Source organism: Notamacropus eugenii, chromosome 2, assembly GCF_028372415.1.
Source record: "Notamacropus eugenii isolate mMacEug1 chromosome 2, mMacEug1.pri_v2, whole genome shotgun sequence".
In the NCBI taxonomy this organism is placed as follows: domain Eukaryota; kingdom Metazoa; phylum Chordata; class Mammalia; order Diprotodontia; family Macropodidae; genus Notamacropus; species Notamacropus eugenii.
This window is the reverse complement of record NC_092873.1, coordinates 190,162,336-190,422,460: the sequence shown is the minus strand read 5'-3', so window position 1 is coordinate 190,422,460 and position 260,125 is coordinate 190,162,336. Positions and strand designations below refer to the sequence as shown.

Below are 260,125 nucleotides of genomic sequence, written 5' to 3'. Positions count from 1 at the left end.
CATCAGTCGAATGGCTCCTTCAGTCCTTTCTTCTACTCTAACAAGTTTTAGTAAAGAATTTCTAACTATTTTAGTAATTAGTGAAATCAAACAAGGTAGACAAATAGGAAGTAATACAATACCACTAATTGCTATAAGGCCAAACCACAGTAACCTCTTCCACCAGCTCCCCTCAAACCAGGACCACCAGGATGTATTGAAAGGGGAGCCCCAAGTTTGTATGGGAACATGAGCAACCTTCCTGATATTCTTGGTGATCTCTTTCACTATCCTTCCATTATCATCAATTTTTAAGCAACATGTAGATAAATTGAGCTTCCCACAAATTCCTCCTTCTTCTGCAAGTAAATAATCTAAGATTAATCTATGTTGCAGTACTGCTTCCCTAGTTTGTGTGGCTTGATCAGCCAGTAAGTCCAAAGCCTTTGCTGTTTGATTGGTTATAATTTCAACTACTGCTTGAAGTCTGATTAGTCTGTTTAATAGATATATAGGGGTTCTATAACCCCAGCTCCCATCTTGAGCCCAAGTTGCAGGCCCATACTCTCTGATTATCCTCTCAGGAGGCCAAGTATCACCCCACCCATTTGCATTTTCAGTCTGAGTGAGGGAGGTGTCGATGTTCCTCTTTCTTTTTGCTAGATCATCATATAGAGGGACCCCTAGATGCTGTTTCCCTGATTCAGGCAAGAAAAAGAATTTAGGTCTCACCAATCCAATGTAACAAACACCTCTCCAGTTAAGCGGAAGGTGAGTATAGGCTGTCTGTCCACATATCCAATAATGCCCTCTCAAAGCAGGATTTTCCTCTAGAAACAGTCTTACTCTATAATCCACAGCCGGAAAGTATTTCACATCATCTTATGTGTTCCATTCTCCCACTTCCATACCCATTCTTTATACTATTCATATATATACAACTCCACAAATTGTCATGGTCGTGACCCCCCTTCACATGGTTTTCTGGGATCAGAGGGGTTGTAAAACTTATACCCACAACTTTCATGATATTCCCCTTTTGTTCTCTCTTCGTATGAAGAGGATGGGAAAAATGAATGGGTACAGGGAATCACACTACCATCTGAACAGGTAATACTGTTCTGATCCCATCTATCTGCATACTGACACAATCAATACGAGCTAGGGTTAAACTTGTGCACCACAAAACCTCACGGGGGAGTCTGAGCAATAAGTCCCTTAAGTCGTAATTCATGCAAATGTTTCATCAAAGCAAATACATATTCCCTTACAAATCTATCCTTGTTATCAACAATTGGATCCCAGTTTCCTTCCTGTATTCCCGGGGAAGGGATGCCCATATAGAAGCTCATAAGGAGATAGGCCTACATCTCTGCGAGGTTTTGTTCTAATCCTTAAGAGAGCTAATGGTCTAGTTAGTTGTTTCTTAATTTCCTGATTCATTCTTTCTACTTTGCCTGAGGAAGGAGGATGCCAGGGAGTGTGAAACTCCCAAGTAATCTCCAGTGCTTTTATTAATGACTGCAAAACCTTGGCAGTAAAGTGAGTGCCTTGGTCCGAATCTATCCTCTCCACCATGCCATACCGTGGAATTATCTGTTCCAATAATATCTTACTAACTGAGAAGGCAGTAGCTCGTGATAAGGGAAAGGCTTCTACCCATGAGGTCAGGTGATCTATTATGACTAGCAGGTATTTGAGACTGCCCACTGATGGTAGTTCGGTGAAGTCCACCTGAATGCTTTGGAAGGGTCTGTATCCCGGGGGCCTGCCCCCTTTGGGGGGGGTGGCGTTGAGCAGTCTTATTCGTCCTTCGACAAATCAGACAACCCTCCACCAATTGTCTGGCCAGTGTGTATAAGCCCGGTGACACAAACTTGGTCAATATAGCATCACACAGGTTTTGGACATCCCAATGACTACCTTGATGTAGGTATTGCAAGACTCGTCTCATCCCTGCCTTGGTCAGTACCTCACGGCCATCTGGGAGAAACCAGCGCCCTCCTTCTGTCTCCTTGGCTCCCATCTTGAGCCTTTTTCTTCTCTTCCTGAGTATAGGATGGGGAGGGGAGATTGGGAGGCAAAGTAGGAATTAATACCAACATTGCAGTCTGTCCAGGTTCCTTTTCCCCAGCCTTCCTCGCTTCCTCATCAGCAAGGCGATTACCTCTAGCCTCAAAGGTGTTCCCTATTTGATGTCCTTTCACATGCACAATAGCAATTGCTTTGGGCAACAGTAAACTACTCAATACTTTAGTCAGTAGGGTGGTATGAGCTAGTTCCTTTCCCTTACTATTTACCATTCCTCTTTCTTCCCAAATTTTTCCAAAAACATGTGCTACTCCCCAAACATACTTAGAGTCTGTATATATAGATCCTTCTTTCCCTTCTAATAATTTTAAAGCTTGATGCAAAGCATACAGTTCACAAGTTTGTGCTGACCAAGTCTTAGGTAAGCTACTAGCTTGTACTAGAGAACTTCTATCTCCATCTATTATGGCATACCCATTCTGTCTCTTTCCTTCTATCACCCGGGAGGACCCATCTATAAACCAATTCACTCCCTCAAACAAAGGGGATTCTTGTAAATCCTCCCGCACTTTTGTCTGATAATCAGTTATATCCAAACAGCAGTGTTCCAAATTTACAGGCTCCTCGGGTGAGGCTGACAGAAAACTAGCTGGATTAAGGTTATGGTCTTGGGACAGTATTAAATCATCCTTTTCTAATAATATGGCCTCATACTTTAAAATTCTTGAATCTGTCAGCCATCTCCCAGCTCTCTGATTTAAGATAGATCGCACCTGATGAGGTACACTCACAATCAAACAGCCTCCAAAAGTGATTTTTCTACTTTCTTCTACTAGGAGGGCAGTGGCTGCCACAGCCTGTATGCAAGTTGGCCATCCTTTTCCAAATTCTGTGTGTTCTCACACACGCTTCAAATGGAGCTTTAATACTGACAAAGTGTGTCTCCAAGCATGAAGCTTGAGAGTTATTAACTAATAGCAATAATTATAAATGAAAGTAAACAACTTTAAAATTTTAAATGCAATAACCTTCCATAACTTTGTCTACTGGCTTCCCAATCATGCTAAACATTTTCTGAATTGGTATGGGGGAATAGATAGTTCAAGGTTCAACTTACCCATATTCCTCCCCTCCTCTTATTTTTCCTTTTTCCATACCTAAATCCAATCAATAAATACCTCTTCACATTCTTTCCCTTATGAATCCTTCCCTTCATCTATCTTCCTTTTTATATGAATATGGGAAGAAAGCAAAGTTGACTGACGCATTAGCAAATTACAGGGGGGCAGTCCCCTTGTCATAAGTACAGATACAGAGATTTAAATTAATGAACTGTCCATTTAGAGGTTCCATCTCATACAGCAGTCTGGGGAGAAATATCATCTTATGCAATTTTCTGATCTGGATGCTCCTTCAAACAGTCGTCAGCACAGCATCTCAGCATCTTCTTTTCTTTATCTTCTTGTAGAAATCCAGATGTCCACTCTCCTACAGAATTGAACTTAATACCATCTTAGATTACCAATCCTATCATTCTTACAAAAATCGAAATTGAAACTTTGACAAATTATCATTTTTTTTTTTTAAAGAAAAATAAGAAATTCACGTTAAAATGCAGCTTCTACATTTCACAGCAAGTCATTATTCATTCCCTCATTAGGAAGATGAGATTTCACTAAGGAGTCAACACCAGGCTCCAGTACTTATATAAATACAATAAATAATCATTCTTAACACAGTGCATATCACATCATAAAACAATTCCAACTTCTGATCATGTGATGCTTCTTTTAAAGCATTTACAATATAGTCTACAAACCATTTTTCATTTAGCATTAACCAACTAGGACAAAATAATAACTATGCATGCTAGCCTCACAAGCCCTTAACCTAATCATCTCCACACCATTACTAAGAATTAGAGGACCCTAACTTATTGTTGTTGTTCTAAAGTCCTAAACCTGTTAGCTCAATGTTAGACTTAACCTCAGATGTTCCTCTACCAACAATCTATTATTCAACAGATCTGGTATTATTACTTACAAAACTTCTGATTTTAGGAATTTGCCACTAAGAGTAGGGACATTGCAGGGAAACATCTCCCTTACTTCACGTCAGTTCCAGGCAGGAGTAGGTTGTCAACTGGCATTCAGCCAGGCTTCAAGTCTGCCAGGTGTCAGTGGGGAAATTGAGTCAGGAAAATCCTACCTCAGCCCAGACTGAACAGTCGCTCCCCCGACCTTCCCATGAGATCACCTTTTTGCAGTTCATACCAGCATCTCACAGGCTTATTGGCATCATGGATCAGTGGCTCAGACCACCTCTCTTGCTATCCACACCTGGAGTTAGACTCAGAAGAACAGTCAGTTAATAGTCCCACAAAAATCTTAAAATAGCAAGCTCCAATAATCAGTTTCAGACATGACTAATTTCACATTGGCCAAGGAACATCTTTGAAGCAGGTCTAAGTAGCCTACATGCCTTCCTATACATGTTCTAGTTCCTGATTGAATAACAATCATAAGTCATTGCTCTAATAGATTTATATCTGTTTCCCAAACTACTTTATCTCTTTCTAACCCTGCTCAATCTAAAAGAATGAGCTACACATGTGATAAGTTCAAACACTAACTTGAATTTTTATGTTCATGTAATGAATTCAAATCAAAACAATCATTTAACTTTCAATGCCAAATATTACCAGAGGCTACCTACCTCTAAGAAAATTAGACTGAAATTCTTTCCCCAAACTGAAGATGCCTCTGATTTAGTCTCAGTAATTAATTCAGTTAATTGTTTTAATACTAATTGCTTTTACATCATTTTGTAACCTGTAAAGATCTCACTCCAAGTTGGGACCTTTGTCCATTACCCCAAAAAGTTTTAGTCCCATTTGTCTAAAGGCCTTGGAAAACCTCACCTTGAAAACTCCTTGGTTTTTCCACGTGAACCGGCTCTCCTAAGGTCCACTCTTATCACTATACCCAAGTCTATTCTACTTCCCACTCTTAATTCTATCAGTCCAAATCTCCAGTTTACTGGCCACTCCCATCAAGACCATTCCTGGAGCTCCCAGACCACCTGGCCCCCCGCCCTGCAAAGAAAAAGAAAAACCTAAACTTATTATCTTTTTACTTTAAATACATTGTCTGGCATCAAATATATTGATCTAATTAAACCTAAATCCAAAACTCTCAGCTCTAAGTTGCTTACTTGAGTTTTTTTTTACTTTCTAATCTTCTGCTTACTTCCACCAAACTTTAATAAATTCTAACCTATCTGAAGCATTAAATTAAGAATGACACATTTCACCTATTCACAATTCCAAATACGACCAGAATGAATTCACTTAACTTTCTGTTATTTCCCATTACACTAAAATTTCTTCTTTTGGGTGAGGCAGGAAATGGTTAATTGGTTGCTAGCATGCCTCTTAGGTCTGAGGGAAAAAGAATTTTTTTTTTTTTTCTCTCCCTCCTTGTCCCTCCACCCCTCTGAAACTAGTCTGGAGGGGTTGAAGAAAGGGAGTAACAGGAATTTCAAGGACAGTTCAGCTCAGCCTTTCTGCTCCTGCTGGCTGGCTGGCTAAATTTACAACCTTATCAGATAAAAACAGAGACACACAGACTTTCATTCACACAGAAATACCAACACAACATATACAGACAAACATTTAACAGAATAGAATAGGACATATAGGTTTAAATTTTTGTCACACCCAGTCCTCAAAGGAACCATATTTGGGCCAGATTGTGCCTCCTCCTCCTCCAATGTCTTTTCACCCCATATGAAACAACAGTACTTAATCATCTTCTTCTACATTCTTTTCTCTATAATTTTGGTAATTCATGCCAATTTTGTAATCAGTTTCCCAAGGGACTATTTACCGGTATCTCTTCCTGACTCCACTCCGAAGCTCTATTCCTGGACTGCTTTTGTCCCATTTTGGTCGAGGGTTGTCGCCAACACCTCCGAGTCTGAGACTCAACGAATTATGCTAGCTCCCTTGCTAGCTTCTCCTGCTGGCTCCTTTGGTCGAGGGTTGTCGCCAACACCTCCGAGTCTGAGACTCAACGAATTATGCTAGCTCCCTTGCTAGCTTCTCTTGCCAGCTCTCAGGTGAGGGTCGCCCGTCACCAACAGTCACCCAGCAAACGTTTTTGGGGGGGCCCTTCACCCTGGGGTCCCGCAGTCCACTAATTTGGTTGGGAGTCGTCACCTTCTCCCCGAGTCTATCTAAGACTCAACGAATTGACCCCCAGACCCCCCCCGCGCTTACCGCTGGGTTGTATACGCGTACAAGTTGCCTGACTGCAAACTTCAACACCAACCGGTTGGCATTTTTACACACTTCACAGCTTCGGAGTCTTTGGAGTCCTTATCTCTATTCTTTTCTGTCTTCACTGAGTTCCTCTGCTTCAGGTCGTTACCTTGCAGAGAGGGAGGCCCGGCAGCTCCTTTCAAGGACAATGGGGAAATCTCCCCACGGGCGCCCAAGTCCTTGGACTGAGCTGTCAGCCGTCTCTCAGAAAGGTCACAGATCCCGGTACGTGCCCCCAAACTGTGTGGGATGGCTCAGGTCCCTACATAAATCAATTACTCAGAGGCCTCTCAAAGTGATGACAGAAAAGAGTTTTATTCGATTCTCGAGAATCTGGACAATCCCACAGCAGTTCACCTGGAGTAGGAAAGCCGAAGATAAAAATCAGGACAGTGATTTATAAACCCTAACGCAAGTCCCTCCTCCCCCCCACTGACCATTATCCTCATTAGCTGAGGATATGGTCTTACATTCTAGACACGAGATCTAACCAATCCCTTTGAAATGAAGACATCGAGGAATTACGCAAGTTTTGTCCAATCATTGAGACCCCAGTACACCACACAGTTTTATGCCTTATATGGAACTATTCTATTCCAAAAACACTGCAGCCCCGAGCCTCCAGGCCCCACCTCACCCTTGGGAGAAAACCACAATCTGAGGAGTCTTCACCAAGTCTATCCCACTCAACCTCATCAGCATTCACTTGTTCTTGTATTAAATCATGAAGTGTGGTAGAACCTTCATGTTTAAGTACTGCTTTTCCTTAAGCATCCCTGTAAGGTAGGTAGTGCAAGTATATTATTATCTCCATTTTTATGGATGGACAAACTGAGGCTTAGGTAGATTAAGTGATTTATCCAGGTTTATACTTCAAGTATTGTTACTAGGGCTCAAGCCTATGTATTCTGGGACCAACACTAGTATTGCTTTTAAGTAATGATTGGCTTTTCTGGATAAATGCTGAATTCTCCATTTCATTTAAACTTTAAAGAAATTGGCTTTTCCTATGCAAATTAAGAAGGCAAGTTTTCCTTCCACTGTTCTCCTATTTCTACTTTTAAAAAAATCTCCTTCATTTTCCCTTCAATATCAGTCTGGTTTTGATTTTCATTATTCTATGTCTTTTGTCAGTTTCATTACCCTGACAAGAAACATCTCATTATTGGTCACCTTCCATCATTTCTTTGACTTCCATTTAACTTGAAGCAGCAGGCTGGGAAAAGGACAACTGACAAACCATCCATTCTGCAGTGGGGATCTGCCATTATTTTTTGATGACCTGGTTCAATTGAACACTCTTAAGGCCACAATCCTAAAGGCCCTGAGAATGTCCTGACGTGGTAGGGAGTTACTCAGGTGAGTTGAGACTGGTCTCAAAATCACAGCAAAGCTGTAATGACCAGGGCAGTTAGGGGTGAGGCAGGAGGAGGTATTGTTAGCTACAACATTTTGTTCACAGTGTGATCAGCGTTTTGTCGATCACCCATTCTTTATTTGACACTTTGATACTAAATTCATTGGGTAGAAAAAAGAAGAGATGGTATAGTGAATAGATTGCTGATGTACATGGAATCAGAAGGACCTGGGTGTAAGTCCCAGTTCTTGAAATTTTCAGGCTGGAGGACCCAGACAAAGTGATTTAATCTCAACAGACCTCAGGCAACTCTGCAAAACAGTAAGTTGTAGATGAGTGGAGAGCTTCCCAGGTAGGAGTTCACAAGCATATCACAAAAAAATTATGTGTAGCTATTCTTAACTGTTTCAAACTTTATATACACACATACACACATACACACACACACGTATAATATACATGCATCCACATATACACATACACCTATTTTTGTAAAAATAAAGATACGTCTATATATCACATGGACATATACACACATATTTTCATTTTTTGGTCCAGACCTGTTATTTCATCAATGTGGGAAATTCATTTGGAAACTTCATTTGGTAATAGAGATCATTTTATCTATAACTCAGTCTCACAAAGCTTCCTAAGCCACAAGAATTTAAGTAATTTTCTCATGGTTATAAAGTTGTTATGTGTCAGAGGTATGGTTTGAACCAAGATCTTTGTAACTTTAAGACTAGCCTACTATACACAATGCCATGCTGCTTCTCTTGATGTTATATTTCAAGTTCAGAAAATCCTTATGTTTACTTGAACCTTTCTAAAATAAAAGACTTGAGAAGTGGAAATGTTGAGCTATTTTAAAAAATGTATACATATACATAGACATATACATACATATATACACACACACACAATTTTAAAAAACCTTTCTAAAATAAAAGACTTGAGAAATGAAAATGAGCTATTTTTAAAAATGTGTATATATATATGTATATATACACACACATTTAGACATATGTATACACACACATACACATACATATACATATATATTATATACACAAGTGCAACTAGGTGTGCAATGGATAAAGTGCCAGGCCTGAAATCAGGAAGACTCATCTTCCTGAGTTCAAATCTGACCTCAGACACTAGCTGTGTGACCTTGGGTAAGTCACTTAGTCTTGTTTGCCTTGGTTTCCTCATCTCTAAAATGAACTGGAGAAGGAAATAGGAAACCTCAAATAGGATCATGAAGAGTCAGACGTGACTGAAACGACTGAACAAATACATGTACATGTATAAACTTCATCCTTAGTATTGTGATTTCCTTTGTATGGTTACTCCTTCAGTTGATGTAGACAGTGGTTCCTCTGTTCCTCTATGCCTTAATCTTAAACAGCAAACTGAAAACTTACAGCAAACTGAAAAAATGCACCATCCCTCTGATAACTTGCTGAGTTCCCTTGAATTTCGTAAGGTTGGTCAAACACTGGTATACAGTCCAGCACTGAGCCCACCTTCAGGAGAACAAGTTGGTAAGCACTGCCAGGACTTATCTGGCATCAGAGTGGGACCCTGGTGAAGGGAGTATATGTTGTATACCCACATACGTGTATATTTTATATGAAGCATATAAGTAAAAAACAACTTTTTCAATAGCAGGAGTTCTTAACTTGGGGTGTATGGTATGTGTGAACTTTGTTTTAAACCTGATAACTGTGTTTCAATAGAATTGACTTATAACCCTTTACATTTCATTTTATGCTTTTCAAAACATTATTCTGAGGAGTCTATAGGCTTCACCAGACTGCCAAAGGGTGTATGACACAAAAGAATTTAAGAACATAATCTTTAGAAATCCCAGAATCTTAGAGTTGAAAAAGGACCTTGGAAGTTATCTTGTCTTTTTTCTTTTTAAACAAAACTTAATTTTTTATAATTGCATGTAAAGACAATTTTTAATATTTATCTTTTACAATTTTTGAGTTCCAAATTTTCTCCCTCCCTAAGACAGTGAGCAATTTTATATGGATCATATATGTGTGATCATGTAAAACATATTTCCATATTAGTCATGTTGTGAAAGAAGAAGCAGAACAAAAGGAAAAAGAAATGAAGAAACTGAAAATAGTATGGCTTGATCTGCATTCAGACTCCATCAGTTTTTTCTCTGGATGTGAATAGCATTTTTCATCTTGAGTCTTTTGGAGTTGTCTTGGATTGTTGCGTTACTGAGAAGAGCTAAGTCTATCATAGTTGATCACCATAATGTTGCCATTACAGTGTATGATGTTCTCCTGGTTCTGCTCACTTCACTTTGTATCAGTTCATGTAAGTTTTTCCAGGTTTTTCTGAAATTCACCTACTCATCATTTCTTATGGCACAATAGTATTCCATCACATTCATACACCACAGCTTGCTCAGTCATTCCCCGGTTGAAGGACATTCCCTCAATTTCCAATTCTTTGCCACCACAAAAAGAACTGCTATAAATATTTTTGTACAAGTAGGTCCTTTTACTTATTAAAAAAATCTATTTGGGATGCAGATCTAATAGTGATGTCAGTGGATCAAAAGGTATGTAGAGTTTGATTGCCTTTTGACAATTTGATTGCTCTCCAGAATGGTTGGATCAGTTTACAACTCCATCAACAGTGCATTAGTGCCCCAATTTTCCCACATTCTCTCCTACATTGATCATTTTCCTTTTCTGTTATATTGGCCAATCTGATAGGTGTGAGGCAGTATTTCAGAAATGTTTTAATTTTTATTTCTCCAATGAATGGTGATTTAGAACATTTTTTCATATTCCTATAGATAGCTTTAATTTCTTCATCTGAAAATTGCCTCTTCATATCCTTTAACCATTTATCAATTGGGGAATGACTTGAATGCTTATAAATTTGACTCAGTTCTCTATGTATTTGAGAAGTGAAGGGAGGCCATCTTTTTCAGCTTGAAGGAGGACCATAATCCCCTCAACAACATACTTGGTGATCCAATCTCTGTTTTCAGAAATCTAGTGAGATGTATTCCACTAAGTCCTGAGGCAGCTCTTTCCATTTTGGTACACTTCTAGTTAATAGGGAGTTTTTCCTTGTATTAAGTCTTTATTTCTCTCTGCAGCTTAGACTGATTGCTCTTTGTCCTGCCCTCTATGGCCAAGCAGAAATCTAATCTATCATGCATCTCAACTACTTCAGAATAGCTAAGGTGTCACCTCTTGGCCAGAAATCCACCACCCCCATTTTCTTCACCCAGGCCTCCTGAGACATTCTCTAGTCCATTAACACTTTTTGACCTTGTTCTTTAGGATCTACTCCAGCTTGTCCTCATCCTTCCTATAATGTGACTTCCAGAACTTAAGGAGTGAAATAGAAAACATTCCTCTAACTTTAAGAATAAGGAACATAAACTATTCAATAACTACAGAAACTCACTCCAAAAGGACAATGGGTTAAGAGATATGGAATAGAAATAAGATGAGACACAAAGCTATAGAAAGAGAAACAGAGCAAGAGACAGGGGAACCTGAAAATGCTTACATATACATATAACAGAAGGATGTTAAAAGAGAAAGATTAAACAGATAAGGAGATCTTTTCATAACAAGCAATATTACCTTCTGGGATATTGCTCTTAAGAGATTTGTAGAGTTATTATGTATCTCTACAGATCTAAGATAAATAATATCAACTCAGGGTGCTTGTCCTATAGCAGGAGTTGAATTGAATTGAATGAATTGAAACAGAATCCAAAAGTTTCTACCCTTATGTATTTTGAAGGCAAAACCACAATATCTTGACCTTGGTCAACTTAGGACCATATATTTAGATCTAGAAAGGACCTTAAAGATTATCTGGGCCAACCTCCCTCATTTTAGAGCTCAGGAAACTGAGGTCCAGACATTATGACTTGCCCAATGTCATTCAGATTGTAAATACTAGAGGCAAAATTCTAACCAAGGTCCTCTGACTCCACAACCAACACTTTCTCCAAGGTACCATGTATATACTTCCTAAGAACAGTTGTTAACTCTTTCATAAATGTGTCCTTTTTAAAAATAACCTACCTTTTTAGAGGTTTCACTGGCAAACTCAAAATTAATGTTGCCATGTTGTTCCTATGGAATAATTTAATTTTTCTGATCAATTTGATAGCTCACAACTGTAAGATTTGGTCAATGGATGCTAATTTTAAGAGTCCATTATGAGCAGAGATTTAAAATTGGCTGACTTTTGGGATTTGAAAAGACCTTTAATCTAATTTGTTTTCTGATCCAAGTAATAGTAGATCTGTGCAGGGAAGGGGGAATTCAATCAATATGGATGGAGCTGGGTCTGGTAGAAAGAGTAGCAGGGTAGGGAATCAGGAGACCTGGTCTTTGTCAGACACTCTCCCTCCTCTGAGACTATGGGTTTGACCAACAGGCAATTGTTCAATATATTTTTAAATATATTCTGAAAAACGATCCATAGACTTCACCTAGATTCCCCATCAAATGGGAGCACAACAAAGGTTAACAATCCCTAATGTATTTAACAGTGTTGCACAAAATGCGTTTAAGATCTCAACCACAAATACTTGTTGAATATATTCTGAAAAGTATTGTTAGTTAAGGGGCAGGCAGGTGGCACAGTGGATAGTGTGCCCAGCCTGGGGTCAGGAAAATTCATCTTCATGAATTCAAATCTGTCCTCACATAGTTATTAGCTGTGTGACCTGGGGTAGGTCACTTAACCCTGTTTGCCTCAGTTTCCTCATAGCAAACTGCCTCAGTATCTCTGCCTAGGAAACTCCAAATGGGGTCACGAAGAGTAGGACAATACTGAACAACAACAAATTATGAATTAACTCTTTTCCCCAGCTGAACAATAATGGTGGAATTTCAGGTATCCTGTGACTGGCCACCGGTGAGATGCTCTCCCACACAAAGCTGGCAATAATTCAAGTCTCCCTTTGCTCACAATCATTTCGACTATTCTGAGATTTTCTTTGAAAAGGAGTTGCCCATAGAAACATGGGGTTTCTAGGGCTGCTGATAACCTCAAAAGCCTGGTCCTCTGTTTAAAATGATAAAAATAACCAAGCCTCCTGGCGTGTTCACAAGGTCCACAGGTACGGAAAGCTCCGTCCTCCAGGCTCTACCCTGGGAGTCCCTCTCTGCCAGCTGGACTTGGAGGCTAACAAGAAAGCGGTCTTGGGTGTTGGGCAGATGACTTCCAAGGAGGGGTCAAAGGAAAGTAATGGAATGTTGGCTTCCAGCCAGGGCTCCCTGGGTCACCGAAGAGTGCATGCACTTCCAGGACACAGCTAGACTGGATATAAAAATTAAACCTGGCAGGGGGTGGAGAGAAAGGAGGGAAGAGGGCAAAATTGTTTTTGTAAATCTCCTGGCAGCTTTGCCAACGCTGTTCTCTACAAGCTCCCTCCTGGGGACCCCGAGTCCTTAGGGCGGGGGAGGGACCAGGAGGTCCGATCGCTAGCCAATGGGGAGTGAAGGCAGCGGGGGCGTCGTCCAAACTCCTCCAATGGAGAGCAGCTTTATTTTGGGCCCTCGCTGGCTCTGTTCTTTCTCCGGTTCCTCGGTTCCTCGGGGGAAAACAAGTGTTTTGGTGACAAGTGTTCGGTGGGTTCTCAGGCTGACGCCCCAGAGACCTGTGCGGTCCAGGTATTCTCCTTCACTTTACTAACCAGGTGGAATTGTCTAAATGTGATGTGCTTCAAAGGTGACCTGGAAGCTGGTGAGCTGGGATTTAAAAAAAACCTTCTGCTTTTAAGTAGTATTATGTAATATGCCACCAGCATTCACCAGCTTCTTAAGGCAGGAGCCAAAAGGGAAAGTTCCTTAGAGATCATCTCTAGGGTTCTTAACCTGTTGTCCGCGAATTTATTTCTTTAAAATATTTTGATAACTGTATTTCAATATATTTGGGTTTTTTTCTAATCCTGTACATTTTATTTTCTGCATTTTAAAAACATTATTCTTAAGAGGGCTTAATCTCACTAATCTGTCAGAGGGGTCCATGATTCCCAAAAAGATTACAAACTCCTGATCTTGTCCAACCTCTTTGTTTTACATATGCAGAAATTGAAGTCCAGAGAGGTTAAGTGAATTGACCAAGGAGGAATAGCTGGAATCTGAATTCAGGACCTTAGACTCTGAATCCAAATGGCTCTCTCCATGACACAGTGATGCTGCTCTGTTTCTCTATCCCATCATCAGAAGATCCATACAGGCTAGACTAGCCTTCTCTCAAGGGGATTTGTTCTGTGATGTTTAGATTCAGTTAAAGAGTCACACTTGAGGACCTAGAGGGCCACATGTAGCCTAGAGGCTGCAGGTTTCCTACCTCTGGCTAGATATTCTATAGCCAAGAGTGTTGAGGGTGGTCAAGCCTGACCCCCCCAACAGAAAAGCTGTGAAGAGTAAAACTTGTCTTTGTTACTTTCCTACCTCTTGTCTGGGGACCTTCCCTTCTTCCCAGCACCTATCAGTGCTTCATTAGGGCCATAGATCTACAGCTAGAAGGGACCTTAGAAGCCATTGAATTCAGACCTTTCTTTCGGCAGATGAGAAAACTGACAGTCAGAGAGGTTCTGTGATTTTCCCAAGGTCCCATAAGTGTCTGCAAGTAGTAAATGTTTTAGGCAAGATTTAAACCCAGCTTCCCTGACTGTTCTTCTCACTAGACCATGCTGTCCCTGGTTCGAGGCAGAACCTCCCCACTTCAAACTCTATCCAGCCTGCTTCCCTCCTCTTGTCCTCATTGAAACTTCCGTGCCCCCATTTCCTTTCGGTTAATTGTCCCATTCACCCCCAAACAATCTGCAGATGAAATCCTCTTCAAAGGGTTAAATGGAAATGCTCTTGGAAGACTAAGATATTATCAGAGAACTTTTGACCCTCTTGTCTTATCCCAAAGGAATGAGCTGTAATAGTGAAATTTCAACTAATAGTGATAATAGCCCACTATTAGGTAGCTTTATTATTTACAAAGTGTTTTCCTTAAAATGACCTGGTGAAATAGCATTATTTTACATTTTAGAAATGAGAAGAAAAGTTGTTTTTCAGGCATATCCTAATTTTTGTTACCCCATTTGGGGTTTTCCTGGCAAGGATACTGGAGTGATTTGCCATTTTCTTCTCTAGGTCATTTTACAGATGAGGAAACTGAGGCAAACAGGGTTAAGTGACTTGGCCAGGGTCACACAGCTAGTAAGCGTCTGAGGTTGGATTTGCATTCAGGTTTTCCTGACTCTAGATGCTGCTCTCTATCCACTGAAACACCTAGTTGCCCCATAGTAATTTGCCCCATAGTAACTTACCCCATATCACACAGATAGAAGGAAGTCAAGCCAGAAATCAGACTACCTTGTATATATGTTCTAGTACTGTCTATTAACTTTATAAGTATATGTTGATAATCCTTTTAGAATACAAGCTTCTCAAAGTTAGGGACTGTTTCATTTTTGTCTTCATATCCCTAGAACTTAGCACAGTATCTGGGCTAGAATGTGTAATGATGCTTGTTGATTGATCGACTCAAATCCAATGCTCTTTTCACTTTACCACAGGGAAGAAATTGGGGGGGCATGTGAGTTTTTCTGGCTTCCCTCAGTACTCATATTACAGACTCATGGGCTGGTCTATTTGCTGAGGGAAACAAGGAAGAGCGGGAACAACCAATGGTAAAATGGGAATCAGACAGTAATTATGAGAACACTGTAACCATAAAGTTTACAAGTTTGCAGTATTGGTCTTAAATAGTACGTTGCTGCAAAGATCAAATAAGATAATATTTGTAAGGTGCCTGGCACAAAGTAGGTACTTAATAAATTCTCATTTCCTTCCTTCCTAATGTCCAGTTCAGCTATGAATTCCATCCTAGCTCCATTACAGCTTTCTACCTGTAACTATCCCATCAGAAATGGGTCCACAATTAATAGAAGTTATCCTGCAGCTAGGTGACACAGTTAATAGAATGACAGCATGAGATCAAGTCTGGCCTCAGACACTTACTAATTGTGTGACCCTGGGCAAGGCACTTAACTTCAGTTTCCTCGTCTGTAAAGTGAGCTGGAGAAGGAAATGGCAAAACACTCCAGTGTCTTTGCCAAGAAAACCTCAAATGGGGACACAGAGTTGGGCACAACTGAAAAAATGACTAGTCAAAATCCTACAATTAGCATGCTGTTGTTTTAAAATTTCAATCTTAAATGGAATGTGATCCAAATGGAAGTCCATCAGTCAGAGGTAACTGTGTAGGTACTTAATATGTATCCATTATATCATGTTGTATTGTACTGTATTATTGTGCTTAATCCAATGCTTAATGAAAGTTTTTCAGAACCACAGTTTCTAATAGAAGAATGGAGTCTCCAAACGGTATTCTAGAATCCTCTTTCCCCCACCTTCACAGAGTCAACAGATATGACCAGGGTTGCAGTCATCGGTGCAGGTGTCATTGGCCTCTCCACAGCTGTCTGCCTTTCTGAGTCCATCCCACAATGCTCCATTGATGTTATTTCTGACAAATTTACACCCAATACCACTAGCGATGTAGCAGCTGGAATGCTTATTCCGCATGCTTATCCAGGTGAGTGAGACTGCATTTGGCATTGCTAGACCGGAATTCTGCTATTAATGATGGGAGGGCCTTTCTTGACTTTTTGCCCAAGGCATGGTGATGCTGACTGTGGCATTGGTAATGAGGGCATGTGGTGCCAGAGATTAGAAGCCCTTAACAAACACACCATCTGAGAACAGTTTGAGAGGAAGTAAACTGCTCCTCTTGGCTCTCATCTTCACCCAGGACATCTCCCACCTACCCTCTCCTGTACACAGCTCCCTCCCCCACTTTTGCCTCTTAGCACATAGTAGATACTTAATCAATATTTTTTTCCCTTTCTGTTCATTCATTTTGTCTGGATTGAGGAAGAAAAAAGAAGGGCCTGTTCAGAGATCTGAGATGAAAATTTGTAGAAGCAATTAATCCAGAGGGAGAGATTGTGAACAGAACCCAGGAACAAGTCCAAAGCCAAGTAGGGAATGAATAGTTTACAAGAACAAAGCTCCACAAAATAACAAGGCAGTAGAGAATATGAAGCAGCTACAACTGACAGTTTGGCTCAGGAAAGGAGTCAGCCTGAGCCAGTGTCCTTTCATGGCCTCTCAGTTAGGACACTACAGTTTTAGGCCTGGGCCGGGGGTGGGAAACATACGACCTCGAGGCCATATGTGGCCCTCTAGGTCTTCAAGTGCGGCCCTTTGAACCCAAACTTCACAGAACAAATCCTTTTATTAAGGGCCACACTTGAGGACCTCGAAGGGCACACATGGCCCTGAGGCCAAAGGTTCACTATCCCTAACCTGGATAGTTGTGGCTCTTGCAAGTGATGGGAGGAAAGATAGTGGTCCAGGGGCCAATTTCTGTGAAGTGTGAGAGAAGGCCTTGCTTCTCTGAAATGGGGGATGGGAATCCTATGTCCTGTCAATATACAATCTTTTCTTTCCCTACTGACTTTAGCACTTTAACCATAGTCTGTTCTAGAGTAATCCAGGCTTCTCTGGCCATACCCAGTTCACTTAACATGTAAACAAGATGATGTCATATTTTGAGGGGCTTTAAATGCTAAACAGAATTTATATTTTATCCTAGAAGTAACAGTGAGCCATTGAAGCATCTTAAATAGGGGAGTGATGTGATCAAAGAAAATGTTTCTTAATTCATTTTCTGATCCTCAGGGAGGAGGTGGTTGAAGTCTTTTGAAAAAACCTGTATTTTCCCCATGTTTCCCTTTTTTCTTATGCCATAATGATAGATACACCAATTCACCTGCTGAAGCAATGGTTCCAAGAGACCTTTGATAAATTGTTTGCGATTGCCAATTCATCAGAAGCTACAGATGCTGGTATTCACCTGGTATCTGGGTAAGTGAGCAAATTTCAGAAGGGCCTTTAGAAAAATGTCAACACCTGTGAACAAACATGCTCTTCATCAGAAGATATGCTCCCAGTGTGCCAAATGCCAGGGGAATTAGAAAGAGAATTTGAAAAGGGGCTTCTTTCATAAAATGTAAGTGGTAGAAAGATAATACTTGGCTGCTTTTGAGACAATAAATAATCACTACATTTCCTGACCACACAAAAAAAATAATTTTGTGTTTCTTTGGGAGAATGGTTAGTTAGGAATAACATGGTGGAAAAAAATGACTATAGTGAGGGAAGAGTTGAACATGGTTTTCCGTGTATCAAGACTAATTGTTTTCATAGCTTGATATTGAAATGTATAAGTAGAATTGTAATATACATATGTATAGTAACACTGCATTCATCTGGTACCAATGGGGAGAGAGGTATTTCACAAAATGAATCTTCTAGATAACTATTTTCTCTATTTAAACATGAGAATGTTTTAATTTTATCCATTTAGATGGACATTTACAAAGGTTTTACTGAACCTTTTGAAATACCACTGTCATTTCCTAGTGACTCCCCAGAGAATATTTCTTATTCCAAGTAAGTAAGGTTAAGCATTTTTTGGTAAAACCCAAAAGTGAAATGCTAGCATATGTTTTTGAAGTTTTACTAATTATTTTTCTTTTTCATTTCTCAATAACAAACCCTCCCTAAAAAAATAGCCCTCCTTTAAAACATATAGCTAACAATTATATGGTGCTTTTAACATTTATAAGGTACTTTATAAATATTATCCTCACAATAACCTTGGGACATAGGTGCTATTATTATTCCCATTTTACAGATGATGAAACCTAGGCAGACTGAGGTTAAGTGACTTGCCCAGGGTCACATAACTAGCAAGTGACTGAGGCTGGATTTGACCTCAGGTTTTCCTACCTTCACATTCAATGCACTATTCACTTTGCAGCCTCATGTAGTTAGCCTAGGAATATTGAGAAAAACATATCAACATATTACCTATCTCTGAAAATTGTGCCTCATTTCATACCTATAGTGTGCCACCTGTCTACTGAGAAATTGGAATCATGCTTGTCTATCACCTAAAGGCTCAATAGGTCAATGCATTGATTAGAGTTAAGAAGTCTTACAGTGTTTTCCTTTACATAATTGTGGTTATGGTGATGAGGACTGGAAAGGGGGATGGGATGGATGAAATTCTGAAATCCCCCAAAGACCTGAGCACAGGGGCTGGTCACCTGGAATGAATTTGCAGACTCAAGCATTCTTGAGGTCAAGGTGGTAAAGATTTATCATGCTTTTTAGCAGATGAGAGTTTTTAGGAAACCTACGACCTTAGGTGGTTTATATAGGATATTCATAATAAGACATGTGCCAAACATGCTACCTAGGTGACTGAGGGTGGGTTAGGAAGTGGTTAGTTCTTAAAGGATCATGTACTTTTAGTATCTACTGCACAGGTATTATACCCAGAGCTCATCAGGAAATAGTCCAAGGAGGGGCTACATGGAGGTGTGGTTTTAGGCCTGAACCATCACTAAGTCAACTAACAGTCAGGGCTAAGTCATACCCAAGCTGCTTCCATCAATGTCTTGTTAGACAAGATAAATGTAAGGGAGTATACACATGTGTGAATATAGGATACATATGATTGGTTGGTGAGTAGTAAATGTCATTACGATCCAGTATATAGCCAGCTCAGGCAGTACACAGCTGGTTCTGTAGATGCAGCTAGCTACTGCATCAGGGAGATGATGGTGGTTGCTGGAGCAAGCTGTTCTTGGACTGGGAAGAAACTGCCTGAGATAGTGTTTTGAGGCTAGGGAGAAATGTGGTTTTTAGAGAGAAATGTGATTTAAGGATTGGGGTCCAAGCACAGGCACCCAAGCACCCCATCAATGGGAATGGACGTCTTTAAAAAAACCTATCATACACTTTCCTGACTCCCTGAGCAGACAATACTGAACATAGTTGAACATTTTCTTCACCAAATCAACAAACATTTATTACTGCCTACCATGTGCCAGGCACTGAGATGCTGAGAACCTAAGCCAAATAGTCCTTGGCCTCAAGCTTACATTCTGGAGGGGGTTGCCACATAGACCTATATAAATACATGTGAAATATATACAAAATAAAAGCAAAGTACTTTTTCAGGGGAGAAGGGAGAAGCATTAGCAGCTAAGAGGATGAGGAGAAGCCTCACATAGGGTGCGGCACTGGAACTAAACTTGAAAGAAAACCAGAGACACAATAAAGAGAGTGCCTTTCAGGTAAGGGGCCAGCCTGGAGATGGAATTTTCATGCTATTTCATGAGGAATACCAAGAAGGGCAGTTTAATCTGTTTTTTAAAAAAATGACTCAGGGTTCCCATTGACCCTACCATTTTTTAATTCTAGGACCTTGGACAAGTCCCAATTTCCTAGTGCCTGTTTTTAAATCTGTAAAATGGGGATAATAGTAATGTAGTACCTACCTCACAGGTTTGTTATGAGCATAAAATGAGATAATGTATGATAAGTAATCTGTAAACATAAAAAGCTGTACAAATTTTGGTTATTTTCATTATTGTGATTTATATAGAAACTGGTGACCAGCTTCATGAATTTGGACAAATCATTTTATCTCTCTGGGACTCAGTTCCCCCATTTGTAAAATGACAGGGTTGGGCTAGTTGGCTCTAGATGCATGATACTGTAGAAAAAATGCTGACCTCAGAGTCACAGGACTTGCATTTGAATTTTGATTTTGCCATGTATGACCAGTGTGATCTTGAATAAGTTGTTTAAATGCTAACAGCCTCAGTTTCCCCATCTTTAAATTGGGGGAAATTGGATTAGGTAGCCTTCATGATCTCATGATCTACATCTAGATCTACAATTGGGCTCTGATCCTGTGTTTTCAGTTTCTACATAGTCTCAAACAAGTAGAAAGGTGAACAAACTATAGCTTGAGGGGAAAATTTACTGACATTGAAGGCTGTTAAATCCTGGAATGAGTTATAAAGGGAGGGGGTACAATCATTTTCCTTGAAAAGTCTTAAGAAATGAAGTCATTCTCATCCCTTTGGGATATATTGCCTATGCTGAGCACATAGTAGGTAAGGTACACAGTAAAAATGTTTATTTCATTTACTTGTGGCCATTCTTGAAGACCCTGAAATGGACAAAGTGATTGAGGGGCGGAGTCCCTCAATAATTAGGATGAACCATATGCGTCAAAGTTGGAGCATACTGACAGCATTAGGAGGGATTCTCTGCAAGTCCAAACAACAGAACTTAACATCTGATGCACAGGAATAATTACTTAAAAGAAACTACCCTGTGGGCCGGTGCTCACTCCTCCCCAGGCCCACCTCCATCCTCCACCATGCCTTCCATGGTGTCCCAGAGTCTGTCTCCCCTCCATGGGACTTGGTCCTGTACTGCCCTTACCTTCACCAAAATGGCAGCTTGTTTCTTTCAGCTTGCCCTGGTATGATTTGTGGGGTTATCCCAGGGTGTTTTGTTAAAGCATGCAAATATAAAGCCAGGAGACCCTTTCTGAGAAACCAGAATTTACACTCTTCTTCAAAGTAAGGTCCCTAACATCATTTTTGCCTGTGTATCCCCAACACCAAGCCACGGTGCCTGGCCTATGACTTAATACTTACTCATTGATTATAACTGACTGTTAATAGTGTCTTTGAAAGTCTATACTCAGATTCTGACCTGCTGCACTGATCAAAACATTTTTTTGGGACTCTGCTTTTACAATGACAGTTTACAAATTCCTCTTGAAAAATCCTCTCTCATGGCTTTATAATCACACCTCATTTGTTTACTCTCTCAACAAATATTTGTTGTATGTTTATACAAGGCGTGTGTGTGCTCAGTAGTGAGAGGTGCCAAAATGAACAGCAAAGAGCTTATCAAATTGGGAGCAAGTGAGATAATATAGGTAAAACACCTTGTTAACCTTAAATAGCCATGGAAATGTAAGCCACTGTTATTGATGGTGTTGTTGGGTGTATGTGTTCCATGAAAACTGAAGAGCTCTCTTCATCCCATGACTTTTAGCTGGCACATATATAGAAGTGATCCCCCCCAAGAGAGGCCCTTCTGGGCTGACACTGTGCTGGGATTTCGAAAGATGACAGAATCGGAACTGAAGAAATTTCCACAGCATGTATTTGGCCAAGCCTTTACCACAATGAAATGTGAAGGCCTCTCCTATCTGCCATGGCTGGAGAAAAGGTGAGTTCCCCCAAAAGGTTCTTTCCCACTTTCTTTTCTGCAAAAGAATTTGCAGTGATTCCCATGAATTGAGGATTTTCATGAGCACCTTCAGAGATCTTAGAATCCTAAGATTACAGTTAGAAGGGACATAAGAGGCCATCTAATCCTACTCCCCTACTTTTATAGGTAAGAAAACCGAGGCTCAGGGAACTTAAATGATTTGCCCTAAGTCACACAAGTATTAAGTGTCAGGGATTGAATCCGAACTCATGCTCTGACTCCAGAGCTAGGGCTCTTTCTACTATGTGTCAGGGTTACAACTGTCCAACCTATGATAAAAGAGACGGAGGTAGAACTCTGAGCCAATGGCACTTTATTAAAGGATCCATGATCGTCTTCCTCACGATCTGGGATGCCCCCTTCTTCCAATACCTTGTTTCTATAGGGTTTGATAGCCAAGTATGCAAAAGAAGCATGGCAAAATACAGAATCTCATTGGTTGATAGGCCTTGCTCTTGAGGGTCAAAAAATGATTGTGTGTGTGTGTGTGTGTGTGTGTGACGAGTTGGGGGAAGCATAGGTCATTTCCACTGACTAAGTGGTCATAAGATGGTCACCTGCTCATGTCGAATAAGAGAGAGATCTGGAGGTATAAAAATAAATTGGGGGACTTTCCAGAGCATCAAGGCATCCCACCCATGCTGGGTTTGGACATAGAATTTGAGTAAAATAGGATGGAGATATCTTTGTCAGCATTTTTGTAGATGTACAAGTGAGCCTTATAACTTGGTAAACAAGTAGTGAACCTTACATTAAAGTTTGAGGTCCACTGTAAGAACCTGTCTATCCCTGATTGGAATACAGTAGGGGTCAAAATGAATTATTTTTCACATTCATCTTTTTTCTTTAGCATTGTTATGACTGAAACTGATTCGTATTTTCATAGGCCTGCACTTAACTCTGCAACTACTGAATAGGCTACTGGATTTGGAATCAGAAAGTCCTGATTTCAAATCTTGTCCAGGCGTTAACTAGTTGTGTGCTCTTATGCAAGTCATTTAAGTTCTCTAAGCCTCAGTTTCCTCTTCTGTACAAGAGGCACTTTTTGCAAGTAGCGTTGTTGTGCGGATCAAATGACACAATACATGTACAAGTACTTTGCAAATTTTAAAGCACCATATATGTATTAGTTATTATTATTATTTATAACTTCAGGTGTTAAGGGCACTCATTTTTCTTTACCCAGGACCTCCCTCCAACTATGGAGCCCTTTAGGGGGTTACCATTCCTGAGTAGAGCTCCCCTCTCTACTTCATTCAGAATTTTCTCAACTCCCCCCCCCCCAAAGAAAACAACTCACCTGTCTTATGTTCCATGCCTTTTGGACTCTTAAGACATCTTTCAAAGGACAGCCAGTTACCTGAGAAACTGTGCTCCTACATTAATGGAAGAGGGTTTTCTTCCCCCTTCTCTCCTAGGGTGTAACAGAGGTGGCTTTCTGGAGGTGAATGCCCTTACCCTTTTAGCTAACTGAAAGGAGTAGGAGTCTCATGCTAGCAAAGAGGGAGGGATGTACCATGACAGGCTGGTGAGATATATGTAGGCAGAAGGGGACTTGAAGCTCCCGTCAAGATGTAGGCAGCCACCCACTCTGCCTGTGCACAGAAGTGGTCCAGATGATAGGCCACACAATCAGGGGTTGTTCCACAGCTTCAGTAAGTAGCTGGTTCCCTCTTACCCTGTTTTCACACAATGTTACAATGGTCGCTTTCAGTCTGTAATACTCAAAGTCAAAAATGTTAACCTCACCCAATAGGCTATCAGACAATAATTACAACGTAAGTAATGTCAGCTTCGAGAAAATTTATTTTCTACCACAAATGAACGTTTTAGAGTTCAACAAAGAACTAAAGACATTTGTTTTTTTCCTAAGGAGATGTCACGTTATAATAATTTATGTAAGAGCCTGAGGATCATGACCAGCTAGCATTTCCTCATGCCCTCTCCTTGCCCTTTATAGGAAGTTCCCTGCAGAATCATGGTGGGAAGGCAACTTTGGAGATAATCTGGACCCTTCCCTTTCCTCTGTCAGAATACCTAAATTATCCTGGATAGATGGTCATTCCTTCTCTCTTTGAAAACCTTGTGGAGTTGCCCATAGGATCAGAGGTTAGCCCAACCCTCCCATTTTAATGGTGAGGAGACTGAGGATCACAGAGGTTTGGTAATTTACCCAGAGTCACACATAATAAATGGCAGACCCCAGCCTTCAGCTCAGTTCTTCTTTGCTCTATAAATTAACACTGTACATACCACAGCCTTGCTTGCTAATCAAGCAACAAACTGCACCATCTAGCTGTCCTTCCTGGTACGTAGTAGTAACTTAAATGTTTGTTGCTTGGTTCAGAGATTGAGCAAAGAATGCCAATCTGTGTACTTCCATGGGCTAGTTTCCTTCTGCATCAAGTGTCACACTTCCGGGTTGTTTCCTACAAATAAAGAATGATCTTTAGTTTCCCCATCTGTAAAATGGGGATAATAATGATATTTGTACAACCAACCTCCTGGGATTGTTGTGAATAAAGGGCTTTATAAACCATATAGCACTATAAAAACATGTTATTATCATTGTACTGTATCATATCTTGATCTTATGCAACATCAGTTCTCTTGGGAAAGAAACTTGTGACTTTTCCTGGAAGATGTTATTTAGCTTACACAGGACTGTATGGAAATGTACTTTGCAGAAAAATCTCATTTGCATATTAAGACTGCAGGGTTATTAGTAAGAAGTGGTGTTCCATCTTAAGACACTTGGTGTTTTCGTATTGGACATCTAACCTCAGGGTCACAGACCCCATCCAAAACAGTCAACAACAGTATCTTGCTTTGTGTTAAGCATGTGAGATAATTGTAGTAGCTAACATTTATATAACATATATTGCAAAGCATTTTATATATGCTGTTGCGTTGAATCTTCACACAACTCTGAGTGGCAGTTATAAATTGAAGACAAGAGAAGTTAAGTGACTTGCTGTAACAGCCAGCAAAGTAGGATCTTTTGCTGTTTCTCTGGATTGAGTTTTAGCCAGTCAGATATGTGCTTGTGGGCTCTAGCCAACCAGATATGTACATGTGGGTTCTAGCCAATCAGATGCTGAGACGAACTGTATATAAAGAGAACTGATGTTGAGAAAGCAGAGGTGAAGAGAGTCAGCACTGAAGGGGTGAGCCAGCACTGAGAAGGGAACTGGGAGGAGACCTGAGATCCTGGAAAAGACCTCTGGGAGCTGAGAGAGGAGACCTCAGAGAACAGAGACCCACCCATGAGAAGGAGGCTAAGCCTCTTTTGAGAGCTGTTAAAGTGAACTGAGTGGTTAACACAGAGCCTCTGGACTTTGGAGGTGAATTGAGATGACAGTGCTGGTGGCAGGTTAGTGTGGTTGGCCTGTTGAGCTTTGTTTGCCCAGAGACAGAATCTGAGGAGTGGAGCAGTCCCCACGAGTTGAGACATGGAGCAGGAGCAGAGAGCTGCCATGAATCAGATGAGAGTCAGGAGTGGTCAGCCCACAGAAAGAGCCACAGCAGTTGGAAGTCGACCACAAGTTAAGATAAAAGAGGACTTTACTTGGACACTTGGTATCGATTAAGGAGATTGTTTATTACTGTGACCTAGGGGTGGATAGTGTGGTATTTTGAAAAAGGACTTTACTTGGATACTTGATATTGATTAGGGATGTTGCTATTGTTATGACGTTACATATATATATGTAATGATATGTTTTACTTAAGGATGTTGCTATGAATGTTATGCTTTACTTTATTGAACAGTGTTTAGTTTATTGCTGAATAGAGAGTTCATTATACTATGTGATTAGACCTTTGAAATTATTCAAAGCAGCAGCCTTCAAGTGTGCTGCCATGATGGGTGTTACACTTGCCCAAGGTCCTGCAGCTAGTAAGCCTCTGAGGTAGGATTTGAACTCAGTTCTTGCTGGCTCCAAGTTCAGTGGTTTATCCACTGGACCACCTTGTTGCTGATTTTTGCTTAGATGTCAAGAAATAATTGCTTAGCTCAAGAATGGGGAACTTGTGACCTCAAGGCCACATGTGGTCCTCTGGGTCCTCAAGTGTGGTCCTTTGACTGAATCTAAACTTCACAAAACAAATCCCCTTAATAAAAGGATTTGTTCTGTGAAACTTGGACTCAGTCAAAGGGCAACATCAAAGATCCTAGAAGGTCACATGAGACCTTGAGGCTACAGGTTCCCCACCCCTGCTAGCCTACTATTTCCTGACCATTTCCTGAATGGGAGCCACTTTTTAACTTCTTTGTTGTTTTAGAATTAGTAACAAGGCTGAGAATGCTAGTTGCTGATGAGGAAAGGTATGGAGGGCCAGGCCTTAAGTGGTAAGGTGTGTGTCATTGCTTCCTATGGCCTGCAATAGAATTTTTAAAAATTAATTTATTTAAGTTTTCAACATTCATTTCCACAAAATTTTGAGTTCCAAATTTTCTCCCCATCTCTCCCCTCCCCCCACCGCAAAATACCGAGCATTCTAATTACCCCTACCACCAATCTGCCCTCCCTTCTAACATCCCTCCCTTCCCTTATCCTCATCTTCTCTTTTGTCCTGTAGGGCAAGATAAATTTCTATGCCCTTAGTTGTATGCAAGAACAATACTCAACAGTTGTTCCTAAAACTTTGAGTTTCAACTTCTCTTCCTCCCTCCTTCCCCACCCATCCCCTTTGGGAAGGCAAGCAATTCAATATAGGCCATATCTGTACAGTTTTGCAAATGACTTCCATAATAGTCATGTTGTATAAGAATAACTATATTTCCCTCCATCCTATTCTGTCCCCCATTGCTTCTGTTCTCTCTTTTGACCTTGTCCTTCCCCAAGAGTGTTGACTTCTAGTTGCTCCCTCCTCCCATTGCCCTCCCTTCCATCATCCCCCACCTGCTTATCTCCTTCTCCCCCACATTCCTGTATTGTAAGATATGTTTTCATACCAAAATGAGTGTACATTTTATTCCTTCCTTTAGTCGAACGTGATGAGAGTAAGCTTCATGTTTTTTTCTCACCTCCCCCCTTTTTCCCTCCACTGAAAAGTCTTTTACTTGCCTCTTTTATGAAAAATAATTTGCCCCATTCCATTTCTCCCTTTCTCCTCCCAATATATTCCTCTCTCACCCCTTAATTTCATTTTTTAAAGATATGATCCCATCCTATTCAACTCACCCTGTGTTCTCTCTCTCTGTAGCTCTCTCTCTCTCTTTCTGTGTGTGTGCGTGTGTAATCCCACCAACTACCCAGATACTAAAAAAAGTTTCAAGAGTTACAAATATTGTTTTTTCATGTAGGAATGTAAACAGTTCAATTTTTAGTAAGTCCCTTATGACTTCTCTTTGCTGTTTACCTTTTCATGCTTCTCTTGATGCTTGTGTTTGAAAGTAAAATTTTCTTTTCAGCTCTGGTCTTCATCAAGAATATTTGAAAGTCCTCTATTTCATTGAAAGACCATTTTTCCTCTGAAGTATTATACTCAGTTTTTCTGGGTAGGTGATTCTTGGTTTTAGTCCTACTTCCTTTGATTTCTGGAATATCATATTCCACTCCCTTTGATCTCTTAATGTAGAAGCTGCTAGATCTTGTGTTATCCTGATTGTATTTCCACAATACTCAAATTGTTTCTTTCTGGCTGCTTGCAATATTTTCTTCTTGAGCTGGGAATTCTGGAATTTGACTACAGTGTTCCTAGGAGTTTCTTTTTTTGGTTCTCTTTCAGGAGGTGATTGGTGGAGTCTTTCAATATTTATTTTGCCTCCTGGTTCTAGAATATCAGGGCAGTTTTCCTTGATGATTTCTTGGAAGATGATGTCTAGGCTCTCTTTTTGATTATGGCTTTCAGGTAGTCCCGTAATTTTTAAATTGTCTCTCCTGGATCTATTTTCCAGGTCAGTTGTTTTTCCAATGGGGTATTTCACATTATCTTCCATTTTTCCCTTCTTTTGGTTTTGTTCTGTGATTTCTTGGTTTCACATTAAGTTGTTAGCCTCCATCTGCTCCATTCTAATTTTGAAAGAACTATTTTCTTCAGTGAGCTTTTGAACCTCCTCCTCCATTTGGCTAATTCTGCTTTTTAAAGCATTCTTCTCCTCATTGGCTTTTCGAACCTCTTTTGCCAATTGAGTTAGCCTATTTTTCAAAGTGTTATTTTCTTCAGCACTTTTTTGGGTCTCCTTTAGCAAGATGTTGACCTGCTTTTCAGGATTTTCTTGCATCTCATTTCTCTTCCCAATTTTTCCTCCTCCTCTCTTACTTGATTTTCAAAATCCTTTCTGAGCTCTTCCATGGCCTGAGAACATTGAATATTTATTTTGGATGTTTGGGATACAGAAGCCTTGACTTTTATGTCTTTCCGTGATGGTAAGCATTGTTCTTCCTTATCAGAAAGGATGGGAGAAGATATCTGTTCACCAAGAAAGTAACCTTCCATAGTCTTATTTTTTCCCCCTTTTTGGGCATTTTCCCAAGCAGTTACTTGTCTTTGTCAAGAGTAGGGTATACTCTGGGGATCTGTAAGATCTCAGTTCCTCCAAGTGTGTACACTGATCTGGGAGCAAGCAGAAATTTTTGTGCCCAGAATCTGAGTTTTGTCTTCATAACCACCTGGCCTCCAGTTCAGCCAGCACTGTGGGCTGTGATTCAGATAAGCTGCAGGGGTAGGGCTCCCATTCAGTGTGAGATAAAGATCAGCTGCTCAAATCCCCCAGGAGTATTAGGTGGGGGCAAGGCCTCTGCACAGGGTTGAGGTAAGAATCAGCTGCTCAGTGCCCCCAGGGGTTTTATGATCCAATAATGGATGTGGGCTGCTGTAGGGGCTGCTGTGGAAACTGCTGCAGCCTGTCCATGGACTTCTGAGGGCTGCTGCCTGAGGCTGCTCCTGCCCTTCTCTGTTCTGAGCCAACTGAAAAAACCCTCTCACTGACCTTTGGTGCCCGTGGGTTGAGGGATCTGCTAACCACTGCTACTACAACTGGGGATTCCGCCCCCAAGGCCTGCTTGAGTCCTCTTCCCAGAGCCACACTGCGCAGCCAAGGCTGGACTGGGCTCTGCTCTGTGTCTGGCGCAACAGAAGTTTCCCGTTGGCCTTTCAGGTCTCCCTAGGCTGGAAATCTCCTCCACTCTGTTGTTCTGCGGCTTCTGCTGCTCTAGAATTTGTTGAGAGTCTTTCTTTATAGGTATTTTATGGGCTATGGGGGAAGAGCTAGCATATGTATGTCTTTCTACTCCACCTTCTTGGCTCTGCCCCCCCTGCAATAGAATTTTCCAAAAAGGAGCTGAGCCCTGGGACTACAAATACAAAAGACAGCCAGTGTCTATCCTCACTTTACTTACATTATGATTGTTAGAGAAACAACAACTATAAGGGAGTGGGGGCCAGGGAAGAGGAATGGGTCAGTCTGGGAAGTGAAAGGGATGGTGATCAACTCACCCTTTCTAGAAGCAATGGTACTGCTGATTTGGTTATAGTTCCTTGAGCAGCTAAATAGTCAAGGATGACTCTGTGGTTTTGAACCCAGGTGACTGGAAAAATAGTGGTGTCCTCAACAGAAATAAGGAAGTCAAGAAGAAGGATTCATTTTAAGAGAAGGCTCTTACCTTCTATTTGGGACTTGTTGAGTTTGAGATGCCTATACAGTGTTCAGGGAGAACTATCCAACAAGCAGAAGAGGAAAGGGCCCAGGATGGTACCCTGGGACATGGAGGAGTCTGAGAAGGATCAATCAGACGGTTAGAAGGAGAAACAGGAGAGAACACTTAATCTATTCATCTCTGTAACTCTCAGGCTCCCACTGTTCAGACTGGTGATATCTCACATGGCCCACTACTATCTGGGCTGGCTCCAGCCAGGCTTTGTTTTATTCCCTTTTCTTGCCAGCCACAGTGCTGGGGCTTGTGCCTTCCCTCTGAAATTATCTTCCATTTACACTGAATAGACCTTATAGGTACATTTTTTTTAGGCAAGTTTTTTTCCAATAGAAGGTGAACTGCTTAAGAACAGTTATAGTCTTTTTTTGTATTCCCATAGCCCAGTGACTGACACATAGTAAGTACTTAATAAATCCTTGCTGATCATAGGTAGAGGAAGTTCCTTACCAAAGAGCCCTCCCCTCCCCTCCCCCCATACTAGTAAAATAATAGATCTCATCCAAAACAAACAAAACTGCAAATTCCATTCTGAAAGTCCTTTTCCAAAACTCAGTATGAGTGGTGTGTGTTGACATATGTATTATAAGTATTGATTTAAAAAATTTTTACTTAAAATAACCCCTTTATAAAAACTTGACTTATTTAACCTTTAATTTCTTTTAATGAATATGAAACCACAGCAACCTGTAAGCCAGCTCTGATTTTTTCTTTCTTTTGTGCCCATGTAAGAAAAAAATACTTTACAAAGCTCATTTAACTTTGCAAACACCCACTTCTTTTTTATCTTTTGGAATGAGTCATATTAAAAGGGTGTAGCAAAAGCCACAATTCTATTTCTCTCCGTTAAGGCCTCCAAATTTTAAACCATGCCTCATGGCATGGAGACATCCAGACTTGTGATAGTCTTTCCCTCTGAAAATATCATTGCTGTAATCCTTGTTGGTTGATACTTATATTTCAGTTTGAAAGAGCTCAGCACGTTCTTCATCCCATAAGGATGCAAAGCTTGCAGTGTCTGCCCAATTCTTTCCTTGATTTTCTGTAATCAGACATGTAGTATCATACTGGCTTTTTAATGCAGTTTCACATTGAAAGCTGATTGTGGAATGAATTTGTGTCACTGCTGTGAACAAAATGACTATTGATGATGCTATATGATGATAAAGCAATGGTTAGTATTTATTACCAAGTATAGTACAACATAGAATCATTGCATTTTAGAGCTGGGACAGGCATTAGAAATAATCTAGACATTTTACATATGAGGAAGTAGAATCTGTTAAAAAGCTTGGGAAAATGTCCAGAGCTCAGTTATTAGTATTGTGCAAATGATTGATTGACATAAGCAAGGGTTAGAAAAGGTTTATTTGACCTGTAAGGATACCGTTGTTGAGTACAGCATAAAGATACATGTTGAGAGATCTATTTTAGGTTAGTGTTGATTTCCCTTGTTTAGCTTTCCCCCAAGAGAAAGTTCTCACAGTGGTGTCTGGTAAGGACATACGTGGTATGGCACAATCTTCAGGTCTGAGGAATTGGGAAACTGCTATGGTGAGAGCTTTCTCCTAGAACTGGGGAAGGGTACAGACCGTGTCATCATAATAAAGTCTTCAAGTATTCATTTTCTGAGTAGAGTGCTAGCTCTAACCCATGGCTTTCATCATTATCATATTATTATTACATTGTATTTTATACATATGCATCATAGACACATTATTATATGTCACCTCGTATGTATTGGGCACTGTTGAGAGCTTTACAAATATTATCTCATTTGATTCATGCAACAGTCCTGGGAGGTAGATACTATTATCATCCCCATTTTACAGTTACGGAAACTGAAGCAAACAGAGGTTAAGTGACTTGCCCAAGGTCACACAACCAGTAAGTGTTGGAGGTCAAATTTGACCTCAGATCTTCCTGACTCCAGGTGCAGCCCTTTAGCCACTCTGCCACCTAGCTGCCAACATAGACATCCTAAGGAACACACTCTTAAGTGAAATCATATTATATACAAGACACTAAGTGCCAAGGTTGCAAAGAGGTACAAAGCATGATTCTTGTCTCCCACGACTTTGAGAGCACACTAACAAGGGGCTTATTGTCTGTGGGGTTTATTATCTATATGGGGACAGGATGTGAATATAAGAAAGAAGTAGCAATTAGAAAAATGGGTTTATACATACTGAACACACATTAAAAAATGTTGGCCTGCATTTAATAAACTGCTTGGGTTATATGCATTCTTTGAAACACAGGATTCCTCTTTTCATATTTAAGCTTATTCTTTCCTTAGTTCTTAAGACCAGACGGGTGGTGGTACATTAGGCTTGTGGTACAGTAAGTAGGTTTCTACCCTGAAGGATTTAGGATGTACATTTGAACAAACTAACATAATTTGGACACCATTTACTTGGGTCTGGTGGGCCTGAAAGGACTTTAATTATAGCATCTTTCTGGAAGAGCTAGGTTGTCCTAGCTCCAGGAAGACCAATTTGTTCTGCCAATTAACCTGAATACTGTAGATGGCCTAAGATTTGGAAAACTGGATTATTCAAATAAATCACCATTTGCCTTCTATCTTGATAATTTGTTCTCATCCCAAATCCTTACCAGTCTAGACTTCTTCATTCAGCAGATATTTTCTTTGTTCTGTACAGAACACTATGCCAGGCATTATGATGGGTTTAAAGAGAAATAAGGCATGATCATATTAGGCTTGTGATACTGGGAATAGTTTCTACTCTGAAGGATTTAGGACTTACATTTGACCAAACTAGCATAATTGTGAATGACTAAGTTATTTTGACTGTTATAAATACCCCAAATAACTCTAAGGGACCTACGAAGGAAGATGCTATCTGCATCCAGAGAAAGAATGGATAAATAGAAGTATGTATTGAATGATTTTTACATGCAAACAAATACACACACATATTTGTGTCTAATGGTAGCTATCTCTAGGGTGGGGGGGCAGGGAAGAAAAAAGGGAAAAAAAAGTTACATGATAACATTATATATTTAAGAGGAATAGCAAATTCTACATAATAGATTTGCAGTTTCATGTGCAGTCATCTATTGTTCCTATTCTACTATGTTATGCAAATGCTTGTTTTATTTCTTAAATTCAGAATAAAGTATATAAAATTAAAAAATAAAAAGAAATAAGACAAGGTCCCTTTGACTTTAAGAAGGTTACAATTGAATTGGGGGAATAAAGCATTCGCAAATGAAACATTAAAAAAAGTAAAGAGAACAAAACAGAAATTGCAAAGCAATATATAATTAAATGTTATTAATTAAATGATACATATTCAGTATATTAGATTAGTTTTGTATTTACTCATCATCTAGAATAGCCCAGAAACTGAATAAAACATAAAAAGACTCAAGGTGCATAGTCTTCTTATCTTTAAAAGATCTAAATGGATGGCCATTTCTTTTTTTTCTCAATTAATTAATTAATTTTTAGTTTTCAACATTCACTTCCATAAGTTTTAAATTTTCTCCCCTTTCCTCCCCTCTCTCTTCCCAAGATGGCACACAATCTGATATGGGCTCTGCACATACATTCCTATTAAACATATTTTCATGTTAGTTATGTTGCATAGAAGAATTAAAACGAATGGGAGAAACCATGAGAAAACAAAACAACACAAAAAAGAAAATAGTTTGCTTCACTCTGCATTCTGACATCTTTCTCTGGATGTGGATGGCATTTCCTATCCTGAGTCCTTTGGAATTGTTTTAGGTCTTTCTATTACTGGGAAGGGCTAAGTCTATCAAAATCAGTCATCACACACTGTGGCTGTTTCTGTGAGCAATGTTCTCCTGGTTCTGCTCACTTCATTCAGCATCAGTTCATTTAAGTCTTTCTAGGATTTTCTGAAGTCTACCCATTCATCATTTCTTATAGCACAATAGTATTCCATTACATTCATATACCACAACTTGTTCAGTCATTCCCCAGTTGATGGACATCTCTTCAATTTCCAGTTCTTGGCCACCACAAAGAGTTGCTATAAATATTTTTGTACATGTGGGCCCTTTTCCCATTTTTATTATCTCTTTGGGATACAGTTCTAGAAGTGATATTGCTGGATCAAAGGATGGATGGCCATTTCTGCTCAACTTTGGGATGTTTGTTAGAATTTGACATTTAAATATAATCTACTTGAGTCCCTGTTTTTGGGCCCAGAAGATAGAAAAAAAGGGTAGAAATTGCGAAGCTGCCAATTGAGTCTTGATATAAAAAAAAATGGTTCCTGTGAGTTAGCACTGTCTTAAAGTCAAATGTGCTGCTCCAAGAGGTGATAAGTTCCCACTCCTTAGAGGTCTTTGAACAGAAGTTGCACAACCCCTTTGTTGCATATCCTAGAGTGATGATTCTTTTTGGTTGGGTCTAGAATGGCTGCGGAGGAGGTCTCTTTGAACTATCAAACTCTTGGTGCTCTGATTCTATGAAACACCCCATAATATCTGCCCCCTTTAACTTAACTGCCTTATTGGTTTATTCATTAAGCAATCAGCACATTTATTAAGAGCCAAACGCTGTGCCAGGTGCTGGGGATCCAAAGACAAAGAATAAAGAACTCCCTGCTCTCAAGGACATTCATATTTTTTTCTCTGTGATATATGGGAGCACTAGCAACTACCATGCCTTATCTTGTCATCATTCTTCTTCCTAGGTTAAGGGGAAGTGGAGGCCAGGTCTACACCAGAAAGGTAGAAGATCTGTGGGAGCTTTATGGATCATATGATGTTGTTATCAATTGCTCAGGCCTTGGAAGCAGAGAGTTATTAGGCGACTTGCAGCTTTTCCCTGTGAGAGGTCAAGTACTTAGAGTTCAGGCACCCTGGCTGAAGCATTTTATCATAGATGGGGACAGACAGACATATATTTACCCAGGAGCCTTCAATGTCACACTAGGTGGAACAAGACAAAAAGATGACTGGAACCTGTCCCCTGATCCACAGAACAGCAGAGACATTCTTGCCAAGTGTCGGGCTCTTGAACCTTCTCTTCAAGGAGCCTGGGATATCAAAGAGAAGGTGGGCTTGCGTCCATCACGGCCAGGAGTGCGACTACAGAAGGAGATATTAGTACAGGATGGACATCGACTACCTGTGGTCCACAACTATGGCCATGGCTCTGGTGGCATCTCTGTGCACTGGGGCACTGCTCTTCAGGCTGTTCAACTGGTCAAGGAGTTAATCACCACCTCGAAAATCTCCACTTCCAAGGCCAAGCTGTAGATGATAATGAGACTATACGTAGCATCGTGTAATTGGTCACCAGCAATAGGCTTCAATCAAACCTTAAGATGGCATAGATTGTGAAAATTGAAATTCAAAAGACCTCTGTTTGAATTCTGTCTTGGATACTTACATGATTATGTGATGCTGGACAAGTCACTTAAACCCTTTGGGCTTCTGCTTCCTCATCTGTAAAATAAGGATAGTAATAGCACCCACCTCACAAGGGTATTGTGAGGATTCAATGAGATAACACATGTAAAGTGCTCTGCAAACTTTATGTATTAACTATTTTAATAATAGCAATAGAAATAGAAAACAGGAGGCATAAACTAGGTGTTTTCAGTACTATCATGATAGTAAGCAGGACACAAATTGTGTTCTTTTGTGAGTGTGAGGCAATCAGTTAAGTGACTTGCCCAGGGTCGCACAGCTAGGAAGTGTTAAGTGTCTGAGGCTAGATTTGAACTCAGGTCCTTCTGACTCCAGGACTGATGTTCTGTCTACTGTGCTACCCAGCCATCTTGGCAGGATACAAATTGAAGAGGGATTCCCTTTAGACAATAAAGTCTTTCAGATGCTCTTGCTTGTATGTGATGTCAGAGCAGGGTTTGTCAAGTATCAAAAGTATGACAGAATCTCCTCAGTGCAATCCATAGTCCATGAAAAGAGTTCAGATTAAATGTATATAATAGGAATGTATATATACATGCATATATATGTATTTATATGGGGGAGAGAGAGAGAGAGAAAGAGAGAGAGAGAGAGAGAGAGAGAGAGAGAGAGAGAGAGAGAGAGAGAGAGAGAGAGAGAAAGAGAGAGACAGACAGACAGACAGACAGACAGACAGAGACTATATCAGATTTCATGCCTTATTGGGGAGGGGGAGAAAATTTTAAACTTATGGAAGTGAATGTTGAAAACTAACAATAAATAAATTAACTAATAAAAAATTTTAAAAAAGAGTTTGGACTTCACAGTCTACGTAGGAAAAATCAAGTGGATGAATACCTAATGTCTTCATCATGAGAAACAGCCTATTAAGTTAATTAGTACATTCATTTAGGCCTGGCATTGCAAAATGAGCAGTGAGCCAGGCCCATAATAGAATGAGAGAGTGGTCTGGATTGTATTTAGGAAATGGCAATGATTTTTTTTTTAATTTTTAATTAATTTATTTAACTTTTAACATTCATTTTCACAAAATTTTGGGTTCCAAATATTCTCCCCATTTGTCCCCTCCCTCCACCCCAAAACACCGAGCATTCTGATTGCCCCTATCACCAATCTTCCCTCTCTTCTATCATCCCTCCCTTCCCTTGTCCCCATCTTCTCTTTTGTCCTGTAGGGTCAGATAACTTTCTGTACCCCATTACCTGTATTTCTTATTTCCTAGTATCAAGAACAGTACACGACAGTTCCTATAACTTTGAGTTCCAACTTCTCTTCATCCCTCCCTCCCCACCCATTCCCTTTGGGAAGGCAAACAATTCAATATAAGCCATATCTGTGTAGTTTTGCAAATGACTTCCATAATAGTCGTGTTGTGTAAGACTAACTATATTTCCCTCCATCCTATCCTGCCCCCCATTGCTTCTATTCTCTCTTTTGATCCTGTCCCTCCCCAAGAGTGTTGACCTCAAATTGCTCCCTCCTCCCAATGCCCTCCCTTCCATCATCCCCCCCACCTTGCTTATCCCCTTCTCCCCCACTTTCCTGTATTGTAAGATAGGTTTTCATACCAAAATGAGTGGTATTTTGTTCCTTCCTTGAGTCAAGTGTGATGAGAGTAAACTTCATGTTTTTCTCTCACCACCCCTCTTTTTCCCTCCACTAAAAAGTCTTTTGCCTGCCTCTTTTATGAGAGATCATTTGCCCCATTCCATTTCTCCCTTTCTCCTCCCAATATATTTCTCTCTCACCACTTAATTTCATTTTTTTAAGATATGATCCCATCCTATTCCATTCATTCTGTGCTCTCTGTCTCTGTGTGTGCATGCGTGCACATGTGTGTGTGTGTGTGTGTGTATGTAATTCCACCAACTACCCAAGATACTGAAAAGTTTCAAGAGTTACAAATATTGTCTTTCCATGTAGGAATGTAAACAGTTCAACTTTGTAAAGTCTGTTATGACTTCTTTTTGCTGTTTACCTTTTCATGCTTCTCTTCATTCTTGTGTTTGAAAGTCAAAATTTCTTTTCAGCTCTGGTCTTTTCATCAAGAATGCTTGAAAGTCCTTGATTTCATTGAAAGACCATTTTTTCCCCTGAAGTATTATACTCAGTTTTGCTGGGTAGGTGATTCTTGGTTTTAGTCCTAGTTCCTTTGACTTCTGGAATATCATATTCCATGCCCTTCGATCCCTTAATGTAGAAGCTGCTGGATCTTGTGTTATCCTGATTGTATTTCCACAATACTTGAATTGTTTCTTTCTAGCTGCTTGCAATATTTTCTCCTTGACCAGGGAACTCTGGAATTTGGCCACAATGTGCCTAGGAGTTTCTCTTTTTGGATCTCTTTCAGGCAGTGATCTGTGGATTCCTTGGATACTTATTTTGCCCTCTGGTTCTAGAATCTCAGGGCAGTTTTCCTTGATAATTTCATGAAAGATGATGTCTAGGCTCATTTTTTGATCATGGCTTTCAGGCAGTCCCATAATTTTTAAATTGTCTCTTCTGGATCTATTTTCCAGGTCAATTGTTTTTCCAATGAGATATTTCACATTATCTTCCATTTTTTTCTTCTTTTGGTTTTGTTTTGTTATTTCTTGGTTTCTCATACAGTCATTTAGCCTCCATCTGCTCCATTCTAATTTTGAAAGAACTATTTTCTTCAGTGAGCTTTTGAACCTCCTTTTCCATTTGGCTAATTCTGCTTTTGAAAGCATTTTTCTCCTCATTGGCTTTTCGAACCTCTTTTGCCAATTGAGTTAGCCTCTTTTTCAGGGTGTTATTTTCTTCAGCATTTTTTTGGGTCTCCTTTAGCAAGGTGTTGACTTGCCTTTTATGCTTTTCTTGCATCTCTCTCATTTCTCTTCCCAGTTTTTCCTCTACCTCTCTAACTTGATTTTCAAAATCCTTTTTGAGCTCTTCCATGGCCTGAGCCCATTGAATATTTATTCTGGATGTTTGGGATACAGAAGCCTTGACTTCTGTGTCTTTCCCTGATGGTAAGCATTGTTCTTCCTCATCAGAAAGGAAGGGAGGAGATACCTGTTCACCAAGAAAGTAGCCTTGTATGGTCTTATTTTTTTTCCCTTTTCTGGGCATTTTCCCCGCCAGTGACTTGACTTCTGAGTGTCCTCTCCACCTCCACCATGCCTCCAGATCTGCCCAGCTAGTGCTTGGGGTCTGAGATTCAAATGCTGCTTCCCAGCCTCAGGACTTTCGGTGGGGCAGGGCTGCTATTCAGTGTGACATTGGTGCTCAGGTTGGGGCAGGGCTGTCACGTGGGGCTCAGTTCCCTCAGGGGGTTTATGCAGAGACCTTCAACAATGGATCCAAGCTCCTGCCTGCTTTGGGAGCCCTTGTCCCCTGCTGCCTCTGCTGCTGCCTCCATTGCTGCCTCCCAAGGGGTCCTGAATTATGGGGATACCTCACTCCCCTCTCGACCAGCCAAAGAGACCCTCTCACCAACCTTCAGCACCTGTGGGTGGAGGGACCTGCGCAGCCGCTGGAGATTCTGTCCCTGAAGCCTGCTCGGATCTGCTCCTCTTGGTGCCACGTGGCCAAGGCAGGGCGGGTCTCTGCTCTGGGTCCGGTGCATGACAGACCTTTCGCGTCAGGTTTTCAGGTCTCTCTGGAACAGAAATCTCCTCCACTCTATTGTTCTGTGGCTTCTGCTGCCCCCGAATTTGTTGGGAGTTCTTCTTTACAGGTATTTTATGGGCTGTGGGATTCGGAGCTAGCATATGTGTGTCTTTCTACTCTGCCATCTTGGCTCCTCCCCAATGGCAATGATTTTCATGATTTCAGGTTGCTTGGTGATACACACAAAGATCATCTTTTTAGCAAGAATATTCTCTTTGTTGTGCTATATCATTATGGAATACTCCAATCCCTTGAAAAGTCAAATTTACCAGTGACATAAAAGGCAGTAGAGATGCATGAAGGGGGGATGGGTTGGTTGGTTGCAACATATTAACAACAGTGATTTGCATGGAAGAAGAAGTGTAAAAGATACCACCATGGAAATGGATGGTTGGAAGAGGAGGTGGCCTGGTTGTATAGTGAGGGGAAAGGATAGCAGATGGATGGTCCAAATACCTTATACCCACAGAACATTCAACAACCTAGAGAAAGGCATCTATCATGTGGATATATCCTCTCTGGAGGATTTATGGGGAGAAAGGAATAAGAACTGCCCAAATGAAAAGGAGCGAATGGATGGTGGCAGTTGAGGGCACATGCTCATCTATCCATTGCAATATTATAGCTCTAAAGTCAGAAGAGACATTAGAGGCCAACCCCTAATTTTACAGAGGGGGAAAATGAGGCTCAGAGAATGAAGTGATTTACCCAAGATCACATAAGTAAAAAATGGCAGAGTCAGGATTTGCTCTCAGTTTCAAGTCCTGTACAGGTTTCCTCAAGTTTATCAAATCCTGCCCCAGACACTTCTAGGCAGGTCACTGAAACATTAGAGCCTCAGTTTCCTCATCTGTAAAACAGGGATAATAATAGCCCCTACCTCACAGAGCTGTGATGATAAAATGAGATAACATATATAAAGTGCTTTGCAAACCTTAAAGGGCTATATAATTGCTAGCTGTTATTTTTGCTATTGTTATGTAGTTCTTTACAATTTGTTAACTGTTCTCTTCATAACAACACTGTGAATATAAGTGCTGTTTTATACATGAGAGTGAAGCTCAAAGAAATTAGATGCTATTGTGGCAGGAAACCTGTGTTCCCTTCCCCCCTCTTATTATCTCTCCTATTTCCTACCCGAATAACCTTGGGCAAATCATATCCTCCTGGGCCTCCCCCATCCTCACCTCCAGGTCCCTTCCAGTGCTATGCTTATGCTATGACCCTCTGGACCCTGTTCCCTCTGAAGTGCCTTGCCCATCATCCTCTAGCTAGTAAATTTAAGAGCTGGGAATAGACAACCTAAACCCTAGACTCTTGACTCCAAACCCAACACCCTTTCTTATGATATCTTGGATCAGTGGTGTGAACATTGCTTTTAGAGTCTTGGTCTAAGAATATTTGCCAGTGAAGAAGACTTTCAGTACTGCCTTTCCTACATTTTGAAAACTGTTATTAATATCAACAAACATTGGTAGATGTGTGAAGTAAAGATTTATGAAACTATGTAGAACGTAGCCTCCATTTTAAATTATTTTGTCAAAAGCAAAATTTATTTCAGTCTCTGTAGCTAAGGATAGGTGTTCATTTTCATGGATGTAAGGATTATTTTTTGTTTGTGACATCTTTTGTATCTCAATTCCAGTGTAGAAAGTAATGGATGAAAAGCTATGTGTGCCCATGTCCTACTTATATCTCGTTATTTTCAGTAGGCAGGTCATTTACCATGATAGTTTTCCTAGATGAAATCGCAGAGGAGACACTCAAATCATTGTTGAATTGAATAAAAGTATTGTTTATCTTAATAATAGGAGTAGCTTTATGTTTCCTAGCTTAGTACTGGTGATAGTGGCAGTAACAGGTAAAACTTCCCCTGTACTAAGGGCTGACATTAATAACTGTTTTGGAATATTTGTCCCAATGTTCTCCTCTGTTAGAATAGGTAACTGAAAATTACTTGTATTGTGATTATCTGATAGACAAGTTCTGATGCATTAGTTTAAATATTTTCCTAAGTTCTGCTGCAATTACATATTCAAAAGGTTAATTTTGTAATAAAATAATACAATTGTAATAAAATAAAATTTTGTAATAAAGATGGAATGACCTTTCTGAATGGAAAATGCAATTGTTTCTTTTGTATTGATGAAAATAACTTTTCCTTCTCCGTAGGGATTGTTTCATTCATTGTATTGTGTCCCTAGTGCCTGGTACATAGTAGGTGCTGAATACATATTTGTTAATTGAACACAAACTGTCAACTAACTAATATTTACTGGGGGTGCTAAAGATAAATGTAGTCTATATAAAAACTGGGTGGAGGATGTAAAGGTGGAGTGAGCTAACTGATTCACTCAGTCACCCCATCCTTACATTGTTCTCTCATTTTTATTTTTTTTGTGAAACGGCTAAATTCTTAACTTAAAAACCCTACATTTTATCTAAATGTATAACATTGTGCTACAGTCGTTTATATTATGCTAGTGGAAATGTATTTATAATGGAATAGGAAAGGAAGTGATACCAAGCCTCTCTCATTACTATTCATGATTGTGTAAATATAGTCTCAGGACCTGGAAAACAGGTAGGATGGGGTTTGCAAGACTGGTATTAGGTAGAAATCCAGACACCTAAATAGTCAGCATTGCCCAATAGTAGGAAATGAACCAAGCCAGAAGTAGGGTTCAGGGGGCAAGGATCTAGTTTCCAGAAGGAGAAGGAAAGAATGACAAATCCTTTTCTGTAGAATCTGGGATGCCAGACAAAGAATCAGATACAAAGGGACAAGGCTAGAAAGGGTTCAAGGCAAGAATGTCATCACTGGGAAGGAGTACAAGAACCTAGTTCTTGGATTCAGGACATGAGGTCAACCTGGGACCAGCTGCAATTCTGACCACACTTTGCACCGACCCTGCTATGGCAAGATAGTCTTCTAATTAAGCATAATGTCAGGCTTTACTGGAGTGCTTCTTTTCTGTAGGCCAAGGAGAAATGTTTCTGTTTTGGGTTTCTTGAACAGTTGAATTGCCATAGGTGAGTGCTCTCCTAGCCTAGGTGAAATGGTGGATGCCAGCTCTATTCCTGACAGGGAATAATATGGACTCACTGAAGAGGTTTGCAAGGACCTTGGCAAAGGAGGTTTTATATTGCCCCTGCAAGGGTGAGGTTGTGTGGGCCTAGACTGTTCAGAAGGGCAGCACCAACGGAAGGCTACTGGGTCTTCAATATCCCCTTCTCCACTGACTTCTTCTCCTTAACCTGCATGTTCAAATCTCCCTAGCCATCAATTTTTTTCAAAAGCATTATCATGACTTTTCACTTTCTTGCTCTCTTCTCATGGAAAAAGTTGCCTGTGCCCCATGCCTCCCTTTCCTCTCCACCTACTTTCCATCCACTTACCCTCTTCAGTCTGGCTGCCCCTTCCAGCACTCTGCTGAAACTGCTCTCTCCAAGGTCATCAGTGACTTCCTAATAAATAAATCCAAAGGTTTCCCCTCCAACTGTCTGCATGACATCGGTGCCCAGATGTCCCAAGGGTGCCTTATATTTAACGTGCCAGCATTATTTTCCCCCTAAGCCTAAGCCTCCTTCTGACATCTCTGTTTCTGTCAGTGGTGCCATTGAATCTCATCTTCTGAAAGAAAGTTTTCTCTGGCTCTGTGAATGCTATAATCTTCCACCTAAAGTTATTTCCAATATGTCCTCTATATATCTTATTTGTAGATGGTTGTTTGTATGTTGTCTCTTCCATTAGCCTGTGAACTTCTTAGAACAAGGGTTGCATTTGCCTTTATTTATATTGCCAGCATTTAGCACAGGACCCAGAGCAGAGTAGTGAGAGAAATGATTATCAATAACCAATGATTTGGGGAGATCCAAAGTCCTCCCCTTCTTCCAAAGTCCAGATTTTAAAAATTCAGTCTCTCGAAGGACATTGCTGATAATGAGATTGGACTAAGACCCCACCCTTGTAGGCTAGCTTATTGCATTCAGCTCAGGCTTGGGTGAGGTATAAATTCTTTGAACAGATTGCCTAAGACTGGGGTGGTCTGGGCATAGAGATTGTCCGAAGGTGACATGATGTCACTCTCAGCCCCACATTTTAACATGGCCCACCTCCCATTGTGTTAACCAGAGTTGATTGCCCCCCCCTCAGGAACACCTACTCTTGATAGGGTATATAAACTGTGAGCAGTCCACGCACCAAATGACCATCCTTTTATTAATAATATGCTGGCCTTATTGATAAAATGATTAAATTACCTAGAAACTGTTTCTCTCAGAATTATTTTAATAACCTCAGTAGGTGTCAAATAAATGCTCGTTAACTTGGCTTGCTAAAGAGCCGACTTCTCAATGGGCCCCACCTTACTTCTTTGGTCAATGGTTCCCTCTTCCCTCTCCCATTGCTAGTGACTCTCTTTTGAGATTACCTCTAATTTACACTGTATATCTTGCATGTACTATTTTTTCCAAGTTGTTCTTCCATTAGGTCCTCAAGGACAGGGACTGTTTTTGTCTTTCTTTATACCCCTGGAACTTAGTACAGTACCCAGAATAGAGAAGGCATTTAATAAATGCTTGTTGACTGACTGTATTCAGTGTTAGGGACAAGCAAGTCCTAAGGATTCTCAGTGTAAAGTAGGGTTGCTCCTGCAGAACCCTAGAAGCCTCAATTAGCCAGGCTCTCAGACCTCTTCAAGGCTGCCTCTGCCTCTGTCTCTCCTCTGACTTCTCAGGAGTCTGTGAAGCCTATGTCTGTCTTCTCTCAAATGCTAGCATTGTTTACTATGGTCCCTGAGCTGTCAAGGTTTGGTGGTCCTTCCCAAATCTTCCGAAATTTTCAATACAGTTAAATAAACATTTACCAGTTACCTACTGAGTGCAAATCACTGCACCAGGAGAGATACTGAGTTTAGATAAGACAGGACCTTTTGTCCTCAAGGAACTAGCTGACAAATTAGTAGGGAGAAGAGACATAGATGCCAGTAACTAAATTATCCAATGATACATGATAAATACTATAGAGAAGTATGACAAAGAGTCATTCAAGGTTGTCCCCAATCAAGAAATGCTTCACAGAGGAGTAATTAACCAAGTTGAGATTTAAAAGATGGACAGGAAATTCAACAAGTGGGAAAGGGAGAGGGAGGCCACACCAGGCACAGAAAACAGCATGAGTAAATGCTCAAGAGTAGGAAAGCACAGAGCACATTCTAGGGACAGAATATGCCAGATTGACTGGAGCATAGTGTATATCTAAGGATGGAAAAGTAGAATGTCCTTTGACTGTAGAATGGAAGCCAAACTAAGGTCTTTGAACTTTATTTGATAGACAATGGGAAGTTCCTGAAGATTTTTTGCGCAGAAAATGGACATGGCCAGATGTAGCTCTGAGGAAGATAATTCTGATATGGTAATATAAAGGATCAATAAGAGGAAGAAAAAGTAGAGCTAAGAAAATCTGTTAGGTGGCTATTGTAACATTCCAGGTGGATAGAAATAATCCATGTTAGGATGGCAAAAGTAGGAATAAAGAAGAAGTGATATATACAAGAAATATTGCAGAGAGAGGATTGGCAAGGTTTGGTAAATAATTTTGAGAGGTGATGGGGAGGAAAGTGTAAAAGAATGCACATAAATTTTGAATATGGGCAAGTAGGTTAATGAATCCAGATAATGACTAGGACTGGATTAGAGAAAAAAAACTATATAATAGCTCCATAAGCCTCTCTAATCCAAGTCAACAAGCGGTTATTAACTACCTACTACGAACCAGGCGCTATGTGAATCCCTCTGTGAAGCTGTTAACTGCCTACTATGTACTAGGCACTATGTTCATTCCTCTGTGAAAGTCTTGACATTTATCCCAGAGAGGAGAAGTTGACCTAGAGCCAATGGCAGTTAATTAGAAAATATGAGGACATTTCTGTAACGTGCCATCAAGAGATTTACAGCTGCAAAGGTTAATGGGAAATCGGGGTGGGAGCCAAGTAGATTATTGTCATTGTATTGCTTTACTAATTTGGCTAGCTTTGTAGAAATGCCTTTTGGAAATTATCTTCAAACCCTTAAATCTAGAGATGTAATACTATGTAGTAGTATAATCAAAAGCACACTACATTAAAAATGAGAGGTTTCTACTAATAACCTCTTGTGTGACCTTGGCCAAATGACTTAATTATTCTAGGCATCTCACCTGTAGAATGGAGGAGTTAGTACCTTCTTTCCTTTAATAAACATTTATAAGTGCCTACTATGTGTAAGGCATTGTCCTAGGCGTAGGGAATGAAATGAAAAAATGACTAGGAACTTAAAATCAAAAATTAGGATGCTCTGTGCAAATATATAGTTGCAATACAAATTAGGATGAAGTCAGTGCATAGGAGAGGTTGAACTAGGGAGCGTGAGATAATTTGGAAGGAGAGATCAGCTCGCACTGAGGTGGTGTGAGGGGAATTAGCCTTGGCTTCATGAAGGAGGTGATACCTGAACTGGGTCTTGGAGAGAGGGAAAATTTATGGTTTTTACATTTAATTTTCATTCTTTCCTCAATTACATGTAAACAAAATGTTTTTAACATTCTTTTAAAAATATTTGAGTTTCAAATTCTCACCCTTCCTCCATCCCCTTTGAGAAGGCTAAGAGTTTGATATAGATCCTACATGTCCAGTCATGCAAAACATTTCCATATTAGCCATGTTGCAAAAGAAAATAAAGACCCAAAAACACAAGAATAATAAAGAAAGTTAAAAAAAAGTATGCTTCCATCTGCATGCAGGCTCCAATAGTTCTTTCTCTGGAGGTGGATGCCATTTTTCATCATATGTGAAGGGAAATATTTCAATAGGTTCAGCTATTCATAAGCTATAGGATTCAGAGCTGGAAGGAACCTCCGAGACTATATCTAGCCTAACTTCCTCATTTTACAGGTGAGGGAAATTGAGGTTCAGAGAGGTAAAGTGACTTGCCCAAAGTCACATAGGCAGTGAGTGTCAGGCAAGTATGAATGGAAGAATCCTATGCTCTGTGACACAGAAATGGGGTCCAGAGGCTATTGTCAAGGATGGGACTGGAGGTGATCTTATGGTGTAGAGTTATCATCTCAAGCCTTTGATGTAGTCTCCACCTAAGACCTCATAGAACGTGTAGCAAAGGTCTAACAGAAGACATCCTCAGGGGTATGAATAACACTCAGGAAAACGGAGACTCCTGGGCAAAGCCATCTAGCAACAACTCCTCTTCCCTAAGAGAGAGCATTGTTGTTTTCCTATATAAAGGTCTTTTCTGCCCCATGTCCTCTTTCTACCCCTCAAGGATAATAACGTTTGTAATCACGGTATAATGGATCAGATTTAAAACACCAATCTAGGAGGTTGTGTTTTCTATGCTGGTTCCAGGCAGACTCTGAGTGGGAGAGGGAGAGAGGGAGTTGGGGATCAGGGAGCGGGGAATAGGAGAGGGGGAGGGAGAGAAAGATGAACAGAAGAAAGGAAGGGGAGGGGGAAAAGGAGAGAGGGAAAAGGAAGGGTGTGGGGGAGAGAGTGAAGGGGGAAAGGGAAGGGGAGGAGAGGGAAGTAGTGAGAGGGAGGGGGGGGGTGTGTGCCCTTGGTAAGGTTATTGACCACAGCTACTGTCCACTACACTACAGTTCAGCCCTTTCCTTGACTGTGGCAATGGCTGTGGAAGGAGCCTTTTCCAGAAGTTGGGGAATATCTTCTGAAAATGTCTGGTAGCAGGGAAAGGTAAGTAAAGGTTGGGGAATACTTAGCAGTCCCATGTGACCACTCATTTAGATTCTTAAATCTCTAACAGCCTATGACTAGTACCATGCAGTGAAAACAACAACATTATAGAGGCAGAAGTCTGGGGACTTGGGTGCATAGATTTCCAGAGAGAGCCTTATCCAGTCCTTGTCTGAACAGCATCCCCATCAAGGGGTCACTTGTGCTTTGCCTAAAGTCCTGTAAGGACGGATACATCGCAGGCAGTTCTGTGTTGGGGCTGCTCTGATTATTGGGGGCGCGGTTTCCTTATGTTGAGCTGGAATTCTTTCACGTAGCAGCTCTCAAGTACTTGAAGATAGTTGTCCTATTTTCCACATTGCCACTAATTGCTTGACCTCTCTGGACTTCAGTTTCCTCACTTGTAAAAATGAGAAAATGAATGACCAAATGAAGACATGCGCATTTAAATATATGCTGCTATTTTCTATGCATTTCCACAAGAGGGAGCTCTTGTATAAAATGTACTCGAATGAATTTTAAAGTTTAGAAACTGCTCATAGAAGATGAAAGGTATATAGCAGGTGTTTATTTCTGTGTATGTGAACAGAAATCAAAACTGTGTTTTGAGGTTTGGGAGTATATATGCTCTAAATACAAATGAATTTACTTTTACAGTGTTTGAGAAATGTATGCATTTGGGTTGTGCTGAGAAAAAAACCTCTCAACAGCCCCTGGCAATCTGTGTTCTCTGCTAGAATGGCATTTAAACAGGGAAAATAAATCTCAAAATGTTCAAAAATAAAAATCAGGATGCTTGCTTAAAACCCATATTCCTGGGGAATCTCCATGATTTTTGCAGTGTCTCACCCAAGCAGGCAGGCTGTCCCTGAGCCACCCACATCCTCACTGAAAATAGTAGACATTGGGCAATGTAGAAGGGTTTCTTCAGAAACATAAGGAGACATTTGACACTCCCCCAGCTCCGCAATTAGAGTGGAGATAGCTAGGCTGCAGATTCGCTGCTTCCAGCTCAGCCAAGGTGTCATGATAGTCTACAGCAAGTTCATTCCAAGGCCAGTAACCCTTCCCTTGATACCCAGGTCTATTGGGTCAAAGTCAATAAACATTTATTAAGTGCCTACTATATACCACACACTGTGCGAAATACTGTGAATATACACAAAAAACCAGTACTTGTCCTCAAGGAGTAGGAAAACTAATAGGGGTAGAAAACATGCAAATAGCTATGGGTAAACAAGATATAAACAAGACATAAACAAGATATATACAGACTACATTTGATATAATCTCAGAGGTAAGGCACTAGCATTAAGGAGGATTGGGAAAGGTTTCTTGCAGAAAGTGGGATTTTAGTTGGACCTGAAGGAAGCCAGGAGGCAGAAATGAGGAGAAAGAGGATTCCAGGCGTGAGGGACAATTGGGGAAAATGCACAGCCTGTGGAGATGGAGGGTCCAGCAAGGAGGTCAGAGTCACTGGATCACAGTTTACTTGTTAGGAGGTTATTGTCATTCACCAAACTGGACCTTGGGTTGGGTGGGAGTAGGGGTGGAGGCTACAGCCTAGTTTATATATGAAGAGGAGATGAATGGGAGAACGCCTCCCAGAGGACATAGCCCATATGACCCTGTTAGGATGTAACCACCCTGAGAACAAGGATTGTTTTGTTCTTTGTATCTGTGCCCCTAGCACCTAGTGTAGTGCTTGAAACATTGTAATTGCTTAATAAATGTTATTTGATTCATGATGTCATTAGGACTGTGCATCATCTCTACGGTTTTTTTTCAGGGTGTCGCAGCCTCAGTGTTTATGGACCTACTGGACTGAGGATGGTGTTTACTCCTTATGGTATTCTTATCTACTCCTTAGATCCTGCTAAGCATGCTAAATGAATCCAAGCCTTCATCTAACATTTATAGGAACATCTGCTATTTACAAAATTGGGGTAATGCCAAATTTGAGAAGGATTTGCATTCCTAGGTCATATAATCTGTCAGCAGGGAATATGAATCCACATGAGGATGAAGGGAAGTTCCTGAAGGAGCATGGGGGGAACAAATGATCCCTCCTTTGTATAAAACCTATGGGGGCATCCCTACCAACTTTACAGAGCTTTATTTCTGGGTTCTCAGCCTATTGATCTGCTGGATCACCCTCTGGCCTCCTAGTGAGGCTGGAGGGAGAAGGCATAGTCAATGACCTGAAGTCAGTTCAGCTCAACCCCTATCTTGAACTATTGAGATCCACAAAAATAATCCATAAAGAAATTAACACATTCAACATTGCTGTCAGGGCTGACCTCTCCTAGGCCATACCGTACTTGTCCATGTCCTAAAGCTGGACATACTTTTCTTAAAAGCTAATTAATTCAGAAAAAAAATACTGTAGCTTGGGAAATGAAGCTGATTAGTCACAGTTGCACTGAGTCATGGAAATATCATTTTGAGGGGGTGTGGCTCAGTATCGTCCATTTGCATCATGACAAACTAGAGTGCCTGTGGATTGTCCAGCAGCTCAGTCAATGACAGATTTTCTGAATATTGTTTTTCCTGTTTTTCAGTAGGTTAAGCTTCATTATCATTTGCATTCTTGGATGCTGCAATTAGTGGGCAGGTGTATTGTTGCAAAAAAAAAAAATAATAATTTGGATGCCAAGTGGGTCAATCACCTTAACTGATTCTCTCATAAATTGTTTGCTTGGCTGCCACTAAAATCCAGAGCTATTAGAATTAGTCCACAAATAACAGACACGGGACAGTAATACTCAGATCCACTTGTCTGCCCATCAAGTTGGCATGATGTTCACACCTAAGGGAAGGCTGATTTCATATGGGCTTTTGTACCTCTCTACTTATATGCTCAGTAGAGGCCTGTTGAAGACCTTATACAAGGTCATCTGTGACTTTTGGTGGTTATGGCTGTGACATATTAGTGAGTATGTCCATTCAGGTATGTATATGGAATATGAGTTCAGGCTAATCAACAGGGGGCTGCCAGTTACTCTCTATCCATGGATGGAGTGGTATTATGAGCCCAGAGGGTATGTGCCAGGTATTGTGTTAGGTGCTTTACAAATATCACCTCACTTGATCTACACAGCATCTGTTTTGGTATCTTCATTTTACAGGTGAGGAAACCAAGACAAATAGAAGTTAAATGATTTGCCCAGAGTCACACAGCTAGTAAGTATCGGAGGCCAGATTGGAACTCAGATTTTCCTCATTCTAGGGCCAGTAATTTATTCACTGAACCACCTAGCTGCCTTATATCTCTTTTTTTTATCATAACAACCTTGGGATAGGTGCTATTATTATGCCCATTTTATACAAGAAACTGAGGCAGACAGAAGTGATTTACTCAAAGTCACACAGTTACTTAAGAATCTTAGGCTGGATTTGGACCCAGATCTTCCTAACTCTAGGGTCCACTGTCACCTTACTGCCTACTTTATAAATGAGGCAACTGAGACTTAAAGAGAATTCATGGCTTAATTGTGCTTCTGTTACTAGTAAAGGACAGAATCAGGAGTTGAACCCTGGTCTCTGGATTCCAAGGCTAGTTCTTGTTCTATAATAGCATACTAGCCAAGAAGAATAAAATTCTTCAGGAAGCCACATTTCTTAGGAATTTTTGTGTTCTAGATTAGCTACGGCCTCTGTCTCCCAAAATAGATGGATAAGTCATTGGTGTAGACTTTCTGGATGACAGGTGCTCCAAAGGGTGGATGCCCATCTTCTGCAGAGATATTTTCCCTTTAGGAGATTCTACAAACATTTCCATTTTGAAACATGTCCTTTCTGAGTCTCAGATTATTCATCCATAAAGTGAATAGTTTGGAATGGAATACCTCTAAGGTCCTTTCTAGTTCTGAATCCTACAATTCAGCCAGACTCTGAGAATGGAGAACAATCATTTTCATCCCTCTGAAAAATTAAGACTTTGCCACATCCAGAGAAAGAACTATGGAACTGGATCGCAGAATGAAGTAGACCATTTTCTTCTGTATTATGTCTCATTTTGTTTTGTTTTATGATTTCTCCCATTCATTTTAATTCTTGTATGTGACATGACTAAGGTGAAAATGTATTTAATAGGAATATATGTGTAGAACCTATATAAAATTGTACACTATCTCAGGGAGGGTGTGGGGAGGGAAGGGAGAAGAAAGGGTAAGGAGGGAAAAAGATCTAAGATATGTGGAAGTGATTGTAGAACACTGAAAACAAATAAAATAATTAAAAAAAAGACTTGGACTTTTGCTGCAAAGATTATGCCTGATGCGACCTAGTCTTTTAACTTTTTGAGAGCTGTCTCGTGATGAAAAAGAATTGGAAACTGAGAGAATTCCCATCAAAAGGGAAATAACTGAACTAGTATGTGAATGTGATGAAACACTATTATGCTGTAAGAACTGATGATTAGGGTGGTTTCAGGAAAACCTGAGAAGATTTTTATGAACTAATGCAAAATGAAATGAGCAGGAGGAAACTTACATAATCATAGCAATATTGTAAAGGTGAGAGACATAGTAACTCTGACCATTTTAATGATCCACCACAATTTGAAAGAACTTAAAGTGGAAGAAAAATACTATCCACCTCCAGATGAAGAACTGATGGACTCAGAGTGCAGATTGAAGTATCTTTTTTTTTCTTTTTATTTATCTTGCCTTTTCCCCCACTTTGGACCATGGCTGATGCAGAATTGCAAAATGGGTTGGAGAAGGAAATGGCAAACAACTCCAGTATCTTTGCCAAGAAAACTCCAAATGGGATCACAAAGAATTGGACATAACTGAAAATGACTGAACAGTTATAAAGAAATAAATTTGACATTCTTTCATATATATAATGGGCATTGCATTTTTGCCTTCTCAATGAGTAGAAAAAGTGTTGAAAAGAGGAAGACAATTTGGATCTGAAAAGGAAAACAAAATAAAAAGCAAAGTTCTGTAAACACAATTGGCAGGTCTTTAATTTAGGATGCACAGTTGTTTCTAGTACAGTCATTGATCCAAAAGACTCCAACTTCATTCTGGTCAGCATAGAGGGCCAAGAGATACCTTGAAGATGACCAAAAGTAGTTGTTTTGAAGATATTAATGATGGTAGTGCCACTGAAAATCTTATTCATTTTCTCTATGGAGCATTTATTTAGAAATTTCAGTTCATTCAACGAACATTTATTAGGCACCTACTGTGTGCATAGTACTATTGCTAAGAACTGAGTATTGGGGGAAGCTATGAAGTTTAGAGAGCATAGGGTCCCTGTCCTCATGGAACTTGGACTCTTGATAAGAAATAGTTGTGAAGTCAAATTAGACTTATAGAGTCCCAAGAGCAGGGAAGAGACACAGAGATAAACTCTTACTTGAGCCCTTGTAACTCTAGGCACCTTCTTAGTTCTTGACTTGCTGCCTAATCCTACTGCCTTGGTCATTTCTTGGATATCACATTTGCTTGTTTTTTGCTATCACTCCTGTCTCAGACTCATGATTTAACCAGACCTTGCTACTTATGCACATTTGAGTTGAACTTAACTATTCAGCACTGACTCCAGAGAAATGTGACCCCCTGATATTTACGTAGCCTTTGCCACAGCTTGCTCAGGTCTAGCTATCCAGGTTACCTATTCTAGCATTTATAAGCACATGGTAGGTGCTTAATAAATGCTTGGTGACTTGACTTTGTCTGGCACATACCACTTGCTTGCTTCTCATGACCCCTTTGACAGTAAGTTTCTGAGACTTCAGCATGAAGATGATGCCCATTTTCCATTCCACTGATCTTCTCCATGATGAAACCCACATTAAGACTTGTACTGCTATCTTCCTTTTTACAAATGAGGAAATAGAGATACAATGATCTTAAAGGATTTGCCCAGGACCCTCCAGGATCTGGTGTCATGGCCAAGACTGAAACTCACTTTCCAGCTGTCTAAGCCAAATACTTTTCCCCCCAAGTGCCACAGAGACTAGGAAACTCTTATAGTGATTTTAAAATCATTTTCTCAGAGGAATAAATAGTTTTCACTTGCTTTTAATGCATTTCTTGAGTGAACAGCAGTAAAATTTTGAGAGCAGATGTTTTCACCATTTTCCCTCCCATTTTCTGGAGGCTTAATTTCCCTACTGTTTAGCAGAAATGCTCTTAGTTTTTCTCCTTCCCCCAGTCCCTCCCTGCTACATTCTGTATTTCAAAAAGTAAAACACTGGCAGAATAAACTAGCTTAAAGTGAACAAATTTCCCAGGGGAAGAAAGCAATGTTACCTTTTAGCACTTGTACATTTTTCATTTCCTACCCACATGAAAGGAGACAGCATGATGGGAAAACATGTTCTCTTTCAGCACAGTGTAATTCATCTTCACTGTATGGGCATGTACCATTAGCCAAAAATCACCAGTTACAGCGGTGGTAATTGTATTCTCTGAAAAGTCAAGGAAAGATTAAATTTCATATCCTCATTACCTCTGTGAATTAGTTCATGATGCATTCAGAAGGAAACCAAGTTTGAGTTCCTTGGATGAAATGATTATGTGAAGCATGAGAATGTGATAATGAAATGTTAAAAGTGTCTGTTTGAAAAAACTCAATCTTTAACTCAAAAATAAGTTTTAGGGGAGACTTGGCTTAACAGCAAATAGTTCATGTGAAAGAGCCCTGTTGTAACCTCAGTCCTGAAGTAGAAGCTTCATGACCATGGAGGTGGAAAGACCTGGGTTTCAGTCCTTCCTTTGGAATAATGACTGTGTGACCCTGGGCAAGTCCTTTATTCTCTTGGTATCCCAGGCCATTTTCTTTCTTTTTTTAAAAAAAATTTTATTTTCAATTTATGGAATAAAGCATTTTCATAACACTTTACAGTAAAAAAGATGATTACACATGAAGCAGCAAACTACCACGTATGACTTGCTGTTCTCTCCAAATATCCAAAAAGTTATCAGGTAAATTTTTTCCCCCTTTTCCCTCTTCTGTTCTCCCTACCACTAGACACAAATTGTGTGTATATATCTATATATGTTTAGATATAGATATGCACACATATATGCATATATATTCACACACATATATGTAAAATTATTTAATACATCCATCAGTTCTTTCTCTGGATTCAGACAGCATCTCTCTTCATATGTCCTTTATTTTTAATTTGTGTATTTATAATAGTCAAATTTTCTAAGATTTATATTGTAGAATAGTTGTCAATCAATGGAGGAAATTTCCTTACTAGGTGTTCCCCATATCAAGTCCAAAAATGTAAGCTCAGTATGAGCTAATCGCATACAAAAAAATAAAAAAATTTTAAAAACTTAGATTGTATCTATAATAGCATTCATAGGAGGAAAGGTGGTCATCTGTCCTGGTGGGAACATATTATTTCCAGTTCTGAGCATTATATATTAAGAAAAATATCAACAAGCTGGACACCATCCTTAGAAAGGTAAATAGGATGGTGAAAGAGATGGAAATGAGGTATTTGTAGAGGAGTTGAGGAAACTGGGCATATTTCACCCAGAAAATAAAGACTTAGAAGGAAAATGATAGCTGTCTTCAGATATTTCAGTGGTTGCTATGTGGAAGAAGCCTGGCTTTGTGTTAGTTCTAGAAGGTAGATATACTCAGCACTCACGGGAGAAAGGTCAGGAAAACCACTGGGGGCTCAGTATAAGCAAGGACTTTCTCACAGTTACAACTGTCTAATGGGTTTTTTTTCTGAGGAGGGATGAGTGCCCAATAACTGGAAATGGACATGGAATCGCAGAGCTGATCCTACTTATTTTCAAGCAAGGGCAGCTAGATGGTACAGTGGGTAGAGTGCCAATCCTGTAGTCAGGAAGACTGATTTTCCTGAGTTCAAATCTGGCCTCACTAGCTGTGTGGCTCTGGGCAAGTCACTTAACACTGTTTACTCATTTTTTCATCTGTTAAATGAGCTGCAGGAGGAAATAGCAAATCATTCTAGTATCTTTGTGAAGAAAACCCCAAAGGGCGTCATGAACAGCAAAATAAAACAGGTGATTAGAAGGTGATATCTTTGGAGTAGTATCAATACAAGAGCAGCTATTTTCCATCAGCCAACACAATATCAACCTTAAGAACTGAAAACTAGATATTAGCAGTCTTCCACAACAATATAGTGAAGTAACCTATTTTGATAAAAGCACTGGGCCTGACTCAGCAAAATTGTTGAATAGGAGAAACTTTTTGTCTTTGGTTTCCTTCTGTTTCAATGCTAGTTCCCCAGTGGATACCTGCTGCTGTGTTCTATGTAGCACCTTTCAGCAAGCTGTCAGAGTTTAAAGCAGGGGTGCAGAATCTGCAGCCTTGACACCACATGTGGCTTTCTAGATTCCTGAGGGTGGCCTTTTGATGAATTTAAAGGCCATCCTTAAGGATCTAGAAGGCTACATGTGGCCTCAAGGCTGCAGGTTTCCCACTCATGGCTTAAAAGGAAGCAGAATGATAAATTGGTATTAGTTAGAAGACCTATATTTGAGAACCTGGAATTGATGCTACCTATGTGTGTGACCTTGATCTCTGCATCGTAGCTTGTTCTGTTTTATACCAAAGATAATGAAATTAATATCCTCTTTTAAAGACTGAAGATAACAAGATTTGAAGTCAGAGAACTTGAGTTCAAATCTCTACTATCTGCACTTTGCTATATGGGCTGGAGTTTCTTCACCTGTAAAACGAAGGGGGTCAACTAGATGGTATCTAGGGTCCCTTCCATCTCACAATCCATGATTTTATAATCCTAATATTTGCAATATTTACTTCACATAGTTTTTAGAGAAGCTACATAATTATGAACTATTATTCTTATTTCCTAAAGAAGCCACCCGTTTCTCCAAAGTGTTAGCTGATTTAAATGATTAATCCCTTCCAGAACTGTTTTCATTTTAATTAAGAACTTTTAAAAGCCAAAAACAAATTAATCTGCAAGACCCAAAAGAATTAGTAGACAATGGGAGACTTTTTGGTATTATAAACATAGGTGACCACTCATTCTGTTTACTCAGAAAACTGGCTCTACAGGGCTGGATGTTTGTTGACCTTTTTTGTTTTAGGAACTTAAACAAATTTATATAACAAAAATGAACTTTTAATCCACTTAAACTGTATTAATATCACTGTTGCTGTTCAATCATGTCTGACTTTGTGACCCCATTTGATGTTTTCTTGACAAAGATAATGGAGTGGTTTGCCACTTCCTTTTCCAGCTCATTTTACAGATGAGGAAACTGAGGCAAACAGAATTGAGTCACTTGTTCAGGGGTCACATAGCTAGTAAATGTCTGAGGCTGTATTTGAACATAAGAAGATGAGTCTTTCTGACTCCAAGCCTGGTAATCTATCCACTGTGCCAACTAACTGCCCTCTTAATATCATTAGAGATTATCTAACTTTTAAAATGTACATGCCTGCATTCTTATATACCTCTAAGTAGCTATGTAGCTAATGTATGTTAATATTAGCTGTGTATGTTATCTTACATTCTGCTTTTTTGTTAAATTTTTATATAAAATTATATCATTAAAATTTTATCATATATAGGTTATTGGCTTAGTCTACACATTTGTTATTGGCATATTTCATTGCTCTACTATACCAGAATTGCATAGGCATTCCTCTTTTATGGAGCATTTAGGCTCCTTCTAATTTTTCAATGTTACAAATAGTCCTATTAGAAACATTGTGTACAATTTAATTATTTCTTTTCATTTATTTCCTTCAGGGTTATTTCCTAAAGTAGAATTAAAAGGTTAAAGGACATGAATATCTTTATAATTCTTTTTACTCACTGTGGGAGAATTGAGCTTAATTCTTATTCTGGGGAGAAAATATATTATTGGAGAAGATAATCTGCAGAGAATTCTTGGGGGACTTTGAATTACTATTCCGAGAGAAGTGCTTCTTCAGTTGCAGAGTCAGTATTAACGTTGGTAACAATATTCTATTCCACAGCTCTTTCTCTTGCTTTTGAAGAGCTCAGTGGTGACTCTGCTCTGAACCTTGCTCATCGTAGTGAATATTTATGGTTTTGTTTTATTTTTTATTAGTGAAATAAGCTATATTAGCAAAACTATGATATTTTAGCTTAAGAGGCCAGGGAATTGTGTGTGTGTGTGTGTGTGTGTGTGTGTGTGTGTGTGAGAGAGAGAGAGAGAGAGAGAGAAAGAGAGAGAGAGTTTTTCTCTTGATTATGTTATCACCTTATTTATTCTTAGAATATGAACTAATAAGGAAACACGTCAGTAGCAGATAGAAAAGAGTGAGGGCTGATGTGGCTGTCAACTAGGGTAATGCACTGCATAGACCACCTAACTTCATTGAGGGCACATGCGAAATGTTGATCTAAGCCTGTTACATATAGGAAGGGTTATCAACTCTAAACTCTGTATATGTGTTTAATTTTTCATTTAATTTCTCTGCAAATATCTATTGACAGAATAGTAGAAGTGGTGAGAGGGGAGATAGATTTCTTAAAAAGGAAAGTAGAAAGCACTTTGGATTTCAACTCAGAAAATTTGAGTACAAATCTTACCTCTGATAATTACTAGTTGTATGACCTAGTCATGTTACCTCTCCAAGTCTGTTTGCTCATTTGTGAATCTAGAGGAAGCTGGGCTAGATGACTTCCAGGGTTCTTTTCCATTCTGACACTCTATGATTCTATAACAGTTAAACTTTGGCTTCAACACAGTGGCTTTTAAATATATGCTTTTAACATGTGTATAATAATACTTCTGTATTAAATGTTAGCCAAAAATAGATATTGGCATAGACAAAGGTATGGAGATAGTTAAGTGAAGGATGTTTGGAGTACTGTCCAATTTGATTAGAACTTAGAATAATTAGGCATGGAGTAGAACAGCAGTTCTCAAACTGTGGTCTGAGGATGCATGGGGGTTCCTGAATGGTCCAAACTATGTTCATAAAAATACTAAGATGATGTTTTTTCTAACTCCATATCTGTGTGACACCAGCTTTTCTTCATATGCTTCAATCAAAATAACGTTGTTTACGGATTGGACACATTATCAGACATGATAATCCATCTGTCTTCTATTAAGCTAGATATTAAAGAAATTTACAAAAATTTTTTTGTTTGGAAAATATAGTTATTTTTCATAAAATATGTTGTTTATGTTAACATGTAATAGGTTTGTTGTTATGTTATAATGAATGAATATTTTAAAACTTCTCAGTTTTAATTCCTAATATAGCAAATATTGATGGCTATAACTCACATCATCAAAAGTTCTACGGAGCCTCAGTAATTTTCAAAAAGGTAAAGAGACCCGAAACCAAAAAGGGTTAGAGTTGGAGTAATGTGAAATGAACTTGGAAAGACGTTGGTTTGGGCCCGTTTGTGGTTAGCTTTGCCTATCTGGCTGAGAAATTAGGATCTAACTTGTAAGTTACAGGGAGTTTTTGAGCAACGGAGTACCGTGATCATTGTTTCTGTGTTAGAAAGCCAAACTGGGCAGTGGTATACAGCGCAGATTTGATAAAGGAAACATTAAGACTTTGAGACCAAGTTGCTGCAGTACTAAAGAAGCAGATAATACGAATCTGAGCTAGAGTGGTTAATAGCAGCATTGGAAAGGGGAGGGCATATCTGAGGTATTTTTGGAAGATAGAATTGAGAAGATTGGTATCTGGTTATGGGGGCAGGGTAGCTGGAGGAGACAATGAAGTGTGAAAAAATGGTTATGGACTTGAGCCTGGGGTGATTGTGCCATTAACAGTAATAGAAAAGTAAGAAAGAAAAACTTTTTTGCAGGAAAGATGGTGAATTGAATTAAAAATTAAATGTCTATATTTAAAATAAAAAATGCAACATCAAATGATATAGCCAACTAAACTTACTTAGTGACTATTTACATTTTAATCAATTAATTTAAACCTAGAAAGAATCCTGATTAAGCTTTCATCAGTTTTCTTAGATAGTCATTCCTTCTCCCCTCTTTTCTTTTTTTTAATTGTTCTGGTTATTTTCTCTTTGTATCACTTCATGCAGATATTTCCAGTGCCTGATACAGTACTAGGTATATAATCAGTGCTTAATAAATCTTTTTTGATTGATTGATCCATAAAGTTCTATCCAGATTTCTTTGTATTCCTTAATGAGTTAGTCAGGGTGTGTTTGTTTGAGAGGCTAGGACATCGAGGTTGAAATGTCTGACAGGTGGTTGGAAGCGTGGGGATCTGAGTTCAGAAGGGTGTGAAAGCCAACTCTAATGTCCAGATTGTGAAGGTGGACTAGTCGCATTAATATTTATCAGACCACAAGTGAGTATTGTGTTCCACTCTAGATACTACATTTTAGTAGGATCATTGAAAAACTGAAGAACCTTTGGAGAAAGGGAAGCAGGATGGGCCCTTTTCTTCATGAAAATCAGCTTTGAAGGGGGAAAGAGGATGAAGATAGGCTGTTGAGAGGCAAGAAACTCTGAGCAATTTGGGGTGAGAAAGGAGAAAAGGAAGAAATGTCACTGAGCAGTAAAAAGGGTATCATTTGTTGGCATGAGTTCTTGTACTGTTATTCGTCATTTCAGTCATGTCTGACTCCTTGTGACCCCATCTGGGGTTTCCTTGGCAAAGACAATGAAATGGTTTGCCACTTCCTTCTCCAGATCATTTTGCAGTTGAGGAACTGAGGCAAGCAGGGTTAAGTGACTTGCCCAGGGTCACATAACCAGTATGTGTATAGGGCAGTATTTGAACTTAGGTCTTCCTGACTCCAGGCCTGACACTTTATCCACCGCATCACCTAGTTTTTCCATACTTTTTAGAGTACTCTCAATGTAACTTGACTATGCTCTTGCAGCAGGGGATTCCGTATATGAAGGGATTCTGGCCCATTTTAGGTCAGCTTTTATTCAAAACCATAGCTCATAAGCTCCCATTGATGTTTCTTTTACTAAATTAACCAGAAAGTTCAATTCAAAGCAAGACATTTAATTAATTTCATAAAAAGTAACTGACAAGGTATATTCCCCCTCATTCACACAAGGGTACATTCTCTCACAAATTTCTATACTGCTGATGGAAGAGGGAACACACATAGCCAGGACCACTTAGAGTCCTGGGGCTGAGTTGCAGCTAGAACTTCTTTCTCCCTTTGTTTGAACTCCCTTCCTCTCCTCCAGGCTTATTGAAATCACCTGCTGGGGGCTGCCAGGCTGCATTCCTGGGTTACCATCTGTTTCTCACTGCCTTCTGCTGGTTTTCTGTTGCTCTCTGATATTCTTTAGTTTCTGGTATTCACAAACTTCCAGGGTAAGAGGTCTATTAGCTCCTGTTCATGGTCCAGGGAACCATGATGAGTCAGTCCCAGCCAGAGAATCCTGTGGTAGACTTTAATCTCTATGGGATGTTTCTTGAGTTGCTACTTCATGATCTTTGACTTCAGTGGCAAACATTCCACTTCAATCCTTTTCTACTCCCATCATGCCCACTATGGTCCATGCAAAACATTCCCTTGGAACATCACTCACTGAAAGGAGTGGGCAAGTAATCTTTATCTTACCTCCCTGCCAGGAACAATGTCATTGCCTTCCTTCCATGTTTAGAAGTACTGGAGAGCTGCCATATATTTCTCATACCCAAAGCTTTTGAACTTCAAGATCTATCTTTTGTTCAGCTATTGAAAGCTTGTTCTGGAGAAAGCTGTATTAGTCTAAGGCAGAAAATAAAAGCCACAGCTCATCATTAACTTTTCTGAGCTGAGCATCAGGTCTAATGATCTGCATGGCAAGGTTTGGCCACAATCAGTAATAAAGACTTAATTCTAATAGTGGTGTGTGAATTATTCTGATACAGGTAATTTATCTTGTGTGGTTTAAGTCTGAAAGATAATTGAAACTATTATCTCTTTATGCTTAAAATAAGGTTTGCAATACTGTAACAAAAATACTTGGAGCTAATTAAATTCCGGTGGATACTGAGTGGAAACAGGCATTGTATTTTGGAGAATTTCTCCATTTTAAAGATGGCAGATTATTTGTAGAGATTGTAGGTTATATTCTTCTTTTCTTTTCTCTTCTCTTCTTCCTCTCCTCTTCCCCTTCCCTTCTTCTTCTCCTCTCTCCTCTCCCTTTCTCTTTCCCTCTTCTGCCTTTTAGGTAAACTCCCTATAAAAGGACAAAGTAAAGAATTGTAGGAGACGTACAGACATGGCCAGATGGATCCCAGACACTGGAGGGAGCACCCAAAATGATGAGATCACAGAACCATTTGTATTTAGCTATTTGTATTTTAGCTCCCCCATAGAATGTAAATTCCTTTATTTTGTTAAAAAAATTATTTATTTTTAGTTTTCAACATTCATTTCCACAAGATTTTGAGTTCCATATTTTCTCCCCATCTCTCCCCCCTGCCCACTCTAAGACACTGTGCATTCTGATTACCCCTTCCCCCAATCTGCCCTCCCTTCTATCACACACCTCCCTTCCCTTATGCCCATCTCCTCTATTTTCTCACTGGGCAAGGTAGAATTCTATACCCCATTACTTGTATTTCTTATTTCCTAGTTGCATGTACAAACAATTTTTAACATTTGTTTTTAAAACTTTGAGTTCCAACTTCTCTCCCTTCCTCCCTCCCCACCCATCCCCACTGAGAAGGCAAGCAATTCAATATAGGTTATACATGTGTAGTTATGCAAAAGACTTCCACAAAAGTCATGTGAAAGACTAACTATATTTCCCTCCATCCTATTCTGTCTCCCATTTATTCTGTTCTCTCTTTTGACCTTGTCCCTCCCCAAAAGTGTTTACTTCTAATTATCCCCTCCTCCCATTTGCCCTCCCTTCCATCATCCCCCCACACCCCACTTATCCCCTTCACGGCTACTTTCCTGTAGTGTAAGATAGATTTTCATATCAAATTGAGTGCTCATGTCATTCCCTCTTTAAGCCAAATGTGATGAGACTAAGCTTCACTTTTTCCCTCTTACCTCTCCCTTTTTTCCCTCCATTGAAAAAGTTTTTTCTTGTCTCTTTCATGAGAGATAATTTGCTCCATTCCATTTCTCTCTTTCTCCTCCCAATATATTCCTCTCTCATCCTTTAATTTTATTTTTTTCGTTATCATCCCTTCCTATTCAACTCACCCTCTGCCTTCTGTCTACATGTATATAATCTCTCCAACTACCCAAATACTGAGAAAAGTCTCAAGAGTTATAAGTATTATCTTTTATTGTAGGAATGTAAACAGTTCAACTTTAGTAAGTCCTTTATGATTTATTTTTGCTGTTTACCTTTTCATGCTTCTCTTGATTCTTGTGTTCGAAAGTCAAATTTTCTATTCAGTTCTGGTCTTTTCATCAAGAATGTTTGAAAGTCCTCTGTTTCATTGATTGACCATTTTTCCATGAAGTATTATACTCAGTTTTGCTGGGTAGGTGATTCTTAATTTTAGTCCTAGCTTCTTTGACTTCTGGAATATCATATTCTAAGCCCTTCAGTCCCTTAATGTAGAAGCTGCTAGATCTTGCGTTATCCTGATTGTATTTCCACAATACTTGAATTGTTTATTTCTGACTGTTTGCAATATTTTCTCCTTGACCTGGTAGCTCTGGAATTTGGCTATAATATTCCTAGGAGTTTGCCTTTTGGGATCTCTTTCAGGAGGTGATTGGTAGATTCATTCAATATTTATTTTGCCCTCTGGTCCTAGAATCTCAGGGCAGTTTTCCTTGATAATTTCATGAAAGATGATGTCTAGGCTTTTTTTTGATCACGGCTTTCAGGTAGTCCCATAATTTTTAAATTGTCTCTCCTGTATCTATTTTCCAGGTCAGTTGTTTTTCCAATGAAGTATTTCACATTGTCTGCTATTTTTTCATTCCTTTGGTTTTGTTTTATAATTTCTTGATTTTTCATGAAGTCATTAGCTTTTATCTGCTCCATTCTAATCTTTAAGGAATAATTTTCCTCGGTGAACTTTTGGATCTCCTTTTCCATCTATCCAATTCTGCTTTTTAGGGCGTTCTTCTCCTCATTGGCTTTTTGGATCTTCTTTGCCATTTGGGTTAGTCTATTTTTTAAAGTGTTATTTTCTTCAGCATTTTTTGTGTCTCCTTTAGCAAGCAGTTGACTCATTTTTCATGATTTTCTTGCATCTCTCTCATTTCTCTTCCCAGGTTTTGCTCTACTTCTCTTACTTGATTTTCAAAATCCTTTTTGAGCTCTTCCATGGCCTGAGATCAATTCATATTTTTCTTGGAGGTTTTGGATGGAGGAGCTTTGAATTTGTTTTCTTCTGTTTGCATGCTTTGGTCTTCCTTATCACCAAAGTAAGATTCTATAGTCTGATTCTTTTTTTGGATTTTGCTCATTTCCCCAGCCATTTACTTTACTTTTGAGCTCTTTGTCAAGGTAGTTCTCTGCTTCCCTTTGGGGGTGGGGTGGGGAGTGTACTGTCAGCAGCTCAATCCCCCCACAATCTGTGGGCCTAGAGCTCCAGAAACAGTTGCTGTCTCTGCCTCTACTCCTGCTGTGGCTGCCTGGGATTCCTCTGCTCCCTCCTCCTTCTGCTGCCCTGGGGCTGGGGGTGGACCACTCCACTCTCCTGCATTGCTCCCACAGGCTTTTCCCACGGATCTTCCAATTTATCCTCAGTGTTTTGGGGGCATGAAGTCTGGAAACCACCACAGGTACAAGAGATTCAGTCCCTCCAGGGCCTACTCAGGTCCCCTCTCTGCACTCATGGCCCACACTGCACTGCACTCTGCTCCCAGTGTGGTGTGACAGACACTTCCCAGGGACCTTCCAGGATGTCTTGGGCTGGAGATTTGCTTCACTCTGTCATTCTATGATTTATACAGCTCCAGAATTTGTTTAGAGCCATTTTTTACAGCTATTTGGCTGGGCTTGACAGGAGGGCTCTAGCAAGTCCAAGCTATTACTCCACCATCTTGGCTCCTGTAAACTCCTTTAGAGGGCTGATGTTTTTTTTTTTTTTCCCATTGTATCCCTTATATTTAGCACATTACCTGATACACAGTAGATATCTAATACATATTTGTTGAATTAAATTAAATTGAGAAGTTAAATGATTGGCACATAGGAAGACCTTAGTAAATGCACTCTATTTAGAATATGACACTGTTGACCATGCTCTCCTCCTGGAAACTCTCTCCATTCTAGGTTTTTGTGACACTGCTCTCCCTGGCTCTCCTACTCTCTGTCTGACCTTGCCTTCTCAGTTTCCTTTGCTATCTCATCATCTATATCAAAGCTTCTTAAACTTTTTCCACTCATGACCCCTTTTCTCCTGTCAGCATCATTCATTGGCATTATGTGACCTGAGGGCATGCACAGTGCAAAGTGTGCATGCTTTATGTTCAGAACCAATGTTGCAGTGAAATTGCCTCATGCATCATGGACAAGTGCTGCCAGAAACTCCTTGAATTCATTACCATTTGATTTTTAATTAAGTTTTGGTCACTGTGCATTCAGAAACCTTTTACTGTTGCCTAATTTTTGCAATCTCATGTAGGGTCATGTTTAAGAAGCAATTTAAGAAGCACTGACCTATATCATGTCCCCTAACTGTGGGCATTCTGAAATGCTCTGTGCTGTGCTTTTTCTTTCTATAGTCTCTTTTGGTGATCTCATCATCTCCCATGAAGTTTATTTATCATGTCTTTTCAAATGACTTACAGTTCTATACATCCATCCCATTTTCTCCCCTGAACTTCAGTTCTTCATCATCAACTATTAAGCATTCAAACTAGATATACTGGATCCCATTCTCTTTCCCCTCCCCTCAAACCCTTCCTCTCTCCAACTTTCCTCTTTGAGTTGAAAGTATCACCAGTTCTCCTGTTTTTATAGGTTTGTAAGTTTGGTTATTCTCACTCTCCCTCACCCCACAAGTCCACCAGTTGTAAAATTTTGCCATTTTTACTTCCACAACGTCTCACGTCTGACCCTTTATTTCTACTCCCAAAGCCACCACCTTAGTTTAGGCCCTCATTAACATTCACCTAAATAATTTTAGTAGTCTCCTAATTGTCTACTAGTCTCAATTCTCTTGAATCCATTCTCCATCTAGCTGTCAAAGTGATTTTCCTTAAGTAAAGATCTGATTATATCAGCCCTCCCCCCTACTCAATAAGCTCCTTTGCTTCCCTGTTGCCTCTAGGATTAAATAAAAACTCTTCTGTTAAGTTTTCAGGGCTCTTCATAACCTATCCTGAAGCTATCTTTTGAGCTCCATTGTATATTATCCCTGCTACTGCACTCTGTGATCCAGACAAATCAGCCTTCTCTCTGTTGCTCACATATGATCTTTCACCTCCCATCTCCATGACTTTGCACTGGCCATCAGTCATGCCTAGAATGGTCTCCCTCTTTATTTTTATTTCATAAAATCCCTTTTTTTTTTCTTTCAGTCCATAGCTCAGACTCTACCTTTGATGTGAAGCCTTTCCTGATCACCTTAAAGCTAGTATAATTCTTCCCTAATTATCTTGTATTGAACTCTTTTGTGTTTGGTTGTATTTATACTCATTATTCTCTCTCTGTCTCTGTCTCTGTCTCTGTCTCTCTCTCTTTCCCTCTCTCCCTTTTCCTTTTCTTCCTCCCCTATCCTTGTCCCTCTCCCACTTTTCCTCCCCCCTCCCTCCTCCATAGAAATATATAGATATAGTTATATTTAATTTGTTTTATCTATCTGCTGTCCTCAATACTTTAGAATGTAATATTCTCCTTGAGAATTGAGATTATTCCATTTTAAAAAATTTACACCCTTCATGTATAGTACCTGGAACATAGAAGGTGCTTAATAAATGCGTGTAGATTGATTGAAGGGGAAAAAGACAAAATCTATCCCAGAAAATTGTAGAGACTTGGAAAATATTAAAAATCACTGGGGTGGGAGAAACTTTAGGAAAGAGATACAATTCAGTTAGTGAAGCCACTCACAAGAGAGTGGAGTCATAGCAATACTGATAAGTAAAGCTTTTACTTGTGTAGTATTTTATAGGTATAAAGAAATTTATTTACATTATTTCATTTGATCTCCCCAATATCCTTGTGAGCTAGCATTGCCCCATATTACAGAAGATGAAACTGAAGTTCATAAATATCCAGTGACTTATCGAAGGTTCTATACAGAGAAAACAGCTGATCTGAATCTGAGTCTTCTGATTTCAAATTCATTTTTTCTCCCATCATACCTACCTTACAGAGTTGTTTGTACCATAGACTATCAAAAAGCTTCTGAAAATAGAACAAATTCTGATTTAATTACCAGTTTGGGGGTGCCCAGGTTTAACAATATTTATCATAGTGGTATCTTATGCAACAGATACTGGTTTTGTTACAGGAACATGAAATTGCAAAACATCCCAAAAAAGATTGGCGTAGAGCTGCAAGGGACCTTAGGGGTCATCCATTCCAACTTTCTCATTTTTATAAAACTTGTAACATATCTCAGTAGAAAATTGTTGCCAAGGGAGAGCGATTTGTCTTCTATCCAGAAAGAATGTTTGGTATTTATTTGTGTTTTGGATAAATGCAGGTCATACAGTTTTGGCTTGGATTTTACCTTGTGAAACTCAGCAAGCATTTGGAGTCAGGTTGGAATCTTGGCTCTCTGCTGCTTAGTGACTGTTACTCATTAATGGGGGCAAGTAACACTGCCTTTCCAGAAAATGTTTATCATCTATAAAATTAAAGGCTTAGACAGATCATATCTAGGTTCCCCTTGAGGGGTCCTGAGTCCCAATCTGAATACACAGAATGCCATCAGGGAATTTGAGATGGTCCTACAAACTTCAGAAGTTTTAAATGATCAATCCTGATTGGGAAGATGTCTTTCCTCAGGAAAAACCTAGGAAAAGTGTAAAACTCCATGCATTTAATAAACAGCCTAATTAAATAGATATTATTCCTAAGCTTGCACTAAGAGGGCTACTATACTTGGGAGGGCACAGAAAGACATAGGGAAATTTTCATTTTTAACATGTTCTATGACTAGTTGATTATTTAAGTTCCTTCATCTTTTTAAAAAATGAATGGTTGCAATGTTTGTAATAGAAAAGCAGAACCTCCTTGACCATAGAGATGCCACATTTCGTAAAATGTCAAAAAACTGATGGGCATGTCAACTCCAAGAGACTAAATCTTTATAATTGTTCTTTTTTAATAATAATTTTTTTAAGAACTTAAGAAATAACAACAAACATGAATATATCAACAAATAATAGAAAAGAGAATTGTGAACTTTGCATATCATTTGGAGTGTAAATTAAACTTAATGTGATGGTGACAAAAGCTGCCCTATTTTTCCATATCCCCTTCTGCACTCCTTTCTGTTCTTTTTTGTGAGCTCAATGTTTTATTCTTCTTTCTCTTTCCCCTTCTCTTTCTCCTCCTCTTTTCCTCTCTTCCTCCTTCTTCTTCTCCTCTCTCCCCTCCCCCTCCTCCTCCTTATCACTCTCACTCCTCCTCCTTCTCAATAGAAGCTCTTTCTTGGCTTTAGTAGAGTACACATACAATAAAATAACACATTGGTCATGTCTATAATGTATGTCTTTTTCTGCACCCATAGTTCATCACCTGTTTGCTAAGATGAAGAAATCATGTTTCAATATCAGTCTTCTGAAATTAGGATTAGCCAATTATATGTGGAAGGAACCATGGAAATCCTGTCTAGTCTAATCTTCTGACAATGTGAGGAAACTGTTTATGGTGAAAGAGGAAAAGTGGAAAGAGTGCTGAGCTTGGGGTCAAGAAAAATCTGGGTTCAATTCCTGATGGACAACGACTGTGTGACTTTGGAGAAATCATTCCATCTCTCTGATATATAATTTTTAACATGTAAGACAGGGATAATAATCCATGTATTACTTAGCTCACAGGATTATTGTGAGGAGAGTGTTCTGTGATTCTTCAAACTCTCTATAAACGGGAGTTATTATTTTATCCAAGGTCAAACAACTAGTTAATGTCAGTGTTCCATTGTCTTGATTCTGAGTCCACTTCTTTTCATTATCCTATGATTGCCTCCTTAATGAAACCATTTGTGAGAAAGAAACAGGCAGAGTCTAGTGAAACTGTAGAAAAAGCAAAGAATAAAACTGTCTAAGATTATAATTAAGTCACCCTCTTTGATACTTCAATGGATCTATGTTTTCATGGAGTTGGGAACCCTATCCACTGAGGTAGATTGCAGTCAACCCACACCTTCATACCCTGAGCAACCTATGTGCATATTCTCTCATTAATTCTCCATGGAGGCAGTAGGGATGGTATTCCACCCTAAATTGTGTGTGTGCTGATGGAATATGAAGGCTAATCCATTAGTTATATTTTACACAACTTGACTTTCTAACCCTTTTGCCCAGTTATACTCCTCTTCCTACCTTCTCCCACTCCTTCTCTCTTACTTAATTGTTCCAATTTTGTATTTTTATTCTCATCACCTAGTCCAGTGCCTGGCACATAACAGATACTTTATAAATGTTTGTGAATTGATAGTTGCCTCATTGAAGATTTATAAGATTGCTGAGAGAAAACTGATTTTAAAAAGATAGGTCTTTAGAAAATAATTGTTAATTGTTTTTTTAAAACAGGTCTTTGTGCGTTAAGGAGGAACTATTTGGCTAAAGTCATGGAGTTTCAATTTGAAATTAGTAGGGAAATAAAGTTGACATGATAAGTTGATTGAAATATTACGATTTCCTTAGATGATGCCTTGGTTAGACTGCTTTATTGTCAACTTCCATTCTATACTTAATAGTATTATAATGAATCTGGCCAGAAAATACCTCTCTATTATTGGGGGCCTCTAGTTCTTAGACATGTGTCTCCTTGTTCAGTTTCTCCATGTCCATCAACGAAAGAAAAAAGTGTTGGAGCTGAGATTCTATGAGAGTTCACTCAATTTATTCTCAACATTGTGGGATTAATGCAACATCATAAGATATAATTTTTAATCTGTAAAACAGGGATAATATTACAGTTCACAGGATTATTGTGATGATTGTGATTACAAGAATGTTTGGGTACCCTGGTTCTGGAAACAAAGACATAAGTCTGTTAGCTGTTCTACAGTGTTACAGTAAAGGCAAGGCAGTATGGAGTGCCAAATACTTTGCATCAGTCAGAATACCAATGATCCTAATGCCTGATAAAAACAAAGCAGTGATGAGGATGGAACTCTCATTGGAAAACTCATCAGTTTTTCTCTACTTTGAAAGCAAAATTAGAAGTACTGAAAGATAATATCACAAGAATAAATGATTGAAATCAGTTTGCATATACACTATTCCAAGCACAGCTATGCATGAGCTAGATGAGCAGGAAGGTTTAATCAATCAATTAATCAATCAACAAGCATTTATTTATTACTCACTATGTGCCAGACTACCTCCTGCTATTCTCAGCCAACTATCCTGAAGCTTCTCTACCCCCTGGCCTCTTTTTGTAGGCGAGAATTATTTCTCCTTCTCTCTCCATAGCAACAGCAATTCTCTTTCAGAAAGTATTTGTCTCCCTCCTCAAGCAATAGTATTAGTCATTTGGGACTGGGGGTGGGGTGGGGTTCAGGGTGGAAGAGGGGTCAGCTGGAATGATTTAGAGTGGCAAAATCTCATGCAACCATGGCACATCAGACTAAATTATCCAAATTGTTAACTGATATGAAGCATACTAGCTAAGAAAAATGTACTCCAACCTGAAATTTGACTAGAACCATCAGAACTGAGAAAATTATGAGAATTTTTTTTTATTAGGCAAAAGGAGAAAATAGTGTGGAGTTATATGTGTCTTTGTGTTCACTATGATTATGTAGATTCATTGGAACAATTGCCTGTGAACAATCACAAAATCATAGAATCTGAGAGCTGGAAGGGACTGAGTCCTGCAAACAAGGGAGTGACTTGTCTATCAGTGATGCCACAACCAGAGGTAAACTGAGAGGCTGAGAGGGAAGGAATGTTTGTAGCAGCCACTTCAAATTTGAGCTCACTCTCCCCTTGGGGGTAGCATGAAAAGTATACCCCTAATCCAAGAGGGATGTATTTGTATTTCCATTCTTGTAATATCACCTTAGTAAATGTTCTTTTAAAAAAAGGCTAATTAATGTTGTTGCTCAGCCATGTCTGATTCTTCATGACCCCACTGGGGTTTTCTTGGCAAAGATACTGGAGTGGTTTGCCATTTCCTCCTCCAGCTCATTTTACAGATGAGGAAACTGAGGCAAAAAGGGTCAAATGACTTGCCTAGGGTCACACAGCTAGTAAGTGTCTAATTTGAACTCAGAGAGATGAGTCTTCCTGATTCCCAGCCCAGGGTGCTATCCACTGTACCAACTGGTTACCTTTTGTGTGACGATATCCACACATACATATACATATATGTGTGCATATGTATGTACATATAAATATGTATGAACATGTATATGCATCTCTCTCTCTATATATATATACACACATTGTGTGTGTGTGCATACACACATATGTGTATATATGTTGTTTTTCCCTTCCACTGGGGTACATTTAAGTTCTTTAAGAATACTTTTCCTTTTTATCTTTGTAATTCCAGTGCGTTAACACAGTGCTTAGCTCAAAATAGGGTGCTTGATAAGAGCTTGTTAAATTGAAGCAACCCCCTGTTTTATAGACCAAGTAACTGAATTGGGATGTTCTTATTGACTTTACTTGTGGAAATATCAGTGGAAAGTCTGTAGCTTCCCCTGTTGCTATTAGGCAGTTTCTCTCCTTCTAGCTCAGTTTTGGTTCTGCTTTAGTTATCTATATATTCTGCATGGATCAGTCATTTGATCTGCTTTTACTCTGTTTTTGTGATGGGGGTTTTCAGGTTGAATGAGAAAAAGAACAGTGATGGGTAGGAAAGAGAGAAAAAGGAAGTGATTAGAAATTCACAGAATGAGTTGAAGAAATTTATTTAGCACACCTGACTGATAAAGAACAATGAGAAAGAGTGTAGAATTTCCATTAGGAATCTGGGGGTGGGGAAATAGGATAGTGATCAGGCAGGTTGCTAAGGTCTTTTTTGGTCTCAAAGACTGTATCTGTAATAAAATAAGAAAAAAATGGCATTTTACTCTAGAATTTGTAATATTTTTACAAATGCATTTGAAATGTAGATAACCTAGTTCCAAAAATAAATTTTAATGAAAAAGTTTTTGTAGAAAGTTGATTGAATGACCTTGTCTGACAACAGAGAGACTACATCCTGCCCTCCTATTCCCTGACCTCTCAGGCAAGAAGAGGGAAGGATATTGCATCATGTTTTCTCCAGATTATTATTGATCTTTTTTTGGAGGAAAAAATCTGTTTTATTGATGTCTTTTTTTCTTTACATGGTAGTCATTCCCCACCCCCAACTCCCTCCATTGAACTATCCCTTGGGACAAAAGAAAACCATTAAGGAACGACTTTGAATACAAAAACCTAGTCTGATAATAAATAAGTGTTCTGTCCTAGCAATCAGTTCCATCTTTCTTCTATGAAGAAGGAGGTAAATTTCATTTTTTCTTTTCTTGGTCATTGGTTCGTAAGCAGGAATAACTTCATTCCTAGTGTTTGTATCCTCAGTTCCTGGCACAAAGTTGTTGCTTAATAAAAACTTGTTGATCAATTAGTTGGTTGATTGCATTAAACTTTCTTTTAACGATCTTTTCATTAATGTTATTATCATTGTTGTGAATATTATTGTCTTGGATCTGCTTATTTTGCTCTGTATCAGGTCCTAAGAATCTTATCATTATTATCTTTTCAGTTACTCAAGAGTTTTACTTCCTTTCAGTAATCCTTGATAAGTCACTTAAACATGCCTGCCCCTTCTGTAAAAGGGGATAAAAATAGCACCCAGCACTTAAGATTGTCGGGAGGATAAAATGAGACAGTGTCTACAAAGTCCTTTGCAAAACTTTAAAACACTATATAAGTGTTAGTTATTATTGTTATTATTTTTTTCATTCAAATTGTTGTAGCCATTGAGTATAACATTCTTTTCAACCTAATTTTTTATTTTCTGCTTTGGAGAGATTGCATTTCACTTTCTCCAGACAGGTTGACAATGGCATTTTCTGCCCTTAAGTGGAATTGCAGGCACTGGATTTTAGGAAGTTTTCAGCCAGGAAAGTAATCTACTTCAAAGTTATCAGTAGCAGCAGGCAAATCTCTTCTGGAACATATCATGTTGATTGGAGATTTGAGAACAGGGGCAGCACTCAGTAGTAGGTGCTTTGAGACGGATTATTTTAACCGTTTGATTGTGTGACCCTTGATTTTCATAAAATCTAGGCAACAGCACCTGCAAATCTTTCTGCCAGCTCCTCTGATTTCACTGATTTCCAGACTTAAGAAAGCTTTGCATTTGAGTCACTTTCTCCAAGGAAGCCCTTTGGAGAACACCTGGTCTATAGGAATGATGGTCGACGGGGAGCTTTTGTGTTCTTTATGTAAAAGTGGCACTATCTCATATTTTCCTCCAGCTTTCACCTCCATCACACTTTCTTCTCCTCTCCTTGCTTCAACATACTTGAATCTTTGGTACATTTCTTCCTGTGGCAATTCCCCACAATTCCCACAATTGCTGAAAAAAGATCCCAGACTTGAAATCTTGTCTGCCAGGCAATAGAGGTAGTGAAATACTCTTTCCTTGGCAATAATAATTTGTTAAATGTTCAGTTGTTTCAGTTGTGTCTGGCTCTCCATGACCCATTTAAGATTTTCTTGGCAGAGAAATTGCCATTTCCTTCTTCAGCTCATTTTACAAATGAGGAAACTGAGGCAAAGAGGGTTCAGTGACTTGCCCAGAATCACATAGCTAGAAAGTGTCAGACCAGATTTGAACTCATGAAGATTAGTCTTTCTAACTCTAGACTTGGCACTCTAGCCACTGTACCATATAAACTAGCACTTATATAGGGCTCTGTGGTTTGCAGATTTCTTATCTGATCCTCATGATACCCTTGTGAGATAGGTGCAATTATTATCCCCATTTTAAAGATGAGGAAACTGAGAAAGACAGAAGTTAAGTCATGCAGTTAGTATAAGTGTCTGAATTCATCTTATCTTTTGGATTCTAAGTCCAAACTCTGGAACTGAGTGTGCTCTAGCACCTGTAGGGGAGCATTTGCCCAATGAGATTGTTTGTTCTGTGATGTGCAGCTCAGACTCTATGCTTCTCTGTGTAGCAATGGGAGAGACCACCTGTTAAGGCAAACAGACCATTCAGGGCCTAATCTAGGTAGGGCATGATATCAGCAGGAAACAAGGTAGGTGAAAACTTACCTAGCTTGTTCACACTTACCCTTCCTTCCAGAAAAAGACAAGGGGTAAGTTATGTAGCAAACTGACATGATGAAAGATTCTCTTTTCTTTTCCCCTAAGTTAACTAGGCCTGGATTAACAAGTATGAAGAAAAGGGACCTACTTATGTGACACCAGACAGGACCCTACCCCCTAAATACCCCAGATGAACTTTTTCTACTTTAATCAGCTAATCAATCATCAGATATTTATTAAGGAACTGCTATGTGACAGCCACTATACTAGGTACTAGGGACATAAAGACAAAAATGAAGACCCATGTTACCCTTGAGGAGCTTATATGAAGGGAAATACTATTTACACATATAAGTATATGGTAGGGGAGCAAGCATTTATTAACCACCTTTTGTTGTTGTTCAGGTGTTTTTCAGCCATGTCTGACTCTTGGTGACCCCACTGGGAGTTTTCTTAGCAAAGATAATACAGTGGTTTGCCATTTCCTTCTCTGGGTCATTTTACAGATGAGAAAACGGAGGCAAACAAAATAAAGTGACTTACCCAGGGTCATACAGCTGGTAAGTGCCTGAGGCTAGATCTGATCTTATAAAGATGAGTCTTCCTGATTCCAAGCCCAGTCTCTATCTTCTGTACTGTCTAGCTATCCATGAATCACTTACAACAAAAAACATAGAAAAATGATGCTGGGAAGAAAAGAATGACTCATCCTTTAAATGGGGCATCACTGATTTTGCTCCCGTTGGTGGCTTGCTAGGTGCTGGACATATGTAAAGAAAGAATACTGCTTCATGAAAGTTAAAGAGATGTGGTCTGTTGGAAAATTTCTGAGTCAAAGTTGCTACGTTCAGTCAACCTAAACTACTTGCTGTTTCCAGAACTCCACCCTCCATCTCCAATTTCTGTGCCTTTGAATAGGTCTTACGTCCGGAATGTACTACCTCTTCACATCTTTCTCCAAAGCTCTTCTGGTGACTTTGCACAGCTCTTTCTCATTAAAATCCAAATCACTTGCATGTCATGGCATCACCTTCCTGATGGCATGGTCCTCTTTGAGAACGAAGGACGAACAGAAGCAACCTCTCTCATGCTATATATGGGAAACTATAGAAAACTTTTCCTGATCCACAGATTCATTAATTACTCTTTCCATCTCATGTCCTCAAATTACCATCTCTTCACTCATCAAGGTACTTGTTGTAAAGTCTTGAGGGCAGAGAATATTTTTGAATTTTCTTTGTCTCAAACCCACATCCCCACCTCCCTACCTCCCCCAACTCCCCCATCTTCCTGCCACGCCTCAGCAATGTCTAGCACACTGCATACACGAGGCACTTCATAAATGCTTATTGACTTGGATTGGAGATCAGGAGAGTTGTAATGATGCAATGGCCACAACAATTTGTCTCCAGCATGCTTGCAAAGTATCTTAGCATTTGGAGGGTTAGCAGCAAAAGTGTTCCATTTCATCAGCCTGCCTAATACAGCCTCAACAAAGAGGTCTGTAATTCATAATCCGATGAAAGCTGCCTCTGTAGGCCACTGACCCACAGTTTTAATTACCCAACCCAGGCCTCAGTGGTTAATGATTTGCCACATTTTTGAAACATATCCAGAAACTACTCAGACAAGTTCAATTCTGTGAGAAAAGCAAAGGTCAAGAATGAATGATCGCTTGTCAGTTACAATAGTAATCTGTTGGATTTACTTCCCCTAGCCTTCCAACTGACCCATATTAAATTCATTATCATACTAGACATAAAGAAACACTGTGTGGAGGCTACAGTATGAAATGTTCTCCTGAAGATAAAGGAAAGGTGTTCTATACTCACTACAATGCATGAGAACAGTAAAAGTAAGTGAAATAAGGAGATGGACAGTGAAATAAAGAGAAGAAATGTTAAGAGAATATTCACATATCATTTTGTGTTCCCTCCTGTATAGTGGACATAATTGATCAGAGAGCCATAGAAATTCATCGTTGTTTGTTGTTCATTTGTCTCAGTCATGTCTGACTCTTCATAATCTTATGTGGGTTTTTCTTGGCAAATATACTAGAATGATTTGCCATTTCCTTCTCCAGCTCCTTTTACAGATGAGGAAACTGAGGCAAATATGGTTAAGTGACTTTTCCAGGGTCACACAGCTAGTAAGTGTCTGAGGCCAAATTTGAACTCATGAAGATGAGCCTTCCTGATTCTAAGCCCAGGGCTCTGTCCACTGCTAGAAATAGACAAAACATTAGGTTATCAAGTAAATCTCTTCAAGAATGACATTGTTCTGTGTATATTTCCTTTTAGGGTACAGAATAATCTTAAAGCTCCAGATTTTAATAATGTGAACCACACTTTTTTAATAATGTGGATCAAAGAAAACTTAAGATCATCCAAAGCATATCCCCATGATAAGATCTTGGCAGACATGCTCTCTTCCTGACATCACTTACGAAGACTGACACATAAATAATTTCAACAAGGAACAAATGCTGGGTTAAATAACTTTCTGCATTTGCACACTGTAAATCTGTTAATCCATTGAATGGGGGTTTTCGGTTACCATAGTTCTTCTTGACATTGATGGACCTTCCTCATTCCAGAGGACTCTGTGTCTTGGTGAACTCTACAATCCCTTCCAGGCACTAACATTGATCAGGCAGCTGTGAAATGATAATCTTTCTTCTACTTACCTCATCCTTTTGAGGTCAGTCTCCTTTTTATTACTCATGCTACCATCTAGAATATTCTTCACTGGGAAATAACACAAAAAAAGTGGTGGGAGAGAAAAATAGGAGCCACACCAGCAAAAAAAAATACAACGTTATCATCATAAATTTAAATATATTTGGCATCACAGATTTACATCAAAGCTGACAGCGGCATCTCAGAATATCTAGTCTAAATCTTTTCATTTTATAGATCAGGGAAGATATCATAGAGGAGTAGCTTGCCTAAGTGAACGGGATTTATCGGGGCCGTTCACCCCAAGCCGACAGGTTTACCTGACCAGCAGGGCCTGTCGACCCTGAAGGAGCTCGCTGTGAGTACCGGATGAGGCAGGAGGCAAAGATGTAAGGCAACTCCGTTTATTCAAACTAGCTCAGGCACTTATATAGTATCATGTACGCCTTAGTTACGTAAGCAGCACAAGCAAGATTAAACTAGTTTAAGCAAGTTTTGCTACTGCTTTCCAGCCACGTTTCAGGAAGTATCTGGTGGTGAACAGGGGCGGAACCCTTCCTCCCAGCGCCATCTTGTTCATGCCTTACCAATCTTCCCTCAGATTACCTGAGCCGTGATTGGTGTACGCCGTCCAAGAGAGCTGAGGGTTGGCAATTCCCTTACACCTAAGGTCACAAAAGAATTAAATGGAAGATCTGGAATTCAAACACAGCCTCTTACTCCTGTCTATGCTGCTGTTTATTTGTTTTCTGGGTGTCCAGTTTTCTGTGACCCCATTTGGGATTTTCTTAGCAGAGATACTGGAGTGTGCCATTTCCTTTTCCATCTCATTTTACAGATGAGGAAACTGAGGCAAAAGGGATTCAGTGACTTACCCAAGGTCACACAGCTAGTAAATACCTAAGGTCAGGATTTGAAATCAGGAAGCTGTCTTCCTGACTCTCGACCCAGTACTCCATACACTGTGTTTACCTACCTGCCCCCTCTATAAAAAGGGGATAATACTAACATCTACCTCTCAAGATTGGTTTGAGGAGCAAATCAAATGATCTTTATAACATGCTCTGCAAAACTTAAAGCATTAGATAAAAATGATTCTTATTATTGTTGGTGTTTTTGTGCAACCAATAGACTGGTTTTCTCAAGTCAGCTGGAATGAAGATTTTGGAACAGATGGCTCTCCATATAAAATAACTCAAATTAAACAAAGCACTGTTATTAGTAGGGGGTGCATACTTGGTCTCTCTCTGCTGTCTAGGCTGTAAAATTACATAGGAATTAAAAGTGATAGTTCAAGCTAAGACCTCTTACAAATAAACATAGCATGTACAGGCTCAAAGATGGAACGACATTAAGTCAGAAGTTCTAAAATAAACAAACAGACTGTGGGAAAGTAAGGATTTTAAAAGGAAAATACCCCTCTCCCCAATAAACTCTGAACTTCTAGCCAGGAGAGCTTACTGTGGTCGGACATACTGTGGTCACTGGGGTGACTGAGAAAGGGTGGGGAAGAAGGATCTGGAAATATTTAGCAATAAAATAGATTCTCTGTAACTCTGCAGAACAACAAGGATGTATATATTTAAGGGATTCTTAAAAAGTTAAACAGATTTGATTTTTATCATAACGTAATCTTACAGAAGCCTAAATTTTTTAAATTTCCTCGGGACAGAGATATCTTGCTATGTCTAATGACATTGATTTTTTAAAAGCATTTGAATCTAAAACATAACGTAGCCTAGAAGGCTTTCTTCCAAAAAAAAAAAAAGTTGTCTCTCACAAATGTTATTTTTTTGAGACTGGGTTTCCCTCTTTTACCCAGGCTGGAAATACAGCAGTCACTCATGAGCTGGGTTACAGACCCACTTGTAAGAAAAAATAGTTACATTTTCAGTGTGAGCACTTACACTTGGGATATCAGCAAACTATAAGTCAGGCCTTAGTTTTTTATTTTGTTGACTTCTATAGCTAATGAAATGATAGAGACAAAGCTAGTAATGTAGATTAGCATTAAAAAGGGGGGGAGGGAATAAAAAAAGAAATTTACATGATAACTTTAATATATATTTAAAAGAAATAACCAATTATACACAGATTTGTAGTTTCATGGGCAATCATCTTTTTAAAAAATTATATCATATAAAGGAAATGCTTATTTTGTTCCATAAATTAAAAATAATTTTTTAAAAAAAGGATGTTGTATATACATTTTTTTGGACATTTGTTAAATATTTACCAGCATACCCCTGGCTTATCTGATTGGCATGGATGATACAGCCTGCTCTATTTTTTTCCAACCTAGGCTGCTTTGCCTTTCCATAGGTAGCCTGGGGGCCTTCTGCTCCCCCTAAGGGCTCACCATTTTAGTACCAGACTTGGTATGGATATCAGATCAACTTTTACCTTCCTGCATCTTAGACCTCCAGGAGCATAAGCAATTGAATAATCTGTCTCCCAGAAAGAAGATTACAAGTATGGATCACCACACCCATTCATTTTATTGGACTCTCTTATATATAGATCCAACTATGGAGATAGCATAGTATCATGGTAAAAATGTTCTGTGCTTAGAGACAGGAGAGATCTGCATTTATGTGTTGTTATTCTACACACTAATTAGATATGTGACCATCAATTTTTCAGAGCATCAATTTCCGTGTAGATTAGTATTATCTATAGTACTTATCTCACAAAGAGCAAATGAGATCATGTATGTAGAGAAAGTCTGACAAATGGGAGCTGCACCTTCAGAGACTACGTCATGTCCTGCTTGCCACCAACCCTCAAGCGAGAGGCTGTGGAGCCTGCTTGTGCTAAGATATAATGACATGTAATATCAGGGAACTGCTTCCTAATTCAGAGCAGATGCAGGTACTCTGTTTCCAGGCTCCTTACCAGGTGAAAAAGAACATTTTCTTTCATGGCTGAGCTGGAACTGAAAATGCATTCAAAAGCAGTCACCAGCTGCATATTTCCTTTTCTCTTCCTGGCCATGTTTCAGGGAGGAGGTAAGGATTTCTGTAAGACCTCAGCAAGGAAAGAGGCATCGGGTCTTTATCTCCCCCACACCTTGTAGCCCATGAATACATAACCCTGCTGTTGCTTCTGTCAGCTGTCTCCTTATTTTTTCTCCTCTTAGGTACAGAAATATTGGAGATGTAGAAGGCCTGACTGTGGGGCATCCAACTTGTCAGTGTGAGTGGAGATGAGGATATCCAGGAGCTTATAAAGTGTGTATATATAGCTGTATCAATATACAAATATATAGCATTTTGCAAGACGTAAATTGCTACATCGTCAGTTATTATTCTTATTTGTTCTATTTTGGTGAGGTTATAGGTGGCCCAGTGATAGAGTGCTGGGCCTGGAGTCAGGAAGACCTGAGTTCAAATCCAGCCTCAGATACATACTAACTGTGTGGCTACTTGGACATCTACTTGTAGCAACTTAGGCAAGTTGCTTAATCTATGTCTGCCTTAGTTTTCTCATCTATAAAATGGAGATAATAATAACACCTATCTCCCAAAGTGGCTGTGAGAATCCAAAAAGATAATAATTATGAAGCAATTAGTGTAGTGTCTGGTACATATTTGTTGTCGTTTGCTGTTCAGTTGTGTCTGACTCTTCATGACGCCATTTGGGGTTTTCTTGGCAAAGATACTGGAGTAGTTTGACATTTCCTTATCTGGTGTGTTCCCATTTTGCAGATGAGGCTCAGGCAAATAGGGGTTAAGTGACATGCCCAGGGTCACGCAGCTAGTAAGTGTCTGAGGGTGCATTTGAATTCAGGTCTTCCTGAGACCAGTCCTGGAACTCTATTCAATGCACCATTATGTGCATTAAAAATGTTAACTATTACTATTTTTATAATTGAATTTTTAACTATTGGCTTCATTTGCCCACTCAATTTCCTCCACTGTACAACACAAAGTGGGATGGAGGCACCTTGGTTTGATGAGGATCAAATTAGAGAATAAGTAAAATTCTTTACAGTCATGAAGTACTTCATATGTATAAGTTTATTGTCATAAATCTCCCCCTTCCTGACATACTCTATATACTAGCTTCATGATGGAGTAAAAGAATGCTGGGGTTAGTAAAGATCTGGGCTTGAATCTTGGCTCTATACAAGACCTTTGGAAAGTAATTTCATTTCTTGGAGCTTTAGTTTATCCATCTTCCATAAAGGGGAAAATAAGCCTTGTAAGACCAACTTCACAGGGTGTACCAAGGGCAGCACTTTGCATTGGAGGATGAGAGAGCACCATATAATTCTTATTCCCTCCTATTTCCTCAGTGCCTAGAACAATTGCTGGTAGATAATAGGTGCTTAATAAATATTTGTTATTGTTGTTGAATTCCAATGAGAAATGACATCAAATGACAATGTCAAACAGGGAAACATATGTTACCTAAAGTAACCATGGAAGTGTAAGGAGAGATGAGATTAGGAAGAGCCTCTGTGGTTAGTAAGATAGTGAGTTAATTCAGGAGGTGTAAAAAGATTTTCTTGCAGCAATGAGGACCCAGTTGAGATTATGTAATATAAATGTATAGTAGGCCCAATCATCATGGTTCATTCAATTAATATTTTAAAAATTTATTTATTCATTTTAAGTTTTCAACATTCATTTCCACAAAATTTTGAGTTCCAGATTTTCTCCTCATCTCTCCCCTCTCCCCATCCCAAAATGCCTTGCATTCTGATTGCCCCTTTCACCAATGTGCCCTCCCTTCTAACACCCCTCCCTTCCCTTATCCCCATCTTCTCTCTTGTCCTGTAGGGCAAGACAAATTTCTATACCCCATTACCTGTATTTCTTATTTCCCAGTTGTATGCAAAAACAATTCTCAACATTTGTTCCTAAAACTTTGAGTTACAACTTTTCTTCCTTCCTCCCTCCCCATCCATCCCCAATTAATTTTTTAAAAATGCTTAGTATGTGGGGCAGCAGTCAGAGTGCCAGGTTTGAAATTAGGAAGACTCATCTTCATGAGTTCAAATATGGCCTCAGACATTTACTAGCTGTGTGACCCTGGGCAAGTCACTTAACCTTGTTTGCCTCAGTTTCCTTATCTGTAAAATGAGCTGGAGAAGGAAATGGCAAACCCCTCCAGTATCTTTGCCAAGAAAACCCCAAATGGGGCCATGAAGAGTCAGACATGACTGAAAATAACTCAAAAATAAGCACCTTGTGGAGCAGAAGTTCAAAGAAGCAGCCCTCCAAATGCAAACACCAACAAGGTAACCTGCTATTCTGGATCTGGCTGTGACCAACAAAGAAGTGATTGACATAGAAACAACAGGAGCCTTGGGGGCAAGTGGCCTACTCTGCCATGGAGTTTGGAATAGAGAAGAGGAAAATGGGCATAGTGGTTTCCTATAGGAGGACACCTTCCACCTGTCCATTTTTGCCTTTGTATATACATTTCTGGAAGTCTAAAATGTGCTTTCTTCATTTCAGCCTGGTAGACTCCTTGGCTTCCTTCAAAACATGGTGCCACTTTCTACACGAGATCTTTCCTGAATCCCCCCCCGCCCCAGTTATAGTAATCTCTTCCTCTTAAAATTATTTTCTACATTTTTTTGGTATTTTCTTATTTGTTGTATACTCCTAGGTGGAGTATAAGGTCACTGAAGGTAGAAAATGATGAAAATTTTTTCTTAGTACCTCTACAGGCTACTCTAGTATCTTGAACACAGGAGCAATAAATACTTCTTGAATGGAATTAGATGAACTTGCTCTTACTCCCCTTCCCCAACCCCCCATAGATCATGACCAAAACAACAAGTTAGTACAGGTTGGCTTCAGGAAGAGTTTAGAGATAGGGCCCTCTTATTTGATTATTATGCATGTAGAGAGTACAGTTATCTCTCCCACATCAAGGGGATTAGGGGTGTGGTGCCCCCACAATCTGGAAAATCTGCATAAAATTTTTTGACCTTTCTCTTGTACTAGAAAGAAATTTGAATTATTGTGGTATTAAAAGGTAAAATATGTTGCTATTATACAATACTCTACATATTTTGTGCCTTTCTGAGTTTCTACACTTTTTCTGTGCCATCTTCTGGCCTTTGGTATTGTCTGCAGCTTCTGCAAAACTCCCCCCAAATTCCCATTTAATTTCTAGTGCCCACCGGTAATATATTGAAACAGCCATGGGGAAAGTTGTGATGTGCAAGGGATAACTGTACTATGATTTTTTTAAACGGACAGAAATTGTAAACATGAGCATAAGTTTAATCTATTTTTTATGTTTTTTATATATATAATGGCATGAGTTGAAAAGAGATTCTTGGGTTGCCATCTGCACTGCTGGAAGGAGGACCCACATGGTTGAGATCACAGATCCATTGAAGTTTATGGCATAAACTGCTTGACAATCAGAATTTGTTCCCAGTAGCAAACCTGGCAGTTTGCCTGTCATTTTGTGCTTTCCTCATAGTTTGGAGAGGTTGGGGAGAGGGCATGAGAGGATGTTTAAAGGGGGTCTGGACCTATGATCTCATCCATGTGCCAAACTCCTGGTGTGGAAACCAATAGCACAGGAGCACAGATATATAGCTTAGAAGGGATCTCAGACCATCCAGCCCAACCCCTCATTTTAGATAGAGGAAACTGAGGCTCGGGGAGGTAAAGTAATTTAACCAAAATCTTATTTACCTGTAGTTAAGCCTCAGAGTCAGGAGCTTAATCCACCCATCTCCAGAGCCTAGGATCTTTTCCACTCATCAGATGCAGCCTGACACCTGATCCGTAATTTGTAGTCTGAGAGAACAGAGGGAGGAATTAAGAAGTTACGTGATTAATCCAAGATTACACATTCAGGACACATGTCGAAGGTGGGACCTGAATAGAGATCTTTGGATCCCTAAGCCTGAAGTTTGGATCCTTAGCCATTACCGCCTTCAGCTTCTCACTTTCCCAACAATGCAGACAATTACATGGCAGGACGAAATTACGAGTGTGCCTTTGAGTTGGCAGAAATGTGTCTATATGTCCAGCCTGCTGGAGAAAAATCCAGCCTCGCGCTCTCTCCGCCCCTCTCCTGCCCCCCCACCCCCACCCCAGTGTGGGGTTTAGGTAGCACTGGGGTAAGGGGTGATCAGGACGCTGGGCAGCCAGGCAGTGTCCCACAGCTCCAGGGGCGGTCCATCTATTTCTGAGTGTGAGGACCCCAACTTGATTTGCATCCTGAGCTTTCACCCCCTGCCCCCCGTTCCATTCTGCCTGCCCACCACGCTCTGTCCATGCAGCCCCAAGGTCCGAGCTGACCGCCCGGGCCTCCGGATAAAGTTACGCAAAGGTTCCCATTGACTGACTGCAAGGGAGGAAGGCGGGTCTGAGCAGTGTCCTGTGCCGGCTGAGGGGAGTTTCCAAACTTTGCAGCCAGAGAGCTCGGGTTCCCTTTCTAGATCCCTGGTTTCCTCCCTCACCCGTCCCAGAGCTCCAGCCGGCTGCCTGCCGGCCCTGTGGGCTCTCCTCGCCTGCCAAGGGAGAGAAGAAAGGGAAAGGAAAGGGAGGGAACGCGCTCGTGCGGCCCAGGGATGGGGGTAATCCCTGCTGCAGCGCGAGGTCCCATGAGGGCGAGTTTCCCCACTCCTCCACACATGGGGCTCTGAGCATCCTCCATAGGACGGGCCCAGCCCGGCCCGGCAAGGCAGGATGGCTAAGGAGAAACCGCTGTGGAGGTGCTGTGCCTTCCGACTGTGCCTGCTCTCTGCCGCGCTCCTTTTCTGCCTGCAGCTCACCCTGGAGCTGAGGCGCTCCTGGTCCTCGAGGGACAGCGAGGGGCAGGCCGGATTGCCCTCCAGTAGCTCCCTGCCGGGCGGGCCCGATGCCCCTGCGCTGCGGCAGCTGCTGCCAGGGGTGCACCCGCCTCCCGGGGTGCACCTGCCACCGGGACACTCCTGGCCCCCAGCAGCCAGCAGGAGGCAGGTCACCTACTTGAGGAGCAGCCGTCGAGGGGAGGCGGAGCTGGGCTCCCCAGAAGGGAGCCATCACAAAAAGGTCAGTGACTGGCGAAGGGAGGGCAACTCGAGCCTTTTGGCTGGGGTTGGGGTTGGGGTGAGTAAACTACCGTGTCTAAGACCGTTAGAAACAGTGACAACCTCAGCCTGTCCAGTGACCTCTTCTGTTCCCATAGCAGCGCTCCAGATGTGACTTGATGTTGAGAGAGGAGAGAGAGAGAGGCAGGAGAGAAAGGCCTAACACCAACTTTTCCTCCTTAATTTGTTTGCTTTACAGCGGTGGTTCTCAGAGTGTGGTCCTGAGACCTTTCAAGGAGTCCAGGAAGTCAAAATTATTTTCATATTACTGAGAAGTTATTTGCCCAGTAGAATAAAGTAACTGCCTGTCCCAAGTTTATTCCAACTGCCTGGGCTTGCCAACTCCACATATCTGTGTGAAAAATCTGTGGCTGAATTTTCTTCATATACTTCAACCAAAATAACTTATCATAATAGATGGAATGCGGAAACAAAGTAAAGAATTCATCTGTCCTCTATTAAGGCAGGCACTAAAGAGATTTGCAAAAATATGTAAAACAATGCCAAGTTTTTGTTTTTGAAAATAGTTATTTTTTATAAAATGTTATTTATAACATATAATAGATTTATTATTATTTTAAAATAAATTAATATAGTAAAATTTAGCAGTTTTAATTTTCAAATATGCTAAATATGGAGAGCTATAACTCATATAAACAAAAACTCTTTGGGGTCCTCAATAATTTTTAAGAGTTTAAAGGGGTCCTCTAATTTTTTAAAAGTACAAAGGACTCCTGAGATCAAAAAGTTTGAGAACTGTTACTCCACAAGTTTTCAAATTTCAGTTGCAAACCTGACCTGTTAAGGATATCAGGCAGGTTGAAGAGAATTTTGTTACATGTAGTGAAAGAGTTGATTTTTCTCTTTTGGCCTTCTCTCTCTTGCCTCTCCCTATCTCCCCTTGGAGCCCCAGACAAAGCTCCTGACTGTTTGAAAGTGGTGGTTGGGGGTGTGTGTGGTGATTGTGGTTTATTTCTCATATGATCAGTGTTTCAGAAGATCCCTCTGGAATGCACATTTTTTTTTGGAGACTGTACTAGGTGTTCCAATACTTCATCTCCACCTCAAGCCTTTCCTGCCTGCACAACAACTATCTTTATACCAAACATTTGGGGGGAGTATATAAATACAAAGTGTTTTAGGAGTATGTAAGTATGGAGAAAAGATCTTTAGAGATTACCTTTTGTCCAAGGAGTAGGAATACACATAGACTTAATTAAGTAGATATGGGGTTTTTCTAGGCATAAATTCTGGTAGTACATCCTTCTTTTCTAGTAAGTGGTCTTTATTTTTAGAGTTTATTCAATACATCCTGCTGAATCTCAAGGGAAAACATTATTCTTTATGAACTTCAATGGACCTATGATCTCATGGTACTACTTATACTTGTACAGTTTGTAAGTTTGCAATGCAATGATTATATGACTCTTGTCCCCATAAATAAATCGTCCAAAGAAATCCTTGTGGGAGCCTTTTGTGTGTGCGTGTGTAATATGATTTGAGAACCAATGTGCTATAGCATAATGGAAAGAGCCCTGGGTTTGGAATCATAAGATCTAGCTTCAAATTCAAGCTCTGTCACTCTCTTATCTGTGGAATCTTGGCCAAGTTACCTAACCTTTAAAAGAAAGAGGTAGAACTAAATGAGCTCTAAGGTGACCTCTAGCTCTAAATCTATGATCCCAGTATTTTCTTTCTTTTTTTAATCATATATTTCCAGGATGATGCCTTTTTATACTGATTCTTGCTTGTGTAATATGGACATGAATTTCTCAGATCTTAATATGAACTGCCACAGATAGTACAGGCCCACAAAAACAAGCTAATTACTATTCATTGGAGAAAGGTACAGGTCATCGCGTTTGGGTATTGCCAGGTTGTGCGAACTTGAAAAAGATAGAGAAAAGAGAAGAGCTGTTGGGAACAAAGAAAAGGAAATAAGATAGGAGGAACAGCATGGAGAGGTGAGTGGACTCACCATGTGGGAAATATTAGGATTTTCCTGAGTTTGGAGAAGAACCTGAGGGCTACAGTGGGAGTAAGAGGTTGTGTGGTCATGCCTTCCTTCAGTTCCAGAAGAGTCCTGTGGCCTAGAGAGCCAAGATGAGAACCTTAAGGAAATTTAAGAGTTTTCCATGTTATCTGTTGAGAACATGTTAAAGGAGAGAAGGGGAATGGTCAAAATTTCTCTTCCATTCACAGGGTAGAAGGTTATATCTAATGGTATATAGGGAACAGGGAATGATTGTATTCCTTCTTTATATTGTTTTAGTGTCAAGTACTTTTGCTATTGGATTGTTTACTCTTCCATGGTCTGGTATTAGAGAGTACTTTTTCCTGGAGGCAGACTTGGGCCATGAATTGTACAGTTACCAAAAATAGCTGCACTAAACTAGTATAAAGTAGTTCAGAAACAGAGAAGACAGGGGCCTACCTATTATGGTTATGGTTTTGGAAATATGCTATAACCTCCTCCTGTGTAGGATGACTATCTCCATTGACTTTTGTCTCACTAGCAATTTTCTTTGGAGAGCATATTTATCAAACATAAGTTGTACTGTGATCCAGGGACTCCATTCCCACAGGTTCTAATCATCCAGCAAGAGTGCTACTGTACTTGAGGTTTCATGAATGAAAGTTGATGGAGAGAGCAATCCTGCATTGTGAAAATGGCTACTCACAATTCTTGATGGCCTACTCCAAGGAACTGCAAGAAAATATGAATGCAATTTCTTGAGGGAAAGAATAGTACTTTATTAATCTCTGTAACATCTAGTGACTACCTAGCATAGTGTCTAGAATTGAACAGGTATTTGGGGACATTATATAAGTACCCAAGCAGGAGTGTTTTGCTTTTAATCTGACTCTCTTTAAAAAAAAAGTTGGTAACCTCTGGCCTATAATCAGCAGTTATGATTAAATTAAATGACCCATTAAAGAACTATCCACCATTTGGCTTTCAAGGCTCTGCTCACATACTACATTCTATAAGAGGCCTTTCCTGGTTCCCCTTAATGCCAGTACCTTCCTTCTGAGAGTACCTCCAGTTTATTAGATATACATCTTGTACATATAGAGCTACTTTTATGGTACTTCTCCATCACATTGTGAGTTCCTTGAAGGCAGAAATGGTTTTGGGGGCCATTTTTTGGGTATCCCCAACACTTAGCAGAGTTCCTGGCACAAAATAAGTCCTTAATAAATGCTTCTTAACTTGACTTCTGATCATGTACCTGTACCATAACGATTCTGGTTTATTATTTTATGTTTACACCCTCAATTTGTGTCCTTGATAACTGAAGCAGTCGTTTTAAAGATGGCTGACATGAAGCATACATATTCTTATTAACTGAAAATTTAATTGGATCTCTGAGGAGTAATCTAGTTACCTTGACCTTCATTGATTCAGTTCAGTTCTGCCTGGTAAAGTGGAAGGAGTGCCAGTTTGTAGTCAGAGGACCTGGGTTCAATTCCAAGTTCTCCTATTTACTACTTATGTCACGTTGGGCAATTCATTTATTGCCTCTGGGTCTCAGTTTCCTAATTTGTAAAATGAGGGGGCTGAATGTGGTGACCTTAAGATCCCTTCCAATTCTAAGACTGTGATACTATAAAAAACTTATAGGGTACCTATTATGAGCAAGACAACTATGGTCCATACAAAAGATATGCCTGTTTTCATGGGCATGATGTCAAGCAAGGAGATCAAGTTATATCCATGAGCACATTTAAGTGTATTGAGAGAAATATGAAGTATGAAACTGGTTCAGTACCTGGCATGCAGTAGGTGCTTAATAAATGTTTATTGACTGATTGATTTCAGGTAAGGGACCAGTCTTTCTAGCACATTTCAGATACCATCATCCTCTACAAAGTTATATTTCATTCCTCCCACCTGCCCCCCCCCATTAAAATGATCTTTTTCTCTTCATACTCTCAGATCATGTTATCTGGTTCTTCCTTTCGTCCTTGCCATAATCTAACTTTTAGACTTATACTTAGCTGTGTAAATGTTGTAGCTCCCCATGAAACTTTAATGCGGGGACTGCAACCATTTTCCCATCCCCTTTGCTTAGCATAGGGCTATGCACCTTTTGAGTTGAATGGAATTGAATGGATAAGGTAGCATTTGAACTGGGTCTTGATGGGTAGGAATTGACTACCATAGGTGGAGCTGGTTCTGGGGGATGTGAAATGCTTTCCAGATAGAGGGAACAACTTAAACAAAAGCCTCTGGCCTTGAACTCTCTTAGTAATGTTGTCATTCTTTCTTCATTAACTTCTTGGCTTACTACCGACACCAACTCTTTCTACCTTCCCTTATTCATAGAGGTTGCTGTTGTTCAGTTGTTTCAGTCACCTCCAGCCCTTTGTGACCCCAACTGGGGTTTTCTTGGCAAAGATAATAGAGTGGTTTACTCTTTCCTCCTTTAGGCCATTTTACAATTGGGGAAACTGAGGCAAACAGGGTTAGGTGACCTCCTCAGGATTACACATTTAGTAAGTGTCTGAAGTTGGATCTGAACTCAGCAAGATGAGTTTTCCTGACTCCAGGCCTGGCACACTGTCTGCTACCCCACTTAGCTGCCCTAATAATAGATGAGCAGCTTGCAATTTATTTTGATAAGGAAGGCAGCACTGTACCACGGAAAGAACTCTGGAACTGGAGTCAGAGGATCTAGGTTCAAATCCCACCTCTCATTTTTACTACTTGGGCATGTCTGGACCTCAGTTTCCTCCTCTTTAAAATGGACTTAGATTGGGTAGCTTCTGAAATTACTTGTCTAGTTCTAGGACTGTGATCCTATGACCTTATGAGTTTGTTTTTGTATTGTTAATAGCTACCTTTTACTCTTGCATTCTAGGTTTGAACTTTTCTTGGTTGCATGCAGCTTCTCCTCTGAGGTTACACCAACTAATTCTTACTAACATGTTGGATCCCTAGAGTGCATTAGAGTACACATATAGTCCAGGAAACTTATGTTTCTGGTAGTAGAGGGCCCCAATTTTCTTTATCTTCTCATGGCATTCTCACATTATCCCCACCCCACTTCCAGTCTCAATGTCTCTGCTTGGCTCCATGGGTCTGTTCCTCACAGAAGCTCAACTCCTGATGGCCAAGGTTAGCTCTTTTCTCTGTCATAAGAGGACACATTTCACAGAGTTGCCTTCTGCCTCCATTCTGACTGGATCTACTTTCTGCTCTGTGTGGTATCCCTTACTGGGCAACTAGTTGCTGTAAGAAATGTTATAGCCAATGGGGAGGGGAAGAGAGACCAATTCTCTCTTCCCACCCATTAAAGGAAAGGAATTATTTTCTTTCAAGGGCTGTCTTTCTTTCATAGCTGGCAATCTTCTCCACTGCTGGAGGACATAAAATAGATTTTTCTGACTCCAGGCCCAGTGCTCTAACCACTGTACAACCTAGTTGTTAATCAAAATAAATCCGATCTTTCTGCATGACGAGCTTTTAACTACTTGAAGACAGCTGTCAAATCTTCTCTAAATCTTTTCTCTTAATTAGATTAAACAACTTCTAATTTTTTTAACTGATCCTTAGATAACATGTTTTCTAGTCAGTTCACAATCTTAGCTTCTGTCTTTCAGGTGGGCTCTCTCTTGTCCAGGTCTTTCTTAAAATGTGGGACTTAAAACTGAACACCATACTCTAAATATGACTGAAACAGGGCACAGTACAGGGGAAATGGTATCCTTTGTTCCACAGTCTACTCATGATGCCTAGGATTGCTTTACCTTTTTTAACTCCCATGTCACATTGTTGATTCATATTTGGCTCAAAGTATACCCAACTCTCCAGGTTGTCTTTGATAGAACTAGCTATGTCTCTTCCACTTTGTACTTATAAAAATGAACTTTATATTTGTCCTTATTAAATTTCTTTTTTTTCTTTCCTAGATTTGACCTGTTATGTTTTAGCTTGTCATGATATTTTCGATGTGGAGTCTGTCCTCTTATATGCTTTAAATCTTTATATCAGCTGCAGATTTGACAAGTATAATATCTGTGCATGTATCTAAGGCATTCCTCATCCCTTGGAGGCCTCTTCCTGCATTTCCAGTCTAATGACACCTGTCAGCCCCGGGTACTCTGCCATCCAGTGATGCAGGCCTCCTTCCTCTTCCATCTTTTGTCAGTGGACATTTTCACTGACTGTCCCACATGCATGAATCTCTCCCTCCTCATCTCAGCCTCCAGGCTTCCCTGGTTTCCTTCAAGTCTTAAATAAAGTTGCATCTGCTACAAGAAACCATTCCCAATTTTCCTTAATGTTAATGCCTCCCCTCTGTTGATTAGCTCCAATTTATCTTGCACATAGCTTGTTTGTAAATAGTTGTTTTTGTGCTGTTTAACTCTTCAGACTGTGAGCTTTTTGAGAGTAGGGGCTGTATTTTGCCTTTCTTCATATCCCCAGCATTTAGCACAGTGACTAAGAAGTACTTAATAAATACTTCATGACTGATCACAATGTTGACTGTACAGGACCAAGGACAGATCCCAGGGAGGCTCCACTAGTGACCTCTCCAAGATAACAGAGACCCATTAATAACTAATCTTTGGGTATGATTACTGAATCAATTCCAAACTCACATAACTTTACTAGACTTTAGCCTACGTATCTTCACTGTGTCCACAAAAATAGTATGAGATACTTTGATGAATGCTTGACTGAAATATAGCTTCAATATTTCTCTGATCTAGTAGTCTAATTATCCTGTCTGTCTGTCAATAAACATTTATTAAGTACTACTATGTGCCAAGCACTCTGCTAAGTCCTGGAGATAAAAATAAGAAAAAAGAAAGACAGTCTTCATAAAATGGGGTGATAGTAACACTACCTCCCAAGGTTATTGAGAGAATAAAATAAGATATTTATAAAGTGCTTTGCAAACCTTAAAGTGATGTATAAATGCATTTTATTATCCTCATCTTTGTAGATAATTATCATCTATCTAGATTAAATCCAGATCACTATATCCAGTCTGTCACTTTCTTGACCTCTAGTCCCTCATCACCTACTACCTATTGGACAGTTCAAATTGTACGTCCTGTAGGCATCTCAAACTTGACATATCCTCACTTCTGTCCTGAAATTCTTCTGGTCTTCAAGGGCTTTGGGACATCCAGCAAGTCTATTGGGATCTGACTTCATGAGGACAAGTCTTTTTTTTTTTTTTTTGTCCTTATATGACTAGAAAGTCATGTCAGCATTGTCAGAAGTCATCAGGAAGCTGCTGCAATAGAGGTGAACTAGGCTAAAGTCTTTATCTCCTTGGCCAATCAAGTCTTGGGGACAGCTTTCTTGTATTTTAGAAAAAGGATTGACCTAACCTACTTAGGGTTAAGTAATGGTCTTGTCTCATTCTGCTTTAAAATTCTCCCTTCCAGCCTCCTACTACTTGCATACAAATATTCAAGGGAATGGGTGTGTTAACTATTGGGATACAACTAAAATAAATACGTCCATACATACATACAAAAGACACTATGTCCTAGCTATAAGGGATTTTAAATTCTACTAGGCAGAGGGGTAGACATATCCTGTTCACAAATAATTATAATATAAGAGGATATGATCGGGGCAATGAGGGCTATAAGAAAATCTGAGGAGGGAAAAAATGCTGTGTGTATAAGGAAAGTTTTGATTCATAACAGTGTAGAAAGAATCTATTGTGAAGTTAATTTAAAATGATAAAAGTAAGTTACATGTTGGACTGCTTGACATATTACACTATCCCATTTAAATTTTGTTTGTTGAGAAATAAATCATGTGGCTTTTTGATCATAGTGCTTTAGGCATTAACCCAATTTGGTGACTGAAGAAGGAAAAAAAATCATTTTGATTTTTGAGGCAGACCATGTATGTGAATGAGAATTCGAATGGAATAATTTGTCTGCTGAGTATTATTTCTTCACGGTGTATTTCCTTTCCAGGTGTTTCAGGCTCAGAATTTTCAGCAATTAAATGGGCCAATTTAATCAAAGCGTATGTCTCCTCCTATGGAAAGTAATCTGTAGTTAAGAAAAAAAGGAAAAGTGAAGACTGCTCTGCAAAAATTCTCCTCTTTCCTTATTCCTTCATTTCTCAAAGTTATTTAAAAGGACAACTACTTGTTGACCTCTCCTCCTTGATTACACTAAATGTTTAAAGTCTATTTCCTATTAATTTGACAAGGGCAATCCATACAATGCAAGTTATGAATTTATAACTTGTATAGTAGATAATCAGATTCCACATATTTTACACATCTGGTAGTTATCTTAAACGGGATTTCCTTTTTTGTTATTACTTCATGGATTTTGTTGTTATTATGTAGAAATGTCATTGATTTTTGAGGGCTTATTTTGTAGGCTGAAACTTTACTGAAGCTATTGTCCCAATTAGCTTCTTGACTGATTCTTTTGGATTTTCTAAGTGAAACTGATCATATCAACAGCAAATAAGGATAGTCTTGTCTCCTCTTTACCTGTCTTTTACCCCTTAATTTATTTTTCTTGTTTTATTACTATTGCTGACATTTATAGAACTACGTCAAACAATAGCAGAAAAATGGAAAAAAGATCCTGAATTTATGGCTGTATTTACTAGGAAGGCTGCTAGTGTTTTCCTGTTGCCTATAATGGGCACAGTAGATAATCAAGGAATCACTTGTTTATTTGTAAGATCTTAGAAAGAAATTTTAAGAATGTATAATTAGGGCTTTTAATCTTGTAGTTGGCAAAGGTCTAAGATCAAAGGACTTACAGCTAGATAGAACCTCAGAGATCATCTGCTCTAATTCCATCATTGTAGGTAGGAGGATCTACAATCTCTCTGAGACCCAGAGAGATTAAGTGACTTGTCTAAGGTCACACCATGGAAAGGGGCAGGATTTGAGATCCAGATCCTTTAAAATAACATCCAACACTTTTCAAGGCACTAACTCTAGAGTTAAAGGGTTGAGTTCAAATCCTGCTTCCAACACTACCTGTGGGTCTCAGTTTCCTCACCTGTAAAATGAAGAGGTTGGAATGTTGTCATTCAGTTGTGTTCAACTCCTCTTTGTGATCTCATTTTGGGGGAGTTTTGTGGCAAAGGTACTGGAGTGGTTTGCTATTTACTTCTCTAGCTAATTTTACAGATGAGGAAACTGAGGCAAACAGGATTAAGTAACTTACCCAGGATCACACAGCTAATAAGTGTCTGAAGTTGGATTTGAACTCAGGGAGATGAATCTAGACTCTAGAACCAGTGCTCTATCCACTGTACCACCTAGCTGCCTGTAGAGGGTAGAATAGATTATTTCTAAGATGCTTCCAGCTCTAAATCTGTACTCCTGTGATCCTATGAATTTCCTTCTTCTCGATTCCTCCTTTCTTTTGAAGGTCTTTTGCTTCCATGTTTTTTACATTGTCTTGTATGGGACTGATGTTACCGTGTGCAACTGTGGGCTAGATTCTAATGCACAGCAGTGTTTATTTAGATTAAGTTTCTGTCCCCAAAACAAGCTGCCAGGTACAGTTGCCATGCTGTGTTGATTTTTTTTTTTTTGTATATACGTAGGAATCGATCAACAGCAATAATAAAAAAAAAAACTTCCACTGCCTTATCTCAACCAGATTTCATATGCTTTTGTATACATCTTAACATTTAATGTACTAGAGAAGAGTTTGACTTCTGAGCCATATAGATACAGAATTAGTAACTTGGCCATGTGATGATTTGGTTTGCTTCACTGCCTTCATTGCAGTATGCCAAAAAGCCAGCTGTTGACTTTACTGCTGTAAAGATCATACACACACTTGGCTCCCCGAGGCCTTGGTAGTTATCCAGGAAGGAAAAGGAGGAATGGTACAGCATGCCACATCCCTCCCCCACCCCTGCCGTGGGATGAATCGTTACTTAAAAATTATATTAAAAAAAAAAGCATCCCTGAAAATACAGTCAAATTGCCAGCAAAATAGAGCATTAGCAATACATATCAAATGCTGGGGTTTTTTTTTTCCCTCTGTGACTATACCTGGGCCTGTTAGGGAGTTAAATGTCACTCTCCTAACATTGTCCTTAGGAACCAAATAATTTTAATTTCCAACTCAGTAGTTGAAGGTAATTGCATGAGGTACAGGATATGTGGGTGTGAAAGCTCAGTTGCTTGGTATTGTAGAGAATAGCAGGGTGTGCAGTTCTGAGCTGTAGGATTGGTATATTAAATTCCCTTTCCAACCTGCAGTTCTTGGAGGGAGATGGGTGGAAGTGGGGAATGAAGCCATTGTCTTCAGCACAGCGAGTGGTAGTTCTGAGGCTCTTGTGTGGAGTTTGTCCATTTTAATTCTCTCCAGAGAAACAATACAGTATCACTTTTCAGAAGTGCTGGTAGAATTCCCTTTGCAGTTCTATGGAGAGAATGGAAGCAAGCGTGTTTTGAAATGATACTGTTCAGGTTGGCAGACTTAAAAAGGCTTTTGCCTTGAAGCTTTTCCAGCTGGACAGTGTTCCTTTCAGAATCCTTCTGCTGAAAAGGGATTTATAATGAGACTCATGGTCAGTAAGTAAACTGGAGCTTGCTATACTTACCATGAGACAGACAAAAAGCGGTATCTACTAGGAAAGATAAGCCTGTTTTAAAAGCATTCCTCAGGGTAGCCCCAATTTGGTTCCACTTACAAGAGGAGTAGAGGCCTCTGCAAAAAGTGTGTGTGTGTGTGTGTGTGTGTGTGTGTGTGTGTGTGTGTGTGTGTATGAGAGAGAGTGAGAGAGAGATGGAGACAAGAAAATCTGGTTTTTAGCTTGTGTTTTGTGCTCCTTTGTCTATGGAAATACATGCATTTAATGAATAATAACTAACATTTAGCACTGTGCTAGGCTCTTTACAAAGATCATTTCATTTGATCCTCATGCAACCCTGAGAGTTCAGTAATATTATTATCCCCCTTTTACAGATGAGGAAACTGAGGCAAATAGAGTCAAGTGACTTGCCTAGAATCACTAATCTGAGGTTAAATTTGAACTCAGGCCTTCCTGACTCCAGGTCTGGTACTGTACCTATGGCGCCACTTAATTGGCCCTAAACTTGAGTTTGTGAAGACCAAAAGTCTCTCTTCTACAAAATGACAAGCTAATTTAGTGCAACTAAAACCAAAGGGCAAGTATGACATGGGAAGAGAAGTACTAGTGAAAGAGAGTCTATTTTTTAACTCATTCTCAGTCAGTATCACTGTAGAGAGAGAGACATGAGCAGACTTTGGGGTTATTTGTTTTATCCCCCCATGAATGTAGAAATATTAACTTCAACACCCCAAGTAGGTATGACTTCATTCATGGGTTACAGTCTCTGTCAAGTAGGGCCTCCTTTATCCCTCAGTTGAAAATGGTTTTATGAGTTTATGTGCCCAAAATAAATTCATGGTGGCCAACCTGCACGATCCTCTCTGAAGCTAAGGAAGTTTATTCTCAAGTGACAGTCACAGGACCTGACACCAAGATGGACCTTTAGGAGTTGACCTTTTACTGACCCTGTCTTTTAAGAATCAAACATTGTATATGGGCTATGATGTAGAAGTGGAGTAAGAATTTAGCAGATTGAGGCAGCTAGGTGGCATACTAGAAAGAGTGTTGGACATGGAGCCAGAAGACCTGAGTCCAAATCCTGTCCCATACGCTAGCTGTGTGACCCTGGGAAAGTTGTTCAATCTCTCTGTTCCTCAGTTTCTGTAAAATGGTGATAATGATAGTACCTAACTCAAAGAGCTGCTTTGAGGACCAAATGAGATAGCTTATGTAAAGCACTTTGCAAGCCTTAAAGTGCTATATAAATGCCAGCTATTACTATCAATTGTTATTTTAGAAAATAATCTCATAAAATTATTACCATCTGCCTTACTGTAAGGCGAAGCAAAGTAGAATCTTTTGCTGTTTTTGTTTTACTAAAAGTTCCTCTGATTGAAAAAGATTAAAAAAGATCTTCCCCACCCATTGATAGGCCTGCCCATTGAGGGAAGCTTGATTAGGAGAGTTGTTGTATAGGAGGGTCCCAAGGACCTTTTGTTTTTTCTATTGAGGCACTGGGTCTGAGGGTTATACCCTCTGGCTCTGAAAAGTATATACATACTATGAGCATGAGGTTTTACTTTGGGGCTTATTGACTGGAAGTATTTGTTTGGTCAGAAGAGGACTTTGGGAAGCTGCTAAGGAACACCCCCCTTCCTTGGAAAACCCAGATGCTGGTACTCCCTTCTCTGGTAACTATGGTCAGACAGTTGGACCTGTCTGTTGATGGTCAGGCAGAGGAAGCCATGTCTGTTGTTCTTTGATTTCTTTGTATTTTCTTTGAAGTTCAAGTTGCTGACTGCCCTGAACTATGTGAATGATATATGTGCTTGATTAAAGCAATTACACATGTGCTTGATTAAAGAGATTAAAAGCTGTCTTTCCTTTTAGAGAAGCAGATCAAAGAACCCGTGGTAGCAAGCCACCCTGTGTATGTTGGTGTGCTTACTGATACATCTACCATTATATCTTGAGTGCCCTTGGGCCTTGCCATCTACAGCAAGGTGTAAGTAGGTGGTGCAGTGGATAGAACCCTGGACTTAGAATCAGGAAGACCCAAGTACAAATCCAGTCTCAGACACCTACTAATTTGTGTGATCCTGGCCAAGTCTCTTAACTTTTGTCTCCTTCTGTTCCTTCACCTATAAAATTAGGACAATAATAGCACCTACCTCCCAGGGTTGTTGTAAGCACTTAGCACAGTACCTGGCACATAGCAAGCACTATACAAATGTTAGCTATCATCATCATCATCATCATCATCATCATCATCATCATCATCATCATCATCACCACCTACCTTGCTACCACACTCATCTGTATAACATGGGGGTTGAACTTGATGATTTATGACATTCCCCCCAGCTCTAAGTCTGTGTTGCTTTTAAATCTCTGCAGCCACCAACCCCCTTCTAACTTGTCTTAGAATTTTGTCTTGTTGGCAGCTCTGTGGTTGATTGAATATATATGCATCTCATGTGATATTCTATTTTAATAAAGTCTAATAGCATCTTTCCAGAAGAAAAAATTCTAAAGTAAACCAGAGACTTGAGTTTTGAACAACAGTGAAAAGACATAACTAGATCCATCTCTCCTAAACAATGTTATGGCATATCATGAAGTCTGTCCTTTGGACATTATTTATCTTAGTTTCTTTGTACCTAGTGCTGCTATGATACCATTCTACCTTTTTTAATGGAAAAACATTGTATTTGACTAATTGAAAGCATGTGCGTAAATGTGCCTTTGATAAAAAGCATAAATATTCTGATCAAAATCTATCCCCATGGCAGAAATTCAGACTTAATTATGTTGGAGATAGTTGCAAGACTTCCAAATGCAGTACCTTGCAAATAATCAGTTTATAAGCTGTATTCTTTCTACTTTCATATATACTATTAAAAAGTATTTTTAAAAATTTTTTCTTTCTTTATATTCCAGCTCTGCCACTTTCTGCCTTTGAGACCTTGGGCAAATCATTTAGACTCTCTGGGCTTTGATTTTATTTTATGTGTAAAATGAGGAGGTTGAATTTGATTTACTTTAAAGGTCCCTTCTAGCTTTAAGTCTATGTCTGTGAGTCTACCCTTTGAATGAACAACATAGGATTTTAAATCCTAGCTAACAAAATCTGAACCTATACAAGTCAAAGTGTTTAATTAGTATTAGCCCCTGCCTATGTCTTCTTTTTTTTAATTAGATCGTCTGGTTTTGTTATTTTTGGAAAGTCAGCAGAGCTAATGCACCTTGCTATAAAGTAGAATTTGATGTGAGGGGATTTCATTACTGAATTAACAAAAAGACCTCAGAAAGAACTTATGCCTAAGGGAGTCTCAAGGGCTTAGACAGAGGGAGGGTTCAGTGTATTTCTATGGCAGGCACTTATTATGTTGCCCATGAAGGATCACGGAGGGCAAAATTTACAGTATATGCAAATAGAGGTATATACAGGATCTTAAGGTCATAGCTCAAGGTGGAAGAGACCTCAGAATTCTGAGCCCATTCTTACCAGTTTTGTCATCTCTGGTGCCACTTACTGCGAGACTTGTGGTACAGCAAATGGCTCTGCCATTTCTATGTAGTACTGTCATATAGAGAAACTGCCCCATCACAGAATCAGGAAGAGCTGGGTTTAAATTCTGTCTCTATCACTAAAAAGCTTTGTGACCTTGGGCAAGGCGCTTAATGTCTTTGGGATTCAGATGAATCCGTAGCACTAATTTACAGTCATAAATGGATTGCTACATGAATTGTTGGAGAGAATTCCCATACCAAGAGTTCCTGAAGCCAACAAAATCAGAGATCCATCATGTATTTTCTGTACTTGGTGAGTGGCTCCACCATTGTTGGCTACTTGTAAGTCATTTGTCTGGGGGGAAAACAAAACTGTTATATCCCATCTGCAGCTGGATGGTAATGAGTCAGACAACCAGAGAGAGGAGAGAAAATGTATGTATGAAGTGAAGGTGAACAATTACAAAATGAGATCCCAGAAGAGACTGGTTTTAGTGTCTGTGGAATGTCAGATTCCAAAAGGACAGGCAGGAAAATCAATTGCCAGAGAAGACACTCAGATTCAGTCTTTAGAGTGAGCTCTGTAGGGAAAATTCTAGGAGCGCTATGAAGTCTGTCATTTACCGGGTCAATTTGTCTTCCCCAAATGTTAGTCCTTTTATATTGTACTGGGAGGTAAGGGGGTAAGGTCCATGTGCTCCACCTGACTCAGCCAAGCCTACCAGACTCATAAAGTGTCAGTGGGACTTGGCAAAATGCTTAGATGAGAGGGGAATGCTGGAGAGAAGGGAAAGAGAGAAGTACGAAGTGACTCTCATACATGTACTTTGGAAAGAAAGGGATGCCTGAAGCCTGCCACCATTGGACTCCATCTTCATTTTAAGTTTTATTGCGCATTGAGGGTAGAGACCAGCACAATACCTAGCATATTGGAAGCATTTCATAAATGCATGTTGATTGACTGCACTTTGTCCTTCTGCACTCTGTGTCTAGGCAAACACAATCCATATTCTGCCTGTGTGTGTCTCTCCATGGGCTATCTATTCTTCATGCCAAGTGCACTCCTTTTCACCTCCTCTTAGAATCTATGGTTTGCTTCCAGGCTTATCTCAAGTGCTGCTTCTTATATAAGGCCTTTTCTGACTCCAGGCTCTTGTTACCATTCTCTCCCATTGCTGAGATTACTTTGTATATATGTTGTATTTTTAAAAATCGGTGTATAGTGTAGCAAAATAAAACCTCCTTGAAGTCAAGGATTATTTTTGATTTTGTCTTTGTATTCTCAGTGCCTGACACATAGTAAACATTATTATTAATAAATACTTGTTGAATGGTTGTTGAATAGATGGTGAAAGGAGTAGGAAGAAAAGCTATTCAAAAAAGACAGAAAAATATTTGTCAGATAGGTAGAAGGAGATCCAAGGGGAGAGAAAGGTGGAAGCAATGGTCAACAGTATCAGATTTTGCAGACTTTAGGGAAAGTAAAACCTAAGAAAAACCCTTCCCCTCCTTTTTTTTTTGTTAGCACAGTCAGGGAGGTAAGGGGATTGAAGCATGGGATCAGCAAAGCATCAGCTGCTGCTCATAATCCTAATAAAGACATTAGCCTTTCTTCCACTCTGAGGTTGCTCCCACCTGAGGAGCTCAGGCTCTTGAGCAGGTGTATTGATGCTAGACCTCAGGTGTAGGTGTAGAAATGATTATTAGAAGACTGGAAGAGCAAGAGAACCAAGTGAGTATTCTTTATACTCTAAAGTTTATAGCATAGTAATATAGCTTTAGGGAATCTAATTACCCGGATTGGTTACCCTATGAATCTATGTGACTCTGTTTTGTGTGCCTTTCTGGGGAAACTTGAGCATTGGGCTATGGTGTCAGCTGCTTTAGGTCTTAGGCACAGAATTCACTATGTCTGTCAATGATAGGAACTCAGGTTCAAGTGAGGTAAGTACTTTCTGAGCTACTTTTCTGTATCATCTTTAGTATATGTTTAGGTCAGAGGTTGTGGGATCTAAGCAGTCAGTGGTTACAGGACCCTGATGTGTTGGGTCTAGTGACTGAGGTCTTTAGTGATTATTGGGTAAGTTAGTAAAATGGTGGGAACAAAAGACAGATTCCAAAGGGTTGAGGAGTGAGTATAAGTGAAGGCAGTGAGTATAAACTACTCCTTTAAGCTGTTTGATAGTAAAAAGTGAGGTGATAGATGGCAACAGTAGTTTAAAGGCATATCTAGTATATTTTGTTAAGTCTTGATGACACATTATTTAGAAAAGATATTAACAAAGTAGAATGTATCCAGGGGAGGGTGATAAGAATTACGAGTGGAAATTATGGCATGGAATAAGAATTATGGCATGGAAACTAGTTGTAAAACTAGTTCTGTCCGAAGATAGAACATTTAGCCTTGAGAAGAGGCCACAAGGTTGTCTTCTTTAAATATGTGAATCGTTGTTTTGTGAAAGAGTGACTATACTTCTGCTTGATCTCAGAGAGAAGAACTATGACCTACATTTGGAAGCTGGAAAGAGGCAGATTTCAACTAGATGTAAGGAACAATTTCCTAATGATTAGAGATTATAAGAATGGAATCAGCTGCTTCAGGAGGTATTAATAACTGACATTCACCTGGTACTTTAAAGTTGTAAGGCCCTTTCTATGCATTCTCTCATTTGATCTTCTCAATAACAGTGAAATTGGCGCTATTTTTAGGCTGACTTTACAGGTAAGGGAACGGAGACTGAGAGTGGTTAAATATCATGTCCAAGTCCACAAAACTAGTAAGTGTCTAAAATGGGATTTGAACTCAAGTTGTCTTGACTTCAGGTCCCCATCTTTCTGACCACTATATGCCACACTGCCTCATGCCTGGAGAGTTTCCAGTGTCAACTAGCTATTGGAGATCTTCTAGAAAGAATTCATGTCTTGGGTAAAGATTCTCTGAGGGTGTTGAAAGATAGAGAAAGTTTTATTTTAGAATGGGAATAACAATATGTTTGTGGATAGGGAGAGAAGAGTGAAGGAGAGGTTAGAGAAACAAGAGAGAATGGAGGGATATTGTGGAAAAGGAGGTAGGGGAAATAATTGAAGTCATATGGAGAAGTTAAGTCTTAGAAAGGAGGGCACTTCCTGGGATGAAAACAAAGCAAAAAGGAATGAGTGAAGATAAAAGGAAGTTTTGAGGCATGGAGAGAAGGGAATTGAGACAATTCACATTTGACAGTGTTTGTTTGGTCATTAAAGTAGAGGATTCACTCAGATATTGGACATAATATCTATTGGGCTTTGTCAAGGATCATATAGATTTAGAATGTCAAGAAGTTGAGTGATTCTAACATAATAGTGAAAGCATTTTTGAAATGACTGACCTTAAGGCCTAAACTAGGCATGGAGAGAAATGAAGCCAGAATTGCTTCAGAAATGAAGCAATAGGAAAATCAGAAAAGGATCAAAGAATTGGAGATCTTAATGAGGGAAAAGAACAGGTTCAGTAGAAGATAGGAAGTGGTACAGGTGGAAGGGTTGAAATTAGTGAAGAGAATTGCAGCAGTGAAACCTGGACAGGTGCATCCGTTCAGAGTGGTTATTGGCATACTCTGTACCTTGCCTCAGCCAGTTTAATTTCATTGGTAATGGACTATAATCAACTAAACCTCACACTAACATTGGTAATCCTTACTGTAATGTTTGTCCCTTAGATAACTGTAACCATTCTCTTGGTTGTTGAATATAAATAGTGTTTCTATTGTAAGGGATGTTGACTAGGGGAGTATTTTGATCAATTTGATGAGCTTCTAAAGATATTGAGCCTTTGGGAAATGAGACAGACATTGCTAAGATAATTATGGATTAGTATTATTAGTATCTTGTTGAAAGGATAGGGAATGGTTCCCAATTGAATTTCAGGGGCTGAAATGTTGATTATGGATTTTGGAGAGGATAAATGCTTGTCAGAGAAGCTGCCCTGATATGCTAGCCTTACGGAGCTTCTCCCACCACTCCCATTCTCTATTTCAGACAATAGAGGTCTAATGGGAAGGAGATCACCTGTCCAGTAGTCCCAAAGTGTGTTTGCCTTCTGAAGAGGAATGGAGGAGAAATCCTCTTATAGCTCTTTCTACAGTGAACTTAACCATTTTTGGGAGCAAATTTTGCTTTTATAATGGGTTGTTATAGTAATTAAGATCTTTCCCATTCATTAATAGGCCCATGTGACCTGTTTGAGTCACATGGAGCCTATGGTGGTTTGCTGAATGGGTGAAATAGGACAAGGCAGAGCTATAGCAGAGCTGAGAGGAAGTTGTGTCCAACTCTGTGACTCCTTTGGGCTGTTTTTGGCAAAGATATTTGAGTGGTTTGCCATTTCCTTCTTTAGTTCATTTTACAGATGAGGAAACTGAGGCATACAGTGTTAAGTGACTTGCCCAGGTTCACACAGCTAATAAGTGAATGAGTCTGGATTTGAACTCGGGAAGAGGTCCTAATTCCAGGGCTGGCACTCTATCTACTGTGCCACCTAGCTACCCTAGAATGACAGGTGCAAAACTGCAAATCTGGCTCTAGTTAACAAGAGATAAATTACCCAGACACTGATGGCTCTCACTGATGGACAAGTATCATAGAAACAGCAGACTAATGTGGCCTGGCTCTTTAAACATCACCTGTTAGGGTTTTCAGTTAGCTCATGGTGTTATCTGGGGAGCCAGCCAAGTTCACTGGCTTCTCTGCTCTGCCAACCATATCACAGGTGAAGCTTCCCCAGTAGTACTGCACCAAAACCCTAGAATCTTGCATTTTGCCAAATGGATGGAAATTTTGAAGTTGTCTTTGCTGCAAGCTAACCGACTTGCTAATACGTCAACTTTTGGCAGGGAACACTGGCATAGGGAAACAAAGGATACTCCCCAGAAGTGTGGCTGCAGCATCTGCTTACATGTTGAACCAGTAAGACTTAGAGAATCCCTGTTCTGCTTGGGGATAAAATGGCATCTCTGCCTCGTCCAATCTCTCCCACCTTATCATACCCCAGAGACCCATTAGGGTTTGGCAATAATTTCAGTAAGTGGAGAAGATTTCACTGAACAGTTAATCTGTTCCATTCTGCTGTGGTGAAGGGTAGCTCCCCAGACCATCTGCTAGGAAATTGGTATTAAAGATTTTGTTAAAATCTGCATAGTGAAGAGGGTATGTAGAGGATGAGTTATTTCAGACCACTGCTAAGGATTTATAGACATTTTCTCAGTCAGTTTATTATTTTGTCTAATTTCAGCTAATTAATCAACAACTATTTCTTAACTGCTTACCAAGGGCCAGTCACTGTGCTAAGTACTGAGGATATAAAGAACGACGAAAACAATCCCAGACCACAAGGAACTTACATTCCAATGGAGATAACAGCATGTAAATAAAGAGATTTGTCCAAGATAGATACAGAGTAGATGTAAGGTAACTTTAGAATGGAAGATACTATACCTGGGGGGACCAGCAAAGGTCTCCTGCAGGAGATGGCATTTGAGTTAATGAAGGAAACCAGGGGATCTAAGAGGATGAGGTGAGAATAGAGACCATTTTAAGCTCTGTAGACAGCTAGCGTGTCATGCACTATGCTAGATACTAAAGATGCAAAGATAAAAATACTTTAAAAATAATATTTTAAATATTGCTGTTACTGTAGATAACTCAATTCTAAATTTGAACCAATTATATAACAGTGATAGAGAATGTTCCTGGCTTTTGAAATATTCAGTCTTCATTTCTTCCCAAGGGAATGGTTTCTAAAAAATGTCTGATTTCTTAAGCAGCCTGTTTGAAGGACCTCAAGGAGAACCAGGCAGTTATTGGTGCTTTGAAACTGGAGTGTTTTGAGTGTGGTTTTGGTATCATGGATACAAAGACTGCTTTGGAAAATTCTTGTGCCTGGGCCCTGTTCCTGGGCACATAACATTCATATTCATGAAACCACGCTGCTAGCATCAACTATAACCTGTTTAATACAGAATACATAATAGAATTTCTGGTGATGTCTTTATGTAAGTGACAGAGTAGAGGCTTCCACCTGTACTCATCTTTTGCTGCTTGTAAGACATTCATTTATGCATTTCTTGGTGATTTATACAGAGGCGGCTTGGTATAATAGATGGAGAGCTGGCCTCAGAATGAAAGTCTGGGTTCAATCAAGTCCTAACTTTGATATAAACTGGCTGCATGACCCTGAGCTAGTGACTTAATCTCTGGGTTCATTTGTTGTTGTTTTTCATCTTTGTGATCCCATTTGGGATTTTCTTGGCAAAGGTACTGGAGTGATTTACCACTTCCTTCTCAAGCTCATTTTGCACATGAAGCAAATGAGGTAAAAAGGGTTAAGTGACTTGCCCAGAGTCCCATAGCCAGTAAGTGTCTAAGGCCAGATTTGAAGTCAGAAAGATGAGTCTTCCCGATTCCAAGCCCATTGCTCCATCTGCTGCACTCCTTTGCTGCCCTCTCAGTGCCCTAGCAGCTCTCTAAGACTAAGTGGCAGAGAAAATGTCAACATGCATTAGTAAGAGTTTGCTTATCTTGGAGTTTCTTATACAGATAAAAGCATAGGTCCAGTTTATATCACCACTCTAAGTTATTCATTTTTGTATTTCGTGGTGTTCTACATAATGAAAAGAAAATGCCTTATAGTTTGATCAAGTAGCTTGTAAGTTAATAGGTTAAGTAGGTACAAACATTTTAGAGGTAGCTGGTTTAAAAAAAAAACAACCACCATCACCAGAAAATGAAAGAGTTGGAGGACATGAATTTTTCTACCCCTGCTTAAAAATAAATAATACCTTTCACCCTAAGACTTCAAGGTATTTTACAAATGTTATTGCCATATAATCCTACGTTTTATTGTTCTTTCAATATTAACTCGTCAACCATTTTTACAAAGTATGTACTATGGTCAAGGTCCCAATCTAGGTGTTAGAGATACAATGATTAAAAAAAAAAGACAGCCCTTGAAGTCAAGGAGCTTGTATTCCATTAGCAAAATGATTGGGAAATTGTGAGAATTGATCCGAGGAAGGAGGGAAGAGAATTAGAAGAAATTATGTATATTTATGCATATTTATAATTACATATATTTATTGAGAAAGTTATATATAGAGAAATGTTCATGCACCAAACTCTTCTGTCTTTATGAAATGGTACAAATGACCTGAATTAGACTTTGGAGGTACTTATTACATGTATGTCATAGATAGCTTGATGCCTCTAGAGTTCTGATTGAAGTAGTTGAATTTTTTTTTTAATTTGGAGTACAGAACTGAAGAACTGCTGCCCATTTTTAGCAGAAAGCTGTTACGATACGATCAAAGTTCTTCAGATTGGTAACTTTTAGTCAGAGAGTATGAATTAGTCATTCAACACGCATTTATTAAGCACTTGTTATGTGCTAGGTGCTGGGATAAAAAGACAAAAAATAGAGGAGTTCAAGGAGCTCACATTGTAGTGGAGGAGCTACACATAAATAGCTAGGAACACAGAAGATAAATACAGAGTAGATAGAACTTAATCTCATAGGGGAGGGGATTAGCAGCTGAGAAGACCACAAAAGCCTTCCTGAAAAAAGGTAAGAACTAAGCTGAATCGTGATGGAAGCCAGGGAATCTAAGATGTGGAGATGAGGAGGAAGAAAATTTCAGGTATGAGGGACAGCAGTTCAAAGGCATGGAAATAGGAGAAGGATTTTGTACATGAGGATCCACAAATAGATCAGTGTAGCAAGACTGTAGAAAACATGGAGGACAATTAAATGTAAAAAGACTTAAAAGGTTGGAAGGAGCCAAGTTATGAGAGCTTTATGAATTGGTATCACTGCTGGCCTTGGGTGAGATCTCTGAATGCAAAGAATGGTGACCATATTCATTTTTTGAAGCTAAAAAGTCTGCCCAATATGGCATAGATTATGTGCCAGTTGATCCTCTTGCATCCCAGGAAGTTGTATTGTGTAGTCTTTGTTCTGTACTAAGTATTAGGGCAATTAGTGCAGTGAATAGAGCACAGGACCTAGAATCAAGAAGTCTTGAGTTCAAATCTGGCTTCTCTCACTAGCTGTATGACTAGGCAAGTCATTTAACCCTGTTTGCCTTGGTACCCTAATCAGTAAAATGAACCAGAGAAGGAAATGGCAAGTTAATCTAGTATCTTTGTCAAGAAAACCCCAAACAGGGTCACAAAGAGTTGGACGTGACTGAAATGACTGAACAGTAACAGCAATCAACTCTGTTTGTTGACCCTAATAAGGGTCATTTTCTGTCCTGATGGGTTCCTCTTGTCTATTACATTATGGGTAATTTCCAGTTGGCTAAATACAAAATGTTATCCATTTGTGAATTAGTAATCAGTGAGAGCTCAACATATTTTTTTAATAATGAGGAATTGATGGCCTTTTAAGAAAATAAATGCTGTTATGAGTCACCCCTTCCAGTCTCCATCTTGCTTTGCTCACACCCCTACTCCTTTATCTGCAGTAGATATGTCCAGCAATTTACTGTCACAACATTGTAATGTCTCTTATTGTAAAACTATTATTTCTAGTAAACATTATACTAATGAATTATATATAGCATGTATATGTATGGATACACACAGATTTTGACCTTCATCCACTTAGCAGCATGGCTGTCAAGCCTGGCTAGGGATGCTTCAATCTCTCTTTACATACTTCTAAAGTAATCAGGAATTACAACATATTCTCTTATTTCTGACATCTAGACCACTACAAAATACGTCTCTGGGAGTTATCTAGAGTGGCTTTCAACTCAACAAGTCTTTATCAAGTCCCTACTGTACGTATGACAGTGTGGCTTTTGGGGGAAATTGTATGATATGCTTTATAACAGCAAAGGTTTTTCAAGTAGCATCACAAGGGAGGTAAGACAAACACAAGACAGTATATGAATGAAATGCAAAATGCTTGGAATGTGATAGACAAAGAGGAACAAAGGAAAGACTATTTCACCTAGAATCAGAAGACCTGGATTCTAGTTCAGCTGTGTAGTGGTTGTATCATTTTAGATAAGTAAATTGAGTCTTCTGTAAAGTATTGGAGATCAGTCTCTGTGATATTCCCTTTGCTTAGTTAACTTTCCTTTCAACCCTGATACAGCAACAGTGTCAGGTACTGATGGGCTCCAGCTCTCATCACTATCAGAATGGTCTGTACAGGGCTACCTTTTTCTTTCTATATCTCTGTCCCACCTGTGCTTCTCAGCTATTGTAACCTCTGTCCTACCAAATTCCATGAGGCTCTCTTAGATTCTTTTAAATTGACGAAGCTCCTATGCTAAAGTACTTACACACAGACTTTTGGGAACTGTGGTATCACCAAATGAACAAACTTTTTCTTGGCCCCAAGAATTATGGGAACATGCATTCTGTCCAAAGGCACATCACTTTATACCCTCCCCCTGGTAAAGGGTTTGTGGTCCCTGCAAATGACATTGGATACATCTATCTAGTTATTCCAAATATTTAAAACAATAAACATTTAGATACATAATATTTAACATTCACATTAGAATTGCTTACAAAGTCTAGGCACACGGATTCCATGAAGAAACATAGTATACAGCACATGTCACAAAGTTGTATATGGCAGATCAGCCATCTTCAGAACACCTACGTTGACCTAGCATAGGCATCTTGCCAAATGAACTGTGAGTGCATCTTTCTCCTATCAGGAATAGTGATCCTTCTTTCTGATCAGTGTCTACAGAGATCATTCCCTCTCCCACCTTAGGGGTCCACTCAGCTTTGAGATTCTGCCTTGCTACTGAACTGTCCTCATTTATGAATTATAGTGAAAAACCATCTTATTCACTATATCTAGCTGGTAAACCTAGATCATGCTGAATATCCCACCCAGCCATTGACCAAGATATCAATATATGCATTTTGCTCTCTGCCCCATGATAGTATCTGTACCTCACTCCAACCCTCCTCTCCTGTTGCTCCATTTTCCACCTCTTTATCTTTCAACAGTATTCAGATCAATACTAGTATTGCTACTGAAAAATTCAGGACAGCCTACTGCCCTACATTTCTACACACAATCCCTATAATAATTTAGACCAAAACCCTCTTCCCTGGCTCTCATTTCTCCATATGTATTGCAACTCCTTATTAGAACTGAAGTCAGGAACTGTGTCACTTTTTCATTTGTAGCCCTAATAACTGCCATAGTACCTAGTAAATGATAAGTTCTTGATAAATGTTTGTTGATTGATTCATCAACTTCTTTAACTTGAATGAATTACTTTGCTATTTTACTTGGGATGACATCATTCACAAAAGAGTTAGAGGGAGCCTTTGTCTATCTAGTCTAAGCCCTTCCTCTGTACCATATTTCTGGCAAAGTAGAATATAGGTAGAATTTCCTCTGAGAACAGAGACTATTTTTTTTTTCATCTCCTAGAGCCTAGTACAGAGGAACATATTAGATGTTTTAACACATTCTTGTTGGGTAGAATTGAATGAGCCATGGAGATCACACTTAATATATAACAATTGTACAACAGAGTGACACTGCTTACTACAGATCAAATACAGAGGTCACATACAATATATAATATTACATAGCTTCATATATGACATAAGTAGACCAATTTTTGTCACCATAAGTTTAAACTGATCTGTCTCTCCTGTGTCAGGAAGTCAGAGATTTACTCTGAAATGTTTGTGACTTGATTTAGTTCCTTGTAATTTATCTTGCATATTGCTTTTTTTAATGCAGTACTTTTCATCAATATCTTCTGTGTTTATATCTTCTTATTGTCTGAATATATCCCTTGCTTTCCCTCTCATTCAGCAAGTCATCCTATTAATAAAGAATAACAAAAGATAGAGAAGGGGGAAAACAGTCCAGGAAAACTAACCAATGAATCAACCAAGTCTGACAGCATATTGCATTCTGTTTTAATTAAATGTCTTTTGCTCTGTTCATTTGTCATTTGAATTGACCTGGTGAAGTTTCAATGGGTAAACACTTGGAACTGTAGTTTGGAAAGAGACTGACCCAAATAGTAGCATGAACTTTAGAAGCAGAAGGGGTCCCAGAGTCATGTGAAGAATCTTTGCTTTAAAACCTTTTCATTACCTAAGTCTTAAATCTACCTCTCTACAACTTCCATCGACTGTGTTTAACTCTACCCTATTAGGACAAGCAGAACAGGCCTAATTTCTGTTTCACATGACAACCATCTTGGTTTCCCTGCCCTCTCCTCCCCCCCCCTCCCCCCCCCCCCCCCCCCCCCCCCCCCCCGCCCCAGCAATTGGGTTAAATGACTTGCCCAGGGCCACATAACTAGTAAGTGTCAAGTGTCTGAGGTTAGATATGAACTCAGGTCCTCCTGATTCCAGGTCTGGTGCTCTATCCACCTAGCTGCCCCACCATCTTGGTTTTTATTCATGAACACCTATGGTACTATGCCAGAACAGATAGGAATAACATGACATGCCACACATTCTGGTCCTAGAGAAATTAAGGAAAAGGAAAGTTTCAATTCAAATGCTAAAAGTGACCTAATAAGTCAGTGTCTGAGCTAAAAACAGAACATACATCTTCTGATGAGATTTTTTTAGGCTTTATTATTCAGTGCTTCCCAAAATAGCCTGCCTTATTCTGGACATTGAATGCACCATTTCTGGTATGGGAGAGCTCACAGTGCTATTTTTCCTGCATCATGTATTCTCTGTGTGGAATTTAACAAGCATTTCAACCCAGCAAATATTTATTAATAAGTGCCCACTATGCTATTAATAAATGACTGCTCTGTACAAAGTGCTGCTGGGTTAGTGTCTGGGAACATGAAGATTTAAAGATGATAGTCTTGGCCCTCAAGAATCTATTTTCATTAAGGTGGGAGGGATATGACATTTACACAAATGAAGATAATGCAAAATATACTATAATAAGGGCTAAGAAGAAAGTCAAAATGCTCTAGGAATTTTTGAAGAAGAAATTTTTTAAAATCAAGGAATATTATCCCTTCTTTCTAATATAATTATGAGGTCTATTTCTACTGATGCTTTTTGTGATTGATGATCCAATTTCACCAAAATCAATCTGCTATATTTATCTGGATGACATTTCTCCTGCTTTGAAACGGGTGCAGGGAGTTCTGCAGTCATCTCAGTATAGATGTGCCACAACCCCAGTAGCTTTCATTTTTAAAGATTTAAGATTTTCACCAGTGTTCACACACAGGAATTGCAACTCATCAAAATTATATAGGGAGCAGTAGCAAAGCTAACTGTAATCTGATGCAGCCCCTATCCTGAGGGGCTTTTTTTTTTTCTGGGCTAGCTTGGTCACTCCAACCTATCCTTAGACCACAAGGTTTCACAGAGAAGGGTTACCACCAGGTGGCTACCATTCAAATTCTCTCAGGGTTCTAGAAATAACCATATTTTTGGTAGGATATACTCCTGCTACTTACCACTTACCTGCTACTTATAGCTCATAAGCCCACACTAGTGTTACTTCCCATTTATGTAAAATCATTCAGCATGATACTATTAACTATTAAATATAAAATATTTAATAAATTATAAGGCATAAGTAACAATATCTTAGTTACTCAATATAAAGCAAATAATATAATAACAAAATACTAGAGTCCACACATAAACCTAGGTCACACTCTCCCCAATACACAGTGTCTATGGGGGGCAAGTGGATATGTACTTGCAGAAACCTAGGAGAGAGGCATATGAGTGAGGAAAACCCCATGTGCCTGGGCATCTCACAATTTCTTGACTTCAGGTCTTGATGTCTTTGGCCCCTTCATGAACAATATTCTCCCCCCCTGCCCCCTAACCCCTTCCAGCAACGAGAGCACTGTTCTGATAGCTGCTCTGCCACCAACCAGTCTTCTACCATTCCTCTTCTACTCTTGAACCAATGAAGCTGTGACAAGATCTTTTAACTCTCAATCATGTTTAAAAAGTCTTTGAGAAAGTGTCATACTATTGCTGCAAAGTTCATCCGATTGGCATCCTAGGCAAAGAAGACAAGCTCTTTACTCATCAGGATTTTTTTTCAATTATCTAACCAACTTTTAGCACCTTTATGCCAGTTTATTTTATACCGAAGTAGAACTCACAGCCAAACTCCTTAGCTCGACTCTCTGGGCAATACAAACAAGCCCAATCAGGTATGGGCTTAACAGAGTTCTCCTTGATCCAATCATCTTTAAACTTGTGCTTACGACAAAGCAGTTGCAGAGCCTAACAATTCCCCTTTCTTTTTGCCTCTCAAACAAGAGGAAGCATTAGAGAGCTACCAGGAACCTTGGAGAGATGTTGCCTATCTCGAATTGTAGATGGTGTCGAAGGGAAACAGCTCAAATTGCAGCAGAATTCAGCTCTTTTCCACTCAGCAGGCTTCCATCCCTTTCCTCACACAATCCACAAAGCAATGCTCCTCTTCAAATCAGCAGCCTTCAGGTAGCCTAAAGCCTCTGTCAGCTGACTGCTTCTGATGGCATCTTCTTAACTCATCTCCTGGTGGAGATAAGTTAATGGAATTCTTTGCTCCTTGAGGGAGTGGCTTGATCAAAGTCTCCTGGTGGTCAGTAATTTATCTTTCCTTTAGGAGGTAAAACTCATGAAATCTATTTTTTTGGTCAATTATGAAACCAACAGTCATTTAATCTTCCTGTAGTCTTCAAACAGTTATTTGACATACTACTTCGTGAGTTTTAAATTCACAGACTAAAACAAAACAAAACAAAACAAATCCAGTCATCTGGAGATGAGCTGAGATCATGTTGTGCTTCAGCCTGTCTTTTTTTCTACCCTCAAACAAGTCCAGGTCCTTCATTTAAGAGGCAGTTCTCTACCTGGTCCTCTTAAGTCTGTCACTTCTCACATTTCAACAGAAAAACTGTTTCCTTCACACATGAAATTTTATCAGTTTTTCATATGCAAAGATACTTTTCTTACCTTTCCAGCACCCAAACTCTCCACCTACAGGAGTCCTAATACCCTAATCTAGGTTTCCTAAAGTTTCTTCCTGACTTTAGTAATCCCTTTCCTCTCTGAAAAGGACTACTTAAAGGAGAGAATTCAGGCCCTGCGCTCTCTTTAGGTTTAGGATTTAAGTACTTTTAGTGCCAGAAGAATGGCCAGGCAGGTTCTGTAGCCCCCTCTCACATGACTGGGACCTCTCTGTAGGGGTGAAAATGCATTGGAGAATTCAATAGCTTTGCACCCCCACCTAGAGCTGGAGAGGTAAAAGGAAGCAAAAGAGAGAGGCAGCTCGAGTTGGGGGTAGGAGGGACAGACAAAAGGATAGAGAAACGCACATTGCCTAGCTCTCCCCTGTTCTTATCCCAGTCAGTGGCAAGTACCAGCTGCTTGTTCTATTGAACTTTGTCTGCCCAGGCAGGGACAAATCAAGCTCCATTTAGTGAAGCCTCAGCTGGCAGTAACACAGTTTCTGTTTAGAAATAAAAAGGTAACATAAGGTGGGCAAATGATACTTGGAAAGACGTTCTTTGGTTTTTCTTCTGAGTGTGGGGGAGCAGGTTGTACTGGGTTGTTAGGGTCTAATATACATATTTTAGTTATCCAAAAATATCTAATTGCTCTAAAAATTCTATATGCTAACCAGAGGGTGAGAAGGAACACCATTTAGCCTTTTGTGAAATATTAGGCTGGAGTAGTTTCTCTTAGTGGGCTTAGGAATCTATTATGAATAACCTTCAGTCTTGAGTGAGCCAGTGGGGAGGGGAGAAGGTTGAAAGTATGTACATCAATCCATAAAAACTTATTAAGTACTGACTATATGTCATGCACTGGCATTCTAGGTAAGAGGGATACAAAGATGAAAAAGAAAATAGAACATTCCCAGGTCTCAAACAGGTACAGCAAATGAGATTTAGGAAAAATGTTTTCTTCCTCTTGTACTTTCTCTTTCCTCTTTTGCTTTTCATCTTTTCCCTTTTCTTCCTTCCCTCTTCCTTCTAATTATCCTCTTTCATCTAATTGAAAGTGGTCTGTTGACTTATTTGAAAAATATTCTGATAATGTGATTTTGTTATAATTGGTTTTCTTTGTGATTCTGTGCATTTTATTTTCTGTATTTAAACATGCTATTTGGAAAAGGAGTCCATAGCCTTCCCTAGGCTACCAAAGGTATCCAGGACAAACACAGAAAAGGTTAATCTATGATCCAATCTGTAGAGGTTAGTGTGGTATGGTGACATACTATGACCAACAGTGTTGAATTTGGAGTTGGGATGAACCGGATTTGAATCCTGCCTCAGACATTATTAAATGTATGCCCCTCTCTTTGAGGCTCAGTTTACTCACTTGCAAAGAAGGGAGATTGGATTTGATGACCTCTAACGTCTCTGTAAGCTTTGAATTTATATTCCTCCATCTGCCTTTTGGCTCCCGTTGCCATTTAAGGATTTAGGCAGCCTCATACTTGGCTCTCTGGTGCTCCTGATTTTCAACCTGGCCATTTGGCATATAGGGAATTGGCAATCTGGAGAGATTTTTGCTGCATGGCAATTTACTACACGTCACTAACTGAAGCTGTGAATTTAAGTTGGAATGCTATTAAACCAGTAGGAAGGAGTTAATCCCAACACCAGTTACAGGGTGCTGAGTTTCTAAGAGAAGTCTGGTTACTTTGCATATGCTGGGTGGGATGAAGAGGGAGAGGAAGAGACAAACAAAAAGGAATAGGGAGAGAGATGATTGTGTGTGTGTGTGTGTGTGTGTGTGTGTGTGTGTGTGTGTGTGTGAGAGAGAGAGAGAGAGAGAGAGAGAGAGAGATGAATCAAGTCCATTAGCTTCTCTTCAAATTTACCAAATACACATCCTTCCATTAGAAATAAAAACAAATCAAACTCCTCTGTCTTTTCCTAGATGTTGGTCAGTGAGCATTCGTTAAGTATCTACTAGGTATCAAGCACTTTACTAAGCACTAGGGATACAAAAAAGAGGCAAAAGAGAATCTCTGCTCTCAAGGAATTAGAAATGTAATGGAGGAGACAATAAGCAAACTGTTACAAACAAGGTACGTAAAGGATAAATAGAGAATAATGAACAGAAAAAGCACTAGAATTAAGAGCGGTTGTGGGAGGCTTCCTAGAGAAGATGGGATTTTAGTTAGGACTAGAAGGAAGCCAGGGAAGCCATAACGTGGAGACGAGGAAAAGCATTCCAGGCATGGAGGACAACCAGAAAAAAATGCCTGGAGTGGAGAAATGGAATGTCTTGTTGACAGAAGAGCCAGGAGGTCATTGTCACTGGAACTGTGAATCCAGGGAGTAAGACCAGGGTTAGGTGTAAGAAGACTGGAAAGGTAGGGATGGGACTAGGCCATGTAATAAAACAAGTTCTGTCTTTTCCCTTCAAACATGACATATCATATCTTGAAAAATGTAGAAAGACCTTTGGATATTGTTATTTTAGATTATTTTTTTAAGGCTGAAAGTTTTTAATCAAGGGATATTAATTATATGGGGAGTTGTTTTTAAACCAATACTTTATATTTTCCACTGATGATAGCAAAAATGTCCATTTTTATTATACCATTTTTTTTTAGCCACAGTGGGAAGTGTTTTGTTTTTATTCTGCAAATGGAATTCTTCCACCTCACATAGAAAAGTTTTCATTTTAAGTTGTCAGTTAAGAAACAAAACTCACTCTCCATCCACATACCCTTTCTTTCCAACTTGTAGGGAGAATCAGGGACAAATGTAGGACTGAGCTTATGGTCCATCCTTTTGTTCATTTAAAAATTTCTTAGAAGTTTTTAGTGCCACTTTGAGTTATCCTTCATGGATTTTCCTTGTCATAATTGATTTAATTTCTAATAATTTTTAACTCCGGCTTGCAGATTGCATAATGATTTAGAGGCATCAACTTGATAGGGAAAAGCATAATGCGCTGTGGTTCAAATTGCATTTTAGTGGGAGACCTGTCAAATTTGATATATCTATACTTAACAGCTCTGTTTGGCTAGGCAGGCTGGAGGTAGGCAGTACAAGACTCTAAAACTATGTTTCATGTTCTCTGGACATCTTCCTCAGCCCGCTTCCATCTGAAGGGAGGGTTGGGGTTGTTATTTTTGGTATTTTTTGAGGGGTGGAGGGGTGGGAAGGAAAGGTAGAAGTAAAGTTTCCTTTAGGACCAGATAATGGGTTTTTATGGAGTGAAATAGAGTATTAAGCTAGAAGTCTGTGAGCTGTCCTAATGTAGACATCCCTGGGTCCATTTATAGGATCCCGAGCCTCTGATAGGTGACCTATGGCCTCATCTTCTCTGGAACAAGGCCTCCCTTCATATCATTGGCTGATTATTCCTAAGCCACACCATGACGGGCACATAACCTCTTTCCTTAGTCCTTCTCCATTCTTGGATCTCCTTTATCTGTTGTCTTCTTCCATTAGAATGGAAGTTCCTTGAAGGCAGAGGCTGTCTTGGTTGTTTGTATTCCCAGGATTTGGGATTATGACCAACAGAGTAAAAGTTAAATATTTTCACCAGTATTCACACAATGAACTCACCAGTTACATAGGAATCAGTAGTTAAGTTAATTGTAATCTAGGGTAGCCCATATGCTGAAGGGTATGGTCCCTTCTTTCTCTGGGCTGGCTCCAACCTACCCTTAGAACAGAAAGCCTGGGTTTCACAGAGAAGGGTCACCACCTTGTGGCTACCATTCAAATTCTCTCAGGGTCCCAGAAATAATCATATTGTTGGTAGGATATATTCCTGCTGCTCATTCATTCTTAGCAGCCATCATTCATTCTATATGAGAAAGTGTCTTCAGGGATTCAGGATATCCTGGAGATTGGGCTGACATTGTCTTTTCTCTCCCAGGGTCGCCAAAAGAGCTATCTCGAGATCAGAGAAGGAACGCACAGGGACTTGAGTTAGTGCTAAACATCCATAGCATAGAAACTAAGGAATTGATCCAAGGAGGCAATGACTTCTGTGCAAGAACCCTAACGTTACTGGCAGGACTTTGGAAAGTCAGGGAACCCCTCCTTTGATGGAGATTTGGTTGAAAATTGTAAAGTGTGTGTGTGTGTGTGTGTGTGTGTGTGTGTGTGTGTGTGTGTGTGTGTGTGTGTGTGTGTGTAGCCTTTTCTGAAATTTTAGCTTAGAGTTCCCACAATTAAATTTTAAAGCCTTGTCATTTAGGGGGAAAGAGGAGTCTGATTCCAAGGTGAGAAGGAAAGGTACAAGGCAAGTTCCTCTTTTGTTTGTTCAGTGAAAAAAGAGTCTTGAGCTGAAAGTCTGTGAGCTGTCCTATTGTAGACATCCCAGGGCCCTGTGGGGCTTTAAACTGGGATAGAAAATGAATAAAACATTATCAGGCAAAGCAAGGTAGATATACAGTGCCTGGGGATTGCACATTGACAGCTATTTAGGCAATTGTGTCCCCTTCAGATACCATTTTGTTCTCTCTCCTTTCGTTAAGGTGTATTGTATTTGCTGGAATTAAGTATTTTCCAGCTACTAGGTAGATATTCTAATTGGAGGCAAATTGCAGCTAAATAGCTAAATAAATTTTGTTTACTTGACTTAAACCTCACATATTCTAGTATGCTTAGTTCCCCCCAAGATCATTATAGGTGGAATGTTGTGGACCTGCCACAGCAGTAAAATTTTTAAGTCTGCTTCCCTCCTTAAATACAAAATCAAAATGTAGAGAAGTTTGTGGATTCTGCAGATCATCAGTGCTTATTTTCATTGTCCAAAGGGTATTGTTATCATCTGAGTCTAGTATAGTAGAAATGTAAAGAAGAATCTGGGAAGTTGTTGTTCAGTCATTTCCAATCATGTCTAACTCTTCATGACCCCATTTGAGGTTTTCTTGGCAAAGATTCTGGAGATACTGGCTTGCCATTTCCTTCTCTAGCTCATTTCAGGGATGAGGAAACTGAGGCAAATGCGGTTAGGTGACTTTCCCAGAATCACACAGCTATTAAGAGTGTGAGATTAGATTTGAACCCAGGAAGAGGAGTCTTCCTGACTACAAGCCTGGTACTCTATCCACTGTGTCACCTCACTATCCCAGTCTGGGAATGCTTCCTATAAAAGATCTTTGATTTCATTTCTGTGAATATTTATTCCCTGGACTTAAGAAGATCATCACCCCTCCAGGCTTTTGTCTTTATTTTTTCAATTTGTATCTGTAGGACTTAGCACAATGCCTGGCACATTGTAGGCACTTAAAATCGAAACTCCTCAGACTTGGCTAAATTGGTCTAATCAATAGCCATTACTTGAAGCCCTCATTACTTGAGAGAACCCATGTTTTAAGTCTACCACCATAGCCTGCAGGGATACAGGGCCATCTCCCTACATGGGAAGCCTGGGAAGAGGGTGTGATTAGAATTTATTTTTAATTAAAATAATTTTTTATTTATTTTATTTATTTTTAACATATGCAAAAAATGTTGCTAATTCCTCTTTATGGGGGAGAGGGCAGTCCTCAAGGTATATAAGTATCTTTTCAAAGCAATATATTCCCCAAAGTCCAGAATGTATTAAAAATACTCTTGAAAGGGAGATTTTTAGCTGTTCAGTCGTCTCCATCATGTTGGACTCTTTATGACCCCATTTAGGGTTTTTCTTGGCAAAGATACTGGAGATACCAGTTTACCATTTCCTTCTCCAGCTCATTTTACAGATGAGAAAACTGAGGTCAACAGGGTTAAGTGACTTGCCTAGGGTCACACAGCTTTGTAAGTGTCTGAGGCAGTCTTTTCTTGTTCTTTTTTTCTTATTGTAATATAGTGATTGAATAGAAATCATATGGAAAAGTGGACAGTGGTATATATAAAAAAATTCTCCTTGGTCCTGTAGTGGAATAATTTCCATATGTAATCTATGTGTTCATATGAAACAGCTACCTCTGAAGAAGGAAGCTACTAGTCCAAAGACCAGTACAAAGAAGGCAGTGAGAATGAAGCTAAATATCCAATTCCTTTTTCTAGGTCATGGGTGGGACTGTTGGGCTTTTTTTTTTTTTTTGATGCTGCCAATTTTGCTTTAGGGTTGTAGTATTGAATTGGTATGTTTCCATTGTATGAACAGTTATGTGCTAGCAGAAAGGAACTGATTCAATGAAGATGGATTTTTTTTTGTTGTATTTTCAGTACAAAGCCTAAGGAAATATTAAGTGAATCTATTGCTGCCAAGAGTTCCTGACTGGTTTCTGACCTAATAAAATTTGGTGATATTGAAAGCCTGCTCATCTGTTGCCTATTACTGATGTTGACAGAACCACATTCTGGCCATGCAGATGGGATATGGTTGTCCTGGTTCTAATTTCAAGAAGTCTTCCTACTCATAGCATTAGGAAGAGGTGGGGATTGGCTGGCTGTAGAACAAATAATCATCAAAAAACCCAGGCTTTAAATTTTTATGAAACATCCTATCATTAACCCTTTGTTGACTATTTTCACAGTGGAAAGATCATTGGGTCTGGAGTTAGGAAGCCCCGAGTTCAAATCCAGTCTCAGATACGTTTTAGTTGTGTAACCTTGAGTCATTGAACCCTCTGCCTCAGTTTCCTCAACTGTAAAATGAGGATAAGTCACCTACCTCCTAAGGTGAGTGCAAACATTAAATGAAATAATATTTGTAAAGCACTTAGTACAGTACCTGGCACATAGGAATTATATAAATGCTGCTGCTGCTTCCTCTTCTTCTTCTACCTCTTTCCCCACCTCATCCTAGAGTCTTAGCAGACATAAAAACATTGGATCATAAACTTAAAGCTTGTTTTCAATCTGTACCTTGGAATCCATCTAATCCATTTTACAAAAGAAGAAACTGAGGACCAGTCAGGTTAAAAACTTGCTCAAGGTTCACACATTCAGTAAAAGGAAGAACTTGGAATTGACTCCAGGTACTTCAAATGGGTGTTTGAGAAAGCACAAAGGAGTGTCATGTCAGTCCACTTCTGGAATTCTTGCCTAGAAATACGTAGACTAATTTTATCTTGAAACAAACAAACAAAATTGAAGGCCCTGAAGAGGCATGCTGTGCTTTGACTTTGTATAAAAAGCTTGCTTCCCTTAAGACTCTGAGCTTTGCAATGGGTTTGATCCTGGGGACCAAGTCCCAGTCCCACAAAGACCCATTATCTTTCTTTAATTCTTTTATTGGCATTGTCTACTTCTGGAGTTAATTTAGGAAATCTTCCAAAGTATAGCTTATTTTTGGTGTGACCAGGCTTCCCCAGATGTGAATAACAGGGCCCAGTTACTACACAGGCACTTGAGGTGGCAATGTGTATGGTTGAGGCAAACTTAACAAAAGAAATAGGGAGGATGCTAAGATTCCCAGAAGCTCATGCACATATAGAAAATACAAAAGCATTCTGATAGACTGCGAGCCCTCCTTTGAAGACAATTAAACCTATTGTTACCTTGAGGTAAACCCTTTAACATTCTGGTAGGTCTTGAGATCTCTCTTCCAGACCTGTAGTATCTGATTTGGACTTTTCCTAGAAGGCAAATACTGTGGGGAGGCTGAGAAAATTGTTCCTGTTGTTGTTCAGTCATGTCTGACTCTCTGTGATCATATTTGGGGTTTTCTTGGCAGAGATACTGGAGTGGTTTGCCATTTCATTCTCTGGTTCATTTTACAGATGAGGAAACTGAGGCAAAGAGGGTTAAGTGACTTGCCCTGGGTCACACAACTAGTAAGTGTCTGAAGTCAGAGTTGATCTCAGGTCCTTCTGACTATTGAGCAGTATAAAACCTAAGAAAATAGTAAGTGAATCTTTTGCTTCCAAGAGTTGCTGACTGGCTTCTGACCAGTGTTCTATAATCCCTTTCAAATCAGAAAATGCTGTCTGAATAATTCCCTGGTTTTATTCTTCAGCTAAAACATTGTTCAGGAACTATGTGAGTAGTCTTCTTTCTCTGGTCCCTCCCCCCCATAGGGCATTCCCCCTCCAAAATGTTGCACCAGGAAACTCCATTCCTTCCCTAGAAGATCCAGTATGCAAACTTTCAAATTTTCAAACTCTCAAATTTGGGGTGCTGCCTAGGAAATTTCCTATTTTTTGAATTTAAGACTAAATTTTAGACTCTTTCTGTCACATATTTAGAAATCTGTTGACAAATCTCTTCATTTTTACCTTCCCAACATCCCTTGTATACATCCCTTTCTCTCCACTTTCATACTCTAGTACAAGTCCTCATCACTTCTCAACAGCCTACTGCAATGCTTTTCTAATTGGTCTCCCTGCCTCAAAACCATCTTCCACCGAGCCACCAAAATAATTTTCCTGACCATGTCACCCCATCCCCTTATTCAAATTTTAGTGGGTCCCTATTACCCCAGGATCAAATATAAGATCCTATTTATCTTTTAAAGTCCTTCTCATGGTCCCATGGTATCTTTATAGTCCCCTTAGACTTTATTCCCTTCCATGCTCTCGATGATCCATGACACTGGCATTCTTACTTTATAGAGGACTTTCCATTACCCAGCTCCATGTATCTGCAACAGCTGTATCCCATGCCTAGAACCTATGCCTTCTAGAATCCCTGACTTCTGTCAAGATTCACTTCAAATACTGCCTTCTGATGGAGGCCTTTCCCAATTTCTGTTGCTGCTAATACAATGTCTCTTAGTTACCTGAGAGAGAGAGAGAGAGAGAGAGAGAGAGAGAGAGAGAGAGAGAGAGAGATATGTTATACATGAAGGCAAGGGCCCAATTTTTTCCTTTCTATTCCCAGTGATAGTGCCTGGCATGTGAAAAATTATTAATAAATACTTGTTGACTATCTGCCTGCCCATGCCATGTATTTCTGCAAGAAATTTATCAGCATACTTGTTATTGCCTTCTTTTTAGAGTAAAAAGTCCATTATTAAGATGTCTCCTATCAGGCTGCCTATAAGCCTATGCATCTCCCATGTGCATCTGCCCCAAGTAAGTCATTTTTAGTTTCTGTTGGGACAAACTTATAAAGCCCCAGAATCAGGCCAACTCTTGTACATGCTACTCTATCTTCTGACAGGGGAAGCCAAAAGGCAACTCCAAAAGAGAGGGATCTAGTCTGCTCATTTTTATAGACTACAAAGAAGGGTGGTTCCTTCATCAAGTACCTATCTCCCTGAATCCCAGCCAACCAATCTTCTTGGAGGTAGCTATAGTCATTGGTAAGTAATCAGAAATCATGGGTCCTCTCAGCAAAGGACCAGTGGGTATTCAACCCTCCAGTGGGGAGGTGCCCCATCGCTGCCTCCAAATAAGGGTATATATACTATAATCTCAGCAAGTTGGCTGAGAAGCCCTTAAGTTGATCAGAACCTCTTGTGATTAATATTCCTTTATGTTCTCTCTTCATCGCTCTACTCTCCCTCAGTTAAATATTTTCTGTCCCAGAAAATCAAACTGGGGAGTTTTTGGGCTCATCCTATCTGTAGCCTCAATTCTGGTTATTTCCCTGAGGAAATAATAATATCTCTGAGGTAGGAGGCTCCAACAGTTGCCCTCTTTTTGATTGCTTCTCTTATTTGCATTAAGTGTACCAGTAAGGTTTGCGATGTACAATTCTTAGGCACTTCAAAAATTAATCTTCTGTAAAGACCCAGACCTATTACAGGTGGTAGGCCTGAAGGGCATACTCATCCTTCACCTCACCAAGCACATAATTGTACAAATTCAACTGTAATATTCTCCACAGTTCCTGTAGTCTCATGCCTGCTTTGATGCTTATAAAGTCCTAAACCAATCCCTAAAAAACAATTAGAAACAAACCAAGCCCTGGGCTTCTTGACTAGAAAGGGAAGTCTAGTACCAGATGAATTCCCAAGGCATATGGGATTCTCCAACTAGAGATTTGGATCTTGGGATTAGTTGAAGTTAACCCTTTATTATTAGTAAAAAAAGAAATGAACCAAATAAGTCTTTCCTTCAAAGAGAAGATAGATGCCAAAGAAGATGATACTCAGGATTTCTGTGCTATCAATGGACCCAGAGTCGATAAGGAACCAAAAACTCTCTGGATTCCTAACATGATAGGGCAAGAAGTCTAGAGCTAATTAAGAAACACTCATGAGAAACAATCTCAGAGGTGGGACTCTGAGAAAGGGACTGTACACTTGGATTTTATTGGAAATCAATCTGTCAAAACTAGGACAAACTTCCAAGACCTCTAACCATCTGTTTTATCAGATAAAACTACATTCTAGTTATAGAAAACGACATACCCAGTTATCAGCTGGATATATGTAAACCTGAAACTCCAACAACATCCAGTTTCCAAGACTGTATCATAGCAAAGCACAGAAAATAAACATGAAAAAACCCACATCTCAGTCATCTTCTGTATTAGAGGTCCCTTCCAAGTCTTTTCCTTGTCTATCAGTCTTTTATTTTTATTAATTTAATTACTAATTTATGGAATAAAACAAGCATTTCCTTAACATAATGTAATAAAAAAAAAGATGATTGCACACGAAACTGCAAATCTATTATGTTCAATTTGCTATTCTTTTAAAATAAATAATAAAAATTATCATGTAAAGTTTTTTCTTTCCTCTCCCCTCCCACCCTAGAGATGGCTGTGATTAGATACAAATGTGTGTGTATATATTATATATAATATATGTGTAAAATCATTCTATACATACTTCTGTTTATCAGTTCTTTCTCTTGATGTAGATAGCATCTCCCTTCACATGATCTTTGTGGTTAGTTTGGACATTTATAGTTCTCAAAATGACTTAGTCACTCAAAGTTGCTCCTAAAACAGTATTACTGTTACTGTGTATGATGTTCTCTTGGTCCTGCTCATCCCAGTCTTCATTATTTAGTGCAAGCCTTTCCATGTTTTTCTAAGATCAGAGAGCTCATAATTTCTTATAGCATAATAGTATTCCATCACAATCATTTACTACAACTTGTTTAGCCATTCCCCAATTGATAGGTATGCCAGAATTTCTAACTCTTTGCCACCACAGAGATGGTTGCTATAAATATTTTAGTCAAAATGTAATATAACATGATATGTGATTTGTCTTTGACTCAGTGTCTGCAGAATAGTGATACTAGTTTTAAAAGAGAAGATGACTTTGGTGGGTTGCAGTGAGTAGCCTGATATATTTTGCTTCTTTAGAGTTTTATTTTTTAATATCAAAAATATCAGTTTCAGACATAGTTTCCACCCAATGCTATCATGGAAATAGTGCCTAGATTATGTGTCCTATGAGTAATGTGGCATTGATGACATGATAAGCTGCCTTATGGAAAAACAACATGAATTGCCTATGACATCTTCTATGCCAATTCACATGGATGACTTTGAATGGCTTCAGTTTGTCTGTTGGCCAACTTCTCCATACCCAGTTCAGATTGCTGTGCAGTCTGGGATCCCATGAAGTTAATAATGCAATTTGATCTGCCAGAAGAGGTGTGTCAGGGAAGGTGGCACATGATAATTGGAAACCTGTAGCTACAGGACAGATTAGAGCATCAGCATTGAAATATTGCTCTTTCAAGTTGGAACATGAAGGTGTGGTTAGAAGCACCAAGCAAAAGACCACAATGTTGTATACATGATGAGTAACATAATGTGCAACTATCATATGGAAACAGTACCACATGAGATTTGAGATCAATATAACTTTTAAAGGCATGGCCACGGAACCTACTTATGAAACTTCTTGACAGTCGGGAAGATAGCAAGGACTTCTTAGTTTATCTGCATTTCCTTCCATATGTGAGACTTTCTGAGTAGCAGACAATAGCGACAGCCCAGAGTTTTACAATTAAACTCGGCTCTTGAACCTTAAAGTAAGATGTCAATAGTGTTAAACATTAGTTTGCATGTATTAGCACTGACTAAGAATTCAATAACTGTTTGATATTCTGGAAAGAGCTCCCTTGTTGGCAGCTAAATGGTACAATGGAAAGAGTGCTGGGCCTAAAGAAAGAAGTTGTTGTTCTGTCCTTTCACAGGTGTCCGACTCTTTGTCACCCTACTTTGGGTTTTCTTGGCCATTTCCTTCTCTAGTTATTTTATAGATGAGGAAACTAATACCAACAGGGCCAAGTAACTTGCCCAGGGTCACACAAGTATTAAGCGACTGAGACTAGATTTGAACTCAGAAGGATGAGTCTTTCTAATTCTCAGCCCAGCAGCATGCCATCTACCTCTTCTTCTAGCTAGTTTAACTTTAAAAACCAATTGATGTCCTTAAAGAACTTTTCTATATAGAGGCTAACTGGGGATCCTGATCAGGAAGATGAGGTTGAGAGATCAGTGCTCATGAACAACTTGGAGAGGATGGAGAATATCTTCAGGGTCCATGTACTTGGGGATCCATTCACATTACCTTTAGGTTTAGTGGTTAAATTTCAGCTTGTATGGGGGATGATTTGATAGGTGCTTGCCATTTTTGTACTGGCCCTATAAAAGCAGAGAAGTAGGGAGACCCATGATCAGAGAAGGAATTACTGCAAAGCTAAAAGTGGACCTGGACCTTGCTCTCACACAACGTTCTCATCTGTCCCCAAAGCTGCTAATGACAGCAGTGACCAGGGCATGTACAAGCTCTTCTTTGAATGTCCTGAGAAATGGCAACAAGGGGAAGTGACAATTCTCAAACAAGTGATTCCAGGTGAGAATGGAATCACATGCTTCATCCTCCCGGAGAGAGAAGGGGGAGATTTCTTTGACAATTCTCAGTTCTTGGAGAATTCAGGGGCCCAGCTTCCTAGGGAGGAGAAGGAGGAGGAGGCATAGGAGAAGGAGCTGGTCAGTGCCAGACTCTTGGAATTAAGAGAATCCCAGAACATAGCCTTCTAGAGAAAGAAGGGGAAGGTCTTGGGGAAAGCCAACCTCTTGGAGAGAAGATTGAGTATATGGCCCCGAGGTTGGAGTAGAAAGAAACTAAACCATGAGACAGAGGAGCAAAGATATGGAGTTTGTCCTTTATTGCCTTAATTCATATAGAAGAGTTTGGATGGAAAGGCAGTTGCTTCTTTAATCATCCCAAATTTATTTACCTTCCTTGGGGAATCCAAGCCCTTAGGGTAGAACTATAAAACTAGAAATATGTATAGGTGTCTGAGGTAGAGAGTGGGGATGGGGACTTCCTCGTTTAGTGCCCCAAATTCATTTCCTTCTAAGAGGACTTCAAGTCCTTAGGCTATTATAAGGAGATATATTTCTTTTTATTATTATTATTTGATTTGTTTTCAGTGTTCTACAATCACTTCTATATAACTTAGATATTTTCCCTCTCCCTCCCCCTCCTCCCCCCCTCCCTCCCTGAGATGGCGTATAATTTTATGTAGGTTCTACACATACATAAGGAGATATATTTCCCTGGGATGATACCTAGGACTCACTGGAAAGGGAAGGAAAATTGCATCATTTGTGATGCATTACTAGAACAAAAGCTGTCCTTTATTTGATATATGCTGTTACTTAAAGTGCTTGTTTGGGAAGTGGAGACCTTTTAATCCACTTCAGTACTGACTAAAACATGATCTATAGTTTGAGATTACCTGAGGAAACTCTGGATGGGGATAAAATGATCCATAGAGATTGATTTTGGAAATGTCTTCCAGATCAAACCCTGTCCATATAAACACAGAGCTTAGGGTGCTGAGCTGTGGTTCACACACAGCTAAGATAGATAAGCTAAGAAGATAAATACAACTAAATAATTATCATCTCAGACAGATGCCAACTTTTGTAAGCCAGTGGAGTTTCTCTGACTAGCTGCAGTATTGAATAGCTGGTTGAATGAAGAAAAATAGGAAGTAAAGAGAAAGCAAAAATTATATGGAGAAATATTTCTGGAATTTCTAGAGAAGAAGGGGAGACAAAACACATACATTATTATCTTTTTTCAAGGTCTTTGTGTCCAAAGCTTTTGCTCAACTCTTGGGGGGTGAGAAGAGAAATGAGGAAGAGATTAGGAACCTGGATTCTAAGGTTATTGAATACTAAAATGCCCTATAAGACTTAAGAAAGGTAAGAGCATAGTGACAGTGAGGAATCCTATTCTGACACCAGTGAGGGACCCTTTAAACTCCTAGAGTCCAGCCAAATAGAGGTTGCTGAGCAGGGAACCCTGAGCTTCCCTAGATTAAAAAGCAGCAGAAACCTTCTGCCAGGTATTGGAGCAGCTACTACCATGAATAATACTCTAGCTTCTGTGGATTCTAGAGAAACTCTGATGAACTAATCCTTTGATGCTCCTCCACTCCTAGACCCTTGGATTAATAAATGGAACTTTCCAACCATGGTCTGGCTTCATGGTGACAGACTCAGTCTGGCAGATTACACTCTTGCCTTGTCCTGAGTGCTTAAACCCTCATGACCCAGATCAGTTACCATGACAATAACCTTCAACTGTCAGCTGAAACCTAGAACTGGACAAATAATAATTTAAGAAAAAGTCATCTTTCATAGGATTTAGAGCTAGAAGACATCTTCAAGATCAAATACTCTGTCAACTCTTCCCTTTTCAGGGAAACGATAAAAATTGGAGAGAAGATGCAGAATTTTCAATGAAATGGAGAAGTTGAAACTTCTAATATTCTAAAAGAATACACAACCCTGTCCTGCCTCCATCAAGCAAACAGATGAGCTGCTGTAGTGACTAAGAGGTGAACCAGTACTTGTGTTTGTATCATTCTTTGTCTATGTATGTCTAGCACTTAGCACAATGCCTGGCACATAGTAGGTGCTTAGTAAATGCTTGTTAAGTAATTGATTAAAACAGTGAAAAGAAAACTCCCTTTCTGGGTAGGCAGGAAAAATCCTAAAATCTGAAGAACTGGAAGAGAATTTTATAGTCCACATAGTCCAATCTTTCCCTGAAAAAAATCCTTTCTTCCATTCACAATCCATTGTTTCAAGTCTTTTTGCTGAGGCCGTTCATTCCAGTTTTGCATAGCTCTAATTGTTAGGAAGGTTTTCCTTACAAGGAGCTGAAAATCTACTTGATTTCTAAGTATTGATTCTTACCTTTAACTTCTATCTTGCTCAGGAACTAATCCTTCATCCATAATATTTCAAGTATTTGAAAACCACTTTCCTGGGCTAGACCTGACTCATGTGAGTCCCTGACAGTTTAGGTTCAACACTGGAACAAAATGGGATCTTCATTAGGTCATTTGACAGTTAATAACAGGACATTTACTTAGCCGTAGCAGCAGAAAAATACTGAACAAGGATAGGCATTGAGGCATCTCGAGTTGATTTTTCTGAGGGAAGGGCCCATTTTGATCCACCTGCTAAGCATCTGAGAGCCCCTCAAGATCTTTGTGGTTGTTTTGTACTCAGCAGAAGAAGAGACAACTCTCTGAACCCTTAGTCACCTGAGCCAACCAAGCCTCAAAAAATGTCTCATAACCTTTACATTTAAAAAAAGTTTAATATATTCTTGTTATCTTTTAAGGAAAAATTAGCCTAACTTGTATGGAGAAAAGGGGTTGTTAGCATATTGCTCATACACATGTCCCTTCTAAGTCTTCACTTCATTAGGTTAAATATATCCTTAGTTTCTTCAACCAGTTATAAAATGGCATCATCTCAAGACCTTTCATCTTTCTTGTCTTCCTCTGGATGGATTTTGGATTATCAATGTACTTCCTAAAACGAGGAAAGAATCTCTACACCAGAAGTTTCCTTCATAGATCCATTTCATATTTGGTTGTACATTTTCCATACTAACTTTAAATTTCTGGAGCAGACTATGTAATCTGTAGTGCCTTGGACATAGTAGGAATTTAAGAAACATTTTTTAAGACAAATTTTCCCAAAACCTTGAGGTTAGCTGGGGCTGAATGGATACATATACCTACAGGGATCTTGCAAGTATATATCTGTTTATTCTGAGGACATAATGTCCCTGAGCTGGGCGTGGGGAGAGAGGAAGAGCCTGTCTCTGCTAGTTGTCTACTTTTGGGCCAAATTAGGAGAAGGTGAAGCCCTGAGGTCATGGAGCAAATGATGCTTCATCTAATAATGAAATGTTATTTATAATTTCAATTAGTAATGCAAAATGAAACTTTTGGATTCCTGTAAACCTGTGACCCTGAGACCTCTTTGGCTTTTACATTAAATCACCTCTACTCTAATCCTCCACTTGTTGAGTCATTTTTTCATTGTGTCTGACTCTTTATGACCTATTTTGGGGTTTTCTTGGCAAAGATACTGAAGTGGTCTGCCATTTCCTTCTCCGACTCATTTTACAGACAAAAAACCGAGACCAACAGGGTTAAATGACTTGCCCAGGGTCACGCAACTAGCAAGTACCTGAGGCCACATTTGAACTCAGGAAGATGAGTCTTCCTGACTCCAGGCTGGGCACTCTATCCACTGTACCACTTAGCTGCAGGAATTAGCAAATCACAGAGTGGGAAACTTTCAAGTCTGGGGTAGCAACAGTCTTGGAAATCTTCCAGGAAAAGATATGAGGTCTAGTGGGTGAGGATTCCTCATCTACATTCATAAGTAATGTTACTTTTTATTAGAAGCATTCCTGAGGGGTGGGCTGTTTCCAGTTCCTTCTTGTGCACCCAGAAAAGGAGCTCTTGTTGGTTTAAGCAATAGACAGGTATTTATTAAGCACCTCAGTGTTGTAGAGTACTGTGCTAGGCCTTGGAATTTCAAAGTCAAGCAATAATATAAAAACTGGTTCACCTTTTTTAATATGCTAATGCCAGTTTTCTTCCTTTGTATTTTATCTCTAAAATTTTTTTATTCCTATCCTTTATTTTTATCTTGCCTGTTTTCTCCTATATCTCCCCCACCCCAGAGAACCATCTCCTATTATAAACATTTTCAAAAGAGTAGAAAAGTCAGCAAAACCAATAAGTTTATCAAATAATCTGAAAACATGTTTGCAATTCATAACATTTGTAGATTCACCCCCACCCCATCTCTATAAGGGAGCTGAGGGAGGTATCTTCTCATATTTTTCCTTTCAGCATACTTACTCATTTTAATTTTGCGACATTCATTCACGACAATTCCTCATTTATTTACTTGATGGGAAGAGGACTGGGAGTGTATTGTTTTAGAAGAATAACAGCTTCAGCTTTTCCATTCCAATCGCTGTGTCTTCAATTTTTATCTTTTTCCTGAAAGAGGAAAGTCATGTGGAGAACTAACAGCCTTTCAGAAATTATGAACATCTGGTGGTAGGTAAAGCCTAAGCCAGATAGGGAGGGAAATGGAGCTGTCCACTGAGGTGCATCTTCTCTCTTATGAAGATAAAAATCCAGAGTATATAATGATGGATGGGAAATGTGCAACTGCCCCGTTGGATGCCCCTGATTTCTGAAGCTTAGCTTCAGATACCCATGGAGATAAAGGATTTCTTTCTGCCAGCATTGTGGAGTGCCTTTTTTGTAATACACAGTGAGAGATAAGAGAGATTTTGATGGGGTTGAGTAGAATTTGCCTTTGATTAGAAGTGCATTCCATTTCAGACTGCTCTGGGGCTTGGTGTTCACATGGACAGCATGGCAACTCAGCTCTCAGGTCCTGGTTCTCTGTGGCAGCCAAGGATTTAAGGAAAAGAAAGCCACAGAAACTTGTTGAGTTGGTTATATGCATGCATCTGCTTGTTTTCTAAGTGTTAGAAGCTGATTTGCATCATTCTACCTAATGTTTTTTGGGGGCAGCTAGTTGACACAGTGGATAGAGCTATAGGCTTGGAATCAGGAAGACTCAAATCGGGTTTCAGACACTAGTTGAGTGACCTTGGGCAAGTCCCTTAAGTCTGCCTCAGTTTACTCATCTGTAAAAGGAGCTGGAGGAGGAAATGGCAAACCATTCCAGTATCTTTGCCAAGAAAATCCCAAAAGGCGTCATGAAGATTTGGCCATAACAGAACAATATCAACACCAAACCTAATGCTTTTTATCGTCATCCTCCCAAACCATAGATACCCCAAATATCTTTTCTGTTTGCAATCTGCCTTATGTTCTCTCTAAAGCCATCAGTGATCTTTTAACTACATCTTAAACTCAATATGTCCAAAAGGGAACTCATTATGTTTCACCCTAAACCTCCTTGCTTCCCTGCTCCCTAACCTAAATTACCTGTTATTGTGAAGGATAACACCATCCTCCCAGTTTTTCAGGCTCACAATATAGTTGTTGCCTTTGACTCCTCACTATCTCTCACCCCCCCCCCCCCATAACCAACCTGTTGCAAAGGTCCATCAATTCCACCTTCGCAACATCTCTCAATTATTTCCCCTTCTGTCCTCTGATGCTGCCATCACTCTGGTGCATGCCCTCATCATCTCTCTATTCATTTAGTCACAACCCTACTTCAGGATTCAGATACCTCTTTCCTGGACTGCCAAAATATCCTTCTCGCTGGTTTCCATTCTCCAGTTTCTCCATCTCCCTGCTCCAATTCATCCTATGACCTTTCTTGGTGCTTTCCACTGAGAATTCCTTCCTCTTTGACTTTTGTATACTCTAGATATCTTCTGTGTACCTTGATATTTACTTATTACCTCCTCCATTACAGTGTATGCTTTCTCAAAGCAGGGACAAGTAGTTGCCTTTATTTCCTTTAGCCCAGCACCTGACCCATAAAAAGCTCTTCATCCATGCTTGCTAGCTGATTGACTGACTTTTCTCTCTTATAGTTCCGTTGGCATATTGATCTCCAGCCTTGGGCAAGTCCATCTCAGTCCCTGAATGAAGAAGCCATGAGATTCCTGAAATATATTGGCACTACCCAGGTTGGATTTTATGCTTTTATACACATCTAAGCTAATGTTAAATAGATATGAAAAATATGATTGTCATTTCTCTTCAGGGAGGATTTCTGGGGGAAAGGAGGGAAGAAGATGGAGTTGTAGGTGAGAATGTGAGACATAGAGACAATAATGGAACCCCATAAAGTAGCTGAGGTTATCAAGTATGAGAGTATACATAGGGAAGAGATTTTACAGATAAGGAAATTGAGACACATGAAGGTTGTGCCCAAAGTCACAGGTAGCAATCATCAGAGGTGAAATTTCAATCTGGGTATTTTGCCTCTACAGCTAGTGTTTTTTCCATTGTATTATGCACAAGTTAAGTCACTAAATAATGGATCTCCAAAGCCCAGGCCTGAGTTAGAAATATAATTATATTTTTTGTGATAATCAGTGACTCCTGAGAGCTAAGAACAAATCTGGTAGAGATTTGGATTTGATTTCTGGGGCTGGGCTGCTTACATCTAGCATTTCCAGGAGAGGTAGATAATAGGCCTTCTATTTAATAAAAGCTAACATTTATATAGCCTTTACTATGTGCCAGTCATTGCCCTAAGCAGTTTACAATCCTCTCATTTAACCCTCACAACAACCCTGCAAAGTAAGCACTTTTATTATCATCACCCCCATTCTACAGATGAGGAAACTGAAGCTAATGGATTAAGCCCAGGGTCACACAGATAGAAGTGTCGGGGGTCACACAGATAGAAGTGTCGGAGGTCACATTTGAACTCAGGTCTTCCCAACTCCAGTCCCGGTGCTTCATTCACTGTGCCAACTAGCTATCTGGAATATTTTCCTGAATTTGGAGTCAAAGGACTTGAATATGAATCCCAGGTTTTAACACTAATCTCTGTGACCTTGGGCAAGTAACTTCATCTCTTGCAGTCTGTTTTCTCATTTGTGAAGTAAGAGAGTTCAACTACATAACCCCTGAGGTCCCTTCTAGTCTTAAATCTATGATCCTTCAAGAAATGGCATCCTTTAGCATTTAATGAAAAACTTTGAAAAGTCGCATTGAAAAACATTTGATATTTAGAGATCTGAAGGCATGACTAATCAGGTGAAGGGACAAAGAAAAGAGACCTTGTAGATTTAAGTCTACATTTGGAGGAATCTCTCCACTCTTAACATCTCTTCCACAGGCTTTCTTGGCAGAATTAAGTGTGTTAGCTGGGACCTACAGTTATAATAATGAACAGAAAATGAAGCCACATACTTGCTCAAGCTCTCACATTTTAAATCATTTGAGAGAATGGGGCTTTATGCAATGACTTAACAAGCTCTGGCAGTTTTTGCACAACTCCTCTAGTAGGGTCGCTGACCTAATGGGGGAGTACGGAGTATCAATTTTAGATAGTTGATAATTCTTGACAGGTCAATCAGGAGTTTCCATTTTCAGAGCTGCTCGACCCCAAGAGATATAAGTGAAATAAAAACCCAGGAGAAATCTAACCAGTGAGTGGAGAGCTTCTGCTGGGTTAAAAACTGATGAGCTAACTACCAATAATCTAGGAATGGTTATCACAACAAATATAACTATATTTCTAATTCAGGCCTGGGCTTTGGAGATCCATTATTTAGTGACTTAACTTGTGCATGGTACAATGGAAAGAACACCAGTTCTAGAGTCAAAACACCCAGATTGAAATCTCACCTTTGTTGAGTGCTACCTGTGACTTTGGGCACAACCTTCCTGTATCTCAGTTTCCTTATCTATAAAATAGGAGTGGCCCTCTTCTCTCATACTTGATAACCTCAACTGCTTTACGGGGTTCAATTATCATCTCTATGTACATAATTTCCATATCTTCACATATGGCTCTTGTCTTTCTCCTGAGCTCCAGTCCACCACCACCAATTGCCTGTTGAACATTTGGAACTGGATATCTCATTGGCATCTCAAACTCAGTTTGTCTAGGTCACAAGGCATTCATTCACCCCTCTCTCCAAGCTTACATGGCTTTCGAATTTCCCTAATACAGGTAATGGTACCACCATCTTTACATTAACCTAGACTCAAAACCTCAATGTTACTCTCCAATTCTCAATCACTCCACATATTCAATCAACTGCCAGATCTCGTTGTTGATTTCTCTACAACAGTGGTATCAAACTCAAATAGAAATGGGGTCACTAAATTGATTGCAAGGATGCTTATGGGTCTCATAATGACTTAGAAAACCGCAATTGAAACTATCTATGTCTTTATTGAATGTTTACTTATTTTGTTAAATATTTCCCAATTACATTTAGCCTGATTCAGGCCACTCTCAGGAGGTCTGTGGGTCACATGTTGACTTCTGGTGTTGTTTGGCATCTCTGTTCTACCACATCACCTTCCTCTCCCTCTGTCCATAGCATATCATGTGGTATATAGCATAGCAGATCATTACTGTGGGTGCTCTGCCAAAGGAATGTAAATTTTGATGGCAAGCTATCCTCAAGTTTATGGGCTAGATTTCTTTCTTAAAGATGGCTCCTTAAACCCAATTCACTCTGACTCTCATTGATTGAACAATAGGTACCTGTGCAAGCCCCGCTTCATGGTCATGGTTTAATGGCTCAGAGTGAATATAGAAGGTAATGTTTCTATTTTGGCCAGACACCCTGAGGGTCTTCCTCTCCCAGATTAATTTTTTTCCTAGGTAAAAGGGGCCATTCCTTGGTTCATTTCTTACCTAGCCTTAATTACAGAATGAATGTTGCCTCAGTCAAAGTGAGAACTCAGAAAGATTTTAGCTTAAAAAGGCCAAGATCTGCCATGCATTCATGGCCATCTTCAGTCATTCTGATCTATATCTTGTTGCCAGACTCAGATGACTCCAGAGGAGAAAATGAGGCTGGTGACTTTGCACAACCCTCCCTCACTTAAATCTAACGCATATCCTGAAGTCATGGTCCTCTTCTAGAATGAAGAACAAGGAGCAACCACATCTATTCTATACATCTCCATTTCTTTATTCACATACCATCACCGTAATTGAGGCCCTTATCACCTTTCTCCCAGATTATTGCAATAGCTTCCTTAATTAATCTCTCTGCCATAAGCTCTCTCTGCTCTAATCCATTCTCCATGGTCTCCAAAGTGATTTTCCTAAAGTGATCATGAAAATTCCCTCCTCAATAAATTCCCATGGCTTTCTCTAAGCTCCAGGAGCAAATATAAACTCCTCTGATATTTAGAACTCATATTTCTCTCCTCCACACACTGTCAACAATCCAGCTATATACTGCCTTACATGCTGCTTCTCATGCACGATACTTCATCCCTCATGTCCCTGTCTTAGCACTAGCTGTCCAGAGCCTGAAATGCCATCCCTCCTCACCTGTGTTTTATAATCCCTGGATCCCTTCAAAACTGAGCTCAAAAATCACCTTTTATAGGAGGCCCTTCCTAGTCCCTGGAGTTTTCTCCTAGTGCTTTCTCCTCTTAAAGTTACTTTGTATTATATTTGCTTCATATGTTATGTTGTTTTCTTGACAAAGATACTAGAGTGGTTTGTCATTTCCATCTGCAGCTTATTTTATAGACGAGAAAACTGAGGCAAACAGAATTAAGTAACTTTCTCAGTTAGTAAGTGTCTGAGGCTGGATTTGAACTTGCGAAGATGAATCTTTCTGATTCCAAACCCAGTGCTCTGGCCACTGTGCCACCTAGCTGCCCCTTTCTTTATGTACATTTATATTTTTGTCCCCCATTAGAATGTAAGCTCCCTGGGGTCAGGAACTCCTTTTCCCCTTCCTTTTTTTTTTTTTGTTTCCATTGCCTAGCACAGTGCTTGGCACATAATTAGCTTAAATGTTTTTTGACTGATCGTTGAGTTGAGGGAGCTGGGATAGATGGGCTTTGTTGTCTTTTCTAGTTCTGTGGTCCAACTCACTCCTTGCACAGCAGTCTACACTTCCACAGCTCCAGCATTAGTGAAGCAAAGAAGTCCATTTACCACTGGGAGGGAGAATCTAAAATTTAAGAAGAGCATTTTTAAGCACACAGCCTGTGGGGCCCCATGAATTCACCAACCCTCTCGAGTGTGAGGAAGCAGATTAAAATGTAATTTGGGAAATATTTTTTAAAATAAATGAAAATACAATAAAACGTAAATAACGCTCCTTGATAAAGTGGTTTTCTAAGTCAAAATGTACAAGCAGGGATCTGTATGTATAGTTTAGTGGCCCTTGTTTCTGAGTTTGACAGCGCTGTTTTAGAAGACCCAGTGAACTAGCTTGGAGGAAAGTGGTATCTTTTTCTCTTCTCACAGGATAATCAGAAAATCATAAAAACTTTAATCTTTTTTTCATTCACAGAGGAAGTAAAAGCTTCTTGAATTAGGCATTTAATTATGAGTAATGGGATGATAAATTAATCCCTCTACAGATTTTCAACTTAGCTTGCCACAAATCAACTTGTTGGATACTTGGACTTGAAAGTTATTTCTGCATTTTAATTAGAATTGTTTAATCTCTCCATGGTGCTGTCATTTTATCTCTTGATTTTACATGAAGGATGAGAAAGCTTAAATTCTTCACTTCAGCTTAGTGAAGCCTTTGAAACACCCTAGGGGAAGATGGAAACTGTTATGAATTGGATCTGGAAACCATAGGCTCTGCTACAAAAATAAAATAAAATAAACGCGCCAAGTATATGTCTTCAAGTAGCTTAAAAAAAACCATAAGGAAGCTCTTGGAAGTATGAAATGATCCTTTCAAACTCCTGTCAGGTCTTTCTTATGGGTGATGTCCCAAGAGAAAAAAACATTTTAAAAATAAACAGCCTAAGGAATAAACCATAGATTCATAGAACTGTAGAATTCGAAGAAACCTTATATTTTATTTAGTCCAGTCTCCTCATTTTGCTGATGAAGGAACTAAAACTAGAGGAGCTAAGTGAGTTGCATGAGGTCCCACAGCTAATTTAGTCACAGAATGCAGTCTCCTGATTCCAAATCCAATGTAGTTTTTAAAAAACCTTTATTAATTTTTTTTTAAAAGAATAGTTCTTAAGAACTATAACTTAAAATCAGTTGTTGCCATTTCAGTCTTGTCTGACTCTTCACAACCCCATATGGGGTTTTCTTGGCAAAGATACTGGAATGGTTTGCCGTTTCCTTCTCCAGCTCATTTTACAGATGAGGAAACTGAGACAAATAGGCTTGCCCAGAGTCATACAGTCAGTAGACATCTGAGGTAGATTTTGAATTCATGAAGATGAGTCTTTCTGATTCTAAGCCTGGCACTCTATTCACTTCATCGCCTAACTGCCCTTTAAATCAATAGTTTTATAATAATTGTTGACTATATCCACAGTAATCTAGAGTTCATTTAATAGGAACCATCTCTGTTGTCTACACCTTATCAGAAGAAGCAGTGTGGACTAATGGATAGAGTTGAACTAATCCTACCTTACACAAGAATCCTTTGCAAATCATATAGCCAACCTTATTGCCTCAGTTTCCCTATCTGGAAAGTGAAGGTGGCAATACCACTTATCTTGCAGGGTGATTGTGAAGTGTTGTATGTCAGCTGTTTTTAATTTTGGAATTACCATTAGTGTGCCTGCATTCTGCCACCCAGAAAACTCTTAAAATCATCTCCTGAATGGCCCCCATAATACAAATATTTTATGCCTTGGGATCCAGCAGAAGCAAACATAAACATAACAGTCAAATGGTGCTGGAATTAGTGTAAGTTTCTAGAGGGCTGCTTTTTAGTGTCCTGCTTATAAAGAAACTAGGTTAGACTCCCAAGACTCAATGAGGCTTTTGCAAACAGCACTGATTTACAACAGCCAATGGTTACTCTTTCTTTAATTTTTAGGTGCCAGGGCAAAAGCAAGAGAAATTAATAAGGGAGATTGCCTGGGACAGATAATTAACTCAAATTCCCTGAGTCTCTGGTCAATTCAAATAAACAAATAAATGTGAAGTACTTACTACACAGTAGGCACGAGGCTAGGCCCAATGGGTACAAAATACCTTCAAAATGTGCACTTTCCAACAGAGGATATAACACTATGGATAAATAACACAAATAAGAACATTGGAAGAAAGAACAATTAGGTCATGAGAAAAGGGAACATAGGAGCTGAGCTCTGAAGGAAATTTAGGATTCTGAGAGGAAGAGGTGAGGGAAAGAGTACATTCCGGGCCTGTGGGACCATTTGTGGGAAGCCACAAGGCAAGAGACAGTCTAATGCGGAGTAGGGATCATGAAGGACAGTTGGTAAAGTTGGTAAAGTAGAAGGTAGAGTCCCTCCGCTGAGGGAATCTGAGGAAAGAAGACTAAAAACAATCAGTAATGGAGAAAGTGATAGATTCATCAGGGAAGGATATAAAGCATTATTGTGGAGCAATCAGCATTTAATTGAGATCTGTTGTTGTTGAATCATTTTAAGTCATGTCTGACTCTTGATGACCCCTTCTGAGGTTTTCTTGGAAAAGATACTGGAATGCTTTGTCATTTACTTTTCTAGCTCATTTTACAGATGAGGAAACTGAGGCAAATAGGATTGTGACTTGACCAGGGTCACACAGCTCATACATATCTGAGACTGCATTGAACTCAGAAAAATGAATCTTACTGACTTCAGAGCAGTGCTCTAACAACTTAGCCATCTGGCTGTACCCCCCTCCCTCAAATGAGAATAAATAAGATAAATTGTGGTCCCACATTCTATGGTTCTGAAATTCTAGAATATATTGCTAACTAGTACTTTCCTCTTACATGCTGGATGGCAAAGCTTTTTTTTTTTTTTAAACCATGCACACCTCATTTCTAACCTATTTTAACAATGACAGCATGCAAACCTGCAGTAACACGTGACTCCCTGTTATTTAAAATTATCTCAGTTAGCCGTGGAGAATCCTAATGGACAACACAATAATAAATTCTCTGATGCTGCTGAAATGAATCCTGCCCATGTCATTTTATGGTGATGTTTTTCTTAATTATTTTGCTATGGAGAGAGAGGGAGGATTGCTCTTATACGTTAAGACCTTATGTTTCATATGTTGTTACCTATACTTTAATGAAACACCAGCAGGTCCATCTGAGTTTTTGGGTAAAACCTGGCTTGTTAATCCAGCATAATATTGCACCAATGTTAATGAAAGCAGTATTTTCTTCAAGTGGGAAAGAGTCTTCTAGGTCCTGAGAAATGTCAGACATTGAAGGCTGGCAAACATGAAACCATGAAGCATGATAAGGACTGTGCTATTTTCAGATAAGCCTTCCTGTTCAACCTCTGATGGCAGCTTCCCAAGCCATATGCCTTTAGGAAACATGCCTTGGGGAGTGTCTGGCTATGATAACATTGCGATTCCAAGCAACAGAAATCATTTTAAAAGGGAAGGGGGAAAAGAAATAAAAAGTTGTTGAAGGCTTTGTAGTCTTAGCCTTCAGAAGTTAAATAAGAAAAATAACCAAAATCATATGGAAATCCAATATATAAAAATATAAACTTATAAAAGTATCAGTTAGGAAGTAGTGATTTATGTTATGAAAGCTAGTCTTCTATTATAGAGGATCAATTATAGAGTCTTTTAAAATTATCTTTATTTGGTTAAATATTTTCTAATTACATATGGAAAAAATAGCAATTTTTAAAAAAAGATTGAGTTCCAAATTTTCTCCCTCCCTCCAATTCATCTCCTCTCCATGAGAAGGCAAACAACTTGATTTTGATTATGCATGTGAGATAATGCAAAATGTACTTCCATGTAAATTGTTACAAAAGAAAAAAATAAAAAATGAATTTTTAAAAGTATATTATAATTTTGCATTCAGAGCTCATTAGTTCTCTTTCTGGAGATGGATGGCACTTTTCATCATGGATTCTTGGGATCTTGATCAGAGTATCTAAGTCTTTCACAGTTGAACATCCATACAATATTTCTGTTCTTGTGTGCAGTGTTCTCCTGGTTAGAATCATTTCACTTTGCATGAGTTCATTTAAGACTTCCCAGGTTTTTCTGAAAGGATCCTGCTCATCACTTCTTATAGCACAATAGTATTTTTTTAAAATAGTATCTTTTTTTTCCAGTTGCACATAAAGACAATTTTTATCATTCATTTTTCATAAGATTTTGTGTTCCAAATTTTTTTCTTCCCTTCGTTCCTACCCTCCTCCCAAAGACTAAACAATTTGCCATCACAGAGGTCCTTTAAATGAGAGTTTCTTAACCTTTTTTTGTCATAGATTTCTTTGACAGTCTAACAAAATGTATAGATCTTTTCTCAGAATAATATTTTTATACTTATAAAATAAAATATATACAATTATAAAGCAAGCCAATTATACTGAAATGTTATTAAATACTAAGAAAAACAAATTCATGGAACCTAAATTAGGAAATTTTGCTTTAAATGCTGAGCTGATTACCTTTCAAATTTGACTTGATTTCCCAAAATTTGACATATGTGGAACTTTTTATGATTATGTCTACTGAATAAAGTGAGATGTCTATGAAACTGACATAAAACATTCTTTAAACCATAAATTTCCCTTACACCTCTCTGGTGCTGCATAAGCAGAATGATGGTGTTTGTAATGAATTTTATACCTAATGGGTATAATTTTTTAAGTACTCATTCTACCTATTCTTCTTAGCTTCAGGACACAAAAATGAAGGGGGATACAATAGTCACTAAAATTATGCTTGTCCATATAAGTTTATTTTCTAGAGTATACCTTTTTTTTAACCTATCCATCCTTTTTTATGATTAAATTACAAGGAGGAAATTAAAGAAAACAGAAACTGATTATCTGAGTTGGATTATAAATACGTTATTCTAGTTTCACTTATTTATTTACAAGGAATTTTGTGGATCCTTGGCTATAAATCTTATCCAGAAAACTAAAGCAGCCAATATTGAACTTTATTTTTTAAGAAGAGAATTATAATTGGGGAACACTGTCCAGTGTTCCCATGTTGTCTTTGATATTAACGATTTTGAAAGATATGATAATAAAAAGCACAAGACCAAGAAATTTCTTCATTTTATTGTGATCCTTTGAGAGAAGGTAGGAACATAAAAAGATATTGGAATGGAAGAATTTTCTTTCCAATAATGACAACAACTGTAGTTGGTTAGATGAAATATGTGCATGGGAAAAAAAATGCATTTTCCAACCCCTTGTATATTATAATTTTCGTTTAAGTGAAAAGACAGCTTTGGTCATTCTCAGCCATGGTTAAAAGTTTGAGTTTCCCACCTAATAAAATTTTATAGACATGCATGAAATATTAGATACAGAAAGGATCTTAGCTATCCTGCTGTCCAACCCTCTCCATTTACAGAAAATAGGAAAATGAGGCCTAGAGAGGTAGCCCAATGTTTTGCCATCTAGTAGGTATTTAACAAATGTTTGTTAAATTGAATTAAGGGAGCTATTCAGGGTCACAAAGCTATAGAGTCAGGACTAGAATTTAAGCCTTCTGACTCCCTAGTCTATTGCTTTTTCTTTTATATCTTAAATACTTTGTGTACTACTTAAAAGTTCCTTTTTTGCAGGGAGGGCAATCACTTATTCAGGGTCACACAGCTAGTCAAATTTGGTCAAATTTGAACTCAACTCTCCCTGACTCCAAGGCTGGTGTTTTATCCACGGTGCCACCTTGCTGTCCTTACTGCTTAAAGTTCTTGAAAGGAGGTTCAACATAGTTTTCTAAGGTTATTTTTAAAATTTAATATTTATTCCAGGTTGTGTTTCCAGCAAAGCAGAAAAACATAGACAAAGACTTTGAAAAAACAGGGAACAAGAGGAGAGAATCAATAGATGATTCTGGAGTTATGATATTTCCACTAGATTCCTCCTTAACCTTTTCTCAGACCCCTTCTCCAAGCCCCAAGTTTAAAACTGTACTTAGAACTTCCTGACAAATAATGTGGCAAGAGTGGTTGGCCAGGTAACCACCAAGTATTAGGAAGAATAATGAAGCTGGCTATATTATCTGATGAGACCAACATAATTAACTGTGATTCTATTTAATTTTGGAAAAATCAATTCAGTGCAAGGATAGTTGAGCACAAGGTGCCTTTTCTATTTTTCAGGTCTCTCAAAGAAGCCTAGGGTTATCTATTACTATGTATTTTGAAAAGCACTTAGAAACAAGATAACAATAAAAATAAAATTTTCATTTTACATGTTCTGTTGTCTTGTGAAAAGTAGCTGAAGTTGCCTTAAGTTCATACATTTTCTTTAGAAAATGAAGCATTTTGCTGTGCTTCTTGCAGGGATGGGAAAACATACCACTGCTTGGTAAGATCACTATCTTGGCAACAGTAAATGTTGCTTTTAGCTCTCATAGCTGCAGCTGTATGAGCCATGTAAGCACTCAAAGTGTCCCCAAATGAATAGCATGTTTGCTTAGGGTACAACGGATATTAGAGAGGCCGACTTTTTTATATATATATATACATTTTCTTTGGTTTTTTCCTTTGTCTTTATTTTGAAGCCCTAATGATCTGAGGTTCCTTTTTATCTATTGAACTGGGGTATCTCTCACAGAACCGGGCATATGCTTTGATCCTTTTTTTAATGGAATATGTGCTTATGGGATGACTGAAAAAGAGAGGAGAGCTCCCTCTCTGTTTTCTGGAAATCCTAAGGGAGAAAAAGTTCTAGAAGGAAGGAGAGGAGGAGGAGGAGGAAGAGGGGAGAGTGAGAGAGACAGAGAGACAGAAACAGAGAGAGAGATTTCTCCTTAGTGCCTTTTGTAGCCCACCAAATAGGCAGCTTCTCCTGATTCTGTGGTTAGTCAATCTTTGACACAGCTGGTGACCAATTAGGAATTGCTTAAGGTGCATGTCTTTTAGCAAAGGAGTAGAACACATGTCCCATAGAATGATACCTGAGCATATGTTCATCTCCATGGGAGGTTTCCCTAGTCCAGCAAAACAGAAAGTTCCATAAATCATCCCTCTTAATTTTTTTTTTTACAGAGGAGTTTAGTAATTTTATTTTTGAAGAAAATTTTCTCATTTGTACCATGCTACCCTCTTTGCGAATGGAGGCTAGAACCACACTGAAGGGCAGAATGCATGCATGGATTCTTTAGATCGCTGGTCCTGGAATCAGGAAGACATCTTTCTGAGTTCAAATCTGGCCTCAGACACTTACTAGCTATGTGACCCTGGGCAAGTCACTTGTCCCTGTTTGCCTCAGTTTCCTCATCTACAAAATGAGCTGGAGAAGAAAATGGAAAACCACTCCAGTATCTTTGCCAAGAAAACCCAAAACAGGGTCAGAGAGAGTCTGATGTGATTCAAAAATGACTGAACAGCCACAAACCATTTGCAAACTGTGTGACTTTGGAAAAGTCACTTAATTTCCCTGAACCTTAGTTATTTCACTTATGAGACAGGGATAATGGTATAGGGGCAAGTGCAATGGATTTGGCACCTGGGACCTGGGTCAAATTCTGAGGTTGGCACTTATTACCTACATGACACTGGCCATGTCTTTAACCTCTCTGGCTTTCTGCAGTCTCATATGTAAAGATAGGAATTTACATGCCAGTAGACTATAAACCCCTTGAGGGCAGGGACTGCTTTGTTTTGATCTCTGTGCCTGTAGCACCTAACACAGTGCCTGTTGCTTAATAAATGCTAATCATTTATCAATATTGTATATATTAACACCATCAATTCTGATCAATAAATGCTGTGATGAGTTGAACTGAATTGATGAACTGGCCTCTGCCAAGTTTAAAATCCTATTCTACTTAGCTTCCTCAAGATTACTGTGAAAATGTTCCCCTTAACAGTATTTTAAAAAAATGTTTTCCTTCTATCAACTCCTTACCAAAAACCTAAGCAACAAAACAAAACAAGTAGCTTCCCTTCATTTCCCAAACCCCACCTAAACTTCTAGGAACAAAGTCCTATGGGGTTCCCTCTATTCTTTGTAATTAATATTTTTTTTAAGCATTTAAAATATACTCCCTCTCTTTTACCTGTTTCCATTTCAGATCTTCCAAGAATGGTTATCTCCCTTAATAAGGAAGGACATAATTATACTCATAACTTTTAGGGGCTATGAGTAAAAACACATACAGTTTTGACTTATAACATCTTTTTAAAAATGTGACCTTCACAGATTTCATGCAACCATTTGGTCCCAAGTGGCCTGATGAGTGATTCTGGAAGCACAAAGAAGCCCTGGTCCATCTGTCTTGATGAGAGGTTCAGCTTGGCTCATCAAATCCAAAACAAGCGATGCCGTCTTTACTCTTTAGGGTAAGTATATCAGGAAAAGGAAAACCAAACCCATCCAAAGGCCCATGTAGTCAAGCTATAAAGAATATTGTTTCTTTACCTGTCTCATTGGAGACATATCTGTCTGTCATTTTCTTGTACCTGGAGGGCACATGAAGTTTGTTTTCAACTAATTTCTCTCTTTCCAAGACTTGCTTGCCTTTCCCTTCCTTTTATGGAAGTGAATTGACAGCTTCGGTATTCGACAGGGATATGGTTCCCTGTTGCAGGTTATGTTGCAGGTTACAGGATATGATTGCAACTCATGAATTTAGGATTAAAATTAAGCATCCACATGAAAAAGAGAAGTTATTCTGCCTAATGAGAAAAACACAGAGTGAGGAGACATCTCAGGCACAGTGATTACCATTTCTACAGAGGAGATGGCCAGGGTTGCATAAAAGCCTTCCAGGGCTCATAGTCAAGCAATAAGATATTTCTGTATATTTTAGGGGAAATGGTCTGTGCAATAAACCATATAGTCTCTGTTTGGTAGTAATGTCACATAGAGAAAACATTTTTTAAAAATTAAATTTCATGTCCTTTAATTTTTTAAAAAGATATATATCACTTAATCTTTGAGTGTCTAAGGCAACTGTAAGATTATAAATTTCATAGTAGATATAAGATGTAGATCCTAAGACAGATCTGTTTTGATCTGTATCAACAGAGGGAATATCTTCATTGGGAGGACTCTACACCAATGAAAACATAAATTTTATTCAAATAAAATGAATATGTTTATTTCTCTAAGATTTAGATTAGACTTATATTTAATAAGCATTTTAAAAAATTTGACAGTATTTTATTTTTTCTTATTATACATAAAGACAATTTTCAACATTACTTTGGGAAAGATTTTGAGTTCCAAATTTTTTTCCCTCCCTTCCTTCCCTACCCCTTTTCAAGGTGGCAAGAAATCTGTCATAGGTTATACTTGTGCAATCATGTAAAATGCATTTCCACATTAGTTGTGTTGTGAAAGAAGAAACAGAACAAAAGGGAAAAAAACATGAAAAAAAACAAAAAAAAGTGAAAATAGTATGCTTCAATCTGTCTTCAGACTATCACTTCTTCCTCTGGATGTGGATAGCATTTTTCATCATGAGTCTTTTGGAATTATCTTGGATCTTTGTTTTGCTAAGAATAGTTAAGTCAATCATAGTTGATCATAGTTGCTCTTCTGTGTACAATGTTCTCCTGGTTCTGCTCACTTCACTCAGTGTCAGTTCATGTAAATCTTCCCAGGTTTTTCTGAAATTTGAACAGGTATTTATTAAGTGCCCACTATGTGCTAGGCACTGTGCTAAGCACTTTGCAAATATTCTCATTTGATACTCAAAATAACCCTGAAAAGTAGATGATAATATCCCCACTTTATAGCTGAGGAAGCTGAGGCAGAAAAAGATTAAGTGACTTGCCCAGGGTCACAAAGCTAGCTGTGACTTGCCCCAAATCATATTCCCTCTTTGTCTATAAAATGGTAGGTTGAATTAGATGATTTCTAAAATCTCTTCCACCTTTGCATCTTATACAAGAGGCTCTCTCAATTCACACTTGTACCAGCAAATGTTTAATAGCCATCTCCCCAGGAGAAAAAGAAATGAACATAAAACACACTTTTTAAGTTTAATCTCCATTATTAACATTTTCTCCAGTACTTTCTTAAGTCTAGAAAATCAGTAAAACAAATCAAGCTGATTTATATCATTTGCCAGTTTCTAAGGTACAAATGCTCATATCAAATATTGAACAATCAGCTCTCCACAATTCACTGTGTGACCTGGGCTGTCACTTCATTTTTCTGTGCCTCAGACTTCTCATCTATATAATGAAAAGACTGGACTAGATGACCTCTGAGGCTCCTTTCAGCTCTAAATCCTTGACCTGCAACTGAGACGTAAGAAGTGTACTGATTGGTCCAAAGTCAAACAAGAAGTAAGTAGCAAAGTCAGGATTTGAACCCAGATTTGACTTCAGATTCAGTACCTTTTCTTCTATGCCATATTGCTAAACGAAGGCTTGGTGACTACATGTCAGGTATATGGTGGAGGAATTTTCCTTCCGGGTACAGATTAGATTAACCTCTGAAGTTCCTTATAACTGAGATTCTGTGATTCTGGAATGAAAAAACATTTTAAAAGCAAGAAACCAAGACGTATATAAACACACACAGGTATTTTTTTTAACTTAACAGGGGAACTGTAGCTCCAAGAGTTTCTTTTTTTAGGATACTTGTTTAGAATCCAGAATATATTCTCTCCCATATATAAATAGTGAGGCATAGCAATTTAGGTTCCCTGGCTAGCATACAAAAGTCTGCTTAATCATGCTTACTTCAGGGTTTTATGATTTCCTCAGCATATGTACTCCCTTCACTCACAGCAATTTGCGTCCCCTCTTTATATGTTAAAAAAATAAATCTATTTATTTATTTTAGAATTCATTTAAAAATTTTTGAGTTCCAAATTCTCTTCCTCTCTTCCTCCTACTCCACCCACTGAGAAGGAAAACAAATAGTATCAATTGTACATGTGAAATTATGCAAAATATATTTCAATATTAGCCATGTTGCAAAAAAAAAAGCAAGAAAATTATACTTTGATTTGTACTCAGAGTTCATCAGTTCTCTCTGGAGTTGGGTAGCATTTAAAAATACTTATTTATTTTTAGTTTTTAACATTCACTTTTAATAAGATTGAGTTCTAAATTCCCCCCACCCCCCAAGATGGAATATAATCTGATGCAGGCTGCACATGTACAATCATATTAAACATATTTCCACATTAGTCATGTTGTGAAAGAGGAATGAGAACAAAAGGGAAAAACCACTAGAAAGAAAAAACAAAAAACAACAAAAAAGAGGAAATAGTATGCTTTGATCTGCATTCAAACTCCATAATTCTTTCTCTAGATGTGGATAGTATTTTCCATCATGAGTTTTTTGGGATTGTCTTAGATCATTGCACTGCTGACAAAAGCTAAGTCTATCAACGTCAGTCATAGCACAATGTTGCTGTTACGGTATATAATATTTTCCTGGTTCTGCTCGGTTCACTCAGCATCAGTTCATGTAAGTCCAGATTTTTTTCTGAAATCTGCCTCCTCATCACATTGGATAGCACAATAGTATTCCCTTACATTTATATACCACAACTTGTTCAGCCATTCACCAATTGATGGGCATCACCTCTATTTCCAGTTCTTTGCCACCACAAAAAGAGCTGCTATAAATATTTTTGTAAATGTGGGTCCTTTCTCCATTTTTACGATCTCTTTAGGATACAGACCTAGTAGTGGTTTTGCTGGATCAAAGGATATGCACATTTTTATAACCCTTTGGACATAATTCCAAATTGCTCTCCAGAATGGTTGGATAAGTTCACAACTCCACCAACAATGCATTGGTGTTCCAATTTCCCCACATCTTCTCCAACATTTATCATTTTCCTGTTTTGTCATGATAGCTAGTCTGATAGATGTGATGCTATAGATGGCTTTAGTTTCTTCCTCTTTTCTGAAAACTACCTGTTCATATCCTTTGACCATTTATCAACTGTAGAATGACTTGTATTCTTATAAATTTGACTCAATTCTCTATGTATCTTAGAAACACTGGTTGTAAAAGTTGTTTCTTAGCTTTCTGCTTCCCTTCTAATCTTGGGCACATTGGCTTTTACAAAAGCTGTTTAATTTAATGTAAGCAAAATGATCCATTTTGCATTTCATAATGTTCTCTATCTTTTGTTTGATCATAAATTCTTCTGTTCTCCACATATCTGACAGGTAAACTATTCCATGCTCTCCTAATTTGCTTATAATATCACACTTAATGTATAAATTGTGTTAGGTAGCATTTTTTTTATCATGAGTCTTTTGGATTTGTCTTGGATAATTGTGTTGATCAGATGAGCCAAGTCTTTGGTAGTTGATCAGTATTGGAACATTGTTGTTATCTTGCACAACTATATCCCAGTTCTCACTTCACTTTGCATCAGTTCATAGAGGTCTTGCTATGTTTTTTCCCCTGAAAATACCCCTTCCCCATCATTTCTTATAGCACAGTAGTACTCCATTAAAATCACATGCCAAAACTTGTTCAGCCATTTCCTCAAACAATTGGTATTTCTTCAGTTTTCCAATTCTTTGCCACCACAAAAAAAGCTACTGTAAATATTTTTGTATACCTAAGTCCTTTTCCTTTTTCTTTGATCCCTTTGGGGGTACAGACCAAGTAGTGGTATTACTGAGTCAAAGGGTACCCACCATTTTATAACCCTTTTAGCATAACTACAAATTATTCTTCAGAATGTTTGGACTGGTTCACAACTCTACCAATAGTTTATTACTGTACCTGTTTTTTCTCATCCCCTCCAGCACTTGTCGTTTCTGATAGGTGTACGGTGGTACCTCAGAGTTGTTATAATTTGCATTTCTCTAATCAATAGTGACTTAGAACATTTTTTCATACAGCTACATATAACTTTGATTTCTTTTTCTGAAAATTGCCTGTTCATATCTTTTGACCATTTATCATTTGGGGAATTGCTGTCTTTTTTTTATATATAGATTTGACTCAGTTCTCTACATATTTGAGAAATGAAGCCTTTATAAGAGAGTTGCTATAAATTTTTTATATTACTTCATTATCTATGGTACCATTTAGCAAAATGGGGTTTCCATGATTATCTCTTTAATTAGATATATTGTTTTTTGCTTTTGCTTTGTCTGAAATTATGATCGCTATCCCTACATTTTTTTTTCCCACTGCAGCGAAAGCATATTTTTTCCCACTTTATTTTAACTCAGTGTGTGTCTTTCAGTATCTCTTGTAAACAACATATAGCTGGATTCTGGTTTCTAATCCATTCTGCTATCTACTTTTGTTTTATGGGTGAGCTCATCCCATTCATAGCCACAGTTATGATTACTGTGTATTTCCCTCCATTCTATTTTCTTCTGTCTGTCCTCTTTCTTTTCTATCTCATCCCTACCCAAAAACATGTTTTGCTTCTAACTACTGCTTTCTTTAATCTGTCCTCCCTTGTATCACCTCCCCCAATATCTCCTCCTCTTCCCCTTCTATTTTGCTATTGGGTAAAATAGATTTCTATACCCAGCTGAGAGTGTGTACGCATATTCTTCCCTCATTGAACTGATTCCAATGAGAGTGAGATTCAAGCATTGCCCCTCCACTATAAAAGTTGTTCCTTGTGTGCCTCTTTTGTGTGAGAAAATTTTCCACATTCTACTTCTACCTTCTCTCCTCCCAGTGTATCCCTCTTTCACACCCATTTTTTAAGATCATTCCAACATAATTGACTCAAATTTATGCCCTCTATGTAGACTCCTTCTAACCACTCTAATAATGATAAAATTCTTAGGAGTTACATGTATCTCTTCCCAGTTAGGAATATAATTTTCTATTAAGCTCTGGTCTTTTCATCAGAAATGTTTGAAAAGTCCTCTATGTCATTAAATACCTCTCCCTCTGAACATTTCTCCCTCTGATAGACACTCAGTTTTGCTGGCTCCTTTTTCTTCCAGAATATCATATTCTAAGCTCTCCTCTTCTTGAACATGGAAACTGCTAAATCTTGTGTGATCCTGACTGTGGCTTCACAGTATTTGAGTTATTTCTTTGCTTTAAATATTATCTCCTTGACCTGAGAGCTCTGGAATTTGGCTACAATATTTCTGGGAGTTCTCATTTGGGGATCTCTTTCAGGAGTTAGTAGGTGGATTCTTTATATTTCTACTTACTCTCTAGATCTAAGATATTAGGGGTTATTTTTCTTTAATTTCTTGAATTATGATATCCAGTCTCTTTTTTTTTAATCATAGCTTTCAGATAGTACAATAATTCTTAAATTATTTCTCCTTGATCCATTTTCCAGGTCAGTTGTGTTTTTGATGAGATATTTTACATTTTCCTCTATTGTTTCATTCTTTTGATTTTGTTTTATTGTTTCTTGATTTTTCACAGAGACTTTAGCTTCCACTTGCCCAATTCTAATTTTTAAGGAATTATTTTCTTCAATGAGGTTTTCTACCTCTTTACCCAATTGATTAATCCTGCTTTCTAAAGAGTTCTTTTCTTCTGTGAATTTTTGTGTCTCTTATATTAGGCCAATTCTGTTTTGTAAGGTGTTTGCTTCAGTATTTTTGGGGTGCCTCTCATACTAAGCCATTAATTCTCATTTCATAATTTTCTTGTATCACTTTCATTTCTTTTGCCTATTTTTACTCTACCACACTTATCTTCCTTCAGTTTGTCCAGAAAATCTTGTTGGCCTTACTTTGAAGCCTTTCTTGAGACTTTGCTTGTAGTTATTTTCATGTTATCTTCTTCTGAATTTATTTTTGGTTTTCCCTGACACCATAGTAGCTTCTTATAGCCAAGTTATTTTATTTTGCTTATTTTTCTAGATTATTTCTTGACTTTGAATTTTATGTTAAAGTTGGCCTCTGCTCATTTAGGGGTGGGGAGGCACTGTTCCAAACTTTAGGCTTTTGTCATGATGCTGTTCTCAGAGCTAGTTCTGGGGGTCTGCAAATTTTTGGAGCTTCCAAGGTTGTGTGATCCAAGTAGAAGTGTTGTCACTGCTCTCTTGGTCCGTGCTCTGGTCTTTATCTAGGAAGAGCCCCTGGTCTCCTAAATCCACAAGTGGTAGGGCTCTTCTTTGCCTTGGAACTGTGTTCAGAGTTCCTGTTCCCTTGTGACCTACCAGAAACTCCTCTCTCTACTGGTATTGAAACCCAGAACTGTTTATGGGCAATAGAGTTGCTAATTAGTGCCAGCTGTACTCAATGCCAACAGAAGGTCCTCTATAATCTCTTTCTAACCAGTAGTCTGATCGCCACCCCCCCCCCCCCCCAAGCTTATGGTCTTTGGGCTGAGAGCTTCCCAGACTGCTGCTACTGCTGTTCCAGTCACCTCCAAAGCCCATACCTGGTGCTGCAGGCTGTGCTCCAGACTGGCACCCACCCTGCCAACTTCCTAAGTTGTCTTAGGCTAGAAAAAATATTGTACTCTGACCTCTTGTTGACTCTGCTCTCATAAATTTTATTTGAGAAGTTATTTTAAAGTTATTTGGAGAGTAATTTTGGGGGAATTCAGGTGGGTTGCTGCCTATTCTCCACCATGTTGGCTTCACTGATCAACCCCTCTGTATAAGATAGTTTTTATTAATTTTTGTGGGCCATGCAAAATTTTCACCTGATAGCCAAACTTCTGGTTATGAACCTTATCACTGGAAGGTAAGCTATGCTGGCTCATATGATAGGCACATAGTTCATTCCTAATCCTATCCTGGCAGACTTTCCAGTTTTATTGGACTAACCATTAGCTGAACTACTTTTGAGAATTCAGACTCACCTCCCGTGAGATTGGAGAAACCTTTTTTTGTATCTCTAGTGTTTAACATAGTGTCTAGGACATAGTAAGTATTACTCTTCCTATGATTAGGTTGGATCAGTTCTGCCACTAATTACTGGAGAGACTTTAAACAAATCATTTATCCCTTCAGGGCTTCCTCTATAAAATGAGATTTGGTTGTAAAAACTCAAAAGTTTTAGCCTAGAAAAGAGGTCTTGGAAGATGAATGATGCTGTTTTCAAGTATTCAGTCAGTTAGTCAGTAAGCACTGCCAGGCACTGTACTAAGCTCTGGGCATACAAATAAAACCAAAAGACAGTCCTTGCCCCAGGAAGCTCACAGTCTAAAGGGGGAGGGAACAATACATAAAAAAGAAGATGAAAAGGAAGGAAAGAGGAGATGAGAAAGGAGGAAGAGTATCCTGTGGAAGGGATTATTGCAGGTGGGAAATGATGTGGTGTCTGCCCTGAACCACCTTAAATGGGGGGAATATAGTAGGAACTCTTCACAGTATACCCTCTACCCTCCCAAACAGAGAAAGGAGTCTGGGGGTAGGGGTTTTATTTAAAGGGCTGTAGTGAGGAAGAAGGGGTAAACTTTTTACTTTTCCTCACAGGATCAAAGATTTAGAGCTGAAAAGGCCCTGGGGGGTGATCCAAAGAAGAAACTGAGACAAAGTTAAGTGCCTTGCCCAAGTTCACAATTAGTGGATCCTCTAACCTCACATGGAACTCTTTTTTATGGCACCATGCTGCTTCTCTAGGTCGAAATTGCAGATGATGATTTCTATTCAGGATAAGGGAAAACTGCCTGACTTTGAGCTGTTCAAATATAGTCTTATGCTGTAGGTAGTTGTCACTTAACCCTTTTGCATCAGTTTCCTCATCTATAAAATGAGCTGGAGAAGGAAATAGCAAACCACTCCAGTATCTTTGCCAAGAAAATCCCAGATGGAGTCATGAAGAGTCAGACACAATTAAAACAAGTGGAAATTGTTTCCCATTCTTGAACGTCTTCAAACAATGCCTGACAGTAAATGCTTAATAAATGTTTGTTGGAATGTGTATAGGGAATTTCTGCTCAGGTGCAAGTTGTACTAGTGGACCTTTTTGACTTTTTGTTTCTTGACTCATTGAAAATTTATAATCAGCAAATAGCAAGCTCGTCAGATAGATGCTTCTAGTCTAAACAACTAGCCATGAGTTCAAGAATATCTGGATTCCTTGATCTGGCATCTGCAGCAAGAGCCTACAACTAAAAGGACTAAGAAAACCCAAGGCATGCCTTGACTGGATGGGAAATCCTGATCTTGTGATTTGCTCAGGCAGGCAGGTCTGAGGTAAAAGGGAAATATCTTTTTAATTAATGAATTTATTTTTCAACATTCACTTTTATAAGATTTTGAGTTCCAATTTTTTTCTCTCTCCTTCCCCAATAGTTTTGACTTCCTGGACCCCCATGAAAGCAAGTCTTGGGGACCCTGTTTTGTACCATACCTGAATGAAGGATAATTCTGTAATAACATAAATGGAAAATGGATAAAACCACTTCTTGTTATGCAGCAGGCTCTATGAGAAAGAAAATAGCCCAGTAAAATAATTATATAATGATTTGTATAATCAATCAGTGAACATTTATGAAGCGCCTACTATGTACCAAGCGGTGTGCTGGGAATACAAAAGGATGGTAAAAGGCTGTTCCTGCTCACAAGGAGTTTACAATCTAATTACTATTAGTTACAGTCTAATCCAAATTCTCAGAATATAGCAGATAACGGGTACAAATTATTCCAGGAATGGGGAAAGACTAGGTCTCAGACTTGTGGGTGAGTTAGGGGAATGTCTACCCCAGGCATATGAAATCATCCCCCTTTGGAATGGGTGGATGAGAACAATTTTTTTCCAGTGGCCATGACGGATACTGAAGCAGGAGTTTGGAGCACTTAGTGCTAGGTCAGGCTGCATCAAAGACACCAAGGTCATCAACAACATCCTGGACTGTCCCCAGGTGACTTGACTTGTGCTTGCCACTGGACTTTGGAAGAGGGAGTGAGGCTGATGACTTTGTACAACTCAGCCTCATTTAAATCCAATTCATGGGCAAGTCAAGACATCCCCTGTGATGTCACTGCTCTTTTTTGAAAATAAAGGCCCAACAACAATAGCACTTAAAATCATACTTCCTCAGCACAGTCAAGGAAGTGATCACAGAGTATAGAGTAGAAGACAGAGCATTGTACTAAGAGTTAGAAGACTTGACTTTTAGAGTTAGGAAGGCAATCTACTTCTCAGCCTCAGTTTTCTTACCTGTATAAAGAAGTGTTTAGACTAGATGTCCCTTCCAGCTTTAACACCTGTGTTCTAAATGAAGTATTTAAAAAGAATGAGTGAGAGGCAAAGATTCATCAGTATCAATGGGTATGGAACTAGCTACATCCAGTTTTTAACATGGAGGCTATGGATTCAGAAACAAGTGGTTGAGTCAGGTTTTTCTTTTTGTGTGAACTGGCTGTGTTTGGAGGTTGAATCAAGTAATGAAGATAGAATTTATTTCATGATACATAGAAATGAACTGAAGTCATTTAAAAAATAATTACACAGTCCAGTAGGCCCTTGGGAAATATTCATTTAAAAAAATTTTAGACTGTCTTGAAGTATTATTTTTATTAAAAATCAGTGGTTTTATATAGCACTAGAAATGTTAGCTTTAGCAATAAGAGAAGAAAAAGAAACTGAAGGAATTAGAATAGACAAAGAAGAAACTAAGTTATTACTCTTTGCAGATGATATACTTAGAGAATCCCAGAGAATCAAGTAAAAAACTGCTTGAAATAATAAACAACCTTGGCAAAGTTGCAGGTTACAAAATAAACCCACATAAATCATCTGTGTTTCTATATATTACTAACAAAGTGCAACAGCAAGAGAAAGAAAGAGAACTCCCATTTAAAGCTACGGTAGACACTATAAAATATCTGGGAATTAGCCTGCCAAAACAAACCCGAGGACTATATGAACACAATTACAAAACACTTTTTGCACAAATGAAATCAGATCTAATTAAGTGGAAAAACAATAGTTGCTCATGGATAGGCCAAACTAATATAATAAAAATGACAATTCTACCTAAATTAATTTACTTATTCAGTGCCATCCCAATCAAACTACCAGATAATTATTTCCTAGAGCTAGAAAAAATATCAAAATTGATCTAGAAGAATAAAAGATCCAGAATATCAAGGGAACTAATGAAAAGAAACACTAGGGAAGGTAGCCTAACCCTACCAGATCTCAAATTGTACTATAAAGCAGCAATCATTGATACCACTTGGTACTGGCTAAGAAACAGAGGGGCAGACCAGTGGAATAGGTTAGGTACTCAAGACACAGTAGTCAATGACTATAGTAATCTACTGTTTGATAAAACCAATTTTCCCAGCTTCTGGGATAAGAAGTCACTGTTTGACAAAAACTGGTGGGAAAACTGGATAACAGTGTGGCAGAAATTGGGCATAGACCAATGCCTGAATACTGTACACAAGAATAAAGTCCAAATGGATACATGACCTAGGTATGAAGATTGATGCTATAAACAAATTAGGGGAGCAAGGAATGATGTATTTGTCAGATTTTTGGAGAATGGAGAAATTTTTGACCAAACAAAAGATAGAGAACATTATGAAATGCAAAATGGTTAATTTTGTTTACATGAAATTGAAAAGTTTTTGCACAAGCCCAATGCAACCAAGATTAGAAGGGAAGCAGAAAACTGGGAAAGAATTTTTGCAACTAGTATCTGTGATAAAGGCCTCATTTCTAAAATATATAGAGAATTGAGTCAAATGTACAAGAATACAAATCATTCTCCAATTGATAAATGGTCAAAGGACATGAACAGGCTATTTTCAGAGGAAGAAATTAAAGCTATCTATAGTCTTATGAAAAAATGCTTTAAATCAATGTTGATTAGAGAGATGAAAATCAAAGCAACTCTGAGGTACCATATTGTACCTATCAGATTGGCTAACAGGACAAAACAGGAAGACAATAAATGTTGGAGAAGATGTGGGAGAATTGGAACACTAATGTGGAGTTGTGAACTGATCCAACCATTCTGGAGAGCAATTTGGAACTATGCCCAAAGGGCTACAAAAATGTGCATACCCTTTGACCCAGAAATATCACTTCTAGGACTATATCCCCAAGAGGTCATAAAAATGGGAAAGGGTCCCACATGTACAAAAATATTTATAGCAGCTCTCTTTGTGGTGGCCAAGAACTGGAAATCAAAGGAATGCCCATCCATTGGGGAATGACTGAACAAGTTGTGGTATATGAATGTAATGGAATACTATTGTGCTATGAGAAATGATGAAAAGGAAGACTTTAGAGAGACCTGGAAGGACTTACATAAACTGATGCTGAGTGAAAGAAGCAGAACCAGGAGAACTTTGTACCCAGTAACAACCAGAGTGTGTGAGGAATTTTTCTGGTAGACTTAGCCCTTCACAGCAATGCAAGGACCTAAAAAGTTCTCAATGGACTCTTGAGGCAAAATGCCTTCCACATCCAGAGAAAGAAGTATGGAATTGGATCACAGAATGAAGCAGACTATTTTCTCCTGTGTTTTGTGGGGTTTTTTTTCATGGTTTCTCTCATTCATTTTAATTCTTCTGTGCACATGACTAAAGTGAAAATATATTTAATAAGAATAAAATGCCTTTGTAGAACCCATATAAGATTGCATGCTGTCTCAGGGGGAAGGAGAGAGGATGGAAGAGGGAGGGAGGGGGAGAAAAATCTAAGATTTATGGAAGTGATTATAGAAAACTAAAAACAAATTAATGTTTAAAAAATCAGTGGCTTTTGAGCTGGAAGGCATTATAGAGATCATTTATCTGATCTCTTCATTTTGCAGATAAGAAACTGAGGCCCAGAAGGATTAATTAATTTACCTAACATCACAAAGGTAAAAAATAACAGAGCCAGAATGCAAACCCAAGTTTCCTGACATCAAATCCAGGGTTCTTTCTATTCCATAATGCTGACTCATCCCCTTCTTCCACAAACTAACTTTTATATTTCTACATAATATTTTATCCCCTAGAATAACCTCATTGAAATTATGTAGTACCCCTTTTGGCTACTTCTCCAGCTCAGCAGTCACAAGTTTATAGTTTGGATCCTTAGGGGGACAACTAGTGAGGTTCCAGGTTACTCTAGGGGGTCTGTACTTTTAAAACTAGGTGCTCAGTAGATAGAGTGCCAAGCCTGGAGTCAGGAAGACTCAGCTTCCTGAGTTCACCTCTGGCCTCAGACATTTACTAGCTCTGTGATTCTGGGCATGTCACTTAGTCTCATTGATTCTGGGCATGTCACTTAGTCTCATTGGCCTTAGTTTCCTCATCTTTCAAATGAGCTGGAGAAGGAAATGGAGAACCATTCCAATATCTTTGCCAAGAAAACCCCAAATGGGGTCACAAAGACTCAGACACAACTGAACAACAAAAACCACCACTGTGGGAAGAGTTGACACAGAGCTGAAATCTATGGGTAGTAACATAGATGGCCAACCCATCTCACTCCTCCAGTGCTATAGAGCCCTATTGTCCTTTCTCTTTTCCTGTTGTCTTCACATTGTTTCCCTCCTGGATGCAGCATTTCTGCTGGGCAGGTCGCTTGGTAGAGATCCCTGGTTCCTTATCTGTCTTCACCTTGACTCTTGGCTGTCAGGGCTAATTATTTCTAGAACTAGAGTCATCTGTCTGCTCTGTTGCCATGTTCCGAGAAGCTGCTTCACATCACCTAACTATTTCTGCTCCAGTTGAAGGTGGTATCTCTTACTGGGTAAATAATTCTGCTACAAGTGGTTGACCCTCCCTGATAAAGGGGAGGAGTTGAAGAGTGAAATCTTCTCCCTAATCCTCCCTCATACAAGTATAGGGGCCATACTTCACAAAGCACCCCACCCCCACCCCCACAATACTTTGACTGTTACAGGACTGGCAATCTTAACTTTTTAAAGGTCATTTAAGAGTGTCTTTGGGGCAGCTGGGTGGTGCATTGGCCTTCTGATTCTATAACATCAAGGCAGTTTTCCTTGATAATTTCATGGAAGATAATGTCTAGGCTCTTTTTTTGATCGTGGCTTTCAGGTAGTCCAATAATTTTTAAATTATTTCTCCTAGATCTATTTTCCAGGTCAGTTGTTTTTCCAGTGAGTTGTTTCACATTATCTTTTATTTTTTCAAATTTTTGGTTTTGTTTACTAACTGCTTGGTTTAACTCATAGTCATTTGTTTCCCTGAACTTAATTCTCTCTTTCAACAAATTATTTTGTTCAGTGAGCTTTTGAACCTTCATTTGGCTAATTCTGCTTTTTTAAAACTGCCTTCTCCTCATTGGCTTTTTGGACCTCTTTTTCCAACTGAGTTAGCCTCTTTTTAAAAGCTGTTATTTTCCTCAGCATTTTTTTGGTTCTCCTTTAGTAAGCTGCTAACTTGTTTTTTAAGGTCTTCTATTGCCTGAGCCCATTTTAAGTTCCATTTGGAGGCAGAGGCCTTGACTTCCTCTGACAGGATGCCTTGTTCTTCCTCATCCTAAAGGATGGGGGGAGACACCTGTTCCCCAAGAAAGTAACCTTCTATGGTCTTATTTTTTTTTCCCCTTTTTTGGGCATTTTCCCAACCAGTTACTTGACTTCTGAATTTCCTCTCCACACCCACCTCGTCTCCAGTTCTACCAAGCCAGGGCTTGGGGGCTGAGATTCAAATGAGCTGCTCCCTAGCCTCAGGGGCTTTTGGTGGGGGCAGGGATGCTATTCAGTGTGAGATTAAGATCAGCTGCTCAGGTGGGGGCAGGGCCACCACTCGGGGCTCAGTTACCTCAGGGGCTTTCTGATGAGATGGGTGGTGCATTGGGTAGAATGCTGACCCTGGCATCAGGAAGACTCAACTTCCTGAGTTCAAATTTGACCTCAGATACTTACCAACTGAGAGATCCTGGGCTAGTCATTTCACCCTGTTTGCAATATAATTGAGATATTGAATTTTTTTTAATTACTTCATTTTTCTAATACTATACTTATGCTTTATTTATGTTATAAAATAAAGGAATAAAAGCATATTTCTTTTTTATTAAGTTATTTTTAGTTTTCAACATTCACTTCCATAAGATTTTGAGTTTTAAATTTTCTCCTTCTTCCTTCCCTCCTACCTCCTCAAGACAACATGCAATCTGATATATACTCAACATTTTACATTCATATTAAATGTTTTCACATTAGTCATGTTGTAAAGAAGACTTAGAACCAATAGGAGGAAAGAGTAGAAAGAAGAAACAAAATAAAACAAAAAAAGGAGAGCAAATCATATGCTTTGATCTGCATTCAGACTCCATAGTTCTTTCTCTGGAGGTGGACAACATTTTCCGTAATGAATCTTTTGGAGTTGACTTAGATCCTTGCATTGCTGAGAAGAGCTAAGTCTATCAAAGTTAGCTATTACATGATGTTGCTGTTACTGTGCTCAGTGTTCTCCTGGTTCTGCTCACTTCACTAAGCATCAGTTCTTGCAAGTCTTCCCAGGTTTTTCTGATATCTACCTGCTCATCATTTCTTATAGCACAATAGTGTTCCATTACATTCATATATCACAACTTGTTCAGCCATTCCCTGATTGATGGGCATCCCCTCAATTTCCAGTTCATGGCCACCACAAAAAGAGTTGCTATAAATATTTTTATAAATGTGGGTCCTTTTCCCATTTTTATGATCTTTGGGAAACAGTCCTAGTAGTGATATTGCTGGATCAAAGGATATGCACATTTTTGTAGCCCTTTGGGCACAGTTCCAAATTGCTCTCCAGAATGGTTGGATCAGTTCACAACTCCACTTTAGTGTTCCAATTCTCCCACATCTTCTCCAACATTTATCATTTTCCTGTTTTGTCATGTTAGCCAATCTGATAGATATGATGGCATACCTCAGAGTTGTTTTGATGTGCATTTCTCTAATCAATAGTGATTTAAAACTTTTTTTGTATGGCTATAGATAGCTTTACTTTCTTCCTTTGAAAACTGCCTGTTTTTATCCTTTGACCTTTTATCAACTGAGGAATTGCTTGTATTCTTATAAATTTGTCTCAGTTCTCTCTGTATTTTAGAAATGAGGCCTTTATCTGAGACACTGGTGGTACAAATTATTTCTTAGCCTTCTGCTTCCCTTCTAATCTTGGTTACATTGGCTTGGTGTGGGCAAAAACTGTTTAATGTAATCAAAACAATTCATTTTGCATTTCATGATGTTCTCTATCTCTTGTTTGGTCATAAATCCTTCCCTTTCTCCATTCTGTGGGGAAAAAAGAAAGAAAGAAAATCTCAAATGGGATCATGAAGAGTCAGACACAACTGAAAACAACTCAACCACAAAAAAGAGTGCAGCATCCCAGTGCAAAATCTTCTAATTCAATTAAGGAAACCTTTTTCACACCTTGCAAAGGGATGAAAGATCACAGATGTTTTTATACTTTTTAACATATCAATACTTCTTTAACTCTGTTTTCTGTTTCTTACTTTCTTGTGATAAAATTAATTGCAAAAGACACCTGGACTGACTGATCAAAAAGGAAAAACTATCTCTTTGTTGGGAACTGTTTTTCAAAAATTCCTTGTGCTTTTCTGTGAAAATCATTATAAGGTAGTTCATAGGAAAGACATTGCTTTATTGTAGGTAAAAGGGTAGTTTTATTCTCTTTTAAATGTTCATTTTTTGAAATGTACATCATGAGGATTAGATAAAGAACAATTGGACTCCGCTGTGAAAGTGAATGAGTGGCATAGAGAAACTGACATTTGATTTGACACAGAAAGATATTTAATTCAAAGCTGGAAAGTAAAGAAAATATTTCTGATGGCTGCTTAAAATGGTAGATCTGATTATAGCTGTAGCTAAACCAAGCAAACCCCATTCTGGGAATTCTTGTCTTATTCACAGAGTTAAATCACATTGTCTTTTAATTTTTAAACTATAGCAGTTTCTCTTTTTATTATTTAACTTATTAGATTTATTATTTAACTTTATTAGATTGAGTGAGTAAAACTGGAGGAGGAATTATTTGTGTAATATGTTTTAGGATTTCTGAACCTTGGTGAAAATTGCCACTGTGTCTAGAGTGATTTTCTTAAAGCATAGGTGTAACTCTTTTCGGCTCCCTTTTATCCCTAGGATCAAATATAAGCTCCTCTAGTATCAAAAGCTCTTCAATGGCAGCTAGGTGACTCGGTGGATAGAGCATTGGGCCTACAGTCAGAAGGACCTGAGTTCAAATCCAGCCCCAGACACTTGCTAGCTCTGTGGCTCTGGGCCAGTTACTTAACCTTGTTTACCTCAATTTCCTCATCTGTAAAATGAGCTGGAGGAGGAAATGGCAGACCATGCCAGTATCTTTGCCATGAAAACTCCAAATGGGGTCACAAAGAGTCAGACATGACTAATTGAATAAACAATAATCTAGCCTATTAAAATCAGTTTTCAAAAAAAAGCTCTTCACAACCTGCCCCTTTCTTATTTTTTTCAGTCTGAATATACCTTATTCCCCTCCATATACTCTGAAATCCAACCCTACAGTCTTACTTGCTGTTCTGCACAAACAACTGTCCATCTCCTATCTCCATGCCTGGAACACACTTTCCTAGCTCTGATCATCCAAATCTCTGGTTATTTTCGAGACTCATTTCAACCTTGTACTTGAAACCTTTGCTAATTCCTCTCAGCTGCTACTTCATTTCTTTCCAAAACTAATTTGGAATAGTTTTGTATATGCTCTATATTCCCATTAGAATATGAATTTCTCCAAAGCAGAGAGCATCACATTTGTCTTTGTATCCAAAGTGGATACAGTGTTTGGAATGTAATAGGTTTCTTAATAAGTGTTTGTTGAATGGTTGCATAAGATCATACAGTTGATCGAAGACAGAGGTCCTAAACCTGATTCTCTTAAGAGCGAAAGGCTTTTGTCTCTTGAATCCTCTCTACCGTGGCTCAGAGCTATGATTCTTTGGGCTCTACCCAGGAGCTCTCTTTTATTCAATTTCCTACCATTTTATGGAGGCACAACGAGAGTGGGTTTTTCAGGTAGTACAGGGAAGGAGAGTGAAGGGGGTAGAAATACACATCTTCAAAAACCCTCTGGGTTTAGAAGTTTTCTGGAAATTGAGCTCTGTCACTGCAGCTGCTCCTCAGGGGCACATCTGGAGGCAAGAGAGAGATTAAACGGCGTCCTTCCTGTCTCTGGTGCCATCCTCCGCACTCTTAATAATTAAATCTAAGATAGCTTTAGTAGGATTTTAGGAGCATGAATTAGGTATTCTTGCTTAAAATTTTTATCTCCCTCACCTGCTCACTATTGTTGGAAATCCCACTAATGAAAGCCAAAGCCATTTAGAGAGAGACAGACAGACACACACATACACACACACACACACGCACACACACACATACACATGGGTTGGGGGGGAAAGAAAACAGAGGGGAAGAGAGGAAGAAGGCTTAAAATGTAAATATGGCTGAGAGAATAATTCTTTCTCATTATTTCTGCAGCATAGTTCCCTGAATAGCTGGTATCACTCGTTTGTTTCTCCTGCTGTCTCTCTGAATATTTCCTATATAGAAGGGACATGTGTGTGTTGCATCTCTAAGCCCTTAGGTTAATATGTGCAGATAAACATTTACAAGCATAAATTACATAATTACATTTATCAGTAGATAATTAACCACAAAACTGAATTTTTGTTTATAGATGTGGCTATTTGCATCTCTGGTAAAGATAGGTACATTTAAAGGACATTTTTTTGCTGCATCCATATTTGAGAATCTGGTCCTTTTATAAGCACATCACAAAATGTGTGTATATGTGAAGTCTGAATGAATTTGCTTTTAAATACATTTTTCAAGGCACACATCCAGAGTCCAAACAGGTCAGTTTGTTTCATTCATGTTAAAAACTAGAAGCATCTCAACTCTGTTTCTGTCTCTGTCTCTGTCTCTGTCTCTGTCTGTCTCTGTCTCTGTCTCTCTGTCTCTCTGTGTCTCTGTCTCTGTCTCTCTCTCTGTCTCTCTCTGTCTGTCTGTCTGTCTGTCTGTCTCTCTCTCTCTCTCTCATATTGGCACACCTGGAGATCCCACAGATGTTTGGCTACCACATAGCTTTGATTCAAACTGTTGCAGAGTCCTAGGGGTACTTCTGTTGTGTCTGGGATGCATTCCCATTACTTGCCACTGTTGCTTATGACCCTCCATGGTTCCCATTTATATAAACTCAGTCATCATTACATCATTAACTCTTAAACACAAAAACATTTCATTAATAATAAGGCAAAAGCAAAAATAACTATAACATTAAAGTAACTCAATATAAACCAACAGAAAGAGTGACTATTATATCAGATTACCCCTAAAGCTGGGTCACACTCTCCCACCAACGTCTGTGTGGGCAGAATGGGCCTAGCAGAGAGGCCCATGAGCGAGGACATTGCATGTGTTCAGATAACTTACAAATTTGACTATAGTATTTGGAGTCCTTGTTTTCCTCAGGAACCATTTGAAGCCCCATTCAAAGCCACTTCACTACTCTCTGATCCCTTTTAGATACTAACTATTCCGCTGTTGGACAAATCCACTCCCTTTCCAACTTATGAAAAAGTGACAAACTCTTTTAACTCACAATCATTCTTACAAGGGCACTGAGAAACTGTCACGCTATTTTAATGGCAAGCAGTTACTTAAGCTAAACAAACAAACAAAAACGACAAGGGATTTCCTTAGGTTGGCTCTCTGGAAAATTCAGATCAGCCTGGTCATTTCTTCCTTCAAAGATTCTGCATCATCTAATCAGCTTTCAATATCTTGTTACCAGAAAACAGAACTCAAAACAAAACTCCTCAGCGTCACTCTGTGCAATGTAAACAAGCCCAATAAACTCTTCACTTAACACAGCAATTCTGCTTTGTCCAATCACATAACAAAGCAATTACAAAACTCTTCTCTCTCTCTTCTCTGCTGTTCCTTCTCAAATCTGAGAGGGGGAAGTTGAGAGCAAGCAGGTGACTCTGAGCTAGTGCTGAAGGGCAACAGCTTAAATTGCAAGAGTTCAGTTCTCTTCCAATCACAAGGCTCCCAACCTTTTCTTCAGTCAATCTACAAAGCAGTATCTCTCTTATAATCATCAGCTAAAGCTTTCCTGAGAGGTGACTGCTCCTATAGGCATCTTGTAAACTCTCCTACTGAATTTATTACTTCTAATAGCTCAAATCAGAGTCTCTTGATGGTCAGTGACTCATCTTTCCCTTCAGAGATAAAACTCATGGAACTCAGTCTTCTGTTGGTATGAAACTAAAGACCATCATGTAATTTTCCCATATTTTTCAAAAAGTTATTTGTTAAACCATTATGTGAGTTTTAACTTCTCAAATTCCAAAATCAGTCATATACCAAAGAGTGGGACCATCAATCCCTGTAACCTCAGTTTACTTCTCTGTCCTCAAACAGGTACCCTCATTTCATTAATCTGAAAGACAGTTTTCTACCTTGTCCTTTTTACTGTGTCTCTTCTCACATTTGGACAGAAAAACTGTTACTTCACACATGAATTAGCTTTTTTGTTCACAAAAGTTTTTTTCCCCTTTCAGCAATGAAATGTATACATTTCATTCATAAATCTTCCATAAGTTGCTTAAATCCCCTTTTTTTACACAAAGTTTTCTTTTCTGCCATTTCAGCAAACGGCTCTCTTACACATGAAAGTAACAGTACTTTATTGCTATAAATGCACTATTTAAAGATGGTTGTCTTTAAATATGCCACTTATGCTGAAGAATTTTGAGTCCATGAATATAGTTTTATTATCTGTCCCTTGCTTTATGAAAGAAATATAGTCTAACAAAGCTGTAAATTAAATTTCTCTAAAATGAACCAGATTTTTACATTAATTTACATTTTAAAATAGAGAAATATAGGGGAAAAAATTTCAATAGACTGTGATGAGAAGTTTTGGTCTAATAGAAGTTAGTGTCCCTGCATTACTGTCTTACTTGAAATAAAGCTCTTGTTAGATACTGATGCCCTCTAGTTGGGGCCAGCTAGGTGGGGCATCAGTCCTGGAGTCAGGGGTATCTGAGTTCAAATGTGACCTCAAGCACTTGCTAGCAGTGTGATCCCGGGCAAGTCACTTAAATCTGTTTGTCTCAGTTCCCCACCTGTAAAATGAGCTGGAGAAGGAAATGGCAAACCACTCTAGTATCTTTGCCGGGGAAACCCTAACTGAACAACAACAAATAGGTACTGATTGTTCCATTCTGCCTTTGCCTGTTGGGTATTAAAATTGAAGCCCTCTCTTAAGAGTTAATGTTTCCTTTGCACTCTCTTTCAGTATTGCTGAGTTTTCAAAACCACTGTACCTTTGGAATCTGATAAGCTGGCTGATCCTCTGTCTCTGTCCTTAGCTCTTGTAACTATGGTGCCCTCATTCTTTTGCCCAGGTGTTTCCTCCACTAAATAGAACTCTACTGTGAAAACATTCAAAGCTAACAGATGTATTTGCTAAGACCTGATGTAGCATAACCCTAAGGTATGTGTAACCTTTACATTTTAGACTTCACTTATGTCTAAATAATTAGGTCATCACTGTCTAAATGTTGCAAGCTTGAAATTCTTTTTTCTCCCTTAAGTCTCTACTTTGTTACTTGATTCAGAGTGAAAATTTAAGACATTTTTATCATTTTAAATAAGTTAGAAATAATTTGAAGGACCCTGATGAAGAATTGGATCTCTTTTGGGTTCACCAAATTTTCAGCTTTGAAAGTAAATGAAGGAGATTCTCTTTTGAATAGTGTTTGGTGTTTCCTGGCTCCTTCTAGATTGTCTGCTCTCTCTCCTTGAAGAGAATGTGAAATCTTGTACTCCTTCAAAGGTTTTCAGTGTTAGCCCCATTCCTCGTTTCCTCCTGTTATTATAAAACCTTTAATCTAGAGAAGATGTGTAGAAGTAGGGATGACTTTGAATTCAATTAGTCCCACTTATTTAACTAGAAGCGTTCCTTGTTTTGTTGTTCAGTCATGTCTGACCTCATTTGGAGTTTTCTTGGCAAAGATACTGGAGCGACTTGCCATTTCCCTCTCTAGTTATTTTATAGATGAGGAAACTGAGGCAAAGAAAGTGAAGTGACTTGCCGAGGGTCACACAGTTATTAATTGTTTGAGGCCAGATTTGGACTTACAAAGATGATTCTTCCTGACTTCAGGCTTAGCATTCTACCCACCACACCACCTAGCTGTCCCATACATTCTAAAATATACCAAATATAACTTGACTAAGCTCTTGTAATACCACCTAGTTGCCATATAGGGAGGGACCATTAGTGAAAACAATGATAATTTTCACTGATAACTGTCCACAGAAGTGTGTGTATGTGTGTGTGTGTGTGTGTGTGTGTGTGTATTTGTAGAGGAAGGAAAGATCAATTTGAATGAGTATAACTTCCATTATATAGGATCTACCAAAATTCTTAATGCTATTTTAAACTTTAATACCTCTAAACTGCACTAAGATTTTTGGGACACCTTGTATTTGTAAATAAATAGTGTTATTATTTTTAAGTATCTTTTAGGGGGGTTGGAGAGCAGAAAAAATTCACCTGTGATTTCTCTTGATGGAGGGAATTTCCAGTGATTACATTTCAATAACCAATGTAGACTAATGACTGTTTTTACTATTGGTAGTGTTAAAAGCTGTCTGGAAAACTTCAAGGTAAGCAGGGACTTTTCCAGTATGTGTCACAGAGCCAGTATGTGTCAGAGCAGATATTCGAACCCAGATCTTCCAAACTCCAAGGCTGACCAGTTATCCTTATGCCACAGTGCTTCCCAATCAATCAATAAACATTTATTAAGCACCTACTTTATATCAGGCATTGTGCTAAGCTCTGGGATACAAAATGTAGCAAATCTGTAGTAAGAGTGCATTCAGACTTGAAGTAGTCACTACAAAGCATTCCTCACACAAAGTTCATTTCTGGATATTGAATGGCTGGTAGGAAAACGGTCTCTTTGCTTGCAAGAAACAGTATTTTTGTAGCAGGACTGAGTCAAGTAGATAGCTTCTCAGAAGTATTCTATCTCATTGGACTCAGTTCACTCTAGATTCCTATTGATGGACCTCTGGGGGCTCACCTGACATTTCAAAGTTCATAAGGTTGTAGCTTGGTTTGTTCCATCTTTGATACACAGGAAAAAATAAATACAAAGACAGAAGAAACAGAACCGCCATGTGTTCTTAACAACATGGCCACCAGACTGGGGAAGAACTTAACAACATTTCTTCCTCCAACCTTAAATGTCCCTAAGCTATTGCAAGAGCTTTCATCTGTTCATGCCTTTTGTATGCACACTCAGTTCTGATTCAGTAGCCAACTAGAATGTTTTTCATCACATACTGGAAGCCAAACAAGAAACAGCCTCAGAACACTTGTTCATGCTTTGAAGTGGACAGCAGGACCCTTCAACTCTGCCTAGCTAGATATAGATAGGCTCACCATCCTGCATATGCAGCATATAGAAAACACTGTGCATACTCCAAGGACTGGGCCCTCAATGACCAGTCTTCCTGTTAGAAATATATTAAAATGATGGAGCACAAATCCCTTTTCGCAGAATCTCAGAGCTGGATGTAGCCTCAGAGGCCATCTGGTTCAATTCATATCTGAAGCATGAATCCCAAGCAAGTGACTGTCCAGCCTTTGTTCCAGTGAGGGGAAAACTACTCTCTCTTGAAGAAGGCCATTTCACTTCTGAAAAGCTCTAATTATAATGAAGGTTCTGTTTTTTTGTTTTTAGTTTCCTGAGAGTAAACCTAAATCCACTTCTTTGCAACTTTTACCAACCTATTTCTGCCTTCAGGGGCAGAACAAGCAAAATCCCTCTTCTAGGTGACAACTCTGCAAATATTTGAATGCAGTTATTATATTCCCCCTAAGTCTTCTCTAGTCACTTCAGCTGATCCTCATGTGGTAGATCTGGATGCCCTTATTTATCCTGGTTACTCTCCTTTCTGGGAAACTCTCTGATTATTCATGTCTTTCCCTCCTCTGGAATTCCAGAGTCAGTGTGACTTAGTGTATTCAGTCCTGGACTTAGAAGGAGAAAGATCCACTTGGGCTCCTGGATTTCTGCATATATTTTCATAATATACAATGCCCTTCTACTACCCCTGTCCTTTCACTATTTGCATGTCCTGTTCCCACTGCCAGTACTTATAAGTTATGTGACACATAAACTACCTGAGCCTCAGTTTCCCTCCTTTGTTAATAATTGGAATAAGAAAACCTGTAGTACCTGTCACATAGAGTTTTTGTGAGGATCAGACAAAATAATATTATCTGAAACTAGACTTTATGCTAACGCATGTAGCAATTCATTCCTATAGTAATTCCTCCCTCCCCTCCCCTGGACCCCCTCAGCATGCTACTGATTTGTTACCTCATTTTTTAAGTTTGCTACCTTATTAATTCTTTTTCTTATAGATCTCAAAGTTAATCAAGGTCTCTATTACATCATAAATTACTAAAATGCAAAGTCTTTCTCACTAATAAGTTAGTTCAGTCTCCTACTCCTCTCTTAAATTATCTGTTTTCTTTTACTTTCAATCCTGAATTTATAGGTTTAGTTACCATTACTATTACGGGCTATATAATTTATTAACAATGACAAATAATACAGCCACATAAATATTTAAACAATGAATTGGCAGTGACCAAGGTCACAGCCATAAAATGAACAACTTTTCAAACCAAGGACTCAAGAAATAAAAGATTCCTTAAATGTGTTATCAACAGAGTTATCTCTGTGATCTGGGAAGGCCTGGAAAAGCAGTTACTTAGTGGACTTCTTATCTGTCACTAACTACCAGCTCTTCTAAAACACTGGAATCACAGTTTAGGAAATTGGTTCTCTTCAGAATGTAGGTTACTCAACTCCTTTCAGAGTGAACGTTACTGTCAGTTCCCCTCAGAAATGTCAGTTCACTGCTTTTCTTCACAGAATAAGATTTAACTCGGTTTGGTTCTCACTAGGAATGAAAGATAGTTTAACTTACTCTCCTTCAGGAATTCTCCTCAATGTCTTTGTGGAATGGCAATTAAAGTCTCTAAAAGACAACACTCAACTGTCTGAGTCTCTCAAAGATCCTCTCTCCAGTGGCACTTAAGTCAATGTCAAAATAACAGTCCTGCTAATCTTCTCTCAGTGCCTCATCACAGACTAAACAAGTAATCATAGTTAACTTTCAATCTCCAAGATTCCCTTCCCTCTCCAAGGTAAAGTATCTGGGGGAGGGAGGGGCTATGGAAATGGGTTACATTTGTAAAATGCCATGCAAATTTTAGAGCATCCCATAAATATCAGTTATAATTTATATGCCATAATTCTGAGACTTTTCAGCACCATAATTACCTTGGATTTCCTCCAGTTTTTTGATATCCTTCCTCAAATGTGACAATCAGAACTGAACAGAATATTCCAGATGTGTTCTTACCAAGATGTAGTACAACAGGACTATTACCTCCATATTTTTGTACACAATTCTTTCATTCATTGCTAAGGTTACATTAGCTTTCTGGGCAACCCCATTATGCTGTTAGTTTATATCATTTGAATTCCACTAAAATCCCCATATCTTTTTCAGATGAGCTACTACTGGCTGGGACATGTTTATTACATTTTATACTTTTGAAACTGATTTTTAAAATTCAAAGGCAGGACCTTACATTTATCACTATCGAATGTCATCTTAATAGATTTAGCCCAGGATTCTAGCTGTCAAAAGTTCTTTGTGTCCTGACTCTCTAATTTAGTATATTGGTTATCTCTCCTAGCTTTATGTCATCTGCAAATTGATAAGCTTGCCTTATATGCTTTTATCTCAGAAAGTGATAAAAATATTAAACATTACAGGGCCAAGCAGAAATTCCTGGATCATTCCATTTGGGAGCTTCTCCAAATTGACAGGGAACCATTAATAACCACCCTGTAGGTCTGGTCATTCAAGCAATCCTGAGTCCTTCAGACTATAATACTTTCTAGTCCCTATCTCTCCATGTTTGGTAAAAGAGGAAAAGCCTTGGTCAAATGACTTATAAAAATTTAAGTAACTATATTGCTAATATTTTCCTAAACTTCTAGTTTAGTAAGATAGTGAGAGAAAAGAAAGAAAATAAGATTAGTGTGGCATGACATTTTCTTAATAATGATGACAGCTAGCATTTGTATAGCACTTCAACACTTGCCAAGCACTTTACAAATATTATCTCACACTCCCCCCACCCATAATAACCAAGTAACATAGGTGCTATTATTATCTCTGTTTTAAGATAAGGAGATTAAGGCAGACAAGAGGTTAAGTGACTTGGCCAAGGTCACACAAAGTATCTGAGGCTAAATTTGAAGATCTGTCAGGTCTTTCTGACACTAGGTCCAGTGTTCTATCGACTGCACCACCTAGCTGCTACAAATCATGGCAATTCTTTATGATCTCAGCTTCCTTTTCTAAATATTCACTAACCATCCTTTTAATAACACATTCTAAGATTTTCCTAGGAAACAAAGTCTAGCTTACTGGCTTATGATTTATAGCCTCTTTTCTTCCTCTCCCCTTTTTTTAAAATTTAGACATTTATCTTAATTTAATCCTACTGTCATTTTCCTATCTTCATAGTCTTTCAGATATCACTTAAGTGGCTTAGCAATTATTTCTGCCAGTTATCTCAGCACCCTAAAACGTAACTCATATAGTTCTGTTGAGCTGAATGAATAAAACTAGCAAGGAACTCTCTTACTATAGTTGTCTTGGTTAAATGACTCTAGCAGATATTTTTTTGTTCATTCTTTCCAATCTAAAGATCATTCTCTTTGGCAGAGAAAACAGAAATGTTAGGAGCTGTCCAAATCTGTCACATGTCATCATCATCCTCCATTATCATTGCCTTTCCCATTCCCAAGCAGTGATTCGATATGTTCTTTGATCTTTCCTCCAAGTAGTTTATTTTAAGCCAGATTTTTATTGTTCTGAGCTTTCCTCATTAACTCCAGTTCCTTTAGAATTTTGCTACTCCTGACACTACTCTTAGAGAACTATGCTATGAATTTTTATTAATCCTCCCTTAATCACTTACCCTTGCTTTTATCTTTTAAAAATCTAAGCTTGTTGATATGTATGCAGTGTATCCACATTGTTTGATTTAGTAAAATTCAACTTTCATTCTTCTCTGTGACTGTTTCTTTTTTTTCTTCAATCTTTGATTTTGTTCTAATATTGTGAAATTATTGAGTTCTGTTTGGTTTAGTCTCATTTTCAGAGTTGATTACTTGAATAATGTTTTATACCTTCCATTTAAACTATTTAATCTGGTATTTTTTACTTGCTAGTGTTCTTATTTAATGTTTTCTCTTGCTTCCCTTCTTTGAGGGATTCTTATAGTCTTGTGGCTAAGCCATTTCCCCCCTATTATAAGACTCTGTTTATAATTGTTGCAATTATTTTTATCTTCTGAGTTTTCTTCTCGGGCAACTCCGGACCCGTATGTTCCTGCAGTGTTAGTGTCTTTTTCTTTCTACTCACATTTCTGGCTTCAGTCCTTGATTTAGGATTTATTTCAAAGCAGTATAATCTTAAATGTAGTATTCATCCCTATTTGACTTTATTTTCTGAGTCTTGTCATTGGTTTCCATTTCTCATCTCGTGCCTAGGTTCAGATTTCTGATAAGCCTCAGAATCCCTATAGGAGCTCTCTCATTGGCTGTTTCTAATCAAGGCACTGAAGGGGCAGCTAGGTGGTGCAGTTGATAGAGTGCCAGGCCTGGAGTCAAGAAGATCTGAGTTCAAATGTGACTTCAGACTCTTAGTGCTGTGTGACTCTAGGCTAGTCACTTAACTCAATTTGCCTCAGTTTCCTCATCTGAAAAATGAGCTGGAAAAAAATGGTAAACTACTCTAGTACTTTGCTAAGAAAATCCCAAATGCATGAAGAGTTGGACATGACTGAAAAATGACTGAACAGTTAATGTTTGGTAAGCTGTAGTCGTCTTTGGCTAAAAGCCTGTCATAATTTATACCATAATCAAAAATCAGTACTTAATAATTTATCATATAAGAACAAATGAGATAATATTTGTAAAGCACTTAACAATGCCTGGTACATAGTAGACACTTAATAAACGCTTGTTCCACCCCTCCCCCTGGCCCCATTATATACATAATATTCATTCATACAGTAAGAATTTGTGGACCTAGAAGTTGATGAAATATTAAAGGAATCCTTCGTTTCTTGAGATCTTAATTTAAAAAGTTACTAATTATGTAGCGGTTTCTACTTTTGGTAAAGATTTTGACAATCCACAGAAGAAATTATATCAAACATTTTACCCCATAAGGAACACATACAAATCCCTTCCTAAGAATCATTTTAAAGTGATATTTCAAATGAAGCTACAACAGTTCTGTGCCTGAGAGAATGCCTTGCAACAGGAATGTTTTGTTTATCTGGATTCAGCATATTTTAACACACACACACACGTACACATGTACACACAGCACACATGCAAGATGCATTCCAAAAATTCTCATGAGTGGAGCAGTCTATTACTGACAATTCACTCTTTGGTTTATCATTTCTGGCTTCTGCTATAACTTCGTAGCACCTGGGTACCTTGCACCTGAGGTCCTCAGCAAAATTATCTGAGATTCAAGGTACTCAGTAGGCCTATATACACTAAAAAAAATAAAATAAAATAAAATATACTTTTATGCTACAGTCCCCCATAATGGGTTTACCAGTAAACCAGATGAGACCAATTCATTCAAAACAAAAGCATTCATTTAATGAAATGATATAGTGAAAAAAAGAGTAGTAAAATATTTCCCTCATAAACATGGGGCATTACCCATCCACAAATATGCAAATCATTATAGGGAAGAATGGATATGCCTAAGAAACTTGTGCTGAAGGGTACATATGATCAGTGTAACTCATTCTCTCTAAATCTAATACTATAGAACTGTCATTATCTTCTGGTAATGTTATAGGGCTATTTATACTAGGCTTATTCCCCACTGGCTTCTTGTGCAAGTTTCTGTCAAACATTTCATCTCTGTAGGGTACATAGATATTGCTTCCTGCTAGTCCCATGTAACCTCTATTAGATTGTGAGCTCTGTTGGTCTTGTGATTGCAGATATTTTCTCTACTACCAATTTTGGACTTCACATCTTTAGGGCACATGCCAGTCATCTTTGTTCTTTTCTGTTAAAGTGTGGCACATAGAAATCCTCTCCATGTTCCTAGTAGACTAAAAGCTTTTTAGTTATAGCGATGGTGCTGAGCCATAGGCAGAGTTCCCCCGGGGACAAAACTAAGTCTGATTTTTGATCTTTCTCATTCAACATTCTTGCCCCATGCCTCTATTTGACTTAGGGTTAGAAAGTCCTCAATTCCTATTTAATTCACTTATAGAGAACCTATGTTTCCCAAACCATTTCAGGGGATTCTGTCAAAAGAAATCCCACAGAGCTATGTGTGTTTAAGTCACCATGTTTTTTTCCAGGATCTCAAAATCCTTTTGAGTCTTGCCATGCAAATGTCTCTGAGCAAACACCAAAGTTAGGTGGAAGGGGCAAAGTCATAGCTTTCTCATTGCTAGGTCACATTTTTTACTTTATCTTGTATATGTGGCCTGTAGCAAGCCATCTTGTAGTAGCAGGTACCTGTATTTATATGCCAGTTTCACTGGAGGATAGAATGAAAGGGATGTATGGTGAGTATTAGGGCTTTACATCACCAGAGCCCTGGAAAAGAGTAAGTGGTAGTAATGGCAGTGCTGGATGTCATAGAAGTAAGGTGTAGGAAAGGTATAGGAATCAACCAACAATTAAAAAGCATTTATTAAGCACCTACTATATGCTGGGCTCAGACTATTAGGAGAATGCTAGAACCTGGCAGGATTAGGAAAAGGTAAAGATGAGGTGGAGATATAACAGAGGTTGAAGTTCTGGTCAGGTATAATTGGAAAAGATAGGTGGGAAGTGGAAGGCAGATAAACAACAGGTGGAGATAACAGAATTGGGGTGCTAAAAATGAGAGGGAGGAAAGAATGCTGAGGACTCGCTTTATTTAAACAAAGCTGCTTAAATAGTTTTGAGGTCTTATGTAATTGATTTAAAACAATACTTTATTTGTGTGAATTTGAACTGTTGTAAGTTCTGAATTAGTGGATTCAGAGTAACATATATTTGTTAAACTGGCTTCTATTTTGATCCATGTCCCTGTCTACATAAATTTTAGGATTTTCCTGAATCATATCTAGTTATAGTGCTTTGAGTGGAGAGGTCATAAATTATGATGATAAGATTTTGTTGCACTTTTCTGGCTAATTGCATATTTCTGTACTTCACTCAAAATGTTATTTGAATTAATTAATTATGATGACAATAAAAATAACAGCTAGCATTTACAGTCCCCTAAGGTTTTTTAAAGCACTTTACATTAATTATTTTATTAACTCTCATAACAACACAGTGAAGTGGGTGATTTTGCTACAATACTCATTTTACAGATGAGAAAATGTAGGCTCACAGTTGTTAAGCCACTTGGCCAGGGTCACAGATCTAGTAAGTATCTGAGACAAGGATTAAAACTGTCATCTTCCTGACTCCATGGCCAGCACTCTATCCATTATGCCAAATTTTGTAGTGAATAGAATGCTGAATTTTTGTCCCAATAAGAATGCAAGATTCTTGTGGGAATTGTGAATTCATAGGAATTTATATTTGTTTACAATATACAAATGTGCTGCCTTACACTGCAGTGTACCTAGTAGGTACTAAATAAATGTTCATTGATGATGCTTTCCTACCCCCACCCCTGGATTTATATGAGTATCTCTTTTGCTGCTTGAATTCAAGGAGATACACAACACACACACACAAACATATTTTCCATGAACATTCCCACTTTCTGTATATACATACTTTACTGTCACATATTGACTTTCCAAGAAAACACCCACCATCCCAAGCAGCCTGGTAGAGCCAGATGCTATGGTCTCATAGACTATTAGGGCTCAAAGAGCCTTCAAGGTCATTTAGGTCTATTCCATTTTATAGAAGTGACCTTGCGAGATTGAGTGACTTACACGGGGTCATCCAGTTAGTGACAGAGTCTGGACAAGAGGACAAACCTATTATGCTTTTCCCCTTACACCAAGCTATAGTTTAACATTCTACATGCAGGTTTTGGGACTTACCAGCTCATCTATAGAACACAGCCAGATCTCTGTTTAACGCAGTTAATGAATCCCATGAAATGGTTGCGTGTATTTGAAATGCTACTATTTAAAGTTATCATTGTGTTATATGTGGTAGCTTGTTCCAGCCCAGTGGAAGTATACAGTATGAATTCAAATAGCACAACCATTTCTGGAGATTCTTTATTCACACTAATTGGAACCTGACTGTTTTTCCGTTAGATGGAGTTATTGCTGCTTAGAATATGCTCAGCATCTGTTGAGCAAATCTTTTAAAGACTTCTTTTAAGAACAATCTTAGCAATGTATTAAAAAAAACTTTGAAAGTCTTTAGAACTCTGATTCATGTTATGATAAATCATGAGTCCAAAGGAATGAAGACGAAACATGCCACCCACCTCCTAACAGAACTGATGAATTTAAATTGCAGAAAGAGACATGAGTTTTTGTCCATGGCTAATGTGGGGATTTGTTTTGCGAGACTATGTAGATATGTATTGAGGGTTTTTAAAAAATTGCTCAATTAGGAGAATAGTAGGAGAGAGATTAATTTAAAGATGCAGTAAAAATTAAATTCAGCAAATATTTATCATGAAAAAAATAATTGTCTTATTTACACATATTTAAAATTTTAAAAACATTTTTCCTTCTTTTTAAAAAAATAGACTGGGAAATGAAGATACACACTTTGAATTGAGCATGGCCAGTGATGGATGCGAAGTGCATCGTTTTGATCCTAGTATTAAATCAGCTCATGTGCAGGAGAGTCAACATCTTTGGTTTCACCGCCTATCCATTGATTGGAGGGATCCCCATCCAGCCATTGCTGTTCACAAACTGCATAGCAACACGAAAAAACTGGGAACCATCTTGAATGAATTTGGACACAACAAGGTCAGAACTCCACATTTAATTTTATGGTGACATCCTTTGTGTCAGAATCAGTCATGACATGCAGTTCCCAGGTGTATTTTGGGAGAAGTGGCTCACTCTTTTAGCTTCTCCCAGGAAACCTGAGAATTTGTGTGTATGGTATCTACTAGTATATAAGATTTTTTTAAAAGGAAAATAAACCATAAATCTATGAAAGAATTATCCAGTTATTCAGCATCACTTACAGTCCTAAATATGTGACTGCATAGCACCTTAGAGTGTTGGACTAGAAGTCAAGAAGGCTGAGATTTGCATCTTATTTCTGACAATAAGTAGTTATATGACCTTAGGCAAATCCTTTTGCCTCTCTGAGGAAGGAAGTTGCAAACATTTATTAAGAGCCTACTATGTAACTGGCAGTATTCTAAGTACTTAACAAATATTGCCTCATTTAATCCTCACAACAAGCCTGTGAGGAATATACTATTATTATTCCCCTTTTATACTTGAGAAAACTGAAGCAGACAAGTAAATGATTTGCCCAGGATCACACAGCTAGTGTCTGAGGCTGGATTTGAACTCAGGTCTTCCTAATTCCAACCGCAGTGCTCTACCCACCTGCACTCCCCATGGAGCCTGTTCTGATCAAAGTTGGAAGGAACCTCAAGTGGTCCTCTGGTCCAGCCTATACCCATTTACTTTTCCTCACTTACCCATACCCTTTCCTTATGAAAAAGATTCCAGTGACAACGTTTCAGGTCATGAAGGTGTAGCAAATATGAAGAGGGCCTTTGCCATAGAATGGGTTGTTTCTGACATAAGTGGTATTTTGTGGTGCCTAGGGTATTGGGAGAAGACTCCAGAGCAATAGTTTTGGCACAGGTGAAAAAACAAGCAAACATTTCAGTTAAGCTGTTAACTTAAATTTTACAGTTAGATATGATACATATATCAGTTTCTGTATTTGTTTTTTTCTGCCATCATACTTAATTTCACATCTTGTCATAGTTGGTTCTGTGTTGGGATATAGTCAATTTGAGGTTTCCATGTTTTTGAAGTAAAGGAACTATGTCAGGATTTGATTGACACAATGCATATACCATGTGAGGCAAAGTTTACATAATGGTACACAGAACCTCTAATCCTTGTAAATGTTTTCTTTTGGATGGATGATGGAAAAATAAATCCGTCTAGCCCTTGTACTTTATTTCTTGAAAATAATTGGTGTAGGCTATTGTCTTCTATAGGCAGAGACCATGGAAATTCATTCCCCTGACAACAGTAGCTTTGTGATTAATTTCCAGTCTTTTCTTGGCACAGTCCAGTCACTCCAGGGCAGAGATTTCACGGAAGTTAGAACATGGCATGATATGTGCTTCCTTTGTTAAATGAGCATTTATCCAACAGGGAGGTGGTATATGTGAGAGCAAGTGTTAAAACTGTTTTGGTTTCGTGGTCTCTGCTTTTATTAATGCTTTTCTATTTTTTCATCCTTTTGCTTTCTTGAATACTTCTCTTTTAAGACAGCTGAAACTATTTACAGACCAGTTTTCAAAGATCTGCTCTGCTTTTTTCAGTGTGATTAAATACTGGTTTTTTTCATGTTCCCCACTCAAATGCTATGATGGTGCCTCATTAGGACTTGGAGGTGACCCTGAGCTCCTTAAAGACTATGTGTGGGGAGGAAAGCCTCCAGGAGGTTATACCAAGCTGGGAAGGCTTTGAATATGGGCCTGGTGACACATATCTGCTGAGGACCAGCCTAGCTAGCAAGTTAATTTATTGGTCACAAAAACTGTCAAATACAATCAACCAAAAGTAAAGTAGAGTTTAGATCTGCATGTGTGGAAAGAGTAGCCTCATTGATGACATTACAGATTCTTGGAAAGTTGAATCTTGTCAGCAACAAAATGCAATTGAAAAGGATCTTTAAAGTTATTAGTCTGCCTGAAAGCTATATATATTATATACATATATATATATGTGTGTGTGTGTGTGTGTGTGTATGTATATGTATATATATATGTGTATATATATATATGTATATATATGCATAAGCTTTTTAACAAAGGCATTGAATCCTTTTCAGCATCATGTATACTGTAAGATTTAGGCAGAGAAGTTAGGTAAATCATTTGCCTCTCATTTTTGCTATTTGTTACCTTATTTTATGTCATTGATATTTAAATTGTACACTACATTCAACCCTAGTTGAATCAGGGATTGATTATTGGTTCTGTATGACACAGTATCTTTGCCCTTCTCGCTCTAATACTATCTTCATTTTGACTTTATTCTTTGTTCATTATCCCTTTTTTGAAAAGTTAAATAGAAAATGTGGAAGGCAAACCTATTTTCCCCACTTAATAGTATTTTATTTTTTCCAATTACATGTAAAGATAGGTTTCAACATTCACTTTTACAAGATTTTGAATTCCAATTTTTTTCTCCCTCCCTCCCCTCTTCTGTCTCCAAGATGTAAGCAATTTGATATAGGCTATACATGTACAATCATATTAAACATATTTCCACATTAGTCATGTTGTGAAAGAAGAATCAGAACAAAAGGGAAAAACCACAAGAAAGGAAAAACAAAAAAGAGAAAATAGTATGCTTCAGTCTGCGTTCAGACTTCATAGTTCTTTCTCTGGATATGGATAGCATTTTTCATCATGAGTCTTTTAGAATTGTCTTAGATCTTTGTATTACTGAGAAGAGCTAAGTCTGTCAAAGTTCTGCTCACTTCATTTTGTATCAGTTCAGGTAAGTCTTTCCAGGATTTTCTGAAATCTACCTGCCCATCATTTCTTATAACACAACAGTATTCCATTACATTCATATAGTACAACTTGTTCAGCCATTCCCCAATTGACAGGCATCCCACAATTTCCAATTCTTTGCCACTACAAAAAGAGCTGCTAGAAATCTTTTTGTACATGTGGGTCCTTTTTGCTTTTTAACACTCTCTGTAAGATAAAGACCTAGTAGTGGTATTGTTGGGTCAAAGGATGTGCACAGCTTTATAGCCCTTTGGGCATACTTGCAAATCAGTTTGATTAGCTCTCTTTATGGTTTTGATAAATGGTTTGCAGGTTGAGGTATTTAAAATGATGTTTGATGTTTTCTTTTGATCTGAATTAAATTTCTTTCAACAGACATTTGTTAGGTGTCTACTTTGTCCAAAGCACTGTATTAGGTGCTGAGATACAAAGATAAAAATGAAACCACCTTTATCCTCAAAGAGTTTACATTCTACTGGGTGGCAATAACAACTACACAGGTAAATAACCAGAAAGTATATGCAAAGTAATACAAAGTAATTTCAAGAGGGAGAGAATGCTAATAACTGGGGAGAAAGATAGGATAGAGATGAAGAAATTCCCTGTATAGGAGGAGGTAGGGGATCTATGTGATCTATGCTTTGAAGGATTTTACAAGATAGAAGGGACCAGAGACTATATGTCAGACATATGGGAGTTGACATGACCAAAAGTTTGAAGGTAAGAGATGGAATATTGGTTATTCACGTTATAGAGAAGCAGCCCCAAGACAGCAGAGTGCTTTAAATGCCAGGCTGAGGATGTTTCATCCTAAAGATAATAGGGAACCATTGAAAATTTTTGAGTAGGTGAGCGACATGGTCAAATTTGTGTTTTAAGAAAATAAATTTGGCAGCTGTGTAGAGGATGGATTGGAAATTGGATACAGGGTGACAAATTAGGAAGCTATTACAACAGCCTAGGCAGGAGGTGCTGAAGGCTGGAGGGTAGAGACTGACTGAAAATAAAATAGGGTTCCGATGGATTGTAGAAGTAGGATTGATGAGGAGGCAATTGACTGGATATGGGTACTGAGGAAGAGAGAAGAATCAAGTATGATACCAAAGTTATGCATCTGAGTAACTGAGTACCCTTAACGAAACTGCATAGTTTAGAAGAAGGAGGGGTTTTAGTAGAAATATAATGAGCTCCATTTTGGACATGTTGAGTTTGGTATGCCTCCCAGACATCCACATGAAGATGTCCAGTAGGCAGTTGGTAATAGGGAATTGCAGTTTAGGAGACTGTTGAATATATAGATATTATGGGAGGCATCTATGTAGCAATAATAATTGAGCTCATGGGATCTAATGTGATTACCAAGGGAAAGAATATTGTAGATATGAAAAAGAGAGTCTAAAATGGATTCTTGGATGATACCCACACTTTATCCCACTTTATCACTGAATAACCTAATCCTGACTCAATGGATAGAGTGCTGGCTCTGGAATCAGGAAGACCAGAGTTCAACTCTGACCTTGGACACTAACTGTGTAACCCTGGGCAAGTCACTTAATAGCTATTTGTTTTCATCACTGGGGAAGGAAATGGTAAACCATTCTACTATCTTTTCTGAGAAAACCCCATGGATGGAATGGCCTATGAGGTCACAAAGAGTCTGACATGACTGAACAGCTTAGCAACAACAGAGGACTCATAGAATGCCAGACCTGAAAAGGACCTTAGAGATCTAATAGTCCAAGGGTTGTTAACCTTTTTTGTGTCATAGAACCCTTTGGCAATCTGTGGAAGCCAACAGAACTCCTTCTCAGGATAATGTTTTTAAATGCACAAAATAAAGTTCTTAGGATTACAAAAGGAAATAAATTATATTGGAATAGAGATATCAGAATATCTTTAAAAAAAGATCACAGATCATCCATCAAATCAACCAAATAACAAAGCATTCATTTGGCAATTGCTATATGCTAGACACTACTATAACTATAAAAGTGAAACAGATCCTGCCCTCAAGGAGCTTGCTTCATCAGGGGGAACAGCCTATACACAGATAAAGAAATAAATTTAACAGATGAGAAGACTCAGGTCCAGAGAAGTGAAATGCCTTACCCAGGGTTATGCAGCTAGTAGTGATATATCTAGGACTCAAAAGGAGTATTCTTTATACTACACTGTGGTTTTCCTCTACAACCTCAGTCAGCCAGGAGGAATGGCGGATAGAGCACTGGACTTGGACTCACGGAAGCCGTAGTTCAAACATAGCCTCAGACATATTTTACTAGTTATGTGACTCTAGTTAAGTCAGTTCACCACGATGAGACTCAGTTTCCTCTTCTGTAAAATGGGGTTGATAATAGCATCTACTTAGCAAGGTTATTATGAGGATCAAATGAGATAACATGTAAAACTTTTGCAAACCTTAAAGTGCTATATAATGTTATCTATTATTATTACTATTTTTATAGTATCTATTCTCTCACAGGTAAGGTGAAAGAGGGATAGCTCTGTGCTATGTGTTGCGTATTCATAGGGAAATATGACTTTTGGTTGGTTGAGAGATTGCTGAATGTGATACTCTGTACCTGCTGTGAGGGATTTATCTCAGTTGGCTGTAGAGAAACCTCAAGAGAACATCGTGAGGGAGGCACTTGAGAGACAGAGGTGAAGTGTAAATTTTTGGAAAGGCCATTGGAAGCCCCAGAATGGCAGACATTTATAGGATACTGGTCCCATTTCATCTCTTGACCTTTAGCATTTGGAGCTAATAATGCTCCTCTCTTGGGTGAGATTGTTTTTTTTTTTCCTGAGACCTTATCTTACTCCCAGTTTGAGTCCATTTAATCTTATATATGTTTTGTTTTATTCTAATCTGAAGAACTCCAATTTCTGTTTTCTGTTTGATTTGGATAAACAGGTTTAACCTGTTACTTGCTCTTCGTGGTAGCCTTTTGGGTAACTAGCATTTGATGGGATAAAAGCTAAGCTGCTAAGTAAACTAAGGATTACACTCCCCTTTGAGTGGGATTAGGAAAGTGTCTTTCCTTATGGACCCAGATTCATATCCCTAGACCAGAGGTATTTGAGGGATGGCAGAGAGATACAGTTCTAGCCCGATAATCCTCTTGGAGATCAGTAGGGACATTGCCCATCATCTCTGGTCCTAGATCCCACTTGCCTCTTCTCCAGTGAGGCTCCTGCCCTGCCAGTCCAACCCTTATTCTACTCACTAGAGAGACAGATCAGTCCTCAGATCTTATGTAATAATGCCACCAATGAACAGCATCTCTATATATTTAGACACCACACTATACATACACCCGTCGATATGGCTAGCTAAATCACATTGTGACTAATCCCCACTCATAATCTGGCTGTATGTTTAACTTGTGGGGAACTATAATGTAGTCAAATCCTTATTCTCAAAAAGAGAAGTGAATCCTTAAGAAAATTCTGTCTGTGAAACTTCAGAAAAACCTATGATCATACTTGGAATGAAGAACACTGTGTTAAAGGGATTGTCTACATTCCAGAGGTCAGTTGCTTCTCCTAAAGCGTTATTAACAACAGTACCTTAGTGAGATTTGGCAGGTCTGTGTTGGCTCCTCACTGCTAATTTCCTCTTAAGGACATTTAAAGATACTGAGAGTCTTTAGAAATATGTCAGTACCACTTTAAAAAAAGTCTTGGCTATAGAAAGAATCCCTTGGTAAGAGAATTTCACTAGGAATTGTGTTGGGGCTAGATAAAAGGGGAAATTTGTTTTGTGGCCTGCAGCGAGCAGTGTTTGTTTCCATTTTTCTAACATGTGTATAAACACTAATGAACAGGAAATGGATTCTTTCAGGGAAAGCAAGTATAAAGTAAGCTTTCTTTTCTCTCAGGAATTTTTCCTTGTTGGCCTGACTAACCTATGCTCACAGTGAAACAAATCTAGTTCTTTTTGCATAGATTCCCCTCTCCCCCCCCCACTTTTCCCTTTAGATCCAGCTAGGTGTTTAGTGATGAGTAATTTATGCAAAAATATGGGTAGTACTTAAAGGAACAAAGGCATTTCTAGGACTATTACAATATACCTCGTCTCCACCTCCTTCTTCCACCATTTCTACTGCTACTATCCTAGTCCAGGCTTTTAATAACTTTTTGCCTAGATTATTACAATAACCTACTAACCTTTCCTCTAGTTTCTGGCCCCTCCACTCTATGCTTCTTACCACATCCTGGATATCTTCTTAAGTATCTTCTTAAACTATAAATCTTAAACAGAAAAACATGAAATATAATTAGAGATTTTTTTTTTAAATCTTCAATGGTACCCTATTGTCTACTGAATAAAATACAGTCTCTATCTTGGCTTTCAAGGGTAGAAGGGATTACAAAACTTTCTCTGGGAAGAGGCATACGTGATTCTTTCCCTGTCATTTTTTCTAGATATTTCAGGAATCAGTTCCAGATAATTTGAATTGCTGCCTCACTCCCTCAGACACTTACTACCTGTGTGACCATGGGCAAGTCACTTAACCCTGTTTGCCTCAGTTTCTTCTCCTGTAAAATGAGCTGGAGAAGGAAATGGCAAACTACTCCAGTATCTTTGCCAAGAAAGCTCCAAATGGAGTCATGAAGAGTATGACAAAATTGAATAACAATATCTGTCAGATATTGTGTTAAAAACTTTACAAGTATTATCTTATCTGATCCTTACAACAATATCAAGAGGTAGTTGCTATTATTATCCCCATTTTGCAGTGGTGGAAACTGAGGCAGACAGAGGTTTAATGATTTGCCTACAGTCACACAACTAGTAAGGGAAAGGGGAGATTTTACCTCAGATCTTCCTGACTCCCGCTCCGGAGCTCTATGCCACTCTACAACTAGAAAGAAGTAGGAAGAGAGCTCAGTCATATACATGGAAACAGGCTGAAGGCAAGGAGTTGGCTGGAAAATTATGAAGAATAGCCTGAGGACTGGAGCCAGGTTAGATATAACAATGAAAACAGCAAAGACAACTAGCATTTATATAGAATTTAGGATCTGCAAAATGCTGTCTCATTTGATCCTCACAATGACCTTGGGAGATAGGCTATTATTATCCCCATTTTTCTGATTAGGAAATCGTATTAAAGAGAGGTTAAATGATTTACCTAGGGTTATGCAGCTAGTAAATGTCTGAGGCAAGATTTGAACTTGGATCTTTTTCCGTCCAATCTATCTCCTGTGCTACCTATCACTAGTTGATACCCCTCAATCAGGACAACACAGCTTAGAACTTTGCTGAGTGGGAACAGACATTTCATCTCCCTGTGAATGAACCTCTCTGAATTCAAGTGGGCTGATTCTCAGATGACATCTATACAGTCTATCACCTATCTTCCCAGAATGGAAGATTTTCCCACTTATGAGGACCAGAAAGAATCTGCCTCCTGGTATGAAATTATGCTCAACGGTATAGCCTTTGAACAATCAGGGTCATTGTCACACCACAAGAAGACATCAAAATAGGACTTTCATGAGGACTTCACATAGAGTGAGGCTTGAATAATTATTTGGTTACCTATTGAGAGGGTGACGCATTTGACTTTCTTCCCTTTGGTAAGCTATTTCATAACACTTTGCCATTGCTTCTTTAACATTTTAGACTTCATACTATAGATCAAAATCTTTCCAAGGCACAGAGCTTTTGTTGCTGCATTAACAGAAACATATGAACTAGAAACCCAACCTGTCAGGGAATAATAAATACCTGAACTCAGCGTTATTTGGGATGATTAAATATGTGCCTGTTGCTGTAGTAACTGAGCTGAGAGAGTTTTCCCAGAATATGATTAGAAATGTGGAACCTGAAGCTTTGTGTTGGACGGATGCTACGACCATCAATCATTTTTGTTTTTCTTCATTCTATATTTACTGACTGTCATCACACTAAACAATCCGGTTTGGTCAATGTGGAATCATTACTTTCAATGTTAGCTATGATCTGTCTAAACTGCGCATAGTGCATTCAGATTTGTTAACTGATCCCATCATGCCACATGCCATACTTAACTCAGAGTGTTCAGATTTTTGGATGAACTAGAATGAAGTGTCTGGTGGACCTTTGAAACTAACTTTCTTTTCTTTCATTTTTAAGGCACATATGCTCAAAAACAAAGCCAATCCCAAAAAACTTTTGTAGATTTCTTCTCTAGAAGTGACTATCTACCTCCAAATTCCAGCCAAGAAATTTAATGCATAGTTTTGTCTGAAGCTGAAGGTCAAGAGAAGTCTCTAGATGGAATGGTACAGGACTGTTGTTCTCTGCCTTATAGGTGAAGAACAATTTCACTGAGATTTTGATAGGGAATGAATAATTGGGTTGGAGGGGCTATTCCCTAGACTGTTGTGAATTTACCACAATGTACTTTGTATGATAGAGGCTTATGTATAATAAGGCTTATGTATAATAAGGCTTATGGGAATTTATACTTAGGGAGATTGGCGACATCTTAACTGGATTTCTTTCCTGTTTGTCAAATTAGGACAAGAGAGAACTACCTAATTTGCCATTCCTCCTGTCGTTTCAAGTTCAGACTCTTGTGTACACTTTCAACTGTAGCTGCCCCTCGGGCCATATACAATGCAGTTTTGGACAGGGGGCCCGTAAATAGTTATGGATCATATAAATGTGAAAAAGAGAGACCTTTTTCTCTTCATCAATATAACTACACTGTTTGTGTCAGATTAGCCAAACATGGGTTTGAATGGGTTATTATGTTGGCTGGCCTGATGATGATTATTAGGGTGCACAGGAATGCTGGAGGATGCTAAACCTGGCCTCCATTCTCTCCCTACTTTAACAAAAGGAAGGTTCCTAAGCAGCAAATGCCTGCTGTTATAATGGTAGATATTACCAAATCCTGAGAGCAGTGATTGGTGATGATTAGTGCTTCCTAACTCCCTTGTTTATGCTATCACTCTTTACATCTAAATCATGTTACCCATTTTGACCTTATCTTGGTAAATGGTGTGAAATGTTGGTGTATACCTAGTTTCTGCCATACTATTTTCCAGTTTTCTCAGCAATTTTTGTCAAACAGTGAGTTCTAATCCAAGAAACTATAGTCTTTGGGTTTATTAAACAGTAGATTACTATAGTCATTGAGTACTATGTCTTGTGTACCTAATCTCCACTGATCTACCACTCTATTTTTTAGTCAGTACAAAATAGTTTTAGGTATAGTTTCAGGCCACATTATAACATAGTTTGAGATTTGGTATTGCTAGGCCACCTTTCTTTGCACTTTTTCTCACTGATTCCTGTAATATTCTTGACCTTTTTTTCTTCTAGATGAATTTTATTATTTTTTTCTAGCTTTATGAAATAATTTTTGGTAGTTTGGTATGGCATTGAATAAATAAATTAACTTAGGTAGAATTTTCATTTTTATTATATTGGCTTGGCCTTCCCATGAGCAATTAATATTTTCCAGTTGTTTAGATCTGACTTTATTTGTGTGAAAAGTTTTTTGTAATTGTGTTCATATAATTCTTGGGTTTGTCTTGGCAGATAGACTGTTTTTATTTTGTCTACAGTTATTTTAAACGGAATTTCTCTTTCTATTTCTTGCTGCTGGGTCCTTGTTCCCTTGAAGTAAAAGTAGTCATGGTCTTCACCCATGAGCTGGTTGTCCCCCTCCGTGGGGTTATCTCCATGGACTTCCCTAAGCTGTTACTCCTCCACTGACCATAAGTATTTGGCTTATAGGTGAACTCCAAGTTAAAGCCAAAAAAAAAGTTAAAACTAACAGGGCATGGTCTTTATGATATTGCCCATATACTCAGCTGAAAGCTTCTTTAGTAGTTGGAGGTTGAATACAAACTCCCGTTTTGGGGAGGATTGTGGGAAGAATCCTAATTCATCCATTTAAGTCCCAGAGGCTGTGAGAATCACTGAGAATCCTCTTCTGCACTAAGTCACATCAGGGACCTTGAAATCTTATAGCCCCAATCCTGGAGTTTGGTGAGAAGCCAGAGATTGTGGGCCGGAGTAAAGATGTCACTCCTACTCCAGGGAAACTGAGTATAAACCAACTAGATTTGTTAAAAGCCTAATATTTATTGACACATTCCATTCAAGCCAGTGTTTAGGAAGGAAGTTTTGTGATAAACACATGTACATTCACATCATATTGAGAAACACTGTAGGAAATAAAGCTGCCTGAGTAATTTTTCTAGACCCATTCAGGCAATTTTTGGATGTATCTAGATTCCTTGTTTTAGGTCTTCCTTTTGTATGTAACCACTAGGTGGTGCTGGGGGAGTATGTAACTAACTGTTTTGTCCACTAAAGCTGTCAATGAGTCTAGGATGGCTGTCAGTCATTCATTGGCTCCACCCCCAATGTTACATTTTATCTCTCATTGAGTGTAGCGTCAATCAATCTCTCCCCTTTCATTTTTACCTACTGGTCCCTCTGCTTCTAACTTTCCATCTGACTATCACTCCAAGGCTTTGAACCAAGCCTTAATGATTTAGCAAGTAGTTTAATTAGATTAGGCAAAAGCATAATAAAGATGAAGTTACAGATACTATGTCAGAAATAACAATCATCTCAGTTTTCCCTGCTCCCTACAGGAAAGAATCTCCTTATCACTGACTTCAGAGTGAAAGAAACAACATTCACATGCTTGAGGTAAAAATCTGTAGGACCATTATAGAGTCTGAGATTCCTAATTCCTAACTCCTACTTGTACTAGTGATTTGGATACCTGGAGGATGACTGAACCTTCCTCTCAGAATTCTAGGGGGTAATCCTGAGGACTTGGCAGTATATTTTTTGTGCTATCAGCTCAAGCTTTCATTCCAGCATGCTCCTCTCAATATCAATCACTGGTTACTGACACAATGTCATTTGTCAGTGTCAATTAACATCTATGAATATTTATCAATATCTAGTATCATTTAATGAGTTGGTTGGTTGTTGTCCTTCATTCTCGAAGAGAACAAAAATGACATCACCATGATAAAGAGAAGTTTCAGTGTGTCCGACTGTGGCTGATCAAACCAATATGAGCTCAGAATGCTCTACTACAGATTGGTCACAGATAGTCCATGTAAATATTTGAGGTGATTACTCCAAATTTGCTCATCCTACATTTCCTTTGCTCTGTTTTGCTCATAGAGCACAGCACCTTTTCTGATGTGGGCACACCATGCTGAGCAGTCCTGTGCCAGGGTCTCCCATGTCCCACAATCAAATCCAAAGTTCTTGAGAGAGACCTTGAGAGTGTCCTTGTATCATCTCTTCTGATCACCATGTGATCACCTGTCCCATGCGAGTTCTCCATAAAATAGTCTTTTTGGCAAGCGTACATTTTGCATTCGAATGTGACCAGTCCATCGGAGTTGCACTCTCTGAAGAAGCATAGTTTGAATTCTTGGCAGTTTAGTTCTAGCAAGGACCTCAGTGTCTGGTACCTTATCCTGCTAAGTGATCTTCAGAATCTTCCTAAGACAGTTCAAATGGAAGCAATTCAGTTTCCTGGCATGCCACTGATAGATTGTCCATGTTTCACAAGCATATAACAATGAGGTCAGCACAACGGCTCTGTAGACTTTCAGTTTGGTAATCAGTCTATTACCTCTTCTCTCCCAAACTTTTCTTCAGAGCCTCCCAAACACTGAGCTAGCTCTGGCAAATGCATGTGTCAACCTCATTGTCAATGTGTACGTCCCTGGAAAGTACACTACCAAGATAAGTATCCACAGCATTCAAAACTTCTCCATTTGTTGTAACTGATGCTTCCACCTATGGATGGTGTGGTAATGGCTGATGGAGCACCTGTGTTTTCTTGGTGTTGATTATTAGGCCAAAATTAGCATAGGCAGCAGAGAATTGATCCATACTTTGTTATATCTCAGCGTCAGAGGCTCCATTGAGTGCACAATCATCTGCAAACAGAAAATCATGCACCAGTGCTCCTTTCACTTTGATCCTGGCTTGTAGCCTTTTCAAATTGAAGAACTTACCATCAGTATGGTAGTTAACCTTGATGCTGTGTTCATCCTTATTAAAAGCATTTGACAGCGTGGCTGAAAACATTATGCTAAAAAACATGGGAGCAAGCACACAGCCCTGTTTCACTCCATTGGTGACTGGGAAAGCATGAGAGCATTGTCCATTATCCAGAACCTGGGCAAACATGCCATCATGAAATTGACGTACAATACTGATAAATTTCTCTGGGCAAACAAATTTTGACATAATTTTCCATAAGCCCTCACAACTAACAGTGTCAGAGGCCTTTGTCAGATCTACAAATGTTGTACACAGACCTCTGTTCTGCTCCTGGCATTTATTCTGGAGTTATTGGACAGCAAACAACATATTGACTGTTCCTCAACCCTTTCTAAAGCCACACTGGCTCTCAGATATATGACCATCTTCCAGGTGAAGGATCAGCCTGTTAAGGAAGAGTCTAGCAAGAATCTTGCCAGCAATGACTAAGAGAGAGACCCCTTGATATCATCAAAAAGCAGTTCACCTCCATTAGCTTTTACAAAGAGACATTTATTTAGAGGGTAGAGCAAGTATCCATCTGTAAAAGCAAGAACTGATGAAGTCTGAATGCAATTTGAAGCATACCTTTTCTCTGCATTCTTTTTCTTTTTTTTTGTCTGTTTTCTTTCATAACATGACTAATGTGGAAATACGTTTTGATGACTGCACATGTATAACCTATATCAAATTGCATTGCCTTCTCAATAAGGGGAGGAGGGAAAAGACAGAGGGAATTTCAAGCTCTAAATCTAAAAAAAACTGAATGTTAAAGATTGTTTTTACATGTAATTGGGGGGAAAATAAAAATATTAAATTATAACAAAATAAAAAAATAAAATTAGAAAAGATTAGCAAGAACAGAAGCACAAACACATTCCCTGTTACCAAACTAGGATATGCTCTCCCTGCTGCCTCTTTGGTCCCTGGGGAGAGTGGGCTCCATGTGAATACTACAAATGTTCCTGCCACCAAGTTTATTTCTGAATGAGTCATAGTTGGAAGAGAAGTTGATCCTGGGTTTTTGTAACTCAGTGTCTCAGTTACTGGATTCACTGCTGGACTGGGTCACTGGACTGCATTGGCTCCTCACCTGGTTGGGCTGTGATGGGTGCAGCGATTTCTGCCATGGACTCCCATCACAAGACCCTTGATGACTCTTCCAACTTTTCAAAGCTCACAAGGTTATTCTATCTCTAATGCTTCTTTACCTAAGATCAGGAAGACATGAACCCAGGAGGGACAGAAGAAACAGCAGGGCCATCATGGTCACAGGCCACATGGCAACTTTAATTAGGAGACAGTGGCAACTGGCATGGCCACCCTTCAGTCCATCTGGGTACTTATATCAGTTCTTCTTCCTTACTTCAAACCATTCAAGAGACAGAGAGATGTAATTTCTCCAGTAGAGCCTTTTGTATGCATGCTCATTTCTGGTTCATCAGTCAGTTAACATGCTTTTTTATTATCACACAGTAAGCAGACTGGAAAAAGGAAAATATATCTGCACATGCCCTGAAGTAGAGGGCAAGTTCCTCCATCATCTGCCATCACATATTTCTAGAAGCAGGAACCGTAAGCTTTCCTGTAGATTCATATCAGGTTAAACAGATTTGTAGGCTCAAAGGTCCCTATTAGACAGTCCCCTGTTATACTTTCTCTGCTATTTAAAAATGTGCCACCCTTGGCAAATTGGCTGGGGTGTATTTTGAGCACCTTGTTTATATCCCCAATCAAGAACCATACAGAAAAGAATATCAAAATACTTATCATAGCACAAGTCTCATATAATTCCACATGTATAGGTAAAAATTACAACTGCCCTCAAACAAAGAGAGGTACAGATTCAACAAAGAACATTTTCAAAAGTTTGTAAAAAATTATTGGTTGCTTAGCACTTTAAGTTCTTTTTGGTGCTTAAAATGGCCTTTCCCAATTCAAAGGCAATAGAGGGGAAAAAAGGAAAAGAAAATCAAACTTTTATATTAGAAAAGAAACCCAGTTCCCACAGAGTTTTCCAGAGCATGTGGAGCCCTCCCTAAACAGATTTAGGATGTAAGATTGAACCTTTTTACAAACTATCCTGGATGAAAACTCATTACTGATTTCTCTCGATTCATAGGGCTATCCTAACTTGTATCTGGACAAAATTTCTGGATATTCTTTCCTACGACAAGGCATACTGAAATTTCTCCAGGAGTTCTGTACTCTAGGTGATTCCCCCTAGAGGTCCAGGCAAATTTTCTCTGGGTTCCTATGCCACAATTAACTTAAAATTTCCTCCTGTGGATCCTTGCCATTGCATTGGCAATGCTGATGGAATTTCAAACTGAATCAGCAGTAGGATAAGCTAGCTTAGTATGAACAGAAATAGAACAGGTCCAGGTGATCCCTCAATAAGTTGCAAGGCTCCTATAAAAAGAAGTTGAGCACTTACAGTTGATTATTTCATTATAACCTTATCCTATGGACCTGAAGACCACAAGGACCTCATAGTAAAGCAAGCAATATAAGTCTGTTTAAAAACTAAAGATGGGGGTGGAGCCAAGATGGTGGAGTAGAAAGACGCACATACACACAGCTCCGAACCCACAACCCACAGAACATCTGTAAAAAGGAACTTACGGCGAATTCTGGAGCAGTAGAGGCCACACAACAGTGGAGCGAAGGATATTTCTGTTCCAGAGGGACCTGCAAACCTCTCACAAAAGGTCCTACGCACCGCGGACTGGGTGCTGGGACTGGGAGCCGAGTACAGCCCTGCCACGCCCACGGCACCAAGAGAAGCAGATCCGAGCAGGCTTCAGGGATGGGATCTCCAGCGGTCGCGCAGGTCCCTCCACCCACAGGTGATGGGGGTCGGTGAGAGGGTCTCTTTGGCGGGTCGAGAAGGGAGTGGGGTGCCCCCATAACTCAGGCCCCCTCGGGAGGCAGCAGCTGAGGCAGTGGCAGACCAGGGCTCCCCAAGCAGGCAGGAGCCTGGATCCATTGTTGAAGGTCTCTGCATAAAGCCCCTGAGGGAACTGAGCTCGTGAGGCGGCCCTGCCCCCACCTGAGCACCTGAACTTAATCTCACACTGAACAGCAGCCCTGCCCCCACCCAAAGCCCTGAGGCTGGGAAGCAGCATTTGAATCTCAGACCCCAAGTGCTGGCTGGGAGGATCAGGAGGCAAGGTGGGTGTGAGGAGAATATTCAGAGGTCAAGTCGCTGGCTGGGAAAATGCCCAGAAAAGGGAAAAGAAATAAGACTATAGAAGGTTACTTTCTTGGGGAACAGGCATTTCCTCCCTTCCTTTCTGATGAGGAAGAACAATGCTTACCATCAGGCAAAGACACAGAAGTCAAGGCTTCTGTATCCCAGCCCACTCAATGGGCTCAGGCCATGGAAGAGCTCAAAAAGAATTTTGAAAATCAAGTTAGAGAGGTGGAGGAAAAGCTGGGAAGAGAAATGAGAGACATGCAGTCAAAGCATGAACAGCAGGTCAGCACCCTGCTAAAGGAGACCCAAAAAAATACTGAAGAAAATAACACCTTGAAAACTAGCCTAACTCAATTGGCAAAAGAGGTTCAAAAAGCCAATGAGGGGAAGAATGCTTTCAAAAGCAGAATTAGACAAATGGAAAAGGAGATTCAAAAGCTCACTGAAGAAAATAGTTCTTTCAAAATGAGAATGGAACAGATGGAGGCTAATGACTTTACGAGAAACCAAGAAATCACAAAACAAAACCAAAAGAATGAAAAAATGGAAGATCATGTGAAATATCTCATTGGAAAAACAACTGACCTGGAGAATAGATCCAGGAGAGACAATTTAAAAATTATGGGATTCCTTGAAAGCCATGATGAGAAAAAGAGCCTAGACATCATCTTTCATGAAATTATCAAGGAAAACTGCCCTGAGATTCTAGAACCAGAAGGCAAAATAAATATTCAAGGAATCCACAGAACACCGCCTGAAAGAGATCCAAAAAGAGAAACTCCTAGGAACACTGTGGCCAAATTCCAGAGTTCCCAGGTCAAGGAGAAAATATTGCAAGCAGCTAGAAAGAAACAATTCAAGTATTGTGGAAATACAATCAGGATAACACAAGATCTAGCAGCTTCTACATTAAGGGATCGAAGGGCATGGAATAGGATATTCCAGAAGTCAAAGGAACTAGGACTAAAACCAAGAATCACCTACCCAGCAAAACTGAGTATAATACTTCAGGGGAAAAACTGGTCTTTCAATGAATAGAGGACTTTCAAGCATTCTTGATGAAAAGACCAGAGCTGAAAAGAAAATTTGACTTTCAAACACAAGAATGAAGAGAAGCATGAAAAGGTGAACAGCAAAGAGAAGTCATGAGGGACTTACTAAAGTTGAACTGTTTACATTCCTACATGGAAAGACAATATTTGTAACTCTTGAAACATTTCAGTATCTGGGTACTGGGTGGGATTACACACACACATGCACACACGCACACACACATAGAGACAGAGTGCACAGAGTGAATTGAAGAGGATGGGATCATATCTTAAAAAAATGAAATCAAACAGTGAGAGAGAAATATATTGGGAGGAGAAAGGGAGAAGTTATATGGGGCAAATTATTTCTCATAAAAGAGGCAAGCAAAAGACTTATTAATGGAGGGATAAAGAGGGGAGGCAAGAGAAAAACATGAAGTTTACTCTCATCACATTCCACTAAAGGAAAGAATAAAATGCACACTCATTTTGGTATGAAAATCTATCTTACAATACAGGAAAGTGGGGGATAAGGGGATAAGCAGGGTCGGGGGGAGGATGGAAGGGAGGGCATGGGGAGGAGGGAGCAATTTGAGGTCGACGCTCATGGGGAGGGACAGGATCAAAAGAGAATAGAAGTAATGGGGGACAGGATAGGATGGAGGGAAATATAGTTAGTCTTATACAACACAACTATTATGGAAGTCATTTGCAAAACTACACAGATTTGGCCTATATTGAATTGCTTGCCTTCCAAAGGGAGGGGTTGGGGAGGGAGGGATGAAGAGAAGTTGGAACTCAAAGTTTTAGGAACAACTGTTGAGTACTGTTCTTGCCACTAGGAAATATGAAATACAGGTAAAGGGGTATAGAAAGTTATCGGGCCCTACAGGACAGAGGAGAGGATGGAGACAAGGGCAGAGAGGGATGATAGAGGAGAGAGCAGATTGGTCATAGGGGCAATTAGAATGCTTGGTGTTTGGGGGGGGGATAGAAGGGGAGAAAATTTGGAACCCAAAATTTTGTTAAAATGAATGTCAAATAAATAAAAAAAAAAAAACAGAAAAACTAAAGATAAAAAATCATTTCTGAGCTAAACACTGTATTTAGGGAGACAAAATCCATACTTCTCATATCAGTCTTAATACCAATACTTGTAAAGGATTCCATATAGCAGATATCAGTACAAAAGTTTTCTCAAAAATAATTGGTCTGATCTACATAAGAAACACAATGGAAGAACACACAGTACAATTATAACCTTAAACAAAAAGAGGCAAAGAATCCAGTTTTCTCTAGTGGATTCCCCTAAATCAGAGAATTCAATAGAGAGTCCTGGATACAGAATCTCTACAATGGATTCCTACAAATTAGAAAGATCCAACGTTTATCCCAGTTTAGTCCCCATATGTAGCATTCATAGACTTTACTAGTACACAGATAGAAAGGTGCTGGACGTTCACACAGTTGCACTGGGTGACAGAATTCTCATTCCTCTGTAATTCTTATCCCTATTGCCTCTGTATACTGCTACCTCAGCTCATTACCTTGGATGGGCAGGACCAGCATTCTATCTCATTCCCTCTGACTTCTTCTCTGTTACAGAAACCAGTAACTTCTTTGCTGGGCATAGAGGTGGGCCAGGGCAATGGAGAGAGACTACCTACTGCCATCCCTCTTTACATTTCCTCTTGACAGTCTGGCATCCAGTAATACCCATGCATCTGACACAGGCCCCTGAGAAAATTATTTCAGAACTCATGTATATTCTGCTGCCAAAGTCTTCTTTCTGGGACATGTAGTTGGGACAGGGAGTTAGAGTAGAGGGGAGAAGTACCCAAATTTCTCAGACAAAAGTCTGTTACATCTGTGCTTTTGTCTTCCATGCACTGGGACTCCATCCTATGGAATTGTTGCTTAAGCAAAATGGTATTGCATTTCTGAAAAATAACCCAATGGCAATTTAGTGTAATGAGTCTTTCATGCTACTGAATTGCCATTTGTAATGCTGAGACATCTCTCAGTTTTCATAAATCTACTGTGGACCCTAAGGACAAGCTATCTTGGGAAGGAGAGTTAGATTACCATCATAATTAACAGATACATTTAGTCTGAAACTCATCAGAAAGCTGATTTAGAAGATGTGTTTTGATTTTTACCCTTTCAACCCATGGAAAATTGTGATGTATACAAAGTAGAGAAGAAGGTATTTTGTTCTTTGAGATTAAAAGATTATTATAAAAAGACAATATTTAGTAAGTCTATACAGAAAACAGATTATAATGACTCTGATCTTTTCCAGGATTGAGTAAATATTTAGACTTTTTGATACATGGACTCTTCTCTCAATATTTCCTTCTGTAACTATTGATGTATGGTGTTTTGGGCAGTTTGTGTCCAGAATCATGCTTTCTGCTCCCAGTCATGCACCATTCTTGGCTTTTAGAGAGCTGGGAGGATTCTGTGCTTCAAGTTCCCTCTTTGTTAAGGCTCAGTCCTGGGCTCTCCCCTCTCTCTCTCCTCTTTTCCTTTATGATCTCATCTGCTGTCATGGCTTTCATTATCATCTCTATGCAAATGTCTCTCAAATCTATGTACTGGGCCCTAATTATTCTCTCGAACCCCAGTCCCTTATTACTAGCTTGACATTTAGACATGTCCACTTGACTGCCCTGTCAGGTTCAACATGTTCATGAATGAAATCATCTTGCCCCTCTCTAAACCTTTTTTCCTCTACATTTCCTCATTTCTATTGAGGACACCTCCCAGCTACCTAAATCTGCAACTTTGAATTTGTTCTAGATAAAGGGTTCTTAATGCTCCGTTACTCTGGTCATGAACCCCTTTGGCAGTCTGAGGAAATCTATGGACTGCTTCTCAGAATACTGTTTTGAAATAGTTGAAGGAAATGCTAAATTTTAGTTACAGATTAGTAAATATAAAGATGTAATTTTTTCCCATTATAGCTCACAGACTGCCCCTGAAATCTGTCTATAGACTGTTAAGGAGTCCATGAATCACATATTAAGGATGGATATTTTAAACTCTTCCCATTCTCCACCCTCCTCACCTCCCTTTTGTATAATCACTTATCAAAATCCAATCACTTTCATATATTTAACACCCCTCACATCAATCCCTTTTCTGCACTTATTCTGCCACCACCTGATTCAGGACTCGTTGCCTTTTGCCCAAAGTATAGAATTAGCTTCCTAGGAGATCTGCTGTCTTTCATTCTCTTCCTTGTCTGATCTAACCCACATAGATGCCAAAATAATATTCCAAAGACACAGCTTTTATCATATTTCTCTTTTGCCTTGAGGATAAAACAGAAACTGTTCATTTTGATATTTAAGACCCTCCACAATCAGCCACCATCTTACTTTTCCAGCTTTATTTCACATAGTTCCCCTTCAACTCTCAATTTTAAAGCCAAGCTGGGTTACCAATGAGCTATTCTTCAAAGTCAACATATTACTTTGTCTCTACAAATTTTTATAAGCCATCCATCCCCTAAGCCTGGAATGGACTCGTTTCTTTCCCTCTCCCTCTCCATCTTTATGTTTCTTGATCTGTCTTTAAGGTTCTGTTCAGATACCATCTCCTTTCCAAAGTCTTTTGTGATTTCTCCATTTTTTAACAATTTAAATGCTGCATGTGTACAGTAGATGTAAGTTTCTTTTGCATTTTTGTCTTTATATTACTAGCAGGTAGCACAGTATCCCTCACAAAGAATGAATTAAATAAATGCTTGTTGAATTGGTTAAATGAACATTTTGAATACTGACCTTCTTCATGTGCTACCTCTCCACCCGGACACACTAATCTAGGAGCTTGACTTCCAGGCTCAAGAGGAGGACTGATTCTCTGTCACCTTGTCACCCTTCTGCCGGTTACCCTGTCTGTGACATCTATGAAATATGTATGAATATTGAGGTTCTTATTATGAGAACAGACAAGCTAACGTCATTGAAAGAGCTCACAGCTTTTCAGAGTTTTTCTTCAACTAGAGAGCTGCCGTATGTTGTGAGAAGTGTTAAAGGCTGTTCCTTTGAGATCTTAAGAAGAATATACTATCATAGAAGAAAGATGGAAGTCATTTCCTGAGGATTTTGAGGATTTTTTGATAGGTAGTTTTGATTGAGCTTATGAGCTCCAGAAATACATCATTCGAAATATTGATTTTTAAAATAGATTTTTATTGCTGTCTTTTGTTTTTATATTGCCTGGATTTTCCCACATCCTTCCTTCTTTCCCCTCCCAGAGAGCTGTCCTTAATAACAAATATTTTTTTAAAAAAGAAAAAAAAAGGAAGAAGTAAAAAAATAGTTAAATTAATCAATATATTGAAAGAAACCACATAATATACAGTGTTCACCTATAGACCTCTTAACTGTGCAAGTAGGTGAGGAAAGGCATCCTTTCATATCTCTTCTTTGGAGCCAAACTTTTGTTCCTTATAATTTTGTAGCATTCATTTTCAATTATTTTGTAGTTCTTCTTTCCATTTACGCAGTTGTCATTGTTCATATTGTTTTCTTGGCTTTACTTATTTCATTTTGAATCAGCTCATGTAACTCTTTTCATGTTTCTCTGTATTTATCATAGTCATTATTTCTTATAGCACAGCAATATTCTGTTACACGTGTGTACCACAATTTGTTTAGCGTTTCCCCGGTCTCTGCGCACATACTTTATTTCCAATTCTTTGCTACCACAAAATTTTTTCTGCAGATATTTAGGTATGTTTGGACTTTTTTGTTGTTGTTGACAACTTTTGGGGGTTTCTTTCTAGCAGTGAAAATGCTGGGTCAAAGGGTACAGCCATTCTAGCCGCTTTATTCTTGTAATTCCAATTTGCTTCCTGGACTGCTTGTACTGATTGACAGCTCCACCAACAATGCATTAACATACCTATCTTTCCATAGCTCCTCCCTATCTTTTGCCATTTATTTGCCATTAATCTTCAAACTCCTTGAGGGCAGGGTCTGTGTTTTGCTTTTTTTTTTTTTTTTTTTATCCCTAGCACGGTACTTGGCACACAGTAAGTGCTTAGTAAATGGTTATTGAATGCTTATTTTAATTTTTAACATAATCTTCAGTTTCCCTCTTTGTATTGAGAATGAGATCCTACAGAAGACAGTGTGATTTGGCAGCCTGGAGTAATGGAAAGAAAACTAGATTGAAAGTCAGGAAATCCATATTCTGGTCCCAGCTCTGTCCATGACTATCTGCATGATCTTGGGCCTCCGTTTTCTCATCTGTAAAATGAGGGAGATAGATTAGATAAGGGGTTCTTAATTTTTTGTGTAATGGACCAGTCTACCTCTTTGATAATCTAGTGGTCTATGGGGACCCTTCAGAATAATGTTTTAAATCACAAAAGAAAATAGACTTATAATTACAATGAAATATAGTTATCTACCTATTTATATATTTCTATCTATTAGCTTATCTACCTATCTGTATTGGAAAAGCAAGTTCATTAACCCCAAACTAAGAACCCAAGCACTAGATGACCTCTAGGGTTCATTCTAGTTCTAATAACCCATGATTTGGGGTTTTTCTGTGTGAAATCATACAGTTTTCTCCTTTGAGATTTTTTTTTCCTATTAAGGTAACCATGGACTGGTTGATGGCAAGTTCATGAAGCATACCTTAGATTTGCTGGGTCGTGCAGGTCCACAAACAGACTTAGTTTCTTTACTTATGTTAGCTACAGCAAGTCCAGTGAACCCCTTTTTGACAGTAATGCCCCTTCAGCAGTCTGGTGAGAATAACTGGTGACATCCAGAAAATGTCTGCCTGAGTATATTATGTATGTTCCCACCTGAAGTCTTTCTGCCCCTGGAGCATAGCAGTGAAGGTTCTTTGTGCCTTCCAAGTTTAATCAACAAACAAAACCAAATAAGAGACTTTGGATGTTTGGAACAAAGAGATCACAGTATCACTGGGAGCATTGGAGAAAAAAGCATATTTCTTCACTGGAAAAGAAACTTTGATTTGCCTTTTTTGGTTAAGAATATAGCACAAGGGGATTAAGAAAATAAATGTCCTCTTATGGAGTGGCATTCAACTGCTTTGCAATTAAAATGATAATGAAACATTTTAAAAAAGAAATTCTTTCTTACCAGCAGTGCAGGAGGCTCAGGGCACACCATTAAAAGGAATTATGTAAAGCAGCCTTTGAGTAGCAAGTTTTATTTTGAGGTTTAATATATTCTGGATTCTGCTGGAAAAATCGTCTGTGACAAGCCTCCTAACAGATGTCAATTTGGTTTTACAGCACATGCTTGCATTTAAGAGTCAGAAAATGAAGACTATCCTCTTTAACCGTCTGTTTAGTATATGGTATAGCTTGGTAGCATCACACTCCAGAGGACTGTTGATTAATAACCTTCTATACCCTGTGGGCCAGTAATTTTTCACCTGCCTCCATCCATGATTCTTTCAGTTTAAAGGAAGTGTTAGAAAAAGGGAATAACTGAAAATTGCTTCCTCCTATTGTTTTAAAACCAATAAAAGACAAAAGTGCATTATATTGTTGGAAGGATAAATGAGACATGATGAAAAAAAAGAATTGCACTTTTATTTAGACACTGAAGCTACATTAAAAACCTATATGGTCAAGAAGGGTAAAGCCCAAATGACTACATTTAGGAGAAAGGAGACTGTATCGCAAAGTATTATGTCATATGACTAATTATGTTACCCAGATTAGAAGACTATTCATCTTTCACAGATATCATGGGAATCATAGCTTTTAAGCTGGATGAGATTACAAAAGTCCAACCTTTTCATTTTACAGATGAGGAAACAGAGGTCCGCGGAGACTAAATGACTTGCCCAAGGTCATACAGGTAGTAAGAGGCAGAATTTGAGCCCACATCCTCTGACTCTGAAGCTTTTTTTCTCTTATTTAAGAGCCCTTTCTTCTGTTGAGGGCAAGCAGGGAGTAAGAGAACAACTTAAGTGTTTGTTAATGGGACCTGCCTCCTTCTTCTGCTTTCTTTGAATATCATCAGCAGGTTTATGGAAAACGTGTTATCTCTGCATTCCATGTCATGATTCACTGGTACACTGTTGAGATGTTCCCACTAGATTTTTTTTTCTTTTCAGGAGACAAGGGAACCATCTGTGCATATAAGATGAAGGCTCAGTGGGGTTAGGTACTGGTGAGAAAGAAACTTTTTGCTGTATTTAAGAAGAAAAAAACAGTTTTTGTTATTGTCAGAATGGCCCCTCTCTTCCCTAAGGAGTTTCATACTGCAGAGATAGGAAATGAACTCCCTGCTTGCTTTCTTGGTTCTTATGCCAGTAATATGACTCTCCACTGCATTCTAAACATAGCTGCTTTATTTTTTTTAAAAGAAACTCCATTCTTGAGATTTTTAAGGATGATTTTCAGATACCCCAAAGTTGATAAGTATTGTATTAGGACTCTCAAAATGCTTGTTCCCAGGCTCCACAAAAGATCCTACTAATCTTACCCACAACTAGGCCAAGAAATATTTATAATTTTGGCTAATTTGCATGTTGTTAGAAGTTGCAATTAAGAGTTTTTCTACAAAGAGTTTGGGATGGTTTCTTTCTTTTTTTTTTTTTTTCATATATAGAGCTAATTTTTGCTGTGGTGCTATGAACTCTAATTGGACAGCAGTACTAATTCCTGTTGGGTATTAGATGTAGAGTGTCCTTGCAATGACTTTGACCATGGTATCAGTGTTGGAACAAAATGTTTATGTTAACTTTAGATGGCATATTTTAAAAGTAGGTATCCTAAGACGCCCAGAATTGTGAAGTTGGTAGAGATGTCAGAGATTATCTAAGCCCATCCCTCCATATCATAGATTAGGAAACAGAGGTCCAGAGAAGTGACATATTAGGTATTCAAATATCTTTTGGGTTGAATTGATTTAATTGCATGTTATTGTTTAGACGGTGAATATTTAAAGGCTGTGTTGCCATTGGATTTTGATTTTCCCTTTTAGTTTCACATACTGAGTTGCCCACAGTAATTGGGAGCTCTGATCAGCCAGTCAGTTATTCTTCATAATGGTTATGATCCTCAAAATCTTGGGGTTTGTCTGGAAGTTAACAGAATAGTAAGTTGTTGTTCAGTCATGTCTGATTCTTTGTGACCCCTTTTCGGGGATTTTCTTGGCAAAGATGCTGGAACAGTTTGCTATTTCCTGCTCCAACTCATTTTACAGATGAAGAAACTGAAGACCACAGGGTTAAGTGACTTGTCCAGGATCACACAGCTAGTAAGTGACTGAGGTTGGATTTGAACTCATGGAGGTAAGTCTCCCTGATGACAAGCTCAGCACCCTATCCCAGTGCACCACCTAGCTGTCACAGAATAATAAAAACCTAAATCAGTCTGGAATTGAAAAAGATCAAAGCTTCCCTTCAGGGTCTTTGAGATCAGTCTCTTTGCTGAGATGACTAGGAGGGCAAGGTAATTATATACACCTGCTTCATGTGATGATGTATTCGTATTTAGTCATCTTTCCCAACCACTTCCCTGGAATGTGATTCAAGAATCCCATTAATGCCAGTGATATGGACCTTTATTGTCTTTCATTGAAATGGCTATGTAAATTGGCCTTAAGAGCTGTGTGAATGGCCACTATAAATAATTCTCAATGTAATTTCATGGAGTTCTGGAGTACTTCTGTTGGTTGGTTCTTACACGATGGGATTTCCTCTCTGTATATTTGGAACCCTTTGATGTATCTTTTCAGTACTTTATTGGAACAAGTTTAACTTGCGATCTTTTCACTTACATAAAGTGGTCACCACAAAAGAGTTCTAAATAGCCCAGGAGATGCCTTAGACAGTACATCAACAAGCATTTATTAAATGCTTAACATGCACCCAGCACTGTGCTTAATTTAGCTCTGTGAATGAAAAGAAAAGATCCCTTTCTAAAGGGTGAAACCACATGCAAACAACCATGTAAATGCAAGATATATACTAGGTGGTGAAATGGATAGGGAGTTGGGACTGGAGTAAGGAAGACCTGAGTTCAAATCCTGCCTCAGACACTTACTGGCTGTAAGAACCTGAGCAAGTCACTGAACCCCCTGTTTGCCTCAGTTTCCTCATCTGTAAAGTGTGGGTTATAATAGTACCTACAGCCCAGGGTTGTTGTGAGAATCAAGTGGGATTAAAAATTGTAAAGTGCTTAGCACAGCACCAGGCACATACTAAGTGCTATATTAATGTTAGCTTTATAATGTAAATAGGAAATACCCTTTGAAGGAAAGTGCTGTGCTGTGTGTGTGTGTATATGTGTGTGTGTGTGTGTGTGTGTGTGTGTGTGTGTGTGTGTGTAGGACACCTGCAGAAAGTGGTATTTGAGCTGAGTCTTGAAGCTAGGGAAGCCAAGAGGTGAAGGTGAGGTGATAATATTTTAGGCATGGCAGATGGCCAGTGAAAGGCACAGAGTCAAGAGATGGAGTACAGTGTGCAAGAAACAGTAAGAAAACTGCTGTTTGCTGGATCATAGAATATGTACAGGAGAATAAAGCCTAAGAAGATTAGAAAAAGAGGAAGGTATAAGGTTGTAAAGGGCTTTAAATGTCAAACAGAGATTCTGCAGGTAACAAGGAACCATTAGAGTTTATTAAGTAGAGTGCTTTAGGAAAAATCACTTTTCAAAAAAAAGTTTAAATGATATTTTATTTTTTCTGATTACATGTAAGGATTTTTAAAAAAATTTTTAAATAAAATTTTGAGCTCCAAATTTTCTCCTTCCCTCCCCTCTCTTCTCCCTAAGATGGTAAGCAATTTGATATAGGTTGCCATTTGATAAGGATATACAATCATGTAAAACATATTTCCATGTTAGTCATGTTGTAAAAAAAAGAAACAGATCCAAAAGACTCACCAGTCATTGAGTTAACATCAAGAAGGAGTCATGACTTACATGGAAATGTGTTTTGCATGACTACACATGTATAACCTATGTCAAATTGCTTGCCTTCTCAGTAGATGAGGAGGGGAAGGAAGGAGACTATTTGAGATTCAAAATTTGAAGAAAAAAAAATGTCAAAATTTCTTTTACATATAATTAGGCAGAAAATAAAATATTAAATGTCTTTTAAAAAGAAAAAAAGGGCATCATGAACCAGGTCTCCTTTTGGCAATGGACATAAGAGGAAAATCCCAGATTTGGTCATTTTCATTATTCAGTTGCTGTTGCATGTTGTCATATCAGCATAAATTCTAGGACTGACCCATTCTATAGCTTGATTGGACTGGATCTCGCTGCTGCTGAGGGTTGGCATAAGAAGCAACAATGGCTTGACCGTAATCAATGCTTTGGAACTAAATTACTTATTGTTGGAGGTTGGTATGAGAATGGAAATCCCAAGACTGAGCATCGCTTCTGTTCACTGGAAGAGTAGGATTCTGTCTCCTGTAGTCCTGTAACTGACTGAATAAGGACTGAGATGTATCTTTAGTACTATCAAGGCTCCTCACAAGTTTTAGGAAAGTATTCTCTGTCACCTGCAATTCCTAGGGTGAAGTCTTCATCCTTTCATTTGGAAACCTTTTTTTTTAACTTGTATGTTAGTCATTACCAATTTTCTGTTAATGAGTACTTTCAGTCATATCTGACTCTTCATGCCCCCATGTGGGATTTTCTTGGCAGAAATACTGGAGTGGTTTGCCATTTCCTTCTCTAGCTATTTTACAGATAAGAAAACTGAGGCAAACAGGATGAAGTGACTTGTACAGGGTCACACAGCTAGTAAGTGTCTGAGGTAAGATTTGAACTCATGAAGATGAGTCTTTCTGATTCTGAAGCCAGTGATCCACTGCACTGCCCAGTGCCCAAGGAAACTGAGACTCAGTGGTATTAAGTCACTTACCCAAAGTCATATTAGTAGTAAAAAGCAGAGCAGAGATGTGAACCTGTGTCCTTTGAATCCAAATCCAGCACTATTCTCCCTGCATCATATATGAGCTTGTTTATTTGCAATTTCTTCTAAAAAAAGATATAGAATAAGTTATCATTAATAAAATGTTGTTGTGTCCTGCATATAGTGATTTATAAGCAGTAACTCTTGAATATATATTCATTGCGTAGTTGATTGTTTTGGTTTTTTTTTTCTGTTGAGTTCTGGCTAATTCAAATTTTGCTACCTAACTTGTGGCTATAATGTTCATTGGTGATTCCACAAAAGAAAACTGTAATATTTTTCTGGGATATCTTATTTTATAGTTGCAAACCATCAAATACAGGAAAATATAACCATCCTCCTAAGAGTTATCCATTTGTATGGAGAGTTTTAAAGGGAGGAATGAAAACTACATAGATAATTGAAATCCACAAATAACCCAAGACCTCCATTTTTATCTGCTAGAGTTCATAGCTCTCCCTTCCTGATTTGTAATCAGAACTGTTTGATAGAGTTCAATCGTCCATCTTCATCCTTCCCCTTTCATACTCTATCAAAGTATTAAAAAGTAGTGAAATACAAAAAAAAGAAACCTCAGAGCTGGAGAAAGAAGCAAGAAGACTAGATAAGCCACTGTAAATTGGATAATCATTCGCTGTATGAATCTCAAACAGTAAAGACTCTTGGATTTTTTTTTTTTATTTAACTTTTAACATTTATTTTCACACAATTTTGGGTTACAAATTTTCTCCCCTTTTATCCCCTCCCCCCCCCAGACCCAAGCTTTCTAATTGCCCCTGTGACCTATCTGCTCTCTCCTCTATCCTCCCTCCCTGCCCTTGTCTCCGTCTTCTCTTTTGTCCTGTAGGGCCAGATAGCTTTCTTGACCCCTTAACCTATATTTCTTGTTGCCCAGTGGTAAGAACATTACATTTGGTCCTAACACTTTGAGTTCCAACTTCTTTAGCTCCCTCCCTCTCCACCCCTTCCCCTTGGAAGACAGGCAATTCAATATAGGCCATATCTGTTTAGTTTTGCAAATGATTTCCATACTAGTTGTGTTGTATAGGACTAACTATATTTCCCTCCATCCTATCCTGTCCCCCATTACTTCTATTTTCTTATGGTCCTTTCCCTCCCCATGAGTGTCGACCTCGTATTACATTCTCCTCCCCTACCCTACCCTCTATCCTCCCCCCCACCCTGCTTGTGCCCCTGTCCCCCACTCTCCTGTATTATGAGATAGGTTTTCCTATCAAAATGAGTGTGCATTATATTCTTTCCTTTAGTGGAATGTGATGAGAGTAGACCTCATGTTTTTCTCTTGCCTCCCCTCTTTATCCAACCACTAATAAGTCTTTTGCTTGCCTCTTTTATGAGAGATAATTTGCCCCATATAACTTCTCCCTTTCTCCTCCCAATATTTCTCTCTCACTGCTTGATTTCATTTTTTTTTTAAGATATGATCCCATCCTCTTCAATTCACTCTGTGCACTCTGTCTCTATGTGTGTGTGCATGTGTGCATGTGTGTGTGTGTGTGTACTCCCACCCAGTACCCAGATACTGAAATGTTTCAAGAGTTACAAATATTGTCTTTCCATGTAGGAATGTAAACAGTTCAACTTTAGTAAGTCCCTTATGACTTCTCTTTGCTGTTCACCTTTTCATGGTTCTCTTCATTCTTGTGTTAGAAAGTCAAATTTTCTTTCCAGCTCTGGTCTTTTCATCAGGAAAATTTGAAAGTCCTCTATTTCATTGAAAGACCATTTTTTCTCCTGAAGTATTATACTCAGTTTTGCTGGGTAGGTGATTCTTGGCTTCAGTCCTAGTTCCTTTGACTTCTGGAATATCCTATTCCATTCCCTTCTATCCCTCAATGTAGAGGGTGCCAGATCTTGTGCTATCCTGATTGTATTTCCACAATACTTGAATTGTTTCTTTCTAGCTGCTTGCAATATTTTCTCTTTCACCTGGGAATTCTGGAATTTGGCCACAATGCTCCTAGGAGTTTCTCTTTTTGGATCTCTTTCATGCGGTGTTCTGCGGATTCCTTGAATATTTATTTTGCCTTCTGGTTCTAGAATCTCAGGGCAGTTTTCCTTGATAATTTCTTGGAAGATGATGTCTAGGCTCTTCTTTTGATCATGGTTTTCAGGTAGTCCCAGAATTTTTACATTGTCTCTCCTGATTCTATTTTCCAGGTCAGTTGTTTTTCCAATAAGATATTTCACATTATCTTCCATTTTTCGAATCTGCACGGTATGTTCTGAGATATCTGTCTTTCTCATAAAGTCCTTAGCGTCCATCTGTACCATTCCAGTTTTGAAAGATCTATTTTCTTCAGTGAGCTTTTGAATCTCCTTTTCCATTTGGTTAATTCTGCTTTTGAAAGCATTCTTCTCCTCATTGGCCCCTTGCACCTCCCTTGCCAACTGAGTTAGGCTAGTTCTCAAGGTGCCAATTTCTTCAAGATTTTTTTGGTTCTCCTTTAGCAGGGAGCTGATCTGCTTTTCATGCTTCTCTTTCATCCCTCTCATTTCTCTTCCCAGTCTTTCCTCCACCTCTCTAACTTGATTTTCAAAATTCCTCTTGAGCTCTTCCATGGCCCGAGCCCATTGGGTGGGCTGGGACACAGAATCCTCGATTTCTGTGTCTTTGCCTGATGACAAGCATTGTTCCTCCCCATCAGAAAGGAAGGGAGGAAGTGTCTTTTCTCCGAGAAAATACCCTTCAATAGTTTTATTTCTTTTGCCTTTTCTGGGCATTCTCCCCAATCAGTGACCTGACCTCTGAATGTTCTCCTCACACCCACCTTGCCTCCTGGTCCTCCCAGCCAGCATTTGGGGACTGAGATTCAAATGCTGCTTCCCCGCCTTAGGGTTATTGGCGGGGGCAGGGCTGCTAATCAGTGTGAGAATTAAGTTCAGGTGGTCAGGGGCAGGGCCGCCTCTCTGGCTCATTTCCCTCAGGGGGATTATGCACAGACCTTCCACAATGGATCCAGGCTCCCGCCCGTTTGGGGAGCCCCTGTCTGTAGCCGCCTCTCAGCTTCTATCTCCTGGGGGGGGGCCTGAGCCATGGGGGCACCCCACTCCCCTCTCAACCCGCCAAAGAGACTCTCTCACCAACCCCCGTCACCTGTGGGCGGAGGGACTTGTGGGGCCGCTGGAGATCCCGTCCCTGAAGCCTGCTCGGGTCTGTTTCTCTTGGTGCTGTGGCTGCAGCAGGTCTGGGCTGGGCTGGGCTCCGCGTCTGCAGCGCGACGGACCTTTTGCGAGAGGTTTGCAGGTCCCTCTGTGGGTGGGGGGATCCGCGTGGCCGCTGAAGATCCCGTCCCCGTAGCCCTCTCGGATCTTTTCCTCACGGTGTCGTGGCCGCGGCAGGGCTGCCCTCTGCTCCCTGTCCCGGCACCCAGTCCACGGCGCGAAGGACCCCCTGCGAGAGGTTTGCAGGTCTCTCCGGAACAGAAATCTCCCTCGCTCCAATATTCCGTGGTCTCTGGGTGCAGAATTCGCCCTGGGTTGGTCCCCTCTAGCCGTTCTGTGGTTTGTGGGTTTGGAGCTATGTGTATGTGAGTCTTTCTACTTCGCCATCTTGGCTCTGCCCCGACTCTTGGATTTTTTTAAACAAAGGAATATTAACTTCAAAGGTATAATAAAAACAAGTATACAAACATTTTCCCCCAACATTTTGGAGGGGACAATCCTTCCTATTTTCTTTTAATCTCTAGGGAGGGAGATTAGGTTCATAGTTTCCTTCACTTCTTACATAGCCTTAGCTCCATCAAGTTCCCAGTCCAAAGCTTTCTGGGCTACCCTTCTGGGACCCTCAGCTGCAATCTCTGGCCTGGAATCCTAGACGCCAAGGTAGGTCTCCATGGCTCAAACTCCCTTGCCTAGACTTCCCTTCTTGCACATAGAACAAACAAAATAACACCAAGACTCCAAGTCCATTTCTCAGGAAGAGACATCAGAAGGGGAAGGAGAAGGTGCGTCCTTCCCTACTCAACTTGCTGCTTGAACTAACTGGACTTTCAATGTATCGCTGGAAAGAGAAGAACAAGAATTCTAAACCTGGGGCTTGCAAACATATTTTAAAAATTGTTTTGATAACTATATTCCAGCATAATTGGTTTCCTTTGTAGTCCTGTGTACTTTATTCTTCACATTTAAAAACAATTTGGAAAAGGAGTCCTCAGACTTCCCATGATTGCCAAAAGAGTCCTTCACATATAAAAGGTTAAAAACCTCTCTTCTAGGGCCTAGATGCTCACAGATTCATATCTGGTTTTGTGTTCTTAAGAACATGGTTTTAAAGTTGGAAATAATAATAATAAAATAATAACTCTTATTTACATGGCAGCTAGGTGATACAATGAATAGAGGGTTGGGCCTGGAATCAAGAAGGCTCAGCTTCCTGAGTTCAAATCTGGCCTCAGACACCTATTAGCTGTGTGACCCTGGGCAAGTCCCTGTTTGCCTCAGTTTCCACATCTATAAAATAAAATGGAAAAGTAAATGGCAAACCACTCAAGTATCTTTGCCAAGAAAACCTCAGATGGGGTCATAAAAGTTAGACAGGACTGAAATGACTAAACAACAAATCATTTACACAACACTTTAAGGTTTGAAAAGTCCTTTACAAATATTATCTCATTGTATTCTCACAACAACCCTGGGAGATGGGTGCTATCAATTAATCCCAATTTACAGATAAGAAACTCAAGCAAAGGTTAAGTGACTTGCCTGGGGTCACACAGCTAATATGTCTGAGGCTAGATTCAAACACAGCTCTTCCTGACTGTAGCACTCTATTGACTTTGTTGTCTAAGCCCCTATCTTAGAAACCACGCAGGCCAACACTTTCCTTTTTCAAATGAGGAAAGTGAGTCACAAAAAGGTTAAATGACTTACCCAGCGTCTAATGGCTTACTCAGAATCCAACTCCTACATTAGGTCTTTATTAATCTCTCTATCCCTACCTCCTACTTCCAATCAATCAATGTCCTTCCTACCTATATTATTTTGCATTTATTATGTTGTATTTCGTATTGACTTATCAGTGTACATGTTGTTTGCCCTTAGTAGAATGGAAGATCCTTAAGGTCAAGGGCTCTTGTTTTCTGTTTTTATATACACAATGGGTAGTAATTACAATACCTGGCATACAACAGGCACTTAATAGATACTTAGTTAATGCATTTATGCATGAATGAATGCCCCATGGCAGATAAGGTGTACTGAGCAAACCACCAAGTCCTTGTTGATAAGGCAGACCACTGTTCTAGACACGTCATGGGGACACTGCTGAAATATCTCACCAGGATTCCTAGGTGATAGGTTCTAGGGGAGGTCCTAAAAGTGGGGGAAAGAGAGCACTTATAATAAAGATTGTGAAATGTACTACTAATGAGAAAGGAATTGGAGGGGGTAGAAGGGAGCACTCCTGGCCCTCACTTTCCTTTTTTCTGTATCCTATCAAATCAAAATTTGAGGTCACTCATTTTGAATTTAGTTGGTTTCCTTATGAATTGACACTAAGATGTGAATGAAGGATACATTTGCCCCTTGCAGCTGCTAGTATGCATGTCTCAAAGGAAGAGCTTATTAATTTAAATATATCTCTAGTTGGTGGAATCTCTAGGTCAGATTTTTTTTTAAATTTTGAGATGCTTCTGGCATTTTGCTGTTTTCAAAGCCACCTGCCTCCCGACTGGTCAATCAAGGAAGTAAAATACACTTATCTGCTCTGTTCAGTAGCATCCAACTTCACACTACTGACCTGATGTTCTTCACCTTGGGCAGCCCCACACCCCAGACTCAGTAACAAAATGATTCTCTGTTGGAGGGAGTGTGGGCTGCCACAGGTGAATGCAGACTGTGCAAATACAGAGAGACATCTTGTGTGGTAGGTTATTTTTTTTCTTCTGTTTTGGTGAGGCAGTTGGGGTTAAGTGACTTGTCCAGAGTCACACAGCTGGTTAAGTGTTAAGTCTGAGGTAGAATTTGAACTCAGGTCTTCCTGACTCCAGTGCTGGTGCTCTATCCACTGTGCCACCTAGCTGTCCCTATGTTGGGCTATTTCTTGAATATCAGCCTTCTTAAGGAAATCTGCACACTAGTCAGATAAATAAAATGCCCCAATGTAGCTTTCAAATAAGAATTGGTTGAGAGCAGTTTCTATGCACTGAGAAAGTGTTCATTTTGTTCATCCCTTGGCACCATCTGTGTATACAACAATTTCTGGTCTGCAATTGGCCTTCATTTTGGCAGCAAAAGAGGGGGAGAAATTGGGGCTGACATCTTTTGTCTGTAGCATAACAGGTGCTGACTCATTCCAGCCATCAATCTTTGTGTGCAAAATAATTGCCCATCTCTTCCCTAGAAGAGTTACAGAGACAGGAATTTAGCCTGCAGTGTTAGTTTTCAAATACAAAACAAGTATGTGATGGATATGGGTAATAATTTTGAAAACCATCCCTGCATGATACACACGCTGCCTTCTTTTCCTTTCCAGTTCAGCTCTTCTCTTGGGCAAAAAGATTTCGAGAACATGTATCTTGTGAAAGGTCAACCAGTATTCCTTTACACAGGTGGGGGAAAAATACAACTCAAACTGTCAACAGGGATATTCTTTGTTGGACTCTTGTAAAAAGTCAGAATAATATTACATGATTTTCAGTTCTGAATAGAATATCTATAAATCTTTCATGCTAAGATTTCAGTGACTTATTGAGCCAAATTAGATATCAAGCCAAGTAGAATGTAATTCCAGGAAGGTCTCATTCTCAGCGAAAGAAATGAAAAACAATTTTTGGAGTATTATAGGAATGCTTCCTACTCAAGTAGAGAAATATGAATTCATTGGAACACAGTGAGAGGCATTGATGTCATCTTACCTCCCCCATAAAATTTCGCTGACAGATTACTTAAGTATATCCTCAGATTGTTCTTTTGGAAAGACTTTTCCATTAAGACTGAATTTAAGAGTTAGATATAAAGAATAAAGGGGGTGATTCTTGGTGAATTATTGGACAGTAAAGGATAAATAAGGCTAGTTCCCTAGGCAACCATGTGGGTAGGATGCTATATCTCAAGCCCCTAACAGGACATTCAAAGCCTCTGCTATTTTGAGTTTCAACTCCCTCTCCAAATGATTCTATCCAATGAAATTATTCTTTTTTAAAACAAAGTTTTGGTCCTTTTGATGTATTCCCTGGGTAGCACCAAGAGTGGGCATTAAGATGCTCAGCAGCCTTTGATCTCAGTCTATTCAATATTTCAATTCAATTCAACAAACGTTTATTAAGGGCATGCTGTACAAAGAGTTCAGTGATAAGTTCTGTGGAAGAGAGATGAGGTAAGAAATTCCCTGCCTACATGGAGCTCGTTGTCTATTAGGAGAGTAAGATACAAACACAAACACTGCAAAGTCATGAATGCTAAGTGTATGAGAGGTACAAAATGCTATTTCCATGAAAACTACCTTTTCTAAGGTCACTTTTGACCCTATTGTTCTATCCAGTGGTCTTTTTTTCCTTTCTAGTTCTCATCTTTCTTTTTTTCCCTCTCTCAAATTACATATTATTGAATACCCCTCTTTAGATCTTAGATTTAGAGCTGGCAGAAACTGGAGAGGGCATCGAGTCCAGTCTTTTCAAATTACAAATGAAGAAACTGAAGTCTTGGACAGATGAAATGATTTGCCTAAGGTCACATAGACATGAGATAGCCTGAATTTAAACCCAGGCTCTCTGACTCCAGATCAAGTACTTTTTCCAAACTGTTTTTTGTATTATATTATTGATACTCTCTTTGGCTTCTGTGACAATGATCTCATGGTTCTCCTACCTTTTTGATTATTCTCTGCTATTTTTGTTGGTTCTTCATTTTCCTGCATCTTAAATATGGGAGCTTCTCAAGTTTTTAGTCTAGGTTCTTCTCCCCTAGTTCTTTCCTCCCCTTCATCTTTCTTTTCCTCTGCCCCTACCCTTCTCTCTTTTCTCTACTCTTTCCTCCTCTTTTTCTTTTCTCTCTTCTTCCCCTCTTCCTTCTTTTTCTCCTCTTTCTCCTTTTTCCTTTCCTCTTCTCTTTCTTCTTTCTTTCCTTTCCCCTTCCTTCTCTCTTTTTTCTCCCCTCCCCTCTCTCCCTCCCGTCTCTCTTCTCCTTTCTCTTTCCTCTCCTCCTTCTCCTCACCATTCTCTCTTTCTTCTCCTCTCTCCACTCTTTCTTTTATTTTCTCCCCTCTCTTTTTCTCCTTCCTTTTCTTTTCCCTATCCTTTCTCTTTCCTTTCCTTTTACCTTCCATTTTCTCCCTCTCTCCTCTCCCCTTCTCTTTCTTCTCTTTTAGAAACCTAAACCACTCCCATGGCTTCAAATATTCCTTCCACATAAGCAACTTCCACATCTGCAGAGAAGCAGATTTTGGTTATAAGGAAAAACTAACAATATCTAAAAATAGAATGAGCTTCCTAGGGAGGTAGTGCATCTCCCCATACTGGAAGTCTTTAAACAAAGCCTGGGTGACTGTTCCCTGGGTATGCTGCAAAGGGGATACCTCTTCAAGTAGGAATTGGACTGGGAAACCTCTGAGGCCCCTTCCCACTTCTGAGATTTTGTGAAATTTCTATATTTATCCCTATTGTCTTCCCAGAGTTTCAGTTTGATGTTCTCAACTTCCTGCTGGGTATTGGCACCTAGATATTTTGCTGGCACCTTATGTCTAAAATATTGAAAAATTATGTTAATTAAATTCCACTCAACAAACATTTATTAAGAACCTAAATCTTTCTACTTAAAGCTGTCCCTTTCCCTGTGTTTGTGTCTGCTACTACCATTTCTTCCACTTTCCCAGACTTATCTGCTCTGAATTTCCCTTCTATTGTGAATACCCCTATAATTGTTCTCTGATTGTCCTGTTCTCTTCAGCTATGCAGCAACCACCCTAGGTTGACCCTCATATTTTAGGTTCGGCACCATAGATTTATAATTGTAAACAAATTTAGAGGTCATCTAGTACACTCTCACCTCCCGTCTCTGCCCCCCCCCCCCCCAATCTTAACCTGCATTTTGCAGGTGAAACCAAAACCTAGAGAGATTAAGTGATCTGTCCAAGATCATATAGGTAGAAGTAGGAGAGGAAGGATTCACATTCAGATCCTCTAACTCCAAATCTAGCACTCTTTCCACTTTTCCTCAAGATTTTTTCATTTAGATTATTATAATGCCCTTCTAAATGCTCTCCTTGCCTCTGTCTATCCTTTTTTCAAGCCCTCTTCCACAATCTTGTCCAGATAATCATCCTAATGCACCTAATAACACCCTCATGCTATTACCATGCCTATCCTTTACACAAGAACTGTTAATACTTCCCCAGTTCCCTCCATAGGAAGTATAAAAATTTCTGATCTTCACATTTAAGATCCTCTACAGTCTGGCCCTAACTTACCTGTCCTGTCTTATTCTATACTTCTCTTTATATAGTCTTCATACTAGCTAAGCTAAATGACTTTTCACCTCCCATTTTCATTCTGCCTTCTCCCTTCTGAATGTTGGAATGACCTCTGTCCACCTACATCTATATCTATGGATGTTCTTACCTTCCATAATTCATTTGGAACCTTTTCCAACCACCTAAAATTCCCCTTCTTTCATAGCCAGGTAGGAGTGAACTCTCCCATCTCAAGTAAAATGCAAGACTTTCCTATATATGAAATAGCATGGTATAGTAGAAAGAGAGCTGGCCTCAGGAAGCTGGGGGATCAAGTCCTATCTCTGATACATATTGGTTAACGCCTTCCTTGTGTTCAATTTATCTTATAAACAATATCTTCTTTGTAGGATATTGTTTGATAAACAGTATCTCGTTCATATATATGTATATATCCTATATATTTATGTATATTCTACATGCTTTCATGTAGTTTTCCCATTAGATTACAAGCACCTTGAAGGCAGGGACTGTCTTTTGCCTTTCATTGTGTCCCTAGCGCTTAGCTCAGGGTCTGGTACATCATTGCTGTTGTCATCCTTGTTGTCATTCAGTTCTTCAGTAGAGTCTGACTTTTCATGACCTGGTGGACCAAACAGTCCTTGGAGATTTCTTGACAAAGATACCAGAATGGTCTTCCATTTTCTTCTCCACTGATTAAGGGAAACAGAAGTAAAATGACTTGCACAAAGTCACTCAGCTAGTAAGTTTCTGAGGCTGGATTTGAACTCATGTCTTCCTGACTCCAGGCTCTGCACTCTATCCACAAAACCATTTAGCTGCTCCTAGCACTTGATAGATACTTAATAAATACTGATTGACTGACTAATTGTGTGATCCTAATTGACTTGACCTCTCAGTGTCCCCAAGCATTGGAAGAGTTTCTTCAGCATGACTTCCCTACACCAATTAAGTCGTAAGTCAGTCCGACAACAGCAACAAAAAGTCTGTACATAAATAATTATAATGTAAAAGTAGGGGAGAGCAGCAGACTTGGTTATCAGGGAGTTTGAAAGAGGGCTGAAATAGAAATATGTTGCTGGAAATAGGGAGAATTAAAAAAAAAGAAACCTATGTAATTAAGTCCTTTCGATGTTGATTAGATCTTCATTAGCTAGAAGTGGGGAAGCTATGAAGTAAAGAATTACTGAGCCAGAGACAAAAGAATCTTCCTCTGGGAACCAGATCCTGACAGGAGCATTGGGTTACTGGGGAAACAGACTGTAAGCATCAAGGATTTGGTTTTGGGGGGGGGGGAGTGGCTAAGGGAAGTATAGTAGGGGTTCTTTTCTGTTCTGACTTGGAAGATGAAAAAATATCCACCCCCCAAAACTCAATCGGAGCATAGGAAAGGAGGCAAGAGGAAGCCTAGCTGGAAACTAGTCACTTTGTGAGAGGAGTGGGGGCTGATGGGGAGAATGAAGCCTAGAGGACCCTCAATTAGATTAGGTGTAGGGGATAAAAGTGACACCTACCTCTGATAAGGACTACAGCTCCAAAGTCCTCAGCCTTCTCCTGCTCCTACAGAGCTATCTTTGTAAGGGGATTGTTTTCTTTGCGCTTTATCTGGTGAGCTGGCAGCAAGGACTCTGACAAGGCAAGAGATGTGCTCAGTGCTACCTTGGGAAATCTCAGTCCACATCCCATAGGGATTAAAAGTTCCTCAGAAGTGTCAGACCAAGCAGCCAACCTCAGTTCATCTAGTTTGTGTGAAGAGGGTATGTAACAGCCAGGAGAAGAGAGAGGGAAAGGCAAAGAAGGTCTCCCCCCATAAAAGCTCTCTCCCATATCTTCTAATAATTACATAGGAATGTGCTTTTAAGAAGCTTATCTTTAAAAATTCAAAGTATCTCTTGAGTGGCTTAAGATTATTGGGCATTTACTTGGTATCAGTTACTTTAATGAAGCAATCATATTCAAGCTTAAAGGGACTCAGAAGAAAAAGAACTGACTTTGGAATCAGGAAACCCTGGGTTCACATCTTACCTTCAACAAATCCTAACAGTGTGACAATGGGCAGCCCACTTAACTTCACAGTGACTCCAGACATTTGTCTAAGTCAGGGATTTGTAATCTGGGGCCTGTTAACTTGAATTTGTTGGGTTTTAAAAATATATATATATATTGATAACTGCATTTCAATGTAATTAGTTTCTTCTTCATATTTTGTTTTATGCATTTAAAAACATTTTTTCTGAAAAGGGGTACTTAGACTTCATCAGATTGCCAAAGGAGTCCAATTTGTTTGAGATATCTAAAAAACATTTATTGCGCAACTTACATAGCATTATGCTATGTCACTGGGGATAATGATGATAATAGCAAAAATTACAAATAATGTTTTTAGGTTTCAAAGCACTATATATATGTATATATAAAGATAGACATACATATATACATATGTATGTATGTATGTATGCATATATGCATATATATATATAAAATCTAACTTGATCCTTATAACAACCCAGTGAGATAGGTACTATCATTATTCCAGTTTTTCTGATGAGAAAATTGCCTAGAGTCATATAAGGAATATTGCAAACCACAACACTCAAACCCTCCCAACGTTTGCACTTGCTCTCTGCACATTTGCTCTTTAAAAAAGAAGCCCTTTTCCTTGTTAAGGCTAACCTTTCCTATGATATGGATATGATCATATTACACCCCTGGCTCAAAAATATCCAATGCCTTCCTATTGCCTCTAAAAATATAGACTTCTCAGCCTGGCATTTAAAACCCTTCTGTGATCTGAGTGCCAACCTCCCTTGTCATTCTCATTCCCCATTTCTCCCTTTCACATACTACATCACAGCTAAACTAAACTACCATCTCCCTGAACCTGAAAGTCATTCCCTCTCTTCTTGTATTCATCAGCTATCAATCAATAGGTATTTATTAAGTATCTCTTACATACTAGACACTGAAGATGCAAATAGAATATGTAAAACAATCTCTAAGGAGATGGGTATTTTGAGACAAAGGAGTTGGGAATTTTTGAAAGAAGGAGCATGGTGGGAAGGGCAGGATTGAGTAGGTATATTCAAGAACTTTATATTGTTAGAGGGCAACATGAAAACACAGGTCATTAGAAGAAAGAGAATATAGAAGGACAGGTGGGAGGAATGTAGAATAAGACAAACTTTATCTATTCTGCTCTTTTACTTGATGTTGTGGGGATGGCAGGATGTCATTGAAAGTCAGCACTTATTCCTACCATTCATTTCTTATTGTTTGATGATGGAGAGAGGGACAGTCATAGAGAAAGAGACAAAGGAAAGAGAGAAGGAAGGGGAAAGGAAGGAGGGAGAGAGAGAGAGAGAGAGAGAATGATTCATTGTAAACCATCACCATTAAACAACAATTCAAGACCAAGGGCTCTTGAAAATTAAAAAAATTTTTTTGAAATTTCAGATCATATCCTATTGCAACAAAATAAACATACTAAAATGAAAAGATTTCCAAGTCTCTGACAATATAATTTTTTTAAAAAGCAACAAACATAACCAAGTTGGTATGGTAAGTATCATGATGTTTATTGCATGTGGTGGGATTTGAATCGACTCAATTCAATTTAAAAAATATTTATTAAATGCTTATTGAGTAGGTTATGTGATATCATATTTAAGGTCCTTTTCAGCCCTAAGTTTTATGATCCTATTTCCTGGGCCCTGGGGATCCAAGTAGAGATACTACAAATGTTCTACTCTCAAGGAGATTTTAGTCTAATGGGGGAAAGAAAGAACATAAATAACTAGGACAGGAGCATTTGATAGATGAAGAAGAGATATTTAGTTAAAATATCATGAGAATTAGAGGAGAGCAAGATCTGTTACATGGGAGGTCAGAAGGCTTCATGGAGGAGTTAGCATCTAAACTTCAAGAGATGGGGATGGTGGGGAGAGAAGTCTATTCAAGCCACAAGGGATAGTATGAACAAGGGCAAAGATGGAGGATAATATGAGCAAAGAGAGAAGATGATAAAACTGAAAGGGAAGGTGAAAGACTTGTTCAAATTGGCTAAAACTTAGACTAGATGAAGGGGAATGGTATGAGAAAAGTTTAGACAGGTGGGTTGGAGCTGGACTGTATGGAAGGCTTTGAATGCCAAGGTCAAAAGCTTTTCCTTTTTATCTGTAGATAGTGATGCACCAATGAAGACTTTAATGGTAGAGGGATGACATGATTATAGTAAAACAGTGGGAAAATTACGTGGATAGTGATGTTGAATCTAAATGGGAAGCAGGATTTACTGAAGGTAAGGAGTCCAGTTAGGAAGCTATTAAACTAGTCTAGGTGAGACTGAACAAGAGAAGTTGTAGTGCAAGTGGTGGGCAGCTAAGTGGTGAAATGGACAAAAAACCAGCCCTAGAGTCAGGAGGACTGGAATTCAAATCCAGCCTCTGATACTTACTAGCTGTGTGACCCTGGGCAAGTCACTTAACCCTATTTGCATCAGTTTCCTCATCTATAAAATGAGCTGAAAATGACAAAGAACTCTAGTATCATTGCCAGCAAAAGCCCAATGAGGTCACATAGAATCAGACGTGACTAAATTAACAACGACAAAAGTGCAAGTCGTAAGGACCAGATGCAAGCAAAAGATATTGATTATGAATGTGAAAAAAGTCTAAATGTTCCATCCCCAAAGAAAACAAAAACAAAAACATTTCAGCAATATAAGCTGTTTGTTCTCCTTATTTTAAGGAAGCAGAAGTAGAGATGATCCAAAACTCATTTGTGATTGATTGAGTACTTGCATTTGAATGTGGACATGGACAGTCAGCCAAAGGATGATCAAGAATTGTTCACTTTTACAGACAAAGCCAGTGGAAGTATTTTTTACATTGAATCATTTCCCCACTTTGGTCACTCCTTCTTTATGAGCTATTTTCTCAAGTTCAAACGTGTATCCAGATGGAAAGTCAAGCCTGTAAGATAGACCAAGAAACTAAAAATTCTTTTGTGTTAGGAACAGTCTAATTTATCTCATTTGTTCAGTAGAAACAAGTTGCAAATGTGTGCTCTTAATTGAAAATACCAAGAAGCAGCATTTAGCATGAATTCATTAGTTAAAGCATCCACTTACTGAGGAGCTCAGCAGCGTTTGGCAGCTCAGCTCAGAAGAACTGACAGGATAGCAGGGTTTTTCTCTTCCTTTTATAGAAAACAGGACAATTAGAACATTGTCTTTCCCTAAAAAATTCATTACTAGCTTTGGCTTCTGGAGAGCTTTTCAAGTAAGAAAACCGTCCTTCCAAAGTTTAAATGGTGATTCCATTCTCCAGCCAGACTTCCATTAAAGTGGGAGGTGGTGATGAAAGACCTGCTGTTTAATATGAGTTAGAACTCAGTTCCAAAAGCTGGCCAGTGACCTATCCCGTAGAAACCAGACCATCCTTTTGAACACCAGCATTCACCATGACAGGTTAATGAAAGTCTGGCTGCCAAGCTAAACGAACTATTCACTAAATCCTGGATAAGAGAGTTTCCTAAGAGAATCCAAGCCTTCCAACCACACCTCTACTGTGGAAATGCTATTTCAATGAAAAGTTTTCTTCTACTTGGGCAAAGTTGATGTGGTAGCTGAAATCCTTCAGGTATCAGATCTTTTTTAAAGAGAAAAAAGGAAAGAAAGTAGCATGACAAGGATTTTAAATAAGAAATGTAAGAGACAGAGAATGTCATCTTAACCAGAAATTCTGTGGGTATTCCCTACCAGAGACAACTAGCAAGAGGCTCTTAGAGGTGGTTGTCCAATATCTATAGTGTGCCTAGAAGGGATTCTAAATGATGGTCTGAATATAATGTAAAAGGCAAGAGCATGGTTGATAAGTATTAGATGAAAGGCTCTACATAAGGACTAGAGAAGTGGGGAATATGTGATGGAAATAATTGCAAGTAATGGGAATATAAATACAAACAACCTCAGATGAGAAAAATGAGACCTAGGGAGACCAAGTGACTTTCCAAATCACACAGATAATAAGTGCCTGTGGTTGGATTTGAACTCAGGTTCCCTGGTTTGAAATTCTGTTCTCTCTCCACTATACCACAGTATCTCATTAGCAATAACCCATGGACCCATAGCAATGACCAAACAGGATAAAGAATAGTAGTAGATGTATCTGGAAATTCACATTAAAACCAATGGCTTTGAATATGGGTAATAAACAAGGTAGCTAGAGATCCCAATTCAAGGAAACAAATTTGACCTTTGTTGGAAAGGAATCATGACTAAAATATAACCATGGAACATTCTGTGCTTTATTCATATGGAATAGAATAAGTAAAATGTGGAAGGAGACTAACATCCTGAGAAAAATAATTATCAATAATTATTTTTAAATAAGTAAAAATGATTATAATTTATCATATTATTAAAATAATTAAATTTTAAATAAAATTTTAAAATAATTATCAATACCCAATTATGGCAGAGATCCAGGCTTTCTTCTTGTCCTTTTTCCTTGTTTGAAGCATAGTCTTTGAAGAACATTATTGATCTCTGCGAAAAATTTATTCCACCCTAGATCATCTTCCTTTGGTGAATTCCTGCCCACTGTGTTCTACTCAGGTTTGGGTATGGGTAAATTCTTTGATAAAATTGCTCAAGGCTGAGGGTGATTTGGAAGTAAATGACATGATCAAAGTCACATCCACAGACCCTTATTAGAATAGAGTTCTCATTATAATATTCATTCTTTCTCATTACTTATTAATCAGTCAGTCAATTGCCACTCTCAGGAACACCCACTCTTCCAAGGGCATATGAGTGTTGAGTGGGTTCTGTTAAGGACTGGTAAGAGGTCCTTGAACTTGTGTTCTTAAGTTGCCATATTTTCCAGAAGCACTGGACCCAGGGCATTCAAGAGACCCTGAATGTGACAAGGGTGAAGCTCCCCCTGAGCTGACATAATTTGTTGTTGCACCCCAACCTGGACTCCTGATGTGTTCTTGGGACGCAAGACAGGCTCCCGCCAGTATGTGCCAGGCTTGGATAATACCACTGCAGCCAGTATCCTTTGCAGATAAGCAAATCCTCCAGTCTTCATAGTCTAGCAGATGCCAAAGGGAAAAAATGAGGCTTTTGTCATTATCTTGCTCCTCCGTATGGGGAATGGTCTTGTCTCTTTTCCCACCCTTGCTGCATGATTCTCCCCTCCCATGTCATGCCCCTTCCTGGTATCCCTTCTTCCCTTTGTCCTGTTATTAGAAAAATATAACTAACCTTCTGTAAAGACTGGGAACCCTGTGGGTTCCACATGTATATTTATTTCTCTTGTAGCAAACCTGGTTTTCACATAAGTCTCAGGACACTGAGATTACCTGTTGACAGTTCCATGAGAGGTCTTTGGCATTTAAAAGTGTCCCTGATCCCTTTTTATTAATAATATGTTAGCATTATTAATGAAATGGTTAATTAGCCAGAAATTATGTCTCCCAAACTTATTAAATGTCACAATCCTAAGTTAAGAGCAATTGTAGGAACTTAAATGGGAAGGTACAGTGGAGGAAAATACTGCAGCAAAATTGTTGAAACACACCAAAAAAATGAAACGCCATAGATGTTCCTTAAGGCTCTGTCCTGGGCCTTCTCTATATATACTATTTCATCTTGTGATTTCATTAGTCCTGATGGATTCAATTATTATCTCAATGCAGATGACTCTCAGAGTTATTTGTCCAGGCCTAACCTCTCTTCTGACCTCCAGTCTTGCATTTCCAATGGCCTGTTAGACATCTAAAAGTAGATGTCTCATAAGCATCGTAAATTCAGCATGTCCAAAAGTGAGCTCAATAGCTTTCCTCCCAAACCCCTCCTTATGCCAAACTTTCCTATTGATGTAGTCTTCACTTCACTTCAACTCCCCTACTCTCACCCCCTATGTACAATGAGTGGCTGAGTTTTGTCATTTCTACCTCTCGTTTGATATTTCCACCATCTTGGTGCAGGTTTCCATCCCTCGAACCACTTCAATAGCCTGCTTGTTGGTCTCCCTGCCTTAGGTCTCTTCCCATTTCAATTCATCCTTACTCCACTGTCAAAGTGATCTTCTAAAGTGCAGGTCTGAGTCCTACTCAATAAATAGAATTGAATATAAAACATTTAGTTGGCTTTTAAAGCCCTTGATATACTATCTCTTGCCTATTTTTTCAGCCTCATTATACCTTATTGTCCTTTCATGGGACAGCTAGATGGCGTAGCAGATAGAGTACCATCTTCCTGAGTTGAGCTCAAATGTGGCTTCAAACACTTATTAGCTACGTGACCCTAGACAAGTCACTTAACCCTATTTGCTTCAGTTTCCCCATCTATAAAGTGAGCTGGAGAAGGAAATGGCAAAGCACTCTAGTATCTTTGCCAAGAAAACCCCAAATGAGGTCACATAGAATTGGAAACAACTGAAACAACTGAACGAGAAATCCTTATACTCTATGATCCAGTGACACTGACTTCCTTGTTCTTCCTCACACAAGGCACATCATCTCTTGACTCCATGTATTTTTATTAGATGTCCCTCATGCCTAGAATTCTCTCCCTCCTCTTTGCAGCCTCTCAACTTCCCTGGCTTATTTTAAATTTCAGCTAAATTTCAGGTTTCTGAAAGAAACCTTTTCATGTCTTTAATCCTAGTGCCTTCCCTCTGTTGGTTATCTCTAATTTATCCTGTATATATCTTGTTTATTATAAATATTATTTGCACATTATCTCCCTCATTACACTGTGAACTCTTGTAGTACCAATATGATATTCACAGTGTATACAGTGGTCATGAATATGCTGATACAGTTCTGAACCACAAAATATAACAGACTCTCCATATAGAAGACAGAACCAAAATATTTATTCAAACACCAGAAAGCCAAATCCCAACAACAGAAAACCAAATCCATCCTAGCAACAAAGAAATCTATACACAATAACAATATAGGAGGCACTACCATCCCCAAGCCTTCCCTCTGTTACACTTCCCACAAACCAGCTCCCTTAAACAAGTCACAAACAGGCTTCCTTAAACAAAATCACAGACAAGCTTTCCCACGCACACTAGTTGCTACCCCAGCTGCCTGCTTTCTCTGTCCTTCCCAGCTCTGACTAGTCTGACCAACTTCCTCCCAGCTGTGATCCAGCTCTGCCTCTTCATGTTCCACCCATTCAGCAAACTACTCCCACCACAGGCTTCATGTGACTCAGTCTTCCACATGACTCAAGCAGGTGACATGGGCTTATTAATGGATGGGAAAGATCTTCCCATTTAAATTACCATTACAGCTTCGTAAGAGCAGGGTTGGTTTCTTGCCTTTCTGTGTCTCCCTAGCCCATATCATAGTGCATGGAGCATGGTAGGTGCTTGATAAAACTTTGTTGACTTGAAATGACAAGAATTACCTAGCTAGATGAGTTCAGGTTGTTAGACTAGATGAAATATATCCTAGGTAATATAAGAGCCGCTGAATATGATTGCAGAGCAAACAGTGCTTTGTGAAGCAAACATGGCTTTGTGAAGAACAGGTCTTGTTAAACTAATCACATTTCCTTTTTTTTTGGTAGGGTTATTAAACTTGTAAATCAGGAGAATGCTGTAATCATAATTGACCTAGATTTCAACAAAGTCCTTGACAAAGTATGTTGTAACATCCTTTTAGACAAAATGATGAGATACTGGTTAGACATTAGTAGAATGAGCTGGATTCAGGATTAGCTGAATGCCTGTGTTCAAAGAGTCTTGGTTTGATGTCAACTTAAAGGAAGGTGAAAAGTGAAGTGCCCTGGGATCTTGTCATGATCCTCTACTGTTCAGTGAATGGATACCTTAGATAAAGGCATAGATGACCTATTTTATTTGCAGATGACACATAGCTGGGAAGCTAGGTGGCACAGGGGATAGAATACTAGCCCTGGAGTCAGGAAGATTCATTTTTGTGAATTCATATCCAGCCTCAGACACTTAATAGCTGTGTGGCCCTGGGCAAATCATTTTACCCTGTTTGCTTCACTTTTCTTATCAGTAAAATGAAGTGGAGAAGGAAATGGCAAACCACTCCATTATCTTTGCCAAGAAAGCCTCATAATAGGGTCACAAAGAGTTGAACACAATTGAACTGAACAACAATATAGCCTGGGAGGATATCTAACACACTTTATGACAGAAATGGGATTTCAACCAGGCTAGGATAATGAACCACATCTATTAAGATAAAATTGAGGTGGAATAACTATAGAATCTTACACTAGAGTCCAAAACTCAAGTTTATCATTTCAAGATAGGGGGAGATATGGCTAAACAGCTCTTCTGAAAAAATATCTTAGCCTTTTGGTGGACTACAAATTACACATGAAAGAACAATGTGACATGGCAGCCAAAGAGGCTACAGATATCTTCTGCTTCATTGAAAGAATGTTATGCAGAACACAAGAAATGGTAATCTCATTGTACTCAGCCCTGGTCAGACTACACCAGGAGTACTGTGCTTAGCACTGGGCACCATATTTTAGGGAGGATGTTAGCAAGCTGCAGAACATCCAGAGGAGGGATGGTGACCTGGATGAAGCCCATATCATAGGAGGATTTGTTGAAGGAAATGAGAATTTAGTCTGGTAAAGAGAAGACTTCGAGGGCAACAATAGTTGTCTCCAAGTATTTGAAGGATTGTCTTGTAGAAGAGGGATTGAATTTATTTTACTTCACCTCAGAGGGCAGAACAAAGAAGTAGATTTCAGCTCTTTGTAAAGATGAACTTACTTACAATTAGATTTATGCAAAAGTAGAAAAGTCTGTCTTGGGAGGAAGTAGATTCTCTCTCTCTAGAGGTCTTCAATCCCAAAGCTGATGATTATGTTTTACTCCCAATTCTTGCCATCTCTTCCATATTCTTATCAACTACCTTCTCTCCCTGAAGAAACTTCCACCCTGAGCTCCCAATATCCTGATTGATGACTGTCTGTCCTGGACTACTACTTCAGGAAAAGCCATAACCCTATTTCACTATACTCCTGATGTCCTAGCAATCTATTCCACTTTGTCCCCTCATAGGTATCATTTTCCTTCCTTCACTCCCCATCTCAATTTTGATCAAATAAGCTATGATCAAATCAATTTTACCATTGTTCCCAGACAGTCTTTCTTTTATATGTTGTCTCTTCCATTAGAATGTAAGCACTGTGAGTTCAGGGACTGTCTTTGCTTTTTGTATTAGTATCCCCAGCCCTTAGCATAGTGCCTGGTACTAAGTGAGCTCTCAATACTTTTTTAAAATTCATTTTTGGGGGTTTTTTTGTTTATTCATTCACATTGTTGAGGAAATTCCTATATACATATTCCACTGGATGTCCTCTGAGGTGTCTTCCAACTCTGAGATTCTGTGTAGAAATATATATATATTCACACAAATTTATAAAGAATAAAAGAAAATGTCCCAGATTGCTAAGAATCAGGATCTTACACTGATACTCTAGCAGAAGACAAAGAACAAAGTTAATGTAAATAAAGATGATATACTTTCAGAAAAGGTGAATGATAGAAATAGGAAATATGTAAGAGGAGAGGAATAGTAATAGCTATCATCTAAATGTTACATAAAAGTTTATAAAGCACTTTATAAATATTAACTCATTTTATTCTCACAACAAACCTGGGGGAGGGGAATAGGTGATATTATCCCCATTTTACAGATGAGAAAACTGAGCCAGATAAATGTTAAATAACTAGCTTAGCATCACATAGTTAGTAAATGTCTGAGGCTGGATTTGAAATATCAGGTCTTTCTGACTCTAGGTCAAGAATTCAATCCACTGTGCCAGAGGCCTCAATACTTATATAGAAGAAATACAGTTTTCTCTTTTTTACTCTCAGGGGCTGACCTGAGTTACAGTTGCAAAGCAGGTAGTGGTGCTTATTTATGTATCCTGAAGACATATTTACACCCAAGTTTGATGTCCTCACTAGTTACTCAAATACTTGATTAAATGAATGTTCATCATTTGCTTTTCTCCCAAGTTATTGGTTCTGAGTGAGGGACTGTGATTTCAGAAATCCTTAATAACCTAATTATAGGGCTGCACTTCTGTGCAATGTTTAGACCTTTTCTTTTTCAATTTACATATGATATAAAGAGATGTTGTTTTTTGAGGGCACATATGTCTCCAATGGACTTTTCTTTATCTGGAATAGCATCTCATAAAGGGCAGAGGAAAATCATTTTAGGTCATTGACTTTAAAGTCTTCCTACTAAGAGGAAATGTTTGGAGGCAATCTACGCTTTATATGTGGATGCTTTTTCTTACTGATTTGTAAGGTTTTATTGTAATGTTTTGTATCTCTGGTAACCAGTCAAGGTTCTCCTTTTTCCTCTAAGTTTCTCTTCCATTTATTCTAATTACTGCATAAATTCAACAAAAAGATTGCAAATATGGTACTGATTATTTTTTTCTTTGCAGTTAATTTTTCACTTTTTCCATTAAAAAGATTCCTGGCTTTTGATAATGCATCTGTTTATAATTTGCTTTAATTTAATTATTTTTATTTTTAGGTTTTTTGTTGTGTATACTTTTTTACATTTGTTTAGGGATAAAAGACTTGGCTAATTCAACTTAAAATGTTTGGGAATGAATACTAAACCATAATGAATCCTAACAGGACCAATTATTTCCTTTTCTTTTTTGTGTTTGGTATTCTGGACACCTGCCACTTTTTTTTTATTATGAATAAATTATATATTTTATCTGTATATCTATATATGCTTAGTAATATATGGCAATATATTACTTAGTAATATATGGTAATGTAGTAATATATGCTTAGTAATATATGTAGATATACGTATCCAAATATAGAATTGTTTATCCAGTTTATTATTCTGTCTCAATGGTGCCAAATATCCAGCAAACCTTCATAAAGTGTGTATAGAGCATTTTTCTTGACACTGGGGAAGATATAAAGTTTAGATAAGATGATCTTCCTGCTTTCACGTTGAACACAGACTATGATAGAAATAAATCACAAATACAGAGAAATGTAATATTCAGCATTATAGAATAAGTACATCAGAGAGTTGTAAAATTAAGTACTTTCAAGATATGAGGGGTCAGTTTGTTGCTGCCCTGCTGGGGAAGAAGGAATTGGAGAAGGCTTCATGGAAGAGATGGCATTTGAGTTGAGTTTTGGAGAATGGTTAGGAATTCAGCATGCAGAGAAAGATGGATATTCCAGGCAGACAAACAAAATGGGGAAAGGCACAGAGATAGAAATAATAATAATTATAAGAGCCATAATAATAATTATTATAGTTAATATTTTTATAGTACCAACTATGTGCCAGGCACTTAGCTAGGCATTTTACAATTATTTCATTTTATCCTTACAATGACCCTGAAAGGTATGTGCTGTTATTAACCCCATTTCATAGTTGAAGAAACTGAAGCAGACACAGATTGGTTGATTTGCCCAGGGTCATATGGGCGGTAAAATGTCTGAGGCTGAGTTTGAACTTGTGTCTTCCTGATTCCAGCCTATGCCACCTAGTACAGCACTGCACACATCCAGAATGCCAAGAGTAAACAGTATAGTTTGACCGGATCATGAAATATGTGGAAATGAGTAATGTGAGATAAAATACAGTGGTTCCATGTTGCAGAGGGCTTTGATTGTTGGGCAAGGAATTTGGATTTGACTTAGTAAGGCAACAGGGAGCCAGAGTGAAGGTTTTGTTTAAAGGAGGAACGTAACCAAATTTATGCATAAGAAAGATAATTCTGGCTGTTATAGGAGGGATGGAGTTGAGAAAGTAGAGGCAAAAGATGTTTGAAGAAGGTATTTTTTTAAAACAAAAACATCCCAAACCATAAGCTTTGCTTTAATAGATGCAGAAGAAAAAAAATTAATTAAGCACAACATTTTTTATGCTAAAATAAAATAAAAAGCTCTACAAAATACAGGCACAGAGGGACCATTTAAAATATAAAATATATCTATCTAAAACGAAGCATCATATGAAAACAGTATGCAATAGAAACTTTCCTAATAAATAGAGTAAATAATAATAATTATAACAGCCAGCATTCATATAAGATCCACTTTGTGCCAGGCATCTTGCCAAACACTCTACAAATGTTCCCACTCCATCCCCATCCTACAGTTGAGGAAATGGAGGCACAGAAAAATCAAGTGACTTGCCCAGGGTCAGATTGCTACCAAGTGTCTGAAGTAGGATTTGAACTCAAGACCTTCAGGCCCAAGGTCCAATACTCCATGCATTGTGCTACCTACTTGGAGGAAACTATTTTAAGGAATTTCGACTGCAAAAACTAGACGAGAACTTCCAGATCGCACAGTTTAAATAGGTATCTATCTTTCTAAGTAAGTTCTAAAAACAAAATTCTAAACTTAATCCATTTTCTCCAATTGCAGTGCCTTGAGGTTGAGGAGTTTTTAGGCTAATGCATAACAGATGGTGCCACCAACTGGCAATGTATGGTATTGAAATCTAGCTCTATGATACATGACAAGGATTCAGGCTAAAAGAGGAAAAGGAGAACAAAATTCTAGGAACAGAGATCACCAACAGGAGAAAAATTCCTCTGGTCCTTGCACAAGGAGTAGATAGTAGCAATGGGCCATTAAAAATGGTGGAATAGGGAAAATGCCCCAGAATACTGATAGTGAGGCAAAAGGATAGTGAACTATCAACTGAGGGTAATAACTCCCAAATCCAGACATAAGCTCCTGATCTGTCACAGCATTCAGCACCATTCCACAAGATTGATCACCATCTTCTTGTTAATAGTTTTTAACTTAGTGTTTTGCTTTGTTTTTTCCCTTGGGGAAATGCCTCTATCATGAAAGTCAATGAGTAAAATAGATTTTTCTTATAGCTAACCTAGCTCTAATTACATATGAGAGTGGGATCAACCATCTAGAGCTATAAAGGTCTTTAGAAGCCCAGACTGACCTTTTTACAGATTAAGAAAATCAGAACCAGATAGCTTAAGTGATTTTACCCTTGTTCAGAAGGTACTGTCAGAGAAGATCACTTAAAGCTTAAATCAGGTCCTCTGATTCCAGGGCCAGAGCTCTTTCCACTGTAATACTTTATGTTCTTCATCACCAGTAATAAATTATCAAAGCTCTTTGAAAGACATGATATTTATAGATAAATTTAATGATAAAATAATTTCCCGGAGAGCAAGTTTAGTACCAAAATGTAGTCTGTCTTTGTGGTTTGGGGATAGATAAATACTTGGAGTGTAAAGAGAGAAGAAATAAAGGAGACTAGACTGTGTTATTTCTCTATCTTCCTCAACTTATGCTGTCTCTAAGATTGGTACCACACTTAGTCTTCTAAGATCCTAGGAGAATGAAATTTAAAGTTGGGGAAGCAGTCCCAAAGCTATGTGTACTGTCAATGTGTAATAACATGCACATTCCTGAACCTTAGAATCAGGGTAGAGAAAATGATGTATTGAGAGTTGGACCCTGAGAGGGTGCGTAGAGGACATGTCGCTTTTGGCTACAGTAAATGGAATCCATAGCAACATTTGTTTCCAGATTCAAAGGACAATATCTTATATATAGCTGCCTCATGATTATACGCTTTGGATTATCCTTGTGAATTTTCAGCAGAGACATTCTAATCCTCGGCCAACTTTCCCTGCTGACAAGCATACCCTTGAACTATCATCTACCCTCACTGCTAGCCTGAATAAAACGTGGTTAAGAAGCAAATATGCTGCAAGAAACCCCCCTAATGCTTTCCAAAGCCAAACATAAATAACATATGGGCCACGCATGTCACTGCTTTCCACTACTAATGTCTGCCTGTTACTGAGAGTCATTGGTATATGAATCTAGCCTGAGCTGAGACTCTGTTTTCCGTGGGCATGCAGCCCAGAAGGCTTCATTACCACTTTCACAATCCCCAAAGAATATAGGAGATGGGTGTTTAAAATGTGCTATGCCCTGCACCCAGAAAAGAGATTCATCACTCTGCCTCGGGTACTAATTCATTGCAATATATTGGGAGCGCCATGCAATAACGCACAGCCGTCTTAGGGTAGGGTTATTAGAACATATATCTATAGTGCCTTGTGTTTTACAAGGAGTGCAAATATTAGAGAGAAGGACAAATACTGGTGATTTCACTCAGATAGGGAATTTTGTGATGAAGGAATTTCTTCTACCAATGCAGGTCAGTCCATTCTCTGCAACTTCACTATCCTAGAGAACTACTTAGAGGTTAAATAATTTGCCTAGAGTCACATTGGGCAGTATGGGATAGAGGTGGGGCTGAACCCAGACCTTGACACTGAGGACAGCTCTATATCCACCATACCACACTGCAAATATTGGCATCCCATTTTGTAGATGAAGAAATAAGGATTCAAGAGTTTGTTAAGTGGTTTGCCCACAGTCATAGAGATAAGAGATGTTAGAGCCAGGGCCAGAGATCCAGATCTTCTGCTTACAAGTTGAGGAGCCTCACATGGCCCCTCTTGGGGGAGAGAGGGAGGAAGGGAGGCAGGAAGAGGGGGAGACAAGAAAGGGAAAGAGTGGGGAGGGGGAGAAAGAGATGGGGAGAGAGAAGAGAGGAAAGAGAGGGAGGGAAAGAAAGAGGAAGAAGAGGAGAATGAGGAGAGAGAGAGAGAATGAGTGAATGAATGAACGAATGAATATAATGTGAAAATGAATGTAATTCTCTCAAGAATGCACACTAGAGATGGGATTTGAAGATCCCAGTTCAAATACTTCCCCTACTCCTTACTAGATTCAGTAACCTGAGATTAACTTAAGCATGATTAATCTCTCTGAGCCTCTGTTTTCTCATTGCATGCTTTATAGGTTTTTCAGAATCACATGAGATTGCAAAATCACTCATTAACCCTTAAAGATAATGCACATAAAATCACTCTGCAAACCTTCAAGAATAATGTAAATGTAAAGTATTATTATGATCATAAGTCCCAGGTAATATTGTTACCTTGAAATCAGTGGGTGTTATTGAATACTTCCTTAGAGTTTTTCTCTGATTATTTAGCTAAGATTGGTTAAAAAAAGGAGAGAGAACACTTTGTGAAATTTCTGTGTCTTTCTCTGAGGTCATGTGGGAATCATGTGTGCCCTTGATAGAGTGCTACCATTGTTAGAAGAATGTGTTTGAACCGTTATCTGAGGGATGCCTGGATCATTGGTGGAAGAAGGGTAGTCACAGCTGAACAGAAAATAAACAACTCTATGAAAATAGAAATTTCAGTGCTGTTCAGAGAATGGTTAAATAATGATAATTTTGCTCCCCAAAGGCATAGCTGAAAATGATTTGGAAAATAAAATGCTTGTGCTTTAAACCATACTGTAATAATCCAGGTAAGAGGCATTGTGGGGGCAGCTAGATGGCACAATGGATAAAGCACTAGCTCTGGAGTCAGGAAGATCTAAGTTCAAATCTGACCTCAGATACTTGACACTTACTAGCTATGTCACTCTGGGCGAGTTATTTAAACTAGATTACTTCTTTAAAAAGAAAGAAAGACAGTGTGGGTTATTGGAAAGAGCACATCCTCTGGAGCTGGAGAACCTGGGTTTGAATCCTGCCTACTATGTGACTTAGAGAAACCATTTATTCTCCTGGAGTCTCCATTCCTTCATCTATGAAATGAAGGATGATATGACCTCTGCTCTAGATCTGTGATCTTATGATTCTAAAAGATGAAAATAATTTGTGAATATTTCCATATTCATTCTCAAAATTGTAATGTATTTTGTCGATGGCATTTTTCATTGGTTACATCTGGAAAATAACTAACAAGGGCAAGATAGGTAATGTTGTTATTCAGTCTTGTCTGACTCTATGTGACCCCATTTGGGGTTTGTTTGGCAAAGATCCTGGAGTGGTTTGCCATTTTCTTCTCCAGCTCATTTTACAGATAAGGAAACCGAGGCAAACAGGGTTAAGTGACCTGCCCAGGGTTACACAGCTAATAAGTAACTGAGATTGGATTAGGACTCAGGCCTTCCTAACTCCAGGCCATTACTCTGTCCACTATACTACTTAACTGTGCTGCATTAGATCATGGGATGCTGCTTATTTGAAGAATTATTCTGGAAAGGTAGTATGGCATAGCAGATAGCTGACCTCAGAGTCAGGAAGACCCAGGTTCAAGTCCTGCTTGTGACACAGATTGGCTGTGTGACCCTGTGCAAATCCCTTAACCTCTCAGTGCATCAGGCAACTCTATTAAGAACATGAATTGCATAGAAGAAACCCATCTACATTGATAGAGGAAAAAATCCTCACCAGGAGTACCCTCCACTGGTAAAATCACAGGTATGGGGCAGGGGGGCAAGAAAAGAATAAATTGGGTTGTTAGATTTCTCTTACTAAAAAAGAAACGTATTTAAAGCTGATAAGTCTTTTTAGTTTTTAGCTTCCTGTACTAAATCATGATGATGATGTGTGTAGGGGCAAGAAGACAGGGACTGTCTGTGTGTGTGTGTGTGTGAGTGTGTGTGTGTGTGCGTGCGTGACCTTGAAATTGTTTTAAATTAGTTCTGACTTTTCCTAATACATTGTTCTTATGGAGTAATTACATAATTATGCAACTGACGAGGGAGGCCGTCAACCACTTCACTACTGCTATTGCTGCACTATAAATTATTTCTTTCATTTTAATTTTGCAGTTTGGCTCTACGAAAAACTAGGCAGAAAATGGAGTATTGGGGAAGGCTGAAGGTCAGCAATTTAATACTTTGTTAACTGCATCTGTTTTTTTGATTTGAGTTCTCTCTTTGAAATGTCCAATCGTGACCCATTTTCTATTTTCCTGCAATGAATAGAATCAATTATGAAAGGACTACCTCAGACAGTGCTCTTTGCTAGGTGCTTTGGTGTCTATAAAGATAGGGACTCAGTCTTTGCGCTCCAAAATTTTATCATCTGGTCAGAAGGATAAAACAAACAGATTAAATGCAGTAATACAATCAAGATGAGAAGTATATGAGGGCTAGAAACAGTGTGTTCTAGAGGTTGAGAAGAGAGATCTTGTGCAGAGTGGGAGGTCAGTGGTGGTATCAGGAAAGACTTCATGAACAAGAGGACTGAACTTTGAAGCCTGAATGGTATTCAAAGGATTAATGGGAGGGGAGATCAGTTTATTTGGAGGAGGGGATGTGTGTGGGACTATGAGCTCTTTTAGAAAGCTTGCTCTTTGAGGGCAGGTATTGTTTTTACTCTGTGTGTGTGTGTGTGTGTGTGTGTGTGTGTGTATCCCTGGTCCTTTCTTAGCACAATACTTGGAACGTAGTAATAATAGCAAGGATTTATATAACACCTTATAGTTTGCAAAGATCTTTACAAATATCTCACTTGACATATTGGTAGCTTTTAGTAAGCACTTAAATGCTTTTGGATTGGGAGGAACAGAATGGGAAAGAGGGGCAGCGTGAACAGTTGGTAGTTTCAATGAATAGTCTAAGGTACAGTTTGGCTAACTAGAGAGTAAAATAGTATGTAGGAAAATTGTGGGAGATGGGATTGGAGAAGTTGCATATGGAATGAAGGACATAGGGTGCCAAGCTAAGGAATTAGACAATTTGTTAGGTAAATAATAGGGAGCCATTGAATATTTTTGAGTAAGATAGTTGCAAGAAGAGAAACTTGCTTTAGAAATATTTCTTTTGAAGTGTTTGACCAGAAATACTAGAAGCGAGGGAGACCAACTAAAAAGCTATTGCAACAGAATAGGAAACAAATAATAAACTCAAAACTAATTTTAGAAAGACAGGTAGATATGACAGAAATTCTGTAGTACTTCAAGAGACATTCCCCAATGAATAAGTGGTTAAAAGATACAAACAATTCTAAAAGAAGAATTGCAAGTTATTAATAGCCTAATGAAAAATTGCTTTTTAGACAAGTCCAGGCTTACTTTCCATGCAGAAAATAGGTAAAGATGACAAAAAATAGAAATAATTAATGTTAGAGGGATTGAGTGAAGCTAGACATCAGAACTTATACTTTGTTGGGGGAACTGTGAATTAGTCCAACTATTTGAGATAGGAACTTGGAATTATGCTTAAAAAGTGACTAAAATGCCCATATCCTTTGACTCAAAGATTCTACATGATTCCACCATGTTACACATATAGCACAAGTAGGTAAAATATAGAAAGGTCTCATAGATTCCACTTTTTTGGTAGCAGAGAACGAGAAACAAAGAAGATGCCCACCAATTAGAAAATGATTAAGCAAAATTTGATGCATGAATATTAATAGGTTATTCTAACACCATGAGAAATGATGGCTATGAATAATTTAGAGAAACAAGTGAAGACATATGAACTGTTGTGGGGTGAAATAAACAAAACCAGGACACCAGTATCCACAGTAAATATAAACCTGCAAATAGAAACAACAGTGTATGTACTTATATGTAATTATAATGACCAAGATTGACTTGAGCTGAGAAAATGTATCTGCTTTCCTTCTTTGAAGATATGGGGGAGTATGAGTGTGAAAAATTGCATTTACCAAATGTGGTCAATGTATCTTGTTGGTTTCTCTGTAATAGTTTTTTTCTCCCCACCCCTTTTTTTCCCTCCCCTTTCCTCTCCCCTTTCCTTTCCTTTCCTCTCCTCTCCTCTTTGTTACAAAGGAAGGTTTTCTGGATAGTGGAGAAGGAAGTAGAGATTGGGAAATTATTTGATATTACAAGAGGTATATGGTTTCTTGGGAACCCCTGCTCTGCAAAGTATTCCATGGGTCACAAAAATATGTTTTAATGTGTGCAGTGTCATGCTTTTGTGATATGTCTGTATTCTACTCCTTCCTCTTAACACTTTGTTTATCTCTATTTGCCTCAGTCATCTTTCCTCCATTGTCTCTTAACCACCCCCCCCCAGTCATTCTCTTACTTTTTCAACTCAGATTCAATAAACTCAGTTATGACCAAAAAAACCCAAACAAATCCCAACCCCAACTTCAGATCAGAAAAATTCTTGAACTTTTATGGATAAGTATTTTTAATCATAAGATTTTTGGCAGGGATATGATGTCAACTGTCTTAGTTTCAGGAATTCCTTTATCCTAGACTAGGCAGTGTGGTATAGTTGAAAGAATGCTGTTCCGAGTCAAATGACCTGATTAGATCTCCAGTCTACCACTTAATATCTGGGTGACCTTAGGCTAGTCAGTCAACCTCTCTGTGCCTCAGTTTTCTCATCTACAAATTGAGATCTGAACTGGATGACTTCTAAGAATTCTTTTCACTCTAGATGATCTAATAATCTTATATATTAAGGATCTTTGAATAAAAGTATGCTTATTTAACATTCCAATTAAATTGCTACTATCTTTTAGGTATGAAAAATGTCAATGATGACAACAGTAAAGGAAAACAATACTGAAAGACTTTTGAACATTGGTGAACAAAGTTATCAGCCTTCAGAGGAGTGTGTCTTCTGACTCTTGAGAAAGGTCATATCACCTAGAATGAGGCATACACTATCAGACAAGGCCAATGTGTTTATTGGTTTTGATTAAATGTACTTCTTTGTTTAAAAAAAAGGTTTTATTTGAGGTCAGAGGAAAGTCAGGAAGTGACAGTTAATACACACACATATACATACGTATACATGGTGTATTTTTCTATATAGATAGATATACTGTGTATATATTGATATAGATATGTGTTTAAGTATGTGTATATGTATACACACATATATTCATATACATATACACATGTAAGTGTATGTGTGCACACATATACTTAAAAGGCTATCAATATAACACTAAGAAAAATGAGTTCAAGCAAATCAGAAGCAACTCTCAAGTCGTCATTACTCTGATTGCACCTAATTTGCAAAACAGAAATATGGCATTAGAAAGTACCAAAAACAGACTTGTAGAATTTATCACATTTTTTTCACATCACTTATCTACTCTTTTTATCTTCACAGAAGTGTTTCTCTGATTATTTGGGGACTGGGAAATGTAGATAACTTCTTTGCTGCTATTAGTTGGTGGACTAGCCTTCCTAATTCCTGTTCTCAGTGCTTCCCTCACCCCAACTCCTATCCCCTCCTACTGCATGATGGTGGTGCAATGAACAGAGTGTCTAACCTACAGTCAGGAAAACCTGAGTTCAAATCTGGCCTCGGTATACCTAGCTGTATGACCCTGGGTAAGTCACTTAATCACTGTTTGCCTCAGTTTCCTCATTTGCAGAATGGAGATAATAATGGCACCTACTTCTCAGGGTTGTTGCAAGGATCAATTAAGATAATATCTGTAAAGTACTTAGCATGCTACCAGGCACACAGTAGGCATTATATAAATGTTAGCTATTATTACTACTACTACTACTACTACTACTACTACTACTGCTACTACTGCTAATGATGATGATGATGATGATGATTTACTCATTCAAACAGTGAGGCTAAAACTAACCCTAAAATGGGGAGGAATGTGAGCCTTCAGGGTCATCTTTGACTTTTCCCTCTCCCTCATCCCACCCCATATTCAATCTTCAGTACCAAATATTGTCAGTTCTACCTGCCCAGCCCCTCTTGTCTTCATTCCCTTCTTTCAATTCATATGACCACTACCTTGGTTCAGGTCTTATCCCCTGGACCATTTACCAGCCTTCTAAGAAGCTTCTACTTCCAATTTCTCCCCTCTCCAAACTGTTCCATAAAGAGCTGCCAAAATAATCCAAGGTCTGAGTCAGCTGCTATCACTTGCCTGCTTAAAAAACAAAAACCACCTTCAGTGTCTTCTTATTTCTTTTAGGATAAAATATAGCTATCTAAGCCTGGCATTTAAAGGCTTTCTACAATCTAACCTTACCTAAATTTCCAGCTCTATCTCAAATTACTGCCCTTCATCCTTTCTTCCTTCCAAACAAAATGGACTTAGCTATTCCCTGAACTTGAAATGTCATCTCCCACCTCATTGCATTTCTAGAAGCTAATCCCCTTGCTTGAAATGCTCTGCCTCCTCATCTCTGCCTCTCAGAATCCTTATTCTTCAAGGCTCCTCTATGAAACCTTCCCTAATCCCTTTCAGTTATTGGTTCTCACTTCCTCCTCACATCAACCTTGAATTTAATTATGTACCTGTTATATTTCCCCACCAAAAGAATGAAGCTTCTTGAGGATACAATAATTTAATTTTTCTTTGTATCTGTAACACCTGAGAGGCAATGTCACATAATAAAAGGTATCAAAAACAAGGTCTGAATAAGATTAAAATGTAGTTGGGAGATATTGAACAAAAATATAATAGATAATATTAATGTCAGTTGTCGAGTTGTTTCAGTACTGTCCAACTCTTCATAATCCCATTCTGGGAGTTTCTTAATGAAGATTCTGGAGTGGTCAGCCCTTTCCTTCTTCTAGTTCTTTTTACAGATGAGAAATTGAGGCAAGCAGGGTTAAGTGACTAGTCATACAGCTAGTAAGTGTCTGAGGTTGGATTTGAACTCAGAAGAGGAGTCTTCCTGATTCCAAGCCCAGTGCAATATCTGCTGTGCCATCTAGATGGCCTACTATAAATTAATTATTAGCAATTATTATTTATAATTAATACCATTGGTTATTATTCAATATTATGTATTATTAATAATATTCATTAGATGTGGAAATATGTTTAATATGATTGTACATGCATAGCCTATATTAGATTGCATGCCATGGGGGGCAGGAAGGGGAAGGAGGAGGAAAGATTTAGAACTCAATCTTATAAAAGTGAATTTTGAAAACCAAAAATAGATACAAAATAAATTTAAAAAATAATATTTGTTAGAAAATATAGATAATATATGTGGTTTTTAAAGTCAATATATGGCCCATAGCAATCTTTATACATGATACAGTGGCCCATGCTTCAATTTGATTTGACCATATTGGCATAGAACACCAAGCTCAGATCCAGGAAGACCTGGTTTCAAATCTTGCCTCCCACCTGTACTACTTGTCTGATCCTGGGAAAGTTACTATATTTTAGGCAGCTCTTCCAGACTATAAGTGGCAGAGAAGTTGCCAACTCATGGTGGTAGAGGGAGTTTCATTATCTGGGAGTTCTCTATTATCAATGGAAATCAGAGATCTAGTCTATACTTAGCATTGTACACACAGTAGATGATTAATAAATATCTGTTTAAATAAACTGAAGAGTCCTGGTATAGAGGAAGATTCAACAAGGTGTCTTAGGCAGCGTAAGAATAAGTGACCTTACAGAGCATAAGACCTTTGTTGAAGCAATCATTATTATGGAGCTATACTTGGTATTGTCCCATACTTCACTTGACCACGTGCTAACTTCAAACTGACTATTTCCTTTTCCAATTCCTTGCCTTTTACTATCCTTGGGACCTTGGGACTGTCTGACCTTGCTCTGCAAGATCTCTTTCTGTTGCTTTATTTTTTCATTTAAATTTAAATTTTCAATTAATAAACGTTTATTTTGTCTTCTACCTGCATTGAGATAAAAAAGAAAAAACCTTATGACAAAAATGCATAGTCAAGAAAACAAATTCCCTCATTTTCCATGTCCAAAGATGTATGTTCCATTCTGTATTTTTAATCCCTCAACTCTGTCAGGAGCCGAGTAGCAAACTTCATCATTGGTCCTTTGGAATTGTAATTGGTCATTATATTGATCAGAATTCCAAGTTGTTTTCCTCTTTCCAATTACGAGTATTTTAAGTACCCTATGAGTATTTCTGTGTTTTCATTATCCCAAAGCTAAGTTACTTCATATTATTTGGTGTGCATTCAGTTAAGGTTTCCAGGTCTCCTGCTATTCTTTGCAGTGTAGTAAATTCAAATAGCTACGCGGTGTGGGGCAGCTAGGTGGTACAGTGGAGAGAATTCCTGGCCTGGAGTCAGGAAGACTCATCTTCCTGAGTTCAAATCCAGTCTCCGACAATTACTAGCTTTGGATCCCGAGGTAAGTCACTTCATCCTGTTGGCCTCAATTTCCTCATCTGTTAAATGAGCTGGAGAAGGAATGGCAAACCACTCCATTACCTTTGCTAAGAAAACCCCAAATAGGGTCATGAAGAGTCAGATATGACTAACACGACTGAACAACAAAACATTCAAATAATCATCTGGTCCCTTGGCTATTTTATTAATAGCCAAAAAGCAGAATCTTTTTTGGTCATAGTTTTCCTCTCCTCTTTTCAAATCTATTTGCATATGTTAATCCACTGTAGTTCAGTTCTGAAGGTGCCTGCTGCATCAGGAAGTTTTATTTTCCTTAATTTGTACAGTGTTGCCCTAACATTAACTTAGAGAGACTTTTCATATTTCTCAAATTATCCAGGGCTAACCTAATTTTTATCTCCTTAATGGAAGCTGATATGTGAAATGCTAAATTGCTACTATTGACAATAATAATTGACCCTACACTTAGTAAAAGTGAAATCAGAGGCCTTCGAAGAGCTTTCTTTACCTCCTATTCATTTAAATTAGATAATCTGTTTTATTTTTGCGTTCCTGCTTCATCATGTGCTTAGTTATTACCTCCATGTTTGCTACCCTGCTTTTTAAATCGTTTTTCAGTTGGTCCAATTCTTTGTACCCCATTTGGGGTTTTCTTGGCAAAGATTCCGGAGTAGTTTGTCATTTCCTTTTCCAGCTCATTTTACAGATGAGGAAACTGAGGCAAACAGGGTTAAGTAACTTGCTCAGGGTCACAGAGCTAGTAAGTATCTGATTACAAATTTTTAACTCAGAAAGGTGAGTCTTCCTGACTCCAGGATGCCTTATTTTCTCATTCCAAAAACTTAAAAGAAAAGAAAAAGAAAGATAATTTCACTTCCACCAAAAAAGGAATTGCAAAAAAGTTTATCCCTCCTCCAAGTCACCATGCCTACATTCCTTCAAACAACAACAAATGTTGGCATTTGTTGGGCAGATAAATAAACTGTATTGATGTACAACATGTGAGGAGGGGCCAGCAATTCTCTACTTAGATGGTTAACATCAACTAACATCAGCAGCTTAGCTAAGGTTAACATTTGGCCAATGCTCTTGATAGAGAGTGATAGAATTCTAGAGATGGAATGGATGGAACACATGGCCCAGCCCAGACCTCCTCATTTTACAGATGAGAAAATTGTTCCCTGATGTTGCTTTGAATCTTGGTAATTTTGATTAACACAGAGATTAGTTCATGAACTTTGATGTTAGCTTGTTCTGAATTTTTTATTTGGAACCTTTACAGTAATAAATGAAGTTGTCAAGGTAACTAAAAATAAATGTTTTAAAATTCAAGGTTTTTTAAAAATCAGCTACAAATGTCAGTTTTTTCTTCTTACTTTGTTTTTGAAAGCCATATATAGTTTTAATTTATATTCAAGTTGAACATAGCAGGAAATAGTGATTATAGTCTTGAACTATTTGAGACAACATATCCATGTAATCTTTTTTTATTAGAAATTTTGCATAGGTAGAAATATTACTAATGAGTACATTATAGAGGAGGAATCTGAGACTTATAGCCTGAGGTCACACAACTGGGAAGTAACAGCTAGGATTTGAACTGAGACTCCTAATTCAGCATTATGCCTCTGAGGTAATTTCTTTACTGCTGACACATAAAAGAGATGGTTATGAAATGAAAGTACTTTAGTCATACTTCCATAATGCCAAAGAACATTTGAGGGATAAAGGTGAAACCATTTAATTAAAAAGTCTGTGTCATTTGTTTTAAAGAAAGGCACATTGCTAATGTGGTGGATGTCATTTAGGCAGCTGGATTTATTATAGATTATTTAAATGATAATCCAGATTTTAACAATAATAACTTCTTCCATAAATTTAGTTATAATGGAACAGGCATTTGGGAATTGAAAAAGAGAGAAGGGTTATCTTTCTTTTCTAGTTTGAATAAATAGCATTAAGAGACAGCTGAATGGCACAGTGGATAAAACCCTGGGTCTGGAGTCAGAAAGACTTGAGTTCAAATCCAGTTTCAGCCATTTACAAGCTGTGTGACCCTGGGCAAGTCATTGAACTTTGTTTGCCTCAGTTTCCTCATCTGCAAAATGAGCTGAAGAAGGAAATAGCTAATCACTCTGTTATCTTTGCCAAGAAAAGCCCAAATAGGGTCACAAGGAGTTGGACACAACTAAAACAACTGAAAAACAACAACAGAATAGAATTAGTAATAGCCCTACCTCCCAAGTTTGGTGTGAGCATCAAGTGAGATCACATTTGTAAAGCATTTAGCATAGTGTCTGGCACTTAGTAGGTACTTAATATACACTTATGATGCTCTTCCCCTTTCTTAATAAAAATTATGGCTAGCATTTACAGAGCACCTTAAGACTTAGCAAATTGTGTTTTATATATATATATATAATCTCATTTGATCTTCATGATAAACTTGTGAAGTAGGTACTATTATTAGCCTGATTTTACAGATGTAGAAACTGAGGGCAAGCGAGGTTGAGTGATTTTCCCAAAGTTGTAAATTTAGTGTTTGTGGCAGGATTTGAACTCAGGTCTTTCCAAATCCAAATCTATCACTTCTCCTGTAGTTAATAGCTGTAATAAACAGTAAGTACAGGGGATATCTAGATAATCTAGTGTTCATATTTCTCATAATTGACTGATTAAAATGCTCTATTTGATTTATATTAAAAGCAAAATAATTCTATCCCTCCTTCAACAAACATATCACATTTTTATAATTAGTGTATTACTTTGATATTCTATGAATTTGTAATCTCATTGATGGGGGTATTTCCTCTAGCTATGCAAATTGCAACTTCAAAGAAAGCCAGAAACACACTTTTAAAAATTGTTGAAACCATATTTCATATTTTTTGTTGAAGAGGAATTTCCAGAATGCATTCGCATAACCCTTGACCAAGAACCTCGGATTAGGTTTGGTCTTTAGGAAGTTTCTAATAAGTTATACATTCCTTGGATCATGTTCTTACCCAGTATTCCTCTGGAAATATAACAATCTGTCTTGTATCTCATTTCCTACAGAAAAGACAAAAGGATTCACAGCTACCATGCAAGCACTCAGGCTAACAATATATGTCATACAGGGTTTTGCACCCAATAGCATCTGAGCCTGTACCAATCAAACCAACTCGCCTTTCTTCTCCAGTGAATCCTACCTTTCCTAGGGACCTATACAGACTTATGAGTACTAATGTAAAGGTGAGACTCTCCACAAAGAGGAAAGAATCAGGTGAGTGCTGGCTTTCAGTATAAGCAGAAGCCAAAGCTTCAGGCCTGCTCCTCCACATTATGGTTTTGTCTCTTGTTACTTTTCAGCTCTACCTTTGTCTTAGTCCCAGCACTCTTCTGCCTGGTTGGAGAGCTTGAGTTGGTCCAGGAATGTAGAATTGTCCAGGAACTATTCCACAGGATGATTCCTCTTACAGGAATTCTTTGGTTAGTTTGAATCTCTAGTACTGCTACGGTATGGAACTGAGAAAATCCTGTGGAGGGAAGTTACTTGAATGGGCATTCTTTTCCCTAACTTTCCAGGGATCGAAACATGGTATTATGTGGCCTTTAATCTTTCTGTATCTCTCAGCACTGTTCTTTTTCTATCTCAGTGCCTTGATTTAGGTCTATTACGTTTTAAAGGTCAAATCTAAGGGTGTGCACCAGATCTATATCCAGCTGTAACTCATTCAATCAGCCTCAAATAGCATGGCTCAATCAGTCATTGTCAATGAATCAATGGACAGGCACCAAGGACAAAAGTACTTGTTCACTACCCATCAAATAGAAATCAGTAAAGGAAATTGAATCCATTGGGATTCTGCACATGACAAAGTCTGTGGCAGTGGCAAACACTTTAGGCCAGAAAACATCTCTTTATTTTATGCCTCACTTGGTTTTGATAATCTTATGATTGTTGAGCAAAATTATCTACATTGTTGCAGCTTTCAAGGAATCCTATATGATTTTAACAAATGCACAGTAGACGTTTTACTGGGGAAGAAGATTAAAGGCTCTATTTTGCCCTGCCAAGTCAAATTTTTTTTTATTATCATCAGTAATCAGCGAATGCCATGGGTTCTTGTTTCAGTCAGTCATGTGACTGTGAAGATGTGTTCTGTGGTAATAAATAATCAGTAGAGACCTTTCTGTGTTCCCTTTTTATTTCCATCAAATATATTCTCAATACATTTTTTACAGATCATTTTATAGAGATGAGAAATTAGGTAGTTGCCAATTTCTTTCCCACCATTTGTTGATATCAGAAAAGACAAATTTGTGGATCTCAGGTTAAAAACTCATGGTTTGGAAGATCTTGTCAAAATCGTTATAGAACATCAACTCTGTCGTGTAGCAAAGATCTCATTTTTGAAGACCAGTAGTTGAGTGTCTATCAGTCATCCCTTTTATTAAGTATCTCATGTAAGTCAGCCATTGTGGGTTAAGTGCTAGGGATGCATGGATAAAAGTGAAATAATCTGATGGGGACTTGATTATCATGTATAGAAAGGATTAGACTTGGTCTGCTTGGCCTAGGAGCAGCTAGATAGCCCAGTGGATAGAGTGAGGAGCCTGGATTCAGGACGAATTATCTTCCTGAGTTAAAAATCTGGACTCAGACACTTACTAGCTGTGTGACCCTGGCCCAGTCACTTAACTCTGATCTCAGTTTCCTCATCTATAAAATGAATTGAAGAGGGAAATGCAAACCACTCTATTACCTTTGTCAAGAAAATTCCAAATGGGATCACAAAGAGTCAGACACAACTGAAAAACAATAAAAAGTTAACTTAATATTTTAAAGTAGTTCAGGATTGTGTTTTTGCAGAAACTACCTTCAATAGGTTCCATGCCATATATGGTAGCAGCCATTTCCCTTTCTATCCAATCTACCACCATCTCTGTAGCAAGGGAAGAGTTCTTCCCATGACTGAAGGTCTGTCTGTATTTTTCTGTGTCTTCAGTATTATCATGGCCAAATAACTCCTCACATTCCAGGCGTACTATTGGTGACAAGTCTTTCCATAATTAGGTAGGCATAGCCTATCCCTAAAACCAAACTCCAAGCCTTTCCTACTCACTTGCTGGTATCTTAACCAGAAATTTCATTCTGCTTGGCATAGCCTTTGAGAACCCACAGTCAACAATAATGTAGAGAAAACAGCTTTCAAAGACTGTAGAATTCTGATCAACCTAGTGCCTGATCATGGCATCAGAAGATTGATGTGGAAGCATGCCTTCTGCTTGTTGGGGTGCATAGAAAGGTATAGAAAAGTAGTGAATTATAATCCTACTTGTTGGCTTATTCTCTGAGTGCGTATCACAGTGCCTGACACATAATACACACATATTGTTGATTGATTGTGACTAGTTCTGAATTTGTTTTGTTTGCATCTGATTCACTTCTCATTAACATTTGTTTCTCAGTCATTTTCCAGTCGTGTCTGACTCTTTGTGACCCTATTTGGAGTTTTCTAGGCAAAGATGCTGTAGTGGTTTATCATTTCCTTCTCCAGATGACGACCTGAGTCAAATTGTGATTATTATCTTCATTCTATAGAAGAGGGAACTGAGGCAAAGAGCTTATTTTTTGAAAATTCAATATAAAAAACAAGAAGAAGAAGAAAATCCAGGGTTATAAACCACAATCAGTCAACAAGATAGGCCTTTTGTGCATATAGCAACATTCTACTTATTGGGTATAATCAAGGAATGAAGTGGATTCTAAATGTTAGAACTTTTCAGATAAGTGAAATTTGATTCTTTACATGTCAAAGCCCTAAATTCTCATTGTTTTTGTTGGAAATCTTCCCTCCAAAAGTGCTCCTTACTTTTGCAAACAAAAGATACTGTCTGGTGTTTAAGGAAGATTAGCACCTCTGGTATGAGGGCTTGCTGAGACCTTTCCAGGGCTGCTCATCCACCTGCCACCCAACTCTCATCTGTGGCTCCAAGCAGCTGTAGCGCAGTGGCCACACCCTAGTAAAACCATCTGGGCAGATGAGCTAAACCAGGTTGAGGGTAACCAATGGGGTTCAAACTCACTGATAAGTAAGACGAATGTCTACCCCAAGCATTCCCCTGGTAGAATGGGTAGATAAGAACATTTTTTTTCCAACAGCCATGAAGGCAGCTGCTGCAGACACTGGGGAGGGCTTAGAGCTTGGTCAGACCTTGAAGACACCAAGGTCACCTATTGCAACCTGGACCATTGCCAATTGACTTGACTTTTGTCTTGCCACTGTATGGAGACAACTCTGGAGGAGAAAGTGAGGCTGATGACTTTGTACAACTCTGCTTCACTTAAATCCAACTCACACACAAGTCAAGGTACCATCCCATGATGTCATTGGCTCTCTTCCAGAACAAAGGCAAATATAACAAGGGTCAGCACTATGAACATTAATTATTGATAACTTAGGGTCCATTCAGGTTTTTAGGGGTCCCTTACTAAAAGGCTCTTGCCTGCTGTGTTGTTAGAGAACACTCTACTTACTCTACATATTCTATAATAAATATCATATGTATATAAGAAACTGATATTATCTTACTTTCGGTTTTTCCTTATGTTTTAATGATCAAAAATCCATTTTTTCCTCTCTTCCTTTCCTCCCCCTCCCTAATTCTCATTGAAAAGAGAAAAACAAAAACCTTGTAATGGCACATCAGTAATCTCTCCTATCAGGGTGGCTGAACCTGGTGGATCTTGCAAGCTTGAGAGTTCTGAGTTGCAGTATGGCAAAACTCTATGCTGTGGGGGGTACTAAAATGCCTAAGGAGGGCCAAACTGACCCAAGTTAGAAACAGAACAAGGCAGAGTTTCTGTGCTTATCAGTAGTGGGATAGCCCCATGAGTAGCCCCTGTACTTCTAGACTAAGCAGGATAGAGAGATCCAGTCTTAAATATGCATACATTCATACATATGTGTATGTTTGTATATAGATGTATAGATGTATATATGTATATATACATGTGTGTGTTTGTTTTCCAAATAAAACTAATTTCCATATTGGCCACATCCAAAAAATATAACTGTCTGTTCCCTGAGTCCATTATCTCTTTGTCAGGAGATGGGTTGCATATTTTATCATGGGATCAGTATTACCTTGTTTAAAATGGATTCTATTTTAATTAGAAGCCAGCTTTTAACGTAGGCCATTAGGGAAATGCTCTAAATATATGAATTAGGAGTGAGTTATGAATTGAGGGATGTTTCCTGACCTCCACTTTGAGAAGGCAGATCATTGTCATGTAATAGAGAAATAGTACCCAAGAGGGACTAAGAGTTGGTTAGGGTAGAGGGAAATTGAGAACACTTAGTGCTCCCAGGGAAGTCAGAAATCATGAAGGAAATGCTATGAAGAACAGCCAGGAACAGCCTGGAAGAAGGGATAGGCACTTATGAAAAGTCCCAGAGATGAAAGAAACACTATAAGTCCTCATTAGATACAGCTTATAAGAGTTAACATACTCTTAGAAGTTATGATAATGGCAAAAGTTACTAAATCTTTTTGTATGAGTATGCAATTTTTTTAACCTTTGCTTTAATGTTATAGGTGGAAAATAAAGATTAATCTCTGAGTAAATGTGATTTTTTTCTTTTTTTCTCCTCAATTACATATAAAACAATTTTAAACTTTTTTTTAAAAAAAGTTTTAAGTTCCAAATTCTATACTTGCCTCCTCTTGTCTCTCCACTCCCTGAGATGGCAAGCAATCTGATATAGGTTATACATGTGCAGTCATTTTGTGGAAGAAAGGAAGGAAGGAATAGTATGCTCTGGTCTATATTCAGACAGCATCAATTCTTTCTCTTGAGGCAGATAGCATTTTTCATCATGGTCCTTTTTATCGTGGGATTGTCTTAGATCATTGTGTTGCTGAGAATAGCTAAGTCATTCTCAGTTCTTCATTATACAATATTGCTGTTACTGTATATAATATTCTCCTGGTTCTGCTCACTTCACTTTGTAGCAGTTCGTATAAGTCTTTCCATGTTTCTTCTGAAATCAACCTGCTTGTCATTTCTTATGGCACAGTAATATTCCATTACTACTCGTGCCACAACTTATTTGGGCATACCCTTGATTTCCAATTGTTAGCCCCCATAAAAAGAGCTATTATAAATATTTTGGTACAAGTAGATCCTTTGATTCCTCCCTCCTCTCCTTTTTTTAATCTCTTTGGGATACAGACCTAGCACTGGTATTGCTGGATCAAGGGTATACACAGTTTTATAGCCCTTGGGTAGAGTTCCATATTGTTCTCCAGAATGGCAAGTCAGATAACTTAGTAGTGTGATTTTCTTAAGATATTCAATTTTTGTAGAAAAGGACAGAGGAGTGGATAGTGTGGTACAGCTTATGTCTCAATTATCTGCATCAGAAGAAAGTGTACCTATTGGTGTTGTGGACCAGGGAGGGATTTGGACCAGATCTCTGATATCATCATTATGCAGAGTTCCCACTTAGGAATGACCTTTGCCACCTCAGATCAGCATCTGTTTTACAATTTATATTCTTAGAGAGTACTCTGGGCCATTAAGAGTCTTAGTGATTTGCCAAGGGGCAGGCAGTTGGCATGGGTCAGAAGTAGGAATAGAGACTTTCCTTACTCTGACGCCAGCTTTCGATTCCTTATGCCACATTGTCTGCCTCTTTACTTGGCTTAAACCATACTAAACAGGCACCACCATTCATCCAGAAGCAGCTACCTAAAATATAATCATGAAACCAATATGTAACCTTTGACTCATTTGCATAAGCTCATTTGCATAAGACTCCCCTCCTTGGTGGAGACTGATGATTCAATGCTCCATGCCTGCATGAGAGGTAGAGTTGTGGGAGGGTTTAGGAGAAGAGAGATCTTAGTTTTGTGGCTACCATCTTTCAGAGAGAAGAGGGGTGGTCCTCTTTCTCCTAAGCTTCCACCAAGCGTGCCCCTCATGAACACTGAATAATCAATCTCCACCAATGAAGAGAGTTTTATGTAAATAGGCTTTAAGCCTTGAGTTACAAATGGGTCTAAATTCTCCTATTTTAACCTATTTCAGTGATAAAAACCTCACAGACTTCCCACACAAAGTAGAAAGACCTGTCTAGGCTGGAGATGTGAATATTATACCTCCTTCCTGCAGCTGCCTTTTGATAGGTCTCCTCCCAGCTCTAATGTGCTTTCAGAAGCCTCTGGGTTTACTTCCCAGATTGTATCCAAGGGCAGAAATAACAGTTGCCAGGGGAAACCAGCTAACCAAGTACTGCATGTAAAATGAAGTTGGCTCTGTTTTGAACAGAGCTGTTGTTGGAAGTAAGCAGTCATCTGCACGTCTGTGTGGTTTTACTGTTTTCGGGGAAGGCAACTGGGAGGGCAATCCTAAGTCATGGGATTTAGAGCTTGAAAGAGTCTTCTGAGAAGAGTCCAGTACTCCCATTATACAGATTGGGAAACTGAATCTCAGAGAAGTTAAGTGATTTTCCCAAGGCCACATAGGTGGTAAATAGTAGAACCGGGATTTCAGCCTGCATTTCCTGACTCTACATCAAATGCCCTTTTGACTTGTTTTGAATTACCCAACATACCTTTCAATGAAGATATTCCAGCACGATTAAGGGAATTTCATTCAACCATAATTTAGTGGAAATTCATTTAATCAAATTGTTTTCCTCCTATCTGGGATATGTACTGCCAAAAATTGAAAATTAGGTAGAGGCAGAGGAGGAGGGGTAATTGGAATTTTGGAATATGGTAGGCCTCCCAGGCAGGGAAGATGGATTTTTATGGTTCTATAAGGTTCTCTGCATGCCTAGATGGTGGCAATTTCAAGTACAGTCATCTTTTTTTTAAAAAAATATTATTCTACTATGCTATAGAAATGCTTGCGTTATTTCATAAAATAAAAATTTTAAAAAGAGAGAAAGGAGGTGTTGAGATGTAGCAGAAAGGGCAGAAAGATAGGTAGAGGGCACCTGATCCAAATTTCACCCACCTTTGCAGTTTGGTCCAAGGCCAGTTTTGACTGTATGTCTGAAAAAGTGCTAGAGGTGGAAGGGAACCTGGAGCTCATTCATTATATTATATCATTATATCATTTATTATTATAATATTACATATTATATGTAATATTATATATATTATTATATCATTCAATTATATTGAAATGTAATTGGTTTCCTCTGTAATTCTATGTATTCTGCCTTATATATGTAAAACTATTATTCTGATAAGGGTTCATGTTGATGTTGTACATTTATTTCTGACTCTTCATCACCCCATTTGGGGTTTTCTTGGCAAAGACTGGAACTGCTTGCCATTTCCTTTTCCAACTCATTTTACCCATGAGGAAACTGAGACAAACATGGTTAAGTGACTTACTCAGTTAGTAAGTGTCTGAGGATGGATTTGAACTCATGTTTTCCTGACTCCAGGCCCAGTATTCTATCCATTGTGTCACCTAACTGCCTAATCAAACTGCCAAAGGAGTACATGATATTAAAAATAAAAAAATATATTAAGAACCCTGATCTACGCCAATTGCCTTATTTTACAGAAGATGGATCCAAAGCCCAGAAAAAATGTGGTGGCTTATCCAAGGGTCACAGAGGTAACTTTACTAATAGCATAGCCAGGCTCTAAAATCAGATTCTCTGAAACTAGACTCAGTGTTCTTTTGACCTCTATTTGCAACCTCTCTGATTGGGAATTCTGCTGGCTATTTATTTCAGAAAGGCCTGGAGAATTTTATCTTGCTTCTGGTTTTAAGATTGTTCTAGGATTGTTATTGTTTTTCTTGGTCCTTCATTCTTCAAGAGGATAAGTGATTTTATGGGGTGATGCCTTGACTTGTGTTTGATTGGGATTTATGTGAGGCAGAGTTGCACAAAGTCTCACTTTGTCTTCCAGAGTCACTGGAGTCCAGTGGCAAAACAAAAGTCAAGATGGCTGGTGATGGCCCAGGATGTAGTGGATGACTTTGGCCTTTCTAAATTAAGGTCTTTCCCATAGTTCTAGGAGAGCTGGGACTTTCAGAAGCTTGCACATAGGATTAAGGGGTCAGCAGAAAGTGGTAAAATATCTACCCAAACTGTGTTAGGCTCCACATGTTATTGATTTGTGTAGCAAACATTGCCATTCTCAGGACATTTCTACATCTGTCCCCTTTTCTCCACTGACTCAGCCACCATTGTAGTTGAGGCCCTTATCACCTCTTGCCTAGACTATTGTAATAGCCTCCTAATTGGTTTTCCAGCCCCGTGTCTCTTCTCATGCCAATTCACCATTCACACAGCTCTCAAAATTCTTCTCCTAAAGTAAAGGCCTGACCATGTCACTCCCTTACACAATAAAGTCCAGTGGCTCCATATTTCTGCTAGGATCAAATATAACATTTAAAGCTCTTTGGTTGACCCTTTTCTGTCTTATGCATTCCTTTCCTCCAAGCTCTCCTCAGTTCAGGCATGCTGATCTGGGCATTGCTCTGTGTCTTGTCTCTGTTAACTTTGGAGTTACCATTTCTCATGCTTGTAATGTTCTTCCTCTTTACCTCCACCTTTAGAATTCCTGGCTTCTTTTAAGAAATGCCTCCTCCTACAGCAAACTTTTTCTGGTTGCTCAAGCTACTGAATGGGTCAGACTGAGACTTCTTAAAGACCTTAGCTTAAAAAGGCCAAGGTCTCCCACTACATCTGGGACCATCTCCAGTTGTCTTGATCTATATCTTGCTACTGGACCCAGATGACTCTGGAGGAGAAAGTGAAGCTGGTGATCTTGCACAGCTCTCCCTCACTTGAATTCAATTCACTTGCATGTCACGGCATCACCTCCCTGATGTCATGATCCTCCTTGAGAATGAAGGACAAACAACAATCCTCTGAGGTTACTCTATATCTGCCTTGTGTGTATCTCTTTACATATGTGTTCTTTCCCTCCCCTCCTACCTCACTACTGGGATGAAAGCTTCTTGAGAGCAGGGACAGTTTCTGCTTTTAATCTGCATGCCTAGTGCTCAGCACAATAGTAAGCACTTAATAAATGTTCATTGACTGAATAAGAATCTACACTTGGAACACAAGAGATGTCCATGATCCTTCCACAACATCCATCTTGAGGGTCAAGATAGCCTATCTTCTGCTGTCTCATTCTCTCAGCAATTTTGTTAGAGGAACATTTTTCTAAATGTGATGACTGGAAAAATTTACAAAGTACTGAAAAAGCCTCTCTTTATGAAGTCTTCCAGCTGCCAGAATATTGATAGTGGTAGTGGCCAAGGTGGTTTGGGGTATCTTTTTAGAATCACTCAGGTTGTATTATAGAGACTATGGTTCACTTATGTACTCCACTTATGACATAGGTTACAGCCTTGTTTTTAAATTCCCTTGCAGCAAAGAAAATCTCTTCATTTTCTCCAGAGGTCAATAGGCATTATCTGAAATTGAACTTATCTAATAATCTGATTTACCTTCTGACCTATATCCCAGTGAGAAATGGCTTTTCTGTTGAATTGGAGGTGAAGGTTGAAATAACCAAACTCTTTCAATTAGGAAAGGGCTCATTGTTTTCCAAAATTTGAAAAATGCCAACAGACTTCAAAGGAGTCAGAGTCTCTGGTGCCCAGGTTTCAGAGTTCTGATTGCTAATCAGCTGCACATTAAGGCCTTTTCAGAAACATGAAGCGTTGTTATTCAGAGGTGTTTAATGCTTCATAATAATGCAGTAATGTTGGATGTATCAAGTGGTAATAATGAGAATCTTGGCTATGAAATGGTTATGGTAATATGAATTTCTGAGGCTTGAGCCTCCAGCTAATAGGAAATACAGAGAGAAAGAGAAAATTTCATATTTTATTCATACCATTTTGCTCCCACTACTCCCAAACCAGAAATTCAAAGTGGCTCAATACGGTGCAATCCTGAGGTTGGTGGTCTGAATTAATCTAGCTCAACTTACATAGAGTTTTTGTGACAGGTGGGATGAGAAGGGACAATTTGCATTTTTAAAAATAATTTTATACTGATATTTGTCATCACATCATCTGCCACTTCCCATTGTATGATTCCTTCTCCCACCTCCACAATTTTTTATGTCTAAAAAACATACTGATCATCATTGTTTATAATTTATTAACATTTGGAAAAATACAATCTGATTCCCTTAGAAAGCATATGTTTTGTGCAATTCAGTCTGAGGATAATTATTTTCTAGTTGCTAATAAGTCATGCTTTGTTGCATTTTATTATAAAAGCCCTAAAATAAATTTTGAAATCAAAAAAGGCAAGAATTCCCATAAATTATGCAAACAAAATAACCTTGAATTTGGTCATAGATTTTTTTAGCTTAACCTTGATGCTATCCCTTTGTGTGTTCGTTCTTCATTGCTGAAGAAGACCATGCCATCAGAGAAATGATGACATGACTTGCACTTGACTTTGTTTGGAGGTAGGGGGGGCTGTGCACGTCACCAGCCTCACTTCTCCTCCAGAGCCATCTGAATCCAGTGACCAGATATTCATCAGCATGACTGGAGATGACCCAGGATGAGGCAATTGGGGTTAAGTGACTTGCCCAAGGTCACACAGCTAGTGAGTGTCAAGTGTCTGAAGTGAGATTTGAACTCAGGTCCTCCTGACTCATGCACTAGTGCTCTATCCCCTGCACCACCTAGCTGCCCTATTTAATTTTCTAATTAATCAATCATATTCAACATAAATACATGCAAAAACAGATTTTATACTTTGCTTTATACCCAGATAGAAGGGTGGTTGTTGACTGTAGAGTTTCTAGCTCGATGTTTTCCAGTCACTGTTGTAGATAGAAAACTGTGTGTCTTCTCCTTCCTGATGGATTTTTTTGGGAAGACAAAGTAGGCTATCTTTTGCCTCAATTCTTTCCTAGTCTTTAACTACTGAATAGGTATTGCTTTAGACAAACTGAGATCTGGGAAAGACCTTAGCTTAAAAAGGCCAAGGTCTCACACTGCATTCAGGGCCAGTCGTCCTGACTTGTGTCTTGCCACAGGACTCCAATGCCTTAGGAGGAGAGGGTGGGGCTGATGACTTTGTACTCCTCTGTCTCACTTAAATCCAATTCACTTGCAAGTCAAGACTTCACCCTCCTGATGTCACTGATCTTCTTTGAGAACAAAGGATGACCAACAATCTGTGGACGAACCCTTCATCCCATGCTGCCAAATTTTCACCCCAAAGGTCATTTTTTAAGGTACATTGAAGTCATACTTAAAGTCTTAAAACTTCACACCCTAATAAATGGTTCCTCCCTTTTCCCCTGGCTTCTTGTACCTCTCCCAGCTTCCCTTTCCTTTTTCTCCCCTCTTCTTCCTCTTCCTCCTTTTCTTCCACGGGAATTACCAAAAGCCAAGGAATAACCCTAAAACTGATGAGAGCTAAGCTGTAGGAGATAGGCAGCTAGGGACAGGGGCCAACGGAGGAACACCATTCTGGATTATCATGTGGGCAATACAAGAGACTTCAGTGATCCTGAGCTCTTATTCAAGCAGAAGAAAAAATTATTGTGAAATTTTAGCTAATGTGATTCTCTGGACAACCTAATTAACCTAGACCTAGAAGTATTCTGCATAAGAGTTAATAATAGATTAAACAGTCCATAAAAATTCCAGTGCCACTGAGCTGCCGAATGGAATGGATAATCATTACCATATGCACATTCACAAGGATGTCTATTTTGCCCAGTCCTCCAGTGGAGAAAGGAAGCCTTTTTCTCCTCTTTTCTTTCGAAAACACCCTAAGTGACAGCCAGATGGTTTAGGGACATTTAGCCTCTGATAATTTGGTTTCTCTTGTGTTTCTGTTTTTTTCTTCTATTTTTAAAAAAAATCCTGAACTTAACATCAGATCAAATGAATGCTTCTGTATCCATGGGATAATAGAAAAGGATTATAGAGATGGTTCTCATTTTATGTAAATTAGTATTGCAAATTCAACTTTACAAGAAATCTGTATTCAAAAAAAACACTTCAATTGACTTTACTGTACATTACAGTGCCCTCTCTCACTACTCCTGAACCCCTTCAGTGTTCCCTGGAATCCCACCTCCTCACCAAAAATTAAAAAAAAAAAATCCTCCAAGTGAAGGCAAAGAAGGGAATGCTGGATTGGATACTTGGCATGAGACCTCCAAGGTGCAGAAGAGACCTTTGCCTCACTTGCCTCAGCCCCTTTCTCTGGTCAGGCCCTGGTGTGTCTGCCTTCCCTCTCGGTACAGTGTGTGTATCCTGGCTCCCCTGTCTGGGTTCATGTCCAGCCCCCATGTGTCCGTTCCTGTGTTCCTCTTTCTGCCCTCAATTCTCTGTCCCCCTCCCCAATATATCCTTGAACTGCATGCCTGACCCCTCCCTCCACTACTGCCCAGCCCTGCCTGGCAAATTCTGATTAAGCAAAAATTGCTTTAGGTAGAGTTGGCTGGGGGAGAGGAGGGGAAGTCCACTTTCGTTAAGGGAGAACTGTCTGTGTATGAAACTGTGGATCTCAATTTTATACAGCCTGATTTTCTTCTTCAATATACAGAATGTTCAAAATCTAACTTTCAAGCTCTCCTGTTTTTTGTGATTTTTTTCTGATAATTTTTAAAATTATCTCTAAAGTAGAAAAAAATTTCCCTTTGTTAGGCCATCAAGCAGAGATCTCTCCCAGAGCCAGCTGCTATTTCATGAACAGTCTGTTCTATCTTTCCAGTCTTCTTAAATCTTACTGCCTTCTGAGCACTCTCAGAGTGTTTTCAGTTCTTCAAATGTGACATCTTCTGTCTGCATTAGCTTTCCCCCCATGTTCAGTGCCTTTACTTCTCTGACTGCCTTTAAGACTCAGCTCAAACCTTACCCAGTGCAGATCCACTCCCAAACCCCCATTAGTTAATGCCTTCCCTCCAGGTGCCTTCTATCTACTTTGTCTCTAGCTTTATACGCTCAGTTGTTTACCCTTAGGGTTTTTGCCTTTTTTCCTATCTCCAACACTTAGCACAGTTCCTGGAATATAGTAAGTGCTTAATAAATGTCTGCTTAGAGGCAGCTAGGTGACGTGGTAGATAGAACACTGGGTCTGGAATCAGGAGATCCTGAGTCCAAATCTGGTTTCTGACAGATATTACCTGTGTGACTCAACATAAGTCACTTATGTTCTGTTTAACTCATTTCCTGAACTGTAAAATGTGGATAACACTAGCACCTACCTCACACAGTTGTGACCATCAAATAAGATAGGTGCTTAGCACACATAGCACCTTGCACATAGTAGGCACTAAATGTTTGTTTCCTTCCCTTTCCTGACTTGATGGATTTCACTTTCTCAAATCTGTGATTTCTTTGTTGTGATAGGTCCTTCTCCAATGCACATTGCAACCATACACACATTTGTAGATATTTTTTGGTGATTTTCTGTGACCAAGAAAATGTCATTCCTTGGTGTCTGGCATTTTGGTCATGAACCTCTGTGCACTTGGCAAGATTAAAGCCTGTAAGCCTTTTCAGTTTGGTACGAACTCGCAAAGCTGGTGCTCCATTTGCCATGGCCTTTGGGAGCTCAAAATCCCATGCCACGAAGAGGCATCAGAGCAGGCTTTCCGTAGAAGATGGAAATATTCCTCTCTTGATTTATAGTACCACAAAGCCAGACGGTGGGTTTGCTTTATACATGTACCCCAGACTTTGCCCAAGATTGTGAGGCTTTGCTGCGAGCTTCTTTTTTCCCATGCTCCAAATATTACCTGTCAGGAGAGGAAGGAAATGGTGATGACAGCATTAAACAGAGGTAGCAGAACCTGCATCATTTGAAAGAGGAGCCTCTCAAACATCTGTTTCTTTCCTTAGCAGCTTGCTGGGTTTGCTTCTGCTCTGCTTCACTGCACCCCCCCCCCCCCTTCCCCTTAGTTTTCTCATAATTTCCATTTGAATGCTCCCAGTTGTAGCCTCCGCAGCAATGATTACTCACTGTTCCCATTTCTTTACCTGTTACAGCTATATAATTTTTATTATTTCACATTATATTCTGTTTTATATTTGGTTGTTATGGTAACTTCTACCAAAAAATAGCCCCCTTGAGGGCAGGCATCCTAGTTTGTCTGCTTTTTCATTCCCTTCCGAGACTAGCACTGTGCTTTTGAGTGGAAGGGTTTCATCATCTGCTTCCTTACTCACTCCTTTGAAAGGTTATCTCTTTTTGAAGTATAAAGCTAACTGCCTGATTCTCGTTGAGGAGGTAGGACGTTCATCCTTTTCTCATTTTACTCTCTATTGGTATTTGTATCAAGATGTTTTTACAGTGAGGTGGTACAGTGGATAGAATGCTGGGCCTGGAGTCAGGAAGATCTGGGTTTAAATCTGGCCTCAAACACTTACTGATCGTGACCCTGGCAAGTAACTTAGTTAGCCTCTTTCCTCCTTAGTCTCCTTATCTATCTTCAGCAACAAAGGACAAGCACAACCTTATCTATAAAATGGAGGTGGTAATATTATCTGATTTTATCTTCATGACAATCTTGGGAGGTAGTTACCCCCCCCCCCCAAGGTTGTCATGAAGATAAAATCAGATAACATTTGTAAAATAACTGTTCTTATTATTTGTCTATTTTCTATCACTGTCACATATAATATAATAATCAGAAATAATTTGAGTGCTCAGAAATACCAGACAAATCTACCCCTTGGAAAGTGAAAGAAGTTAAAATATTTTTGGTGATACATTAATCAGTTTATCTGTTTAGATTACTCTCTAATTATGAGCATTGCTTTCCCCAAGCCTGTTTCTAGTCCATTAATTCCTCTAAGTATTTATAGCATATTAAAGGTAACAGAGAGTGAATATCTGGAAAGAGAGAAACTGAGGCACAGAGTTTAAAATCAGCCAAGTTATGAGTGGGAGCAGAAATATTTATCTAACTTAAGGTATCCTGCTGACCTGTGCATTTATTCGACATGCATTTATTCTGTACCTACACTGTGCCAGGCACAGTGCTAGGTGATAAGGATAGAAACTGAAATTGTAGTCAGTCCTCAACTTTCAGGAGGGTAATGTCCCTAGAAAATGGCACAAAAGCCAAAAACGCAAACATTGACCCATTGAGCCTCTGGGAAATAGAGGTTAGGTTCCTGCGACCACCAAAAACTGTAATCTTGCTCTAGAGACTGCTGAAAATACACTTTTCTGCATACAACTCTTTATAACAAAACAGTAATTCTAGTATATGTACTTTGACTAACACAATAACCATGAAATAACCCATAAAATGTAGTACATAAAATAAAATTGAGAACATGCCAAACATTTTTCTTGCTAGTAATTCCCTAGAATTCTGTGACCTTTTGTGCTAACCTCTCAATAAAAAAAAAATTGATTTCAGACAATGTTGACTTTTCATAACACATTAAATCTATAGTGTCATAAATTTTGTTGTTGTTCAGTCATCAGTCGCATCTAACTCTTTGTGACTCCCTTTGGGGTTTTCTTGGCAAAGATACTGGTGTAGTTGCCATTTCCTTCTCTAGCTCATTTTATAGATGAGGAAACTGAGGCAAACAGGATGAAGTGATTTGTCCAGGGTCACACAGCTAGTAAGGGTCTGAGACCAGATTTGAACTCAAGAAGATGATGACTTTTCTTGACTTCAGGCCTAGCACTCTATCTATTGTGTCACCTAACTGCCTGTGTACTATAAATACTCTACATCCAATAAAATTCTTAAAGTGAAAACAGTTTTTTAAACTTGAATCTTATCTTCCACTGCATCAGATGAAGGTGTGATGGTGCTGTACTGTCTAATGAATTGTGGATTTGTTAATACCATACTCCCCGAAGACATTCAGGCAGGAAGTTTACCTAACACCTTTATTTTCTCACCAAACTACATCACTGACTTTGCAGCTTGGGAGCTTGGGCTTAGAGACTAAAGGACTTGCATCATGCTTTGGGAGCATAATTTCAACACAATACTTGGGTTTTAAAAATAAATGATGAAAACATGCAACAAATGCCCAGGGGAGCTCTTTACTTCATTAGGGTTCACCTGGTAGGATACCAGCCACTTCACAAACTTGGGCGAATCCCATCTCCTTTTTTTTCCTCTTCTCTGCAAGGCTGTGAATGTTCCTGGCTGGCAATGTGAAAATGAAAATGAGGTTACTAATAAAATCACTCAAATCCTTGATGTTGCAAAAGTTGAACATGTGAATGTTGAGAATTGACTATCTCTACTCAAGAAGCTTATATTCTCATAGAGGAGATAAGTAAATTTAGTGTAGGTTCTGGAACTACTATACCAGCCCCCCAAATACTACCCCATCACATTAGCAGAGGATGGCTGCTTCTTTTTCCTTACAGCTTGTAGGGGGTAGCCTTGAAGAACTGGAGATTCTAATACTCTTGCTGACAAGTCCTTATCTGACATATTCCCCATAATACCACCCAAACCGGCCATATCTCTTCAATAAGCAATTAACATCATTTAGCTTATCAAAAAGTTATGGCAAGTATGGAAGGACAATATCCCTCGCAAACCAGAGCACTCTCTACCTGCTACAAAAACTTGGGACATACAGGTGTCCCAAAAGTCTTAGTGTAGTTTTAAGTTATTAAAGTTTAAAATTGTACTGTCTATATGTATTTATATATAATGTGTGTATTAAAATGCTCTACTTTGAACTGAAGTGCAAGCATTCCAGCGAACAAGAGGAACCCTCTCAATGAGGCAGATTGCAACTCATATGTGCCTATCCATCTTGTATGACTCTTGTGCATGATCTACTGGAAATAAAAATTACTTTATTCTTTTTTATTTATTGTCTACTTTTCTTTATCACTGAAGAAACACAAGGGGGTTGCTCAGGGCCAATGATCATTTTGTATTTTTCTTTGTTCCATGAGTTGCCATGGTCAAAGACTCAATCTCCAAGTGACCAGTCTTCTGGTGATGAGCCTACACTAGGCTGGTTCTCAGAAAAAAGATGTATCAGTCTTTTGTGGAAACTGTATTTGATGTCTCCATGCCTTTCCAGTATGGTAGCATCTGCCAGAACTTTCATTTCAGTGGTGTGGACTTCAAATACCCAGAGTCACCTTCACACCACAAAGGGGAATCCAAAGAGCATTTGGTAAAGTATAGGTAGAAGTAAAAAAATAAAAAGGACAGATTTAAAAATGTGTGTTGTCTCTTTTTGTGGTGACAAAGAATTGGAAATTAAGGGAATACCCATCCATTGGGGAATGACTGAACAAGTTATGTTATATGAATGTAATAGGATACTATTGTGCTATAAGAAATGATGAACAGGAGGAGTTCAGAAAAACCTGGAAAGACTCCTATGAACTGATGCTGAGTGAAATGAGCAGAACCAGGAGAACATTGTACACAGCGACAGCAACATTGTGTGATGATCAGTAATAATAGATTTAGTTCTTCTCTGCAATACAATGATCCAAGACAATTCCTAAAATCTCACGATGGGAAAAGCTATCCACATCCAGACAAAGAACTATGGTGTCTGAATGGAGATGAAAGCATGCTATTTTCACTTTTTTCTTTTTTCTTTCTTTCTCATTTTCCCTTTTGTTCTGTTTCTTCTTTCACAATATGATTAATGTGGAAATACGTCTAACATGATTACACATGTATAACCTAAGTGCTTCCTGTCTTGGGGAAGTGGGAGGGGAGTGAAAAACATTTGGAACTCAAAATCTTATAAAAAATGAATGTTGAAAACTATCTTTACATGTAATTGGAAAAAAATACTATTTACCAAAAAAAATGTGCTGTCTGCTCTTACTAAATAGAAATTAAACCTCTGACATCAAGGGATATTATTTTTTAACAGTTACGGAGACTGCTAATGGGGCTACATTTCTCTTTATTCTCTCTTTTTCCTTTGTTACAGATTGATGTCCTCAAGGCTGACCTGGAAAGTGCTGAATGGAAAATTTTGGAAAACCTGATCCTGGAAGGTGTCCTTGAACAGATTGGACAGCTAGTGTTTGAGATCCACCTCCACTGGCCTGGGTTTGAGATTGGTGGCAATGACAGCTCTGTGGTCCGCTTCTGGTACAGTCTCCTCAAAGAGTTAGAACTGAAGGATTTCAGGCTTTTTCACACTTACAAAGACTTATCCAAACCACAGCTATTCTTAAAGAAGGAACTTTTCAACGCAAGTAGCTGCTATATTCTCAGCTGGGTGAACATGAGATGGAAGTGAGATGCGAAGGGGGTTCATAAGCATAAATGACTTGTTTATGGCAAGATTGGAAGCAAACATTTAGATAATTACTGAAATGCCTAGGACCTGGGAGAGGCAGACACATGGTGTAGAGCAGAGGTGTCAAATGCGGCCCACAACACTCACTAGTGCAGCCTGAACCAGATTAAAATGTGCGAAATACTTCACAAAGCAAATAAAAACAAGATAAAACATTGATAGTATGACATTTTAAAAACTAAGTCAATATGTGGTCTACAGAGATCCTTATGTATGGATTAGTGGCCCTCATTTGTATTTGAGTGGGACACCTCTGGTGTAGTACATACAAAGCTGAACTTGGAGATGTGGATTTATATCATGCCTCTGACCTGTGACCTTAGGTGTAAATTACTCTCTCTGAGACAGTGTTTTGTTGGTTTTTTTTTTTAATCTTTGTAATGGGACTAAGAATGCCTACCTCATGGGCTTCACATGTAAAGCACTTTTATTATCTGAAAGTGCCAAATAAATGTCATATTATAATAATGGATAGAGAGTTGGTACTGGAGGCAGGAACACCTAGTTCAAATCCTGCTTCTACCACATACTGGTCATGTAACGCAAGGCAACTTATTTAGCCTCTTAGTACCTAGGACCTGTATTAGTAGAGGGAATTTTCTCATTTAGGACTTCCCTATGTCATTGAAATCACAGATCTAGTCACTATCCCTATTATTATTATCATGAGAATAGCCATGCCAAGTTGAACCCATGGTTGACAAGCCTTTTGTGTTTGAACAAGAGGCACCATAGGATGTGTTACAGGGGGCTTGGTTTGACTTCACACTAACTCCCCCAACACTAACATCCTATTTTCTTGGAGTAACTCATTATCTAGATCTATCACTCCAATGTACCTAAATTCTTTTGGATTTTATTCTATTTCCAGCCTGTACTTTCACAAGTTTGCGAAGTTGAAATTCCTTTTCTGGGTTCAGATTTTGCTTGTCTCCTGCCGATATCTTTCATGATATTATGGATTATGTCAGTCTCTTCTCAACCTCTGTTTTGGCTGGTTTTGTGATTTTTTTATCTTCACTCCTAGGATGGAATTGTTTCAGCAAACAATCTGGGGATTAAATGATCCCTCAATACTGCACAAGCATTTTATTCTATACCTTAAGATGGCAAGATTAACATGCTTAGGTTATTAAGAATGCTTAGCTCTGATACGGATTCCTTCTTATACCCTCATCATCATCCTAATCACTGGCAATAATACAGCTCTAATATGGGTATTGCCCAAAATACTTGACATATATAATCTCCTTTAAGTCTCACAGCAACCTGTAACCTCTGGTGTGGTTATCTCTCATTTTACGGCTAAGGACAGTCTCAGAGAAGTTAAATGACTTCCTGTGGGGCACACAGCAGTAAGAATCTGAGGTCAAACTCAAAGCCAGGTATTCTTGACCAATTCCAGTGCTCTATCAAGTATTCCCAACTTCCTGTCAGGGAACCCCGTCCACTCCCATAAAACCAAACACAAAGCCCAAATCAGTGGTCAGTCAGTCAATCAACAGGCATTTCCTAAGTGCCTATTTTGTGTTAGGAACGGTGCTAGGCACTATACACAAAGGAAAGCAAAATAGTCTCTGCCCTCAAGAAGCTTATATTCTCCCAGGAGAGAAAATATGAATAGATTAAGTAGATATAAAATAAGAATATATAAACAATAATTACTGCCTCTTCCCTTAAAACTAAGTGGGATTTTCCTGTTCAGAGAGCTGCTAACTTCAAAATGCTTCTGAAAACTCTACTTGGTATTTTTTCCTCTACCTTTATTACCAATTCACATCATTTTAATGAGGTCCTTTTCTCAGTGTCACACCCTGCCTTCCTTTGTGGGGTGTTAACATAGATTTCGTTAACATTAACAGTGCAGTTTCTTTTTTTTTTTAGAGAAATCAGTTCCATTAGATGTCAAGGGAAGGCTTTTGTGGTACAGTAGAAAGGATAGTGTCCCTAAAGGAAAAGGCACTGGGTTCAGTTTCTACCTCTGATGCTTATTACCTTTGTGATCTTGGGGAATTGATTTAACATCTCTGGGCCTCAGTTTCTTGATTGATAAAATGAAGGAGTTGATCTAGACAACCTTCAATGCCTGGCATAGAATGGGGTGTTTAATAAATGCTAGCTGACTGACTATATGAAGTTCTTTCCTCTTGAGATCTATGATTCCATCTCTTTTTAATTTGCTTGCCTTGCTAATCTTCAAATAACCTATTTTAAATAAACCTATTAAGGGGTGTGTCTGTGTGTGTGTCTGTGTGTGTCTGTGTGTGTCTGTGTGTGTGTGTATGTATGAACACATGTGCTATGTTCCACATTATGACTTCTTTAAAAATTCCCTTGAAAAGTACTTTTTCTGTAAGGATTTTATTTG

The 260,125-nt window shown here is 38.8% G+C and overlaps 2 protein-coding genes and 2 long non-coding RNA genes across 4 annotated transcripts; 2 read left to right on the top strand and 2 right to left on the bottom strand.

The window, feature by feature from the left end:
* Window positions 1-5,834: 5,834 nt before the first annotated feature.
* Window positions 5,835-7,017, bottom strand: LOC140526646 (uncharacterized). Its single transcript, XR_011974463.1, has 2 exons — window positions 6,066-7,017; window positions 5,835-5,979 (listed from the first exon to the last, which is right to left on the bottom strand). It is a non-coding gene; the product is annotated as an uncharacterized lncRNA (long non-coding RNA).
* A 6,228-nt stretch (window positions 7,018-13,245) lies between these two features.
* DDO (D-aspartate oxidase) lies at window positions 13,246-35,801 on the top strand. The gene is made up of 5 exons (XM_072643045.1): window positions 13,246-13,369; window positions 16,122-16,298; window positions 17,524-17,632; window positions 21,701-21,877; window positions 34,269-35,801. Exons 2-5 carry the CDS (start codon window positions 16,133-16,135, stop codon window positions 34,834-34,836), a joined length of 1,020 nt encoding a protein of 339 aa, XP_072499146.1. The 5' UTR covers window positions 13,246-13,369; window positions 16,122-16,132; the 3' UTR covers window positions 34,837-35,801.
* Window positions 35,802-75,741: 39,940 nt separating this feature from the next.
* LOC140526653 (uncharacterized) lies at window positions 75,742-82,123 on the bottom strand. Its single transcript, XR_011974466.1, has 2 exons — window positions 82,019-82,123; window positions 75,742-76,018 (listed from the first exon to the last, which is right to left on the bottom strand). It is a non-coding gene; the product is annotated as an uncharacterized lncRNA (long non-coding RNA).
* A 661-nt stretch (window positions 82,124-82,784) lies between these two features.
* Window positions 82,785-258,224, top strand: METTL24 (methyltransferase like 24). The gene is made up of 5 exons (XM_072643044.1): window positions 82,785-83,365; window positions 130,115-130,210; window positions 142,329-142,468; window positions 173,871-174,099; window positions 257,383-258,224. The coding sequence occupies exons 1-5, from the start codon at window positions 83,021-83,023 to the stop codon at window positions 257,695-257,697; spliced, it is 1,125 nt and encodes a 374-aa protein (XP_072499145.1). The 5' UTR covers window positions 82,785-83,020; the 3' UTR covers window positions 257,698-258,224.
* The last annotated feature ends 1,901 nt before the right edge of the window (window positions 258,225-260,125 follow it).

What these genes read in the sequence shown, in the direction of transcription:
- DDO (XM_072643045.1), top strand. Translation starts at nt 16,133, where the DNA reads ATGACCAGGGTTGCAGTCATCGGTGCAGGTGTCATTGGCCTCTCCACA. An exon ending in GGTATTCACCTGGTATCTGG is followed by an intron (nt 17,633 to 21,700) that starts GTAAGTGAGCAA and finishes CATGACTTTTAG; the next exon opens with CTGGCACATATATAGAAGTG. An exon ending in CTGCCATGGCTGGAGAAAAG is followed by an intron (nt 21,878 to 34,268) that starts GTGAGTTCCCCC and finishes TCTTCTTCCTAG; the next exon opens with GTTAAGGGGAAGTGGAGGCC.
- METTL24 (XM_072643044.1), top strand. Translation starts at nt 83,021, where the DNA reads ATGGCTAAGGAGAAACCGCTGTGGAGGTGCTGTGCCTTCCGACTGTGC. An exon ending in AATATATTGGCACTACCCAG is followed by an intron (nt 130,211 to 142,328) that starts GTTGGATTTTAT and finishes TGACCTTCACAG; the next exon opens with ATTTCATGCAACCATTTGGT. An exon ending in TGCCGTCTTTACTCTTTAGG is followed by an intron (nt 142,469 to 173,870) that starts GTAAGTATATCA and finishes TTAAAAAAATAG; the next exon opens with ACTGGGAAATGAAGATACAC.